General features: G+C 44.7%; 4 protein-coding genes, 1 long non-coding RNA gene, 1 other non-coding gene and 2 pseudogenes across 11 annotated transcripts; 1 reads left to right on the plus strand and 7 right to left on the minus strand.

Annotated features, from left to right (window-relative positions):
- The first annotated feature begins 1,056 nt into the window (after window positions 1-1,056).
- Window positions 1,057-19,062, plus strand: CNOT11 (CCR4-NOT transcription complex subunit 11). Its single transcript, XM_050755121.1, has 7 exons — window positions 1,057-1,750; window positions 6,388-6,552; window positions 10,710-10,862; window positions 13,645-13,847; window positions 15,459-15,661; window positions 17,809-17,905; window positions 17,988-19,062. The coding sequence occupies exons 1-7, from the start codon at window positions 1,237-1,239 to the stop codon at window positions 18,183-18,185; spliced, it is 1,533 nt and encodes a 510-aa protein (XP_050611078.1). The 5' UTR covers window positions 1,057-1,236; the 3' UTR covers window positions 18,186-19,062.
- A 2,594-nt stretch (window positions 19,063-21,656) lies between these two features.
- Window positions 21,657-21,770, minus strand: LOC126934552 (small nucleolar RNA SNORD89). Its single transcript, XR_007719015.1, has one exon. It is a non-coding gene; the product is annotated as a small nucleolar RNA SNORD89 (small nucleolar RNA).
- A 3,125-nt stretch (window positions 21,771-24,895) lies between these two features.
- On the minus strand, window positions 24,896-56,372 carry RNF149 (ring finger protein 149). The gene is given in 9 exon segments (XM_050755130.1): window positions 24,896-25,623; window positions 29,867-30,065; window positions 34,075-34,171; window positions 37,139-37,221; window positions 42,320-42,388; window positions 43,318-43,568; window positions 55,809-55,952; window positions 55,955-55,990; window positions 55,993-56,372. Coding segments are annotated over 9 exon segments (1,197 nt in total). The 5' UTR covers window positions 56,267-56,372; the 3' UTR covers window positions 24,896-25,579.
- Window positions 56,373-99,526: 43,154 nt separating this feature from the next.
- Window positions 99,527-139,067, minus strand: CREG2 (cellular repressor of E1A stimulated genes 2). The gene is made up of 4 exons (XM_050755154.1): window positions 138,510-139,067; window positions 134,714-134,883; window positions 104,951-105,064; window positions 99,527-100,447 (listed from the first exon to the last, which is right to left on the minus strand). The coding sequence occupies exons 1-4, from the start codon at window positions 138,948-138,950 to the stop codon at window positions 100,300-100,302; spliced, it is 873 nt and encodes a 290-aa protein (XP_050611111.1). The 5' UTR covers window positions 138,951-139,067; the 3' UTR covers window positions 99,527-100,299.
- A 2,602-nt stretch (window positions 139,068-141,669) lies between these two features.
- On the minus strand, window positions 141,670-146,759 carry LOC126934360 (uncharacterized). Its single transcript, XR_007718927.1, has 3 exons — window positions 146,676-146,759; window positions 144,355-144,447; window positions 141,670-142,902 (listed from the first exon to the last, which is right to left on the minus strand). It is a non-coding gene; the product is annotated as an uncharacterized LOC126934360 (long non-coding RNA).
- An 832-nt stretch (window positions 146,760-147,591) lies between these two features.
- On the minus strand, window positions 147,592-233,179 carry RFX8 (regulatory factor X8). 6 transcript variants are annotated; one of them, XM_050755112.1, is made up of 15 exons: window positions 232,950-233,179; window positions 219,135-219,258; window positions 205,613-205,674; window positions 203,824-203,910; window positions 181,635-181,698; window positions 174,286-174,396; window positions 173,620-173,697; window positions 170,824-170,937; window positions 169,506-169,656; window positions 166,744-166,802; window positions 164,817-164,973; window positions 162,238-162,332; window positions 156,263-156,377; window positions 152,729-153,045; window positions 147,593-147,969 (listed from the first exon to the last, which is right to left on the minus strand). In XM_050755112.1, exons 2-15 carry the CDS (start codon window positions 219,204-219,206, stop codon window positions 147,793-147,795), a joined length of 1,659 nt encoding a protein of 552 aa, XP_050611069.1. In that variant the 5' UTR covers window positions 219,207-219,258; window positions 232,950-233,179; the 3' UTR covers window positions 147,593-147,792. The 6 variants fall into 6 exon arrangements, with proteins under 6 accessions (XP_050611067.1, XP_050611069.1, XP_050611066.1 ...); XM_050755109.1 differs by lacking the exon at window positions 232,950-233,179 and adding an exon at window positions 226,027-226,107; XM_050755110.1 differs by lacking the exons at window positions 174,286-174,396; window positions 232,950-233,179 and adding an exon at window positions 226,027-226,107 and having other exon boundaries at window positions 147,592-147,969.
- A 30,905-nt stretch (window positions 233,180-264,084) lies between these two features.
- On the minus strand, window positions 264,085-264,830 carry LOC126934328 (40S ribosomal protein S6-like; annotated as a pseudogene).
- A 10,585-nt stretch (window positions 264,831-275,415) lies between these two features.
- On the minus strand, window positions 275,416-276,885 carry LOC126933816 (lysosomal Pro-X carboxypeptidase-like; annotated as a pseudogene).
- Window positions 276,886-288,358: the final 11,473 nt, after the last annotated feature.

A 288,358-nucleotide genomic window follows, 5' to 3' on the forward strand; every position in this document is an offset into this window, starting at 1 on the left:
AACCACCTGTACCCCCAAAACTACTGAAATACAAGTTTTAAAAAGATGAAAAAAAATAAAATTTCTCCCCAAAAACACATAAAATAAAAATACGTTTTAAAAAAGAATTGAGGTGGCGCTTAACTAGATAATTAAGAATCGCTGGTGGTAATCACTGGTGAAATACATGCACGTTTCTGTAGGTTTAGGGACGGGCAAGTCTGGGAAATGCCACCTGGTGGTTCTCAGCCCAGACTACACCTCAGCCTCACCTGAAGAGGCGGGGTTTATTAATACCTGAATCAGCATCTCTGGGGGTGGGACCAGGTATTTGCAACGCCTCCCCGTGGGTTTCTAATGCACCGCTAAGTGCCCAGGATAAGCACCCTAGGGCAGTCTAAGGAAAACGTGGCACAGCAAACAATTTTCTACATGAATATTAACTGGAGACATGTTCTTGAAATCGTGTTAAGAGGGAAAAAACCATGTACAAAAAAGCTCATAGCGCAGTACGATTCCATTTCTGCAATAAAAGAGTGTAAGACTAGAAATTAACCGTGGTTACGAGAAATGCGTGGCATCTTTTTCATTTACTATATTAAAAAAAAAATGTTTGAGACAGAGCGCCCAGACTGGAGTGCAGTGGTGATGACAGCTCACTGCAGCCTGGGACTCCCAGGCTCCAGCGACCCTCCCGCCTAGGACACTCAAAGCGCTGGGACTACAGGCACGCGCCACCGCGCCCGGCCGGCCTTTACAATATTTTTACGACGAATACTTATGGATGTTATGTTAAGAAAATAGTTAACATCCGAGGTGTGTTTTTGCAAGTAATAACGTAGATAGCATTTACTGGGACCGTCTGGCACCAGGCACTGTCCTAGGGACCGCCAAGGTGCGGCTTTCGCTTGCAGTTGCGCCGACGCACGCGGGCCCCGGGCGCTCCTGCCGGGGAACCTCAGCCGACCTAGCCCTGAAAGCCGCCAGCCCGACCTCTCACCGCCCCTCCCTTCCCGGGCCCCGCCCCCGCTTCCTGCCAATTCGCCCCGCCTACCCCGCGTCTCCGCATCCTCTTCCTGGCTTCGCTCCATCAGCCTCGCTTTCGCTGGGCGCTGTCCCTTTCCGCGGCGGTCTGGTTTCCCCGACGTGTTTTGTTTGCGACGCTGTCGTGTAACAGCGCGCTTTACGGCCGCGGGGACGGAGCGAGCCGGCGCCAGGGCCCCTCGGGCCGGGAAGAGGGGAAGGGGAGCGAGGTTGATGCCCGGCGGAGGGGCGAGCGCGGCGTCTTGCCGGCTTCTCACCGCCGCGGAGCAAAGAGTGTCCCGGGAAGCGGCAGGGTCGGCGTCCAGGAGCGGCTTCGGGGGCTCCGGCGGCGGCAGAGGCGGAGCAAGCGGCCCCGGGTCCGGGAGCGGAGGCCCTGGGGGCCCCGCAGGCAGGATGAGCTTGACCCCGAAGGAACTCTCGAGCCTGCTCAGCATCATATCGGAGGAGGCGGGCGGCGGCAGCACCTTCGAGGGCCTGTCCACCGCCTTCCATCACTACTTCAGCAAGGCCGACCACTTCCGCCTGGGTTCGGTGCTCGTCATGCTGCTCCAGCAGCCGGACCTGCTGCCCAGCGCGGCGCAGCGTCTCACGGCGCTCTACCTGCTCTGGGAGATGTACCGCACCGAGCCGCTGGCCGCAAACCCCTTCGCCGCCAGCTTCGCGCACCTGCTCAACCCCGCGCCGCCCGCCCGCGGCGGTCAGGAGCCCGACCGCCCTCCGCTCTCAGGTACCTGCTGAAGCCAGCTGTGCCGTGTGGATAGCGTTAGATTCCGCAGCTTTCCACCCGCGCTGCTGGGAGCTCACCTGAAAGGGAAATTAACTATCCGTGTGAACTGATAATCCTCTTTTTCCGCCTCCCTTTGCGTTCCCACGCCCCTCACTCCCTCCCCGCCTTAACTCTAAAGAATGGAGAGGTGGTAGCTTAATTGCAAGTTCGTGACACCGAAAATAATTTCTCTATACACCCCATCACATCATAGAGCTCAGTGTAGGTCTTGACATGTTTAGTGTCTCAAATACGGTTCGTTCTTCGAAAGCCCGTCTGTGGTGTGTGAAGTTAAAACCAACGATAAGACTAGATCTGTCCCCGGTTTTTAGTCTCAAAGGAGTACGTAGAAGTCAGTACTAAGAAGCTGAAGAAGTTGTGGGCGGAAATACACGTGAAACACCATTAAAGACTTTGCAGCCGCCTGCCTTAGCCTGTTAGGGATGGGGGCAGAGGATAGAAAGTCTCAAATTGATGATCTCGCGATTGGAAACGCATGACTTACTGGACATTATGTAAAGTGCATTCATGGTATAAATTATGTAAAATATATTTACCATTGTGTCGCATTGGTGAGATCAAACTAGTAGGTTGGATGCGAGGCTACATTTTTTTTGTTTTTAAGCTCAAACAGGGGATGCTTTATGTGGATTTGCTTTGGGAGAAGACTTGCAGTCAGAAAACAAAAATGGCGTGGTGACAAGGGACCTGAAGGATTTAGGGACCAGTGTAGTGGAGGAAGCACATAGCTAGAGATAGGTAACAGCTTGATCTTACATTCCTTAACCAGCACAGGTAGGGCCTGCTATACAGCGAGTCAAGGCTAAGGCAGCAGATTTTGAGGTGACACCAGGAGTTTGTTTTTATGGTACAGGAGGGCCGCATTTCTAGTTAGCGTTCCTGCCTGGCACCCCGTCAGGATCTCTGATTGGTGTCCTGTAGTGCCCTTATCTAAGAAGGGCAACCTTTTGTATTGGCTGAGATGCCGTTAGGGTGCAGGTACTTAACCTGCTTTTAAGAAGCTTGTGACTGCCCAGAAAGTGAATGTAACACAGGTTTGTGGTCAAAACCCACCACCTAGGCCTGGCGAGGTGGCTCACGCCTATAATATCAGCGCTTCTGGAGGCCGAAGTGGTGGAGGTTGGGGGTTGGGAATTGCTTGAGGCCAGGAGTTTGAAACCATGCTGGGCAACATAGTAAGACCCTGTCTACAAAAAATAAAAAATAAAAATTGTTGGGCATGGGGTGGCTCACACCTGTAGTCCCAGCTGCTCAGGAGTTTGAGGCTGCAGTGAGTTAGGGTGACAGCGAGACCCTGCTTCTAAACACACACACACACACAGAAAGAGACAAGCACCACCCTGGGGTGCTGGTATTAGAGGATTGGGACACTATGGGATTTAGGTCAGAGGGCCCTTTGAATTCTGAAGAACAAGTGAGGCAAAGGAACTGTGACTTATTAATGTCATTCTCATATACAGTGAATCTAAACCCACACCTAGTCCGTAGACTGCATTGTACACACAGATTTGCCATGGGTAGGATGGCAGTTGCCAGAGAAAGAATCCATGGATGGATTATATTTAACCGTTTTGTGCCTCAGATTCCTCATCTGTAAAATGCAAATAGTAACAATTGCCAGCTGGTAGAGTTGTTACAAAGAATAAAAGTACCTGTGAGTGTTACCCACTATTATTACCATTATTAAAGTAGGTAGGGATGGTGTGTAGGTAACATAGAAAAGAAAATATCAGTGCCAACACCCCACTCCCAGAGCTGCTGCTGTTTTCTGTTTAGGGTAAGACATTTAGTGGGTATGTTTTCAGAATGCTTTTCAGATGACTCTGAACTGAGGCAGGACTGCGATTGTGTAATGCTGGGTAGTACAGAGGAAGGAAGGACCACCCATGGAGCCAGAGAGATTCTCGGAAGGAGTGATACTTTTGCTGGATATTGATTAGGGATGCAGGTGCGAGGGCGGGAGTGACTCTGCCAGGTATTACTAAAGAACTGGGTGTAGGCCGGGCGCGGTGGCTCAAGCCTGTAATCCCAGCACTTTGGGAGGCCGAGGCGGGTGGATCACGAGGTCAGGAGATCGAGACTATCCTGGCTAACATGGTGAAACCCCGTCTCTACTAAAAAAATACAAAAAACTAGCCGGGCGTGGTGGCGGGCGCCTGTAGTCTCAGCTACTTGGGAGGCTGAGGCGGGAGAATGGCGTGAACCCGGGAGGCGGAGCTTGCAGTGAGCCGAGATCACGCCACTGCACTCCAGACTGGGAGACACAGCGAGACTCCGTCTCAAAAAAAAAAAAAAAAAAGAACTGGGTGTAAAGCTGTGTGTTGTGGCTCATGCCTGCAATCCTAGCACTTCGGGAGGCCGAGGCAGGCAGATCACTTGAGGCCAGGAGTTCAAAACCAGCCTGGCCAACATGATGAAACCCCATCTCTACCAAAAATACAAAAATCAGCCCAGCATGATGGTGCACTCCTGTAATCCCAGCTACTGAGGAGTCTGAGGCAGGAGAATTGCTTGAACCTGGGAGTCGGAGGCTGCAGTGAGCTGAGATCGCACCACTGCACTCCAGCCTGGGCAACAGTGAGACTGCCTCAAAGCAAAAAAAGGAACTGGGTGTAGAAGTTGAGGGATTTTGTGCAACTGGGTTGTAGGGTACATGGATGGGACAGAAAGTCAAGAAGTGAGATTAGGAAGGTGCATTGGGACCGTATTATGAAGGGTCTTGTAACGGTATAAAAATCTGGGTTTAATTCTGTGTAAACAGGTTAAGTAATGTGATCAGATCTGCACTCTAGAGATATAACTAAATGGTAAGAGGAAGTGTGGACTATGGGTGGTGAGTGGGCAGGGGTCAAAACTGGGAGCTGGGGAAGTCAGTAGAGGGGGCAAGAGTACTCCAGGCAAGAGAGGAGTGGGGACTAGAGCTGAGGGAATGCAGCCTGTTGACATTGCTGCAGTGGGAGAGATGAGGCTTGATGAGCAATCGAACATGGGACAAAAGGGAAGGAACATTCAGCCTTGCGGGAATTTGTAAACTGCATTGTGTGTTGAATCAGGTAGTGTATTTGGATTGCTACTGGTTGCTCTTCTATTTATTCCACTTTACACAGTGGAAACAGAGAAGAAAGAAAAGCATGTCTGAGCACTGTAGTGTTGTCTGTTTTTGTTTACATATATAAGCTTTAGCCTTTGCAGGAATTGACGCACTTTAGAAAATGAAGTTATTGGGCCAGGCGCGGTGGCTCACACCTGTAATCCCAGCACTTTGGGAGGCCGAGGCGGGCGGATCACGAGGTCAGCAAATCGAGACCATCCTGACTAACATGGTGAAACCGTGTCTCTACTTAAAAATACAAAAAATTAGCTGGGTGTGGTGGCGGGCACCTTCAGTCCCAGCTACTCGGAGGCTGAGGCAGGAGAAGGGCGTGAACCCAGGAGGCGAGGCTTGCAGTAAGCCGAGATCGCACCACTGTACTCCAGCCTGGGTGACAGAGCGAGACTCCGTCTCAAAAAAAAAAAAAGTTATTAATGTAAGAGGTAAAGAGGAAAGAAACACCAGGTGGGGTGCGGTGACTCACGCCTATAATCCCAGCACTTTGGGAAGCCAAGGCAGGTGGATCACCTGAGGTCAGGAGTTCGAGACCAGCCTGGCCAACATGGTGAAACCGTGTCTCTACTAAAAAGACAAAAATTAGCTGGGCGTGGTGGCGGGTGCCTGTAATCCCAGCTAGTTGGGAGGCTGAGGCAGGAGAATCACTTGAACCCGGAGGTTGCAGTGAGCTGAGATCATGCTACTGCACTCCAGCCTGGGGGATAAGAGTGAGACTTCATCACAAAAAAGAAAAAAGAAAAAAAAAGAGAAAACCACGAAACGCAGCATGGCAGTCAAAGACAGATTTTCTTTAGTGAAAACCTGAGAGGCACTCCTGGCCGATGTGTTAACTAAACGAAACCTGTCTTTCACTGCTAAGCCGCGTTTCGTGTTTTTTCATCTTCCTTTAACTCTTAAAATTAACAGGTACAAAACCCTTAAGTTTCATTGGTAGGACCACAGATCATTGAATTTCAAATGACATATTTATTTATTTATTTATTTATTTATTTATTTTTTTTTTTTTTTTGAGACGGAGTCTCACGCTGTTGCCCAGGCTGGAGTGCAGTGGCGCGATCTCGGCTCACTGCAAGCTCCGCCTCCTGGGTTCACGCCATTCTCCTGCCTCAGCCTCCTGAGTAGCTAGGACTACAGGTGCCCGCCACCGCGCCCGGCTAATTTTTTTTTTTTTGTATTTTTAGTAGAGACGGGGTTTCACTGTGGTCTCGATCTCCTGACCTTGTGATCCGTCCGCCTCGGCCTCCCAAAGTGCTGGGATTACAGGCTTGAGCCACCGCGCCCGGCCCAAATGACATATTTAATTACATAGTTCATAAATGTATATATTTGGTTGACTGAAACTTAATTATAATTTAGTTCTTAAAAATATATGGCTTGAAGTGGCAAGTAGCAAGTACTGATTTTACCAGATTCAAGTTGATTTTTAAAAGTAACCATTGGAGAAATTGTTATACATTTTTGTTTGCAGGATTTTTACCTCCTATAACTCCACCAGAAAAGTTTTTTCTTTCCCAGCTGATGCTGGCACCCCCACGGGAACTCTTCAAAAAGACGCCTCGCCAGATTGCGCTGATGGACGTTGGAAACATGGGCCAGTCTGTGGACATTAGTGGGCTTCAGTTAGCCTTGGCCGGTAAGGAGGAATCAATGGTTTGGGCATTCCTGTGTGGTAATATTAGGACTCTCTTGTTGAGGACTCGACTAAAATGATGGTTTTTGTAACTGCTAAAAGGTTAGTATCATCCATTTTAAAAAGTAGTTTTAGTACTGGATCTTAAATGGAAGTCTTGGCTGGGCACGGTGGCTCACACCTGTAATCCCAGCACTTTGGGAGACCGAGGCGGGCGGATTATTTGAGGTCAGGAGTTCAAGACTAGCCTGGCCAGCATGGTAAAACCCTGTCTCTACTAAATATACAAAAAATTAGCCGTGTGTGGTGGTGCACACCTGTAATCCCAGCTACTCGGGAGGCTGAGGCAGGAGAATTGCTTGAACCTGGGAGGTGGAGGTTGCAGTGAGCCAAGAATGCACCACTGCACTCCAGCCTAGGCTACAGCAAGACTCCATCTCTAAATAAATAAATAAATGGAAATCTTTATTTTTGGATGCTAATAGCTTGTACATTCATTTGTAGTTTTCACTTAAGTTGATTGCTTTTCCTGATTTAGAAGAAAGCTGGATAAAATTTAGTGTTTTTTTTTAAGTTCTGATTGGAAGACTTAATATTTGTTAAAATGTCAATACTATCCAAAACAATCAGCAGATTTAGTGCAATTCCTGTCAAAATTCCAACAGTGTTTTTTGCAGAAATAGAAAAATCCGGCCAGTCACAGTGGCTCACACCTGTAATTGGGAGGCGGAGGTTGCAGTGAGCCGAGATTGCACCACTGCACTTCAGCCTGGGTGACAGAGCGAGACTCTGTCTCAAAAAAAAGGAAAAATCCATCTTTGAACTGAAGAAAGGCTGGCGTAGTAGCTCATGCCTGTAGTCTTTGGGAGAGGCTGAAGTGGGAGGATCATTTGAGGGCAGGAGTTCAAGACTAGCCTGGGCAACACAGGGAGACTTTGTCTCTACAAATAATTAAAAACTTAGCTGGGCGTGGTGGTGCATGCCTGTGGTCTCAACTACTTGGGAGGCCTAAGTGAGAGGATCACTTGAGCCTGGGAGATTGCAGTGAGCTGTGATTGCGCCACTGCACTCCAGCCTGCATGACAGTGTGAGACCTGTCTCAAGGGACGCTCAATAGCCAAACCCAATGTACTCTTGGCATCCTTGTTGAAAATCATTTGCCCGTATATGCCAGGATTTATTTCTGGACTATTCCATTCCATTTGTCTATATGTCTGTCTTTCTGCCAGTACCACACTGTTTTGATTACTGTAGTTTTGTACTAAGTTTTGAAATTGGGAGGTATGAAACTTTCAACTTTGTTCTTGTTCAGGATTGTTCTGGCACATTCTGTGTTAAACATGTAAGCAAATGAATGAGTGCTCTTGAAGTAAACAGTGTGTTCTGACAGAAAATAATAGGAGAAGGAGAACTGGTGGTGAGAGAGAAGGTCTCTGAGTTCTGAAGGAGTAGAGGAGGCACTTTGGGCTTGCCTGCTATAAGCATTCATTTTGTCACTTGAGAGCAGCTCAATAGGGAAATTGTAATATGTAGCTGGGTTTGTGAATGCTTGACTTTGTCATTAAGTAAGCTGAAGTATTAATTTTGACAATGCCCCATCATCCTCTTAGACTTCATAGACCTGTGACATTTGGCTTCTGATATAAGGTGACATGTTGCAATAAACAGCTTTTCCTTTGGAACATTGTTAACCTTTAAACTATTGGGTATTAACAATACAACAATGGGGCCAGGCACAGTGGTGCATACCTGTAATCCCAGCAGTTTGGGAGGCCGAGGCATGAGAGTCATTTGAGCCCAGGAGTTTAAAACCAGCCTGGGCAACACAGGGGGACCCTGTTTCTACAAAAGTAATTTAAAAAAATTAGTTGGGTGTGGTGGTGTGTGCAACTGTGGTCCCAGCTACCTGGGAGGCTGACATAAGAGGATCGCTTGATCCTGGGAGGTCAAGGCTGCACTGAGCTGTGATTGCACCACTGCACTCCAGCCTGGGCAACAGAGTGAGACCCTGTCAGAAAAGCAGAGACAAGAACAATGTAACAAAGGTTATTTTCTGAAACCAAAAGAAATCTTTTTAAGACTTTTTAAGGTTGTACTAATAAGTACAAAAGTACTTATTAGCCACTAGTGACAGATATAATTTAATAGAAATAAAATGATTATTTTTATTTATTCCTGACAAACACCGAAGATACTTTGAAAACTGGATACAGAAGTGATATATTCTGATGGTTCTAGCTTAGTATTTATAATAATATTTATACTATTTAAACAGTATTTATTTACATAATAAAGTGAGAATCACATCTCACCTTCCTTTTCACTTGGGATGTCTTGAGCCAGACATGAGAAAGTTGTGAAGTATATCACGTGGAGGAAGGATCACATGCCTAGAGTAAGGGCTGAGAAGTCTGCCCGAGTGGCTAAGCTTGCTGCTTGCCATTCTCTCCCCAGCTGGCAGATGTCCAAATCCATTCCTCTTCACAAGTGGAAAGAAAAAGCAAGCATGCCTCTCCACTCTGGGGCCAGCCACCCAGACCGTCTCTCTGGAGGCCTAAAATTCAGGTGTCTTACAGTGGCATCCGTGGACCACAGGTGTATTTTTGGATGATGCAGTTTGTGTTTTCTTAACTTTAAAAAAACAAGCAGACAAGTTAAACATAAGTGACTACAGGGGGTGAAGTTTTACCCCAACAATGACAGTATTCATTTCAGAGGTTTTGTTTTTCTTTATGATTTATTCCTGACAAACACCGATCACTAGTTTACCATGCAACTGGCCAGTTTTTACATTTTGGTTGATAGTATGTTATCTAACTTTTTGTACTTCAACAATCTGATATTTTTTAAAATGGCATTACAGGATAATTTTAGTGAGTATTTCTCTTAATAAATCAATGAGAAAAGATGCTCTGTGTCTAAGGCATCTTTTCATATGTCTGGCCATTTTTCCATTGGGTCGATGGTCTTCTACTGATTTGTATAGTTCTTTACTCAGGAATTTAGCCAAGTGTTTTTAAAATTATACAATCTGAAATCATGCATTCACTTTTTAAAGGAATTATAATTAAGTGAACCTGGAGCAACCTGCCATCCAAGTTAAGAAAGAGAATATTTTCAGGGCCAAGAGGCTCCCTGGGTGTTTCTCCAGGTGGCTGCCTCATCACTAACCTGATTTTTATGATAATCATCCTCAATTTGCTTCCCTCCTGTGCCTGCCCATAGTTTCACGTTGCACGCCCTTGAACTTCATATATGTAGAATTGTACTGCATTTCTTCTTTTGTGCTTTTCTTCTGTTGGGGGGTGAGAGATGAGTCCATGCTGATGGCGTGTAACTGCAGTGGCTGCTCTTCATTGCTGCTGTGGTACCTTCACACTGTGGAATACCAAGTTCTGTATCCATTCTGCCACTGACGGACATAATACTGCTGTGAACATTCTTGCACCTTATTCTGGGGTGCGTGTGAAAGTGTGTCTCCTAGATGGAAAGAGATGCACATGTAAAACTTTATAAGGAAACGTCAAATTGTTTTCCAAAGTTGCTGTGCCATTTTTCATTCCTGTAACAGTGTGCAAGTTACCTTACATCCTCTTCCGCATTTGATAATGTCAAGTTTATACATTTTTGCCAATCTGGTGGGTATGTTATAGTATCTTGTGTTTTAACTGGATTTTCCCTAGTTCCTAATGGGATTAAACATCTTTTCAGATTTTTTTGGCCATTCAAGCTTTTTAAATAAAATCCTTATTAAAGTTATTAGTTCATTTTTTCCTGTTGGGTTTTTTTTTTTCAATTAATTTAAAAATTTATGTACAGTAAGTCCTCAACATCACTGACAGGTTGTTGGAAACTGCGGATTTAAGTGAAGTGATGTAGGTCAGGTCCTTGAATAACACTGTTTCATCAACATTGTTTTATTATAACATTGATGAAAATAATTGTTATATGTCGTTTCACTTAGTTGCAGATGCCAAGAATCTTTCAACGACGTTAAGTGAGGACCTGCTGTACGTACAGACACACACACTCTTTCTCTCTCTCTCTGAATCTGGCTCTTTGTTTTTCTGTGTTACAGATAGCTTACCTCAGTCGGTAGCTTTTCAGTCTCCTCATGATGTCCATAATTTTAAAACATCTCCTATTTTAACCTTTTCCAGAACGCCAATCTGAACTGCCAACACAAAGCAAAGCGAGCTTTCCCAGTATTCTCAGTGACCCAGACCCGGATTCTTCTAATTCTGGATTTGACAGCTCAGTTGCCTCTCAGATCACAGAAGCTTTAGTCAGCGGACCAAAGCCACCTATTGAAAGTAGGTATATGTAAATTAATTTATATTCTTGGTTTTATTCCGTCAGCATCCTCTAGGACTTTTCAGTTTTTTGAGACATCATCTTATTTTTGTTATGACTTAAATTGTAATTTAGTGTGAACCTTTCTAGTGTAGTGAGTATCTAGAACATAGTAGAGATGTTCAGTGACAATTAGTTTCTTCTTTAAGAAAAGTGCATGCCAAGTTGTTGGTTGCACGTCTATCCTATGCATACCTAAAGATACAGGCCGGGTGCGGTGGCTCACACCTGTAATCCCAGCATTTGGGAGGCCAAGGCGGGTGGATCACTTGAGGGTCAGGAGTTTGACACCAGCCTGGCCAACATGGTGAAACCCCGTCTTTACTAAAAATACAAAAATTAGCCAAGAGTAGTGGTGCACGCCTGTAGTCCCAGCTACTCAGGAGTCTGAGGCAGGAGAATGGCTCGAACCTGGGAGGCAGAGGTTGCAGTGAACCAAGATTGCACCACAGAACTCCAGCCTGGGGGGCAGAGTGAGAGAGTGTTTCAAAAAGGAAAAAAAAAATTTTTTTTAAATTACAGATTCTGATTTTACTGAAATGAGTCTTTTTGTAGCAGCTCATTATCTTTTTGTTTCATACCTTTTAAGTAATCTTATCACTATCATTTCCTTTTCCATTTTAAAGTTTTTCTTATAACCTCCTAATTTACTTTAATTCAAAGAAAATACTTGTAGAATTTGAAATAATATTAGCTGCATTTTTTGGGAATTTCTTTAAGAGATGGAGTCTTGCTGTGATGCCCAGCCAAATGTGAGAGTCTACTGTTGAGTTTACAGAAAACATCTGTTTTCTGGTTAAAAATCGTCACTTTATCTTAAACATCTCCACTGCCTCTTCTCTCACCTCACCAGGACTAGCATCTGAATCTGCCTTCAACCACTTACAAAATCTGCCAGACTCCATCCCCTGAGGCTCAGGGGATCCTCCTACCTCAGACTCCCGCGTAGCTGGAATTACAGGCATGCACCACTCTCCCTGGCATCTGTTTTATAGGCTTCTGTGTGCTCTGAATTATGAAGGCAAGCTTTCTGCTTTGGAATGAGAACATGTTTACCCGGTGATAGTGTGGTATCACCATGAGTTTGAAATTCACACAGTGACTTTTGTACCATTTGGTTTACAGTAGATCTTTGGCATACATAGGTTTAATATTTGAAATTTCCGCTAGTCACAAGTGTGACTGAAATGTCCATGGCATGTAGTGGCTTCTTTTTAATATTTGCTTGGGCACAACTCTACATTGCATAGGTCACCAGGAAGATATGTGAAAAGCAGATCACTCATCATAAGTGGGTCTAGCCAAATACTCGATGTCCCCACCTCGCAGGAACTCTCTACACATAAGGAGTACTGCTCGTAAATTGGTAAAAACTGTATTTTTGTAAGTGGTTGAAGGCAGATTCAGATGCTAGTCCTGGTGAGGTGAGAGAAGAGGCAGTGGAGATGTTAAAGTGACAATTTTTAACCAGAAAATAGATGTTTTCTGTAAACTCAACAGTAGACTCTCACATTTGGCAGGGCTAGGATCCATGATAGGAATAAGCCACTTCTGCCCTATGTGGATCCATGATAGGAATAAGCCACTTCTGCCCTATGTGGATCCATGATAGGAATAAGCCACTTCTGCCCTATGTGGATCCATGATAGGAATAAACGACTTCTGCCCTATGTGGATCCATGATAGGAATAAACGACTTCTGCCCTATGTGGATCCATGATAGGAATAAGCCACTTCTGCCCTATGTGGATCCATGATAGGAATAAACGACTTCTGCCCTATGTGGATCCATGATAGGAATAAGCCACTTCTGCCCTATGTGGATCCATGATAGGAATAAACGACTTCTGCCCTATGTGGATCCATGATAGGAATAAACGACTTCTGCCCTATGTGGATCCATGATAGGAATAAGCCACTTCTGCCCTATGTGGATCCATGATAGGAATAAACGACTTCTGCCCTATGTGGATCCATGATAGGAATAAGCCACTTCTGCCCTATGTGGAAACCATGTGAGATGTGAAATTGGTTCAGCAGAAGTCCTAGCCAGCATTTATTTCAGTGGGTTTGTAACTCAGGGATGAATCTTGTTTTATAAAACAGTCGAGTTGAACCACTTCATTTTCCTTTTGTACTTATATTGTTTTCTGAAAATAAATACAGCATTTGTGAATTTAGGGATTCGTGACGGTCTCCACATTCATTTCAAAATATCAAAAGGCAACCATACTTTTCCTCCTGCTGTTTGATCACCACGTAATTTGTTACTTCAGTTATAAGATGCAAAGATAAAACTAGTACAGATCACAGTGGCGACTGAACGAACAGTGAAAAGCAGAACAAATAGTGGTAACTCAGAATAGGATGTGTGAGGACATAGTATTTCATTTTTTTCATCAAAAGTCTTCACCCGTTTAGCAGTCGCGCCCTTTTGCTGTTGAGTGGTCATGCTTAAGTACAGCGTGGGCAGGCCACGGCCAGGCTTTCCTCATTTCCCCAAAAATGAATAGCTTGTTCTCTGGCATCACGCTGGTATAGTGTTCTTTCACTGTCTTGTTTGCATTGTGACTGAAGCCCTGCCTTCCTGTGTCATTCCTGCTTTTGAGTTTGAAGTATAAGAGTTTTAGTCACGTCATCCTTATTAAGAGATATCTTTGCATACTTTATTAAGTGAAATGTGTGAGATGTGTAGAGATGTTAGCTTCCTGATAGGAGCAACTATCACTGCTCTCATTACAGGCCATTTTCGACCAGAGTTTATTCGTCCACCGCCTCCACTCCACATTTGTGAGGATGAACTGGCCTGGCTAAACCCCACAGAGCCTGACCACGCAATCCAATGGGATAAATCAATGTGTGTTAAGAATAGCACTGGTGTGGAGATCAAGCGAATAATGGCCAAAGCCTTCAAAAGCCCCTTATCCTCTCCCCAACAAACACAGGTGTGTATTGATTGTAAGCATTTTCTTATCTTTTTCTAAAATTTATTTTTAATTAAAACAAATTTGTTTTTGAGACAGTCTCTCATTCAGTTGCCCAGGGTGGAGTGCAGTGGCACGATCTTGGCTCATTGCAACCTCTGCCTCCTGGGTTCAGGTGACTCGTGCCTCAGCCTCCCCAGCAGTTGGGACTACAGGCATGCACCACCATGCCCGGCTAATTTCTGTATTTTTGGTAGAGATGGGGTTTTGCCATTGTTGGCCAGGCTGGTCTGGCCTCAAGTGATCTGCCAGCCTTGGCCTCCCAAAGTGCTGGGATTACAGGTGTGAGCCACCGCACTCAGCCATTGTGAGCCTTTTCTTATCTTTAATCCAACAAGAGTATTTGTTTTTTGGAAAGTGATAAGCAGTAAACTAATCCTGTCACCATGAGGCAGCAGTAGGAAGTTGCAAAGGGTTTTGGGTCTCTGAAGTTTTGTTCTGCTCTTTGGTAGTTTTGCTGTGGTGGAGCAAGAAGTCTGATGGCTGAAAATGTTCTGACGTTTGTTTGTGATCAGTTTGTCCCTGGGAGAGGTGGGGTCATGGGGGTGTCACTGCTGTGTACAGCGGGACACTTTCCACAGTGGTTATGTTTGAGCAGACAGTAACGCTTCTGATGGAAAGCGGAGTTACTGACAGGCTGTAGGGAGGAAACAAGGCTGGGAAGGGGAACCCGCCCCCATCACACAGCTGGATCGTGGTGGATTTGAGATTAAAGTAGCCCCCACTGCCCGAGCAGGAGACTGGATCCCCTCCGGAGAGGCAAGGCCACTCTTCTACTGGTTGGTGAATTTTATCCAGTTTGCATTAGAACTTTTCAGGAGATAGTGACCTCTCCAATCAAGTTTGCCACCAAAAATACCATTTTCAAAATGAAATAACGAATAGCAATGTTTGTAGTTTGCTTTGCTCGCGAGACTATCCTGAAAACACAGCCCACTGTGGAACATACAAGTAGACAGGGAAAAAAAAAAACAGCATAGGACATTTAAAGAGGAAGTGCTTATTTGGTGGAAAAAATCTTGGGGATGCCTGTTTGAATTACAAAGTGTGGCTGTGACTTGAACTGTCAAGTTCTGCAGACTGATGACTTGCAGCAGGTCGGCTGTCCCGCTTCCCACTCCGCCCCCTTCTCAGGTAGTTCTGGTCTCTACCTGAGTGGGGTGGGGCAGGACTGTTTCTCGGGATAACTAGTTGGTCATTAAGATTATTTTTAGTTACAACAGATGACAGAAAAAAAAAAACCTGCAAAGGACTTGACATTGTTACAACCAGACAGTGTTGTATCTGACCAGACAGTATGGAGTCTGGCTTGATGTCCAGGAAGAGGAATCACTAGCATATTTATAAACTGTCTTAGATGTGTTTGCGTTTTAGTTTGTTCAAAATTAAAATGTAAATTTAGAAATGTCAAGACATCATGGGTTTGAAGGAAGAAATTTATGAAGTTGGTTCAATGCAGATAGTTTTGTAGCTTTTTGTATAAAATGCTTATTTCATATACATGGGAAAAAAAATTGACTCAAGACCCTCTTTTTCTCTCCCTCTCTCTCTTTAAAAATCTGGTGTATTTAGCTCCTTGGTGAGTTGGAAAAAGACCCCAAACTTGTCTATCATATTGGCCTCACCCCAGCCAAACTTCCTGACCTTGTGGAAAACAACCCTTTAGTTGCTATAGAAATGTTGCTGAAATTAATGCAGTCAAGCCAGATCACTGAGTATTTCTCTGTCCTGGTCAATATGGACATGTCTTTACATTCAATGGAAGTTGTAAATCGGTAAGTTTCTAGATTTGATTAAATGTGTGGGGATAGATACAGATTAGATGGCCAGGAAGGAAAAATTGTAACAGATTTTTGTGTTGATATTATTGGCATAAGAGTAACTATTAAAGAAATAATCTAAGCCTTAGCATTCACTACATGTGAATTTAGCATGCGTTAATAAGAACTGAGGGTAGGATTTCAAACATATTTAGTGTTAGTAGAAGCATAAATGAAAACTGCTGAAATTTATTTTATTTATTTTTTTGAGAGGGAGTCTCACTCTGTTGCCCAAGCTAGAGTACAGTGGTGCAATCTCGGCTCACCCCAACCTCCACCCCCTGGGTTCAAGCAATTCTCCTGCCTTAGCCTCCCTAGTAGCTGGGATTACAGGTGTGTGTGCTACCACACCCGGCTAATTTTTGTACTTTTAGTAGAGACGGGGTTTTGCCATGGTCAGGCTGCTTTCGAACTCCTGACCTCAAGTGATCTGCCCACCTCAGCCTCCCAAAGTGCAAGGATTACAGGCGTGAGCCACTGTGCCAGCCAATTACTGAAATTCATTTCCCTGTACATAGTCCTATCTTCTTTATCCCTGTACAAATACAGATATTTTTTTCTTAGTGACTAACAGCTGTAAGTGTGGAAAAATATGGACCTTAAGAGCTGAGAATCCTAGGGATGCCGTCCTAGCTTCCTCGTGCTCTTCTCCCAGCCTTTCTGACTCCCCCGTCTCCTGACCCTGCCATCCTTGACTGTCAGGAAAATAGAACGTCTTCCCTTCTTGATGTGTGCTATACAGTGTTTGCATTTTATAGTATTTTCCTTACAAATATCTTTTAGGCAAATTGTGAATTAGATGGGCTGGAGGGCTTCAGTTGTTTATGTGCAGGATGGCCAGAGGTTCAGGTGTGCCTGAGTCCTGGTGGAGGCTTTGCATCTGAGCTCCCTTTCACGTGGTATCCTGCTTTGGATGATAAATTATATGGTCCTCCTATATGGGGAAATCCGTTCTGAGTGCCAAGCGACTAAACTTCAGTGACAGCATAGTTTTTTAACACCTGTTTGTAAGTTGGGGCTTTTTGAAAAATCTATGTGAAATTGAACTACAGAATGTGCCCTTTTTTTAATCAACTATTGGGGAAAAAAAGCCCAGCTGGAAGCCGAGGGAGTGGAAGTATGTGCATAGAAGGAGTGCATTCTTTTAGGGGCAGGAGAGGGAGGAAGCGTGAGGTTTCCAGATTAATTTTTAACTTTAACCTTGGTCACCGGCAAAACCAGCTAGCTGCTTGTTGAAAATGTGTTGCTGCATTTCTCCCACTCCTTGTTCCAGTCTTTCCCCTACTGAGTGAAGACTCTTTTCAGTGGCCCAGTTCTGTGGTTTGCCTGCACAGCGTGGATTGACCACGCTGAGTGTTCACTTCCCCTTCACCATATTCTTATAGCAGTTCTTGTCACTACCAGACATTTGGCCCTGAGTCCAAGATGCAGAATCACTGTATCTTTTTGTGAGTGCGATTCTATCTGCTCAGTATCTTGGAATTCAAGGATAGGGTCCTGTTTGTTTTCCCCCAACACCTATCACAGTGCATCATCCTTAAGCGTGAAAACATGTTTGTTGGTGACACACAAATCTCAAGTGACTGCAGCAGCTCATGACAGTGTCCTTGGAGCACTGCCTCCTCATGCCTTATTGAAAAAAGTTTTGAGGTCTGGTAAGTTTAGAAAAGGTAGCATATATTAATCTTCTTTTGGAAATTCATACCTTGAGTATGGAATTCCTGTTCCCAGCCCACTCATTTTTCTTCTTAAAGCATTCCATGTAATCCTTTGGAAAATACTGGCTTTGGCCTTCATTATGACTCTAAATTCCAATAACAGACCATGACTTATGATTTAACCAAGAATACTCAGGGGCAGGGCTCAAAAAAATAATTGCAATATGTACAGTTAAGTAGAGACATTTTTAAAAAGTGTTATAATTTATGAGTAAGTAGGTGTGGCTCTTGGGTTTACTTGCCCAAGTATATTTAAAACAAGGGAATTGGATATGTCAGATAATTCCACCAGATGACCGAAGCAATTTTTGTATTTTATGGTTAACAGTGTTTTTCGATGTTAGCAAATGAAATTAATGGCCCAAATTTTCTTTTATGAAACAGACTAACTACAGCTGTTGATCTACCTCCTGAGTTTATTCACCTTTATATATCAAATTGCATCTCTACTTGTGAACAAATTAAGGATAAATATATGCAGGTAATAGAAATTTCTGTAAATTTTATAATTGCCTGCCAGGAAAATGAGCACACTAACATTTGTTCTTTTTCCCCTTTTTCAGAATCGGTTGGTGCGTCTTGTGTGTGTGTTTCTCCAATCCTTGATCCGTAACAAAATTATTAATGTACAGGATTTGTTTATAGAAGTGCAGGCATTCTGTATTGAATTCAGTAGGATACGAGAAGCTGCTGGTCTTTTCCGGTTGTTGAAGACATTGGATACTGGGGAAACACCTTCTGAGACCAAAATGTCAAAATAATACCTCATCAGAACCATCCCATCCATTCACTGTTCAGCTGTACTGTGATTTAGTTTTTACACCGTTAAAACCCTGAGTGGATTGCTTGGTCTAATGCATATAAAACAGTACTTTATCTACTTAAAGCAAAGTTTTGCTTTCTTGGATGACTTTTTCCGTGAGATGAATTTTTGATAAGAACTGGGGAAAACGTGTCTTTTAGGTGTCTTGCTGTTGACTATCCACAGGAGGAATGGCTATCCCAAAAAAATAGATGAGTTTTTTTTTTTTTTAAGCACTAAAGAACAAAATGTGTTTTTCATTAATACAGGCTTCTGATGCAACAGGAATCCAGTTTTCGTAAAGTTCCAATGTTGATAATGAGAGTAAATTCTTAAAACATTTGTGATACTGTCCTAGAGGTGAAAGCAGCTGAATGTTTCTGAACCATCAAGAGGCAAACAGGAGTTTGGTTCTTGAACCTGCTTATGCACAAAGCTCTTAACTCCTCATGAACCAAGGATTTACTTGTAACTTTCTCCTTGTTGTGGAGGCTTAATAGACAACAGAATAAATGCATTTCTTGGGCCTCTTATAAACTTGGGAACGCTTAGAAAGCTGCTTCTATTACCAGGCTGTAATAGCTGGTATAGTTTTTTGGTTTTTTCCCCTCTTAAGATGTTCTGTTATTAGTCTGAGACAGCTATTTTTTTGTTTTAAGGAAAAACGTCAGTCAGTGCTCTGGGAGGTAATTTCCTGTGGGGTCTGCACCCTCCTGTCTGGGTGGTGGATGTGGGTTTGAGAAGTAGGAGAGCAGGGTGGTACCATGTGGGCTCTTACCCTTTCTGTGATTTTGGACAACAGTGCCTTCCATTAAAGTTCTTTTTATCAGCTGTTATCTGATATATTTTTTAAGAAATCATGAGAAATTCCTTTTACTGAGGTATTTTCAAAGTGTATTTACAAGGAAGATAATCTGTTCAACAGGAATTACTCTCTAACTCTTTGAAAAAGTTAAAGGAAACCAAGCCATGTGATTTTAAGGTAAGTAAAAGTTCCAATCTTAAAACTCTGGAGAAAGCAGTACCAAAGATTTGTAACAAATTGTCTTATTTTTTCACTATAAGAGAAATGTTTAAGAACGTTTGCTTAGAGGAAATAATGAACTAAGCCCATCTATCAGAGGAATGCCTTCAGACAATTAAAACAATGGCAACAAGTGATTTCTTTCTACACCTAAAAGTGAGCATCCCCGTTAGCATTGGGAAAAGAACAGCTTATTACTGAAGTACTTTTGGAGTGGCGGTTTCAACAACCCAGCCTTAGGTTCCAGGACCTACAGGACCTACAGATTCTCTGGCATAATAAAACATTGAACTCACAGCCAACACCACAATCACTCATGCCTGAGTGAAGCTGATGTAACAGACACTGAGTCCATGAGGCACATCACAGCCTTGTTGCCTTTAAAGCAGTAGACAATATTTTGCTATACCTGGGGGCCATTTTAAATAGTGAAATCGCCAACAAAAAGTGCAGAAATGCAAAGAACATGGTACTGAAAAGACTATGAAAGGACACCTGTTTGTAGTAGGAGAGGAAACAAGGCATGGCATCCCCTCCAGCCTCCGTCAGAAACGTGCCATGTCAGGCAGCTTGGCTCATTCACTGCTCTGTGCATGTCTGAAAATGACTGCATGTGGTGATTTTGGGGTTACAAATAAATTTTAGTAGGGAGGTTCTCAAATAGGAACTTCGTAAGTGAGGATCAAAACCACAATATTGGTGTTTACTTGAAAGACTAAAATTTTAAATGGCTTACAAAGAATAGTGGTTATATTTATAGAACATTTTATAAAACAGTCATGATTTGTACTTGCAACACCAACAAAAGCTGCTTGAAAATAAAAGTTTACCTAAAGTAAAATTGGTGGCTAGGTTTGGTGGCTCACGCCTGTAATTCCAGCACTTTGGGAGGCTAAGGTGGGAGGATCACTGGAGTTCAAGACCAGACTGGATGACATAGCAAGACCTCGTTTATATTGAAAAAATAAAAAAATAACAAGGCGTGGCATGCACCTGTAGTCCCAGCTACTCTGGAAGCTGAGGTGGGAAGATTTCTTGAGCCTGGGAGATTGAGGCTGCAGTAAGCATCAATGGCACCACTGCACTCAAAAAAAGATTCAATAACTGCAATAAACTTTGTAATCAAATGAGAACAATTCAACTGTCACGTTAAGATGCCTTGAATTCTTTAGATTTTCTGGTTCCAATTTCTAGCTTTAATATCTTCACCTGTTAAAAAGAAGACAGCAATAAGTAACACCTTAGGGTAGAAAGCAGTTATTTCAAAAGAAAAATAGTTTGAGATCCTAAAATGTAACTATTAGAAATAATTAACTTTCTTTTAGAAAGCTTTAAAGAAATGGTACCGATTTTTATTCTTATAGTGTACATATACATTTACATCTAATTTTAAGTAGCACACTAAATGATCCACATTCCCTTGGAGAATGATGGTCACATGTCTCTCAAACAGTATTTTGAATGATACTCCTTAAACATTTTAAGGGTATCTGGAAAGTTAATGTATAGGAAGAACTTTTTACACATTTGTTAAAATGTCAGCACCCTCTGTCTACTAAGATGTTTTACTGATTTCACTTTACATCTTGTCTTTTTTTTTTTTGCAATCACTGTTGTTCTTACCAGGAAAATCCCCAAGACACTTCCAAGAGTACCTGTATAATCCTGGATCTGATACCTGCAGTCACCCACACAAAGTCCTAGTGTTCCCAGGCTTCTCACTAGCCAATAATACAACCCTACAACTCAGCAAAGAAAAGCATGGGTTGGTTTTTTTTCCCTAATGTTTAAATGAATGTAGTGCAAATACTTTTTTCACAACTTGGCTGTACAAAGAGGGCAAGTCTCCAGCTGCGGGGCTGATGATGACACAGTAGAAATTGCACTTTTATAACTAGTAATCCAAATGTTAGTATTTTTGAAAATATGGTGACAAGTATTTAAAAAAAAACTTTTAAAACTTAATTAGCTGGGAATGTCGTAGGTGGCTTTTCTAGTTGACTATTAAGTCACAGAAACACAACATATATTAACTACAAAACTAGTTTTGGTTTGAGTCAACATCCTGTGCTTTAGCAAATCACAAAGTAGGGTTTATACCAAGCCCACAGAAACTGCTTTTGACTAAAACATATAATTACCTCAAGTTCTACTTAGTAATACATATATACTGACTTATAATTTCAGCCTTCATTGAGCAAATAAACTTCAGCGTGCTCAAAAGAAGAGACTATTGCCAAACTAAGCGATCTTACTGGGGAATTTGGTTACACTGGGTATTTCATCCCCAGTATATGGGGACAATCACCTATTCCTAAAGGTCTTTTTTTTTTTTTTTAAATAGTTCAGTTCTCTTTGGGATGCCTTTCTTGACCACTCCCATGGCATGAAGCTTCCAATCCTGCTACTGAGGTCAGACTAGTGGTTCGCTTCAGGAAATTTTGTCATCGTGTGCCCAGAGAGAGCAAACTGCTGATGGAGACACTGCAATTCGGCCTTTTCTTGTCATCATTCCTCAGTAGCTGGAGGGAGCAGTCTTTTGGGAAAGGCTGTGTGTTCAGGATCCCTAAAAAGATAGCACATGGGGAAATTACCTGCCAAGTGGTGTGTGTGTTTACACCTCTCTGGCCCTTTAGTTTTCCGCTGGGACACCCAGAACGCCAGTCCAGACACCGAGGAGCCGAGGAAACAGGACAGCAGACGGGGCTGCGGAGAGCGGCACAGTCACGGACAGTCTCCTTCGCCACGCCACCCACGGTTCCCACAGTTAAATACTGGTCTTCATTACACATGAACACATGGCTCTTATGACAACTGTTGGGAGGAAAGTGATCCATGTGGTAAATAATATAACTAAATGAAATCTGATTTATTATACATTCCCCCAATTCTCTGCATCTTAACTTAAAAGCTTTAGCAAAAACTCTCATATTTGTCCCTTCCTGTTTTTTTTCCCCCCCTTTAACAGGATTTCACTCTTGCCCAGGCTGGAATACAGTGGTGTAATCACGGCTCACTGCAGCCTCAACCTCCTGGGCTCAAGTGATCCTCCCACCTCAGCTTCCCAAGTAGCTGGAACTACAGACGGGTGCCACCATGCCCAGCTGATTTTTAAAATTTTCAGTAGAGATGAGTTTTGCCTTGTTGCCCAGGCTAGTCTTGAATTCCTGGGCTCAAGAGATCCTCCCATCTTGGCCTCCCAAATTGTTGGTGTTAAAAGCGTGAACCACCACACTTGGCCTGTCACTTCTTTCTCATGTTAATTTTCATCTAAACTTCTATCAATGAAAACTTTCTCCATTCAAAGTACCGAATAGTTTTCTTCTCTTGCTAATTTCTTTTTTGCTACTAAAGATTTGTGTTTCTAGATATATGACCATAATTATTCCAACCTCTCCAATTTATAATTTAGCGTTCAAGCTTTTAAATTAAGGAACACTATGTTTGACAGCTGCTGATTAAGAAATCACATTTCTGTAATGATCAAAAACAATTTACCTTGGTCTGGCACGGTATTTTTTTTTTTTTTTAAAAGAAACACCAGTCAAATTTATTACAGTTATCCACAGTTAGCAATGGTGATCTTCATGCAAATTGCTGCTCTTGCCATTCCTGGACCCAAAGTGCGCCATGACCTTCACAGTATTCATGCCATCTTTCACCTTGCCAAAGACCACACATTTGCCATCCAACCACTCAGCCTTGGCCATCCTGGCAGTGCAGATAAAAAACTGGGAAACATTCGTGCTGGGTTCAGCATTTGCCATGGGCAAGATGCCAGGACCTGTATGCTTCAGGATGAAGTTCTTGTCATCAAATTTCTCCCTGCAGATGGACTTGCCACCAATGCTGTATGGCGTGTGAAGTCACCACTCTGACACACAAACCCTGGAATAATTCTGTGAAAGCAGGAACTCTTATAACCAAATCCCTTCTTTCCAGTGCTCAGAGCACGGAGGTTTTCTGCTGTCTTTGGAACTGCAAACAGCTCCAATCTGCTAACATAGTTTCATGGATTAGATGAACAGTGTTAGATGAACAGTCACTTCTTGGTTTCTAGGCCCCTTACCTCAAAGGAGACACAGCCCAAGGGCTTGCCATCGACGGCAGTGTTGAAAAACGTGGGGTTGACCATGGCTGGAAGCAAGGGGCTCTGGGTGGCAGCATCTGCAAAGCTCACAGCCTTCTTTTCAAAAGTCAGCTTCGTTAGCTACTCGGAAGAATGACTAGTTAAAACATTTTCCCCTAGTATTTTTCTTTTTTTTGAGACGGAGCTTTGTTCTTGTTGCCCAGGCTGGAGTGCAGTGGTGTAATCTCAGCTCACTTCAACCTCTGCCTCCTGGGTTCAAGCGATTCTCCTGCCTTGGCCTCCTGAGTAGCTGGGACTACAGATGTATGCCACCACGTTCAGCTAATTTTTTGTATTTTTAATGGAGACAGGGTTTCACCATGTTAGCCAGGATGGTCTCGATCTCCTGACCTCGTGATCCACCTGCCTCAGCCTCCCAACGTGCTGGGATTATAGGCATGAGCCACCGCACCCAGCCCTCCCCTAGTATTTCTTAAAAGACAAAGAGCAAACAATCTACTTGCTACAGAATCAGGATATATTTTCCTATACATATTAAGCTACAGAAGGTAGATTCAAAGGCAGTGGCTGTTATGGAAACCTACTTGAGGCTGTCTGCTAACACACACACAGTGTGCAAAGCAAAACACATTTTCTGCTTCAATAACTCCTCATGTTGCATCTATCTGTAGAGTTTATTTCAGTAAAACTGTTTACTTACCATTTCACGAATCAAAGTATTAAGTAGCTTGAGAAAATCATATTAATCTTTATACCCTACATATGGCTATAAAAATACATTTATAATTTTAAAAATTGTTTTAAATAAACATTTTTTACCTACCAACTAAAGATATAGAGTAACTAGAAGCAACACAAGACTACAATTCCACACTCTAAAAAATAACTGCCTCATATTCCTGACTTCTACCTCCACGAAGTGAGAACAGCAGAGTGTGCGTTTAATCACTTTCTAACACTTAGCGGTCTCCAAAAGCTTTGCATTAGCCTGCTCCTTTGACCCAAAAGAACAGCAAGCAAGTAAAAAAGAAGAAATGGTTACCAAGGTCATGGTATTAAATCTGCTTAAACTCTGGGCCGGGCGCGGTGACTCAAGCCTGTAATCCCAGCACTTTGGGAGGCCAAGACGAACGGATCACAAGGTCAGTAGATCGAGACCATCCTGGCTAACACGGTGAAACCCCGTCTCTACTAAATATACAAAAAACTAGCCGGGCGAGGTGGCGGGCGCCTGTAGTCCCAGCTACTCGGGAGGCTGAGGCAGGGGAATGGCGTGAACCCGGGAGGCGGAGCTTGTAGTGAGCTGAGATCAGGCCACTGCACTCCAGCCTGGGCGACAGAGCGAGACTCCGTCTCAAAAAAAAAAAAAAAAAAAAATCTGCTTAAACTCTAATCAAGAAAACTGGTTATTTCGAGTCAACAATAAAAATTAAAATTGTATTATCTTTCGCCCTTTTAATTGTAAAGATTAAATTGTAACTGAAATCAATATAACAGATTCTCAGTCTGCCTACTCATTTTCCTTAACAAGGCAATGAAGAACTTAATGCTCATGTGCAATATAGAATCTTAGGTTTTTATTTGTAGGAAAAAATAAACAGATTTCCCTCCCCATCAAGGCGTCACAAGAAATGAGGCAATAAAGGGAAAAATGCAAATCCTAAAGTCATCTAGTGACTTTCTCCTAATTCTAAACAAAGAAAAGTGCTCTCAGGTTTTGAAATCTCCACATACAACACAGATGGGCAAAAAAGCTATAGACATCTCAGTTACAAGTTTCAACTTCTTAAAAAAAAAAAAAATTTCCTCCAGGGAAAGCCCATGTGATCGATTACCGAATTGAATTATACAGTTCCACTTCAACTAGTCTAAAATTGATGTGCTTAGCCAAAACCTTGAAAAATAGAATTAACCAGCTTTTTACAGTACCGTAGCAGCCAGACTATTATACAGAAACACCACCTGTCTTTTACATTAGAGTACGTGCCCCAGTTGTCTTTGTAAGTCTGAAGCAACACACTGTTCATAGTAAATTTTAGTAGATAAATATATGAGGACTAATCGAAAAGTCTCTTTAAGAAGAAAATATCTTAGTCCTTTGTATATCAAATCAGAATCTAATAGGTAAAATAATATACATTATTTTCAAATATACAAATTATGTGCTAAAGTAAAAAAAATAAAATGTCCTTTAGTTCAAGCCAAACTTCTGCCGGTGCCACTTCAGTGGGCACGTGCGCTAGGAGATGGGTCCTCCATGCCGAGAGTCACTCCTGCCGGCTTCTGCAAGAGAACGACACAAGCTACTCCATCAGGAGAAGAGGGCAGCATATTCCGAGCTTCAACTACACAAACACAGTTACTCACTTGGAGATAATTCAAGATGGTAAACAGAAAACTTTTTTTCTTTTTTTTGAGATGGAGTCTCACTCTGTTGCCCAGGCTGGAGTGCAATGGCACCATCTCGGCTCACTGCAACCTCCACCTCCCAGGTTCAAGCAATTCTCCTGCCTCAGCCTCCTGGGTAGCTAGGATTACAGGCACCCACCACCACACTCAGTGATCTTTTGCATTTTTAGTAGAGATAAGGTTTCACCATGTTGGCCAGGCTAGTCTCGAACTCCTAACCTCAGGTGATCCACCCACCTCAGCCTCCCAAAGTGGAGAAAACACCTTCTCCAGGGTCTACCATTACATGCAGGATTAGAGGCATGAGCCACCATGCCCGGCTAACAGAAACTTTTAAAGAAAACATATATGGAAAACTGATAACCCATTGATAGTCAACAAGAAAAACTGGTAAACATCTTTGTCATATGAGGAGTTTTCTAGCATTAGCCTAGCCAACATTAATCTCATCAGAAGATCAGTCTTTAAAGACAGTCAGAGATGGTGGTACCAGATGTTCCCAAAAGTTGAACAAGTAGTTAAGGTGATGGTGACGCTGCCACCAATGAAAATAGCCAGTATTTATATTGACCCTAAGAGGTAGAGATTAACACGTCACCAGCCCTGGTGTATAGATGGCAAGGAAGAGGAGGAGCTGGTACTGAAATCCAGACAGTTGCTATTACTAGGTATACAAAAATCACTCCACACAAAAGGCTCTTAGAATAGAATACTTCCTTAAAGATAGCAGTAGAACCCACTACTTTTTATTTTGCCAATTTAAAGTTTCTCTTTTGAGACAGGGTCTCACTCTCTCACCCAGGCTGGAGTGCAGTGACATGATCATGGCCATGGCTCACTGCATCCTTGACCTGCTGGGTTCAAGTGATCCTCCTACCTCAGCTTCCCAGACAGCTGGGACTACAGGCACATGCTACTATTCTATGCCCTGCTAATGTTTTGTAGAGACAGGGTTTCTGTACGTTCCCCAGGCTGGCCTCATGCGATGTAATCTGCTCCCCACCACCCCACCTCCAAAAGTGCTAGGATTACAATTGTGTGCCACCATGTCCAGCCTAAAGTTTCTATTAAATGGTGAAATAACATAAGTAATCTCAAAATGTTTCCTCTTGCTTTATAAATATAAAATGTGTTTTTACTGTTTAAATTGACAAAAACTGCATATATTTATGGTATACAACATGATGTTCTGAAACATGTATACATTGTGGAATGGCTAAATCACAGTAATTCATGTGCATTACCTGACATACTTATTCAAAGTGAGAACATTTAAAATCTACTCTTTGGGCATCTTTCAAGAATACTATGCATTGTTATGAACTGTAGTCACCATGCTGTATAATGGAGTTCTTGAACTTACTCCTAACTGAAACTTTGCACCTTTTGATCAGTATCTCTCCAATCCCCCCCACACCCAATCAAATATTTTGCAATCCCCCACTCAACCAAATATTTTACACTCCCTTCAAGGAGGTGAAGTAGGTGGAGAGTGACGTAACTGGACAGTGGAAGGTGCACTTCCGCAGGAAAACACCTTCTCCAGGGTCTACCATAGTAACTTCCACACTCATTTCCTAGTTGCTCCTAAGAGTCTAGTAAATGTTTTCTCAACTATAAGTGAAACTACATTTTATTCTGGAGGTATTAATGCCTGATTTTTCTAATTTAGTGTTTTTCAATTTATATTGTTACCGTTACAAGGCTGAAAGAACATTAACAGATAAAGTCAACTTGCTGATGCACAATACTTGGGAATTTAAAAAAAGGACAAAGAGAGAAAAACAGAATGTGAGCCCCACATGGGGTTGGGTGGGGAATGGGGGAAACTGGCTGCTTCAGAAGGTATCTGACATTCTGCTGCTTTGGAAACCTAGCTGCTGCTTCCACCTTCTTTATTTCTACCCATGATTTCAAATTGTATTATCTTTGTTCTAAGAGGGCATTTCAGGACAGCCAATGGTAAACTGTAATGCACTGCAAGTTAACAAGGTAGCAAGAATGCAGAAAACTCTGGAGGCTGCTCTTGAAGGACATTTAGTCAGAATAAGAGTCTTAGTATCTCCAGGGTGCTCATGTACTAGAGAAGGCAAAGTTAGTTTTCTTTCTGGAGTTGGAAGGCAATGGCAAAATCACACAGGTATGCATTCTGGCTCCATATAAAGACATTCTTAAAAATAAGAGCCATTTACCAACAGAACATGCTGCTTTGTAAGGTGGCCCAGTCTTAGCTGGAGAGCTGGTTAGGAGAATGCCTACACCAATCAATCGCTACAATTTTATAATTCTCCGAAATCTATTCTCCTTTTTTCTTCCACAATGCATTCTTTTCTTCCTCTGGTGCTGTTAATACTTACATTGTAATATTTCTACCTGTTTTTGCCTCACGGATCCTAAATGTGCCACAAAGAAACTGACTTAGTTTCAATCTTACTGCTTTGGAAAAATACGCTTCCTCTTCTAGGATGACAAAATTCAAAATCTGAAGCATCGATTCTTCCCATTTAAAATAACCTTTAAGTGAATCCAATTCCAATAAAAATTCTGAGATTTTCTTTTACTTGGCAAAATGATTTTAGAATTAATCTTTAAAAAATGTAGAATAGGCCAGGTGTGGTGGCTCATGCCTGTAATCCCAGCACTTTGGGAGGCCAAGGAGGGCACATCACCTGAGGCCAGCAAATCACTTGAACCCAGGAGGCGCGGTGGCTCAAGGTAATCCCAGCACTTTGGGAGGCCGAGGCGGGTGCACGAGGTCAGTGAGCTGAGATCTCTACTAAAAATACAAAAAAAAATTAGCCACGCGGGCGCACTGTACTCAGCAGGGACTGGCCGACAGTGAGCAACGCCACTGCACTCCATCCGTCTCAAAAAAAAAAAAAAAAAAAAAAAACAATAACAAAAAAAATACATAATAATAATATAGAATAGCCCAGGAATTTTTTTTAAAAGAAGAATAAAGATAAAAGAATTTGCCTTACAAATATCAAAACATATTATTTGTAATTATTATTCACTAAACAATATTAGGACAACTGATTAAACACTTAGGTTTAACAAGTGGAATAAAAGGAAAAAAATAGATTAGTTAAATCTCTCCTCACACCTTAAACTATATATACTAAGATTTCAATGTAAAATACAAAACCCACAAATACTCGCAAAGTACAGGTCAATATCTTTATAATCCTAAGATAAGAAAGGCCTTCCTAAGTCAGCATGCAATCAAAGGCAGAATCATGAGAGAACAGGAAACTAAACTACATAATTTCTATCTGGAAAGTACAATGAAAAGCCAAAGGATACAGAAACTGGGGGAGAAATACACAAAATATATGACAAAGCCCTAGTATTTTCAGTGTATAAAAAGCTCTAAGGATCAATATGAAAAAATTACTATCTTCATAAAAAAATAAGCAAGGGATAAAATAAGCAGTTCATCAAAGAATAAAGATGACCAATAATCTGAAAAGAGGACTAACCTCATCGGTAATAAAAAAAAAAAATGCGATTAGTCTAGACAACATGGTGAGACTTCATCACTTCAAAAAAATTTAAAAAGTTAGCTAGATGTGGTGGCACGTGCCTGTGGTCCCAGCTACTTGGGAGGCAGAGGTGGCAGGACTAGTTAAGCCTGGGAATTTGAGGCTGCAGTGAGCTGTGTTCTCATCAGTATACTCCAGCCAGGGTGACAGAGCAACACCCTGCCTCAAAAAGTAAAACAACACACAAAAAAAAAAACCAAACAAAAAATACATGCAGTTCACTACACTTTACCTATCAGAGTGACAGAAAACAATTAGACAAGTGGTAAGTATATATACATAATGATTTCAAAGTGCTAGTGATAATAAACACCCATGAATAGTTTCAAGAAATTATAGAAAATTCAAAATGTAGTACTATGTAGCTGTAAAAAAATCACCTATTTATCAACATAGAAAGAGCTTCATACATTAAGTAAAACGTAGGTTATATTTAATTCCTGGTTATTTATTCTTTGATAGCTCAAACTCAAGCAATCCTCCCACCTTAATCTCCCAAAGCCCTGAGATTACAGGTGTGAGCCACCACACCTGGCCACATGCCATTGTTTTATAATTTGCACACCGCTCACCTAGCAATGCCGTATTTTCCCCTGCATCTCCTTTAAAGCTGGCATCGCACTGTGGCTCCGATTCAGCGGGGGAGGCTGATGGTGGGCTGCTCTCATCACTTCCGTCGTCCTCTGGTAAAGTTAGACTCAAATTTGCAGCCAGATCCCTTCCAGAAGGAGATTCTGGAGCAGGCATGTCCTGGACATCTCCAGGCTCTCCCTTGAGAATTAGAACAGAAGAAAAACATGATCAAAGCTTATCTGTCATCTGGCTCGTAATTCACACACGATATTATGTACTTCTATACAATGAATCTGGCAAAAAGCACAACAGTGTCTCCCTTATCTAGTATCACAGAAAATGAATTCTTTCTCGACAACCAACCTCCTAAGGCCTACGTGTTTTTTATTCTAAAAAACATTTCCCCTCCTTGATACAAGCAATGCCACCTTTTAAACTATTGACAGAAAGTGAAGCTTTCCTCCACTTCCTTGCCTTCCTGGACAGAGGATATGAGGCCATAGCCATGAACTCTGATTACCACCCTGTGCTGGTTTACAGTGAGGCACTAGGGTTTCAGAGATAAACAAGGCTTTTGAACAACAGATGCCTTCAGACTGTATTATTTTCTTGAAAAAGTTACTCTGGCTCCTTCCATATGGACAGGGTGATCAGCTGTAGTTTGCCTCCACCTTCCCTCCCGCTTCCATTTGCTGCTTTAAAGAAAGGAAAACAGTGAAAGTGGAGGGCTGGAGACGCTATCAGCAACACTACATTAAGTCTCGACATTTGGGGAACAGCTAGAAACCTCATTTGATTAATACCAGAGTCAAAGCTGTGTTGTAAGTGGATGGAACTCCTGGTAAAGTGACTTATTAGATGAGGGGTTGCTGCAAGTTCACTATGACCATCTGGCTCAGCATCTCACCATTGCTTCAAGTAAAAACACCACTCACAGGCACTCCACCTCCCTCCACCGGGCTGCGCCCCCAACAGCCCTGCTCCACCTGGTTCTAGAACCTGCCCCTCCTGCCTCACCAGCAACGTAACGCCCTCCCATCCCTGCTCCTGACACACCAAGCAACAAATCCTGTGGCTGTGACATCACAATACCCAAATTTCTGCCAGCCTAGCCCCAACCTGTTTACCTATATCTGCTAACTTAACTACCTGCCAACCTCCAACCCTGTCTGTTCACTCCCCAGACATAGCATTAGCCTCAAGACTTTGGTGTGTCTGACGGATAATGCAACACCCAGCTCAACTGCCCTCTCAAATGCACTTGCTCCACCTTCCAATTTCTACCTGGCAGCAGGCCGTATGACCCTCCTCTGTGCTCCCACAGGCAGCACTTCAAACAGGCCTCTTTGGCCGTGTCGTGTCTGTGTGCGTGCCCTGACCCCCCACCAGTCCAGAAAGTGAAATCCTCAAGAGCCCGTGAGGGGAGGGGCTGTGTCTCACTCATCTTTGTCTCCCCAGAGCCAAGTGCAGATCTAGCACCTCAGATGTCTTTTCTTTGACCCATCCTTGCCAAATGAATGAAAACAAGTGACAAGGATCACTGAAATAGCTGTAAACCTTTAAAGTCTGTGTGGTGGACTGAGGCTGACTCTCACTACAGTTATGGGGAAATAGAGAACTAGTTACTCCAAGAGGGCACAGCATGGCTAACTAAAGCATCCACTGCAGGAGGGGGTCAACAGGTCCACAGAAAAGGGTGTACTGTCTAAAGATTCAAAAGTCAAAGACAGTAAGTTTCTGAGGTTTAATGTTACTATAGGTTCTGTTCATCAAAAAATAAATTAGGCATTCTGGGGATATATAGTCTAGCTTTCTGAAATTAACATTCTAAGAAAGCAACTCAACCTTATGTGAGATGAAGAGTCTTAATTTTTAATATATGAAATATATAGCTTATTTCCACAAACAAAACTCATGAGGATTAAAGTCCCTATGCTACAGTCAGTGAAATTCCTTTCATACAAACATCCAGAAATGAAAAGCATGTTAAACTACTGACTGATGAAGAAAACAACTTAGAATATGCTTTAGAGTGTATCTAATGAAGGAAGAGTTCTAAAACCTTGCCAAGAAAGAAATCCATCAAGCTCCCTGTATGCTATTATTTAAAATGCTGTCCCCACAAAGGCTCATCGTCTCATCTAAGCTACAGTTTCTGCAGTAAAGGGGGATGAGCCAGGTTCATTAAGAAAGCATGTTATGCCATGCTAAACACAGCTACAATTATTGAAAACCATGAATATGTGAAGAAATTCTAGGAGAGAGACAAATTTTCTGGACATCAAAATAGTCTCAGTTTCTAGCAAGACCGTTCTTGTGAACACACAGTGAAGGCGTTCTAGAACTCACATTTAAAAAACAATGCAGTGGCCAGGTGCGATGGCTCATGCCTGTAATCTCAGCGCTTTGGGAGGCTGACGCGGATGGATCACTTGAGGCCAAGAGTTTGAGACCAGCCTGGCCAATGTGGTAAAACTCCATCTCTACAAAAAATATAAAAAATTAGCTGGATGTAGTGGAGTGCACCTGTAAGCTTAGCTACTTGGGAGGCTGAGGCAGGAGAATCACTTGAACCCATGAGGCAGAGGTTGAAGTGAGCCGAGATCATACCACTGCACTCCAGCCTGGGCGACAGAGTGAGGCTGTCTCAAAAAAACAAATGAATTGTAATTCATAGAGAATGACAGTAGTTGTTAAGGAAGCGGTCTCTTAAGCTAGAAGATGAGGGGACATTTTAAACAGACTGCAGTCTGGGAAATAAGTTCCATTAAATAACTGTATGACTTCAGGTGAGTTATTTAGCTTCTCTAAGCGCTTTAATGATGCCACTATAGAAGCTTACATGACCATAATGGCTTAAAGCTGCATAAAATGATCATCATTAAAAAAAACCCAAACTGCAGTTTCTAATTCCACAATAAACTCTATGAAAAACTCTAAAAATATGTTTAGCAACAAGACGATATTTGATAAATTATTTTCCCCAAAGATCTTTATTTAAAAAACTTTTTTTTTTTTTAATTGATTGATTGAGAGAGACAGGGTTTCACTCTTGTTGCCCTGGCTAGAGTGCAGTGGCACGCTCTCAGTTCACTACAACCTCTGCCTCCCAGACCCAAGCGATCCTCCTGTCTCAGTCTCCCAAGTAAATGGGACTATAGGAGCGTGCCATCACATCTGGCTGATTTTTTTTTGTGTTTTTAGTAGAGACAGGGTTTCACCATGTTGGCCAGGCTGGTCTGGAACTCCTGACCTCAAGTGATCCGCCCACCTCAGCCTCCCTAAATGCCAAGATTATAGGCATGAGCCACCAAGTCCGGCCTAAAACTGTTTATCTTCTAAATGAGAATATGTTGAGACATTAATAGATTGTATGAAGACTCTAAAACCAATAAAAAATATAACCTAAACAAAAGTATTCTTTCCCTCTATGTTCCCCTCTTTGGGTAGGGTAATAGTTAAGTGCTCAGACCCTGGAATTAAGCAAACTTTATTTGAAAGATTAGTTCCCATTAAATAACTGTATGACTTCAGGTGAGTTATTTAGCTTCTCTAAGCTCAAGTTTCTAATTAGTAAGATGGGAATAGTAACAGCACTTATATAGCAACTGTGAAGATGAGACATAACAAGGTATGGAAGGCATTTGTTCAGCACGTGGCTAGCTACTCCTATGATTTCCTTTTCATTTTGCCCCCGTCTTCTGTGTAAGGCCCTGTGACCATCAGTGATGAACCAACTTCAATGCAGGACAAACTGCCCCAGGTCTATTTGATTCTGAAACCTAGGAATAGGGAATAATATTTGATGTTAAGAAGTATTGGCTTTGGTTTCTTCACATGTAGAATGCACATATTAAGCCAGACAACCTATGTGGCTCCTTCCTTTTCAAATATTTTATGATTCTTGTTTATACAAAACTAGAATATATACATTCTGTGGTGCAGCATACCAAAACACATTACTCTAAGTAATTACAAACTCTCTGGGAAACATCTGAGCATATTATTCTATCATCACAAATCTATTTCACTGATTTTTTTGGACTGCCTTAAGAAGTCATTTTTAATAGTGAGGAAATTTTCTTCAGAGAACCACAAGGATATTAGGAGCCTTTCGCCCGTTCCTGTTGTTTCTAGTCAATAATGAAACTGAATCACTCAGGAAGAACTGGGGCAGAGATTGAATATAAACAAAAACGTAACAAACCCAATATCCTAGGGCTTTGATGACATCAAGTTTACACATTGGACATGTTCGGTGATCCAAAAGCCATGGGTCAATGCATATTCTATGAAAAATATGCCTAAAAAAATTAAGTATGTGTTAATGTTTTTAAAATCAATGTTTATATAACTTATAAAAGAAATAAGACATTCTACCAACTCATCCTCTCATTACAAGTTAGCTGGCGTCAAATCAACATTCTAGTCTACTTACTTATCATGTCATTATTCTCTCTTCCATGTGAAACAGAATCTGGCACTTCTAGGGAAAATTTCCCTTCACCCTACAAAAACCATGGCTTATTTATGCCCTCACACTAGGTTGTACATTTTTATGTGCCTTTGTAAGTTATTTGAAAAATTTTTGGGGAAAAACGTGGCAAAAATCAACTAGTAGTAATAAGTAAACTAATACTAAACTGGCAGTACCTTATATAAAGTCCATAAAATGACTCAAATGGAAATACAACAAAAATATTTACAGATCATCTTGCGGTGGTAGGCTTACGCAGGCTTACGCAACACTTTTTTTCTCTCTTACACAGTTTTGTATACACTCCATTTTTCTATAATGAACACCTATCACTTTCAGAATAAAAAAAAAAGGCATATATATTTTCTTCTTTTGCTGCTTTGTCTCAGTTGGCTAACTTTTCCTCCTGTGTGATAAATCTATTTTCTACAAGAGATGAAGAAAAGGAGTTAAGATTATATTATGTATGGGTTTCAGAGCCAGACAGGCTGGGCTCAGACGCGACCATGCCATTCGATGGTTGGGACTCTGAACTAGGTTCCTACACTCTCTGCCCCACACCAGGGGCGCTGAGGGGCACATGCAACGTGTGTACAACTGCGCCAGGCACAGAGCTTACTTGGTCATTGTTTGGTATTATTACTGTTGTTTGGAGACTTTTTTTTTTACAAACAGAAATCTGCTAGTGGAATTAAAAGTAACAGTACTTGCAGCCAGGCATGGTGGCTCACGCCTGTAATCCCAACATTTTGGGAGGCTGAGGTGGGTGGATCACCTGAGGTCAGGAGTTCGAGACTAGCCTGGCCAACATAGTGAAACCCACTCTACACTAAAAGTACAAAAATTAGCTGGGTTGTTGGCGGACGCCTGTAATCCTAGCTATTCAGGAGGCTGAGGCAGGAGAATCGCTTGAACTCGGAAGACGGAGGTTGTAGTGAGCCAAGATCACACCCCTTGCACTCCAGTCTGGGCAACAAGAACGAAACTCTGTCTCAAAAAAATAAAAAAATAATAAAAAAAAAACCAGTACTTAAGAAATAATTTTTACAAAAACATAAAAGGAACATGTTGGCTTTATTGGGAAATTTGTTACATAAATAAAGCACAGGAGAAAATAAGGGAAAAGTCAAAAGCCCGGTAAGGAGACCAGGAAATGTGCACATGTGCCTGCATTTGAGGGTCAGGTCCAAACTCCAGCTCAGCCACCAGCATGACCTAGCACTGCTCGTCTGTGCAGCTTCCTGGACATTGTTTTTAAGTTAGAAAGACTTGCCCTAAACCAGCCTGGAGTAAAAACTCTTTTCTCTACTTTAATAACTTTCTACATGACATGATCAACTTACACTGACCCAACCCAGTTTATTCAGTACCCATCGTACCAATCACATGTAAATGTTTGTAGGTTTAAACCAGCTACCTTTAGTCAGGAAACTTTCATTTGGTTACCCTGATATGCATGGCTGCATTTCCTTCACACAGTTATCAATCTACTATAAAGTACTTGGATATATACTAAAATACTCTGCAAACAAAGCAAAATATAATTATATACTGACTTGTAACCTGCTTCTAATAGCTGTGAAGTATAATTAAAATTCATCAGACTTAAAACATACCATTTCTGCACACAAAATGAACCCTTTTAACAAAGTAATTCTTTTTAAAAAGTTATCAATTAAAGTATCCCATTACTTTTTTTGGAGATAGAGTCTTGCCATGTTGCCCAGGTTGGAGTGTAATGGCATGATCTCAGCTCACTGCAACCTCTACCTCCCAGGTTCAAGCAATTCTCATGCCTCAGCCTCCTGAGTAGCTGGGATTACAGGCATGCGCCACCATGTCTGGCTAATTTTTGTATTTTTATTGTAATAGAGACGGGGTTTCGTCATGTTGGCCAGGCTGGTCTCAAACTCCTGGCCTTAAGTAATCCACCTGCCTTGGCCTTCCAAAATGCTGGGATTACAGTCATGAGCCACCACGCCCACCCTTTCGTTCTATTTTTTTTTTAAAAGCAACTTCCTGCTACTAAAACAAAACCCTTAGTGTAAACAGAATAAAGGAAAAAAAAATTTTTTTTTTTTTTTTTTGAGATGGAGTCTCACTCTGTCACCCAGGTTGGAGTGCAGTGGCGCAATCTTGGCTCACTGTAACCTTTGCCTCCCGGGTTCAAGCAATTCTCCTACCTCAGCTACCTGAGTAGCTGGGATTACAGGCGTACACCACCACACCCGGCTAATTTTTGTATTTTCAGTAGAGACGGGGTTTCACCATGTTGACCAGGCTGGTCTTGAACACCTGAGTCAGCCTCCCAAAGTGCTGGGATTACAGGTGTGAGCCAGCTAGGAATACTGATTTTAAACAACCTTAGAAGGAACACAAGTCCAGGGTGCAAATAACAGCAAACTACTGCCCTCCCCAACCCACTTCCTTTAGGCTGTTTCAGGCCCTTCTCCCTGGTCCCTCATTTTTCTTGCTCCCAACACAGCTTACTTTTTGCACTGCTAAACGTATAATGTAATTCCTAGGATTCTGATGAAGCCTTGCTTAGAAGACTAAAAGCCAATCTATGACAAAGATACTTAACGAGTCTTAATGTAACCTAAGAATCTCCTAGGTAAAACAATCTTAAAGAGCAGTGAAGACATTACATTTAAAATCCAAGCTGCTGTTCTAAAAAGAGGAGATGATCACAAATAACAAGATCTTCATATCATAAAAAACAAGTAACTATTTTGTCAGACACCTAAAACTTGTCAAATAATTTTTAATATCTCAGTAGGTAAAAAGAACATACTTGCACGGCAGAATTCTAATAATATCCTTTACTTTGAAATTTTCAATACACACTGCACAATTTTCAGCATCAACATCAATTCCCTGTAAAAAGAACAAGAAAGTGTTACTACATTCTTGGCACATAGTATATCCCTTGGTAAACTCACCACATCCGGACTACAACAATGATGAATTCCCTTCTATAGTGGTACAACCAGTGAAACTAAAACACAAATAACTCTACTTGGTGTTTACCACTATTAGGGGATTATCTAAATAATATGGCTGAAAAGGAAAAAAAATTCATTGTCTGCCTAATCAGATATGAACAGTGTTTAAACACTAATACACTGTTCATAGGTAATTACTGTATTTAAAAATACATTTAGCCATGTGCACCACCTGTCAATATGGAAGCAGTAAACATTTTATTTTATTTATTATTATTGTTTTATTTATTTTTTAAAGAGACACGGTTTTGGCCAGGTGCAATGCCTCACACCTGTAATCCCGGCACTTTGGGAGGCCAAGGAGGGCCGATAATGAGGTCAGGAGACCGAGACCATCCTGGCCAACATGGTGAAACCTCGTCTCTACTAAAAATACAAAAATTAGCTGGGCATGGTGGCGCATGCCCGTAGTCCCAGCTACTCGGGAGGCTGAGGCAGAAGAATCGCTTGAACCAGGGAGTCAGAGGCTGCAGTGAGCCAAGATGGCGCCACTGCACTCCAGCCTGGGTGACAGCGAGATGCCATCTGAAAAAAAAAAAGAAAAAAGAGACAGGACCTCACCGTGTTGACCAGGCTGGTCTTAAACTCCTGGACTCAAGTGATCCTCCTGCCTCAGCCTCCCAAAGTGCTGGGATTACAGGCATGAGCCACCATGCCAGATGTTTGATTTTTTTATGTAGATATTGTTATCAAAGACTGTATTAAAATGAACTTTCACAGCCAGACACGGTGGCTCATGCCTGTAATCCCAGCACTTTGGGAGGCTAAGGCAGGCAGATCATGAGGTCAAGAGACTGAGACCATCCTGGCCAACATGGTGAAACCCCTCTCTACTAAAAATACAAAAATTAGCTGGGCATGGTAGTGCATGCCTGTAGTCCCAGCTACTCGGGAGGCTGAGGCAGGAGAATCGCTTGAACCTGGGAGGTGGAGGTTGCAGCGAGCCAAGATTGCACCACTGCACTCCAGCCTGGTGACAGAGCACGATTCCATCTCAAAAAGCACAATAAAAAAAAAGAACTTTCAACATTTAAAATTATATGTTTCAATGAAAGTAAATACTATCATTTATCATATGCAGGGCAAAAACAATGAAATAATTTTTAAAGTCTTTAATAATGGTTTGCAAGTTTATACATTACTGTGAATGAGTCTACAAGGAAATAAAAATTAGACACCACTAGTCTCTCTAGAATGGAATATGATGTAGACCGAAGAAAACATTTTTGTGCCGGGCGCGGTGGCTCAAGCCTGTAATCCCAGCACTTTGGGAGGCCAAGACGGGCGGATCACGAGGTCAGGAGATCGAGACCATCCTGGCTAACATGGTGAAACCCCGTCTCTACTAAAAAATACAAAAAAAAAAAAAAACTAGCCGGGCGCAGTCGCGGGCGCCTGTAGTCCCAGCTACTCGGGAGGCTGAGGCAGGAGAATGGCGTGAACCCAGGAGGCGGAGCTTGCAGTGAGCTGAGATCCGGCCACTGCACTCCAGCCTGGGCGGCAGAGCGAGACTCCGTCTCAAAAAAAAAAAAAAAAAAAAAGAAAACATTTTTGTACAGTTTAAAATGTTTAAATACTAAGCAAGTGTTCATGGGTTGTTAAAAAGTATTCATGTTTTAAATGCTGTAGAAATGCAAATGTCTGCTATATTATAAAATAAATTACTTTTCAAACATAAAACTGAGAATGACAAATTAGAGTAAGCTACCATTTTTCATCTAACTACTTAATAAAGGTACAAAGAAACAAAAATTGCTGGGGAGAAAGTAGTCTTGTGACAAAATTTCCACTTCTAACAATCTATGGGTCATGAACCTCTTTGGTGGTAATCAGCCCTCCCTACTTCTCTGGAATAACTCCTGGATCTACACACCTGGTCTCATCCATTAACCAAGGCAGCCAGGGCCACAGTGGCCATCTGACACAAGACAGGCCAGCAGGATTCTCCTTCCCAGGATGCTCGGGTAGGGACTCAGAGACTCCCAATCAGTATCAGCATATGGCTGCAAATTTAGGCAGTTCATTTTATGGAACACAGTTACACTGTTCTTATGTAATTGCTGTATTTAAACATATATTTAGCCATGTGCACCACCTGTCAATATGGAAGCAGTAAACATTTTCTCTTATTAATTAATTTTTTGAGACACAGTCTCGCTCTGTTGCCAGGCTGGAGTGCAGTGGCATCATCTTGGCTCACTGCAACCTCCGCCTCCTGGGTTCAAGTGAATCTCCTGCCTCAGCCTCCTGAGTAGCTGGGACTACAGGCACGCACCACCCATGCCCAGCTAGTTTTTGTATTTTTAGTAGAGATGGGGTTTTACCATGTTGGTCAAGCTGGTCTCGAACTCCTGACCTTGTGATCCACCCACTTCGGCCTCCCAAAGTACTAGGATTACAGGCGTGAGCCACCACGCCCAGCCTATTTATTTTTTTTAAGAGACAGGGTTTCACCATGTTGCCCAGGCTGGTTTCAAACTCCTGGACTCAAGCGATCCTCCTGCCTCTGTCTCCCAAAGTGCTGGGATTACAGGCGCGACCACATTTGATTTTATATGTAGATATTGTTATCAAAGACTGTATTAAAATGAACTTGTAACAACATTTAAAATTGTATGTTTCAATGAAAGTAATCATATGTGGGGCAAGAATGATTAAATAATTTTTAAAATCTCTAATAATGGTTTGCAACTTTATACATTACTGTGAATGAGTCTACAAGAAAATAAAAATTAGACAACACTAATTTTTATTTTCTCTAGAATGGAATACAATGTAGTCTGAAGAAAACACATTTTTTTGTACAGTTTAAAATGTAAAATTGCAAGAAAATCTGTGTACAGCTGTTCTTCAACTTACCATGGGGTCACATCTCACTGAATCCATTGTAAGTTGAAAATATCATTAAGTGTAAAATGCATTCAATGTACCTGACCTATTGAACATCATGACTTAGCCTGGCCTACCATAAACATGCTCAGAACACTTACATTAGCCTACACTTGGGCAGAATCATCTAACACAAAGCCTATTTTATAATAAAGTACTGACTCTCTCATATAATCTACTGCATACCATACTGAAAGTTAAAAACAACACTTGAAGTATGGTTTCTACTGAATGCGTATTGCTTTCACACTGTCATAAAGTTGAAAAATTGTTAAGCCAAACCATTGGAAGTTGGGGGCCATCTGTATATACCTCATGGATCATTTAGGAATCTTCTTAAAAATATATACACCATAAGGCTTTTTTGCAAGGCTCCTCTTTTTTTCAACCATTATTTTGACAACTTTCAAGAAACAGTCCCTGGAAGCATATTTTCAAAATTGTTCTGTATGGGAAGAGGATAATATCAATTTACTTGTGTTCTCAAAGATTCGATTCAGTAAATTAAACAAATACATCTACGTCTTCTCACACTTAAGAACTTCGATTTCCGGCCAGGCACGGTGGCTCAAGCCTGTAATCCCAGCACTTTGGGAGGCCGAGGCGGGCGGATCACGAGGTCAGGAGATCGAGACCATCCTGGCCAACATGGTGAAATCCCATCTCTACTAAAAATACAAAAAATTAGCTGGGTGTAGTGGCGGGCACCCGTAGTCCCAGCTACTTGGGAGGCTGAGGCAGGAGAATGGCGTGAACCTAGGAGGCGGAGCTTGCAGTGAGCCGAGAATGCGCCACTGCACTCCAGCCTGGGTGACGGAGTGAGACTGTCTTATTAAAGAAGAAAAAAAAAGAACTGCGATTTCCTGCTAAGGAGGCTAAGAAGGCATGTTCCAAGAGGAACGTAAACCACATGCTTGTCAAGTAACTGACTATGCTGAATGTGTGCAGAGTTTGTCACAGGCATTAACCGGAAACTCGATCCCTAAGGACCTTCTGAGTGATCTGCAAACCAGACACTAATCTTAAGCCATGAGATGTGATCTTTTTTTTTTTTTTTTACCTTTTCTGTTCAACACATTTACATGGAAAGAAAACAATACCTTGCACAAACTGTTAAAATTGAACTGCAGTACGAAAGCAATTAGCAAAGGAATGGTAGCCACCAATACAATTCTCGAAGCCTCATTACTATCAATTCCAAATTAAAAAAAAAAAAAAAAAAGAAAGGTCTGTAAGCTAATGTGTTATTTTTGCTTTAATCCTTGAAGGTCAAAGAAAGAGATATACACCATAAGTGCAGGTACTCTTTCTTTCTGAAGGGGAATAGAGACTGGAGGGTGGAACAGATTTTTGATAACTTAGTGAGATAACATGAAAATCCAAACAGCTACACCAAGTCATAGCTGCAAGTCAACACAATTATCAACATTTTAAAGCACACCAGAAGAACTATGAAAAGAATAAATACTATGCATTAGCAACAGTTTTCCTTTTAAGGCATCTATTCTCCAAGAATCTGAGCTTCTAGATTCAGGATTTGTCCTATTTCAAAAATGCTTTAAAATTCTGGTATGATTTTGAACTTTTAAGTGTCAGATTGGCCATGTCAAAATGTTTCCTTTTCCAAAAGTAGTTTTAAAAACCCCTTTTCTCTCCTTCTCCACAAATGCCAACATGTTCTCCCTGTAACTAAAGGAGTGGACACATAGTCTCAGATTTAACAGAAATGAACTGAAGGTATCAAGGGTTGGTGAAGACTGTATGCTCCTCCACATCTTTATAGTTACCTGGTTCTAACCAGCACCACTTTCTTCACTGCTGGGAATGTCAGAGCGGTCCAGGAGGGCAGCAACCAGCCACTGTGACTCCCAAAGTGCTTGAACTGTCACCAGTGAGGGGCTCAATTTTAAATTAAATTGGTTTAAATGCAAATTGCCGTATGTGACTAGCGGCTACCATATTAATGCAGGTCTAGAAGGCTCTTCTCAATAGCAAAATATTTCTGCCAATCCTTCTTTAAAATAAACACGTACAGCATATTCTCTACTCTAAACCACAAAAAAAACCCATGAAAATATTACCTTTTCTCCATGCTTTACAGTATGAAGTAGAAGCTGGCCAATAACTTTCTTAGTTTCTTTTCTATGGCTCTTGGGTGGGAAAATATTAATATAGTTATTGAATAATTTAAATTAAATCACTATTTTTCTTAAAAGTCACAAATACAATACACATAAGCATACAGAAAACATTTCACTTGAAAGGCAAAGTCAAATGACTATACTGAAAATAACTTTTAATGGCAAAAACCGCAATTACTTTTGCACCAACTTAATAAAAAAGCCCCCAAACAACAAAAGCCATTCAAGTCTTAATATGCAGAACAGCCATATGTAACATTAAGAGGTGTGTGACCAAGAGTACTGATTTTCAATTTCTTTTCTGAAGAAGAAACCACATCTTATGTTTAAATATTGTCAAGAAAGTAAGAAGCTAAGGATAGGGGTACCATATGCTCATCTACTCAAGTACCTAAAAGCCAAAGGCCTCTTCCTAGTACTCAAGACAGAACAGTCAACTTTCCACAATGACAGAAATAAGTGGGACGTTCAAAAGGCCTGCCTTGGGAAGCCACTGGCTCTCTGACGGCCCTTCTCTTCGCTGTCACTGAGACAGATAAATGGCTTTACTACAGCTCCATGATGGAGACAGAGAGGCCCCCATTTCCTCTCTGCTCCTCACTTTTAGGTCTCATCAGAGAATGAGGGCTACCTAAGGACAGGTCCACCCTTAACTCAGGCCTTTTCATCACTCCTTTGTGTCTGGCAAGGGACTAAGAGGGTTCCTGCAGGAAACAAATGTGCAAAAAGTAACCCAGACTTAAAGGTATCTAATCTCCCACAAAACAAAAAATTTAACATAGTCCAATTAAAAAGTGATTTCCAAAAAGTCATGTGAATACTTAAATAATATAAGCAAAAATAAAAGAATACGGTCAAATATAACTTCTAGGAATACATATGGGGCATATTTATGAACTATCTTTTAAAAATCAAAATTCAGAGTTATCCATCATTACCTGACTTCCAATCTGAGAGCCAGTATATAGGAAACGCTGTATATAGTAAAATATTAGCCAGGCTAACGAGATAATCATCATGGTGATGAAGGCGATGGCCACAAACACCACAGACTGACCGCTGATGAACTCCTGTACGTGCCGAGTGCCAACCCCTATGGTCATCGTTACTGGAATTCCTTTCTGCACCAGCTCCAAAATTTCTCTTCCTTTTGGATAGCTAATCATAATGACCACTATATTTCCTGTTCCTGTAGGAAAGAACAAAGAAATCAATGTGAAGAACACAAAATATGATACAGAGAACATTAAATTAAATATAAGGGTACTATGTTCATCTACATATATAAATACATTAGAAAAATTCCATGGAAAACATAAGTTACCAAACCTGGTTCCAAAAGAAACTGATGATATTATAAGTAATAGAATCAATCACTAAAAACTACTCCCCCCGGCCAGGCATGGTGGCTCACGCCTGTAATACCAACACTTTGGGAGGCCTAGATGGGTGGATCACTAGGTCAGGAGTTCAAGACCAGTCTGGCCAACATAGTGAAACACCATCTCTACCAAACTTACAAAAAATTAGCCGGGTGTGGTGGTGGGCACCTGAAATCCCAGCTCGGGAGGCTGAGGCAGGAGAATCGGGGTGAACCGGGGAAGCAGAGGTTGCAGTGAGCTAAGATCGCGCCACTGGACTCCAGCCCCAGCGACAGTGCGAGACCCCAGCTCAAAAATAAATAAATAAATAAATAACGATTCCCCCAAAAGCTAGAGTACTGTTCAGTTTCACAGGTGAAGTCTACCACCAAACCTTTAAGGAACAAGTAATAGCAACGATATTTAAGTTGTTCCACAGCAGATTAAAAAATTAGAAATTTTAAAAATTACTTGTAAGACGGCCAGGCGCGGTGGCTCACGCCTGTAATCCCAGCACTTCAGGAGGCCGAGGCGGGTCGATCACGAGGTCAGGAGATCGAGACCATCCTGGCCAACATGGTGAAACCAAGTTTCTACTAAAAATACAAAAAATTAGCCAGGCGTGGTGGCAGGCGCCTGTGGTCCCAGCTACTCAGGAGGCTGAGGCAGGAGAATGGCGTAAACCCGGGAGATGGAGCTTGCAGTGAGCCGAGATCGCGTCACTGCACTCCAGCCTAGGCGACAGAGCAAGGCTCTGTCTAAAAAAAAAAAAAAAAAAATTACTTCTAAGATAATAAAACCAAACATGGTAATAAACAACCAACAAAAGAACCATACAAGCCAGGCATGGTAGTTCACACCTGTAATCCCAGCACTTTGAGATCGGAGGATCACTTGAGGCCAGGAGTTGGAGACCAGCCTGTGTAAGTGAGACCATGCCTCTACAAATAATTTAAAGAAAAAACGAGTTGGGAGCAGGTGGTTGAGGTTGCAGTGAGCTGAGATCATCCTACCGTACTCCAGCTTGGGCGACAGAGTGAGACTGTAGCTCAATGAAAAACAAACAAACAAAACACTATACAGATCAATTCCACTTATGAGTACTAATACATAATGCCTAAAGCATATTCATTAAAATCAGGGAGACAATATGAAAATTTCTACTATGATCACTATTACTTAGCATTGCTCTGAAGGCATAAGCAGACATGAGACAAAAATCAAGAGACATAGAAAAGAAGGGCTAAAATAAAAAATTTTAAATGAATTTAGCTACAAATGAATGCAAGAATCATAAAATATCAGTAAGATTAAAAAAGAACTAAAAATACTGCTTCTAAGTTCACTTAGAAGGAAAATAAGACGACTGGAACAACGTTTTAAACAGTGAAACCTGGACCGGTCTTTAAGTAATTAAAACATCGTGGCTGTAGCATATGGAGACGCCCACAGAATGAGACAGAATAAAAGTCCAAAAATAGACCCAAATACATTAAAGAATTTAGTGCACAGAAGCAGAATTCCAAATGCATGAGGCAAAATGAATTATTTAAAAAATTATTTGAGGCAACTGGGTATCACCGGTGGGGCGGGTGGGGAGAAGCTGCATCCATTTCTCACAACTTACACCAAAATAAATTCCAACTAAATCAAAGATTTAAAGGTATATATATAAAAAGAGGAAACATACAACGGCCAGAAGATGGGAATTAAAAAATATATATTGAAGAAAAGCTTCTCCAAGTATAAAAACTACCTTAGAGGTTCTTAAAAAAAATTTTTTTTTAACTACAGAAAAATGAAAATTTTCTCCATGAGTAAAAGCAAAACCAAGGTCAAAAGAGCAAAAGAGCAATGTCCATGTCTCTTTGGCCCAGCAATTCTGTGTCCAGGAACGTAACTGCATAGATGTAACCAATGAGGTATCCATAAAGATTTATTGTTAGCTGGGCACGGTGACTCATGCCTGTAATCCCAGCACTTTGCGGGGCCAAGGCGGACGGATCAGGAGTTTGAGACCAGCCTGGCCACTACGGCAAAACCCTGTCTCTACTTCAAAGAAATACAAAAATTAGCTGGGTGTGGTGGTGCATGTCTGTAGCCCCAGCTACTTGAGAGGCTGAGGCAGGAGGATCACCTGAGCCTAGGAGGCAGAGACTGCAGTGAGCTGAAATTGCACCACTGCACTCCAGACTGGGCAACAGAGCAAGACGCTGTCTCAAAAATAATAATAAAATTAAATAAATAAAAAAGATTTATTGCCAATGTTTTTTCCTAAGTTTTCGCTATCACAATATAAATGTCCATTGAAAAGAAAAAAGCTATATAAATTACAGTATGTGTATGAAGGCTGAAGTAGCAGCTCTGTAAGTACTGACAGTATTCATGACAGAAAACACACAATATGTAAACTGTGTGGACAGCATGCTGCCCTTAAAAAAACAACAACGAAAACCCAAAGACCTACATGCTCCTATAAACACATACTACCTTCTGGAAGGCTACCCCAGAGACTGGAGACCATGACTGTTCTGGGGAAAGGCTCTAGGGGATGCAGGACGTGGTGGGGGGTCTTATTTGCATAGTAAGAATTCTGTATCATGTACACATGTTAGCTATTCAAAAAATAACTTTTAGGCGTGTTGGCTCACGTCTATAATCTCAGCACTTTGGGAGGCCGAGGCAGGTGGATCACTTGAGGTTAGGAGTTTGAGACCAGCCTGGCGAATATGGTGAAACCGTGTCTCTACTAATATTACACATGCAAAAAAGTAGCTGGGCGTGGTAGCTCATGCCTGTAATCCCAGCTACTCAGGAGGCTGAGGCAGAAGAATTGCTTGAACCTAGGAGTCGGAGGATGCAGTGAGCCAAAATCGCGCCACTGCACTCCAGCCTGGGCGAGAGGGCGAGACTCTGTCTCAAAACAAAACAAAAAATAACTTGAAAGGGTATATAAAGAATGTTCCCTGACATCACACTAAAACCACATTTTAACACTATTTTATTGTGGAGAGAAATTTCATCTGCAGCAAATCCACTGGGTCTCAAGCTTTGGGATTTAGTTACTGAAACACCAGAAGGACACCCTTCTAAGGTAGCCCCTGTGTGGAAGCCGATCCTATGATCTGATGACCTGCCTGTCTAACAGGGTCCCTTGGCAAGAACTGTAGTTTCCAAAGCACCCACACAACCAACCATGTCATCACAAGGCGACACAACAAGGAGAAAGGCATTTTCTGCCATCACGAAAATAAACATCTAGTAGTTAAGAAGGACATGTATAGAAAGAATTATGATGGTTATATCGGATATAATTACATGGCACTTTGCAAGCTGAAAGTCTTTTTTGTAAACCCGCTTTTGTGGAAAATTCCAAGCACATACAAAGTAGAAAGAATAGTACCACGAACTCTCATGTTTCCATCTCAGTTAAAAGCTTTTACGCAGAAAACTAAACTATGCTACGATGATAGTTGAATCAATTTCTGGTACTGATACCACATTCTTTGTGTGGTAACGGGGAAGAACATGTTTACATTTATAACTCACTTGAAGCAGGAAAAGGCCACACTATAGTTCTACAGCTGAGTGTTTAGAAATCCTAGGGAGTTGCTCAATGTCACACACCACCTGAAAAAGCCAGTTCTAAAATCTGAAGACCCAGTTCCGAGGTAGTGTCCCTTCCCCGCACCCCTTCATAGGATCACAGGCCAGACAGACCTGGGTGCAAATATCACTGTTATCTACTGCCTGGGGGGCTGGACAAATCATGCTCACTGAGAATGCTTCTGCAGCTACAAAATGGGGATGAGCATGACTCTATTTCAGACTACCACTTTTGCAATAAGAAAGCAGAGTAACAAAGAGCTACAGAAGTAAGGGGACGATTTTGTTTGGGGTGGAGGGAAATCTCCCCAGACACACTGGAACCACATCTCAAAGGAGAGAAGAGTTTACAAAGCAAAGGAAGAGGGTTTCTAGACGGTAGACCACAACAGTATATTTGGGATGGTGACAGTTTGGCTGGTGACTAAGATACATGTAAAGGTATCTTGTTGAATAAATGAACGGATGAGTAGGAGACAGAAGATTAACTGAGATTAAAAAGGTTCTTCAACACCTACAATCTCAAGGCTGGGGTGGGGGAAGGGATACTGCCGCAACAAGTATCAGGACACCCTGCCCAGAAAACACTTGCAATATCAATCTGAAATTTCTCACCTAGGAAATTCATCTTAGTTCGCTGAGTTAAAAGAAATAATTAATTTATTTATTTATTTATTTATTTTTGAGACAGAGTCTCGCTCTTGCTCTGTCGCCCAGGCTGGAGTGCCGTGGCACGATCTCGGCCTTGGCCTCCCAAAGTGCTGGGAACAGAGGCGTGAGCAACCACGTCTGGCCATGGATCTCTTGACCCTAGGGAGTTTGAGACCAGCCTGGGCAACATGGCAAAAATCCTGTCTCTATTAAAGCAAACCAAAAAAACCTGCCTAGCATGAGGACTGAACAGTTTGCTATATTATAATCATAGCAGCAAGATTGCTTCTGGAAATTATTTTAAATTAACAAAACCCAGAACGAAGACTATACCCTGAGATTTGCTTTTCCAGAACATTTCTGGGGACGAACTGGAGACAGGGCAGTTGGGGAAAAAACACGCTAGTTCAGGGGTCAGCATGTGCATAACCCCAAGGGGTGCCAGGCACAGGCACCTTGTAGGCCCTACTCTTGCCTCTGATACATCGCCGCCTCTCTGGTCAATACTTAAGAGCTAAGCTACTCAAGTTATTGTGCTCGACCCTTCCTTAATTGGCACATGAGACCAAATCACAGCTTATTTCCAAACTAAATGGCTGGATTTTTTCACGGAAACTCAAAGACTTGGGATGACAGAGGAAAAAGCCCTTTGAGGTTATATTTTCCTTCCCCAGGCCTCAACATTGTTACCAATATTGCTTGACTAAAAAAATGTCACCTTGCCCTCTTCCCCGCAAGAAGCTACACACCTTGGCATTAGACAGGAAAATTTCTTGAAGGCAATTTATGCTTTTTGTTTTACACTTAGCAAAATATCTTTGCACATAGGACATAATCATACATCTACTTGCTGAACAACAATAAATACCGAATATAGTGTTTTTTTGTTTGAGACAGAGTCTCACTCTGTTGCCCAGGCTGGAGTACAGCTGCACGATTACAGCTCACTGAAGCCTTGACCTCCCAGGCTCAGGCAATCCTCCCATCTCAGCCTCTCTAGTAGCTGGGACTGTGCCACCACACCCAGCTAATATCTGTCTGTCTATTTATTTATTGAGACGGAATCTTGCTCTGTCACCCTGGCTGGAGTGCAGTGGTGCAATCTCAGCTCACTGCATGCTCTGCCTCCCGGGTTCACACCATTCTCCTGCCTCAGTCTCCCTAGCAGCTGGGACTACAGGTGCCCGCCACCATGCCCAGCTAATTTTTTTGTATTTTTAGTAGAGACGGGGTTTCACCGTGTTAGCCAGGATGGTCTTATCTCCTGACCTCGTGATCTGCCCGCCTCGGGCTCCCAAAGTGCTGGGATTACAGGTGTGAGCCACCATGCCTGGCCTGCTAATTTTCATTTTTATATTTTTTGGGGGTTTCACCATGTTGCCCAGGCTGGTCTCAAGCAATCTGCCTGCCTAAGCCTCCCAAAGTGCTGGGATTACTGGTATGCATCACGACGTCCCACTTCAAAGACAGTATTTCTAACAAACCAAATCACCCGTAACACAATTTAACATTCTTCTGTGCCAAAAAGTAAAGTTGTGCTTACTTCTGTTTCTTTTCAAATTTCTGTGTTTCTCTTATCACGTTGTCAAAATAATAATAAAAAGGAAAAACGTTCTGACTTGGTCAACAGCTTTAAAATTCTTCTGGATGACATGAGTCTAGTGTACTATTTCTCCTCCCAAGACAGCTATTTAAAGTAGATTTCAACATTCTCTTGAAGGAGAAGGGAGCTATTGAAATATTTAAAGTAGTGGATTAGATTTCTGTTCTAGAAAACTAATTTAGGCAGCAAGAAATCGTTTCAAAGTTCCACAAAGAGAATACTATCAACTTTCAGGTTTTCTTTTCCCCAATAACTTAACTGCAACACTCTCTCTACTTTTTTCCCCCTCCTCTCTGGAGAATTTCTGGTCAAATCTTTAAGGTTCAGCATAAGCTCAACTTAAGACTTTTCAGCACCATCCGCCTCTTAGAGACCTCTTTTTGCACACCTACTATAATTTATTTATACGTCTCCCTCATTAGACAAGTACTACCTGTTCTTATTTATTAGTTTTTGTAGCCCTAGCATCAAGCAGTGATGGCCTATAAAAAGGCTTCTACATGAATGAATAAAACTGAAAAACTGGCTCATCTTTTAGTGCTACAGTTAAAATGACCCAATAAGGCGAATTCCCAATAAAGAGATTCCCTAGCAGGTGAATTTGGTGAATTCATCAATATGAATGTAAATATCATGGAAATCTGAAGTATTATGCAAAGCAAACGTTTTTATGGTTGGTTAGGTGAGTTAGGAGGACCCCAACATAAGTGCAATTCTCTTTTTGGCACAGAATTTTAAATTATGTTTTGGACAATGTGTCTTGCTCAAAAACATTTTGTATTTTTGAATATAATACTCAACAATGTTAAGAACTCTTTTGCAATTTTCCCAAATGCACTGCTTTATCTTAGATCTTCATTCTCAGATCTCAGATCTTTTGCAATATTGCAAAAGGCTGCTTCTGCCACCCAGAATATCCTATAGCCCACTCACCTCTACCGCACACAACACACCTTCCCCATCGACTTTAACTTGTCCTTCAAAACTCAACCTTGGCCAGGTGTGGTGGCTCACACCTGTAATCCCAGCACTCTGGGAGGCCGAGGCAGGACAGCTTGAGTCCAGGAATTTGGAAGCAGCCGGGCAACACAGGGAGACCCCATCTCTACAAAACATTTAAAAAATTAGCCAGGTGTGGCAGCATGCACCTGTAGTCCCAGCTACACAGAAGGCTAAGGTGGGAGGACTGCTTGATCCCTAAAGGGCAAAGCTACAGTGAGCTATGATTGTGCCACTGCACTTCAGCCTGGGCAACAGACTGAGACACTGTCTCTAAAAAAAGAAAGAAAAAAAACAAAACTCCAAAACCAACCAAACAAAAAACCCTCAACCTTTCTGGGAAGTGTCCTAGCTGATCCCATCCTCTGTGAGGCTATGAGGTGCCATTTCTGTCTTCCTACAGCACCAAAATACATTTTATTTTATTTTTGAGAAACAGTCTTGCTCTGTCGCCCAGGCTGTAATGCAGTGGCACAATCTTGGCTCACTGCAACCTCTGCCTCCCAGGTTCAAACTATTCTCATGCCTCAGCCTCCCAGGTAGCTGGAACTACAGGCGCTTGCCTCAACGCCTGGCTAATTTTTTTTCGTATTTTTAGTAGAGACGGAGTTTTTCCCATGTTGGCCAGGCCGGTCTCGAACTCCTGACCTCAGGTGATCCACCTGCCTCAGCCTACTAAACTGCTGGGATTACAGGTGTGAGCTACTGTGCCCAGCCTCAAAATACATTTTAAATTCAAATCTAAAGTTTTAGATAATTTGTGAGTACAGCATTACAGATCATCAAGAACTTACTATCCATTCATAAAAGACTATTTAACTTGCTCTGCAAATACAAAATGCACACCCCTCAACATGTGAGCTCTCTAAAGGTCAGGGATTTTTTAAAAATTTTTCTTTCTATACCTCTAATCAATAGGAGGGATTTCTTACACATCTTTGTAACCTCCCCTGCTACCCACTCCAACTCTGGCAGATTCCCAAATATAGCTCCAAGCCTTGCCAGTACTTGGCACTCAGTAAATAACTGTCAAAAAATGAAAGTGCCATTCTTAAAAGACCACGCCAAGATTTCAGCTAAAGGATCAGCCTATTTGTTAACAAACACATGTACGTTAATTTAAGGCCAATATCCTGTAAAAGCTTTTATTGTAGTGCTTTGATGTTTATTAATTTCTACCTACCCTGGTCAAGTTTACTTTGATACCTTTGCAACACCTGCATTAAATCCCTTTCCTTAGCCAGGTGTGGTGGCTTATACTCCCAGCACTGTGGGAGGCCAAGACAGGCAGATCGCTTGAGCTGAGGGAGAACAGCCTGACTAACATGGCAAAACCCCATCTTTACAAAGAGTACAAAAATTAGCCAGACACGGTGGCGTGTGCCTGTAGTCCCAGCTACTTGGGGGGCTGAGGTAAGAGGATCGCTTGAGCCTAGGATGCAGAGGTTGCAATGAGCCAAGATTATGCCACTGCACTCTAGCCTGGGTGAGAGAGCAAGACCTTGCCTCAAAAAAAAAAAAAAAAAAAGCCTTTCCTTTATACCTCCTAAGCACCTGTGCATACTGCAATTATGAGGTTCAAACCACATTGTCTGGAAAGTTCTGTGTATCACTCCCCCTAGACCATACACCTCTTAAGGGCAGGCCTGTGTCCTATCCTTTTCTATCCCTGAGTAGGCATAATACTTAACCCAAAGTGGCTGCTGAATATATGTCTGCTAAACTAAACAGAATTGACTTTGGAAATTAGTAACAGTCCTTATAGTTGTTCTGACGAAAAATTAAAATCACTTTTTTTTAGAGCCACAATAAAATACTGATTTAAATCCCAAAATAATCTTGTACTGGATTCTAGTAGAGACAAGCAAGATTTCAGAAAAACTGGAGAAATTCTCCTGAGGCTTGGGAAGAGACTACCAGTATTCTTTTTTTTTTTTTTTTTTGGAGACAGGGTCTCACTCTGTCACCCAGGCTGGAGTGCAGTGGCACAATCTCGGCTTACTGCATCCTCTGACTCCCGGGTTCAGGTGATTCTCCTGCCTCAGCCTCCCGAGTAGCTGGGACTACAGGCCCGCACCACCATGCCCAGCTCAGTTTTGTATTTTTAGTGGAGACGGGGTTTCACCATGTTGGCCAGGCTGGTCTCGATCTCTTGACCTCATGATCCACCTGCCTTGGCCTCCCAAAGTGCTGGGATTACAGGCGTGAGCCAACGCACCCAGTCTAGTATTCAATTTTATAGGCAGGCCACCACCACCTACTTCATAGAAAACCAATGTTACACAGAACAGTGAGAGCCACTGAATCAGTGGTTTTTCCTGGCTCTAGTCACACTCTGGCTAAACACAGAAACCTAAGTCTGAGCCATCTTCAAGGCTGGCTGTACACAGTCACCTTGTGACTTAATTCCATTCTCAAAAAGTCACACTGGGTACCATTATGCCCAACGTGGCCACATTCTGTAAAGGTCTTTTCATTTCTGCAGTCACCACTACAGTACTGGCCCTTATATTTCTACTTAGACTAGCCCCACAGTCTAAGTGGATTCTGTTCCCAGTTTTTGCTGTTTAATTCATCCGTCACACTGCTACCAAACTAATTTCCCTTTAATCAGTGCTTCAAAATGTTGGATAATTTTGTCAGCCCCCCCCCGACTCTCTAAACGTTTTGCAATATCTGCAGACATCTTTGATTGTCAGGACTGGACTTCAGTGGGTGGAGGCCAGGGATGCAGCTAATATATCCTACAACGCACAGGACAACCCCTGCCCCAACACACACAGAGACACACATGTGGTAAGGGGGTAGGGACAGGGAGGAAGAGGGAGAGGAGGGGGAGAGGGAGAGAGAACAAAGAATTATCTGGCCCTAGATGACTATGTTGTCCTGGGCTAGTCATTTAAACTCCTTGAGCGTCAGTTTCCTCATCTGTATGTACTCCGTGGTCAAATACCTACCTTAAAGGCTGTTGGGACGAGTGAGTCACTCTATGCAGAACACTGAGCTGTGTCTGCAGACTGGACACTTCACACATCTTTAAATTGTTTCGTTGGTCTTTTCTCTCAAACAGAATTATTATCTCACTAAAAAGGCTAGAATGGACACCAATAATGGGAAGAGAAGCTCCCAAGAAGTAGATTTCACATGAACATCAGAGGTGTTTTTCTGGGCCTGGATAAATTACATGTCAATAACATAAGCAGGCAAGGTTGCTGAGCCATGGTTACAACAAGTGCTATTAGCCCGAAAAGGGGGTTCTTAAAGCTATTATCAAAAAATGCAGTAAGTAGATTTGGAAAACTGTAGGCTGATGAACCTGCCATTTGAAAAAAAGTCTACGTTAAGATGGGTGTATAAGGACCCAGCAACAGAGAATCATGGCACACTAACCTCTTTTCTTTGACAGAACTACTAAAGTGGGGAACACTGTTGATAGGATGTACGTGGAGTGCTATGTCAAATCTGACAGGACCTTTCATGACACTCTTGTGGAAACGCAGCCTGGGTACCATGACAATTAAATAGATTTGTAACCACTGGAATAACCGCACCCAACATGGTGCCTAGCCCAGTGCCACCACATGGACATCTGCTCTCATTCCCATGCCCTCCTTTCTGCTGCAACTGAGGAACTGTCCTTGGACTGCCTGTGGCCAAGCCTCCAGGGTTCTGGACCCAGCCTTCCTGCCCTCTGGAAAACTCTGGCAGATCACTCCCACCCAATTTCAAACACACCCTACCAACTTTGTCCCACCATCCCGTACTCCCACAATTTCTGCCCATTCCTCTGCATCTCCCTCAGTCTTCAACCTTCTTGAAAGAGTTGTCCTAACAATCCTTACTTCCTCTCAACAGTCTTTCAGCTGGCTACTTTTCCCATCACTTCACAAAATAGGCAAATCCAAGGTTATTTTTCTGTCCTCACTTTACTGTTAGGTCCTGAACTTGTATTCAGGACGCCAAAATAGAGCAAAAAACAGAAGTATAGGAAAAATAATGTCTGACTTAGTAGCAGTGGAAACAAACACAAAAAAAATTAACCACATTAAGCTGAGACTGAGTCAACTAGTTGTGTGATGCATAAGTGGTTATCTTACATAACAGAATATGTTCACTCTCTGTGTACTGGTCGTTATTTTACCCGGAACTTAGTTTTAAGGATATTTTGCAAAATAAGACTTAAAACTACGACTACTGCCTGAAGATACAACCTGCTGCCCTAGGGAATGGTATGTGTAGGAAGGGTTGCCTGGCAAATAGCAAGGTCTTATTATTATTATTATTATTATTTTTCTTGAGGTCTTGCTCTCTCGCCCAGGCTGGAGTACAGTGGCACAATCACAGCTCTGACTACAGTCTCGACCTCCTGGGCTCAAGTGATTCTCCCATCTCAGCCTTCTGAGTGCCTGGGACTACAGGTGGGCGCCACCCTGCCCACGCGATTTTTAAAAATTTTTATAGGATGGTGTCTCACTATGTGCGCCAGGCTAGTCTCGCACTCCTGGCCTCAAGCGATCCTCCCACCTCGGCCTCCCAAAGTGCTGGGATTACAGGTCCCAAGGTCTTGTCTGGAATGAATACAGTAATTTCAAAATTTTGATCGTAACTCAAGACTCACTGAATCTGACCGGCAGTAGAGCCAGTGTTATAACCCTAAATTTAGCAAGTCAGAAAGCACAGGTCAAGGTTTACTGACTCAGTCAGATGCAGGTTTTCTGACTCAGAGTTTAGAATATTCAGACATGATTCAAGAAAGCGAAGAAACCAGAGTGCCAACGAGCCATCACCTTATGTTGATGAAGGGACAACCGATCCTGGGGCGCGCTGGGTTAAGAGCTTGGATTCCTACTCACCCCTCCAACTTTTGGAAGCGGTGAATGGAAAGGGGACCATGATTAGGAATCTAAGATTTCCCCACCTGTTAGAACCACAAGGCTCCTTCTGTGGATTTTAACGTCTTTTGTACTCCCTTCACCCCATGGATCAAAGGCGAAGATCATATCTCGTCTGCAGACTTACCTCCCTCCCAACAGCGCTCGGGGAGCCGCACCGAGCAAATGAGGGCTTCCCTGAGAGTTCCAACAGCTAGAGGCCTGAGAATCGTGCCAGGCCCGCTTGGCGGCCTGCGGTTCAGGGCCAACCCTGAAGACCCCAGCCTCGGTTGCCGCGCATAAGTCCCCCTCCCGTCCTCGCGCCCCGGCCTGCTCACCCGCATGGGACATGGGCATGGTGAGGTTCCCGTAGCGCTCCTCGTTGTAGAGGACCACAGCCGAGGCGTTCCTCCGCGCCGCCACCAGCACCTTGTCCTTGAAGGTGCAGCCCCCGCGAGCCACCAGGGCGACCCAGGGCGCGCCCCTCGGCCGCCGGGCTCGGGCACGAAGAAGCGCGTGTCGGCGCGCAGCCCTCGGGGTCTCCGCCGGGCGCCCACGGGACGCCCACCAGGCCCTGAGCGCCCTCCTTGGGCGAGCTGTCGCCGAAGCGGCCGCTCTCCGAGACGCTCCACACCGTCAGGTTGGTCTGCGGGTCCACGTACTCGATGCTCACCACGGCCGAGAACCACTCGAGAGCCCGGCCCCGGGCCCCGGGCGCGCACAGGGCCAGGGCGAGCAACGCCAGAGCCAGCCCGCCGCGGGCCCCAACGCCGGCCTCGGGCCGCCGCCACGCCATGGCAGCACAGCTGAGCTGACTAGGGGCAGGCGGGGGGTCACGCGCGAGTGCTGTGAGGCCGCGGAGCGCAGAGAAGCTGACGCCCACCGCCGCCCGGGAAGACTGAGGCGGGGTCGGGGCCCTGGCCGCTGCGCACGCGCACTTGGCGGAGCGGACGAGGGGCGTGACTGGCCCTGGCCCCGCCCTCGCCCGATCAGCCGCGCAGTACGCAGGCGTAAGCTCCGCTGAGCCACGGACCGCAAGCCGTTCCGGGCTCTCGGGCGCCTGTGGGCGGAGGCGGGGCGCGCAGCCTATACCACAGTTTGCGCCACGGCTGACCCCTTGGCCAGGGGCCGAGTTTGCGCCACAGGACGTCTAGCATCCCCGAAGTGAGGGGAAGTAACTCCAGAGAAACGGGAAGCTTCCCTGAAAGCAGGCGTGGACCGCGGTTCAGTAAAATCGCTTAACAGATGTTTGTGGAGAGTTTATTGTGCAAGGCACATGGCAGAGGCCTTGTGTAAATCGTTTCAAAGTTAATTAGCCAAACCTGTTGGCGTCCGCCGGTAGTTCCCACTCGGGAGGCCGAGGTGGGAAGATCACCTGAGCCCCGCAGGTGGAGGCTGCATTGAGCCGAGATCACCACTCCTCTCCAGCCTGGGCGACTAGAGAGGCAATTAAAAAAAAAAAAAAAAACCAAAGTTACGCACACACTATCCAACTGCCTTTTGCTACCAATATTATGGTGCTAGTTGATTCCTTACAGCTTAAGTATATTTACATCAGCCATTTTTGTTACAGTGTTTTATGTGTAATCTGTAATTTTGAAATAATCAGGCATAGGCATACAACATAAGTGTCATTTAGGTAGTCTGATGCCTGCTACTGATGACATACAACGTAAGTGCTCATTTGGGCATCAGATTACCTAAATGAACACCTATGTTGTATGTCAATAAAAAAGGGAAAAGGATTTGTTGTTTGGATATCAATACCCAGTGATACAGAATCCATGTAAAACTACTGTGAGTACAAAGCCTACTGCTGTCAGAAAGGAAGTTCAGAACATTGGTTTCAGATAGACTCATCTTCCCGTGTTAAGGGTCTATAACTGTAGGAAGTAGGTTGTTGCCGCCCGCATCACGTGTTTTTTTGTTTTGTTTTGTTTTGTTTTGTTTTGTTTTGTTTTGACAGAGTCTCGCTCTGTTGCCCAGGCTGGAGTGCAGTGGCGCGATCTTGGTTCACTGCAACCTCTGCCTCCCAGGTGCAAGCGATTCTCCTGCCTCAGGCTCCAGAGTAGGTGGGATTACAGGAGGGCGCCACCCACCTAATTTTTGTATTTTTAGTAGAAACAGGGTTTTGCAATGTTGGCCAGGCTGATCTTGAACTCCTGACCACAGCCTCCCGAAGTGCTGGGATTACAGGCCCGAGTCAGTGCCCCCGGCCTGCATCATATGTTTTTTGTTGGGCCTTAAACCCTCTCCATTTCCGCTTTGCTGCTGTCTTTCTTGGACTGTCTCTGTGCTCCAAAATGCAGTCTGACCCATAGCCTGTAAGTTTTCCATGAAGTTGGATCTCCTCTCCTTTCCCGTCAGGAAACTGAATTTTAAAAGGCCCAAAGGGCCTCAGGCTTAAATTATCGTGGTCTGTGCAGGCTGAGAACGGGTTTTAGGGACCCTTTATGCTGCAGCAAAACAAATACTGTAGTTCCCAAAAACGTGTCCTTGCAGTTTCATGTTATGTCTTGCAAATTCATTGACTTCTTTCTCCAGTGACCTGCTCCTGGCTCTTGTCCCAGCAAACACTAAGTTAGTCTTCAAGTGTTAACTCAAAAGCTATTTGTTTTGATGAAACCCGCCTTGGGTAACTACGGGCAAACTTGGGTTCTCCTCCAGTTTTCCATGTTGCTTGTGTATGTTTGTACATTCATGCTGTAGCAGCAATACTGCTTTCCAAGTTTTGGGCCTTCTTTTAATGTTGTGAACTTCGCAAGGGCTAGGATTGTGTCCTCGGTCTTTTCATGAGCCTACCTCAACTAGCACAGTGTTGTATGTGTAATTGATAAGTAATTGATAATTTCTGAAATAGGCAGAATAGCTTTTTTTTTTTTTTTTTTTTTAATACTGCTCAGAGTTCAGTACTCAGGATTGGTTACAGGCTTGTTGAGCAAAGTCCAGCAGGCTAATAGGAACAGACGTTGCAGCTGTTGAGCTCAGCACAGTTCCTTGGTCTTTATGTTTTTATTACTAGCTCCAGGCCTCAGTTGGTTTTCCTTGATCCAAAGTTGCCACCACTACCTCAAATCTTCAGGACCTTCTTTCCCTACACTGGCTGCCAGGGGCCTTCAGTCTGGTTAATTCCCCTTCCGTACTGCCCCAGAAGAAAAACTAACAAGCCTTCCACCTCACTCTTTGGTGTGGGGAGGGAGAGAAAGGGTGCGAGAGGTGGGGAGACGGAGTCTTGCTCTGTCGCCCAGGCTGGGGTGCAGTGGCCGGATCTCAGACTGCAAGGGTTTAGACCATTCTCCTGCCTCAGAGTAGTGGGACTCATTAGTTTTTTGTATTTTTTAGTAGAGACGGGGTTTCACCGTTTTGGTCTCGATTGCTGACCTCGTGATCCGCCCGTCTCGGCCTCCCAAAGTGCTGGGATTACAGGCTTGAGCAATTGGGATTTATTGTACTCTTTTCTTTTAATCATTTTATTGTAGAAACTTTCAGACACTTTCAAAAGTAGAGAGACTGGTATAAGAAACGTTATGCACTTGTAACTTAGATTCAACAATGATCTGTAACCATAATAGGTCTATTGCCTGAAGCACATGGTGAGTCAAAACACTGATACACCAGATTGCAGCAGAGAGAGGTTTAATTGTAGAGCTGCTGAACGAGGAGATCAGAGAAACCTCAAATCCATCTCCCAGAGGAGTTTGGGACTAGGGTTCTTAAGAGTTTTGGAGTGGGCTCAAGTGTGGAAATCATTGGTTGGATGATTGAAGAGTGCAGAGTGTAAAATCATGGGATAGGGAGCTGAAGAAATCGTATTCTCATGATGATTCTGTTCCCCTGTGGGGGCCTTCAGATTGGTTGGCATCATCTGTTTTACTGGAATTAGGGATCCCAGAAACATCATAAGCAATTCTTAAACAAAAGCCTTCTGATGCTAACGTTAGAAGTCCTATCAATAGGAAGAATGGGGCTACAAACAGTCAGTGTCTACTGACACATGACTTGTGGTTACAAGGAAGTGGGTCCAAGTGCCGCCTGATTACTGCTTACCCATAACTATATTTCTATCCAGAATTCTTGTTAAACCTGTGAAGATTGCTTCAGATCAACTCACGGCTAATTTGATTTCAAGTATATACCTGACCACTTCCTATCTCCTCTGATGGAGTACTTTGAAGGTGTGAAATTAAATAATTCAAACTTAAAGCTGTTGGAACTTGAAAGTATTCTGAGTCTTGAAAGGGATGTGGCTGTGTGACCTGAGTCACGTGGCATGCAGCTGCAACTTCTGTTTTTTTTCCTGTAAATAATTGGAAAGGCCAAGCAGCACCAGAGATAAGACCCCCCACAGATTTTTACCCCTCTTCACACAGTAGTAAATTAATAAATAAATCCTCCTTGAAATGTAGCAATCAAATATTTGTAGTTATCAAATAACTATAACATATGCACTGGTCTGATATGGAAAATATTTAATCCTGCTAAAACTTCTCCGTCTCTACCTACACAAGTAAAACCTTAACTTTTCTACTTTGGAACACTGACCCTGCTTATTTGGACTCTGTGTTTCTCTACGGCCATCTTTAAGCTTTGCACTTGAATTATAGAATTTTTCTATAATTAACTATATGTTCTGAATCTCATGAGTTAAGATTGACAAAGGAAATCCAAGATATTATATCATTTTATTTGTAAACATTTTAATATGTACCTTTAAAGCATAGGGACTCTGTAAAAACATGAAAGCACAATACTATTATCACATTAAAAAATGTGACCACAATTCTTTAATATCATTGAATATTCAGTCAGCACACGAATTTCCCCTGATTGTCTCCTGAATGTTATTTTACATTTTGTTTGGATGAAGATTCACACATTGCATTTGGTTGAAATGTCTCTCAAGTTTCCTTTATTTATAGGTTTTTTTTCTTTTCAGTTTTTAAAGGAAGAAACTGGATGATTTGTCCTGTATAATTTCCCACATTCTGTATTTGGCTCATCACATCCTCCTGCTGAACACAGTATTACCTATGAGTATGAACGAGGGTTTCCTTCATAATACGCAAAAACAGCCTCCAATAAAGAAGCGCTTTAGAGGGCGAGGCTGATATAGAATGGCATGTGTCATTCACAACTTGCAATTGAAGAATTTTGTATTCATCAAAATGGTTTGTTGTCTTATTTACTGACCTCATAATACACGTAGTGGGTAAGATTCTCAGTCTACAATCTCAGGTGTACGAGAATTCTCCAGTTCCTTATTCTTTTGGGTGGTGGTATATTTTGTCGTTGTTTCCACTGTGTTGCCCAGGCTGGACTGCAGTGGCTATTCACAGGTGCAATCATAGTGCACTATAGCCTCAAATTCCTGGGCTCAAGCAATCCTCCTGTCACAGCCTCCCAACAAGCTGGGACCATAAGCCATCATACCCACCTTGTTTTTAATAGAAATAAATTGATCTGTGAGATCCATCCTACGAGGGGTGTCTCAGTCAGTATAGGGGTCCCTCAAAAGGTGATAGGCCCCAATGGGGTCCAGAGGCCAGGGCTGGGGGTTTCGGCAGGGGCTTCTGGTTGGCAGCCTCAGTGAACACGTTGCCGCTCCCACTGTCTCTGCACTGCTTCCCAGCCTGCTGTGAGTGGCATGCGGCAGGAAAAGGCTTTGCTGGGCTGGGATCCTGACTGCCACCTCATCTGAAATTGTAACACCCCCTCAGGTGCAACCCTGGAGTCTCACGTGTCCAGGGGCTTACTCCCTCTCTTCTTTCTTCCCCCCAAAAGTGAACACACTCCACCACCTCTGAAATTCTTCCTGTAACCTGATGGTTTTCACACTTTAATGTGCATACTCATGGCCTGAAGAACTTGTTAAAAAAAGTTCCTCAACCTTACCCCCAGAGATTCTGATTCCAGAGGTCCGGCGGGCCCGTTTGTTCCCACTGCTGACGAGCTCACAGGCCCCTTAGAGGAGTCTCCTTTCTGTAATACTGCCTGTGTCCTCTTCAGAGGGTGGAAGAGCCTTAGAACCGCTTTTGCTGTCCACTCTGCACACCTTCCTGGGTCAGAGGAACATCAAACTTGGCACCTGCTCCAACTGGCTGTGGGATGATATGGGCATAGAGGGGAGAACAAACAAATTAGTATTTCGAAATAAATATCACTAATTGGAAATTAGGTTCTACTAATAAAACATCACTTATCTGATTTATATGTACACTTTATACATACTGGCATTTTGTTGAAATTGGGAAGAAAGAAATTTCTAAAGAGGCTTAAAACCCCATTTTCCTTGACAGGGGGCCTTCATGATGACAGGGACTGTGGCTTTTAGATTTGTGTACCCAGATAAGCATAGGTTTGAATTAATGATAACTTATTGAAATATTAAAACACACATATTCACCTTCATAGAACTCAACTGTGTATGAAAAAAGACTTGGTATTACATAATCACTAATAGTGGTCATTTTGGATGTTGATACTGCTCTGAGTGAAAATGTTTCTGAATTTAGTTTTATTTTATTATAAATTTTAAAAATTGGCCAGACCTGGTGGCTTACGCCTGGAATTCCAACACTTTAGGATGCTGAAGTGGGAGAATCACTTGAGGTCAGGAGTTTGAGACCAGCCTGGGCAACACAAGGAGACCCCATCTCTACAAAAAAAAATTTTGTTTTTTTCTGAGACGGAGTCTCACTTTGTCGCCAAGCTGGAGTGCAGTGACTGATCTTGGCTCACTGCAACCTCTGCCTCCAGGGTTCAAGCAATTCTCCTGCCTCAGCCTCCCAAGTAGCTGGGATTACAGGCATGTGCCCCCAAACCCACCTAATTTTTATATTTTTAGTAGAGACAGGGTTTCACCATGTTGACCAGGATGGTCTCGATCTCTTAACCTTGTGATCCGCCCGCCTCGGCCTCCCACAGTGCTGGGATTACAGGCGTGAGCCACCGCGCCCAGCCCAAAATTTTTTTAAAAAATTAGCTACATGTTGTGGTGTGTGCCTGTAGCTCCAGTTACTTAGGAGGTGAGGCAGGACAATCGCTTGAGCCCAGTATGTGGAGGTTGCAGCGAGCTATGGTCACGCTGCTGTATTCCAGTCTGGGTGACAGAGCAAGACTCTGTCTCTAAAAAAATTAAAACACAAATTATTTTCTGTACTTCATACATTTTCTTTAATGCACTTACATGATTTTATTGCTAATAAAATAAATATTACAATCCTGGCCAGGCACGATCACTCACACCTGTAATCCCAGCACTTTGGGAGGCCAAGGCGGGCGGACCATTTGAGGTCAGGTGTTCGAGACCAGCCTGGCCAACATGGCGAAACCCCATCTCTATTAAATATACAAAAATTACCTGGGCATGGTGGCGCACACCTGTAATCCCAACTACTCGGGGGGTTAAGGCAGGAAAAATGCCTGACCTGGGAGGCAGAGTTTGCGGTGAGCCCAGATCATGCCACTGCACACTCTAGCCTGAGGGAGAGAGTGAGACTCTATCTCAAAAAAAAAAAAAAAAAAAAAAAAAAATTACAATCCTAAGGAAAACCTGGAAAGGTCTACAAAATCTTTGCTCTGTTTGGGGTAGTAGGTGTATACTGGGGGAGGAGTATAGGGTCAGGGACACTTGGAGGTACAAAGAATGGATCTTTTCTAAGCTATTTTGGTGAGTGTGTGAAAGGCACCAGGCGTGTGACCTCCCAGATGGATTGGCAGAGGTCCCAAAGTGGACTTCTACTGGTTTATATTCAAACCAGAAAATCTAGGGGTGGCTCCTGAGAAGCAGGAGTCTCCCCAGGCTCATCTACGCCTCCAGTGGCCTAGATGAGTATGGCCAGGCTCTAATATGGGTCAGGAGTGCCTGCAGGCCTCTCAACTTTTTAACCTCTGTTTGAAATGAGTACTAGTGGAAGAGCCTGTAAATATGGCACCAAAGCACCTAAGGGGTAATTTGATAATGTTGGTCATTAGGCCATAAACTGGAACATTATCAAACATCCTTTCCAGGGGTTAAATCAAACTATAATCAGACCTAGGCCTGGGCGCCCCTTTACACAGTAGCCTGTTTTTTGTTTATTTGTTTACATCTTTAATTTTCTGAACACTACTAGTGTTAAAAAAGTGAGGAAAACCAGATTCCATTGTCCACCAGTTCTCTATGACGAATTTTCAGGAAGAAAACGTCTGCAGCCATTCCTGGGCATTCCTGCCAGTCTGTGATGCCAATTCCAGCATCTTCCAGTGGATGTGTCAAGTAGTCTGTGATAGACTAGGTCTTTGCAGTCCAAAAGACCTACAAGATAAGCCACATATATAATTTAGAATGCTTGAGTAGCCACATTAAAAAAAGAACAGAGGAAATTAATGTTAATAATGTATTTTATTCATCCAGATTTATGCAAAAATAGTTCAACATGTAAGGAATATAAAAAATTTGAGATCACTCACAAGGTTTTTTTTTTCTTTTTCTTTTTTTGAGATGGAGTCTCCCTCTGTTGTCCAGGCTGGAGTACAATGGTGCCATCTCGGCTCACTGCAACCCCCACCTCTGGGTTCAATCTATTCTTGTGCCTCAGCCTCCTGAATAGCTGGGACTACAGGCACGTACCACCATACCACACTAATTTGTGCATTTTTAGTAGAGATAGGGTTTTACCATGTTGCCCAGGCTGGTCTTGAACTCCTGGCCTCAAGTGATCCACCCACTTCGGCCTCCCAAAGTGATGGGATTATAGGCATGAGCCACCGTGCCCGGCCCTACAAGTTTTTTGTACTAAGTCTTTGGAACTCCGTGTGTCTCACACTTACAGCACACCTCCATTTGGACTAGTAACATTCCAGGTGCTTAACAGCCACATGTGGCTTATTGAACAATGCAGGGCCGGGTAAATGCAAGTGGATTTCCTGAGACATTGCTATTGAGTCTAGCAAGAACATGTTATTTGTTAATGAACTCAAAATACGACTGTGCCTTCATGTTACACTCAAAGTATTCAAAGATCTTTCCTGACATCTGGTGAAGAATCAATCTTCTTTCTCAAGAACCAAAGATCTTAATTCCCAGGAATTTTATGTACCTAGTATTTTCTGTGTTTAAAATGTGACTCTCACAAATATTGCAGAATGGATCACAGAAAAATTAGCCTTACTACCATTCGAAAATTTAGCTCCAGTATATGAAAAAAAATTTACCAGAGGATGAAAAATTATGAGGTTACATATTTACCAAAACATTTGTATTAACCCTTTCTTATCCTTGTGGAAAAAGCAGGCTATGACATCCTGCAAACTCCATAAATACACAGATTTGTCAATGGTTTTGGAAAACCCATAAACAGGGGCTACGGTATTACCCGTAGGTGCAGGCTGCAATTTATAAGCTCTTTAGTACACTCCTAGCACCAGGTCATGCAGTGACTATAGCTTGTCTTGGCAGAGCCTGTTATGTCATGATAGCCCACCACAGTGAGAAATTCTTCCATTTCCTCAAGTTTGTGGATTGCGCTTCTCTCCTGGAAACATGTAACATATTCTTTTATACTCATATAATGTGCCACTCTTCTGAGGTTATTTCAAAGAAAAGCCAGTATTATTCAACTGTACTTCATTCATCTTATATAATCAGTTGTAGCTGTAGAGCTCTACAAACAAAATAAAAAAAAAAAGAAGACATGTGACAGACTTATCTGCCAATATTCAAAATGCAGCTATCTCTTTCCATAGTTTTCAGTTAATCTTTGTAAATACCTATTTATGAACAGGTAAATAAATATAGCTCCGTTATGTAGACAACTGTGTTATATTTGTCTTTCTAAGAATTTGTTTCACCTAGGTTATCTAATTTGTTGGCACATAATTACTCATAATATTCACTTATAATCCTTTTTATTTCTGTAAGGTTAGTAGTGATGTCACCCTGCCCCCCTTTTTTGTTTTTTTTGAGACAGAGTTTTACTCTTGTTGCCCAGGCTGGAGTGCAATGGCACGATCTTGGCTCATGGCAACCTTCGCCTCCCAAGTTCAAGTGATTTTGCAGCCTCAGCCTCCCAAGTAACTGGGATTACAGGCATGCGCCACCACGCCCTGTCAATTTTGTATTTTAGTAGAGATGGGGTTTCACCATGTTGATCAGGCAGGTCTTGAATTCCTGACCTCAGGTAATCCACCCACCTCGTCCTCCCAAAGTGCCGGGATTACAGGCGTGAGCAACCGCGCCTGGCCGATGTCCCCTCTTTCATTCCTGATTTAATAGTGAGTTCTCTCTCTTTCTTCTTGAACAGTCTACTAAATTCTTGGACAGTCAAATAAAGGTCTGTCAATTTTGTTCATCTTTTCAAAGAGCCAACTTTTGTTTTAATTGATTTCCTCTATTTTTTTTTTTCTATTCTCTATTTAGTTTATTTCTGCTCTAGGTTTTGTTATGGTCTTCTGCTTGTTCTGGGTTTGGTTTGCTTTTCTTTTGCCAGTTTTTTAAGGTGAAAGGTTAAGGTACTGATTTCAGATATTCTTTTTAAAAAAGGTATTTACTGCTATAAATTTCTCTTTAGGTACTGCCTTAGCTGTATCTCAGAAGTTTTGGAATTTTTTTCATTTTAATTCATCTCAAAGTACTGTCTAACTTTCCTTGTTTTTTATTCTTCGATGCATTGATTATTTAGGAATGAGTTTTTTAAATGTTAACATATTTGTGAATTTCCCAAACTACTTTTTCTTGTAGATTTCTAATTTTTGTTTTGTTTTGTTTTTTGAGATGGAGTCTCACTCTGTCACCCAGGCTGGAGTGTAGTGGCATGATCTCAGCTCACTGCAGTCTCTGCCTCCAGGATTCAAGTGATTCTTGTGCCTCAGCCTCCTGTGTAGCTGGAATTACAGGCACACGCCACCACACCGGGCTAATTTTTTGGTATTTTTTTTAGTAGAGATGAGGTTTCACCATTTTAGCCAGGCTGGTCTCAAACTCCTGATCTCAAGTGATCCACTCGCCTCGGCCTCCCAAAGTGCTGGGATTTCAGGTGTGAGCCACCATTTCTGGCCCTCATTTAATTTCATTGTGGTTGGAGAACATACTTTATATAATTTTAATACTTTTAAATCTATTTGAATTTAAAATTCAATTGTTTTGTGAGGTAACATACAATCTATTCTGGGGAACATTCCATGTGCGCTTGAGAAGAATGTGTACTCTGCTGTTGCTGGGTGCAGTGTTCTACAGACACCTGTTAGATGTAGTTGGTTTACAGTGTTATTCCAGTCTTCTGTTTCCTTGTTGATCTTCTGTTAAGCTGTTTTTCTCATTATTTAAAGTGGGGTATTGAAGTCTTCAATTATTATTATTATTTTTTTCAAGACAGAATCTCGCTCTGTCACCCAGGCTGGAGTTCTGTAGCACAATCTTGGCTCACCACAACCTCTGCCTCCCAGTTTCAAGTGATTCTCCTGCCTCAGCCTCCCGAGTAGCTGGGATTACAGGCACGTGCCACTGTGCCCAGCTAATTTTTGTATTTGTAGTAGAGATGGGGTTTCACCATGTTGGCCAGGCTGGTCTTGAACTCCTGACCTCAAGTGATCCACCCACCTCAGCCTTCCAAAGTGCTGGGATTACAGGCAAGAGCCACCATGCCTGGTAAAGTCTTTGGGTGAGGGAGAAAGGACAAGATGGAGGAAGGTGAACAAGGAGGCACAATCCATGTTGCTTCCAGGTTCTTCCTCACCAACTTTCCCACGCACGGGAAAATGCAGCCCATGCCCTGGAAGATGCAGATCAACCGAGCATGCGCCAGGTGACATCAATCCGAAGAGATTGAAACTTACGGCCGGGCGCGGTGGCTCAAGCCTGTAATCCCAGCACTTTGGGAGGCCGAGGCGGGTGGATCATGAGGTCAGGAGATCGAGACTATCCTGGCTAACATGGTGAAACCCCGTCTCTACTAAAAAAAAAAAATACAAAAAACTAGCCGGGCGTGGTGGCGGGCGCCTGTAGTTCCAGCTACTTGGGAGGCTGAGGCGGGAGAATGGCGTGAACCCGGGAGGCGGAGCTTGCAGTGAGCTGAGATCACGCCACTGCACTCCAGCCTGGGAGACACGGCGAGACTCCGTCTCAAAAAAAAAAAAAAAAACTTACCTCGCCACGCCTACGGAGACGCCCCATCATGCCCTTATCCCGCCCACTGCCCTCCCCCTTCCAGTACCAATGCATAGAAGTCTGCCACTGGCAGGAGCCGGCGTGACTTCTTCGACCCCCGTTTTCATGGGCTGGGGAACCTCACCCGAGAGCGCCGGCGCGACTTCCCTGGCCCCCCACACCTGAGGACCAGAGAACCTCGCCCGAGAGTGTGTGCATATTTGCAATAAAAGACTGCCACTTTCTTACGTACTTTGGCCTCATGTTTAATTGCTTAGCTCTCCTAAATTAAGTTACATTAAATTAAATTAAAACAGCTGGTGCTGAAACCCGACCTGGGAGGAGACCCCTCCTCAACATCCCCTAGGGGTCTAACGAATCTCCTCCCCAGCGAACCGGCTCCCAACCCAACCAGCCACCAACACCGAACAAGTGTTCCAGCTTTCCACTGGTGCCGCTCTGAGAATTTCTCCTTCGGTGAGTACTCCCCTTTGTTAACCATCTCCGTCCGTTTCCGTGTCCTTGGCCTGGAGTCGTACGTACGCCCATGGATGTAGCCACCCTGTGGCGCAGTGAGGTCTTCAACCCGGAGACGTCCGTCTTGAAGTTCCTCAATTCTCTGTTAGTGACTCCAGGAGCCTCCGGTCTCTAGCAGTGGCAAAGGACGCTTTGCCACTGCGTGAGGTCGGTTTCCATTTCTGGTGGTTAAACAATGGGAACCTCACAATCGAAAATCCCTAGGAACCCCCCCTTAGGGTGTCTCCTCCAAAACTTAGAAGCCTTACATCTAGCTCAAGATTTAAAACGAAAGCGGCTAATTTTCCTCTCCACTGTGGCATGCCAAAAACCCGGGAGGAGACCCATCCTCAGGGCCCCCTAAGGTCCGAGGAGCCTCCTCCTTCCACGCCACGGACGGACCAGGACCTAGACATCTCTTTCCACACCTCCAAGTCTCCTAGGGGTGAGTACCTCTTGCCTCCCTCTCATACTCCTTGGCCAGAAGTCCTGCGCAGGCCCAAGGTTTTTTGGTCACCAGGTGACCTACAGGAGAGTTCCCAAAGGTAGAGACGTCTGCCCAAAGGAACTCTATTCCAGTCCGTGTGAGACCTGTCCAGGATGGAGACGTCCGCCTGGAGGTAATCTCCATTCCGGCTCCAGGAGCCTCCCGGTCTCTAGTGGCTCCAAAGGACGCTTTGTAGCCAGGTAGAGTTCAGTTTCCACCTATAGGTGAGAGAAAGGCAATGGGAAATCCCCAATCCAAAATACCTAGAGACACCCCTTTAGGGTGTCTTCTAACTAATCTCAAAACTTTACAATTAGAGCAAGATCTTAAACGAAAGCGACTGATTTTACTTTCCACTGTGGCATGGCCAGTCTCAACATTGAGACTGACAACCAGTCTCAACGGCCGCCTGAAGGCACTTTAGACCGTAACATTTTAATTAGATCTCTCTAATTTCTGCCAGAGGCTCGGAAAGTGGTCAGAAATTATCTATGTCCAAGGCTTTTAGGACTTGCGCTCTCGCCCAGACCTGTGCGCCCGGTGTTAAATGGCCCAGGTCTTGTTAGCCTAAACCCCTAAACCCGGCCCTTGGCCCCCACCTCAGCAACTGAGGAGGACTCCACCTCCATCTCAGATGGGGCCGATGGCAGGCGACCTCCCTCCCGACTTTCCAACCCCCCTCCCTATGGACTTCCTACTGCCCCTCCCGACTCTCCTCCTTCAGCCACTCCTCTCACCCCTCCCTATGGAGCTCCCACCGCCCCGCCCGACACTCCTCCCTCAGCCACTCCTCTTACCTCTCCCATTTCCGCCCACACTCGCTCCAAGACTGCGGTAGTGGCCCCCATTAGTCAGCCCTCTACCAGTAAGCCTGCCCCAACCCCCTCTACCAGTCAGCCTGTCTTAACCTACCCTACTGGTCAGTCTGTTCCAACCTCCCCTGCTAGTTTGTTGGCCCCCCCACCGAGAAGTTGCCGGAGCCGAAGGCGTGGTTGGAGTCCACGTCCCCTTTTCCCTGGCTGACCTTTCCAAAATTGAAGAACGACTTGGCGACTTCTCAGCCAACCCCACCTAATATTCCAAAGAGTTTCAATACATAGGCCAGAGCATATAACCTTACCTGGCATGACTTACATGTCATTCTTACTTCCACTCTTAACCCAGAGGAAAGAGAGTGCATTCTTGCAGCCACCAGGCAACATGCAGATCAATGGCATTTAACTGACGCCACCATCCCATTAGGAGAGATGGCTGTCCCGTCCATAGAACCAGATTTGGATTACCAGCCACAGCAGCCCGGCCGCCATAGGACAGACATTATGGTTCAATGTCTCTTGGCCGGTATGCAGGCAGCCTCTAACAAAGTGGTCAATTTTGATAAATTAAAGGAAATCATCCAGCACCCAGATGAGAACCCGGCTTCCTTCCTAAATCACCTTACAGGGGCACTAGCCCAATTTACTCAGCTAGACCCCACCTCCCCAGCCGGAGCAGCTGTCCTAGCCTCCTATTTTATCTCCCAGTCAGCCTCAGATATTCGAAAAAAAAAAGCAAAAAAATGTTGAAGATGGGCCTCAAACCCCCATACAGGACTTAGTAAAATTGGCCTTTAACGTTTTTAACTCCAGAGAGGAAGCAGCTGAGGCCGCAGAGCTAGACAAGGAGAAAAGAAGGGCTGTGCTTCAGGCACAAGCTCTAGTGGCTGCCCTCCAACCAGCGTTGCCCACTCTGCCGGCAGGGAAGACACAGGGCAAGTCTCCCAAGGGCTCCTTCTATAAATGCGGAGACCCAGGACACTAGGCAAATCAGTGTCCCCAGGCCAAGCCGGCTACTTCGTCTCGTCCATGCCTTAAGTGTGGCACAACTGGGCATTAGGCAAAACAGTGTCCAAATCCTCGCCTGCCTACCACGCCATGCCCAACCTGCCAACAGGAAGGACATTGGAAGTCTGATTGCCCCGCCAGCAGGGCAGGCATTGTGCCTCAACGTGGTGCCTCTCCTCAAAGGCCAGAAGGCTCCTTCCAGCTCCTACACCTGGACGACGACTGACGGTGCCCACACTCGGAGACCCTGGTCACCCTCGCCGAGCCTAAGGTAACTCTACAGATAGCGGGTAAGCCAATTTCTTTTCTCATCAATACGGAGGCTACCTATCCTGTTTTGTCAACCTATGGAGGCCCTAGCCAGCCATCCACTATCTCAGTAGTTAGGGTAGACGGTAAACCATCTAACCCTCGCCAGACCCCAGTGTTAAATTACTGCCTGGACTATGCATGCTTTGCCCACTCTTTCCTCATCATGCCCTCTTGTCCCACCCCCTCTTAGGACGAGACATCTTAACCTAACTCAAAACATCTATTCCCCTTCCCTTTCTCCAGGTGACCAGGTTCTACTCAAGGATGAACACCCTCCTCAAATTTTCCCGCTTCCTCACCATTCTTCATCTTAACTTAACTGATTTTTCCCTCATAAACCCCATAGACACCCTCCTTCCTGACCCATCCCCCGACCAGTGGGTTTCCCAACTTTTTACTGTCATGTAAGACCTAGCTTGGCAGGGTGCCCTTTGTGATTTCCTAATTCCCATACTAATCCTCTGCCTTGCCTTATATTTTGCTCCCATTTTAATAAAATTTCCCTGAGCCAAGGTCCAAGAGATCACCTGAGTCACCTGCAACCAAATGCTCCTGCATCCCTACACCCAACTGCCAACCTCAGACCCTAACTATGCCCCCTAACAGCAGGAAGCAGCCAGACAGACAACGGCGCCCCAAATTCTTATAATCAATAAGAGGTTGGACTGTTTGGGTGAGGGAGAAAGGACAAGATGGAGGAAAGGTGAATAAGGAAGGCACAATCCATGTTGCTTCTGGGTTCTTCCTCACCAACTTTCCCGCGCGTGGGAAAATGCAGCCCATGCCTGGGAAGATGCAGATCAACCGAGCATGCACCAGGTGACGTCAATCTGAAGAGATCGAAACTTACCCGGCCACGCCTACGGAGACGCCCCATCACGCCTTTATCCCGCCCACTGCCCTCCGCCTTCCAGTACCAATGCATAAAAGTCCGCCGCCAGCAGGAGCCCGCGTGACTTCTTCGACCCCCGTTTTCATGGGCCGGGGAACCTCACCCGAGAGCACCGGCGCGACTTCCCTGGCCCCCCACACCTGAGGACCAGAGAACCTCGCCCGAGAGTGTGTGCATATTTGCAATAAAAGACTGCCACTTTCTTACGTACTTTGGCCTCATGTTTAATTGCTTAGCTCTCCTAAATTAAGTTACATTAAATTAAATTAAAACAGTCTTCAATTATTATTGTTGACTAATTAGCAACAACAAAGTCTCAACATACTGTGGGGAAAAGAAAGAGAGATCAGACTGTTACTGTGTCTATATAGAAAGAAGTAGACATAAGAGACTCCATTTTGTTCTGTATTTGAGATGCTGTTAATCTGTGACCCTACCCCCAACCTTGTCCTTGCAAGAGACATGTGCCGTGGTGACTCAAGGTTTAACGGATTTTGGGCTGTGCAGGATGTGCTTTGTTAAACAAGTGCCTGAAGGCAGTATGCTTGTGAAAAGTCATCACCATTCTCTTAATCTCAAGTACCCAGAGACACGTACACTGCCAAAGGTCACAGGGACCTCTCCCTAGGAAAGCTAGGTATTGTCCAAGGTTTCTCCCCATGTGATAGTCTGAAATATGGCCTCGTGGGAGAGGAAAGACATGATCGTCCCCTAGCCTGACACCTGTGAAGGGTCTGTGCTGAGGAGGACTAGCATAAGAGGAAACAAGGCCTCTTGGCTGTTGAGATAGAGAAAAGCATCTGTCTCCTGCCCGTCCCTGGGCAATGGAACATTTCCGTGTAAAACCAATTGTATGTTCTGTTTACTGAGAAAGGAGAAAACCGCCTTAGGGCGAAAGGCGGGACTTGCTAGCGCAATGCGGCTCTTTATGCACTAAAAAGGTTTATGGAGATGTTTGCATATGCATATCAACGCACAGCACTTTTCCTTAAACCTATTCATGTCACAGAGATCTTTATTTATATGTCTTACTGCTGACCTTCTCCCTACGATGATCCTATTATCCTGCCACTTCCCTTTTTCTAAGATGGTAAAGATAATGATCAATGAAGCAATAAATACTGAGGGAACTCAAAGACCGGTGCCAGCGTGGGTCCTCTCTATGCTGAGCGCCGGTCCCCTGGGCCCACTTTTTCTTTCTCTATACTTTGTCTCTGTGTCTCATTTCTTTTCTCAAGTCTCTCGTTCCACCTAACGAGAAACACTCACAGGTGTGGAGGGGCAGGCCACCCCTTCAACATACGTGGAGCAAAACCCAACAGAACTAAAGGAAGAAATATTCACCTTTTAAATTTACATTTAATGTAATTACTGAAAAAGTAGGATTCACATCTGCCAATTTGCTGTTTATTTTCTATTTCTATATGTCTTGTTTTTCTTGTTTCTTCTGGTTCTGCTTTCTTTTGTGTTAGGTAGATATTTCTAGTTTATAACATTAATTCACTTGTCATTTTTCTTGTTATCTATCTGTATGAGTTATATTCTTACTAATTGCCCTAAGGATTGCAAGTACTTATATCCATCTAGTTGTCAATAATGCCAGCTAAATTTCAAAATAATACAAACTTTGCTTTTATATAGTTTTGTTTCCTTCACTGTCCTTTTTGCTCTTATGTCATACAAGTTATATCTTTATACATTATAAGCCCATCAATGTAATTTTATATATAATGGTTTATATGGTTATTTAAAAATCTATCAGGAGAAGGCCGGTTGTGGTGGTTCACGCCTGTAATCCCAGCACTTTGGGAGGCCAAGGTAGGTGGATCATGAGGTCAGGAGATTGAGACCATCCTGGCGAACACTGTGAAACCCCGTCTCTACTAAAAATACAAAAAAATTAGCCAGGCGTGGTGGCGGGTACCTGTAGTCCCAGCTACTTGGGAGGCTGAGGCAGGAGACTGGCATGAACCCGGGGGGCGGAGCCTGCAGTGAGCAGAGATGGCACCACTTCACTCCAGCCTGGGCGACTCAGTGAGACTCCATCTCAAATATATATATATATATATATTTTGTATATACATCTCCTGATGTATATACAAATATACAAATATACATTTTTTTGTATATATATCTCCTGATGTGTATATATATACACATCAGGAGAATAAAAGAGTTACAAACAAAAAATACAGTTAAACTGTCTGTTATATACACCTCTGTAGTTAACTTCACCAGTGTTCTTTATTTTTTTGTATGGATTAGAGTTACTATCTGGTGTTTTTTCATTTCAGTCTGAAGCATCCTTTTGAGTATTTCTAAATACAAGCACAGATTTTCTAGCAACAAATTCTCCTATTTTTTTGTTCTTCTGGGAGTGTCTTAATTTCTCCTACATTTTTGAAGTATAGTTTTGCTGGCATAGAATTCTTGGTTATCAGTCTTTTTTTTTGTTGTTCCAGTATTTTGAACATGTCATTCCCACTGTCTTTTGGCCTCCATGGTTTTTGATGAGAAATTAGCTGTTAATCTTATTGAGGATCACTTGTATGTGATAAGTCACTTCTCTTTACTGCTTTCAAGATTCAGTTGCTGTTTTCAAGATCCTCTCTTTGTTTTCCAACAGTTTGATTATAGTATGTCTAGATGTAAATCTCTATGAGTTTATCCTACTTGGAATTTTGTTTAGCTCCTTGGAACTGTAGAATAATGTTTTTCATCCAATTGGGAAGTTTTTGGCTCTTATTTCTATTAAGTTCTTTTTCTTCCTCTTTCTTGTCTCAACATTCTCTTACCATATGATCTGGCAATTGTGCTCTTTGGTATTTACCCAAAGATGTTGAAAACTTATGTCCACACAAAAACCTGCATATGGATGTTTATAGCAAACAGCTTTATGAATAATTGTCAAAACTTGGAAGCAACCAAATTGTCCTTCAGCAGGTGAATGGATAAGTAAATTGTGATACATCCAGATAATGGAATATTATGAGACTGAGCTCTTAAGTCATGAAGGGACATAGAGGCTATGTTAAGTGCATGTTGCTAAATAAAAGAAACCAATCTGAAAAGACTATCTACTGTATTATTCTAACTATAAGATATTCTTGAAAAGGCAAAATCAGGGAGACAATAAAAAGGCCAGTGGTTGCTGGGGTTAGGGAGAAGGAAGAATAGGTGGAACACAGAGGACTTTTAGGACAGTGAAAATATTCTGTATGATACTACAGTGGTAGAAATATGTCATTATACATTTGTTCAAACTCTTAGAATATATAACACCAAGAGTGAATCCTAATGTAAACTGTGGACTTTGGGTGATAATGATGTGTCAATGTGGGCTCATCAACTGTCACAAATGTTCCACTCTAGTGGGGGATGTTTAGTTGGGGAGGCCTGTGTCCTGAGGCAGAGGGGATATGGGAACTCTCTGCACCTTTTGCTCAATTTTGTTGTGAACCTAAAATATGTCTTTTTAAAAAAATCTATTGAAAGGTACTGTTCCTAAGGCAATACTACTTAACGTGTGAACTGTGGTCTGGTGCCAGTCAATGAACCGTTTGGTAATAATCTGCCATGAGATAAGGAGCTTGTTCCAGAACGTACATCAATCTACTGTTGACCCTACCTAAACAGCCTTGCTATAAAATGAAAAAAAACTTCAGCTGAATTGAACAGTGTGCTTAATGATGTATGCCATACTTGGAGTATGAGGAGATGCATACCATACTGTATGAGGAGATAAGTATGGTATGAGGACATACCATACTGTATGAGGAGTTGCAAAGAGAAATCTGACATAAGCTTATTTACAAATGACTAGCAGAGATAAGACCTTCATTTTAGTGTGTCTTGTTATTAGGTAAATTGTAGTAAGAACCACAAGATGCTCCAAACAGTGAGAGAGCTTCCACATGGAAAAATTGGGCACTGTTTCATGGAAGTAGTGAACTTGAAGTCAACTTTGAATGACAGTTAAGATTTCAATGGGGTAGGCAGGGTGAAAAGGAAAGGCATTTGAGATAGGACACAAAATAAGCCAAGGTTTGGAAGTGGGAAAATGGGGGTTGTGTTTGAGACTAGTTAAATTTTGAATGAAAAATAGGGTATACAGGTTAAAGCAAGTAAGGGAAGGTCAGAAAGCATTTGAGGCCATACTACAAAGGACTAGGATTCTAAACCATGGAGTTTTTCTTCCATTTGGTAGATAATAGGGACATACTGACTTTTTTTTTTTAATACCAGGAAATGACATGGTTGTACTGTGATGTAAAAGATGTACCTTGGCCGGATACAGTGGCTCACACCTGTAATCCCAGCACTTTGGGAGGCTGAGGTGGGTGGATCACCTGAGGTCAGGAGTTCAAGACCAGCCTGGCCAACATGATGAAATCCCATTTCTACTAAAAATACAAATTAACTGGGTGTGGTGATGGGTAACTGTAATCCCAGCTACTTGGGAGGCTGAGGCAGGAGAATCTCTTGAACCTGGGAGGTGGAGGTTGCAGTGAGTCGAGATTGTGCCACTACACTCCAGCCGGGGCAACAGAGTGAGACTCTGTCTCAAAAATAAATAAACAAATAAAATAAAAATGAAAGATATACCTCATATCATTGAGGAGAAGGCACCTAAAGAGGAAAAGACTAGTGGAAGGAGACTAACTAGAATGCTATATAAATAATAAAAACCCAACAATGAGGCATTGAATCAGAGTGGTGGCCTGAAAGGGATCTGAAAGGAATGACAGCATATAAGGAGAGATGATTGGCCGGGCGTGGTGGCTCAAGCCTGTAATCCCAGCACTTTGGGAGGCCGAGACGGGCGGATCACGAGGTCAGCAGATCGAGACCATCCTGGCTAACACGGTGAAACCCCGTCTCTACTACAATACAAAAAAAATTAGCCGGGCGAGGTGGCGGGCGCCTGTACTCCCAGCTACTTGGGAGGCTGAGGCAGGAGAACGGCGTGAACCCGGGAGGCGGGGCTTGCAGTGAGCTGAGATCCGGCCACTGCACTCCAGCCTGGGCAACAGAGCCAGACTCCGTCTCAAAAAAAAAAAAAAAACAAAAAACAAAAAAAGGAGAGATAATGGAGGCAACACTTACAGGTCCTGAAAACTGCTCAAATATGCAGAAAGGAAAAGAAGGATGCCTGAAAATAATGATGATGCAAAAACTAAGCCAGGTAAGGCAGCAGGAAGAACCGGTTTGGTGGGAAGATGATGAATTTGGCTTGAGGTGCTTGGCAAGACATCCAAGTCTGCTGCACAGGCAATGTAGGTCAGCAATTTGAGAGAAAGGTAAACTTTCACAATCCTAATTTGAGAAGCAACAGCACAGAGATGATTATGGAGCCATGAGGGCTGAGACACTCAGCAGGGGAGACAAAAAACAAGAGATTCTTAGCCAGGAGAGAACTGTGGTGTTGGGCGGGGGAGAGAAGAAGTGGTGGTTGGAAAGGGCAAGGAAATGAAGAGGAACCACTGACAATGGCAGATAGATGTTCAGAGAAGACCCTAAAGACTACAGCTTTATGGCACCCAGGGCAGGACAGGCTCAGAAAGCAATGGGAACAATGTCATGTGCTGCAGAGTCTTGGTATTGGCCTAAGTGTTGGGGGCCATAAGGGTAGACCACTTGAAGTTGTTTGGGAAGAAGCAAGATCAGTAATTCCAAGAAGTAGAAGGGTTGAGGGAAATGTTTTCTTTTTTGGGGAGTGGCAGACAGGGATGTTTGTCAGCTGAAAAGAAGGAACCAGGGGTAAGGGAAGATTGAGGCTACAGAGTAGAGGAAGTGGTTGTGGGAACAAGTTTGCAAAATGAGCTAAAAGGGTGGGGTTGATTACAGCGGTAACCCTGGGAGGAAGGAAGTGTATTTCCTTTTTTGACACGGGGAGAAGGATGAGAGAGTCAGTGTGGACACAGACATTTTTGACATGCAGAGACAGGAAGCTGAAATCGTTCTGGGCAAGTGACTCTTCTCTTCTCAAAAGAATAGGAAGTGAGGTCGCCAGATACTAAGATGGGGCAAGTGTTGGGATTAGAGAATAAGGGAAGGAGCAAAACAGCTGCTGGGAATGAGACAAGGAGTCCACCAGAAATGGGTAAATGGATTTCTGAAGACCTGTGAGAACTCTACTGAGTCTAAATTCCAGAATGTGCAGTAAAAACCACTGGTGCCATTACCCCCATGAATTAGAGGAAGCAGGTGGTGGGGTCTCCCTGGGATACAATCTAGTCCGCCATCTGGATATTTCACATTATTGCTGCAAAAGAAAAGTAGGCTCATACCTTATTCATTACTGTGTTCCCAATACCCCGACAATTAACCGTAGTCATACTTAACAAATACGTATTAAATACATGAATGAATTGTGCAGCAAGATCAAAGTTCTCGTTAACTGCAGAAGGAGGCATTAGAAGGAGAGAAGCAGTGTTATTACTAAGGCTGAGTCAGTACCCTGTCAGCACCTGCCAGAGAGAAGGCCCCAGAGCCTTGCATCCCTCTCCCCTTGCCTACAGAAACTCACCCTGCCTGGCCTATGCCACAGAGGAGATGCATAAAAGCCCTCCACCCTCTTTCTTATGTCGCCATGCTTATCTTGCAATCTTGAGTTATAATCTGGCTGCCTGAAAATCTAACACGTGTAACATCAAGGCCACAATTGTGGTGCACTACAAAGATTTTATCTGCTTTTAACATTAATCAATTATGATGATGTTGTATAAACCAGCCGTGTGAATTCAGTTCATGGGAGGCCTAGTAACTCATGGGCGAGTAAATAAAACAAGTTCTAAGCTGCACAGCTGGGCATCAGCATCAGGATCAGAGGCAATTTTCTGTAATTATACTTCTTCCAGAAACCACCCCCCTACATTGCTAAGGCTGAAGTCAAGAAATACAGAACCTAGAGCTCCTATTCATAAATACTTGTATTTTGGCAAAAGATGGGTGCTTCTCTCAAAACGGAAACAAACAAAAAACAAAAAACAGCAGAGATCCCATAAGGAAGGCATAAAATGAAATCAATAATCGTTTATAGCTTATATGAATATTTGTAGTCTACAGACAAATTCTCAGAATTTCCTGTTTCTGGGCAGAATACACCCTTGAGGTTAAGTGACTTTGAACTTGCTGTGTTCATAGAATGCATCTCATGGACCTCAAACTACAGGGGCGTAAATGAGCAGGGCTGCTGACTGCTCTAAGTCAAGGACTGGACACTTTAGCCAGGCATCTTAAGGCAGTTTCTGGAAGATGGGGACGACTTCTGATGGCCAGCTTTGTCTTGAGGGCTCTCCTTTGGCCTTGTGAAAGCTTCTTTAGTTCACATAAGGGTCTAGGACACCTCCAGCTAGTCTTTCTTCCCTTTCTCCTTCACTCAAGCCAGACTTGCATGGGGTCTAATGTTGCTCTCAACCTTTCCCAGCTTCCTCTCTGTTATCTCTCACAGGCATAATAAAACCCTTGCCCTATTCATTCCATCTTGGCGTCTGCTTCTTGGAGGACTTGAACGGACATAGAACCTTTGCATCAGAGTCCAGAGGGCGGGAGAGGCTGATGGTAGTTGAGAGTTTCCGCACCATTGCTGTAGCCACTGCATAGGCTTATGCATTTGGAAATCAGCAAAACATCATTAGCAAACAAGCAAATATGTCTGCAGACCCAATTTGCCTTCCATCTGACTGAGAAATAGATACTCCTAGAGTAGTTGGCCTGGAAGCAGAGACTGACCAAGCTGAGGAGGGCTGGGCTGCCCCCCCAAGACTCAGAGCCCTGCTCTCTGAACCTACTCTGAGATCAGTGGGAAATGCAGCCCTTGTTCAGCACATTTGCAAGTCTCCCCACCCCCGCCCGGCCAGACCAGGCCAGTGAGCTAAGTGGGCGTTCCTGGCCAGGCCTATTTCCTTCTCTTCTGGTACGAGCGTGACTGTTTTGCTCTGTGGAAATAGTCTTCCACACAGGACCAGTCTTGATGAATAGCACTCAAGCGCTTCCTTTTCTTTCGGCCAAAGGTTGGGTAAGTAACTCAGCGTAGTGCAAAGCAGGGCCCGCTCTCAGAGCCTGAACTGGAGCAGCACAAAACTGGAAACTGCTGAAGAGTCACGCAGGGGCCCAGAACCTCCCTGTGCTCCAGTGTAAACCGAGTTGCTCTGTTTCTGCCCTTCAGAAGCCAGGAACTTCAGCTCTCAAGATCTTCCTCCTTCTCCTGCCCAAGGGTAAATAAAGCTTGCCCAGAATTACATAGGTAGGGAGTGACAAGGTTAGCACATATAGTCAATCTGCCAGACTCAGCGGTGCCACGCTAGGATCTCCCAAACCACTCCTCAGAAAGCCCAGCCTGGCCTCAGATGATCTGCATACCACCACTTATACCCTGTGGTGCCTGGGCTTCCTTGTCCATGTCTCTAACGTGAAGATGTTGGCTTCCCTGCCTCCTAATAGCTACTGATTCCCTCCTCACATTTTCTCTCTTTCTGTGAGAAATTGTGGATAGAAAATAGAACGTAAGGCAAACTCACATTTCCTCTGTGCTTATGATGTGGCAGGCCCTGTTCTAAGCACTTTATATGCATGAACTCATTTAATCCTCGTAACAGCCTGAGGCACCACATTGACCCATTTTACAGGTGAGAAAACTGAGGCGCAGAAAGTTCTGAGTAACCACATGGCTAGTTAGTGGCAGGTCTGCTAAACGCGGCACATTCTGCTGCGATAGAGGCTCCTTGAGGGCATGGCTTTGTTTGGCTCACAACTGCATCTACTGTGCATTTGGCATAAAGTAGATGCTTGATAAATGTCAGAACACATGAATAAATGTGTTTAAAAACTAAGATAAAAAAAGAAGCAATGAATGAATGGATAGGGATGGGAAAGAAGGTCTAATTTTCTCCAAGTCTAATTCTGTGCTGTTTTGGTTTTCCTGACGCTTTTTTTTTTTTTTTTTTTTCAATCCTGCTCCTTCTGTAGGCGCTCATTTGGGTTCTCATTACTTCTCAGGTAGGCTCTGGGTGTTTTAAGGAAATTCCTGAATTAGTCTCCCTTTTTCCAGCTGATGTAAAGCTATGATTTCTGAACCTGCTTCGTTACAATAACTATGTAAGAGCCCAATGGTGCAAGCACTTAGATGAAAAATAGATGTCATTTATTTCCCCATGATTTAGATCAGGAAGCCTCTAAGGGTTGTGAGATGATGTGTTAGGGTCCACATAACCTAGTTCTCATGGGGAATTTTCCATTCTTATGGGGAGTTTTCTATGATCTGTTCATTGAGGAGAAGCCCAAACAAAACTTGGGCTTAGCTTATAAAATGCTGGCATCAGCTGGAGGGCACAGCTGTGGAACAGCTCTGAAAGACAACAAGGAAATCTGTTTTTTGTTTGAGATGGAGTCTCGCTCTGTCGCCCAGGCTGGGGTGCAGTGGCGCGATCTCCGCTTACTGCAAGCTCCACCTCCCTGGTTCACACCATTCTCCTGCCTCAGCTTCCCAAGTAGCTGGGACTACAGGAGCCCGCCACCACGCCCGGCTAATTTTTTTTTGTATTCTTGGTAGAGACGGGGTTTCACCGTGTTAGCCAGGATGGTCTCAATCTCCTGACCTTGTGATCCGCCCGCCTCAGCCTCCCAAAGTGCTGGGATTACAGGTGTGAGCCACGCCGCCTGGCCTACAAGGAAATCTTAGACCCAGCTTCCTGGATGGAGAGGTGGCCAAAGAGATGGTCTCCCCTGATACCAGTGCGGGTGACGGTTAACTTTTCAATTTGGTCTTCAGTTTATAGAATACTGAGGCAGGAACTAATATTACCCAGAGGAGGATACAGTGGCTGATGGGACGTTCGGTTTCCCGTTTTCAGGGGGAAAGTGAGAGTATCTTTATTTCTGCAAAGTATAACTGCATCTTGTAAGGCAGAGCGTTGGGCTTGTTAGCTCTTTTAGCTGACTGTGCCTTGAAGGGTGCGGGTGCTGAGTAGTCAAAGCCGTGGGTTGTGCCCGTTATTGGCCGATTGTCTCCTACAGCCACAGTGGGTCCTTTCTACTTGGCTCTGTGGTGTAAAGGCTGGGAGTTTGCAAAATCTCTTGGGTGTAGGATCTGGGTGTCCCAGGCTCTCTTGCCAGCAGACTTACTGTTAGATTCTACCAGAAGGAGGCACTGGTGAGAGCTCCAAATGTAGGAAGGGAGAAATTGAACTTTTTAAATAAGTGAAATCTAATAAGTGTTTAAGAATGTTTACCTTCAAATGAACCATTTAACTAGCTTTATTCATTTCTTTTTTTTTTTTCTGCTCTCTTGCCAGCAGACTTACTGTTAGATTCTACCAGAAGGAGGCACTGGTGAGAGCTCCAAATGTAGGAAGGGAGAAATTGAACTTTTTAAATAAGTGAAATCTAATAAGTGTTTAAGAATGTTTACCTTCAAATGAACCATTTAACTAGCTTTATTCATTTCTTTTTTTTTTTTTTTTGGAAACAGAGTTTTGCTCTTGTCACCCAAGCTGGAGTGCGATGGTGCAATCTCAGCTGACTGCAACCTCTGCCTCCTGGGTTCTCCTGCCCCACCCTCCTGAGTAGATGGGATTACAGGCACCTGCCACCACACCTGGTTAACTTTTTTTTTTTTTTTTTTCTTTTTTGAGACAGAGTCTTGCTCTGTCGCCCAGGCTGGAGTGCAGTGGCCGGATCTCATCTCACTGCAAGCTCCGCCTCCCGGGTTCACGCCATTCTCCTGCCTCAGCCTCCCGTGTAGCTGGGACTACAGGCGCCCGCCACCTCGCCCAGCTAGTTTTTTGTATTTTTTAGTAGAGATGGGGTTTCACCCTGTTAGCCAGGATGGTCTCGATCTCCTGACCTCGTGATCCGCCCATCTCGGCCTCCCAAAGTGCTGGGATTACAGGCTTGAGCCACCGCGCCCGGCCTAACTTTCGCATTTTTAGTAGAGGTGGGGTTTTCTCATGTTGGCCAGGCTGGTCTCGAACTCCTGACCTCAGGTGATCCTCCCACCTCGGCCCCCACAAAGTGTTGGGATTACAGGCATGAGCCATCGTGCCCGGCCAGCTTTTCCAGATATTTGAGTGTTATATTTAAAGTTGCTAATTAACCAAAGAATTGCAAGACCAAACCATACAGTACTAACAAATACAAATGCCAGCATGTAATCATTACTGCTAAAGTCATTTAAAACCTATCAAATTTACTCTGGAAATTCTGACTGTTCCCTCTCAGAAAGCCTGTGGAACATTACCCACCCTGTAGGTCATTGAGCTTTCCTGACTTTTTCAAATGCGTAATGAGAGCATGAGTCTTTTTCTCAGCAACATTAACAGCATCTTTGATTTCTGTTGACTTTTTCTACTGAAAAGAGTTGAAAATCTTTGTCAGCCTTAGAAAAGACAAATAATTGTCACTGTTAGATAGCTGTTTGATATTTGGCCTCTTTTAGCTGAAACGATTGAAGTCTTTAGAGAAATCATGTATTAATATTTGGTGAATAACTGTGCTCAATGATCTGTGAAAATAAAGGTGCTTTAAAAAGAATGTTTTTGGCTGCACAATATTGTGAATGTACCAAATGCTACTGAACTGTACACTTCAAAATGGTTAATTTTCTCTTCTGTGAATTTTACTTGAATAAAAATTATTTAAGTATCTTTTTCACATTGAAAAACTTATTTAGCTGTAATTTCACCAGATTGAAGAACGCTTAAAAGATTTCTCACTGCCTGCGTCCACTTATCTTTACACCCAGAACCATTTGACAGCTTTTAGATCATGGCAGTTTTTATTTTCAGTAGTTTATGATTTTAAATCACATAATAGATGAAACAAGATGTGAAGGACGCACTCGCACTGGTTACTTTTTCTTTTTTTTGAGACAGAGTCTCTCTCTGTAGCCAAAACTGGAGTGCAGTGGTACTATCTCGGCCTGCAACCTGTGCCTCCCAGGTTCAAGCGATTCTTATGCCTCAGCCTCCCGAGGAGGTGGGACTAGAGGTGCGTGCTGCACCTAATTTTTTGTATTTGTAGTAGAGATGGAGTTTCACCATGTTGGCCAGGCTGGTCTTGAACTCCCAACCTCAGGTGATCCACCCTCCTCAGCCTCCCAAAGTGCTGGGATTACAGATAGGTACTGGTTACTTAACCTAACTACTTCAAAAGGATCAACTATGAAAAATGCACAAAAGTCTCAGGACGCTTTTTTATGAGCCCTCAGAAAAATTGCCTATTTTAAACTTGCATGAAATCATTATAAAGGGACTTTGGAAAAGAATTGAACTCTGCAAAGATTTCTTAAAATAGTTACAATGGGCTGGGTTTGGTGGCTCACGCCTGTAATCCCAGCACTTTGGGAGGCTGAGGCAGGTGGATCACCTGAGGTTGAGAGTTGAAGACCAGCCTGGGCAACATAGTGATACCCCATCACTATTAAAAATACAAAAATTAGCCAGGTGTGTTGGCGCACACCTGTAATCCCAGCTACTCGAGAGGCCAAGGCACAAGAATCACTTGAACCTGGGAGGCAGAAGTTGTGGTGAACAGAGATCACACCCTTGCACTCTCGCCTGGGCAACAGAGTGAGACTCTCTAAAAAAAAAAAAAAGAAAAAAAAAGATAGTTACAATGTAATAATAAATTATATTTTTATTTCTCACAATTCTCACCTGTATATATAGCTGATTGTTCTTTTTACAAAATAAAGCTATTTGGAAGAAAATAATGTCTACCAGAATTAGTACTGCTCTTCCTCATATGTTGTTAATGATTTCCTAATGTCAATTATGAGAACCATCATTATATGTTTGTTTGGAAATTAAAATTCTCATGTATTGGAAGAATATATCCTTTTTACATTGTATTTTATCTTTAATTTAGGTTGTGAATTTCAAAATAGCCATGTTTTGTTTGTTTTATCAAAAAATCACATTTTTATAATAGTGATGCCAACGTATAGCAAGAAGAGCTCTTTTTATTGTATGTGGGGATCCTGGCTACATCAGGCTTTCTCTCATTTCTCCCCATTTTTACTATTTAGGCCTCTGGCATAAAGAATAAACGTTGGCTTGTAATCCTAGCAGTTTGGGAGGTCAAGAGAGACAGATTGCTTGAGTCCAGGAGTTTGAGACCAGCCTCGGCAACATGGTGAAAACCTCTCGGCCGGGCACGGTGGCTCCTGCCTGTAATTCCAGTACTTTGGGAGGCCGAGGCAGACAGATCGTGAGGTCAAGAGACCGAGACCATCCTGGCCAACATGGTGAAACCCCGTCTCTAGTAAAAATACAAAAATTAGCTGGGCGTGGTGGTGCATGCCAGTAGTCTCAGCTACTCGGGAGACTGGGGCAGGAGAATCGCTTGAACCTGGCAGATGGAGGTTGCAGTGAGCCGAGATTGCACCACTGCACTCCAGCCTGGCAACAGCAGGCGACTGTCAAAAAACAAACAAACAAACAATTTCTATTAAAAAAATGCAGAAATTAGCTGAGTGTGGTGGCACACACTGTACTCCCAGCTACTGGGGACGCTTAAGTGGAAGGATCACTTAAGCTAGGGGAAGTCAAGGCTGCAGTGAGCTGTGATTAGGCTGCTGCACTCCAGCCTGGGTGACAAAGCGAGACCCTGTCTCCAAGGAAAAAAAAAAGAATAAAAGTCAGTTAGCATTATTATTAAAAAAAAAAAAATCTTACAGGGCACTTTATTCAATTAAATTGAGCAAGGTCTAATTTACTCATGTAAACTGAGTTTTGTTGTTAACTGGATCCTATCCTCCAGCTTTTATTCATTTTTCATGAGAACGAATTTATCATCAGTATCTACCGCAGTTGACCAGGCACGGTGGCTCATGCCCACAATCCCAGCACTCTGGGAGGCCAAGGCTGGTGGATCATCTTGAGACCAGCCTGACCAACATGGTGAAACCTTGTCTCTACTAAGAATACAAAAATTAGCCAGGCATGGTGGCGCACACCTGTAATTCCAGCTACTTGGGAGGCTGAGGTGGAAGGATCTCCTGAACCTGGGAGACAGAGGTTGCAGTGAGCCGAGATCGTGCCACTGCCCTCTAGTCTGGGCCACAGGGTGAGACTCCATCTAAAAAAAAAAAAAAAGAAAGAAAAAAAAAGTACTGCACTCATTTCCTACTGCTTCTGTAACAAATGACCACAAAGTCAATGGCTGAAAATGACACAAATGTATTGTCCTACAGTTTTGGAGGTCAGAATTCTGAAACTCTTCTCAATGAGCTAAAGCTGAGGTCTCAGCACAGCCTCCCAAGTAGCTGGGGCCACAGGCACACACCACCATGCCTGGCTAACTTTTTGATTTTTTTTTTGTAGAGATGAGGTCTCACTATGTTGCCCAGGTTGGTCTCGAACCTCTAGGCTCAAGTGATCTTCCTGCCTCAGCCTCCCAAAGTTCTGGGATTACAGGCATAAGCCACCACAACTGGCTCCCTTGTACATTTTAAAATTCACTTGCTCCCCTGTTTTCTTCCTTAATTTTTACTATCTGGTTTATTTTTTAAAATCAGTATCTTCTTTTTTTTTTTGAGACAGAGTCTTGCTCTGTTACCCAGGTTGGAGTGCAGTGGTGGGATCTCAGCTCACTGCAACCTCCACCTCCTGGGTTCAAGTGATTCTTCTGCCTCAGCCTCCTGAGTAGCTGGGATTACAGGTGCACACCACCATGCCCAGCTAATTTTTTTGTATTTTTAGTAGAGACAGGGTTTCACCATGCTGGCCAGGCTGGTCTTGAACTCCTGACCTCAAGTGATCCACTCACCTTGTCCTCCCAAAGTGCTGGGATTACAGGCGTGAGCCACTGTGTCCAGACTCAATGAGCTAATTCTATTTTCCTCACTCTCACTCCTTTCTCCCATATGTTACTTGTGTTATTTCAACTTTGTTATAACATAATAACTTTCGTACACTAGTCTTCCCCATTTGTCTCACTTTTGTTTTAATCTTAGATGTATACTTCCATGTTCTTAAATGCTCACAATCAGTCTGATTGCTAAAGTTTTGCCAGTCATCATTTGCTTAGATAACAGTGATTCTTGGCCAGGTGTGGTGACTCACGCCTGTAATCCCAGCACTTTGGGAGGCCAAGGCAGGTGGATCACCTGAAGTCAGGAGTTTGAGACCAACTTGGCCAACATGGTGAAACCCTGTCTCTACTAAAAATACAAAAAAATCTGCTGGGAGTGGTAGCGCATGCCTGTAATCCATACAATAGCTGGGATAATAGTAATCCCAGCTATTCTGGAGGCTGAGGCAGGAGAATTGCTTGAACCCGGGGAGGTGGAGGTTGCAGTGAGCCGAGATTGTGCCATTGTACTCCGGCCTGGGTGACAAGAGCAAGACTGTCTCTCAAAACACAAAACAACAAACAAATATACAAACAAGCAAAAAACCGTGATTCTTCAGCAGATTCTTCAAGAAAGGTAGATAGGTACAGATTTCTCTCAGTTATTATCTGGTGAAAACTATGTTTCTTTAGCCTTGATATTTAAAGGACAATTTGGGTATAAAATCCTTGGATCACACTTTCTTTCATTTATTTATTTATTTTTAATAATGCCCATTGTTGCTTTGTTTTTTTTTTGTTTTTTTTTTTTAATTAATTTTTTTTTTTTTTTTGAGACAGAGTCTCGCTCTGTCACCCAGGCTGGAGTGCAGTGGCCGGATCTCAGCTCACTGCAAGCTCTGCCTCCCGGGTTCACGCCATTCTCCTGCCTCAGCCTCCCGAGTAGCTGGGACTGCAGGCGCCCGCCACCTCGCCCGGCTAGTTTTTTGTATTTTTTTAGTAGAGACGGGGTTTCACAGGGTTAGCCAGGATGGTCTCGATCTCCTGACCTCGTGATCCGCCCGTCTCGGCCTCCCAAAGTGCTGGGATTACAGGCTTGAGCCACCGCGCCCGGCCTGTTGCTTTGTTTGTATGTTGGCTTTGAAAAGTTTGATTCCAGACTAATTTTCTTGCTTTTTAAAGTTATCTAATATTTTTGCCTGGGGGGCTTTGGGATTTAATCTCTGTCTTTGAAATCTAATCATCTTCTTGGCCTAGCTCTCAGAGTTGATATTTCTGGGTTAGTTTCCCCCTTCCCCTGGCAAGCCCGTTCACTAGGCATTTTTTTTTTCATTTCTTCCTGCCATTCCTGTGAGTCATGAAATTATGCTCAGATCCTATAACTACCCAGATAGTTAGCTTTTGGAATCAGAAAAGAGCAATTCTTTGATTTAAGATATCAGTGTGCATGCTAAACACTAGACTACATTAGTTCTAACTAGCAACCTAAATATTGTACAGAGAAGCTGACTATAATAAGTGTTATGAAAATAAGAGAGTGGAGTGGTGGTGCACACCTGTAATCCCAGCTATGTGGGAGGCTGAGGCAGGAAGATTGCTTGAGCCCAGGAGTTTGAGACCAGCCTGGGCAAAATAACAAGACCTCTGATATGATTTGGCTCTGTGTCCCCACCCAAATCTCATGTTGAATTCTGATCTTCAGTGCTGGAGGAGGGGCCTAGTGGGAGGTGATTGGATCATGGAAGTGGATATCCCCCTTGCGATAAGGCAGAGGGTCCGTTGAGCTGATGAACACACAAGCCATCGGCAGACGGCAAATCTACAAGAGTTTGGTAACACATGCCCACTTGGGCTTTGGGAGTCGAAGACACCCACCGTTAGATGCTGTTGTGGGCCAGAGCCCAAAAGGGCTTGGGTGGGCCTCTGCGCCTGCCCTTAGGGGTCTGAGCTGCAGGGCAACCAAGGACATGTCACATGTCCTATGAGGGGAATCAGGGAATTCTGTTTCATTGGAGCCTAAGACAAATTCTATTTGTATTACTAACCTGAGAAACATGAATGTGCTCTTACACTAAAACACACAACAACAAAATCTTTCACAAGTTTGCATTCATATGAACTTACTGAAGTAGACAATATCTTCTTTAAATAAGGAATAGTATCAAATTTATTTTTACCTGGATTTAAACTCCCTAAAAATTCTAGCAGTATGTATACTGCGCATTGCCGGCCTTAGAAACTGTATGACATAATACATGTTTGTTGCTTTAAGCTGTTACATTTTGGGGGTAATCTGTTACACGGTAATAGATAATGAAAACAGTGAGATATAATCTAGATTACTTAAGCAGAGTATTTGGAAATTGTTGGTTGCCATGGCAGGGCATCCCAGGACTTACTGAGTAGTTCCAATTAAATCAATACATAATACATTGTTGGAGATAGAGTATCTCATGGCTTATAGTACAGTGTCTTGAAATACAGCTTCATCAGTGATAATAAGCATTGCCCCATCCTTGTCTCCTAGCGGCAGAGAGCCACTATGTCTGGATTATGAGAGCAGCTTCTCTGCATTCTCTGTTGGAAAATAAAGATGAACTTACTTGCCTGTTTTTGAATTTAGGTGAATAATACCTTCTGTTCGTATGCTCATCGAACAACTCTGAATAATCACTTGGCTTTCCTGGTGCCTAGGAAGGAGTGTGGGGTGCCCTGGTTATGAAGTGTGTGCATTTAGGTCTGTGGATATTGTCCTAGCCAAAGGCCATCAGGACAGATCTGATGGACAGGACAGAAGTCCAATGAAATCAGGCTTATTGGCTCTTGGAAAAGAGGGAGGCTGCATGTCAATGGAACTACTGGGCATTTCACCAAAGAAAAAAGAGATAAGGTTATGTGATTTGGGGGAAGGGATGCCCTCAGGTAAAATTTAAATGAAGCAATGTTTTGATGGAGTCCAGGCAAACAGGCTGTGGGTTAGGGTTCAGCATTGGGCCTAAACTGCAAAGTTCTCTATTTCTTGGAAATTAGGAAGTTAAGAAAGCTTTGCTGTGTTGTGTCTAGAAGCCGTTGTCTGCAGCCTATATCTGGGTGGGAGATTGAGGCTGCTTCTCCAGGTTAAAAGACTTGAATACTCCAGGCAAAAGTGGAACATTTCATTTACACTGATGTGATTTCAAGCCGCTAAGTTTCTGACTGCGTAAGACTTCAGAACAAGGTTTCTCACTGGGGCAGAAAGCAGAAATCACTCAAAACTGGGTTTGTGACATTTTACAGATGTAGCATGACCCTGGCAGAAACACTGTTTCCAGTTAACTTTGCAGCTGCCTTTGTCTGCGTTAGGCTAGCCTGATTCATAGCAGGGAAGATTTTTCCTTTCTCAATCTGACTTGATTTTTACTTTCTCAATAAAATGTCTGGAAGGAGAATTGTTTGGGTCTTTATAAAAATATCACCAGCTACTTTTGCAGAATATAGTACACCACTGATGAATACAATAAAACAATTTTCTCTTAAAAACCAAACAAAAAGGGCCAGGCGCAGTGGTTCACACCTGTAATCCAGCACTCTGGGAGGCCGAGGAGGGTGGATCACGAGGTCAGGAGATCGAGACCAGCCTGGCTAATACGGTGAAATTCTGTCTCTGCCAAAATACAAAAAAATTAGCAGGGCGTGGTGGTGGTCATCTGTAGTCCCAGCTACTCAGGAGGCTGAGGCAGGAGAATGGCGTGAACCCGGGAGGCAGAGCTTGCAGTGAGTGGAGATCACGCCACTACTCCAGCCTGGGTGACAGAGCAAGACTCTGTCTCAAAAACAAATAAACAAACAAAAAACCCCCAAAACTTTCATACTTTTTTTTTTTTTAATCCAAACACTTTTAGGTCAACTGCATGATTCTTTCAAAAGTATCTTGGCCAGCTGCAGTGGCTCACGCCTGTAATCCCAGCACGAGGCAAGCAGATCACTGGAGGCCAGGAGCTTGAGACCAGCCTGGCCGACACAGTGAAACCCCATCTTTACTAAAAATACAAAAATTAGCCGGGCTAACCCACCATTACAGGTGGTGGGTGCCTGTAATCCCAGCTACTCCAGAGACTGAGGCCCACGAATCGCTTGAACCTGGGAGGCGGAAGTTGCAGTGAGCCGAGATCGCACCACTGCACTCCAGCCTGGGTGACAGAGCCAGACACTGTCTCAAAAAAGGATCTATTAAAAGTGGCTTTCATATTAAGACAGATCCAGAGCCTGGTTTCAGAAGTAATTAAAATGTAATAAGATGACACAGGAAATGTGAAATGTGGTCGTTATAGAACAAATGCCTTAATTCCAAAACTAAGAGATCAATGCCCTGAAAATGTCTGTTAGGAGGCATGTTAGTCAGCGTCCAATTAGGAAAACAGACACTATTTCAAACAGAGGGGTTTAATCCAGGGGATTCGCTATAGAGAGGTTGGTAGGGACGACAAAGCAAAAGACCCAAGAAAGGAAGGGGCAGAGCTGGGGCAGGGCCAAAGCTCCCCAGCCTGGCTAGAGGCCATCATGAGTCCACACTGAAGTTATGATTCTTGTAAGTATCATTGAATTAGAATCAAAATTTCAATCACAATCGAATACCAAAAAATACATAAATACGCCAGGGTAAGACTACTGGGTGGTAGTTCAGAGCATGAACCTGGGCTCACAATGGACCAATTATTACCCGTGTGATTCTGGGCAGCTTCTGAGTTGGCAATTAGTGAGAATAGGAGGACCTGCCTCACAGGGTCCTCCTGAGGACCAGGGAAGACACGGATTGTGAAGGATGCAGATGGAGCCTGGTCTCCATACACTGGAGCTGCTCCTCCTTGAGACTCCCCTGCTCCAGCCACTGTCGGGAGCAGGGAGAGGGTGGGGTGCTGAGAACGGAAGGAAGAGAAGGAAAACTCAAGGAGGGGAGAATAGGTCTGACCGCGTTCTGGAAAACCACAAAGCATTGAGAGGAGAGAAAAGAGGTTGGAGTCAGTCATGGGTTTAATACCTGCTCAGCCTCCTCCCTGGCCCTGGAAGCCCAGGAGCGCAGGTCTGTGAGCTTGCTGAGCCTCAGGTTTCTCATGTGAAAAACTGAAGCATTTCTTTCTTGCAGGGTGGATGTGAACAGCAGATGAGGTTAATGTCTGCATCTAGCTCCTGGCAGGATGCTGGGCTCCGGGAAAGGCGAGGTTTCCCAGATGGAGCCACCAGGGGGCGCAGTGGTTCTTTACTTGGCTGCAGTGAAAAATTGCCAGGCCTGCAAACCCGGGAGTTGATCAGAAACTCCGGGAGGCTCAGCGGCTAATCTGGAAGTAGTTAGGAGGGTGGGAGACCTCATTGAGGTGGGGTAAGAAGGCGAGGGAGGGAGTCGCGGGGAAGCAGGAAAAAAGCAAGCGTGTCCGTGAGGCTACCCACTGAGACCTGGGCAGGGGCTCTGGCCCAAAGCCCTCAGAAAACGAAATCATCCCTTCTTTCTTTCTACTCATTTGCGGAGCACCTACCAGGAGTCAGAAACGGCCGTGTGCAAAATCAGCCCCTCCACTGGCTCCCGGTCTTGCTAAGGAGACTGACACGTGGACAAATGTCACCTATACGATATGCAAATGAGAAGTCCTATAATGCCACCAGGTCTAGTAACCTTTATGGCATACCAGGCATTGCATAATAATCCCATTTTACACGGGATGAAACTGAGATTCGAAGGATTCACTCATTCCCGAAATTCGCAAAGCTAAGAAACAGTGGATTCAAGCTACGTTAGTCTATTATAAAGCTATGATCGTGCTTTGCAGGTCATTCCTCCTCCGGTAAAGCAACACGAAACAACCCTACTCCTTGAAAGTTCACGTCGGTAGCCTTCAGCAGCAGCGACAAGCAGGATGGCAGCACCCTCCCCTACCCCCATGGCTCCCAGTCAGCCTCTTCCCTCCTCTCTGCTGGCCTCGCCCTCCTGCTCACCTTCACTTTGACTGCAGCATCTGGCTCACCCCAGCCACCACGTTCCCGGTCACCTCCACTGTCCAGTGCCACAGCTTCAGCCTGGCCTTGTCATCGCTATCATCGCTCTGGAACTGGGTGTTCACATGTCTCACTGTGCACAATGCTGGGCCTTCCAGGTCGTGGTCTCAGGTCCCCTCCTGCAGCTGTCACAGCCTCCTGCTGCCTGCACTACCTTCCTTCCCACCCCAGCTGCTCTTAGAAAACACCCTAAACGGCTGGGCGCAGTGGCTCACGCTTGTAATCCCCGCACTTTGAGAGGCCGAGGTGGGTGTATCACCCGAGGAAAGGAGTTCCAGACCAGCCTGGCCAACATGGTGAAACCCCGTCTCTACTAAAAATACAAAATTAGCCGGGTGTGGTTGCACGCACCTGTTATCCCACCTGCTCGGGAGGCTGAGGCAGAGTTACTTAGAACCCGGGAGGCAGAGGTTGCAGTGAGCCAAGATCACACCATTACACTCCAGCCTGGGTGACAGAGCAAGACTCTGTCTCAAAAAAAAAAAAAAAAAAAAAAAAAAAAAGAGAGAAAACACCTTAAATGCCTCCTCGTTTCCCTTTCTTCCATCACACCTGTCTCTTCCTGGGATGAGTCTGGACCCGCACCTGCCCATATCCAGGCAGGGAAACCCTGCCCTGCAAAACCAGGCAGGAGGAGGAAGGGGCTGCGGCCACTGGAGGAGTTCTCCAGGGATTGAGGGAGTGCTCACTGGAGACAGCCCAGTTCTCCAGGAGCATATAGGAGAGGGTGGGAGACAGCTGCGGGGAAAGCCCTGCTACAGGGAGGGCCTAGTCAGGGATGGCAGCCCTTGGATTTAAGGTCAAAGCAATCCTTGTGAATGTTATTCAGCTGCAGAGATGAGGACTGAATTTATCCAGGCTGGAGTTCACCACGTGGTTCTGATGAAAACAGCGGGGATACTGGCTGAAGGGATGGGGCATTGAATCTACAGAATGATGACCTGGGGTCCAAATGTACTTGTTTACTTACTGTTTAGAAACCATTTGTATCTTGAGTGCAGGGCCTGGCCATGTTCTCCACTGCAATCCCATCCTGTCGTCGGTCACCTTCCTGAGCAAGTGCTCTGGCGGCAGGGGAGAAAGGCTGGAAGGACAGAAGTGTGGGTGGAGATGTCTGAGTGCGTGGTCAGAAGTGGGTCACCCTAGAGATGGCCGGCTCCAGGGCGTGGCCCAGGATGTGGGAGACTGAGAGGTGGCGTCGAGGGAGGGGTGCCAACCTCTCCCAGTGTGCTAGGATTTTCCTGACTTTACCACTGAAAGTCCCACGTTCCAGGCACCTCCCCATTCCTAGGTGAACCAGGCCATCTGACGCCCTAAGTGGAGGACAAGAATATCCTGGAGAAGCCAGGGTGTTGGCGGGTGGTCTGTGGAAGCTAGAGTCACCCAGGATTGACCTCGTGGGCACACATCATTTTTTGCCACACTTTCTATGTGTGACCCCTTGTGCATGTTTCTTCATCAGTGAGATGGGGCTTTTTCCTAGCCCTGAACTCCAGGAATAGCAATTACGTTGAAAATGGCAAATATTTTCAAGGGCAGGAATACCAAAGTGTGGCTACGTTGGCATTTTCGAGTCTGCCAATTAGGTGCATTTTACCCTTAAGAAATCAACAAAAGTAACCCAGCTAATTCTTTCTTTTCTTTTTCTTTCTTTTTTGTATTTTTTTGAGACTGAGTTTCACTCTTGTCATCCAGGCTGGAGTGCAACGGCTCGGTCTCAGCTCACTGCAACCTCTGCCTCCCAAGTTCAACCGATTCTCCTGCCTCAGCCTCCCGAGTAGCTGGGATTACAGGTACCCACCACCACCCCCCGGCTCATTTTTGTATTTTTAGTAGCGACGGGGTTTCACCATGTTGGCCAAGCTGGTCTCCAGCTCCAGATCTCAGGTGATTCACCCGCCTCAGCCTCCCAAAGTGCTGGGATTACAGGCGTGAGCTACCACGCCTGACCTAATTCTTTCTTTTCTATTGGAAAATTAACTGCTGATTCTCTGTAGTCGTGTCTTTTTTTCTTAGAACCTCTAGTAATGATAATTTGTAGTATGACATGAAATGACTATATATCAATATCATAATTTAATCAAGCACACAAATCATATCAGGAATGAAATAGTCTTTGGTTAAATAGAGCTAGTTTTGAAAACAGATTTTACATTCTACATGCATTACATGGCACAAATAATGACATCATTACAATTCAAATTTTACAGTAATTGACTTTCTGTTATAGCAATCAAATAAGCATCAATAAATTATCCTAGAGAGGTTTTATTTTCAGAACAGTATTTAATAGTTCAATTATTTAAATAAATACAGACTTTTTGGAAAAATTGTAGAAATACCTTTTGTTTTGTTTTTAAGAGACAAAATCTCACTCTATCACTCAAGTGCGGTGGCATGATCATAGCTCACTGCAGTGTCAAACTCCTGGCCTCGAAGCAATCCTCCCACCTCAGCCTCTCAAGTAGCTAGAACTACAGGTGGGCACCACCATGCCGGGCTTTTTTTTTTTAAATAAACATTTTTTGTAGAGATGGGGGTCTCGCGATGTTGCCCAGGCTGGTCTTGAACTCCTGACCTCAAGTGATCCTCCTGCCTTGGCCTCCCAAAGTGTTGGGATTACAGGCATGAGCTACCTTGCCCAGCCTAGAAATACTTTTCAACCAAAAAGTGACTGTCTTATAAACAGCTAATATATACAAGGCATTTTGAAATAAGTAACATCAGAATTATACTCTACATGTCAAAATCATGGATATGTACAGTCACTGTAAATAAGAATATGGTGGTCTGGATAGACTTTAATCAGCTTATTCACTAAAACAGAATTATTTCCCACAATATTTAGAGGAAGATCACTGGAAATGTAGTTCTTCTCTATAAAATCAGTGGAGAATCATTATATACACTGGATACTCATGTACACCTATAGCTTACTCAACATGTTTATATCAGAAATTTGAAGATATCCTTTCCTCCTAAGTGACCCACTTAAAATCTATACAGCAGATTTGTTGCATTCTTATTAATTTGTATGTAACATTAAATGGAACATATTTAAGAAAATTTTAAAGAATTTTACATCTCTTCTGCAAATGGATATATTAACAGTTAACAAATGAAATGCCCTTTGTATTAGGTTTTGGCCTATAGCTCAGTTCCTTATTTTATTAGGGACTAATAAGAGAGAGAGTACAAATGCCTTATGAAGCTAAGCCTTAAATCTTGTTTATGTTAAGTTTTTTACTCAGAGATAATTGTAGAATCTGAGACAGTTGTAGATAATTGTAGATTCACATGCAGTTGTAAGAAATAATACAGAGATCCTATGTTCTTTTTACCCAGTTTTCCCCAGTGGCACGTCTTGCTAAACTATAGTATAACATCCTAACCAGAATCTTCACATTGATTTGATCAAGATACTGAACATGTCCACAAGGATCTCTTGTGCTATCCTTTTACAGTTATGCGCAACTCTCTTGTTCTCCCCACTCCTGCCTGGCAACCCCTAATCTATTCTCCATTCCTATACTTTTGCATTTCAAAATGTTATGTAAATGGAATCATAGAGCGTGCAAACTTTTATGATTGGCTTTGCCCACTCAGCATAATTCTCTGGAATTCATCCCAGTAGTTACCCATGTGAGTAATTAGTTCTTTTTTATTGCTGAGTAGTATTCAGCCCCACCCACTGTTCCACCAGCCACCTGTTAAAGGCCATCTGATTGCTCCAAGTTTTTAAACATTATGGATAAAGCTGATATGAACATTCACGCACAAGTTTTTGTGTGAACCTCTTTTCATTTCTCTGGGATAAATGCCCAGGAGCAATTGAGGGTCAGTATGGCAATTGCATGTTTAGTTTTATGGGAGACTGTCAAATGGTTTTCTGGAGTGGCTGTTCCATTTTATATTCCCACCATTAGTATCTGACTGACCCAGTTTATCTGCATCCTTGTCAGCATTTGGTGTTATCATTATTTTTTATTTGAGCAATTTTGGTTGGTATGTAGTGATAGCTCATTGTAGTATTAGTTTGCAGTTCCCTAGTGACTAGTGCTGTTGAATATCTTTTTACGTGTTTATTTGCCATTTGTATATCCTCTGCAGTGAAATGTCTGCTCATGTGCTCCATTTTCTAATTAAAATTTTTTTAACTGTTGAGTTTCGACAGTTCTTTATATATTCTAGATACTGATCTTTTGTTGGATATGTGGTTTGGAAATACTTTCTCTCAGTAAGTAGCCTGTCTTCTTGGTCTTTTAACATGGTCTGTTGCAGAACAAATGTTTTAAATTCTGATGAAGTTTAATTTTAATTTATCAAATTTTTCTTTTATGAATTGTGCTTTTGGTATCAAGTCTAAGAACTCTTTGCTTAGCCTTTGTTCCCAAAGATTTTCTATATTCTATAGTTTTACGTTTTATGTTTACAGATATGATCTCTTTTGAGTTAATTTTTTTATAAGGTATGAAGTTTAGTCCAAGGTTCATTTTATTTGCCTACAGATGTCCACTTGCTCCACATTTATTGAAAAGGTTATTCTCTGTTGAATTAGTCTGTACTTTTGTAAAAAAAATGAGTTGAGCCTATTTGTGTGGGCCTATTTCTACATTCCCTCTTCTGTTCCATCGATGTGTGTTTCTACGCCTCCACCAAATACCACACTTCTTGAGCACTGTAGCTACGTAATAACTCTATATTAAATAGAATGATTTCTCCTACCTTATTCTGCTTTTACAAGATTGTTTTAGCTATTTCAATGCCTGTGCCTTTCCATGTAACTTTTAAAATAAGCTTGTATTGGTCTACAAAATCCTTGCTGAGATTTTGATAGGAATTGCATTAAACGTAGAGATGGAGAGAGGGAGAACTGATCTCTTTACTGTTTTGTATCTTCCAATCCAAGAACATGGTATCTCTCTTTCTCTGTGTAGGTCATTAATTTCTTTTCTTAGCATCTAAAAATTTTCACTACATAGGTCCTGGGTAAGTTTTGTTTATACGTAAGTATTTCACTTTGGAGTGATTGCAAATGGTATTGTGTTTTTCGTTTTTTCCCCACATGTTCATCGTTAGCGTAGAGAAATGCAATTGACTTTTGTATGCCGATCTTGTGTCCTGAGACATGGCTGCGCTCACTAGTTCCAGAGTTTCTTTTTTGAAAAATAGATTATTTGGAATTTTCTTTGTAGGCAATCCTGTCATCTCTAAATAGGGATACATTTTTTTTTCTTTCTGATCTGTATGTATTTAATCTCTTTTTCTTGCCTTATTGTCATGTCTAGAACTTCCAGAACAGTCTCTAAAATTTTAATCAGTGTAAATTTCTAGAGATTTGCTGAAACACACTTGCCTGAATGGAGTCCATCAAACTTAAAACTATGAACTTTCAACACTATTCTTAGCCAACCTTTTCAGGTTTCATTTCCTGTAATTTGGATAAATAGCTGATAACATTCATCAGCGGTTATAAATGGCATCCACTCGGCAAAGTCCTTTGGAGCAGCAGTGACCTTATTGAGCTAAATGGAACCTGACTATAAACGCAAACCTAGCAAGGGGACCTTATCTGCAGGACAGGATCGGGGGCAGCGAAGCTCCCAGTATGAAGGTGTGAGGTGGACTGCTGCAATACATTTGAGCACGTCATTTGTTCTTCCGGCTTTCTCCCCTTTTCTCTAAATTGGAGTAGCAATAATTTTAAACTCCGAAAATATAAAATTCCCTCAGAGGTACCTTATTCTTATATATTAGAAATCACCACTGTTAGGAATTCTTTTGAGGATGGTCTTATGACAAATAAATAATTCTCTGCATCCTACTATGTTTTAGCAATAGGTAATTAAAATATATTTTGACAGGCCAGGCGCGGTGGCTCAAGCCTGTAATCCCAACACTTTGGGAGGCCAAGACGGGCGGATCATGAGGTCAGGAGATCGAGACCATCCTGGCTAACACGGTGAAACCCTGTCTCCACTAAAAAAAATACAAAAAACCAGCCGGGCGAGGTGGCAGGGCCTGTAGTCCCAGCTACTCGAGAGGCTGAGGCAGGAGAATGGCGTGAACCCGGGAGGCGGAGCTTGCAGTGAGCTGAGATCCAGCCACTGCACTCCAGCCTGGGTGATAGAGCGAGATTCTGTGTCAAAAAAAAAAAAAAAAAAAAAGAAAGAAAGAAAGAAAAAAAATATATATATATATATATATTTTTTGACAACTCAAACTCTCATCATGTGTTTTGTTAAGCAAAAGTTTATAATCATTAATAACACTTTTATTTACTTGAAAAATGCATATTTCCTACATATAGTGATGTGTTTTTTATGTTATACAACCTCCCTAACCTACCAAAGAAAGTTTATAGCCATTACAGAAAGACAGAAAACTTGAGACAGCTCAACCCTTTATAGGTTTTAACGATCAGAGGTCTTAGATATATATACATAGGTCCATGTAGGCCTTAGAAGTGTACACAGGTACAGTCTAATTTCTTGAAAACACTAGGAGCTCCTACATATAATATGTAGAAAATTTTAAATCTATAGTAAGAATCAAATTTCAGAGACTTTTTTTTTCCCAAAAAAACAAGAAACATCATCTCCAGGCAAGCTAGTCCTTCTTTTTTACAATCACTTCACTGATTTTCCTGGTTCAATTTCTACCCGTGCATTTCAATAACTCTTTTGTTGTTAAAACTGGACGTCTTCTAGGAGCCACTCCACCCGTGTCTGCAGTGAGCTGTCTGGGATGTGGACTCAGCCTCTCTGAGTCTAGTTTTCTTGTCTGTAAGAGCCAATGATGACGTGCAGCTCATTGGTTGCAGGGCTTAAATGAGATGGCTTCTGCTGAGGGCCTGGCCCCGGGCTGGGCAGGCAGTGGGCCCTCAGTTACTGGCTTCCTTTCTTCCTTCTGTAACATGCTGTCTTTACTTTCCCAGCTTCACCCTCTCCCCTCTCCGCTTTCCCCACCACAGAATGGGGAGCTTCTTATTTCGGATGCCCCTGTTCATGCATGAGAGAGGGGAACCCTTGCCAGAGGTATGAGCAGCAGGGATCTGGGGAGCTTCATGTCAAAGCTGCTCCTTTCTCTTTTTTTTTTTTTTTTTTTGAGACGGAGTCTCACGCTGTTGCCCAGGCTGGAGTGCAGTGGCGCGATCTCGGCTCACTGCAAGCTCCGCCTCCCGGGTTCCCGCCTGCCATGGCTGCTTACATAGAGAAGGGCTGTGCACAAAGCATCCTGTGTTCTTACACTGCTTTCACGTCATGGTGGGAAAAAAGTTGCATAAGTGACCAGTACCTTCTAGCCAATATGACCTAATAATGCATCTGCAATCCACCAGCAGAAGGAGTAATCCACGGACACACAGTCCTCCACCCTCACCCTAAAAACAATATGGTGGCTGCGTGATGCACAGTCAGCTCCTTCGTGGTCACGATGAGCTTAGAACCAAGACTGCGTTTGGCACAGCAAGCGACAAAGACACTCTCACAATACAAAGCAATCACGTTGTAGGTACAGGCATTGTCTTTTCTTAAAGAGTGAAACAACAATGATCTCAAAACGTCATTTTGACCACCAGCTATTATATGATTTCTGAATAGGTGAGTCTGGACTGAATACAATGGAATAAAGACTATCTACGTGAAGTATCCGTGTGAGTTGGAGATCTGCAAATGACCACTTTAATCTCAAATCTAGCACAGAGTTCCCCGTTCACCCTCTCTCATTCTGCTGCAGGGATGGCAGGGCTGCTACGAACCCTTCAACAAAGAGACAGTGGTCAATGGCTGTCTGGCTGCATCACTGAAAAGGTTTTTATTTAAGTGCAAACACCAAGGACTTTCTTCTTACTCCATCAGGCCTTTCTGGGAACTGCTTTGAAATATTCCTCCTTTGAAATATTGGATACGCCTCCATACCATTTCAGAAGCCAGATATGGTCTATCCTCATCTTCATAAAGAACCATTCATATTGACGAGGCCACTTCCTCATCCCTGGGTGCCTGTAGGAATAAAGAGAGACCACAGTAAAGCTGCTCTTATCAGAGGAGTGCACGCTGGGCCAAGTCATAGGACCTCCAGACTCCAGGCCTCATTTGGGCTGACAGCTGCTCAGAGGCAGAACTAGGGAGCTGAGTGTCAGTGCCTGGGACCACCAAAGGAAGTCAGGGACTGTAGACCTTAGCCCAGTGGCTAGAGGCTCAAGTCGTGGGCCAGGCTCCTTGGTGTGAATCTCAGTTCAACTGCTGATGAGCCGTGACGCCAGTGGGCTGTCGGCACTCTCAAGCCTCTGTCTCATCACCTGTCATGTGGGGTGATGTTGACGGGGCTTTTCATAGGGCGGTGTGGGGAAGCAGGCAATGAACCACATATACAACACCCGCAGAGAGTGAGTGCTCAGTGGAGGCTGGCTACCATTATTAGGAAACAAAGAAAGGCTTTATGCATCTCTATATGAAATGTTAACAGAATGGTGAGCCTGTGAAACCAGCTTGTTCATGGGAAGATTTCTAGTCGTGCAGCAGGCTGAGAGCTACTAGGGCAAGTGAGAGCCAGCTGGAGTTGACAGGCAACGTCACATCCCGTCTTGTGCTGTTGACTGACTTGCCTCTCCCCCATGCATACCCCTAAACATGCTGCGGTATCATTGAGGGCAGGGGCTGTGGCTCACTTCTTTCTTTTATAACTTCATAAAAATTTCCTTTATCTCTAAAAATGTTATAAACATAATTCAAAGACCAAGTCCAAACTGGGAAAAACATTTATTACAAAGCAAATGCATAATAGGTTGATGATCTTTATTTATTTTATTTTATTTTTATTTATTTATTTTTTTTGAGACAGAGTCTTGCTCTGTCACCCAGGCTGGAGTGCAGTGGCCAGATCTCAGCTCACTGCAAGCTCCTCCTCTCGGGTTCATGCCATTCTCCTGCCTCAGCCTCCCGAGTAGCTGGGACTACAGGCACCCACCACCTCGCTGGCTAGTTTTTTGTATTTTTCAGTAGAGACGGGGTTTCACCATGTCAGCCAGGATGGTCTCGATCTCCTGACCTCGTGATCTGCCCGTCTCGGCCTCCCAAGTGCTGGGATTACAGGCTTGAGCCACCGCGCCTGGCCTGATGATCTTTATTTATTAAAACAAATTTTTTTTTTTTAGAGATAGGATCTTGCTCTGTTGCCCTGGCTGGAGTGCAGGGGCGGGATCACAGCTCAGTGCAGCCTTGACCTCCTGGGCTCAAGCGATCCTCCTGCCTCAGCCTCATGAGTAGCATGCCACCATGCCTGGCTAATAAAAAAAAAATTTTTTTTTTGGTAGAGATGCAGTCTCACTATGTTGCCCAGGCTGGTCTTGAACTCCTGGCCTCAAGCAATCCTTCTGCCTCAGCCTTCCAAAGTGCTGGAATTATAGGTGTGTGTCACCACACCCAGTCAATCATCTTTTTGAAGAACAATTTATTTTGAAACAATAATAAACATACAGGGAAGTTGAAAGTACAGTATCCAAAACTGTTTTGTTTTCTTAATCCATTTGAACAAAAGTTGCTGATCTGATGCCATAACACCCCAAATATTATGCAGCCAAGATAGTAACATGATTTTTGTTGTTTTAAGAAACCTACTTTTGTACTGATAACTGGAACAAAGTTTGATACCTGGAAGTGGTGCTGGTGCGACAAACCCTAATCCATGGGGCACTGGCTTTGGGCCCAGGCCGTGGGTGGAAGCTGGAAGGACCCTGAGGAGACCGACAGTGAGCGCTTATAAAAAGGTAGTGCCTGGCTGGGTGGAGTGGTTCACGCCTGTCATCCCAGCACTTTGAGAGGCTGAGGCGGGAGGATAACATGAGGCCAGGAGTTCGAGACCATCCTGGACAACATGGCAAAACCCCTTCTCTACTAAAAATACAAAAATTAGCCAGGCGTGGTGGTGCACACCTGTAACCCCAGCTACTCGGAAGGCTGAGGCACAAGAATCACTTGAACCAGGGAGGCAGAGCTTGCAGTGAGCCGAGATTGTGCCACTGCACTCCAGCCTGGGCGACAGACTGAGACTCTGCCTCCAAAAAAGGTCGTGCCTGTGGGTAGTCCCAGCTACTCAGGAGGCTGAGGCAAGAAGATCCCTTGAGCCCAGGACTTGAAGGCTGCAGTGAAATATGATCACGCCACTGAACTCCAGCCTGCACAAAAGAAAAAGACCTTGTCTCTAAAATTAAAAATAAAAGCAGAGAAAGGCTACTGAAAGCTGGAGGTAAGGGGACCTACATTATGTAGCGGTAGGCAGACTTGGCAATGCTGTTGTCTACAGTTACGTGGAAAATAGGAAATGTTCACATCCTTTACCCACTTTTTGATGGTGTTGTTTGTTTTTTTCTTGTAAATTTGTTTAAGTTCCTTGTCGGTTCTGGATATTAGACCTTTGTCAGATGGGTAGATTGAAAACATTTTCACCCATTCTGTAGGTTGCCTGTTCACTCTGATGATAGCTTCTTTTGCTGTGCAGAAGCTCTTTAGTTTAATTAGATCCCATTTATCAATTTTGGCTTTTGTTGCAATTGCTTTTGGTGTTTCAGTCATGAAGCAAAAGAAGACATTTACGCAGCCAACAAGTATATGAAACAAAGCTCATCATCACTGGTCATTAGAGAAATGCAAATCAAAACCACAGTGAGATACCATCTCATGGCAGCTAGAATGGCAATCATTAAAAAGTCAGGAAACAACAGATGCTGGCGAGGCTGAGGAGAAATAGAAATGCTTTTACACTGTTGGTGGGAATGTAAATTACTTCAACCAGTGTGGTGATTCCTTAAGGATCTAGAACCAGAAATACCATTTGACCCAGCAATCTCATTACTGCATATATACCCAAAGGATTATAAATCATTCTACTATAAAGACACATGTGCACGTATGTTTATTGCAGCACTATTTACAATAGTGACTTGGAACCAACCCAAATGCCCATCAGTAATAGACTAGATAAAGAAAATGTGGCACATATACCCCATGGAATACTATGTAGCCATAGAAAAGGATGAGTTCATGTCCTTTGCAGGGACATGGATGAAGCTGGAAGCCATCATCCTCAGCAAACTAACACTGGAACAGAAAACTAAACACCGCATGTTCTCACTCATAAGTGGGAGTTGAACAATGAGAACACGTGGACACAGGGAGGGGAACATCACACACCTGGGGCCTGTTGGGGGGTGGGGGCAAGGGGATGAAAAACATTAGGACACATACCTAATGTAGGGGGGCTTAAAACCTAGATGACGGGTACAGCAAACCACCATGGCACATGTATACCTATGTAACAAACCTGCACATTCTGCACATGTATCCCAGTACTTAAAATAAAAATTAAAAACAAGAAAATAGGAAATGAACTTAATGAACCCACTGATCTAGGGAAGATTCTGGCCTCTTCTCATTGCTTATAATAACATGTGAAAGAAGAGAGGAACTCAAGAACTAGAGTTGAGTTTAAAAGCTAGCAATAAAAAGTAAAAATAAAAAATAAAAACGTTTGTGCGTGCACACACACACACACACACACATCATCTGTTTCTTTAAGTATTGAAAGCCATGAGCTCATGTGACCATATCCAATCCCAGTAATCCTAGTTTTCTCTGATTGTGCCTTTAGCCCTTTTCTGTGTCCTTACAAGGCTTGCTTATTCACCGCATCCCTGTGTGCAGGATCTTCCTCTTCCCGTGGGGTTGTGGATCGCCCCTCCAGCTCAACACTTGCCTTCGTGTTACCCTCCCTCTACTGCAGACCAATGCCTTCTAGCCTGTTTCCATCGCTGCACCAGCCCGCACCCCAGCTCCGAGCCTCCATTTCTGGCTGCCCCTGCATGGACACCTGTGGAAAGGCCACCCCGCGTGTGTGCGCCATCCTCAGCTTGTACAAGCTCTGACTCCAGGCTGGGCCGCCCTCTCACTTGTGTGGACCCCTACAGCAGTGGTTCTCAAACTGTAGCATGCACATCAATTTCCTGCAGCATGCCTTTTACAATACAGATTTCTGAGCCTTGTTTCCGGAGAGTTTGATCCAGTAAGCAGGTGGAGGTGGGGTCCGTAAAACTGCATCTAAGTCAGCATCCTACTGATTTAAGGGTGAGAACACCACACTGCGAAACGCTGTGCTGGCATCCCCAGCAGGCAATGTGCTTTGTTTCGAGTGGATGCTTGAAAATGTTTGTGGTGTTGACGAGAAAGGCTCAGCTCTTTTCAAGGCAAGGCAGGGCATCGTCAAAGGTTGGAAGTAGGTAGCAATTGTACCTGGAATAGCTCAGTGCGGTGCTCTCCAGAGGCATTCACCTGGCTTCTGCTGCCACTGCTAGTGATCTCCACAGCCAGGCTAGCTTGGTCCTATTACCACTGAAGGGCAGTGGAGACTAATCACTGTCATTGCATCAGAGGCATCAAATGGCACAGTCTGACCTCAGCTTATTATTATTGTGTATTTCTAGGCATATCAATTTTAAAGCATTTACACACCTGGAAAACATGGCTTGCTTGGCAAATTCTACTTCTTCTGGAGACACTGCGATCATCTGGCCAGTGAGTGTTACCCGGACACATCGGGGATCTTCCGGGTCAACAATGTTTTTTCTGCATGTGAAAAACATTTTTCGTATATCAGAACAAGGATAGCACATCAGCTGGCAATTCTAACGATTTTATAAAATTAAAAATAGTACTCACATTCCTGGTTATATCATTCAGGTTATGTGATGGATAGTTACTTTAAAATACCCAGGCCTTGTAATAGGTGTGCTTGTGTAGGTTAGATATCAGTCTGCATTCTGGGGCAGTGAGATAACATCCAAAGCACCCTAGTCAAAAGTGCTCATTTGAGGGTGGAGGAAATTGAGACAGGAAAGTTTCCTGACTCCCTCGAGGGGCTTGGGACAGTGGGGCAGGGTGGGGTTTTTTTGGGGAGTGGGGGTGCTTGTTTTGCTGAGCTCAAACCCCTTGCAGGAGGGGGAGTACACAGGTGAGCAGGTGCATGAGCTGGGGCGAGTGCCTTTTTTAGGCAGGAATGAACCCCTTACCAAGTTGTCCACAAACTCTGGAGCCCCAGAGGGCATGTATTACAAACAATGCTCTTTTAGTGGTTGCCATCAGCAGATGGCTTAGTGTTAACCAGCTCAGTGGTGAGTCGGGGTGACATACACCCTGACCTCTTGGTACCCGGCTTCTTGTCCGGCATCCGGGAAGAATCGGGTCATACAGACTTAAAGACTGGTGAGTGCAGAGGTTTTATGAAGCAGTGGAAGTGGCTCTCAGTAGAAGAACAGCTGGAAAGGGGCTGGTGCAGGAAGGTGATCTTTCGCTGAGACCTGGCCATCTCCAGCCAGGCTCCTCTCCAAAGTCGTGCCGTCTGAAGTTAAGCTGTATCTATCCATCCTCTCTGACTCTCAGTTGCTGCTTCTCAAAGTCTGGCTGCTTTTCCGTCTGCCAGCTGCTGTCTGAGGTTTACATGGGCACAGGATGTGGGGGCAGGGCAGGCCAAAAAGCAACATTCAGGCTCAAAAACAGGAATGCCTGTTCTCATTCAGGGCTTCAGGTCGAGGCTTGAGGGTGGAGCCCTCGCCAGGGACCCTGCCCCCGTTCCTATCAAAATGGGGAGTTATTATTCAAAGGGAATGATGTTTCAGTTCTGCTACGAATAAGTGCTAGAGATCTGCTATACAACATAAGAGTTCACAAAATAATATTGTGCATGTAAAAATTTACTAAGAGGGTAGATCTCATGTTAGGTGAGTTTTCTTTTCTTTTTTTTTTTTTTTTTTGAGACGGAGTCTCGCTCTGTCGCCCAGGCTGGAGTGCAGTGGCGCGATCTCGGCTCACTGCAAGCTCCGCCTCCCGGGTTCCCGCCATTCTCCTGGCTCAGCCTCCCGAGTAGCTGGGACTACAGGCGCCCACAACCGCGCCCGGCTAATTTTTTGTATTTTTAGTAGAGACGGGGTTTCACCGTGGTCTCGATCTCCTGACCTTGTGATCCGCCCGCCTCGGCCTCCCAAAGTGCTGGGATTACAGGCGTAAGCCACCGCGCCGGGCTCTTTTTTTTTTTTTTTTTTTTTTTTTTTTTAACTGCAGAAACAAAACACATCAAATGGACACAAGAAAACTTTGGCAGGTGTTGGATGTGTGTGTAATATGAGTGGCATCCCTGGAGTAGCGCAATGCATCTGTTTGGATCCAGCAGTGACTGGAATAAGGGCTTTCAAATATTGCCATCAGAACCTGCACTGGAGGGTCCCTTAATCAGCAGAAAGTGTATTAGAAATAATAAGAACAGTAGTGTGTGATCGCATTTGTGACTGCTTGCTAAGAAATGTTTCTGCGGTGACAGAGTTATCCTAAGACGTGTTTCCATTTTAAAGGTCACCTGGCAGTGAGGATGTGGGGAAGAAAACTTCTTTTCTTTTTTTTTTTTTTTTTTGAGACAGAGTCTTACTCTGTCACCCACGCTGGAGTGCAATGGTGAAATCTCGGCTCACTGCAACTTGTGCCACCCGGGTTCAAGCAATTCTCCTGCCTCAGCCTCTCGAGTAGCTGGGATTACAGGTGCCAGCAACCATGCCCACCTAATTTTTTTTTTTTTGTGAGACAGAGTCTCAGTCTGTCGCCCAGGCTGGAGAGCAGTGGTGCAATCTTGACTCACTGCAACCTCCGCGTCCCAGGTTCAAGCAATTCTCCTGCCCCAGCCTCCCGAGTAGCGGGGACTACAGGCACGTTCTACCACACCCAGCTAATTTTTGTATTTTTAGTAGAGACGGGGTTTCACCATATTGGGCAAGCTGGTCTCAAACTCCTGACCTTGTGGTTCACCTCCCTCGGCCTCCCAAAGTGCTGGGATTATAGGCGTGAGCCACTGTACTTGGCCCAATTTTTGTATTTTTAATAGAGATGGGATTTCACCATGTTGGTCAGGCTGGTCTTGAACTCTTGACCTCAGGTGATCCACCCACCTCAGCCTCCCATAGTGCTGGGATGACAGGCATGAGCCACCGTGCCTGGCCTGTGGGGAAGGGAACTTAAAGCTCTCACCTACCTCTAATCATGTCAGGGTGCCTATTTCTGGAAGAAGCATAAACAAGAGAATCTGATTCTCCAAATGTCGTTCAGATAGTGGCTTCATGTAAATCCACAAGGGAAAGCTCTTCTTGGCCACAGCTTGTGCCTTATGCTGTTGCAAGCTGTGTCCATAAGTGTTTGGGAAGATGGTTCAAGGATAAGGCAGCACAATGATAATATCAGTCACTTACATTCACATAGTGTTTCTGGTATTTCTAAAAGGCTTGTATATTCCATCATCTGCTGCTGTAGTAAGATTTGTCAATTTTTATACCAAGGACATTTGTACATCACCTCATTTTGTTTGAGCTTCATGACAACCTTAGGAGGTTTTATTATTAACCCCTGTTTAGAAGTAAGAAAAGTGAGACTCAGAGGATTTAAGTTGTCCAGGGCCATGGTGCTCACAGGGGTGCAGCCAGGCCTGTAGGACCCTATCTTAGGTCCTCTGGTCTCAAGTAGAAAGCTAGGCTACCTCCCAGCTACTTGGGAGGCTGAGGCGGGAGAATGGCATGAACCCGGGAGGCGGAGCTTGCAGTGAGCCGAGATTGCGCCACTGCATTCCAGCCTGGGTGACTGAGTGAGACTCCGTCTCCAAAAAAAAAAAAAAAAAAAAAAAAAAAAAAAAAAGCTAGGCTACTTGTCATCTGGTCAGAGTCTCACTGTCTCCCAGGCTGGCATGCAGTGATGTGATCTCAGCTCACTGCAACCTCTGCCTCCCGGGTTCAAGCGATTCTCCTGCCTCAGTTTCCCAAATAGCTGGGATTACAGGCTCACACCACCATGCCCGGCTAAGTTTTGTATTTTTAACGGAGGTGCAGTTTCACCATGTTGGCCAGGCTGGTCTCAAACTCCTGACTTCAAGTGATCCACTTGCCTCGGCCTCCCAAAGTGTTGGGATTACAGGCGTGAGCCACCGCATCTGGCCCCATCTGGTCCCTTATATCTGGGTATATCCCAGACTTGACCCCTCCTCTATCTCCCAGATCCAATCAGTCCCCAAGGTTTATAGATTCTTTATCCCAATATCTGATTATAAACTTTTAAATATCATGCTAGGACATTTTCTCAAAAGCTTGCCTTGGAGGTAAAAAAAAAAAAAAAAAAAAAATACTACCACATGAGAAAAAAAAGAGCCTGTTGCATAGAATTGTTTATGATGGCAAAAATTGGAAGTAACCAAAAAGCTTAGCAGTGGGGAAATACAAATATTAAGTTTTATCAATACTATAACATACAGCCTTTAAAATACATGAGATAGAACTATAGGTGTCCATGACAAAGATATAAGTAAAAATGTTACAGGCAGTGAATCCGTATGGGTCTGCAGCAACCTCAATTCTTGCCTCCTCGGAAGAAAGAATTCAACTGAGGGGGGGCATAAGGCAGAGTGAGAACTGAGGCAAGTTTTAGAGCAGGAGTGAGAGTGTGTTAAAAAGTTTTAGGGCAGGAATGAAAGGAAGTAAAGTACACTTGGAGGAGGGCCAAGCTGGCCACTTGAGAGATCAAGTACGTGGTTTGACCTTTGACCTAGGGTTTTATACATTGGCACACTTCTGGGGCCTTGCATCCCTTCTCTCTGATTCTTCCCTTGGGGTGGGCTGTCTGCATGTGCAGTGGCCTGCCAGCTCTTGGAGGGGAGCATGTGCAGTGTGTTTATGAACTTGTACACACACTCACTTGAGACGTTCTTCCCTTACCAGTCAAGTCTTCCTATAATGTCACATACCAGTTAAATGCTGCCATTTTGCCTCTTAGTGCACACGTGTGAGCCCACTCACCCAACTCCTGAGATATTAGCAGGAAGTCGCTGATCACCAACTTCAGGTTTTTTCTATCTATTGGGAGACTGCCTTTCCCTGGTACTGGGTGTGACCAATCATTACTTTAGAGAGACAGTTAACAACCACCTGACCACCACCTGATAGTCACCTGACATTCCTGGTCGGGGTAGGAGTGGGCCCTCTCCTGGCCTGCCCGTGTCTGACTAGTTACTTACAGTAACAAAAACAGTTGAAGAAATTTTAAAAATCTCTGGACCCTCAAACTCCTTATGCCAGAGGGAAGGTTAAGTCTAGAGGTTGAGTTATGCAACTCCCTCTTCCAAATAAATCGCTGTTACCAGCATTATGCATCGGCCAGACTCCCAGGGAAAAGGGAAAAGGCCTCGGGGGTCTCCAAATGACTGCCCCCACAGACCATTCATAAGTAAATTTTTTGCTGGCCTCCCATAAACAAGGACATGCCAATTGTAACTTCAGGTGTGCAATCTAAGTCTAGCTCCTGAAACTAAAGTCTGTTTGATTCCATGCTGATAATGGAATTGACATTCAATTGCAAGCTTATCTTCCCAGGTGCAGAACAAAGACAAGACTAGATCAATCATTCCTCTGCTTACCCAGAGACACTGGCATAATAAATTCTTCCTTTACTCCCTTTTTTTCTTTCAAACATTCACCTTATCCTATGTAAAATGTTGATTTACCAGGCACTAACTAAAGTCTCACAAAGATATAACCATTGCCTTACCACCTACCTGCCTCTCTTCCTACATGCCTTTCTCCCCTTTAAGAAAATGTACAAATACTAAACCTCCTGAAAACCTCTTCAGGAAAACAGCCACAGATAGGTCTGTGGCTTGCATGTTCCTGGACATGCCCAGAGGTTGGCTTAATAAATCTAAACTGACTGAGACACTTGCTTCAGTGACTCATTTTGGTTAACAGGAAAAATATGTGCTGTGCGGCTCCATTAAAAGAAGAAAGAAAGGGCTGGGTGTGGTGGCTCACACCTGTAATCCTAGTAGGGGAGAAGACCACCCCTCATATTGTCTTATGCCCAATTTCTGCCTCCAAAGAATGAAGAAGTAAAAACTAAAAGGCAGAAATGAAATCCACAGGCAGATAGCCCGGCACCACACCCTGGGCCTGGTAGTTAAATATCGACCCTTGATCTAATCAGTTATGTTATCTATAGATTACAGACATTGTATAGAAAAGCACTGTGAAAATCCCTGTCCTGTTCTGTTCCATTCTAATTACCAGAGCATGCAGCCCCCAGTCACGTACCCCTGTTTGCTCAATCGATCACGACCCTCTCACGCTGACCCGCTTAGAGCTGTGAGCCCTTAAAAGGGATAGGAATTGCTCACTGGGGGAGCTCGGTTGTTGGAGATGTGAGTCTTGCTGAAGCTCCCGGACGAATAAAGCCCTTCCTTCCTTAACTCGGTGTCTGAGGGGTTTTGTCTGTGGCTTGTCCTGCTACACTAGCATTTTGGGAGCCTGAGGCGGACAGATCACCTAAGGTCAGGAGCTCAAGACCAGCCTGGCCAACATAGGTGAAACTCTATCTCTACTAAAAATACAAAAATTAGCCGGGCATGGTGGTGGGCAGCTGTAATTCCAGTTACTCAGGAGGCTGAGACATGAGAATAGCTTGAACCCGGGAGATGGAAGTTGTAGCGAGCCGAGATTGCACCACTGTGCTCCAGCCTGGCCGACAAAGCAAGACTCAGTCTCAGAAAAAAAAAGAAAAAAAGAAAATTATAATCTGTGATAGATACTGCAAAAATGTGGTTGTTAAGTTATAAACTTTTCTTGTGAGTTAAGAGGAAAGAATGATGGAATGTAATCTACATAACAAAAGCTAAATCTATATCTTTGTACAAATAACTGAGATGCATAGGAGAAAAGAAGTAAAAATTGTAAGAAGAAACTGAATTCACATATATGAAAAATATTTAGAATTTGTGTCTGAATGATACTGTCATTAGTTGCACCCAATTTATTTGTTCACTATTAAAGCTAATTTCTTCATAAAATTGTTCTGTGATGAAAGCAATGAGATTAGCCTTCAGATGTAAGTCATTATAGAATAAGAACACAGTACATTTACATAGGGAGCATTTTTGCTTCTCTACTGTGGGTAATTACATAGAAATAGAAAGGAGATTATATATTTTAAAAAGCAAATAGAAAACTTTGCATTTACACCATGGAAAACCCAGCTAAACTTGGTATCACTTCCTTCTACATGTGGTAGGCAGGCCCCCCAAAGATGTCCACATCCTAATCTCTGGAACATGTGAATATATTCCCTTACATGGCAAAGAGGAAGTCGGTTGCTAATCAGCTGATTTTGGATCGAAGATCATCCTGGAAGGTTTGGCTGAGCCCAAGGCAATCACAAGGATCATTGAGTGGAAAGCGTTGAAGTGATTTGACTGAGAAAGACCCACCTGGCCATGGCTGGCTTCAAATACGGGAGGGGCACAAGCCCTGGGGTGCAGGCAGCCTCTCTCCAGAACAATAACATGATACATCTGGGTTATTTTAAGCCAGTAAAGTGTGGTAATTTTTCACAGCAGCAATAGGAAACTAATATACCATCTAAAGGAATTTGGATGGCAGCCCCACCCTTAGTCACAGGAGTGCAGCACACCTGTGGTTACTGGCAGCTGCGCCCCTGAAATGGCCAGCAAATGCAACACCAACTAGGCGAGAGGGCCCTGAGCACCCTGGGGACCCTGATGCACGCTGTCAATTGGTGAGAGGCTACTTTGGTAAACAGGGGCCACGGGAGGTGTTGCCCCTCCTCTGGGTGACAGATCTCATCTATTGTTGAGGCATCTGCTTCCCTCTCACACACAGCTTTCAGGAACCCTGGTCCATCCCCAGGTCCCGAGAACCTGGACTGCCTAAGCCAACCAGGGTATTCCAGTCCCTGGCTGTAGTGATGGATTCAGGGACTGGCACAACAGCAAGTTTGGTCACGAAAGCTCAAGGGGCTACTGGCTGAGGACTTTCAGAGTGGAACCCCCCCCCCAACTCTTCTTTGGAGTCTACCTGGAGAGATGCGCACTTTTGTTGGACATAAACAGGGCAGCATCTGTACCTGGGGAGGGGGGGCGGCTACACTGCATTACAAAGGAGCCACCCTTAAAATGAAACAGACACGACAGGAAAGAGGGAGAGGGAAAAAAATCTCATTTGGTTGACATTGTTTAGGCCCTAGGAAAAGCCTTCCTCTGAATTTTTCAGTCAGGTGAACTGTTAAATTTCTCAATTCTTTAAGTCCATATGAGTTTACTTTTCTATTTCTTTCAGCTGAAAGGTTCCTCACTAATTACAGGGCTTCAAGTTTCTGGAGCTCTGTTTGTCTCTATTCTTAGATGTGGTGGAGACATGCCCACCTAATGTTAGATGTATTAATAGCAATCAATGAGCTATTTTTCGTAAAGGCAATGAAGAAGCACCCTGGGGTGTCCCGTTGGGCTACCTCCTGCAACTTGAGCGAGCTTACTTATTTTTATTTGTGTTTCACTGGTGTGGGTGACCCTAGGAGCTGAAGGACAGGGGCTGTGTTGATTGCATCTCTCCTTCAGGCCAGTGGACATTCTTTTGGGTATTTCTCCCCTTTTCACCTGACTTTAGGGTTGGCTACCCATGCCCTGTGAGGATGGATGGGCAGCTTGTAAACCAAGAGGATTCAAGTCTCAAGGGTAGGACCAGAAAAGCCTGATCCATGCTCTCAAAGTGGCCACCTGGGGAGCCCAGAGGGATGTCCTTCCTGCTTGCGGACCCTGCCGGAGAGTGGCAGGAGCCATCCTGGACTGTGACGTCTGCCCTCCAGACCCTGACTGCGCTCACTCATCGAGGCTGGCCTGGTCCCCACCCAGCACTCCACAGGTGTCCTCTACTGGATGAAATGCTTGCATACCCAGCCAGGAGCTTCTTTTAACCTTTTCTATTTTTATTTTGCCTATAACAGAACCTAAAATGGTATATGAAGATTCAATCTAGGGAGTCAAGGGACCAAATATCTGTTCTTAGGGGGTGGGTTTCATGCCCAAGGCATGGATGCCATTGTATTAGGGGTTCCAGAAGCTTCTGAATCGGGAGAATGATCAGTCACAGCACTTTGTATGCAACGGAGTGGATTACATGACCTGGGGAGTCATAAAGGACACAATAAAGCAGTGCTCTCCACTACGTTAAATGATCTCCAATTAAACGTGAAGCTTGCCTTCCAGATAGTTAACCTTCTCGGAGATAAGTAATCCTCCTCTTGCTACAACAATTTCTTTTACACTCATATTTTTATGGGCTACAATTTTGTAAGAGCTTCATAAGGGATGCATTTTTCTAAAAATACATGTAACCTTCCCAAACACTTTATATCTTGATAGTATATTTAAAAGTCTGTTTTATTTTTATGTGTTGGTGTTCAGTGGTAAAGAAAAATGTTGGAGGAAAGGATGTGTTATGTTCTTTGAGGATTTCAGAAATTATACCAATATATATAAACATACTGAACAAATGACATTAAAATATTTGTTTAACCTTTGTAATATTTTTTATAATATAGAGAAAATTCGCTGGGCGTGGTGGTGCACACCTGTAGTCCTAGCTACTCAGGAGGCTGAGGCAGGAGGATCACTTGAACCCAGGAGATTGAGGCTGCAGTGAGCTATGATCATGCCACTGCACTCTAGCCTGGGCGACAGAGTGAGACCCTGTCTCAAACACACACACACACACACACACACACACACACGAAAAAAGGAAGTGGGTTGGACCGCCCAATCCTGCAAGTGATAAAATCACCATCATTGTACAATGGTTCTCAACTGGGAGAAGTTTCCTCTCCATAAAAAGCAACTGGGAATCTGGGGAGCATCCTGGTTTTCACAGAAACCTGGTTGAGGGGCTCTATCTCCTTGCACTTGGTGGGTAGGGGTCAGGAATTCTAAATGTCCTGCAATGTATGGGACGATCTTACACAAGGAACTGTCCTACCCCAAATGCCAATAGAACCCACTGAGATACGTCGCAAGGCTCTGTCTTTCCCTGATGTATCCAGCCAGATAGTAACAGTAGGAAGGTAGGTGTAGACCAGGCTTTCTCAACCTTAGCACGGCTGACATCTTGGGCTGGATGACTTTTTGAGGTGGGGGGCTGTCCTTTGCATAATAGAGTATTTAGCAGCATCCCTGGGCTCTACCTGCTAGATACCAGCAGCACCCCCCACCCGAACCCAAGTTGGAAGAACCAAAAAGGTCTCCAGACACTGCCAAATGTCCCTGTTTGAGATCCACTGGTGGAAACGCAGGTAAACTTTTCGACTTAGTGGAGGGAGAGGAGTGAGTTGCCTGGTGTGATTTCATACTGTGTCAAATAAGTATGAGCATCATCTGCAACTGAGAGAGAATGAAGGGGAGCGCTTAGGTTTGCTCTTTAAAAAAGGGATCTTACTGGGGAAATGAAATGGGATTTTCTAGGAGTGCTGAGAATGCATGCGAGGGTTCTGTTCATGAATTGAAAAGCGGCAGTCTCAGTTCGGCCACATCGGCCACATGGTTTTGGGCAGACCTGAGCCACCTGGGTGCAGGAACAGAGGAGGTGGAAGCAGGGCTTAAAGGTGTTGGGTATGGCCAGGCAGGAGGCGAGAGGGTCAGAGGAGGTGTAGGTGCTCTCAGGGCAATCGTGAAGACGGACCATGGAGTCTAACCTGGGCAAAGAGAAAGGGGAGCCAGGACATGCTGACAGTTGGGAAGATCGTGACAGGGACAAAGGGTTGGCAGCTCCATGTGGTCCAAGCATGTTGCAGGAGGGTTGCACAAGCAAGAAGGATACAGGGTAGGAGGCGTGGAATGGAAATTCTGGATGTGGTGCCTTTGCTAGCAAATCTGGAGTGTGGGTGGTGAGAACCTGGCTGGAGAAGCTAGAGTGTAGGATGCGCCCTCCACCCAGTGCTGAAGGCAAGAGAAAGAGGATGGCAGCAGAGACGAAAAATGTGAGGCCTGCAGCTCCCACTGCCAGTTTTACTCCTGTTCCCCAGGGTAACCCCAGAACAAATAGGATTCTCCTCTTTGGTGTTAGCCTTTCCGGCATCTGCAGAAAGCACTGTGTCATTCCTGAGACTGCTCCTTTCCGGGCTGGCTGCTTTCAGACATCCCAGCTTGTCCATGTCCCTGTTAAACTATGGGATCCAGAACTGCCCTCGAAACTCCAGCGGGAGGCGAGCAAGGTTGGGGAGGCATCTCACCTCCACCACCCTCTACTCCATCCTCCTAGGGATGCTATCCACAATAGCTCCCCGCTTCATCATCATAGGAAACCTATCAAAGAAACGAATGCGCTTTGGTGTGACACCCTTCCCAACCAATATTGCCTGTAGGTGGTCACTTCTTTCCATTCTCAGGGCACAGAAAAAGCTTGTCTATTTTATTAATATCTTTCTTTTAATTTTTATTTTACTTTACAGCATACCAGTATAATGCCTCATACTGTCCTAGTTAATTTTTTCCCTCAGTTTTCTTGCCCTTCTTGGCACCATTTTCCTGGTTATGACATTGGCTTCTCTTGACAATTTTCTATGTCTCCCAAATATGTAGTTTTCCGTGTCTCTCACTGTATCAAGCTTCCAGTCGTTTCAACCCCAGAATCCTTCCTCTGGCTCCCAGACCCCTTCCCCCCACTTTTCAGTGTATTACAAAAGGTGAAGAAAGCAGAAACCTCCTACACAGAGTTCAGATGAAACCCCGCCCTACCAGTAGACCCTTTCGGTCATTGACCCAATTGTTCTTTCATCCACAGTTTCACACCCGTTGTGAAATTAGATATATGGGAAATAAATGTAAATCTGCCCAAGTTATTATTCCCCAGTTTACGTTATTCCATCTTGTCTATGAGAATACAACCATGCGGGTTTCTTCAAATGCCTCAGGGAAATCCACAACAGTTTCCTAACGCGTCATCACAGGGAAGCTATAAAAGAAAAGGATGGTCTTTGACATGACATCCTTCCCAACCCATATGGCCTGTAGGTGGCCACTTCTTCCTCTTCCTAGGGCACAGAAACCATCTCTTCGACAGCCTGTTCTAGAATCACTATGTAAGTTATTTGTGTTCACCCACAGATCCTCCCAACGTCTGATTTTTGAGACTCTGAATGACGCTTGCCCATTTTCAGGCTGTTGATGTCTCTTTTACCCCTCGATTCAGTGTTCCCAACCATGACTTCCCTGATTTCTCTGAATGAAATGTGTGTTGTTCCGAAGCCTTAGACATACAGTTGGCCTTCCACATTCATGGATGTTTGCATCTGTGGATCCAACCAACCACAGACTGAAAATATTTAGGGGAAAAAAAAGCTACAGTATAAAATAAAAAATAATACAAATAGGCCAGGCGCAGTGGCTCATGCCTGTAATCCCAGCACTTTGGGAGGGCAAGGCAGATGGATCACCTGAGGTCAGGAGTTCGAGACCAGCCTGGTCAACATGACAAAATCCCGTCTCTACTAAAAATACAAAAATTAGCCAGGCGTGGTGGCAGGCGCCTGTAATCCCAGCAACTTGGGAGGATGAGGCAGGAGAATCGCTTGAACCCAGGAGGTGGAGGTTGTGGTGAGCCAAGATTGTGCCACTACATTCCAGCCTGGGCAACAGAGTGAGACTCTGTCTCAATAATAATAACAATAATAATACAAATAAAAAAATCAATATGCTATCACAACTATTTATAGAGCACTTAAATTGTATGAGGTATTATAAGTAATCTAGAGATGACTTAAAGTACACAGGAAGATGTGTGTAGGTTACATGCATACTATCCCATTTTACATCAGGGACTTGAGCATCCACAGATTTTGGCGTCTTTTGGTGGGGGACTGGAGGAGGGTTTCTGGAACCAATTGCCCACGGATACCAAGGGATGAATTGCTTAACTGGAATAGTGGTCCATTACATATCCTTACTCATTTTGGGCTAGAATTTTCTCTTATCCAGTGTCAAATGTTGTGATTCAACAGACACTGGCCAGCCACACACAACAGACGGCACCAGAAAAGGGGGGATGTGGACCCACCTCCTGGACAGGAGAGCAGCAGGCGTGTTTGAACAGCCCACTCTGAGAGGCGAGGCACTGTCTAGCAAGACGGTTCAATGTATGACCCCTTTCCTTTGAGTTTTCACATTCATTTATAACTTCGATATGCTGAGATTATATTAAAATTTATCTTCATCAATTGAATCTCACATGTGTTTGAGCCATTTTATTTCTATATTTAAAACATTTGTATTATAAATAATTGCCATCATGACACCTCCAACATACCAAAGGGGGCTGCAGCATACATTAGAATAAATCACTATGTTTCTATCTCCACTTGCAAATCCATGTAAACTGTTACTTCCATCCTGCGGTAGATAGAATAACAGCTCCCCCAAAGATGTCCTAATCCCCAGATGCCAAAGATGTCCTAATCCCCAGAATGTGTGAATGTGACTTTATGTGGTAACAGGGACTTTGCAGATGTGATTAAGTGAGGGAGCCCGAGAGGGAAAGATTATCGTAGATTATCCAGGATATCCATACATATCTATGATAGATATGATATTCGAACAATTCAAATCAACTTTAAAAATAGTTCTGTGTTTTTGTTGGTTCTGCAGCTTCTGAATCAGTGCTTTCTGAAATGTGGGTGGGGATTCTCATTGCCTCTGGGATGCAGCTGATCCCACAGAGGGCCTAATGTAAACAGAAGATCCTCCTAGGGGGAGGCAGAAGTCTCAAGTGAGCAGTAGGAGATGGGATGGCAGAAGCAAGCCCTGAGAGAGGTAAGCAAGGGGCCACGCGCCAAGGAATGCATGCAGCCTCTAGGAGCTGAAAAGGCAAGGAAACGGCTTCTCCTCTGGAGCCTCCAGAAAGAAGCAGCTCAGCCCACACCTTGGTTTTAGCTTTGTGAGACTCATTTCAGACTTCTGCCCTCTAGAACTGTAAAATAATACATCTGTGGCTGGGTGCGGTGGCTCACACCTATAATCCCAGCACTTTGGGAGGCTGAGGTGGGTGGATCACGAGGTTAGGAGTTTGAGACCAGCCTGGCCAATACAGTGAAACCCCGTCTCTAATAAAAATACAAAAAATTAGCTGGGCATGGTGGCATGCACCTGTAGTCCCAGCTACTCGGGAGGCTGAGGCAGGAGAATCGCTTGAGCCCAGGAGGCAGAGCTTGCAGTGAGCCGAAATTGCACCATTGCACTCCAGCCTGGGCAACAGTGTGAGACTCCATCTCAAAAAAAAAAAAAGAAGACATCTGTGCTGTTCTAAAGCACGAAGTCTGTGGCAATTTCTTACAGTAGCAGTGGGAAATGAAAGTGCCCTTCCTTAATGCTCCCATGAATATTCCTCATATGCAACCAACAAATACTCCCACACGGTGCTCCAGGCCCTGCACCTGCTGAGGGCTGCAGACAGCAAGAAAGATGTGGTCCTGGCCTTCAGGGAGCTGCACTCTGGCAGGAGACACGGACACCAGACAACTTGCCACACAATTAGTGATTTCATCACCTGCTATTACAACATGGAATCCTGAGAGTCAATGAAGTTCTGAAGGTCAAGGAAGGCTGAACCCTAGGCAATGAGTAGGAATCAGGTAAGGGGGTGGGCAGGAAAGCACGCTAGAGAAAAGTGCTTCCCACCTTCCTGAGTGGGATTAGTGTCTTATAATAAAAGAAGCCCCAGAGAGTTCCCTGGCCCCTTGCCCCATGTGAGGGCACCGTGAGAAGATGCCACCTATGAACCAGAAAGCAGGTGCTCACCAGACACTAAATCTGCCTCAGCCTTGGCCTTCCACCTCCAGAACTGCAGGAAATAAGTTTCTGTTGTTTATAAGCCACCCAGTCTGTGGTATTTTGTTACTGTTATTTGCACAAACTAAGAGCCAAAAGGCCACTGGGACCAGGATAAAGACAAGACAAGAGAGTGATGTCTAAGGCTGGAACTGTGCCGGGGTGGGCCATTTAGGCCTCGCAGGACATGTTAAGATTTTAGAAATTTCCACTAAGTTTCTAAGATTTTAGAAACTCCCAGCAATGGGAAAGATTGAAGGATTTTAAGCTCGACAGTAGAATGATGAGACAGGTGTTTTGAAAATATCCCTCTAACTTTAGAATGGAGAATGCATTGATCCAGGGAGACCTAGTTGGGAGAATTTAGAACACAGTGAGTGATGCTAAGGGCTTGGGCCAGGGGGTGGAGAGAAGCAGTGAGCCGGGAGAAGTCTGGGAGGTAGAGCAGGTGAGCCTTGTAGACTGGGTGGGGGTGTGAGAGGGAGAAGGAGCCACAGCTGGCAGCTGAGTCTGCCATGCAGATGGGGAGCCCAGGTAGAGGAGGCCTCTGGGGAGGAGAGGAGGTTGGGTTCAAGATGCCCAGGAAGCAGGTGGACTTGGGTCTAGAGCTCAGATGAGTGGTCTCAGCTGGGACTATACATTTGGGAGTCACTGGCACATATGAGTGGAGGTTTGAGGGTGGACTGGGCAGAGCAGGAAGAGGTGACGACTGAGAAGACACCACTGGCTCATAAGAGCTTCTCTCTTTCCCACCAATCTTCTACAGGCCGATAACTTGTAGGGGATTTAACACAAGCAGCTTGAATGATGCGTGTTTCCACGTGCGTCTTATACCTTCTCCCTCCCCTCAAAGGCAGATGCTCTCTTTTTTCACATTTATCTGTGACGGTGTTTAGCACGGTTCGTTACTCAGCAGATGCTCAGTGAGTATTTGTCCACGCGAATGTTTTATTGGAATATGTGGCCCACATGGACTGTGTGCGTGTATTTAGAGCAAGTTTCATGTCTTGCCTCTATTGCTGTGCAAGCCTATGATGGATATGATATTCGAACAATTCAAATCAACTTTAAAAATATTTCTGTGTTTTTGTTGGTTCTGCAGCTTCTGAATCAGTGCTTTCTGAAATGTGGGTGGGGGTTCTCATTGCCTCTGGGATGCAGCTGATCCCACAGAGGCAGGGAATACAGTGGGTAACAGTCAGGCTCGGGACCCAGGTTGCCTGGGAGTGAATCCCAGCCCTATGAGGATTTGGTCTGTGGATCCTTAAGCAAGTCCCTCACACCCTCTGTGCCTGAGTTTCCTCATTTTTAAAAAGGTGCTAACAAGTGTACCTCTCTCATGGGACTCTTGTAAGAATCACATGAGTTATTTCTATAACTCTTTATGTATATCATATACTATTCCTCCCTTTATACATAGGAGGGGTACAGTGTAAATAGGGCACTATTGATTTCCATCTTTTTTCCCAGTCTCTGCCATCCCAGTCCTGTGCAGAAGAAACACTTGTTACTGACCATAGCTACCATTTTATAGTACTGAGCGTGTGCTCAAAACTTTACACGCATTGAAACATTTCATCCCCACAGTGGACTTAGGCTACTATTATTCCCATTTTAGGGTGAAGAAGATTGAGAATCAGACAAATTAAGTTTCTCAAAGCCAGGCAGATATTAATTGGAGGGCTTAGGACTCAAATCGATGAGCTTCAAATTAGAAGCCCTTTTCTCTAATGTCGTAATTCTCCTATTTAACTGTGCATCAGAAGTACTCTGGCTGCTCCTTGAAAGTGCAGATCCCAAAGTCCTTATTTTCAGAGACTGCTGGAGCCCAGAATTGGCATTTTCAACAGAATCAGGTGGCTCTCCTGGGCGCAGGCTGCTCCTGAGTGGTTTAGTCATGCTGCAGCCCACCAAATGGTTCCAGAATCAAGCCCAACAGGGTCAGGCTGGCCTCAGACCTGCTCCCAGGCCCTGAGCTAGCAGCCAGGCCGAGAAAGCAGGCTTCAGGGTCACCCCAGGGCCCTCTTGACTCATCTCCAGGATCAGGTGATCCTCTGGGACTGAAATGGGGCACCCTGGCAGCTCCCTGCCTGCTAAGGGTCTTGCTACCATGCTGACCTCTGATTGGAGGCCACTCTGAAACCACTTCTCAGATTCCTTCTGAGTTCCCTCTGCCATTTCCGCAGACACTGCCAGGAACTGACCTGGGCAGGCAGGTCTCTCGCTGCTCAGCCCTGGGTCCCTGTGCCTCAACCCGGATGGCAGACGTCAAGAATAGACCCATGATCCCCCCTGCCCCGCCCCCCACCCCGCCCTCACCCCCTGCCCCCTGCCCCGCAGAGGCCTCCATAGACCAAAGGAAGCCTCAGGGGGTGCTCCGCCTTTTTTCTTTTTCTGCATCACAGAGGATCCGGGAGGTGACCCCTACTCTAATACGCGACATGTGCTATGGAGTGACACCCTCCCCGCACCGCATGTTCAATTGTCCTTTCCAAAAGCCTGCTGTTCATCTCGTTAGAGATGCGCCACAAACAATGCATTTAAAAAGGGACCTGCCTGCCATTTGGATGCGTGATTCATTTAAAGGGAAGAAGGCGGCTACAGGGAGAGCAGAGGCCAAAGGCAAAGGGAGGCTGAGCCAGGACTGGAGCTGTCTGTAGAGACCACGCAGCAGGCAGCAGCGTATGGTCATGAAGACTAATTACTGCACTGTCCATTTTTCTGTCTTGCGGTTCTCAGGCCCTCAGCCTCCTAGTCTGAACGACGAAAGGCAGGAGTGGATGGCCAGGGCCCTTCCAGGCCGTAAATACTTCTAAGCACACTGGAGTCTCATCTCTTTTTACAGGGGAAGCTTTGCTGTTTCAAGGGTCACATGGGCCAGCAGCCCCAGCTGGCCTTAGCTCTGCCCGTGCTGCAGAGACCTCCGGGACAAACAAGCAGGATGGAAATGGCTGCACGAACCAAGATCAGCAAGACCAGGGAAGGGGGTGGGCTTTCCAGAGGAAAGAGCCTTGGACTGGGAAGTCCCAGGAGGCTGAGTCACAAGAGAGGAAGAAAATGAAATCCTGGGGAATAAATCCGTGAGGGAACTCTAGTCCACAGGACTAGAAAATTGAGATATCGTCTTAAGGTGAGAAGAAAGAGGTAAAGAAGGGAAGGAACACCAAGGAGGAGCTTAGTGTCTTATTTTTGAAGGCCAGGTCAGGTTGGGCAGGCTGAGCTGGAGATGATGGGTAGATGAATGGACAGATATACAGATGGGGAATGAGGATGTCAAGGTGGGGGAAACTGCAGCCACACTGTGGAACCCTACTCAGCTCCCCTATTGTGGAGAGCCTTGGTGTTAACTGTTAGGGGACTTTGTATATGTGGTCACGTGTTACACCTTGCTGTCTTGATTCAAATGGTAGTGAAAAATAAGCAGGGAGGCAAGAAGAGTCTGTGCCTCTAAGTGTTCATGCCTACGCATGCCTGGCTTATAGTAAGTGCTCAGTAAATCTCATTTGAAGGAAAAAAGTCTTATTTTCATCACAATATTTAATATGTTGGCTTATACTCAGTATGCTTAATTCATGTTGAATTGAATTTATTATTAGTATCTCCCTACCTTGTCTTTATACGTTTGGAGTAACAGCTTTCCCTCCCAAATTCCTTTCAATTAATTGAAATCTTTTCACATGTTTAGACACTTTCTTACCATTTCGACACGCTAGATAACTTAGATACACTTCTTTATCATCTCAGGAATGTTACTTCAATTATTTGCTTGTCTGATGGGGAAAGCCCAGCCTATAAGAGCAAAAGGACATTGACAAAGAGCATGTGCAACTGGAATGTCAATATTGAATCTTCAGCAGTTTTCCTGCTTCTTCCAAGACAAAAGAGGAGAAAATTAGACAAAGACATATAAGCACAATATTTGCAAGTCATATATCTAAAAAGGTTTATATCTAGAATATATAAAGAACTCTTACAACTCAACAATAAAAAGATAACCAAATTTAAAAACAGGTAAAGGGCTTAAATAGACAGTTCCCCGAAAGAGACGTGCAAATGGCCAATAAGCACACAAAAGGATGCTAGCATCATTAGTCATGAGGGAAATGCAAATCAAAACCACATCAAGATATTCCTTCACACCCACGAGGACAGGTATGATAAAAAAGACAGACAATAACAAGTGTTGGTGAGGACATAGGGAAATCAGAACCCTCATACATTTATGAAAACAGTTGGGCAGTTCTCCAAAAAGTTAAACACAGTTACCATAAGACCAAACAATTTCACTCCTAGGTATATACCAAAGTGAAATGAAATCACATATCTGCACAAAAACTTGTCCATGAATGCTCATAGCAGCATCACTTATGAGAGCCAAAACATGGAAACAAATGTTCATCAACTCATGATGAATGGGTAAATAAAAATGGATAAATAAAATGTGGTATATTCATGTAAAGGAATATTACTCAGCCATAAAAAGGAATGAATTATAGACACATGCTACAACATGATGAACTTTGAAAACATTATGCTAAAGTAGAAGAAGTCATTCACAGAAACCCATGTATTATATAATTCCATTTATATAATGTCCAGAATAGGAAAATCCATAGAGACAGAAAGAAGCTTAATGACTGCCAGGGGCTGAAAGTCCTGCAATGAAACCCTTATGTCCATCTTAACAGCCCTGAAAGCTTTTTGGTGGATGTATATTTATGGGCATCACATTCTCATCGCTTACTTGTATCATTTCTGCTTAAGATGGAGTCATGTCTAACAGATAAATAAAACATTGATAAGCTGGATGGGGACAGGTGGTCAGAAGGTAAAGGAAAAGGATAGTGTAATGACAGAGGAACTACAATCATTAGTGAATTCATGAAATAGACAGGAACCACAGAGACAAAGCTCAACAGGGTTGAAATAAAATTAGGGGGAGAGAAGTGACTGCAGGTTACTATGAGATATGACCTCAGAAACGAGAGGAAGGTGAAAGAATACTTGAACACTGGCTCATCAAGCTTTCTCTTTGCAAAGTTCTCTGACTCTTCCTAGACAGTGCTTTTATTTATTTTATTTATTTATTTATTTATTTATTTATTTATTTATTTATTTTTTGAGAACAGGGTCTGCACTCTGTCACCCAGGGTGGAGTGCAGTGACATGATCGCTGCTCACTGCAGCCTCGACCAACCTGGGCTCAATGGATCCTCCCACCTTAGCTCCTGAGTAGCTGGTACTATAGGCGTGTGCCACTACACTTGGCTAATTTTTGTATTTTTTGTAGAGATAGGGTTTCACCCCATCAACTCAACGCCCTGCCCTGAGTTGTTTTTAAAAGAGCTATCCGCCAGGTGTGGTGACTTACACCTGTAATCCTAGCACTTTGGGAGGCCTAGGCGGGTGGCTCACTTGAGGCCCAGTAGTTCTAGACAAGCTTGGCCAACATGGTGAAATCCCATCTCAACTAAAAATACAAAACTTAGCCGGGTGCGTGGCTCAAGCCTGTAATCCCAGCACTTTGGGAGGCCGAGACGGGCGGATCACGAGGTCAGGAGATTGAGACCATCCTGGCTAACATGGTGAAACCCCGTCTCTACTAAAAAATACAAAAAACTAGCCAGGCGAGGTGGCGGACGCCTGTAGTCCCAGCTACTTGGGAGGCTGAGGCAGGAGAATGGCGTGAACCCGGGAGGCGGAGCTTGCAGTGAGCTGAGATCCGGCCACTGCACTCCAGCCTGGGCGACAGAGCGAGACTCCGTCTCAAAAACAAACAAACAAACAAACAAAACTCAGCCAGGCATGGTGGCGCCTGCCTGTAGTCCCCCAGCAGGAGGCTGAAGCAGGAGAATTGCTTGAATCTGGGAGGCAGAGGTTGCAGTTAGCTGAGATGGCACCACTGCACTCCATCCTGGGTGACAGAGCCAGACTCTGTCTCAAGCAACAACAACAAAAACAACTCAGGTTGGCCGGGCGCGGTGGCTCACGCCTGTAATCCCAGCACTTTGGGAGGCCGAGGCGGGTGGATCACGAGGTCGGGAGATCGAGACCATCCTGGCTAACACAGTGAAACCCCGTCTCTACTAAAAATACAAAAAATTAGCCGGGCGAGGTGGCGGGCGTCTGTAGTCCCAGCTACTCGGGAGGCTGAGGCAGGAGAATGGCGTGAACCCAGGAGGCGGAGCTTGCAGTGAGCCGAGATCGGGCCACTGCACTCCAGCCTGGGCGACAAAACAAGACTCCGTCTCAAAAAGAAAAAAAAGAAAAGAAGAAAAAAAAAAAAAGACTCAGGTTAATATTAGCTCTAGGAATACAAGAAGGTACAGCAAAGGAGAGGTAACATGAATCAGAACAGAGAGCAATTTATTTAAACTTATACGTTCCTTTCAAAAGGAATGAACAAGATTCACTGAAGAGAAATTGGATTCAGCTTCTATATCCAATTAAGTCTGGGCCCTGGGCTTTGAAATGTACATTCCGTCTCAGGTGGACATAGGCTCCAGACAGAGATGCATCTTGGCTCTTAGCAAGCCAGCTGCTGCAAGCAGGTACTCCCTGTGTGTTCGCTTGATCCAGCTCATCTAGAAATGACTGAGTGAATAGAGCGCTTTCTAAGTCTAGTTCTAGGGGAACAAATCCCAGGGTCTGCCTTTGCAATTAGATTGGTTTGAGGTTTTCATCTATCATTTGACATTTTTTTCCTACAAGCATAGTTAAAAAGATGGAGGCTGGGGGAGGAATGGCCACAGACCATTCGCATTTCCAGAATCTCTTTTTACTTTTCACACAGAAGAAACGATTAGACTTGGTGCACCCTCATTGAGTTGTTTGCCCTAAGGGTTTAATCTCGAACCCACGACATAAAGGCAAACTGGCCCTCCTGCTGACACGCTCCCCTCAGTTACCCCGCTTCACGGAAGCAGCTCCTCTTCCTGTTGACGTGTCTGCAGTATAAGGGGCTGCCTAGGAGACAGGGTAGGGATTCCATCTACGTCCCTGAACACCATCCCAGTTGCTCTGGTGTGAGCAGTCCCTCTCTGGCATGTGATTCCTCAGTGCTAATTTGCATCTTCAATATGCGCCCCTACCAGCAAGTCATTCCCAGGGATCCTCGTTTCTGAGAGGCTTCCCTTCTAGGTCTCATTGAGGCCCACTGGGCTTCAATCCATTCCATGGTCTGGCGCCTCCCCTCAGAAACTAGATTCCTTTGCAAACTGGAATCTTTTCAGTTTGCAAAACCACACCGAGGCCTGTCCATCAAAGGGCTCTGCCAAGAGCCACTGGTCATGGTGGGGCAGGGACGCCTTCATCCTGGGGGAATAAGAAGGGTTGTGACCCATGGCCATCTTTCATTAAGAGCCTTTGGAGGAAGAGGCAAAAGTACTGCTGGATCCTCCTTTCTTGATAGTCAAACCAGCCTACCTAGGAAACTAGGATTTGCCCAGACTATCAACAGGAAGGTTTTCCGGAGCCCTCAGGAGTGAGGTGGCTGAGTGCCTTCTGTGGCGCCCCAGGAGGCCAAGCTCTGCTTCTCCGAACCCCAGTGGTCAGACCTGCTCACGTCTAGGCATTTCCCCAGGACCACCCTACCCCGGGATGGGGTGAGGTGCAGCACATTCACCTGACACCGAGCCACCATTCTGGTTCCGAGGCTGTGTCTCTCCCCGAACCAGTGAAAAGGGCTGACAGTGTTTTGCTCCTGGGCCTGCTCCCAGCTGCTTACTTGAACCTTTGCTCTGCGAGGGCCTATGCTTTGGCTGCAGCCCTTCCTCTCCACAGTCACTGGGGCCTTGGATAAGTTGTTACTGACTGTGTTCAAGGGGGTGCATCACAGAAAGCTGTCAAAGCAAGCCTTTCGGCACTTTCAGCTTTCAGCTTTGCTGGGCTGTGCTGTTTCAACTGTAGCGACACGGGCACCTGCGAAGCTGCTGCCAGGCTGTGGAAGCTCTGACCTTTTTGATGGAATACTTTAAACCCATGCATACATTTATGTAGTGGAGGGACATCTGCCCATGCTTATGTTATTGAAGGAAAGGGAAACTGGTGTCTGCCTCTTTGCCTCTGCTTTCTTGTGCCATTCAACTCACAATAAGGAGGAAATAACAGAGAAGTCCATTGAACAAACATCTTCTCTTAATCGCGTGCTTATTTTCAGAATTTAATCTTTTTTTTTTTTTTTTTAGGACAGAGTGTCACTCTGTCACCCAAGCTGGAGTGCAGTGGCTTGATCTCGGCTCACTGCAACCTCCACTTTCCGGGTTCAAGTGATTCTCCTGCCTCAGCCTCCCAAGCAGCTGGGACTACCGACGCACACCACCACACCTGGCTAATTTTATTGTATTTTTAATAGAGACGGGATTTCACCATGTTGGCCAGGTGGGTCTCGAACTCCTGACCTCAAGTAATTCGCCTGCCTCGGCCTCCCAAATTGCTGAGATTACAGGCATGAGCCACCTCGCCTGGCCCAGAATTTAATCTTTGAGGAAAAAGGTTTGAGAAGAATCTTATCCAAAAATTGTGAGACCAAGGCCTGTATTCTGGTGGGGTTGCCTCCCAGCTTCTCACAAGACTCACAGTATAACTCAACATGATACGAGCTTTTGCCTTTTAATTTAATAATCTCTGAAAGAGAGTCCAGATTTGTTACTATCACATGATCAAATTTCTCCTCTATTTGCCCTGGGAATAATGGACAGAAGAAAATACGGTTAATTCAGGAAGAAAAACTTTGCAGAAAATTAGACAGTGTTTAATTTTAGAAAACTTCCCTCTCTCGTCAGTAGACACCAGCTAGACTAGGGAAACTGTAAAATTAGGAAATGCTGATTTCCTCTCACATCATGAATTTCTAAATCCTAGGAAGAAAAGCTTGGACAGCTTCCGAATATAGAGGAGTTCCATTTAAAGATCAGTTCCCCCCCTTGGAGATGTATCAAAATATTATAAATTCTAAACTGAGACTTAATTCTCAAAGACGTTTTACTTGTACTAAAACAATCTGTCCACAAATATAAAACTCTAAGTGATAAATTGTTATTTTTTTCCCAGTGTGGGAATCTCTAATGTGAAAATGTACTCTATGAAAAGAAATTTTTTTTAAACCACACAAACTGTTGTATAACAAAAATGTATTCTACTCTTTCAACAAAAAGAAATGTTTTTATTTCGGGAAAAGCATCTGATAAAACCTCTTTGGGTTTCATTTACATCCTGATCTTCAAAATGAAAACGGATCCAATATGATCTGGGAGAATATCACCCCACAGACAAGTCCTCCCCGGTCCCAAGGGCTTGCTGCCCTGATTCACCAAGAAGGTACAAACCTAAAACCCATGCTGTCCAAGGCTGCATGCTCTGTAAGGGAAGATATTGCAGGGAAAGAGACATTTTTGGGTGGCCTTTCTCTGTCCATCAATATTTATTGAATTTTCATAAAGTAGGTTTCTTGGCTGAGCATAAATTCATTTAGTCAAGGGGCACGTGTCCATGCTTATGTCACTGAGGGAGAAGGAAACGAAGACGAGAGGGCGTTGTTGATTGCCAGTGACTCTTTTAAACTAGACTTTTATTCTCCATTTGCCATTTTAACCTGAGCTGGGAAATAGATTCCCACCCCTAATTCATCTCATTAATTAAATGAAGGCATCACAGCACCCAGGAGTAAACAGAATAATTGGATAAAACAGACTTTAAATAAATGAACAATTACTAGGCAAGGCATGTTTGTAGGCTCTGGCTTGTACGAGTATGATGCCTGACAAGTGGAAAAACCACCTTCCTTTCACGGCTTTCTAGCCTAATCTTTTAACGTTCTAAAAATATTTAATTGTCACATAAAGATTGAATATATTCAACATACGCAACGTGATGATTTGATGTACGTACATATTGTGTGATCAGAGCCACGATCAAATGAATTCACACACCCAGCCCATGCTGCACATGAGATCCTCAGAACGTGTTTGTCTTCTAACTGAAAGTCGGCACCTGTAATCGACATTTCCCCATTCCCCGCTCTCGCCTGGTCCCTGGGAACCACCATTCTGCGGTCTGCTTCTATGAGTCGACTTCTTTAGATTCCACATATAGGTGAAATCATGCAGGATTTGTCTTTCCGTCAGACTCTAATTTTGCCTTCGTTTTACAAATGAGCTAAGCCATCCTGGGCCTAAATCACAGTTCTTAGTAGCCTTCACTGGAAACCCAGGAAATGCATATAAGACCTGCTTAAACGTCGTTATTGTAAAGCAGTGTTAGCATCACTCGGGCGCTCCTTCCCTAAGAGGTCCTAGGCGAGGGGCAAAGCTATCCAGGTCAATAATACGTCCCTCTCATTCTTGCCCTTCAAGAGGTTGAAAGTCACTCTTCTCTAAATTTGCAGGAGTTCGCACTTTATGACAGTCTATGTAGAAATCTATATACCAAATATGTATCAGCTGTGATGACGGTGCTCATCTATTCCATCTTCACCATTCTTGGAGTATCCTACCTTCACTCAGCCATGGAGCCAGAGGGCCCTCAGATATCCTCCCCTCCCCTCTTCATCATGCCAGTGGGAAAAGTGACACGCTGAACCGGCAGGGTATTTCATTTTAGCCCAGCAACTTTGTTCCACAGAAATCACCAACCTAGCTGGGTGCAGCACTTTGGGAGGCCGAGGCGGGGGGATCACAAGGTCAGGAGTTCAAGACCAGCCTGGCCAAGATGGTGAAACCCTGTCTCTACTAAAACTACAAAAATTAGCTGGGCACAGTGGTGGGTGCCTGTAATCCCAGGTACTCAGGAGGCTGAGGCAGGAGAATCGCTTGAACCCGGGCAGCAGAAGTTGCAGTGAGCCGAGATTGTGCCACTGCTCTCTACCCTGGGCAATAGAGTGAGACTCCGTCTCAAAAAAAAAAAAAAAAAAAAAAAAAAAAGAGAAATCACCAACCTAGTACTTTTCCAGCTGAAAGTCACATTCTACTTATCATCCAGTCAGACTCATTTTTCATATTATCTCCTCCAAAAAGAAGGGCAGGTCAATAATGCCCAATTATTATGCCCTGGAATAACACCCAATCATTATGCCCTGGGGCAGCAGTCAGGACAACTGCGTCCAATTAAATCTAGGAACTTTACTGTGACATTTTAGGGAAAGTTCAGGGACCTGTGGATCAGGGCAATGAGAAGATCTGGCAAAAATCCCTAACTAGGTGGGATGAATTAGCCCAGGCTGAACTTGACACATTCATTTAAAAACTCTTTAAATTCCCTAGAAAGCTGTAAAATATGAAGAGATGTTCATTGCTTTCATCATTCTCAAGATATTGGCTTCTCACGGCTGTGGTTAAGGAAATTACATCTGTTGGGCATTTTCTTCATTAAATTTCCTGAGACTCTTGGGACCATGGACACTCAATGTCCTTCACCTACTTCGACTTGGATCTAACTTTATCTTTAAGGCCCGTTAATGGATCGAAATTTCATTTTTGAGTGACATGACTCGTCAACCTACATGCGGGGATTGCTAATGGAAAAGAATTTTCTAAACTCCATGCCAAAGAACATACACCAGCTTTGACTACAACAAGCTATCAGGTTGATGCTTTTAATTTGATAAAACTAGGTATAAATCAAATATTAAGTCAATCAGTAAAGAGGCAGACACTATTATTTATTCTGAGAGGGAGGCGGGCCCCTGGTCATGAAGGGCCTCCCAGGTCATATTAAAAATTCTGTTGCTTTTCCTCAGGATCTGATTTGGATTTTAAGAGAGTACCCCAGCTGCTGGGTTGAGGATGAATTCAAAGTGATGAAGAATGGATTGGGGAGACTAAGTAGGGACAACTGTAATATTTGCTCTTTTGAATAGAGAAGAGTTGAATGTGTGGAAGCTTCTATCTATCTATCGATCGATCGATCTGTCTGTCTGTCTGTCTGTCTGTCTGTCTGTCTATCTATCTACCTACCTACCTATCCATCCATCCATCTATCATCTATCCATCCATCTATCCATCATCCATCTATTCATCTATCATCTATCAATTCATCCATCCATCCATCCTTTATCTATTTATCCATCTATCATCAATCATCAATCTATTATCTATGTATAATCTATTTTTCCATTTATGTATCTGCTTATTAAACATGTACACATTACAGATACAATTGTTTGGCACCAAAGGGAGCTCTGAAAGTAGCCCGTCCTCGCAATAGTCTCAGACCTGCATTCCTCCCTCCCTAAGCCTGAGTTGTTCTTGCCCCAGTTGTTGGAGGCTTCTTGCTCCTGGGATGTGTCCTTGGTGCAGATGGCGCTCACCAGCCCATGCTGGTGCAGAGTCTGCAGTAACCCGGGCTAACCTGATGAACGCAGAGGCAGGCTTGCAGCTGAAATGCCCCCTCTCCCAGGGATGCCCAGTAGGCTGTAGGAAACGGCCACGAAGGCACCCCCTTTCCTTCCTCAGAAGTCAGTGGCCCCCCAACTTCCTCCCTCTCAAGACTTGCTTTATGGTCCAGTAAAGCCCAGTTCTGACTTTGTCTTCCCCCTTGGGATGAAACAGGGATGACTCACGCCCTCCCCGGCTGCACAAACTAGCAGGGGAATAGGAGCACCCAGAAGGCACCACACAGGTTGGTTAAAAATGCTGTTGCAGGCCGGGTGCGGTGGCTAATGCCTGTAATCCCAGCACTTTGGGAGGCTGAGGCAGGCTGATCACCTGAGGTCACGAGTTCAAGACCAGCCTGACCAACCTGCTGAAACCCCATCCCTACTAAAAAAAAAAATACAAAAATTAGCTTGGCACGGTTGCAGGTGCCTGTAATCCCAGCTACTCGGGAGGCTGAGGCAGGAGAATCACTTGAACCAGGGAGTTGGAGATTGCAGTGAGCTGAGATTGCGCCACTGCACTCCAGCCTGACGACACAGTGAGACTCCATCTCAAAAAAACAAAAACAAAAAAAATTGCTGTTGCAAGTTTTCCATGCACAGGATGGAAGGCAGTTTTCACTGTTCTGAGTATGAGCTTCTGAAGCTGAGAGGATCAGGTGGCCTTGACCTTTCGTTATTATCATAAGACATGGGTGTGCTTTCTTGAATCTCCTGCTCCTGTGGGAGATGGTGTGAAGCTCTGAAGCACCTGAGGACGAGCTCTGCCTTTGCTGGCGACCTCTTCAGGCCCAGGGTCAGGCAGGAGGGGCGCCCTGCTGGTACCTTGCCAGGCTGTCCTTCAAAACTCTACCCAGGTGTTCGGTAGCTGCGGACACTTCTACCAGATGCCTCGCTATGCTCCGGTGGCCCTAGAAGCCCCTTGCTTGGCTTGTTTATTCGGGGCTCTGGATTCTCTTTTTCAATGCCAGCCACATGGCTTTGACTTGTTAAGTCCCTGTGTTCAATATTACCAAGATCTTTTCTGAAGGTGAAACCTAAGACGTAATGCTCCACTTGGAATGTGAACCTCACACAGCTGAGTCACATCTGGGCTTACGCTGATTAGGGGAAGTCGTGGGCCCCAGGGTGACAAAAGCCCCATTGCTTCGTAAGCTTTGCATCGAAGTGTGAGGCTTACTAATCAAAACTTCGTTTTGTAGGCATTTATTTACATTATATTTCAATACTTCAGAAACTTAAACAGTGTCGGGGGCATAGCAGTTCTGAGAAACAGTTTTATGAGAAGACATAAACTGAGGGGTACCCATGAGTATATCTCATCCTTCCTCTCCCAGGCCAGAGTAACAGGTGTGCGGAGATGCTCTTGCCCTTGGCCCCGGGGTGCTCACCTCCAGCCATGAGCTGCCTCACCCAGTTAGCCAGGGGGCTGCGCAGGTGTTTGCACGTCCTACATGTGGCCTGCCATAAAGAAAGTCCGCATACGTGGCTCTAGGCCATGCAGGCAAGTCTTCCCCAGGGGCGGAAGGAAGTCACCCTGAGACCCTGTCCCCTGTGAGGACCTCTCCTAAGTCAGATTGCTCACTGCTCCTAGCTCCAGCTCCTGCTGCCATCTGCCTGGGGGTTGCCAGTTGACAAATCCTCCCCCGGCTGGAGTGCTGCCACAGCTTTGTCCCAGGTATATATTCTGTTGCCTGTCCCGGGAACAGCTGTGCTCTGGGTTCTGGGAGCCACACGCTCCAGCACGACTGCTTTCAGGATACGTGAATGAGGAAAGCCTGGGAAGCTTAGAAAGGTATCCTGGATTGGAAGGCCGAGGCGGGTGGATCACCTGAGGTCAGGAGTTCGAGACCAGCCTGGCCAACATGGCAAAACCCTGTCTTACTAAAAACACAAAAATTAGCCAGGTATGGTGGTGGACACCTGTAATCCCAGCTACTTGGGAGGCTGAGGCAGGGAGAATTGCTTGAACCTGGGAGGCAGAGGTTCAAGGTTGCAGTGAGCTGAGATCATGCCACTGTACTCCAGCCTGGGAAACAAGAGCGAAACTCTGTCTCAAAAAAAAAAAAAAAAAAAAAAAAAAAAAGAAAAAAGAAAAGAAAGATATCCCGGAAATATACTTCTAGTAACAGCAAGCTTGACTGACCAAGAACAGGGAGAATATTCCATGAGAAAGGAAATGTTTCTTTTCCTGGCTTCTTGCCTTAACCTGGTGGGGCACAGGGTCAGCTGAAGTGTCTCCACATGGTCTGTCGTGGCTGAGGGGAAACAATGGCTTATCCAGGATGCATCTTGCATTGTATAGTTGCTTTGATTAGCCTCTGTAAGAACTAATACGTTGTTTGGTTATCATGTTTTCCGTGCTGTGCATAAAGAATAATAGAATTTCACAGATGGAATGAGGCCTGTTGATTTTCTAAAGCATCACTACATTTAGGTGGAGTGACTAAGGTCCTGGAGGTTAAAGGGCTCACCCCAGGCCATCCTGGGCATTTGCCGCTCCTCTGGGAAGGGTAAGGGGATCTCACATGTAGCCTCCACACCAGCTCCACGCAGACATTTACCCCCAGGGAGGATGCGAGTTCAGGCTCTGCATTTTGAATTCTCATAAAGGGGCTTGGATTAATGATCTGTTAGTGCTTAAATGTCTTTAGAAGCATTTTCTTTCAGAGAGTTTTTGAAAAAGTGAATTAAAAAATGCTGGCTGTTTATTGCACATATATCTGGGGACAGGATATAAATAAGTTGGAAAGACAATATACAGACTCTGTGTTGCATGACTGTGATGGGGAGATGAACTACTGGCTCCTCCTTTACCAACCCTCCCTCCCGCCCTCCCCCTTTTCCATAACAACAGGAGTTGTCTGGACTCCTGCCAGTGTTGCACAGAGCATTTTGCACCTATTTCCAACACTTGCAATAACCCTCGGAGGCAAAGATTATTATTCCCACTTTACAGATGAAGAAACTGAGGCTCCCAAAGATTAACTAACTTGCTACAAATCACACTGCTTGGCGAGTGGTGGAATTCTAATTTCTCTGATTTCAAGGGTGAACATCAATGTGCATCTCAGAGTTCTGTTAAAGTCATGTGACCCAGAGAGAAACCTAGCCCCAACTCTGTCAAAAACTTTCCAGGACCCACGTGAGTGAGGGCAAAACCGTCGTCTACCTGCAGAACTCCCCTTCTGATTCTGGCAGCATCAGCGAGGCCGTGGGGTTCTTCATCAGATCAGCCACCACGGGGTCCTTGGCCGTCATGTAGAAGAAAGGAATCCCAGTGCTGTTGTTGAAGGGGCCATCACTGATGGGCAGGCAGCTCCCAAACGGCAGTCCTTGGATCTAACAAACACCAGAAAAGGCTTTTTCAGTGCAGAGCTGTGGCTTGACTTGATCTGGGAGCTTAGCTTGTGCCTCTGGCTAGGAAATACAACACCAGGGATGAGGCAGGATCATGGCATCACAGTGGCTCTGACAGGTAGTAAATCAAGGTAAGGTGGTCCCCTGTCTGCCCAATTCACTCCGTGGTGGCCCTAGAATTTCTCCATAGGAGATGCTTAGCAGTGGCATCCTATTTGGAAGGGTGGTGAAAGGATTCTTCTTGAAGCTGCCTGTGCATGGCAAATATATTCACTTCATTAAATTTCATGTTCTTTTGGGGAGAGACAATGACATTTATGGGGGGTGGCGCTAAGCCTTTTCCTCAAGCTGCCTGTTACAGCCGCACTGCCTTAACTCCCAAGGTTAACTGCCTCTCCCAAGTTTTTAGCAACTTTAGGGAGGATGTTTAAGTCTTTAACCTCTTGCCTGCTCTTTGGACTTCAGGAACTTTCTATTATTGTTTCTTTTAGGGCTACATTACTTTCTGATTTATTAGCTGCGTTTTTTATTGTAATCAATAATATTTCATTGTATGACTCAGCAAGTTATGAGAAATTGATCTGTTACCCTTTTTGCATAAAGGAAGTCACAGAAACACGATATGCCAATTTTTCTTCATGATCACCCAGTAGGGTGGGAGAAGGGTGGAGCTATAGTTTGGATATCTGTCCCTCCAAATCTCATGTTAAATTCTGATCCCCAGTGTTGGAGGGGAGGCCCATTGGGAAGGGTTTGGGTCATGGGGGTGGATCCCTCATGGGCTTGGTGCCCTCCTCGAGGTACTGAGTGAATTGTCCCTCTGTTGGTTTCCTTGAGAGTCCTGAGAGAAGGTTTAAAAAAGTCTGGTGCCAACTGGGCATGGGGACTCACCCTGTAATCCCAGCACTTTGGGAGCCCAACAGTTGAAGATCAGCCTGGGCAAGATGGTGAGACCCTCATCTCTATAAAAAGTTTTTCAAAAAATTAGCTTGGCCTGGTGGCATACATCTGTAGTGCCACTTACTTGAAAGGCTGAGGCAGCAGGGTTGCTTGAGCCCAGGAGTTTGAGGCAGCAGTGAGCTATGATCGCACCACTGCGTTCCAGCCTGGGTGACAGAGCCAGACCCCATCTATCAAATAAATAAATAAAAATAAAAAGAGCCTGGCACCTTCCCCTCTCTCTTGCTTTCTTTCATGCTATGTGATCTCTGCACACACCGGCTCCTCTTCACCTTCCATCATGAGTGGAAGCAGCCTGAGGCCTCCTCAGAAGCACATGCTACGCCATGCTTTCTGAACAGCATGCAGAACTGTGAGCCAAATACACTTCTTTTCTTCATAAATTACCCAGCCTCAGCTATTTGTTTACAGCAATACAAATGGACTAAGACAGGTGGTATATCATGTTTCTGTGACTGCAGATATAAACAAAAATATTTATTTATTTATTTTATTATTATTATTATTTTTTGAGACAGAGTCTCACTTTATTGCCCAGGCTGGCATTCAGTGGCATGATTTTGGCTCACCACAGCCTCCATCTCCTGGGTTAAGCGACTCTTTTGCCTCAGCCTCCCAAGTTGCTGGGATTACAGGCGTGTGCCACCATGCCTGGCTAATTGTTGTATTTTTAGTAGAGACAGAGTTTCACCATGTTAGCCAGGCTGGTCTTGTACTCATGACCTCAAGTGATCTGCCTGCCTCGGCCTCCCAAAGTGCTGGGATTACAGGTGTGAGCCACCATGCCCGGCCAAAAAAAATATTTAGTGCTGAGGTTTTCCCAAATCCTGCCCGTCAAGCAACCCAATTTTCCATGATTTTATCCCTAACAAAGTGCACCTTGTTGTTACTTAGCTCAGAATTCAGGGGTTGTCTTTGGCCTTGGAACGTCGCATGATAATGGTGTGTAGAATTATAAAAGGCGGAGCTTTAATTTTTTAGGAACATGAAATGTTAAGGAATCTTCTAAAATGGTAATATAACTTTGTTCATATATCCTGTTTTCAGTTTGTCATAGCTGCCCAGAGTCATGCTTTGCATACATGGCATTGTAAGTACTTTCTGAATTTATTGTTTTAATCAAATGTCAATAAGGATTAGAAAGAGGAACTCCTAACAAAGCTAAGAGAAGGACTGTTGAAAGTCAAAATATCTCTAATACATTGGCACTAGACTTTTAATCTCTTGAAAAGATTTGTGTTTTCAACTAAGATCAGTGTCATCTTTAACCTTTATGTCTTTTTTTTCTTTTTTTTTTTTGTGAGACGGAGTCTCGCTCTATCGCCCAGGCTGGAGTGCAGTGGCCGGATCTCGGCTCACTGCAAGCTCTGCCTCCCGGGGTTCAAGCCATTCTCCTGCCTCAGCCTCCCAAGTAGCTGGGACTACAGGCGCCCGCCACCTCCCCTGGCTAGTTTTTTGTATTTTTTAGTAGAGACGGGGTTTCACCGTATTAGCCAGGATGGTCTCGATCTCCTGACCTCGTGATCAGCCCGTCTCGGCCTCCCAAAGTGCTGGGATTACAGGCTTGAGCCACCGTGCCCGGTCTATGTCTTTAAGATGTGTCTTAGGAGTGCAAGACACAGCTGTGAAAAATCATTTGGGTGTTGAGAATATCCAACTGGATCTGCATTTGACACTGAAGAGGTTAAGACCATTGCCTCTTTGGTCTTGAAATAAAGTTGCCATTTAGGTAGTTTTTAAGCAAAAAAGGGCCTTAACAACTGCCTGGTTAACCACCTAATTTTACAGATGAGGAAAGCAAAGAAGAGAAGCCAGTGACTTGGCCACAGTCTTGGTGAGACCCAGAGCTGGGGCAAGAACCTGGCCAATGTCCTATGCATTCTATAAAATATTATTTCTTGTAGGAAGTAAATAGGAGTTCACATTACTGCTTTGTAGCTCTTTCATCTCTCTTAACACCCCTAAAAGCCTTCTGAAGGCATGGAAGTTACATCTGCATTACTTATCCATGTCATTCTAGGTGGAATCATGTCTGACAAGTGAGTAAAGCATTTGCGAACTGAACAATTAAAAGCGCAGCGAATAGCTCATTCCAGCATTTACCCACTTTGCATAATAAGCCTCCTTTCCAGAAAAAAAAAACCTTGAACTCCATTTTCTTAAATGCAGATTTCCATCGAAGCCCTGGTGCTGTCTCTCTCCCCATCCCCACTTCAGCTTCAGGTCACAAGGTGATGGGGAGTTCGAGTCTATGAATTTGTGCCCTGCGCTGGGAAGGGCTGTCCCCGCCTACTCTGCAATTCCAAAGGCTGCTCTGGCTGTTTTGGTCCAGGTCTCGGTCAGACGCAGGTTAGGTGTCCGTCTCCCTGCCTGGCCATCTCAAGGTGGGGATTGGGTACCCAACTCTAGCTGGCAGGAAGCCTGATTATCCATGTCCCTCTCCGACCCTCCCCCCCGACTTCGCCAGGCTCACGGAGGCACCATCGCCTTCCATCACGTACAGTGTCGAGGGTCCCATCCAGCCAGCGCACCGGGCACGTCTGGTGGACCCGGATCCCAGTCCCGAGCGGTCGCAAGCACGTCCCCGTCCCCGTCTCCCGCCGCCGCCTGAATGCCAGGCCCCCTCGCGCTCCCCGCCGGGCGCTTACCTTCTCGTGGGCGGACACGGTGGCCAGGCAGCCCGAGGCGCTGGCGTGGGCCAGGGAGCGGGCGGTGGCCGCGAGCAGTCTAGGGCCCGGGGGCGCACCGGCCGCCTGGCCGCCCTCGCGCCGGTAGGAGAACATCCCGGGCGGCGCGGGGGGCTGCCTGGCGCGGGCGGCGCCCGCCCGGGGCCGCAGGTGCGCGTCCTCCTTGTGAGCCGAGGCGGGGAAGCTCTGCTGCCAGATGCTGCCCGAGTCCTCCAGCAGGGCGGGCATAGCCTCCTCAGTGGAGGCGCTGTCCAGCTCCTCGTCCACCTCGTTGGTGACGGCCCAGGACACGGAGCTCACGATCACGTAGCCCGCGGCTGGGGACAGCAGGGCGCTGCAGCACAGCAGCCAGGAGAGGCGGGTCCCCGGCCGCGCCGGGCGCCGGCTGCGGCGCACGGACATCTTGCAGGCTGCACGCCCGGCCGCGGGGGCCGCCAGCAGCGCTAGTGCCGGGGAGCCCGGCAGCGCCCCCCTGCGGCGGATCCCTGCAGCCGCGAGTCCCGGCGAATCCCTGCAGCCGCGCGCCTGGCTCAAAAGTCCAGGCTCGCGGAAGACCAGGTTCCACGCACACGCCTCGCATCCTGCGGAGTCCCCCTCGCGCGCCAGGTCCCGGGATGAGTTCGTGTCCTGCAGGATGGCACAGGTTCCGCAGAGGGTGCGCGTTCAAATCCCGGCTCCATACACACCTCTGCTCAACAGCTGTGAGACCTGCCAAGCCACTTAAACTCTCTGTGCCCATTTCCTTCATTAGCTGACAAAGATAATATCTACCTCTTAAGGATGATGGATGGGACGGTTGAACGATTAATATTTGAAGAGGCTTAGAACGGTGCGTGGCATGGAGGAAACGCGATACAGTAGTCCCCTGGTATCTGAGGGGTATGGTTACAGGACCCCCGTGGATACCAAAATCCAGAGATGCTCAAGTCCCTTATAAAAAACGGTGCAGCATTTGCATAAAACCCATGCGCAGCCTCCTTTGATATCTAAATTGCTTGTAAAACGCCTAATACAATGCAAATACTATGTAAATTGTTGTTTACTCTATTTATCAGGTAATAGGACCAGAAAGAAAGCCAGTATATGTTCAGTACAGATGCAATCACCCTTTTTTATTTTGTATTTTTCTGATGAAGAGTCTTGCTCTGTCCTCCCAGGCTGGAGTGCAGCGGCACAATCACAGCTTACTGCAGCCTCAACTTCCCAGGCTCAGGTGATCCTCCTGCCTCGGTCTCCAAAAATGCTGGGATTACAGGTGTGAACCACTGCGTCCAGCTTTTTTTTTTTCTTCAAATATTTTCAGTCTGTGGTTGGTTGGGAACACACGGATACGAAGGGCTGACTGTATTTAGTTAACTAGACACAAGGTAAGGATCGTTACCATCATCTTATTAGAGGAGAAAACTGAATAAATGATGGAGGTAAGATTAGCACCAATTCCATCTGATGCCCATTCTCTTTCTCTGCAAGGACGATAGCCCTTCTTACAGTTTGCTGTGTCAGGAGGGCAGCGCAGCCAGTTCATCTAACTGCAGAATCAAGTTATTTGCATTTAAGCTGAAACAAACTGGCTGAGGCCACATGCACAAATACCACTTTGGCCAAGCCCCTCATTCCAGGTCACCAGAACTGCGGTCCAAGCCCTGGAAAGGAAAAATGTGGAGGAATATTGCAGGCTTTTGGCTGTTTTCTTTTCCTTTCCTCTCCTCTCCTCTTTTTCTTTCTCTTTCTTTCTTCCTTTCTTCCTTCCTTCCTTTCTTTTTCTCCTTTCTTTCTTTCTCTTTTTCTTTCTTTCCTTTCTTTCTTTTTCTTTCTTTCTTTCTCTTTCTTTCTTTCTTTCTTTCTTTTCTTTCTTTCTTTTCTTTCTCTTTCTTTCTTCTCTCTCTCTCTCTCTCTCTCTCTCTCTCTTTTTCTCTATTTCTTTTGGAGTCTTGCTCTGTCACCCAGGCTGGAGTACGGTGGCACGATCATGACTCACTGCAGCCTGGATTGCCTGGATTCAAGTGGTCCCCCGTCCTCAGCCTCCTCAGTAGCTGGTATTACAGGCACACCACCATGCCTGTTGGCTCATTTTTATTTTTTGTAGAGATGAGGTCTCACTATGTTGCCCAAGCTGATATCAAACTCCTGAGCTCAAGCAATTCTGTGACTTCAGCCTCCCAAAGTGCTGGGATTACAGATGTGAGCCACTGCATCGGGCCCGCATTTTCTTCATCCATTCATATTGATGGACATTTAGGTTGTTTCTGCCTTAGTTATTGTGAATACTACTGAAATAAATGTTAGAGTGTAAATACCTCTTTGAGATCCTGTCTTGAATTCTTTTGGGTAATACCCATAAGTGTGATTGCTGAATCACAAGATAGTTTACTTTTAACGAACCTCCATACTGTTTCCCAAAACGGCTGCACTATTTTATATTCCCCCCAATGGTGCACAAGAGTTCTAATGTATCCACCTTCTCACCAACACTTGTTGTTATTGTTTTATAATGGCCATTCTAATGGGTGTAAGGTGATATCATTGCAGGTTTTTTTGTCTGTTTAATTCTTTCTTGTTTGTTTGTTGTACAGACAGAGTCTTACTCTTTTGCCCAAGCTGGAGTGAAGTGGTAATGATCATAGCTCACCGTAACCTCAAACTTCTGTGCTCAAGCGATCCTCTCTCCTTGGCCTCTGGAGTAGCTGGGACTATAGATAGGCACATGCCATCATACCTGGCTAATTTTTATTTATTTATTTATTTAGAAAAGGGGTCTTGCTATGTTGTCCAGGCTGGTCTTGAACTCCTGGACTCAAATGATCCTCCCACCCTGGCCTTCTGAGGTGTGAGCCTCTGCACCCAGTCACTAAGTGGATTTTGATAGGAATTGAATTGAATTTGTAGATTCCTTTGGTAGTATGAACAGTTTAACAAAATTATGTCTTCTAATTCATGAATATGGGATGCCTTTGCACTTGTGTTGCCTTTCTTTTATCAATATATTATATATTCTATATATATAGAAGAGATTAAGGGACTTAAATCATATGTATATAAAATTTAGTTAATGGCTACAAATTTGAAGTGTGTGTATATATATAAATCACGTATATAGTATATATGATTTATATATAGTATATATGACATATATAGTGTATATATGATTTTAAATATATATACAGTGTATATCTAGAGTATATATATGATTTTAAGTTCCTTAATCACTTCAGATTTATGGCCATTAACTTCAAGGGGGCATTGGCCCTGCCTGGTAGTGCTCTCCTACTTTTCTGATTCATTCTCCTCCCCTTATAGGAGACTCTTACTCCTTTCCTTTCTCCTACTTTCTTCAGGTCTCTTTTCAAATTACACCTTGTGAGAGAGGTCTTGCTTGAATGCCCTATAAGAAGCAGCATCAGGCCAGGTGCGGTGGCTCATGCCTGTAATCCCAACACTTTGGGAGGCAGAAGTGGGCAGATCACCTGAGGTCAGGAGTTCAAGACCGGCCTGGCCAACGTGGCAAAATCCCGACTCTACCAAAAAATACAAACATTAGCTGAGCATGGTGACGCACACCTGTAATTCCAGCTACTTGGGAAGCTGAGGCAGGAGAATTGCTTGAATTGGGAGGCAGAGATTGCAGTGAGCCAAGATCGCGCCATTGCACTCCAGCCTGGGCAACAGAACAAGACTCTGTCAAAAAAAAAAAAAAAAAAAAAAAAAAAAGAAGGGAGCATCCACATCCCCATAGTGAATTTTCACTATAACACTTATATGTATTTAAGATATTTTGCTTTTATTTGCTGATTAGCTCAGTGTCAGTCTTCCTGTACCTGGAACATAAGCCCAAAAAGAGCAGAGATTTGTCTATTTTATTCATGGTTGAGGAAACAATGCCCAGAGTGTAATGCTTTGACATGCTGAGTACTTCGAGGGACAGTGGAAGAGCCTCAGAAGCAAAATCTCTTTCTGGCCTTTTTCTACCCTTCTTTCTCCTGCTCCCGTCTCTCCCACAAGGCAGGCCATAGGAACCAGAATTTCTCTTCCTGAAGATGGATCATAGAAATTAGGACCCCTCTCCTTCAAAGACAGCCATAAAGCCTAGAAATATGACTCTAACTCCCTCTGCCTTTCTGTAAAGGAGCTGGCCATAAAGAGATTCTTGGACCCACCTTGTCTGAGAGTAGGTCTTGAGACCTCATTCCAGAAGGGGTCCTGCCCTCCACCTGGGAGAATGGAATGACACACAGAAGGAGGAAGAAGAATCTGAACAGACAGGCCTTGCTGGGTTTGCCCACTCAGTCTATTACCATTAGATCATTCACTTTTTGTCCAATCACATTTCTTCATGGTTGTCCATTCTTCACCCAACCTAAGCATGAAAATGGACAGTTTCTCCTGAGTCTTTGAGTCTTTATTTCGGCTTTCACGTCACATAAAGCTTCGATGATACGGTTTGGATCTGTGTCCCCGCCCAAATCTCATGTCGAATTGTAATCCCCAACGTTGGAGGTGGGGCCTGCTGGGAGGTGATTGGATCATGGGGGTGAATATCCCCTTTGGTGCTACTCACTAATAGTGAGTGAGTTCTCGTGAGATCTTGTTGTTTACAAGTGTATAGCACCTATCTTGCCCACTGCTTCCTGCTCCAGCCATGTAAGATGTGTCTGCTTCCCCTTCACCTTCTGCCATGATTCTAAGTTTCCTGTGGCCTCCCCAGAAGCCAGATGCCACCATGCTTCCTGTACAGCCTGTGGAACCATGAGCAATTAAACCTCTTTTCTTTATAAATTACCCAGTCACAGGTATTTCTTTGTAGCAGTACGGGAATGGCCTAATACATTGGATTAAATATTATATACATTTGTTATGCTTTTCTCTTTTTTCTTTTGTTATAGCAGTGTTGGCCATGACCCTTATGGGTGGGTGAGGAAAGGTATCACAGCTTTCCACCCCTACAATCCCAAGTGTTTAAAGAGTACCTGGTAAAAGAAAAAATACATGACAAATACTTAATTTTGGAACACATCACTGTAAATTTTTGATCAGATACGTGTTTCTGAAAAATCTGTCTGCTGCCAGCATGTTAGTGGGCTACCAACTTATCATCATGAGTGAACATTTATGTTCCAAGATACATGTGGGTGCAGCTATTATTACTGTGAAGAGTAATGTGATGTGCCTCTCTTTCTGTACTCACCATACTGACAATCAGTAATGTGCCCTAGCGGGATATCTGTCTGTACAGGTTCTCATTATTATTCCTATTTCAAATTACTGTTTCAGAAAATAATATTGCTTCTATGTACACTAACGGATCAAATGTTTGTTTCCTATCGAGTTAAATTGCATGGAAGGTAGTGCTATAATAATGTCACAATTGATGGGGGTGATTGGTTGTGGAATCTGCAGATGGCCAGGATCTCACTGCTGCCTGAGGACCCTGAGTAGGTCATTTCCACCTGGGAATGGAGCAATTGGGATAATGATTTAGATGTTATTTTGAGTGAGCTGAACTGGATAAGGTAGGTGGTAGAGTGATGTGGTTGACAACTCCAGTTGTTTGACACCTCCCTGCATCCATACCCATTAGGAGTACCTTATCTTGCTAACTCTGAGTTTGGCAACATGACTTGCTTTGGTCAATGGTACAAGACCACACTTGGTGCAAAAGGAGGTGTGAAAACATGCTTGTGTGTTTCCATGTCTGCTTTCTTGGACTTCCTCCTGCCATGAGAACATGCATGAACTGGCCCGTTGAAGGAATGTGGGAACCACATGGAGGACAGCTGAGGCCATCCTAGACGAGCTAGCAGCTACACACCTGTCAGGAACCTTGGAGAGCTGAGTGAGCCCAGCTGAGATTTGTTGAGTCCAGGCCAGAACAGCAGAACCAGCTACCCAAGCAAACTATGGACTGGTGAGGAATAATATATAGATGGTGGTTGTTTTAAGCCATGAAGGATTAGTTTGTTATACTGTAATAGTGAACTGATCCATCGTACAAGCAAAAAACGATCTTTGCAACCTGCTCTGTGGATTCTTTATGGCTAATTCTTTATGGCTAAACTAAGAAAAATCTAAGTTTGGGGTAGAGGATGAGGGATTTCCTGTTCACATTCATGTTCACTTTCAAGTAATAGACCACCAATTACTTTCAATCATAGGAACGATCTCTGTTCAGTAATTAAAATGTCAGTGTAATAATCAAAATGTCAAACTTGATTGACATCTTCTCCTCTCTCCTGCTAGCTGCTTTAGGACTTGAGGGCTGAGGTGGGCGAGGCAGTTGTGGCTGTATTCTTTTTCATTTTTCTCCTTGCCGGGCCTCATGTCTCAACTCATCAAGGAAGGGAATTGGGAGTTAAAAACAAAGCCTTGCCTACGAGGCAGGTGCAGCTCTATTCTCACACCAGAGCTTGTTGGTCCTGGTGGCTTGCTTTCTTCCTCTTTTTCTTTTCCTTCTTTTCTTTCTTCTTTTCTTTTTCTTTCTTTCTCTTTCTCTCTCTCTCTCCCTCTCTCTCATTCTTTTTCCAGACAGGGCCACACTCTGTGGCCCAGGCTGGAGTGCAGCAGTACAATCATAGCTCACTGCAGCCTCAACCTCCTGGACTCAAGCTATCCTCCCACCTCAGCCTCCCAAGTAGCTGAGACTACAGGCACTAACCACTATGCCCGGCTAATTTTTTACATATTTTGTCAAGACGAGGGTTTCACCATGTCGCCCAGGCTGGTGAAAAACTCCTGAGCTCAAGCAATCCAGCCGCCTTGGCCTCCCAAGTGCTGGGATTACAGGTGTAAGCCACTACGCCTGGTGGCTTTTCAAGCCCAGCTCGCTTTCTCTTGAAATCCTCCTGTGTGCTTTTTAGTCTTTCTTCCACCAGGAACCTCCAATCCAATCCCCATAAAGTGGGCAATGCCACTTATTCATTTAAGACAGGGTCTCACTCTGTCCTCCAGGCTGAAGTGCAGTGGAATGATCGTAGTTCACTGCAGTCTTGAACTCCTGGGCTCAAGCAATCCTCCTGCCTCAGCCTCCTGAGTAGCTGAGACTACAGCCACCTGCCACTGTATCCAGCAATTTTTTTTTTCTTTTGTAGAGATAGGGTTCTCATTATGTTGCCCAGGCTGGTCTTGAACTCCTATGCTCAAGTGATCCTCTCACCTTGACCTCCGAAAGTGTTGGGATTATAGGTGTGAGCCACAGTGCCTGTTCACCTTCTATTTTTTAAGATACACTTTTATATATAACGTATGCAGAAATGCAATCAAGTCAAATCACAAACTTCGTGACACGGTTTCGCAAGGTGAACACACTGCACTGTATGGCCAGCCACCAGCCCAAGAATGGGAGCGCCATGAGGGTTCCTGGCATAGACTTCATGGAGTCGCAGCCTTGACAGCCATTTTTAGACCTGATATAAGCTGTTTGAAATCCAGCTGAACTCTGTCATCCTTGTCCTCAGTGAGACTTCTCCTCTCTGTGTGGTGTTTGCAATATAGCCTGCTTGTTCTTCATCCCACTGATGCCAAATCCAGTTCATGCCACAGCTGCTGGCTGTGGAAAAAATCTAATGGTCAACACTGGAGTCATGTAAATGAGTTCCCTCCTTTATGCATGTTTTCTTTAAATGACCCAGATCCACAAGTCCTGAGGGAAAGCCTGAGGAATAGCTCCCTGGGCTTCAATAAAGGCAGGTCCCTCAGGCTCAACCACAGGCTGGTTGAGCTCCCTGCTGCCTCCAGACTCCTCCTGGCCCTCCTAGTGATTCGGTGTCCCTAACCTCTCTGGGTCTGTGAGCAATAAACTTCTGCTTCCTGCATGTTACTTTCACCAACACACCCAAACTTTACTCTCTCCCCCATCCACCCCATCAGGGCTCTCCTAGGCAGGTCCCAAGATCAAATAAGAAAGAAATCATAATAATACAAATCACAACAGTCCCAGAACTCCCTCCTCCTCTCTGTTACTACCCATCCTCACCCCCTATCCTAACGTCTAACGCTACAGAGAAACAATGAAAATTGTTTTCTTTGGTAGACTTGGGCATTCAAGGACAGAATGCTCAGAATGACTTCTGCTAGCTCTTAGCTAATCAGTTTACCCCAAAATATGCAAACAAAATTCACCGTTCCCAGACTTACAGATCCTGCTGTTGCCTCTGTTCTATGACTCAGTCCACCAATTGTCTACTTACTTACGAGCAAACACATGACATGCAAAGTCACTGAGCAGTAAGCAAAAGAATAAATGTCTCTGACTCATTCTTCAACAACAACTCCTCCCAGACAGCTTGAGATAATATATTAAATGTAGTTGAAAAGGGCTCTTAAATATGATTTTTTTAACCATAAAGATGAGTAATTCTTAATGAACCTACAGACGTATAGTTCCTGTGTTTAAAATTTCTAAGCATTTAGGGAAACGTAATTCATTTCATAAGTAAATGTAATTCATTCCATATGTAAATATACATGAAATTTAGTTCATTTCATATGTAATATGAGATCAATAAAATATTCTCTATTTTTTCCATGTATACTGGAAATCATGTTAAGCATGAATTTTAAAATTCCTTTTAAATATTATAATCAGTTACATAAAAATGGATTTTGTGTAACGATGATCTATTCCTACTTTCAGCAGTTTTTAGGATTTTGCTACAAAAAGAGAACTAAAGAGTGATTCAAAGCAGGACATTAGCCTCTGCTACAGACATTGTTGCATTCAAAATTCTCTCACTTTAAGAAAATTGGGATAGTGAACCAAAGGTGTTTAATGGACCAGTGAGTGAGTTTAACAGTGATATCACATTGATTTTTTTTTTTCTGTTCCTCACTGCCTGAGGGGATCTATCTACAAATTGTATTTCGATCGAGGCACCACCAAGGGGAGGAAAATATTACCACTGGCATTTTACTGCTTGTACCAGTTGGTATTCTTCGAACTTTTTCTTTCTCTGGAGCCTTAACCATTTCTTTACTCCCAAGAAGCATTCTCAAATTTCTTTTCTGCTGTGTCTCAAAATAGAAATACCCGGAAAGCCCCAAAAGAAAAGCAACACAGGCAAAAATTATTCTCCAAATCAGTTTATATATTGTATCAAAACCACCTCCTTAGGAATACATAAACATAAAATAGACAATGCTACATCTATTATATACATAACATCGTCTTCCGTCAATAGAAAAACTCTAGTATTTAATATTTTTAAGAATGCAAGTCTATCAGTTTTCTTATTCTCTATACAAATAAATAATCTCACACATTAGCATCGCTTTCTCTGAAATAAATGTCTTCAGAGCTTTGGGGTACATCTGATATCTGAATCACAAATTGTTGTCCATCTTTTAGGGTTATGAGGGCTTCTTGTCCCATAGGAAGGCTGAGTTTAACTGCGCTTTCGGTGGTTTCATCTTCCAACAGCACTTGGATGAGCTGCAAGAGGGAAATGTTTAAAGGGAAAAGGTAAAAAGAGACAGTTATACTATTCCTTGTTGCAGGAACTACCATTGGAATTCTTCTACCAAGCCTGTGGTCCCACCCTGGGATGTAAAGGAGAAGTTCATGCATTTATTCTTTTTTTTTTTGAGATGGAGTTTCACTCTCGTTGCCCAGGCTGGAGTGTAATGGCGCCATCTCAGCTCACTGCAAACTCCGCCTCCCCGGTTCAAGCGATTCTCCTGCCTCAGCCTCCCAAGTAGCTGGGATTACAGGCATGTGCCACCATGTCCAGCTAATTTTGTATTTTTCGTAGCGACAGGGTTTCACCATGTTGGCCAGGCCGGTTTTGAACTCCTGACCTCAGGTGATCCACCTGCCTCAGCCTCCCGAAGTGCTGGGATTACAGGTGTGAGCCACCGTGCTCAGCCCATGCATTTATTCTTACTAAGAGAACGCCTGATTTCTCAGGAAAACACTCAGGGTCCAGTGAGGACTCAGTGGGAGGCTTTGCAAGGCAGGGATGGTGCAGGGGCGGGGAGCTGATGGGCTCTCTTTAGGGAAACGAAGAGGGCTCTGCAGTTTGTGAGAAATGTCCTCGTGAGAGCAAACCAACACTCTTCCTTAACAGACACCGGAGAAAGCAGCTGAGTCGTGAAAGTCGGGAGGGAGCCTGTGAAAGGCACCCACGGTCTCCATGTGGTTGTAGCACCCACCAATTTGGGGGTCTCCAGACGGCTACTAATCCCCGCATTCTCAACAAGTCTCTGGAGCTGACATACTCGGCTCAAATTCCCACACTGGCTCTCCTTCTCCCATCCGTCAAATAAACCATTAATTTGTGGAGGGCGGGAACCTATGAAAACAGCAATCTGGTATTGGTGACTCAATTGGGAAGTAACAGATTCGAGAGGTGTGGAGGTTCCAAGTTAGTAGAAGCTCTCTTCAGCCACTTCACCTGACGAGCAAGTCTTCCTGTCGGAGAATGGCGAAGGTACCATCACTCCCTTAGCTCCAGGAAACTTGGCCATGACTACTTTAAAACCAATAGAAATGTATTCACTTGGTCTGATTTCATCAATAAACCTCCTATAAGCTAGTGTATTTTGACAGAGATGTGTGCACTGTAACTTCAAATGCAAGGTTCATGAAAGTTGTCTCATTCTTTCTCTCAATTCGACAAAAACCATCACCACCCCATGAAAAGATGTTTTTCTTTTTCAAAAAATTGTTTTCACCTTTATCTTAGAGGTGAAAAGACACTTAAAAAAATTTGTTTTGCCCTGCTGTAATCCTGGAGTACATGACCTAAATTTGTTATTTGATATCATTCTAGTTTTTCACTTTGTTCTTAAACATGCCTTGGCATCTATTTTGAACGCCGCTAGAATGTAGAAGAGGGACAGATGCATATGGCAATCCGGAATGCTGACTTCAGTTGTTACTGTAGGTGCAGGCCAGAGCTAAACTGTTCAGGGAATGAGGCTGCCACAGCTGTGCAGCTGAATGGGGTGTTAACTCGCGGCAGATGAATGCAGATGGGACACGCAGGGTGTGCTTTTTTGTTCATGATGAGTGCAAGTACTGAATAATGGATGCAATGAAAATCAGATGAGCGTAACTTTTTGGTGTGCTTGTTTAAGTCATTATAGCTAATTCAGCAGGCAGGAACGAACAGAAGCAGGTTTAATTAATCTCTAATGTGTATTACCTTGGATTACCTGACATTCATCTGCTTGTATTGCTTTATTATGTAGTTCAATTAAGTATTTAATATCTTCTCTATTGTTTCCACCCATTAAATACAGGTCAAACCTCATTGCAAGAAACTTCAGAGAAGCTAAGGGATTGGGACAAGAGTGTCAACAGAAAGTGTTCAGCTTCCCCCGTGGTGGGGAAATAACGATGATGACCAGTGGTTACTGGGTACTTACTATATTCTAGGAAATGGTCTAAGCATTTTACAACAATTAACTCATTTAAACCTCCTAAAGGGTCCTATGGAATTAGACATGAGTATCCCCATAAGTTAAGCAATGTGTTCAAGGTTCTAGCTAATAAGGGGAAGAAGTAGAATTTGAACCCAGAAATGTATGAACCAGGATTGCCCTTATCAGACTTCAAGGTATTTTTAATAATTAGTCTCAAGTAACCAATTTTGGAATTAAAGCAGATGGTAGAAAACGCTCTCAGGGAGAGAATGCTGAGAAGGACAGTCTTCGAAGGATCTGTGGAGGTGTAAATTCCTGTTCTCCCAATGATTAGTGAGGTGACCTTGGGAAAATTACCCAACCCTTTAAGATCCTCAGTTATGCCAGTTGTAAAGTGGGGTTGATGGTAACACCTATTTCATTGAGATGAAAATATGCATTTAAATGCTCAGCTCCGGGAGACTGTCAGCGTCTGTTCTTCATGCCTTCTAACTGTGGCTGAAGAGGTAAAAGCTTACTCCTGGTTACCTTGCTGACTAAGCATGTGTATGTAATTTGACTAACATTCTCCACTTGGCTGAACTTTAGTCCGGCTCTTGAACCTTCTCCTTCGCCCACTTCCTTGTAAAATCCAGTTTTAGCAAGAACCCTGCTGAGTCACTTTAGCAAGAATGCCCCATCTCCACATCTGATCAGTTTCCTCATCCTCTGCCGGCCTCCAAGTGATGTCCGGTCACCCCAGCCGGCTGGACTTCTACAAGAATCCTGTTAGGTGGGTTTAGCCAGAATCCCCCTTACCTCTGACATTTCTTCTTAGTAAGTTCCCATCCACTGACCCCCACCCGGCTCCTGGGCTACAAATTCTGCACCCGCCACCCTGTCCCTGCTACACTCAGAGTTAAAGCCAATCTCCCTCCCCGACTGCAAAAGCCCAGTGGAGATGGTCCTGAATAAAGCCTTCCTTACAGATAAAGCCTTCCTTATGGTGCTTTAACAAGTGTCACTGAAAGATGTTTTTGTTTTTCCTTTAACAAATTGTCATGCTACACTCCGACCTCTTGCCCCAGCCGGTGAGCGCGAAGAAATTGCTTTACTTGGAGATGAACACTGCAGCCCAGCATGAATGCTGGCCCGGCTAGTGCTCTAGGGAATGCTGCAGAGTACACTCAGGTACTTCCCACTGGTGGCCCCTGGAGGGCTCTGCCGCCAGGTACAGCAGCAGGGAGAGCCATTCTCCTAGGCATAGCCTGGCCAAGCCATCGCCTCTTCGGATCTAACTGGGCCTTGTTTCTGCCAACTGCCTGGAAACACCTGCTTCCTGAAAGCGCCTTAGCTGCCACCAGCTAAGGAGGCCCAGCTTTCATCAGCACCCCCAAGTTGGGGTCAGTGTTGCACTACGGCATGCTTCATTGACCATGTCTGCTTTTTTCACATGGACACTCATGGAGGAGGTGAGTTTCTCATTTACAGACAACATCTGAATCCACCTCACAGAGAGCACTGAATGCACCTGGATGTGTGACTGACTATCTCAAAGTGAGAAACAAAGACCAAATGCAGATAGGGAACGGGGAAACCTGGAAGACGCATTTCCCTGGCTCCTGGTTTTTTTGTTGTGGTGGTGTTTCTTTTTTTTTTTTTTTTATCTAGGGAGGTGTCTTGTCCAAGCGTTGCTCAATGACACTGTGTGCAAGATCTCTGCAACTGGAGAACTCGGAATGAGGGTTTGCTCAAGAAGGGAAGGGCCCTGGAAGGTTCCTAGTATTCTGCGGACTCTAACACGTGAAGAGTTTTAGGCTGTGACTCATTGCCATGGCCGAGACCACTATTAACCTGCTTCAGGTTGAATGATTGCACCTGCTTCAGTTTCCTATTAAGCACAACTCATCTGTGCAGAGGGGAACTTGTGGGCACAAAAAGAAGAAGATGGATAGCAGCTAAACATCAAACATGTGCACAGAAATTAGTTCTAAGACAATTGCTGTCAGTGTTTTTTTAACCAGCTCACTCCCCGCTCCTCAATGCAGGCATTTCTGTTGTTCCTCCGTCAGCCCAGCTCTGCTTCACGGCACTGAGGTCCATGTCCGACCTCTCCAGCCTGCGTCCTGCACTCCTCAGGGTATAAAACAACCTCCTGTCGAGGGTTGTAGGTGAAGAATGGACTTGAGATCAGGCAGGCTGGGGCTCCAATCTCTGTTCCACTATTTCCTTGCATTTCCTTACTGTGTGACTTTGTGCAAGTCACTCAGCTTCTGTGAGGCTCAGTTTCCTCATCCATCAAATGACAATGACAAGAACAAATACTCTACAGGATGGCATGGCTTTCAGATAACATACACAGGGGCTAGATAGTAGGTGTTGGGTAAATAGCAACTCTAATCTTTATGTCTTTCAGCAGGTATCCCAATGTAATCTTTTCAAAATCCTCTCTGTTCAGACCACCAGACATTTCCTTTCTTTGAACACTAGGGGCATTTCCAGTGCATGCCCCTCAGAGGTGACACACCACCGCTAGGTGTGCTATTGCTGAGTTAGTCTAACCAGGCCAAGTACACTCTGGGAAGGCAAGACAGACGCAGGCCATCCAGAGGGTCCACACTTCTAATCATGCCAGGCACCTATTAATGTTCCACAAACCCGAGCCGACCAGTAACCAACAGATAGTGAATTAAACTCCCCCCCCCCCACCTAGGGTAAAGATGACTGTAGAATCCTTTATCATTGTTTGGACAAAGTGATCTTGAGGGTTTTCCTAACCACTTGTGGCTCTTATTCCCCTTGAAACAGCTGTGTGGAAGCGGGTCCTGGGGTCCTGGTGTCCCTACCTTATTGCCCGTGGCAGTGTCCACCAGGAAGCCCAGGATCCTGAGGACCATGTTGCTCACACCCACAGGATATCGGCCCTGGCCCACGTGTGTCGGCGTCACCCCCAGTGACTCCACACTGGGGCAGGCACACGTCTGGGGCCATGAGGAATTCAGAGGGTGGAAAAGTGCCTGGTCTGGCTGGCCAAGAGTCGGGTCATCTGGTAGCATCTCCTTGACATTCCCCATGTCCTCCTCCTCCTCTTCCTCCTCTAGGCATGACTGAAGTGTATGAATCACATATTCCAAAAGCAGTAAGTGAAACAGATGCCAGGAGCCTACATTTAGATAACAACCAAAAATGAACACATTTGATAGACAGACAATATCACTGTGAAACTAAGAACTTTTCTGTGGCTAACACCTGTGTACGTGAGCCTCGTTCCAATAGCTGACTCTGAAGGGGCCTGGGTGGGCCTCTTACGTAGCATCCATCAGTAGAAAACCCCTGGCAGGGCAGCTATTGGACAGAAAGGACTGAAAGCTAAATAGCCTAAGCCATGAAAAGGAACTTAAAATCCATCCAGTGTGAGATGGGAGGAAAGCAAACCCTACAGGGAACTGGGTGCTGCTCCCAGAGCTGGAGAGGGTGCCCCTCAGCCTCACTGCGCCCCACGTATGACCCACAGGAACGTCCAGAAGGGGCGGGAGGAAATGGGGGCAGCGAGCAGAAGGCAGGCTGCTGCTGTTTTGTGGTGCTTGAGACGTAGTGCCCTGCCCCTCTCGCAGACCCTGTGGTTGCAGTTCTTTGTGTGGAAGTGAGTAAGGAGGCCGGCTGGCGTTCCACCTGTGAGGCATCTTCTCAGGTGGGCCTGCAAGTGCTGTCGTCAGAGAGACAGGAGGGTATGTGACTTAGCTGAATGCTCCAAATCCCAAGGCCTTTGCACTCCCAGAAAGGAAAACAATCATTAATGTTTGCTTGAGAAACGGGGGGAAATCTGGCCTACTGCTATTGTTAAAAGGTAAGTTTTAAATAAAGGTAAAACCATGACTCTTACAAATATAAAATGGACACATCAGGCTGGGCACAGTGGCTCACACCTGCAATCCCAGCACTTTTGGAGGCCGAGGTGGGCAGATCACGAGGTCAGGAGATCGAGACCATCCTGGCTAACACGGCGAAACCTCCTTTCCACTAAAAAGTACAAAAAAATTAGCCGGGCATGGTGGCACGTGCCTATAGTCCCAGCAACTTGGGAGGCTGAGGCAGGAGAATAGCTTGAACCCAGGAGGCGGAGATTGTAATGAGCTGAGATCGCGCCATTGCATTCCAGCCTGGGTGACAGAGTGAGACTCCATCTCAAGAAGAAGAAAAAAAGGACATATCAGAGGTTTTATTTAACTCATTAATTAAATGATATATTACATCTTATTGCCACATCAGTTAAGATGTTGCCACTAGTTCAAAAGAGAATTCAAAGTACTAACTATATACTACAGACAGAAAAGAATGCTGACAGGGACAAATAGATGCAAAAGGGATCTGTCCTCAGGGCAGTGTCAATGGCAACCACCTGATACAACCAACTTGTATTTCTGTGGATGAGGGTCATCTGCATTATCAGTTTGCTGCAACTTTACAGAGCTATAAAAATAACTCAAAGACAATGGAAGGTAGAGATAACCCAGAAGGCTGTGCCAACCTTTTGTCCATTTCAAAGCCTTTTGTCCATTTCAAGTAATCTCTTCATCCATTTCAAAAGCCCTTCACAAGTTTTTCCCTGAGTAGTGTTCTATTCCTCCACGGATCTGGGCGAGGGGTAACTGCCCCCATGGAAGGCACGACCTTGCCTGAAGTGAGCTGGACATCGTCTGGCCTATTTAACCTTGGAAAATCATAGTCCGAGTCTGGAAACCATTGTTCAAACTACTGGTGTGAATACATTGATTTCATATGGAGGTACAGAGAAGGTAGACTGGGAAAAGTAACAACTACAGACTAGATTTCTTTTCTTTTTTTGAGACAGAGTCTGGCTCTGTTGCCCAGGCTGGAGTGCAGTGGCACAATCTCAGCTCACTGCAACCTCTGCCGCCCCGGCTCAATCAATTCTCCCACCCCAGTCTCCCAAGTAGCTGGGACTATTGGGCCACCACATCTGGCTAATTTTTGTATTTTTTTTTTTTTTCTGTAGTGACAGCGTTTCACCATATTGCCCAGGCTGGACTTAAACTCCCAGGCTCAAGAGATCTGCGTGCCTCAGTCTCCCAAAGTGCTGGGATTACAGATGTGAGCTACCACACCCGGCTCGGGGCTAGCTTTCTTTCCGTGATGCACGTGAGCTCTGCTCTCTCTCTGCTCTGGAAGAGCATGAGCATATAGCAGAGTCAGTTTGGACTTCATTGAAAGGCAGAGTCCCACTATAAGTGAGTGTCACCTATATGGCAGCTGACAGCAGCAGCCCTCAGGAGCTCCAAGGTGTCTGCAAAGCTGGTCTAGAATAGGGCTTGCTTTCTCTTCCTTCTTGCTGCGAGAGCATCTGGCAGCTCTCTGGGAAGGGATCACTTGCCACAACTACTGTGCCAACTCACAGCAGTGGAGACTTTATCTTTCCACCGTATGCCCAGTGCCCAGGAAGGTGCTTGGGAAGTGAGAAATACCTTTCGAAGGAATGATCCATTCCATGAAGCTGGTGAGCTAAGTAGTGAACTTCCCTTCCTACAACCTTTTTTTTTTTTTTTTTTTTTTTTTTTCTTTTTTTTTTTTGAGGTGGAGTTTTGCTGTTGTTGCCCAGGCTGGGGTGCAATGGTGTGATTTCAGCTCACCACAACTTCTGCCTCCCAGGTTCAAGTGATTCTCCTGCCTCAAGCTCCCGAGTTGCTGGGATTACAGGCATTCGCCACCACACCCGGCTAATTTTTGTATTTTTGGTAGAGACAGGGTTTTACCATGTTGGTCAGCCAGGTCTCGAACTCCTGACCTCAGGTGATCCACCTGCCTCAACCTCCCAAATTGCTGGGATTACAGGTGTGAGCCACAGCACCCAGCCCCTACAACCCTTTTTATAAGGCAACTGCATCAAAGATGCAACCTTCCCCAACAGAAGACGACCAGTAATTTGATCAGGAAGTTTGCAAAATGCACATTACTTCACTCTTTCTACCATCTGCATACAATGGCAACTTAATCATTATTCCTGAGAGTTAAGTATGAGGGCTTCAAAGAACCCATTTTGTCCTTCATCTCAGTTGTCTCTCTCAGTGCTTTCCTCAAAATGTCACACAGCTCATAATTCAAGAACCAGGAGAAGCTTCCTGTGTGTCTAACGATGATGAAACAGGAAGGAAAAGCATGGTCCATCTGTTTGACAGGCTCACACTGACACTAAAAAGAAAAATTACTATCGTGTTGTATGGTTTGCTGTGTCTATGTTATATTTCACATAAAAAGGTTAAAAGAAGATGGCTGGATTCTACATAGCAATATGCAAAATACTTACACCATAACGACATTTTTAAAAGGTAGAACACAAAATATTTTCTTATTCTCTGACTTACCAAAACTGTCTCTGTGGCAGAGGGTCATGGCTTTGCTCACGGCAGTGAGAAGAAGGTTCCATCTCAGCTGGAAGCCGGCGGCCAATTTGATAAACTCTTCTTTGCTTCTGCTGGGCTATTAAGTTTTTGTGAGAAAAAAGGCTGCAGTTTGTGATAAAATCAAGAAGCATAGTATGTTTTCAAAGGCACACATTTGTCATGCACATGCAGTTTTAAAGAGCCAAAGAAGAGGAAGATGAAATAACGAGAGTGGGAACTGAGGCAGCACGGCCCATGTCTGGTCTTTCTCTGTCTTCCATGGACATGGTTCCAGGGCACAGCCCTTTGAAGTTGGTGGAGAGAAGGAGGGAGGTAGGAAATTGGCTTACTTTTTCTCTTAAAATCACCATGCAAAAAAATTTTTTTTTTTTTTAAGACATGGTCTTTCTGTTCCCCAGGCTGAAGTGCAGTGGCACAATCTTGGCCCACTGAAGCCTCGAACTCCTGGGTTTAAGCGATCCTCCCCCCTCAGCCTCCTGAGTAGCTGGGACTACAGGCATGCATCACTGCACATGACTAATTTAATTTTTGGGGGGAGGGGGGTAGAGATAAGGGTCTCACTGTGTTGCTCAAGCTGGTCTTAACTTCTGGGCTTAAGTGATCTTCCTGCCTCAGCCTCCCAAAGGCACCGGGATTAGAAGCATAAGCCATCATGCCCAGCACCACACAGTTTTTAAAAAGAGGTCACTTGTGATATGTGACACAGAAACAAACACCGTAGGGACAGCCTCACTGAAGTCCACTTGGGAATGGCCATCAAGAGGGGCAGGAGCTGTTTTATCTTTGCACTTCTGCATGTCAAATCTGGCTATGGAAAAGAGGCACATAATCCCATAATAATGAAAAGCAGTGGTGCTCATTTGGAAAAGCTGGTCGTCACGCTTGCGGTGTAAGCAAGCTCCAAACTGGAAAGTCTCAGCCCCTGCACCCAGTGGAACCAAGGTCATCTGGCACTAAACTGTGTACCAGTAAGATGCCACTGCATGCAGACTAAGAGATTCCCTCTACCCAGACGGAGAGTGGCCTTGGACCACACTTGAAGCCATCTGTAAGCCCTGAGTCATGGACTTCAAATGCATCTGTTGATAGGCATGCTCCAAGCCTCTTTTCATCCTCAGTCACATGCCTGTGGACCCACCACAGCTCCACCACATGTCTTTGAGGAAGAAATGGAGAGCCTGGCTAGAAATGCCCTTTCTTGTCATCGCTTCTTTTCCCTCTGCCCCAGCGAAACCCTTGGCACACCAGAAGGTGGCCCTGAGTTTCGGGGAACGTGAGGTCCTTTTGGTAGCAGCCTCCTCCTCAGTGCTCCTCACCATCTGAGACGGACTCTTGGGAGGAGCCCCTCCCATCGGTGTTCAGCAGAGGGTTTTATGTTGAAGGGACAATGAGAGTACAAAAGCACAGGGATCCTGCTGGGTGCTGTGGCTCACGCCGGTAATCCCGGCACTTTGAGAGGTAGAGGCAGGTGGATCATTTGAGGTCAGGCATTCGAGACCAGCCTGGCCAACATGGCAAAACCCCATCTCTACTAAAAATACAAAAATTAGCTGAGCGAGGTGGCACACACCTGTAATCCCAGCTACTCTGGAGGCTGAGGCAGGAGAATCGCTTGGACCTGGAAGGCGGAGGTTGCAGTGAGCCGAGATTGCGCCGCTGCACTCCAGCCTGGGTGACAGAGCGAGACTCCGTCTCAATTAAAAAAACAAAAACAAAAACCCACAGGGATACTTCCTAAAAGCACTGAGGGATGCAGCTCTGAGTGACCAGGGCTCTCTCTGCACAAATGTTTGAAAGTCAGCCATAAACACCATTGAGTGTTCTTCCCGTCACCTCCACAGTAGGGCACTTTCTGTCCCCCAACATGGAAGCTCCTCCAGGGCCCGAACTGCCCTCTGCTCGCTGACTGCCAGATGCTAACTGAAGCCATGGGGCATCTCTGACAAGCCCAAGGGTGTGCGTCTTAACAGTCTGAGCATTTGATTGACAATAATCTGGTTTGTAAAAATCAGCTAAGCTCTTTTACAAAAACAAGACCTTCAAAGGCACGCAGTAACAAAAACACCATTTTTCTAATGTGCCTCTTTTGTGAAGGCGGAAGGCACAATGATGGAGACCTGGGAAACACACAGGTCTCTGTGGTTTATGATGTAGGATGGCAGGGTTGGTGGTGATGATCTCAGTGGGTCCATCTGATTAAAGCTGGAGGCTGAGTTCTAGTTTCCACTTAAGGAACAGACAATGGACAACTCCTGTCTAGGACAATGTATAATATAAGCCTTCAACTAGCAAATGAATAAATGTCTCAGTAGCTATCCAGCTCTGGACATGGGCACTGATGTTACAAATAAGCTTTGCCTAAGGTCAACAGGAGGAATAAAAACCATACAGAATCTGGGATAATTATTTTCAAGAAGCAAATGAGCCCAGACACCTGCCAGGGGTTGGAACTGGCTTTCTAGTTCCTTCCTGAGGATTTTTCTGATTCATATCTAGGTTTAAGACCCCAAAGTCCCCAGCAGTCTTCTTGGTCTCAGTTATTATTTCTCCTCTTTCTTCTGAACTGAGAGTTCAGGGACACAGACAAGGTCAGGCAGGTGGCACAAGGGAGTGGCCACAACATGGCCAGAAGCTTAAAGAGAAAGCCCAGAGCCACGCTCCCAGCCCCAGGCCCTCGGAGTCTTTGTTCTCTCCACCAGTGTGGACCGCTCCTTCCTTCCTAGGTAAGCTCACTCCTGCTCTTGAATGCCCAGTCCCCCTCTCTCAGCTTATTTTAATCCTACACATGCTTTGTATCCCAGTTTTAAGTCCCACCTTCTCTTCAAGGCCTTTCCCAACCACTTCAGCCTTGGCAAGTACAAAGACTCGACAGGTGGGGCCTGGGCTGCCTGGTTTCCCTCTAGGGTTTTTTGTTTGTTTGTTTGTTTTGCGACAGAGTCTTGCTCTGCCACCCAGGCTTGAGTGCAGTGGTGCGATCTTGCCTCACTGCAACCTCTGGCTCCCAGGTTCAAGTGATTCTCATGCCTCAGCCTCCCGAGTAGCTAGGACTACAGGTGCGTGCCACCACGCTCAGCTAATTTTTTGTATTTTTTTTTTTTTTTTAGTAGAGATGGGGTTTCACCAGGTTAGCCAGGATGGTCTTGAATCTCCTGACCTCATGATCTGCCTGCCTTGGCCTCCCAAAGTGCTGGGATTACAGGTGTGAGCCACCATGCCTGACCGGACGCTCGGAGTCTTTTGTTGCCCAGGCTGGAGTCCAGTGGCTCTCAGCTCACTGCAACCTCTGCCTCTGGGCTTCAATTAATTCTCCTCCTCAGCCTCCCGAGTAGCTGGGATTACAGATGTGCACCACCACGCCCAGCTAATTTTTGTATTTTTAGTAGAGACAGGGTTTCACCATGTTGGCCAGGCTAGTCTTGAACTCCTGACCTCATGTGATCATCCCACCTTGGCCTCCCGAAGTGCTGGGATTACAGGCGTGAGCCACCGCCCGGCCTCCCTCTAGGTTTTAACCCACAGCCCCTAGCTCTCCCCACCTGCCCTGGGCCCATGGAGTGAGGGGCCGTGTCCTCTCTCAAGGCATTCTCAGCTCTCCACAGGTGACTGACCCCACGGAGGATGATGAAAATCAAGCCCAGGATCCCACTGAAGCAACTCCCAAGAGCTGCTGGCCGGAAGGACCAAACCCGCCCATATTGACAACCAAACCATCTTTAGGCTTTTGAAATCAAGCCGGACACTTTACTGGAACGTGTCTGCAAAACATGCAGACAAGCGCTATTCTCCCCCTAAAACAGACAAAACCCCTCCTCTTGTTCCACAATCCCATTGGTGCAATACACACCTGTACACACAGTCACCCACACCCACTTACACACATGCTCACACAGTCACACACATGCTCACCTGTACACACACTCATCCATGCATGCTCAAACACCCACACACATACTGCACACGCTCATGCACACCCACTCACCGGTACACCACGCTCACCACACCCACATACACACATGCTCACACACTGATACGCTCACCACACCCACATACACACACGCTCACCACACCCACATACACACACGCTCACACACTGATACACATGCTCACCACACCCACATACACACATGCTCACCACACCCACATACACACACACTCACACACTGATACACACGCTCACACCCACATACACACACGCTCACACACTGATACACACGCTCACCACACCCACATACACACATGCTCACACACTGATACGCTCACCACACCCACATACACACACGCTCACCACACCCACATACACACACGCTCACACACTGATACACATGCTCACCACACCCACATACACACACGCTCACCACACCCACATACACACACACACACTGATACACACGCTCACACCCACATACACACACGCTCACACACTGATACACATGCTCACCACACCCACATACACACACGCTCACACACTGATACACACGCTCACCACACCCACATACACACACGCTCACACACTGATACGCTCACACCCACATACACACGCTCACACACTGATACACACGCTCACACCCACATACACACACGCTCACACACTGATACACACGCTCACTACACCCACATACACACATGCTCACACACTGATACGCTCACCACACCCACATACACACACGCTCACCACACCCACATACACACACGCTCACACACTGATACGCTCACCACACCCACATACACACACGCTCACACACATACACACGCTCACTACACCCACATACACACATGCTCACACACTGATACGCTCACACACCACATACACACACGCTCACACACCCACATACACACACGCTCACACACTGATACGCTCACCACACCCACATACACACACGCTCACACACCCATACACACACGCTCACACACTGATACGCTCACACCCACATACACACACGCTCACACACTGATACGCTCACCACACCCACATACACACACGCTCACACACTGATACACACGCTCACACCCACATACACACACGCTCACACACTGATACGCTCACCACACCCACATACACACACGCTCACACACTGATACACATGCTCACACCCACATACACACACGCTCACACACTGATACACACGCTCACCACACCCACATACACACACGCTCACCACACCCACATACACACATGCTCACACACTGATACACACGCTCACACCCACATACACACACGCTCACACACTGATACACACGCTCACCACACCCACACACATGCTCACACACTGATACACACGCTCACCACACCCACACACACGCTCACACACTGATACACACGCTCACACCCACATACACACACTCACACACTGATACACATGCTCACACCCACATACACACATGCTCACACACTGATACACATGCACACCACACCCACATACACACACGCTCACACACTGATACACACGCTCACACCCACATACACACACGCTCACCACACCCACATACACACATGCTCACACACTGATACACACGCTCACACCCACATACACACACGCTCACACACTGATACACATGCTCACCACACCCACATACACACACGCTCACCACACCCACATACACACACGCTCACACAGATACGCTCACCACACCCACATACACACACGCTCACACACTGATACACATGCTCACCACACCCACATACACATATGCTCACCACACACTCCCACGCACGCACACACACACACACACATTGTGTGATGTGCTCCCCCCGGCCCCCATTCTTCGCCTGCTAGAGTTGGAGACCATCCCCTGCCCTCACACCCAGGCCAGCCTTGACACATTTCCAGCCAGAGCCTAAGAAGCCTCTTTCCCATCCCCTAGGCAATGGGCACTCATTTATCTAGAACGGTCAACACACTTTCTTTTTTTTTTTTTTTTAAGTCACAGCTTCCTACCTGGAACACAAATGCTTGGAGATGTGAAGACAGACAGCTGAGGAATACACTGAGATCTGTTGATGTTCCCAGCAAAGAAACTAAGTTTCTTAAACCTACAAAGACACAAAATAAACAAAAGATTGCATGCAGCGGAGCGGAATCTCTCTGTAGGTATTTGTGTACTGGGTAACCTGGGAGCATCACTGAACAATAGCTCGGAGGGACTCCCCAGGGCCTCACGCTCATTGTGAACACAGAGGATGTCCTGAGGCTGGCTTTGTCACCTCTGCGGTCATCTATTCAGAATTACATGGACATAACTGCTGTGAGCCACCTCTGCCACTTGTTGAAACAGAAATATTTTGAAACCATAAGTACACCTTGCAATTATCCAGACCTTGTCTTCAGATGAGCTCACTGCACGATACAGACATGACCTCACCTATCCTTGCCATCTTCATAAAAGGGCTGGCTTATTAATGTCATTGAAGTGATAGCAGACATCAAAGCTGCTGAGAGAGGATGAGTGCCTTGCCTGCGGTTATGCACTCAGTTAGGTGGAGCCTGGTGTGACGTCAGGTTCTGGGTCCTCCACCTGCACAGGGAGCACTGATAGGGAAAGAACAGCCTTTGGCCTTCCCAGCTTTTTGAGTGCTTGTGCATACCAAGCAGAGTTTGGGAAACTGAGTCGGTTGCAGCGGTCCCCCGAGGCTCGGTGGAGGTACACTTGGACTTGGAACTGGAAGCATTTGCCTGCAGGTATCAGCAGTGGCTGGCAGTCTGCTATCTCCCCGCAGAACTCTGCATCTTCCTGGTGGGACTCACCAAGATGCCAGTGGGAGCACAGGAGCCCTGGCCAGACCAGCGGGCAGTCTGGAAGGCACCTGGAGAGGGGCTCTCATGCCCTCCTGGGACTCTCTGGGATCCAGCTGGGGGCAAGAGCAGGGTTTGGTTAGCCAGTGCATTGGGAGGGGGACCTTTTGGGTTCCTACTAATCAGAACTGCAGAATTACTAATCAGAATTAGTAATCCTAACAGCTCTGAAGCCTGCTGGATTCCGTGTTAACCTTTTAGTTGCTGGATTGGTGGGGGGAAAAAAAGTGCCCTATGGGAGGATCTGGGATTGGTGTCAGCCAGGGGACACTATTAAGGGACAGGACAGTGGAGGGGAGCAGGCAGAGGTCATTTACCAACAACTAGGGATGATATATTTTAGTATTTTAATAACTGGCACAACCCTACCATGGCCAGCCCTACTTCAAGGTGAAAGAAAGAGGATGGGCTAATTTACAGGTGGTGCTTTTGTGCACTCCTGAATTCTGTATGCCTCAAGTCACGAAACACTGAAGTGCTCCTGCGGGCCAGTGCAATGCTGGGTGGCCCCGGGTAAGACACAGCGCCAGCCTGAAGGGGTTCATGGGAACTGAGCGGGCAGCTGTAGACACAGCTGAGAGTACTAGCAAGGAGTTATGCCCACAGAGGGAAAGGCCATTCGACTTACCTGGGGCATCCTGGCAGGAGTGTTTGGAGAGGGCACACACAGGGGAGCCTGGCACCCTCCCCGTAGCCATGATAGGAGGGCCTAGAGACACCCCTAATTCATAATCGGTAACCATCCGGCAGCTCCCTGCCTCCCAGGTCCTCCCTGAGTCTGGAGAGCTCCTCCTGCCACTAGGTTCACTCCCCAGGGACGCAACAACACACACCAGCCAGCAATGTGGGCTCTTTATGGCAGGGGGATTGTTTTCTTGAAAAACGACAATGATCAATAGCAAATGGCAAAAATATCCACCTGCTTCCTATCGCTTGTTTGGAAAGGAATGAAATATGGTAAAAGCACCATTGTTAAACTTCACATTGCAAGTAACAAGAGTGATGGGAGAATGTGGCAAGGCAGACATCTAGCTCAAGGCAATTTAGGCGTGATTGAGGAGACACAGGAGTCTGTGCGTGTACGACACAGATGCAGGAACTAAACTTTTCCCCCACAGGAGATATTCTGGAGATAAACACTGTCAAGCAGCAAGCACACTCATCTGGTCGTTTATTAACTCAACTAACAGGTATCAGCACTGCTGCCCTGTCTGGCCCTGGAGTAGGTCCTGGGAGCACAGGGACAGGGCATTCCCTGGGGTGTTCATCACCCCACTACAGGAAAAGAAGTGTGAGCAGCCAACTTAGAACATCAGAGTTATAAAGTTCTACCCCTATTAAGAAATTCATGGCCAGACGCGGTGACTCAAGCCTGTAATCCCAGCACTTCGGGAGGCTGAGACGGGCGGATCACGAGGTCAGGAGATCAAGACCATCCTGGCTAACACGGTGAAACCCCGTCTCTACTAAAAAATACAAAAAAACTAGCCGGGCGAGGTGGCGGCGCCTGTAGTCCCAGCTACTCGGGAGGCTGAGGGAGGAGAATGGCGTGAACCCGGGAGGCGGAGTTTGCAGTGAGCTGAGATCCGGCCACTGCACTCCAGCCTGGGCGACAGAGTGAGACTCCGTCTCAAAAAAAAGAAATTCATGAGTTAATGATGGCCATGCTAGCCCCAAACCTATGCCCGACACGCCAATAAAGCAAGTTGTAGAAGGAAGATTACATTTCATCTCTGGGTTGTTCTCCAGTTCATCTGTGTCACTCCGGTCACTTGCCAGGGCTTTCTTAGAAGTAGCCAAAGTGGCTTGATTGATGATGGCCTGCACATCTGACTTCAAAACGCCGACACGCCTCTTACTTTTCAATACCGTTCTCATAGTCTAAAGATAATGGGGAGGCATAATACTTAATTCAATCTTGTCATTTTACTTTTGCCTAACTCTTCCCCAGATTGCCAACATTTTTGTTGTGGGGGAGAAAGAAACATTGATGTGGGTATTACCCATTAAAAATGAATCTTAAACAATGAAAAGGTTAAAATTGCACACATTCTAGAACTGCCATTCTGGAAGAAGAACGCATCTCTAGGAAGACGCATTCGAGGCTGTCTGGCGCTGCTGCTGCTGCTTCTCTGCACCACACTCACCCCACGCCCGAATGACTCTAGCGAGGGAGCCCGGGGATTTAGCCTCTACAAGGAAGGTGTAGATAGAGGCTGCAGTGATCCTGAGGGAACGGCTGTGGGATTCGGAAGCTGGCTGTCCCTTCCTCGTGGGAGCATTGGCCACGAGGAATTTGGCCTCTGGGAGGTGATATCCTCATCTGTCAAATGGGACAATCTAGTCCCCAACACTGACTGCCTGGGATGCAGCTGGTGGTCCCCACAGCAGTCCTGGGAGAAGGCACGAGTTACCTCTCCCTTTTACAGAGAAGGACACTGAGGGTTCTTGGAGCGCGAAGTAACTTTCCTGAGGGGCAGTAAGTGGGAAGATAAGGCTCAGAGCAGGGACGGGCTTCAGAACCCACGCTTGCTGCTCTGGGTGGGTTGAGAGGAAGAGCACGCTGCCGGGTCATTTCCAGACCAACCGAGTCAGGACTGTGAGAGCCTTGCAGAACAGGACTGGCTGTGACTGGCAGTGAGACACAACCCCACTGAGCTCAGAGTCTGGGGAGGGCTCTGCACCGGCAGGGTGGGGCCCGGCTCGGGGTCACAGAAGCCACAGCTGGGATCCTCCCAGTGGAGACTGATTTGGAGCAGAATGATGGTCCCCAGGCTGTGTCCCGATAGGGCACTCGCAGGACTTGGGAGAAGACTCCTGACGGCCCACGAGCCGGGTGCCAGCATCACAGAATCTTCTCTTCAGCCCTTCTCAACCTTTCTCTGCATCAACCCAGGACTGAAAAGGTCAGAGCTGAAGTAACTGGCGGCCTGGCCACACTGAGTTCACAGGGCCACACACACGGGTGGAGGGTATGTCTGTCTGTCTGTCACAGGCTCTGCTACGACGCCCTGTTACCTCTGACACTGGCACCTCTGTGGGGCCTCCCTCAGACGTTTTTTTTTTTAATTTTTTTGAGATGGAGTCTAGTTCTGTTGTTCAGGCTGGAGTACAGTGGCACAATCTTAGCTCACCGCAACCTCCACTTCCCAGGTTCAAGAGATTCTCCTGCTTCAGCCTCCCGAGTAGCTGGGACTCCAGGCACGTGCCACCATGCCCAGCTAGTTTTTGTATTTTTTTTTTTTTTTTTTGATAGAGACAGGGTTTTGCCATGTTGGCCAAGCTGGTCTCGAACTCCTGACCTCAAGTAATCTGCCTGCTTCGGCCTCCCAAAGTGCTGGAATTACAGGTATGAGCCCTCCACACCAGGACATTGGGCATCTTTTAAATGTTGACCTGCTTTCCCTCCTGCCCAGAGAGAGCCAGGAGATTGGAGCTTTCCTGAGGATGGGCGGAAAGGGGGCAGGCTATTAGCTTTCAGTCACGGGGGCCCACCTGGACTCCTCTGCCAGTGGCCAGGCAAGGCCACCCTGCCTGCCCTCTGCCCTCCAGGTGGACAGAGCAACCACCCGCTCTTAACAGGGACTCAGAGCTTTCACCTCTTTTCAGGAAACCGCCTTGTTCCCTCCTATCTGCTTGGCTGAAACCTACCTTAGCCATGTTGGAAAGGTACGTCTTTCTTCTTAGTCTTTTGACAAATAGAGTAACTTCTGTTAAGAACAACACACATGGCCATTAATACGATAACTTCAAGTTCTCACGTGGGCAGTGGGGAAGAGAAGGCGCATGTTTGGGGTAGGAAGGCACAGCCGGCTAAACTGCAACTTCCCCACGCCCTGTCTGCTGGCCCTCTCTGAGTGGCTACGAGATCCTGGCAGGGGACACTTGGCTGAAATGTCCTCATGTGCCAGAAACATTAAGTAGCCCCAGCATCTGACATGAGCGCTACTATGATCTGAATGTCTGTGTCCCACACCCCCAATTTCATATGTTGAACCTCACCCCCATTGTGACGGTGTTAGGAAGTGGGGCCTTGGGGAGGCGATGAGGTCCTGAGTGTGGAGTTCCCATGAAGAGGATCAGGCGCCCCAGAGACACCCCTTGCCTCTTTCACTATGTGAAGACAACGCAAAAAAACAGCCGTCTCTGAACCAGTAAGCAGACTTTCCCCAGACACCCATCTGTGGGTGCCTTGATTTTGGACTTCCCAGCCTCCAGAACTACAAGCAATACATTTCTGTTGTTTATTTACTGCTACCTAGTTAGTGATATTTTACTACAGCAGCCAGATTGGACTAAGACAGGTACTCAGAGGAGTTTAGGGTTTTCACCCAGGAATCCTGAGCACCCCCAACTTTCTCATCCTACAGTGCTTTCCTTGGAAAATAATCAAAGGAAAGGAAAGGATGAAAAGGCAACACACAGAAACAGGTGTTCTCCTCTTGAACGCATTCATTCATTTGACAAATATTTGGGAGAACATTCGTGCAGTGCTTGCTCCGTAGCTATTTGTTGGATGGCTGCTGAGCTGATGGATGCAAGAGGACAGCCTTTCTCTTCAAGGGGCTCGTGCTCCGGAGGGTGGTCACCAGATAAGAAAACACATCCCAAAAGCAGCCTAGGTGTTCCCATGTGATGTGAGAGCACAAGGAAGAAAGGGAGGCTGTTTGGAAGAAGGTATCCAGGAAAGCTTCACTGAGAAGGTGACATTTAATCTGGGTTTTGACGCGTGGGTAGGAGTTAGCCAGGAGAAATGGGGCAGGAGGCAGTCCAAGCATAGAAAATGGCAGGAATAAGGGCCTTTTCTGGGGACAGCCAGTCTAGTGTTGCTGAAGAGTACTGTTGGGTCATGGGAGTCCCTGGGGAGATGGAGACAGGGATGGGGCCAGAGGCCAAACTGTGAATGACTGCACAGCCGTGGAGGAGAGTGGGCCATCTGGGCAGCGGAGGCCAGGGAAGGTTGGTCATTGATTAAGTGCTGTTTTAGAATGATCACTGGGGGTGCAGGAGAGTGTGGCTGGGGAGTGGGATGGAAGCAGGATGACCAACTAGGAAACTGCCGAAGGAGCCTAGAGAGTGAAGAGACGGAGGCTTGAATTCAGGCAGGTATTAAAGGAGCACAGGCAAACTGGAGCGAGGCTCTGCTCCCCACTCCTTGGACCCCTTTGCAGCAAGTCCCAGTGTCACCTTCTGCAACGTCCCTAAAATTTCCAAGTGGGGCAAACTGGATCAGGGTACTCAGCGTGAGTAGTGAACACACTGGGGGTGTGGGGCCGGGGCGAGGGGTGGTGGTGATTAGACACGGTCCTATGATACAGGCACTTTGAGAAGTCCCCTATCTGCACTACCTAGGAAACAACTGCAAAGGAAGCAAGACTCATAAAAACGTGGGGAAATAACTGGTGCCGGCTTGGTGAGAAAATGGCCCTGAGCTGGCCAAGGAGGGCGGGACCCCGTGGGGAGTTCGAGAGCTTCAGGCAATGATAGAAAAACTTCACAAAGGTGAGAGGGAGAAAATGAGTATTTCCAGGACGATCTGACAGGGCATGGCAGGTGTGGGCTGGCCTTTGAAGGAACACGGAGTTGCAGGGGCACAAAGAGGGCAGATTGATAGAGAACTGGACCAGGTGACAGAGCAGTTCAGGCTCACGCTCGGAAGCCACTGCAGGCCTTGAACAGATAAATAGCCTGGTGGAAGCAGCATTCAGAGACTGCAGCCTGGCAGTCAGACCGAAGGGGAAAGCATTCTAGAATTAACTCAGCAGAGAGATGGTGCAATTCGGGTGTGAGACGTGAATGCCCTGGTGAATATCCACACGTAGAACACCTTGACCTGGACTTTTGAGTCCATGTTAGTAATCACAAGAGAAATAGCTTAAAAGGGTGTGGCTGGATCAGCACAAAAATCCATCACCAGCACTAAAAGTCAGAAACCCTTAGCAGGCTGGGTCTTCCGGACTGTAGCTGAGTGCACGGGGTAGCAGCTAAAAGCTACCGCCCAGGGTGAAAGTCAGATGCTTCCTCTATGCTTACAGAATTTATTTTATTTTATTTTATTTTATTTTATTTATTTATTTATTTATTTATTTGTTTGTTTTAAAGACAGGGTCCTGCTCTGTCACCCAGGCTGGAGTGCAGTGACATGATCATGGCTCACTGCAACCTTAACCTCCTGGGCTCAAGTGATCCTCCTGCCTCAGCCTTCTGAGTAGCTAGGACCGCAGGTGCGTGCCACCACACCCAGCTAATTTTTAAAACTTTTTTTGTAGAGACAGGATCTCACTATGTTGCCCAGGCTGGTCTCAAACTCCTGAGCTCAAGTGATCCTCCTGCCTCAGCCTTCCAAAGTGCTGGGATTACAGGCATGAGCCACTGCACCGGCCCAGAATTTATTTTTTTTCATTGAAACCTACCTTTGAGTTTGGAGATCTGCAAGAGGGCTGGAAAACCTTCCAGAGCATTAAGAAGCCACAGCTTAAGTTTCTTACTAAATAACCGCACAGATTTCAGGTACTGAATAGAAACATCTTCCAAGAAGTCATGAAGGAGAACATCCTCAATTCCCTACAACAAAAGTATCAAGACACTATGATTCTGCTGATGGTGCAGGTGTGACTGAAGCTCACACATGCCAGAGGGACAGGGCGGGTCTCAACAAGTCTGAGAGTGGGTCCCCACCCCGTCTGAGGGGGCAGCATCACGCAGCCTGGCCACTGCTTCCCATGCAGGATGTCAGACTGGTGCAGCCACAGTTGGAATTCTTTTCCTATATTTTTATTTATTTATTTGAGATGGAGTCTTGTTCTGTCACCAAGGCTGGAGTGCAGTGGTGTGATCTCGGCTCACTGCAACCTCCACCTCCCGGGTTCAAGCGATTCCCCTCCCTCAGCCTCCCAAGTAGCTGTAATTACAGGTGCACACCACCACAGGCTAATTTTTTTGTATTTTCAGTAGAGACAGGGTTTCACCATCTTGGCCAGGCTGGTCTCGAACTCCTGACCTCGTGATCCACCTGCCTCAGCCTCCCAAAGTGCTGGGATTACAGGCGTGAGCCACTGCTCCCGGCCTCAAGTATTTTTCAAAGATTGTTAAGTGATTCAAATACCTTTAAAAAACCACACAATGCCGGCCAGTACTAGGTGGGTCAAACCAAACATATTTAAGGGCTGAACCCAGCTTCCAGTTTTCAACCTTTGTGTTGAAAACTTAGAAGTACTAGATGATTTCCTTAAAAATACTAAAATAAAAGGTAAGGCTTGTGACTCGCCGAAGGAGAACACATTTTTAACCCAGAAAAGATACAGACCTGGCCCTGCAAATACAACCCTCCAAATACAATCACTTTAGAGACAGAGCTTCAACCAAAGCAAAGCAAAACAAAACAAAACAAAAACCCTGGCAGTTATGCATATTACAAAATTATTCCAATTATTCATTTTAGAATATCTTATTTTCCAGAAATTCCCAGAGAAAGAACTTCAACTCAATTCGGACTTCACTGGTATGGAACCAGAGGTCACTATGTGCATTGGCTTTTGGTTTCCATGAGGTAATTCACAAACGAAAACTGAGTGTCAGGCAGAGATCAAAGGGCTCCTGGTCCACACACCCCACTATTCACTCCTGAGAGGACCATGGGGACCGCAGAGAGGTGGAGCTGTGGGTCCAAACCCAGCATTTGCCGGCAATTTCTGCAGTGGATATACCCTAGAGACTCACGTGTCCTCCTACCTTGTACAGCTGGACGTCGTAACATTTAAAGAGCTGGCACACGTCAGGCAATGACATCAGCACGACTGTGTCTTGCTGCAGAGACTTCCAGAAGGAAGTAAGCAAGTCCTCCACCTGGGTAAGTAACAGAGCATATCGCCAAAACTCTTTTTCCACCTTGCAAGACTAACCCTCCCATAGATGCTTCCTTAGCCCCGGATGACAATGGGATGAATTTTGTTCCAGTGCATGTAAAGCTTTGCCTCTCAGCTTTTCCAAGCTGTATTTTGATAGAATTCTTTCCAACAACCCATCTGAAAGCATCTGCCAGTTGGATGGGATACTGTAGAACATTATTAATATTTTCTTGAGGCAGTTTCTAGAAGGGAAGCTGTTTCTGACCACAAGGGGGCCCCAGCTGATTATACTAGGATGAGGACTGCGCCACAGGGCACAGCCGAGAGAGAACAAATGTTCATTGACTGACTGACTGACTGTCTCAATCATTTTTCAGCTCAGAGAGAGGTGTGATAGTACTTAATCTACGAGACCTCCTCCTTGCCATCAAGTTAGAAGTCGCCTAACGACTGTGGAAGGAAAAGGGGACTGGTGTGGTTTTACACAGAAGCCTTCTCTGAAGACTTATGTGGACAACCTCGTGGAGCATCAAAATGGCGGCTCCTCTTTTCTGTTTTTTCCTATCTTGACTTTTCAGTTTCCGTTCTTGAACCAGGTGACTGATTAGCTTTGCAGCCAATAGAGACTCTTGCCTGTTTGGGATTTCCACAGGCTCAGATACTGCAAGCCATCACAACCTTTTATCTCCCCTGGTCCTGGTGCTAGGACCTGCCAGTGACACTAGACAAGGCGCTGGCCCCATACGTAGGTTGTCAAGGAAGTTAGGGTCAACTCCTGAATTACTTGGCCACAGGCCCCGATTTAAAATCCTGTTATCAGGGCATGAATTCTAGAGAAGACTTCTCCAAAGAGACTCCAAAAAATACAACACAGGGCGTAGCAATCCCTTTTCTCTCAGGTTGGGAACCTTGGAGCATGGTGCTTTGGGGAAGGGGGGCCTGGGTGGAGCCACCACCACAGACCTACCTCTGCTCACCCCTTACTACCCGCGTCCAAGTCACCAAACCTGTTGTGCCATCCTCTGAAATATTTCTCTAACCTGCCCCTGTTTCTCTCTGATATCACTGTCACTGCCTCAGAACCGACCCTTGTCGCTTCTCACCTCAACTGTGACAAAACCTCCTCGCTGCCTCTCTGTTCCACGACAGCCAAGCCCTATTGTCACTGCTCCCCCACTGTCTTCTCAATAAGTCAGAGTTCTTCCTGGGGCATCCGAGGCCCTCTCTGGCATGAGCCTACTTTCCCACCTCCCCTCTGGCTTCTCTTCTTTAGAAATAATAAAATCTAGGCTGGGTGCGGTGGCTCACGGCTGTAATCCCAGCACTTTGGGAGGCCGAGGTGGGCAGATCACCTGAGGTCAGGAGTTTGAGACCTGCCTGGTCAGCATGGTAAAACCCCGTCTCTACTAAAAATACAAAAAATTAGCCGCACCGCATGGTGGTGGGCGCTTGTAGGTCCCAGCTACTCGGGAGGCTGAGGCAGGAGAATCGCTTGAACTCAGGAGGTGGAGGTACAGTGAGCCGAGATGGCACCACTGAACTCCAGCCTGGGCAACAAAGATTGTGTCTCAAAAAAAAAGAAAAGAAAAGAAATAATATAGTCATAGTGACCTTTTTGTCACATCATGCCTGTGAACACCATGCTGTCTTTACCTGCACTGTGGGTTCCACCTGGAATCCCTCTCCTACCCCATTTTCTGTCTATTGCACCTCTGCCTTTCCTACTAGAGTCAGCAGCAATGTGGCCTGCTGTGGAAGCATTCCCTGGCCTTCTCTGGGCACCCAGAATAGTCTAATCATGCAGCTATTCTAGAACTTTCCACATTGCATCATATTTATTGGGTAACATTGCTCCTTTCATTACCAGACTACTAACTTCTCAAACCTTATGGAGAATACTTTCCTAGTCCTGGTAATGGTCACGGGGTGGGAATTAAATACGTATTTGATGAGTAAGTGAAGAAGGAAAGGAATATGTCAGATATCCAGTGTGGATGGATATTTGTAACACTGCATCAACAGGACAGGGGCCATCCTGAAGGCATCCTGGTCTTTCCCTCACTAAAATGCTTTACGCCGAGTAGGTAGTAAACGCAATCGTGCTGAATGAACGTTATCACCCAAAGTTGAAGTGCTTAGAATATACTAAAGCATCAGGAAAAAATTCTCATTTGAATGTGCACTTGTTTCCTTGGATTTTCATCTCACACTGAAAATGATGAAACTCAGAATAGCTAAAAGATTTATTCATGTTTTCCACAGTCAATTCTAGGATAAAATCCAATCGTGACAATACCCATGCCAGATCACTCAGCTGCGAAGTCCTACTCCATCTTCAGTTAGCGCTTATCAATAAAATGGCTCTTCAGCACCATTGAAAATTCCAGGGTGAATTTTATTACCAATACTTTATTCAAAATGAGTGGAATTAGGATCTAAAAAATAGCTGAATTTGTATTAGAGCCTAAAGTTACCTGTATTAGCACCTTGGAGAATTTCCAACTGATTACACTGAATATCAGTGTCACCTTCAAGAACTCAATGACTACAACACAGGTGCATAGAATGTAAGCACTTCAGTGCAGTGGGCTACCACTGGACATCTGTTGATGGGGTCTCTTCAAATAAAAATGATGAATAATGAGTCATAAAGGCTTGTATTTTATAGATAAAACCCTACCCTCTCAAGTTCTTGGTTCCTCACGTTTCGTAAAATGTCTCGACAATAGTTGCAGTATTCATCAGCAAGGAAGGCCATCTAGGAACAATATGGAAAATTATTTCAGCTTGTGGGCCATTTCAGAAATGAACTGAGCCTCACAGACTTTTCTGAAGCTCTCAGAGGCCGCTCTTGTTGCAGTTCTCAAATGACAATAGCTGGGCTCTTCACTTGGGCCATAGCATATTTTTTGTTTGTTTCTACAAATGAATGCAGATCTTAGAGGCTGATAGTTCATGTAGCTTTCATTTCAATGTCATAACTCATACTTGCAGATTTATTCTACCACTACAAAGGCCAACAAATGTTGACATGTTTTTTTCTAAACTTCAATTTTCCCCCTCCATAATTCCCCAGCCCTAATTTCTAGAAAATCCATGTATCTGTTCCTTTCTTTGTCTTGGGGAAGAGGCAGTCCCAGGGGGAGCCTTGCCGTAGGATGTGATAGGAACCCTAAACTTCATGAGCACCATCAAGCCAGGGAAGGTTGCTGGTCCTCATATGTCCGGCAAAGGCAAACATTATTCCATGTGACACAACTATGACCACAGGCACAAAAGGAAGCTATTTACTGCCCTAAGCATCACACAGCATGAAAGGTTAATCGTCCCCTGAGTGCAAACCTACCACATTACAAGAGTATTTCTTTGCTAGCTCTTGCTCCAAAAATGGACATCTCCTGAATTCAGACAAAGGGGATCCAACCGGGTCTCTCTTCATCGGTGAATGATCTTCACACTAAAAATCATTTGTGCAATGGATTATGTCTTTAAAATAAAATACTTTTTTGGCATATAAATCATCTTATGATCACACTACTCTAAGTTAATATGGTATGTAACCTTTTAGCCACACCTCTGCACACATTACTGATTCCAGCAGCTTTCCTCTCATTTTATTCCAAATGCTGCTAATTTTTGTCTATAATTCTATGAACGATGGCCATCAGGGAAGGGACAGGATTTAATATATTACCAAATGTATCTCTCTTGGGATCATCTATTTATAAGTCCTCCGTAGCAATGTACAATAAGACTATTACCTATGAATTATGTAATATCACAAATACACTTCTACAACCCTTGTCCATGTAATTGTTCCTCCTTGAAATAAAATCATACCCTGTTTGGGTCATCCTGCCTATATCATAATGGTTGGTTGTATGAGAACTCTCAGGGCCATTGCCAACAAAGAAAATGAGGAGCATGGACTTTCCTTTAGAAGAACCAATTACAGGCCCCGGCATGGTGGCTCATGCCCTACAATCCCAGCACTTTGGGAGGCAGAGGCGGGTGGATCGCTTGAGGTCAGTAGTTCCAGACCAGCCTGGCCAACACGGTGAAACCCCGTCTCTACTAAAAATACAAAAATTAGCCGGGCGTGGTGGCCGGCACCTGTAATTCCCAGCTATTCAGGAGGCTGAAGCGGGAGAACTGCTTGAGCCCGGGAGGTGGAGGCTGCAGTGAGCCAAGATCGTGCCACTGCACTCCAGCCTGGGCGACAAAGAGCAAAACTCTATCTCAAAAAAAAAAAAAAGAAAAGAAAAGAAAAGAAAAGAATCAATTATAGGATGGGAAGGAGGAAGAAAGGCGGCATGGCAGAAAGCAAGTGCAACATTCCTTCCTGCCTCCCTGTGTCACTCATGCTGCTGTCCCCTCTGGGCACGGGGAGGCATGAGGGCTCCTCCTGGTCTGAATAAAGGGAATCCATTTGATTTGAAATGATTTCATCAGCGTTGTCATAGACTGCTTTTGAATAATTTCCTTTACAATAAAGTAGGATGAAAGAATTCCTCCAAGTCGAAAATTGAGCTGCCAACCCTGCTACGCCAGACTGTGAATTTTCATTTTCTCTCCAACTTATGACCCACTCTCTGACCCTATAGTTCCAAGGTCAGCATTCCATCCTTAGCCTGCCCAGTCCTTACGCACCCTAAGCCTCACTAAGCTACCCACTTATAAAATTGCTTTTGTGGGTTGCGGTACGTTTCTGTCTATAAGACATCTGAGGGCAGGGCAGCTTCTCTGATCACCTGTTCCCACCCTTAAGAGGAGGAGTGAGCTCAGCCACCATCACACGCAGTGCTGCACACACCAGAAACGCAGTGCTGCACACACCGGAAACGCAGTGCTGCACACGCCGGAAACGCAGTGCTGCACACACCGGAAAACAGGCACCACTGTGTCTTCCTCCTCTCCGACGCACCAGTATATACCAGTACTTCACTGAGGATCACGGAAGTTTAGACAGCATGCTCAACTGTCCTCTCGGTGCCCTCCAGTCTGTCCTTCATAACTCTGTTGTGATTCTGAACCTCTTTGAGAATCTGATGAAAGCAACTAACTCTCTCCCTGGAGAAAATGCATACTATGCACACAATATTATGGAGATGCCATGTTAAAACTTCTCCCGTTAATACTGTTGGAATGACGTAGGGGTATAGATGTCTAAATAAATACATAAAGCAGGAACACAGAGGGGAGAGCTCAAAGAGGTCTCTCCATTGGATGCTGTCTAAGCCTCATTCACACCACCTTTTAGAATATTGGCTTTATTCGGAGTCATCAGAAGATGGGTCTTCTTGACATTTATGCAGCCAACAGACACATGAAAAAATGCTCATCATCACCGGCCATCAGAGAAATGCAAATCAAAACCACAATGAGATACCATCTCACGCCAGTTAGAATGGTGATCATTAAAAAGTCAGGAAACAACAGGTGCTGGAGAGGATGTGGAGAAATAGGAACACTTTTACACTGTGGTTGATATTGTAAACTAGTTCAACCATTGTGGAAGACAGTGTGGTGATTCCTCAAGGATCTAGAACTAGAAATACCATCTGACCCAGCCATCCCATTACTGGGTATAAACCCAAAGGATTATAAATCATGCTGCTATAAAGACACATGCACACGTATGTTTATTGAGGCACTATTCACAATAGCAAAGACTTGGAACCAACCCATATGACCATCAATGATAGACTGGATTAAGAAAATGTGGCACATATACACTATGGAACACTATGCAGCCATGAAAAAGGATGAGTTCGTGTCCTTTGTAGCGATATGGATGAAGCTGGAAAGCATCATTCTGAGCAAACTATCGCAAGGACAGAAAACCAAACACTGCATGTTCTCACTCATAGGTGGGTGAGAACAATGAGAACACAACTGAACAATGAGAACACCTGGACACGGAGCAGGGAACATCACACACCGGGGCGTGTCAGGGGGTAGGGGGCTGGGGGAGTGATAGCATTAGGAGAAATACCTAATGTAAATGACGAGTTGATGGGTGCAGCAAACCAACATGGCACATGTATACATATGTAACAAACTTGCACGTTGTGCACATGTACCCTAGAACTTAAAGTATAATAAAAAAAATAATAATTTGAAACAGAAAAAAAAAAAGATGGGTCTTCTCGTATATGGGTATGGGTGATGCTCAAGTTGATCATACAGAAGGATGGAGCTATTCCGTGAAGCTCATTGGCCTGATCATAGGTGCTTCTGTTAGAGAACTGAGGAATCCTCGATTTCAACTCTGGGTTAACCTCTCATACTGCAAGACCCTGACTACATCCATATTTTCCAGTGCACGCACACTCTGACCTCCCGGTTATGCCAATGTTCTCTTGAGTGTTACTGCTGGTATTCCCAAAGCAGCATTCTCAAACACATCAGAATCCCTTGGGGCACTTGAGATCCATGTTCCTAGGCCTGTGGTGAGTCTGATGAGACAAGAACTCCAGATGTATAACCAGCCTCCCTACTGAGCCTTCTGCATGCCCATGCTGAGAACTGCAGCCTTAGGCAGACAGTTCTTTGTCGAATGCTACAGAAATCTCTACATTTCACCATGGCACATATAACACAGTTTCACCTGTTCAGAAGAAAACATCTGACAATGTGCTGTTAAGATATTCAAGAAACGATTACAGGGAGAATATAAAAGTGTTTTATTACACAACATAATAAAGAGCAAATTCATGATTTCCTGAAGTCAATTCCCTGAGGTCCCTACATTACTTATAGGCATAATCCTTTCATTAAAAACTGTGAAAAGAATTGGTCTTTCACAAACGATATTTTTAAAATCATAAATTGAAATATTTCTTTACAACATAAACAACCAGAAACCTAAAGTAAAAGTAGAGTACAGAGCCACTAAAGTGTGGATCCCTGCAGAAGATTCTCTGCAGCAGAAGGCGTTCAGGAAGCATGCTGAAGAATTCCAGTGTGGAAACAACTTAACAAAGCAAAGAAGGGGATGCACAGAAGTTGATCCGTGGGTACAGACAGACAGACAGAAGAAATGAGACCTAGGCTTTGAGCAATCAGTAGGGTTACTATAGTTCACAAAAATCTATTTGATATTTTCAAATACCCAGACGAGAATCATTTGGCTGCCTCCAGATAAAGAAAAGATACCTGTTTAAGGCAATAGGTATCCCAATTATACTGATTTGATCTTTACACAGTATACAAATGTATCAAAATATCCATGTATCCAGAAAATATATACATCTATTGTATATCAGTCTTTAAAAATCCACCAACTTTTAAATAATGTGCTGAGTGTGGTGGCTCATGCTTGCAATCCCAGAACTTTTGGAGGCTGAGGCAGGAGGATTGCCTGGGGCCAGGAGTTCATGACCTGCATGGGCAACATAGTAAGAACCTACAAAAAAATTAAAACAAAAAAACAAAAACAAAAACAACCCATTTCTGGGCATGGTGACATACACCTGTAGTCCTAGCTACTCAGGAGGCTGAGGTGAGAGGATGGCTTAAGCCTAGAAGTTGGAGGCTCCAGTGAGCTGGGATCGTGCCACTGCACTCCAGCCTGGGCAAAAGAGCAAGACCTTGTCTCTAAAAAGCAAAATAAATAAATACTGCATAATGACAAATATGTATCCAAAAAAAAGCTGTATCGGCCGGGCGCGGTGGCTCAAGCCTGTAATCCCAGCACTTTGGGAGGCCGAGACGGGCGGATCACGAGGTCAGGAGATCGAGACCATCCTGGCTAACACAGTGAAACCCCGTCTCTACTAAAAAAATACAAAAAAATAGCCGGGCGAGGTGGCGGGCGCCTGTAGTCCCAGCTACTCAGGAGGCTGAGGCAGGAGAATGGCGCAAACCTGGGAGGCGGAGCTTGCAGTGAGTGAGATCCGGCCACTGCACCACTCCAGCCTGGGCGACAGAGTGAGACTCCGTCTCAAAAAAAAAAAAAAAAAAAAAAAAAAAAAAAAAAAAAAAAAAAAAAAAGCTGTATCTGAAAAATGACAAAGAAAAAAATGAGACCAGGCACAGTGGCTCAATCCTGTAATCCCAGCACTTTGGGAGGCCGAGACGGGCGGATCACGAGGTCAGGAGATCGAGACCATCCTGGCTAACACGGTGAAACCCCGTCTCTACTAAAAAATACAAAAAACTAGCCGGGCGAGGTGGCGGGCACCTGTAGTCCCAGCTACTCGGGAGGCTGAGGCAGGAGAATGGCGTGAACCCGGGAGGCAGAGCTTGCAGTGAGCTGAGATTCGGCCACTGCACTCCAGCCTGGGTGACAGAGCGAGACTCCATCTCCAAAAGAAAAAAAAGAAAAAAATGAGAAATTCTACGTAGATTCTTTAGGTATATTAAATGCAGTTTGAGATTTTCAATAGACCCAAGAAATGTCATTAGAGATACATGCTACCATTCACGTACTCATTCTTTAGTGAGCACGCACTAGGTGTCAGCTCCTGGGAGTCTGATGTGTGATGCCTTCCCACCATCACCTGCTCCACCAGGCACCATCTACCTCCCCTGGGTTACTCCATCAATTCTCCTGAATGCCTTTGATCCTTCCTGCATCCTTGAAGACACTGTTCCCAGAATTATTGCCCCCAAAGCAAATGTATCCTGTTACTCTCCTTCTGAAGATGCCTCGATGGTGCCCCACGGTCTCCCGGGTCAAATCCAAGTTCTCTGCCTAGCATCAACAAGCTCTGTGCCCTCTGGTCCTCTCCACCTATCTCGCCCAGTGCACTTCTCCCCAGCATATGCACGCTGGGTTCCACACACGTTTGTCATCACCTCCTGGCTCCAATGCAGGCTACACCCTCAAAATGAACACCCTCCTAAGAGAGGAGCCAGCGACCCCCTTCAGGACCAGCTCAAGGGCGGTGTGACACGCAGAATCAGGCCTCTCCACCCCAGAAATGTCCATGTCCTAATCCCTGGAACCTATGACTATGTTCCCTTGCATGGCAAAACGGACCTTACAGATGTGATTCAGGTTAAGGACCTTGAGACAGGAGATTTTCCTGCCTTATCCAAGTGGCCTCATGTCATCATAAAGGTACTTTAGGGAGAGCCACCTTTCCCAGCTGCAGGGAGCCAGACAGACTGCAGCGCGAGAAGGATTCAGCCTGCCTTTGCTGGCTTTGAAGATGGGGCTTGCCATGTTGGCCGGGCTGGTCTCAAACTCCAAGGAATGGGAGTGACGTCCAGAGGCTGGAAAAGGGAAGAAATAGATTCTTCTCCAGAATGCCCAGAAGGAACACAGCTCTGCCAACACATTGATCTTAGTCTGGTGAGAATGGTGTTGGCATTATGACTTCCAGGGCTGTATGGTAATAAATTTGTGTTGTTTTAAGTCATTGAGTTTGTGCTAATTTGTCACAGCAACAGTAGGAACCACACTCTTTAGTGCAGTGCTCCCTACTCACTCTTGCCTCCCATAACCCCTCTTCCCCACCCCAATTTGGAGTTCCCAAACCACCCATGGCCTGAACTGCCCATTCGACATGATACCCATTGTTCCACGTCTAGCTTAGCTTCCCAACTACACAACTGTGTTCTACTTAAGTAGAGGGGCTTTGTTTGTTTTTAGCTGTTCTTTCACAACCTATTCAGCCCTCATGAAGGCTGGTCACAAAACACGTTTATAAAAGGTTACCTGTTCAATGACACTTGTCAACAAGACAGTATCTGTTATGGACAGAATGTTGGTATCCCGCCCAGGTCCTAATCCCGGCTGGGCGTGGTGGCTCACTCCTGTAATCCCAGCACTTTGGGAGGCCGAGGGGGGCAGATCGCTTGAGACCAGGAGTTCGAGACCAGCCTGGCCAACTTGCGAAACCCTGTCTCTACGAAAAATACAAAAATTAGCCGGTGTGGTGGTGGGCACCTGTAATCCCAACTACTTGGGAAGCTGAGGCAGGATAATCGCTTGAACCAGCCGGGGCAACAGAATGAGATTTCATCTCAAAACGACGACGACGACAACAAAAAAACCCTAATCCCAAAGTGATGGTATTTGGAGGTGGGGCCTTTGGGCGTAATTAGGTCACAAAAGTGGAGATCTCATGAATGAGATTAGTGCTTGTTCCCTCTCTTTCCGCCACGTGACACACAATGAGAAGTTGTCTGCAACCTGAAAGAGGGCCCTCCCGTAACCTGGCCACGCTGGCACCTGGGACTTCCGACCTCTGGAACTGTGAGAAATAAATGTTTGTTGTGGAAGCCATCCTGTCAATGGTAATTTGCAGCCCGCACTAAGGCAGTATCCAAGTACTATCATACCGTTTTGGCCCACTAAAATAAAATCAACTCATGATGTCATACATTAGTTATTCATAGTTCTGGTGTCCTAATTCAAAGAGCTGTAACTGTAATAGGGAGACACTTCAGATACATTTATTGCCAACAGCCTATATATCCTTTTTAATTTTAGCTGAAGAAACACAGTTAAGCAGGGAATGTGCAGCCAAACAGTAGGTTCCTTAAGGACAGAGACTACGTCTGTCTTGGCACAGTGTATGGAAAGTGGTGGGCACTGAACATTCATGGTCAGATGGGTGAACAGTTAGGGGTTACCCGGAGTAAGAACATTACACACAGAAAAATAGCTGGATCAAATTAAGCAATCACTGGTATTGCTGGGTCTAGGTCTATTATAGTAAATCTATTTGATTCAACACTCACTGTTGCTTCCTGTTGGATAATGCTGTTATAATTAGTAGATTTTTCAAAGGCGATGGCATCTCCACTGTGAAGGAACAGAAAACAGAGAAGTAATTTTAGCAAGACACCTGTCTCTGAGCAGAAGCATGAAGTTTCTTTTGCAGCAAGGTTATCTGTTTAGGGGTATAACTTTTATTGAAAACCCCTCTGCCATGTTTCTATCCACAAATGGTAATGTCGCAAGCTTGGGGCTTTAAAAAGTCCGTTTCTGTAACTGGGACAACCACTCATTTCTTTTTAAAGGTTTATTCCTTTCAGAAGCAAGAATATGGTATCGTCATGGGTAGAATTCACTCCTGTGGGAAAAGAAAAACCATCATGAACGTGAAATCTTGTTACTTTTTGATTTTGGTGCATTTTAAATGATCGATACGGAAATCATAATATCCTCTGAGTTGATGGGTGTAGAAGAACACCTTTACAGAACAAAGAAACTGGTAATTAACAATAGAGATGTAAATTTCATTTCACCATGCCTCTTGGATTCATATATGATAATGGAGAAGTTTATACGTAATGGAGAACAGACTCAGTCCTATCTATGCAGTACGGCGCATTTTTTCTTTAATCATGGGCATTTAAGAAACTGTGAGCCCAGTTCACTTGCACCAGGGAATGTCCATTCTCAAGATGCCAGAGGTGGTGGTGTCTCCTCCCACTTCCCCGCCACTCAGTCCCAGAGTTGTGGCCGAGCCAAGGGCAGACATGACTTTGGTGGGTCTGTCTACTCCAAGTCAACATACATCCTCCTGCCTGATGGTTTCAGCTCTACCTGAACATAAAAAAGAGAAGAGGAAGCCAGAAGCCTCTTGCTGTGCTTCTGGAAGCTAGGCAACGGTCGTCCAGGTGAGGAGAACCTGGGAGGCGGTGGAAGTCAGAGGGGAGGTAGAGGAAAATGGCTTTCTTTCCACATAGGATGGTTACACATCCTCCGCAGCCTCTTGAAAGCCCCTGGGGTTCTCTTCTGAAGGTTTGGGTCAGTCCATTCTCCAAACCAAGTCATAGAAAACTGGGCAGAATGCTTGATACCCATCTGATAAATGTTTCCACATAATGTTCTATTTCAAAACAGGGCACACAGATTCAGGGTCTAGACACAAACCCACCAGAAAGGCACTCTTCATTTTTTAGTAACAGTTGTTATCAAAATAGAAATTTTACCTTGGACTTTCCAGTGGCTGCAAGACACAGCATCTGTTCAACCTGAAAGGGTATATGGATAAGCCCTGCACATGTACACAGGGTGATGGGCAACGTTAGAGGAGCCAAAGGCAAAGAATTTGGAGTGTCTTAGGAATTCCATTTGTCGTGTATTATGGACTGAGTTGCCTTCTCCCCAAATTCCTGTTTTGAAGCCCTCGCCCTCAATGGGACTGTATTTGTAAATAAGATTATTAAGGAGATAATTAAGGTTAAATGAGGTCCTAAGAATAGGGCCTTAATCCAATCCAGGACTGGTGTCCTTATAAGAAGACACCAGAGAACTTGCTCTTTCTCTCTCCATGTGAACAAAAAAAAGGAACATGTGAAGACACAGCAAGAAGGCAGCTGACTGCAAGCCAGGAAGAGAGCCCTCACCAGAAATCAAACTTTGGGGTACCTTGATCTTGGACTTCCAGCCTCTAGAACTGCGAGAAAATAAATTTCTGTTGCTTAAACCACCCAGTCGGTGGTATTTTGTTATGACAGCCCAAAAGAATGCATCACATCTCAATGATATCTTGGGTAGGTGTGACAATTATGCAGTTTCTTCAGGTAAAATTTATAAACAGCCCATTGCCACAGATACTGGGACATTATAGCAACAAAAACAACAAATAATCAAACTTAGAATATAGACTAGAATGAAATAAGACAGAAGAAAATATCAGAAGTGAAATTTCACTAAATAAAGCGCTCATAGAAAAGAAATTTAATCAGGAAAATATGGTCATCACTCTTTAGAGATGTCTAAAAATTACTTGTGAGACTTTCTTCAACTAAACTGGAGGAAGGCAATTTCTCCCCAATTCCACATTGTGTCAGCATGCTACTCCTGATACGTTTTCTTTGGAAAATGAATGCAAGACCACAAAATTAATACACTGAGCTCCATCCATTCATTCATCCATCCATCCAACCATCCATCCATCCATCATCAATCCATTTCTCATTCATTCATCAGTGCCTACTGAATGCCAGGCATTGTGCCAGGCCTTGGTGGATATAGCTGTGATCCAGGGAGACAAGGTCTGTTTTCACAGAGATTACAGCCTATGGGGGAGGAAAAATGTTACACAAATAATCACAAAGATGTTGAGTGAAGATTATGATAGCTGAAGTGTTGGGTGCTAGGAAAACATACATCAGGGAGCCATCCAATTCTCTTGCTAGTCCAACAATGCACATCTCTGTCAACTGTCAGCTTGATGAGCTCAGGAGACCTGCATATGTGATCAGTTAGCCTGATCTGGTTGGCGTTCATCACATCACCATATTAAACAATTTTGAACAGTGACATTGATCCTCATAGAGCATTCCTATAGCTACTCAGAAACAGGTATTTCAAAGCTAGAATGTCTGGTTTCAGACTTAAAGGAATGACAAGGAAAACTCTCAACTTTTCATCACTCAACCCTCTCCCTCCACTCTGACTCTGGGAGCTTTGGACTAATGAGTAACGCTCATTACGACTGAGAATGTTCTCAATTATTCTGAGTTCCGAAAGGATACTCCCAAGTTTCTGCCTCCGTTCAATGCAGAATATGGGCTTAATTCAACAGCAATCAAAAGGAAGGAGGCATCACCCTCCTCATCTTTACAGGGAAGCCTGAAGGGATCTGCCTGCCATGCAGGGGCCCGTGTAGAGCAGGAATCCTCACTGGGAGAAGTATGTTACTTTTTAGCATTTAATTGGGAGACTTTATGCATTAACCTAACGGTGAGAAAGAGAAAATATTTCAACCTCGTGGAGACATGGGGTCATCTATGAAAAAGTCCCCATCTCTACCTGACCGGACAGACGTTCGTCTGTTCAAACGAATGGCAAGGCTGTCTCTTTCCACCTCTGGAATGCCCTAATTTAAGAGACTGGCTCACAAGACGGGTCAACATGTGGGTTTAATGAGATCACATTTATTTTCTAAAATCACCTAGTTTCTGAGGCCTCTGCAAACAAAGAACCACAAAAATATTCAAGTGACGGGGGATTCGGAGGCAATAACACAGTTGGGCTACAAGGCAGGTAAGCAGAGAGTCACTGAGACCAGCAAGGTGGGGATTCATGAGGGTCCAAGTTCAAGTCACTGAGGATCTGGCAGATTCAGAGGAGGGAACACTGCAGGCATGGCTGTGCTAGGCTAGAAAGGGAGGCTGGGGTAGACCAGCGCTCCACCAGGGTGCAGTTCTCCACATACGGCCACCACCCAAGAGGAGGCACAGGGAGTGTGAGGCCAGAGCAGGCCTAGAGGTGGCCGTTTCAGACAGAAGCCCTGAGTGCCCACCGGCACAGCTTTGTGTCTTTGGCCTCACTGCCCCCTGCGTCATTTCCAGAGTGGGGCTCTGAGTCAGGCCTTTGGGACATTTATCAGGCTGTGATCAAAAGCATAGTCATTGCTAAAATACAGCGTGAAGGAAACCACACACAACATCTAGGGCTGGCCTCTTTGTGAAGGGCGGGCTTCCAGTCCAAAAGGCGTCTTCTCCACCTGCTCTCTGAGGCCTGTGATGTTCTAGCAGTGCCAAATCACCGAGCCAGAGGAAACAACAGAGCACAAGGCAGATCGTGACACAGGAGTGACTCCCAGGCCAGTCCTTGGGTCATTCGCATTCCTCAGGAGCTGCCCCCGTTAGTGACTGCTCCTCAGGGCCCAAGCCAACCCCTGCCTAGGATGTTAGGATTTAATAACCACTGGAGGGAAGGGCGGGGTCAGCTGGGAATGGAGGGAGAAGAGCCCAGATGGGGAAGACCAGGGAGGGAGGAGGGCTGAGAATTCCCGCAGCACAATGGAACAGGCCTCCTTGTTCAGCTCTGCAGCTAGCTGGCTATATTGCTTTAAGCAAGTCACATGAAGCACCAGGGCCTCAATTTTGCATGCTATAAAGGGAGGGATTGGGATTTGGTGATCGCCCCCCACCAAGACCTTTTCCAGCTCTCACACAGGGACTCAGAGGCCCCCCAGGTCTTACACAATGGTCTGAAGTTTCCTTCTGGGCTTCATGCAGGGACAATGGAGGAGGGCCTGGTTTCTTCTGGGCACTGGCAAATTGTCCACTTCACTCAGTACAGTGAAGACACAGATTAAACCGCATTTAATTTTTATGATCAATTTGTCTAAAAAAGGCAGGCATAGAGAGGACTGAGACACTGTTATATGGCACATAACTCATCTTGTCTAATTTTTCCCATAAAGTCTTTCAAATGTAGTGTTAGCTTAATATGCTTTTTGACATTAATTTTTTTTAGTCTAACTACAATTTGCATTCACATTCTCAGGTTTTGACATCATTTGTCATTAGTCCAGACTTTCATTGACATCATTTTGGCATCATAACTTGCCCTCTCAAATCACTCTAACCAGTGGTGAAACAACTTGAAGCAATTACAAAGGTAAGAAGATAAAAATGTAACAAAACCTAATTCATGTACCATACTTGTTCTGTGTCAGATTTCAGAGCAAGGGCGCTTCATCTTCCAATCATTAAAGGCTCTCATCGTTAATTCTTCCTCAAAGCACATGAAGTAATTATTTTGGTTTTGATTAAGAGAAGATATCTTTGACTTGATGAATATTTTTACATACGTTAAAATAGTAAATATGTATATTCACATTGAGACATATCATTATGATTTTGAAAAACTAATATAATTTTGATTATACTAATAACATTAATCATTAAAATACACTCAGCACTTACTCATCCTAAATGTTTTACTTGTTTTACCTTAGTTCTCATGAACACCTATTAGGAAGGTAGGTAAGAATTATCCCCAATTTGCAGATGAAGGACAAACAGAATTCACAGAGCTGGAGACCTAGCTCTGACTTCTGAGTAGAATATTACCTATCCTACAATTCTGTCTTTTAAGATAGAACCACATGTGTGACCAAAAAAAAAAAAAAAAAAAAAATGTACACAAGAAGCAAAAAGGAGGATATCAATTTGTTGAAACTGCAAATTAGCAAGAACAATCTTGCTCTAAAATCTGTTCTCCTGTGTGCTGTGGTTTAGTCGTTTGCTGCATTGGGGCCATTACTGTTATATTACTTAACTGTATCCTGACCGATTCGATTTTACGAACAGCTTCATTGCAAAATGATGACCGGGGGGGAGACCTGTGGAAGGGTGGGAAGCGTAAGACATCCACGTTCACCTTCTTGAGGCAAAACTCAGCCCCTGGGGGGTCAAGCTTCACTGGCAGACAGCAAATAACACGTTGCATTGCACGGGCGTCTGTCTGTTGGACATGGGCAAGTGAGCGACGCTGTGAACAAATGATACAGTTCCTGATGTGAGAGGGATTCAGAGCGGCACCTCCTTTTCGAACCTTTCCCAAGCAAGCAAGGGTGCAGTCTAGGCTGTTATTCTCCACACACGTATTTTAAACTGCCAGACGACAACCAGGTAATACATATTTTTTAACATTAGCAAGTTCTAACCAGCCTTGAAAACCATAGGGTGGACAAGGCCAAAAAGCGGGTTGCAACTTGGACACCCGAGAGGGAGGCCCTCTGGGGCTCATCGGAGGCCTTGTGGGGGGCCCTGGCCCCAGGAAGCCTCAGCCCCCACTCTCAGCCCCTCCAGGGGCCTTAGCTGCACACACAGAAGGAAAACAGGCTCCTGCTTGGGGCTGGACAGACTCCTCTGAAAGAACCGCTGGTGTCTGACATCACCAGGCTGTGGTGCCCACCACTGCTGGCTCCCTGTGAACCCGCTCACCCCCAGCGTGGTGCAGCCTGGAAAACGAACCTCTCCCTCTTCTGCTCCATCGCAGGCACGGCCAGCTGTGGACCCGCGGCCCTGCATTCCCCAGGCTCAGGCCCGCCAGGCAGCCCCCTGAGCTCATGGCTGGCAAAAGAACAAAGGCGTGGAAGAACAAAGAACAAAGTTGAAGGAACAGTTTTAGAAGCTTTTTAAAGGCCTTTAATAAGCTGAGTTGAAAAAGCTGACATGGTGAGAGAGAAGAGTGTGTGTGTTTCGGGAGGGGTGAGGGCGAGGCTTAGTTTCCACATATCCCCAAGGGAAACCTGAGACTCCCAATGGCTGATTGCAGACTTTACATGACATAGAATGGGGATTCATGTTTGGAAAATGACAACAAATTTATCCTTGAAACAAAACCCAGGGATTTTGCCGAAGAGGTAGAGAATAAAGGTTAATTACACAGAGCTGTTTCTCCAGATGTGATATAATGCACGCACGTATACACACGTACGCACACACACGTGCATCCACACATATACACACACAATCTCCACTTCCCTGTTCCCCTAGACAATAATAAAGTATTTTATACTTTGGCCTGGATTTTTCCATGAATTTCTAGGTCAGCAATTATACCGAGGTCCAAGCCTCAATCTGGTTGACAACTAAACGGGATTGGAATCTGGGGAGGCCATCCTGCCCTGACTAGGGAGGAGGAAGGGAGGGGAATGTGCTGGACTTTGTGAGGTGATCTTGTTCATATGGCACACATCGCACATTTATGGTCATTTTCATTAAAAAAAATAGCCTCAGGCTGTTCATTTGTTTTAAAAATCAAATCTTGCTCTCTCCTTGGTGAGAACGGTTGCTGCCTCTGCATTTTTCAGCATGATTCACCACAACCCCCATCCCACCCCAGTGAAGACGCTCGCCCCCCACCTGCTGCTCAGCCACCTCTCCAGGTGTCCAGTTCAGTGGACCACCAGCACCCTGGTTCCCGGCTCTGTCACAGCACCCCTGCTGCATCTGTGGGCACCTCTTCTCCCCTCCCCAGCACAGGGGTGTGGAGGGAGGAGCAGGATGTGCAGGTTCAGGGACCTGGGAATCAGAATTTCTGAACTTATGGGGCTTACGGGGCAATATGGGAGCAATAGGAGGGAGAGAGGAGCTTATCCTGATACTACATCTATTTTCATTAGATTCTATGCTTCTTTGGAGTACTTGGTGGTAGTGAGAGAAGTCACCCCTTTGCTACAATCCTGGTTCATGGCCAAATCTCTCTACGACGATGCTCTTATTGGTGTTTCCATGTCTTTCCTTAACACAAGGTCCAGAAAGAAGAGATAAAGACAAATGAGATGCCCTTGAACAGCCTGTGCACAGCTCAGTGACTCTGAGAACTGATCTGGGAGAGCTTGCATGTTCTACTCTAAGAGGGTCCTAGCAAGGCATGCTCTTTTTAACCACCCCCACCCCCAACCAAAATGAAATTCCAGTTCCCTCCTTAGGCAAATATTAGTAGGAGAGTTTTTGTAAATCAATTTTGCTCAATTGCTGCACACATAGAGAAGTGGCTGCTTCACCCAGGCATAAAACATTGGGGAAAGACCAACACACTCATCGTAGGTTTGCTGGAGGACTCGCTTCTGGATTTTAAACACAACAGAGATCGCACTCTGCAAAGCTGTGTGTGAGAACACACCCTGAGCACACACAGCTGCACACCATGGGGACTGACCACCTCCGGGTGGGCAGCACTCTGGTCTTCTGTTGGCCGCTGGCCTCCCTCTGCTAAGTAGCCCTGCTCCAGTTCTGTTAAAGACACGATGCCTGTGCGTCCAGAGAAGAAGCAACTGTGCGCACGGATGAAAATGCCAGGAGAGTGCTCTCCAACTGTGAGAAGAGAGGGTGGGTGTCAGCGGAAGAAACCCCGAGACCTCGAACCCCCAGAGAAATGGGCAGGGAAGGGCTGTGAGGATACTTCATGCGGCTTGCCATGATGTCTTTTCCTGAATTATAGGATTCTGCTTGATTATTTTTAATTGAAATTCTTATGAAGGTAATTGTAGATTTACATGCACTTGTAAGAAATAATTCAGGCTGGGTGCAGTGGCTCACACCTGTAATGTCAGCACTTTGGGAGGCTGAGGCAGGAGCATCACTTAAGCCCAGGAGTTGCCCAGCCTAGGCAACATAGTAAGACCTGTCTCTTACAAAAATAAAAAATAAAAAAAAATTAGCCAAGTACATTGGCTCCCAACTGTTGCCAGCTACTTGGGAGACTAAGGCAGGAGGATCCTTTGAGGCAAGGAGTTCAAGACCAGTGTGAACAACACAACAAGATCCTCTCTCTACAAAAAAAACAAAATAAAAAATTGCCAGGTATGATGGTGCATGCCTGTGATCTCAGCTACCCAGGAGGCTGAGGCAGGAGGATCGCTTCAGCCTAGGCAGTCAAGGCTGCAGTGAGCCATGATCATGCCACGTCACCACACTCCAGCCTGGGTGGCAGATGTTTCAAAAAAAAAAAAAAGGAAAAAAAGAGAAAGAGAAAAGAAAAGAAAAGAAAAGAAAAAAAAAAAAAAGGGGAGGGAAGGGGGAGGGGAGGGAGGGAAAGGGAGGGAGGGGAGGGGAGGGGAGGGGAGGGAAAGGGGAGGGAAAGGGGAGGGGAGGGGAGGGGAGGGAAAGGGGAGGGGAGGGAAAGGGGAGGGGAAGGGGAGGGGGAGGGGGAGGGAAAGGGGAGGGGAGGGGGAGGGAAAGGGGAGGGGGAGGGGGAGGGGGAGGGAAAGGGGAGGGGGAGGGGAGGGGGAGGGAAAGGGGGAGGGGAGGGGGAGGGGAGGGGAGGGGAGGGGGAGGGGAGGGGGAGAGGGGGGGGGGGAGGGGGAGGGGAGGGGAAAGGGGAGGGAAAGGGGAAGGGAGGAAAGGGGAAGGGAGGGAAGGGAGGGAAGGGGAGGGGAGGGAAAGTGGAGGGAAGGGGAAAGGGGAGGGAAAGGGAAAGGAAAAGGAAAAATTCAGAGAGATCTCTTTTACACTCTGCTTAGTTTCTCCCAAAGGTTACATTTTGCAAAAACTGTGGTGTGATATCACAACCCAGATACTGCCACTGATACACTCCACTGATCTTAAATTTCCCAAGTTTTACTTAAACTCATTTGTGTGTATATTTATTTCTATACAATTGTATCACCTGTGCAGGTTCATGTATCCACCACCACAAACAACCACATTCATCTCTTGTTTCTCCCACCCCTACGTCCCTAACCTCTGGCAACCACTAACCTGTCCTCCATTTCAAAACTGTTGTCATTTCAGAATATTTTACAAATGGGCTCATATGCTATATAACCTTTTGGGATTGGAGTTTTTTTCACTCAGCAAAATTCCCTGGAGATTTATTCAAGTTGTTGTGTGTCAATAGTTTGTTCCTCTTTAATTTTTAATATTTGTGGGTACATAGTAGGTGTATATATCTATGGGGTTCATGAGATATTTTGATATGGGCACTGTATAATAATCACATCAGGAGAAATGGCGTATCCATCACTTCAAGCATTTATCCTTTGTGTTACAAACAATACCATTGTACTTTTATTTTTTTAATATACAATTAAATCATTATTGACTATCACCACCTGTTGTGCTGGTGAATATTAGATCTTATTCATTCTTATGTTGTTCCAAATGACAGGATCTCATTCTATTTTATAGCTGAATAGTACTCCACTGTGTGTATGTACCACATTTGCTTTATCCATTCATCAGTTGATAGACACTTAGGTTGCTTCCAAATAATAGTTTATTCCTCTTTATTGTTGAGTAGTGTTCCACAGTATGGATAGATCACAGTTTATTTACAGTCACCTACTGAAGGACATCTAGGCTGATTCTAGTTTTGGGCTATTAACACATAAACTTGCTATGAATGTTTGCATTCAAGTTTCTGCGTGGATATAAGTTCTCATGCCTTTAGAATAAATGCCCAAGGTGTAGTTGCTGGTTTGGATGGTAAATTGTATGTTTGGTTTAATAAAAAACTGCTAAACTGTATTTCAGAGTGGCTAGAACATTTTACCTTCCCATTGTGTGAGTGACCTAGCTTCTCTACATCCTTGCTGGCATTGGGTGCTATCACTATATTTTATTTTAGTCAATCTGGTAGGTGCGTAGTGATACATCATTGTGGTTTTATGTTTTCTTTCTTTCTTTTTGAGATGGAGTTTTGCTCTCGTTGCCCAGGCTGGAGTGCAATGGCACAATCTTGGCTCACTGCAACCTCCGCCTCCCGGGTTCAAGCGATTCTCCTGGCTCAGCCTCCCGAGTACCTGGGGTTACAGGCACCCACCACCATGCCTGGCTAATTTTTTGTAATTTTAGTAGAGACGGGGTTTCACCATGTTGGTCAGGCTGGTCTCGAACTCCTGACCTCAGGTGATCCGCCTGCCTCAGTCTCCCAAAGTGCTGGGGTTAAGGTGTGAGCCACCATGCCTGGCCTCATTGTGGTTTTAATTTGTATTTCCACAGTGACTAATGGACTGAGTGTCCCTCATGTGCTTATTTACAATTGCTGTATCGTATGTTTATGTCTTTTGCCCATTTTCTAATTATATCGTATATTTATGTCTTTTGCCCATTTTCTAATTGGATTGTTTCTTTTACTGTTGAGTTTTGAGCCTTCTTTCTATATTGTAGATACTAGTCCTTGGTCAGTTATGGTGGTTTGCAAGCAAATGTTTTCTTCCTATTTGTAGCTTGTCTTTCCCTCCTCTTCACATGGACTTTCTGAGAGTAAAAGTTTTGATTTTGACGTGGTCCAACTTTACATTTTCTTCTTATGGATCATACTTCTGGTGTCTGGTCTGAGAACTTTTTGTGTGCAAGTCTCAATGATTTTGTTCAAGGTTTTTAAAGTTTAGTATTATGTTTTAAATTTAAGTCTACGATCCATTTTGAGTTAATTTTCATATACATTATGAAGATTAGATTGAGGCTCATTTTTTTTTTTTTTTTTTTTTTTTTTTTTTGCCTGTGGTTTTCTAATTGTTCCAGCACCATTTATTGAAAAGCAGCACCTTTCATCGAATTAATTTTGTACCTTTATCAAAAATCAGTGCAACATATTTGAGTAGATTTTTTTTTTTTTTGAGATGGAGTTTCACTTTCGTCGCCCAGGCTGGAGTGCAATGGCACAATCTCGGCTTACTGCAACCTCCACCTCCCAGGTTCAAGCGATTCTCCTGTTGGCTTCCCAAAATGCTAGGGTTACAGGTGTGAGCCACCGCGTGCAGCCAAGTGGATCTATTTCTGTATCTTCCACTTGGTTGCAGTGATCTGTGTGTCCATGCTGCCACCAATACCACACCATCCTGATTGCTGTGGCTCTACCGTGAGCCTTAATATAAGGGAGAATGTTCTCCTCCCATTTTATTCCTTTTTGTCAAGTTCGTTTGAGCAATTTGCTTTTCCACATAACTTTTTAGAAGAAACTTGTCTATGTCTACAAGAAAATCTTGCTGGGATTAAAAAAAAAAAACTCATTGAGAGATAATTCATATACTACACAATTCACCCATTTAAAGAGTCCAAGTCATGTTTTTTTTTTTAAAGCATATCCACAGGGTTATGCAGCTGTGCAGAAAAGAGATAACACTGCAGGCCTGAGACTGTGCTCCGTAGAAAGCTCTGCTGCCAAGTTTGGCCCTTGGCTAGGGTCTGGGAACTTGGCTCTTGGAGTGTTCCCAGTCAACTGTTAACTGATAAGAGTGGCTCCCTGTGCCTAGACTGTACAAACAATATGGTTTATGCCGAACACCTGCTTTCCTTTTAGGAGTCTATAATGTTGGCATGTGCTAGACAGAGGGTGCTTATGTGACCAGCTTTCAATAAAAGCTTTGGGTGCCGAGTCTCTAATGGGCTTCCCTGGGCAGAAACCTCAAACACATGCTGCTGCATTTCATTGCTGGGGGAGGAGTGCACTTTGTATGATCCCTCATGGGGGAGGGAATAGCACACAGGAAGCCTCACAAGGGTTCCACCAGACTCCGCCTCTTTTTCCATCATGACCCTGGGTATCTTTACAGTGTCACTGTCATAAATCTTAGCCATGTGGACAATTATATGCTAAGTCCTGTGAGTCATTCTACTGGATCTCTGCAAGTGGCGGTGGTCTTGGGAATCCCTAGCGCAGTGGTGAGACTTGCTAGAATAACCCGAATTCACTGAAGTATGGTTACAGCATTACTCGAGAAAAAGAAAGGGCAGTTTGTTCAGTGTGCACACATTTAGGATGGTTATGTCTTCCTGGTGGATTGATCCTTTTATATAAGGTCCCTGTTATGGTTTGAATATTTGTCCCTCTGAAACTCATGTTGAATTTTTTTTTTTTTTTTTTTGAGACAGTCTCGCTCTGTCGCCCAGGCTGGAGTGCAATGGCATGATCTCAGCTCACTGCAAGCTCCGTCTCCCAGATTCACACCATTCTCCTGCCTCAGCCTCCCGAGTAGCTGGGACTACAGGTGCCCGCCACCATGCCTGGCTAATTTTGTTTTTGTATTTTTAGTAGAGATGGGGTTTCACTGTGTTAAACACGATGGTCTCGATCTCCTGACCTCGTGATCTGCCCACCCCTGCCTCCCAAAGTACTGGGATTACAGGCGTGAGCCACTGCGCCTGGCCCTCATGTTGAAATTTAATCCTCAATGTGGCAGTATTGAGAGGTGAGGCCTTTAAGAGGTAGGTGATTCGGTCATGAGGGCCCTGCCCTTAAGAATTCATGAATTCATGGATTAATGGGTTATCATGGGAATGAGACTGGTGGCTTTGTAGAAGAGGGAGAGACCTGAGCCAGCACACCCTTGCCATGTGATGTCGTGGGCCAACTCGGGACTCTGCAGAGGGTCCCTGTCAGCAAGAAGGCCCTCACCGGATATGGCCCCTTGAACGTAGACTTCTCAGCCTTCATAACTGTAAGAAATAAACTATTTTCCTTATAAATTACCTAGTTTCAGGTATTCTGTTATAAGCAACAGAAAATGGACTACGTCAGTCCCTTTTTGTCCCTAGTAATTTTCTTTGCTCTGAAGTGTGCTTTCTTAGATATGAACATAGCCACTCCTGCTATCTGTGGATTAATGTTTGCATGTTACATCTTTTCCATCCATTTACTTTCAACCTGCCTATGTTGTTGAACTTGAAGTGAGTTTCTTGGCAACAGTATATACTTGAGTCATTTTTGTTTTTAACTTCACTCTGTCTTGTCTTTTGACTGATTATGTAAGATAATTTACATTTAAGGTAATTCTTGGTAACGTTAGCACCTAAGTCTGCCATTTTATTACTTGTTTTCTATTTGTTTCCTTTGGTTCTTATTCTTCGATTTCTCTTTTCTTGCCTTTCTGAGGATTCCTTTAAACAGCATTGAGGACTCTATCTTGATGTAATTGTCGTGATTTTGAGTACATCTCTTGACATAGTTCTCATGGGGTCACATGAGTATTACAATAGACACGTGTGACTTAGCACAGTCTGTTGTTGCCGATGTTTCACCACTTTGAGGTGTGGAAATCTTTTTTCCATTTAGGCCTCTTTACCTTCCCCACTTTTAAATATCATTGTCTCAAGTACCAGATGGAGGCATAATTTTTGTTTCATCAAATGTGATTCACAGAACTTGTGACAAAAAGGACAGCGTACTGTATGTCTGCCATATTTCTGCTCTTCCCATTGTTTTTTTCTGATACTCCAACATTCTGTTATCATTTCCTTTCTCATCGAAAAATTTTCTTTAGCTGATCTCCAAGGGTGAGTCAGCTAGTGACAAATTCTTTTGGTTTTCCTTTGCCTGGGAATATTTTTATTTCCCTTTCATTCTTGAAAATAAATTTGCTGGATGTAGAAATTGTGGTTGACAGTTCTTATCTCAGCCCTTGAAACCTTTTGTGCCACTTCCTTCTGGCTTTCTTGGTGGTTTGAATGATAAATGTGTTGCCATTCAAATCACTGTTATAGGTAATATGTTATTTTTCTGCCTGTTTCCAGGTTTTTTTTGTTTTGTTTTTTGTTTCCAAAAGCTTAATTTTCAGAGCCTCTGTGTTGTTTCAGCCTGCTTGGTTTATCTGGTGCCTCTGGGGCTACACCTGAGGAGGGAGAAGGGTTTCCCCAGGCTAGACCTTGGGACTTCTCTCCATGAAGGAGGTGCTCCTCCTACTGAGGATGCTCCTGGCTGCCTCTGGGGAGCGGAAGAGCAGAAGAGCGTCAGGCTGCAGAGCAAAGAGGCTTCCCGGACCAAAAGGCTTGTTGAAGCTGGCTCTCTCTAGGCAGATCGACTCACGCCCGCAGTGTCTCTTGGTGGAAAAGGGGTGCCTCAGACCCAGGAAGGAAGGAGAGTATTTTCTCTATTAACAACCCCCAAAATTATTTCGCCTGATATTATTAGAGGAACTCAAAGAAGGAAGAATGAATCTACCTGGGTTGCCTTCTGTCCCTAGGTCAGGCTTGGGAAACATTGAGTCTGGCTTTCAGCGTGCAGGGCGGGGGATGCAAGATGCTCTGCTACGGTGCTGATTGTACAGTCCTGGGGCCCCACACCAGCTCACTCTCTCATCACCACCTTTCGGAGCTTTCCTCTGATTGCTTCTTGCGTTGTTTCCGGGGTTTACCGTTGTGCTTAGTGTGGAGGGGCATGGAGAAATACGTTCATCTTGTCTCAACCAGAAGTCTCCACTATCGTATTTTAACTGATCATATTTTGAAGTATTAGGCACAGTCAAATAATTAAACATTCCACTCACTAGTAATATTGGCTCCTAACGTGTATATGGTTTGTTTTCAAAAAGCATCTGTGGTAGCTTGTATTACAAATCATGTACAGGGAACAAGGTGGTGTAGATTCACTTTTCCTTGCTCCTGCCTCTAATACAGCTAAATACTTGGAAATTATTCTACAGACAAGGATAGAAGAGCTCCGAAAACTGGAAAGAAGAAAATAGACTGGGTAGAGACGACAGGAGTAGAGAAATGACAATATGGTGGGTTCCCTGGGTTTCCTTTTTGTCTTCCACACACACCCCTGGACTGAGCATTGGAGAAATGTGCAACACAGTCTGTTATGTCAATAGGCGTAGGCATAAAATCTCAAGAAAAGCCTGCATTCTGGCCAAAGGGCTAGGAAAGGGAAGGGAAGTCCAGTGGAGGCCTAGTAGGGGGCTGCAACCCTCTTTCCACAATCAGGGCATGGGCTGGTGACCCATCTGCCCACAGTAGCAGCTTCAGAATACTGGTAGACTGACCTCCATGCTCCATGCACCCACACCCAGAGCACTGGCAGGCGGGATCAGGATCAGGATCAGGCTGCCTGCCAGGGCTCTGGGTATGAATATGTGGGGTCACTATTGTCCACCTGCATGCACAGTAGTGAAGCCGTGGGTCAATTCAATGCCCATTCCACGTGTGGAGCACTGAAATGGCAGGCCATGCTACCCACATGACAACACTGGCAGAGCCTGATGCCTCCCTCCTTACACCAAGGGGCATAAGGAGACCCAGGCGGCCACTCTGGCTCTCCCCACTCCACGGAAAGTGGTCCATGGAAGTGGGTTGAGCCCCTGCAGGTGGCACCAGTAGGGATTAATCAGAAGTCTCCGCAGTGGCAGAAGAACGAAGCAGACAAGAATAGCATGCAAAGGCTCAGGAAACTGAGCTGGCATTGGACCCACAGCCCATGAAAGTAGGCCAGAACCTACACACTAAACCTAAACAGGGCGACTGCCTTCTGTCTAAAACAGAAGATTTAAATAGGATCAAGAGTCTCCTAACATAACCAAGATTCCCAGGATACAACGGAAACTCACCCATAATCCCAAAGACCAGGTAAGCCACTGTTTGAATGAGAAAAGACAATCAACTGATGCCAAGACCGAGGCGAATCAGATATTGAATTATCTGACAAGGATTTTCAAGCAGTCATTATAAAAGTATTCCAACAGGCCAGGCGCGGTGGCTCACGCCTGTAATCCCAGCACTTTGGGAGGCCGAGGCAGGCAGATCACGGGTTCAGGAGAAGAAGACTATCCTGGCTAACATGGTGAAACCCCATCTCTACTAAAAAATACAAAAAAAAAAAAAAAAAAAGCCAGCGTAGTGGTGGGTGCCTGTAATCCCAGCTACTCGGGAGGCTGAGGCAGGAGAATAGTGTGAACCCAGGAGGCAGAGCTTGCAGTGAGCCGAGATCACGCCACTGCACTCTAGCCTGGGCGACAGAGCAAGACTCCGTCTCAAAAAAAAAAAAAAAAAAAGAAAAAAAAAAAGCTCCAACAAATAATTATTCTCTTGAAACAAATGAAAAAAACTGAAAACCTCAGGAAAGTCATACAAAAGAATCAAGTGGAAATTATACAACTGAAAAATACAATAATTAGAGTAAAAATATATATATATAAATACCATGAAAAAATCACGCAGTCATGATAAAATAAATACATCAAGGTATAGATCAATATGCTCAGGAGCCCTACTGAATGTTTACCGTGTGCCAGATGCTGCACTAAGCATTTTCCCTGTATTAATTAATGTGATCTCACAACAATCCCATGAAGTAGATACTGTTATCCTTAATTAATGGATGAGGAAACTGAGACACAGAGAGATTGAGTGACCTGCCTCAGATCACACAGCTTGCTAGTGGTAGAGACAGGCAGTCTGTTCCAGTCTCTGCTCTTATCCACATGTAGTATTATTGCATAGTGTTCTGCTGCCTCTTGGGAGAATTAAAATTATTTAAGTCATTCATCTCAATGGGCTGTTTCTTCCAGGGCTGCCACAAAAGCCTCTCCCTAGTGTCTCTAACCTCTACCCTCACCTCCGTGTTCAGGTTCCTCTCCTCCCACCCTCCTGCTCACCCACTGAAGTCCACCCTCAGACTTTCTTGCTCCTTGAACTCATCTCTGCCTCAGGCCTCTTGCACAGCTCTTTCCTCTGCCTGGAACGCTTGTTCCAGATCTCCACATGGCTCCTTGACTGGCACTCTGTTCAAACGGTGTTGTCTTGGGGAGGACTTGCCATGACTCCATTGTATTGCATTCAGGTAACATCTCGCGATTGTCCTTTTGTTTATTTTTTTGAGACAGGGTCTTGCTCTGTAGCCCAGGCTGGAGTGCAGTGGTGTGATCATAGCTCACTGCAGCCTTGACCTCCCGGGCTCAGGTTACTCTCCCATCTCAGCCTCCTGAATAGGTGGGGCCACAAGTGCACCACCATACCCAGCTAATATTTATATAGACAAACATATTAAATATAAAATATTTAATTTTGTATTTTTTGAAGAGCTAGGGGTCTTGCTATATTGCCCAGGCTGGTCTCGAACCCCTAAACTCAAACAATCCGCCCATGTTGGCCTCCCAAAGTGCTGGGATTACAGGTAGGAGCCACCATGCCTGGCCTATTGCGCTTTTTTATTCTTTTTTCCTAACTAAGCTTAATAAAAGGAGAGGCCTTGTTTATCTTGTTCACTGCTATATCACAAGTAGCTAGAACAGGCCTGACTTATTGTAGGAACACAAATATTTGTTGAATGAACAAATAAGTAAATGGCAGATGAGTTATAGAGTTTTCATTACCTGAAAACCAGAGAGATAAACTTATTTTGAGACCTAATTTTTAAGAGGAATTTGTCACACGGATCCTTATATAATAAAATAGACATTTTCATCCGTACAGCTCATTAACAACAGTGTACCTTTCTTACATTTCTGCTTTGTAAAATACACTTTTAGTATGTCCTGAATGTGGCATTGGTAGTGAAGTTATCCTTAAATCTTAATGCTTTAAAAAAAATCTCTTAGCTGGCCAAGACTTTAAAGTTGATCTATTATTTTTGTTTGTTTTTGGTTTCTGTTATTCTTTTTGAGACGGCGTCTCTGTTGCCCAGGCTGGAGTGCAGTGGCACGATCTTGGCTCATTGCAGCCTCCACCTCTCAGGTTCAAGCGATTCTCCTGCCTCAGCCTCCCAAGTAGCTGGGACTACAGGCACGCGCCACCACACCCGGCTAATTTTTGTATTTGTAGTAGAGACAGGGCTTCAGCATGTTGGCCAGGCTGGTCTCGATCTCCTGACCTCGTGATCCACTCGCCTTGGCCTCCCAAAGTGCTGGGATTACAGGCGTGAGCCACTGCGCCTGGCCAAGTTGATCAGTTATTAAATATATGCTGAGCATAGAGTACATGAAAAGCACCTGCTGCTGGGCTTATCTCATGACCAGCCGATGTCACTCTTGCCTTTATCTTTGTCCTCTGGGAGTCCTCCTCTTCCTCACTGACGATAAAGCCTATTTTTCTTCCCCCACAAAGGCCACTCCTAGCCCCTCTCTCTGTGACATTGAAAACAAACAGAGTCCCTGGAACACTAATGGTCTCTCCCCTCTGAGTGCTGAGGGCCTGCCTAGTTACTTGTTTTCCTGGAGCGTGCAGGGCTCTCCCAACTGTCTGTTAGTTAACTGACTGCTAGGTGCCAGGGGGTGGGGGGTAGGGGGGCATACAATGGAATGCAGGATCTACATCCAGCCTTTCAGGAGCCTACAGCTCAGCAAGTTCAGCAAGTGAGAGAACACAATCACACCAGGGACGTTCTAACCATCACTAAAATAAATCTCTCATCACAGCTACTCCTTTTCCTAGCTTCTCTATTTTTGCCAATGTAACTTTTCCATCCCTGTGACTAAGAGATGAGTAAGAGATGTAAGAGGAAGAGCTGGTTTGGCACAGAACACAGTAACTTTATTTGAGGTTGAGTTTGAGGTTTAGGTGCGACAGGCTTGACTGAATCATCTCTGCTCCCTTCTACTACACTGACTCAACCAACTGCCAGATCCTGAAGACCCTGCTTCTGAGAGCTCTCTCACACCTGCATCCTGATTCCAGTGCAAATCTGAACAGCAGCAGCAGCCCTGGGGCCATCTCCAGGCTCATCACCCTCTCCTTTCCCAACTATTCTTCTTAAACCCCAATGCTGAACTTTCGGTTCTCCAACAGCTATTTCAGTGCCCACTCTGGGAATATGTCCTTGTTCCTGCAGCTATAACAAAATACCTTAGACTGGGTACTTTATAAACAAAAGAAATGTATTTCTCACAGTTCTGGAGGCTGGGAAGTCCAAGATCATGGTGCGGACAGATTTGGTGTCTGGTAAAAGTTTGCTCTTTGCTGCTTCTTTAACATACTAATTGTACACATTTATGGGGTACATGTGATATTGTGACACATGCATCAGGGTGTTTAGCATATCCATTACCTTGAACACTTATTTCTTTGTTGGGAACATTCCAAATCTTTTAGATATTTTGAAATACATAATATATCATTAACTATAGTCACCTTACTGAGCTATCAAATACTAGAACTTATTCCTTCTATCTAACTGCATGTTGATACCCATTAATCATTAACCCACCTTTCATTCCTCCCTATTCTCTCCAGCCTCTGGTAACCACCATTCTACTCTTCGCCTCCACAAGATAAACTTATTTTAGCTCTCTCCTATGAGTAAGAACATGCAATATTTGTCTTTTTGTGTCTGGCTTATTTAACATAACGACCTCCAGTTCTTGCTCTCTGCTTCTAAGACAGTACCTTGTTGCTACATCCTCATGTGGCAGAAAGCAGAAGGATGACAGAGATGAACACTGTGTCCTCACATGGCAGAAGAAATGAAAGGGCCAGCTAGCTCTCTGAAGCCTCTTTTACAAGGTTATTAATCCCATTCATGACGGTGGAGGCTTCATGGCCTAATCATCTTGCAAAGGACCCACCTCTTAATATTGTTGCATTGGGGATCACGTTCAATGTGAATTTTGGAAGGACACAAACATTCAAACCACAGTAGGACAGAAACAAGCAAAGCTTCATGGTTTCTGCCCTTGTGCATATTCCACCCTACTTCTCAAAGGAAGGCTCCAAAGGACTTGTGGACACCCCCCACTGCCCAGCCTGGCAATCTAGGCCCCCTGAACTTTCCCTCCAGATTCATCTTCTACTAGAGCTCCATGCACGCCTGTACAGGAGGAAGCCCATGCCTTCATGTACCTTTATCTTTGCTCCCCTAAGCCTGGATGTCCTCTGCACTCCTGCCTCCTTCTCCAACACCACCTGTCAAAATTCTAATCTGTCCTTCAATGCTCCACTCAAAGCCCAATGCCCTTGTAGGCCGTTCATGATCCCCTATCCAAAATGTGTGCTCCCCATCTTTGAGTTCTCATGGTACCCTTTTGTACATTTCTGACATTCGTCGTGTTATACTTGAGGATCAAAGTAAATGGACATCTTAGCCTCCCTCTTCAGCTATCAGAGAAAAGGGTCCCTGTCTTACCCATACTGGACGCTCCTCATCTCTCCACCACAGCAGCTGCCTCATACACAGGATGCTTTATACCAAGGGTGACCATACAATTCACTTTAATTTATTGTTCAAACTAGAACACTAAAGTGAAAGGAGCACAATTAATAATTATGCAGGGCTCCAAGTGAAATTGATATTGTCCTTGGCTACTTGGACATGCAGTTATCTTTTTATGCCAAATGAAGGCTCAAAGAGCAGGAATCCTGGTTGTATGGATGGACAGTGATCAGCATGAAGAAGTGGGAGAGTTTCCTGTAGCTGGCATTGTTGGGGATGGTCCTATGGGGCAGGTGGTCTCTGAGGTATGTCCACAAGGTACAGATGGGATTCAGGAAGGTCCCATTAGACAGAGACAAGAAGAAACGGCACTATGGAAGGTTGGATGGTGGGAGCAAAGGTGGACTGCATTTGATATGTTCAGGGAAAAGTGAGTGTGGTTTAAATTATGGTTGATGTTGGGGAGAAATAGGCAACACGGTTGGAAAGTGGAGTTGGAAGGAACTTGGCTAACACCAGCCTAGGTCTGGTCTTTATCCAGGAGGTAAGAACAAGCACCCACGTGTTTCTGAGCAGGAAAGAGACAAAGCAAATGTAGAATTTTAGGAGGATTCATCTGGTAGCTGTGTTTAGAGCAGGGAGAGGCTGAGGAAGGGGAGGCCATATGGGATCACTGGAAATAATTTCAGTGTAAGATGATAAGATATTAAAGGAAATATTGGTTACCAAAAAGAGTGAGTCAGGAGAACTTAAAGCGAAAAGTTAACAAGGCTCTGTGATCCACGGGGGTCAGGGGTGGCTTTAGGTTATACTTTGTATAGGTTCTATCTGTTGATATCGAGATTGAACTAAGAAAGTCAAGGGGCAGAGATAACTTGGAGGAAGAGGCTAAATTTAGATTTCCGTATGTTGAGTGTGAGGTACCAGTGGCTCACATAAATGGAAATGTCCAGTAGAGAGTCAGGGAGGAACACCTAGGAGGTGGGCGAGGTCAGGACCAGTGAGAACGATTCAGGAGTCATCCACCTGCAGGAGGCCATAGGTGAAAGACAAAAAGGATGAGATGTCTGGGGCCAAACAGTAGGAAGAGTGATGGCGATTATCAAGATGAGATCTCAGAGAAAGCCTGCGCTTAATGGAGAAGGGAAAGAGGAAGAGACTGAGGATTTGGGGGTGGGGGAGTTGAATGACACAGTCCTGAGGGCTAAAGGAAGCTTCGAGAGAGGTGCTCAATTGTGTCAAATTTTGCAGAAAGGTTGAGAAGGATAGACTCGGTGAAAAATGACTTTGGCAACTGAATGACAGTCAAAATGAGAAATGTCTAAGGAAATGAACCAAAAATGGATTTCTCTGGCTAATGACATTGCCGGAGGCTGACAAAGGGGCATTGGTTAAATGTTCATGTGATATGTGTGTTTCCTTAAGGACTTAAAGACAGAACAACCGAAAAGTCAGTTAGATACAACTAAAATATGAATGCTTCTTTTATTTATTAATTTATTATTACTACTATTTTGAGACAGGGTCTCAGTCTGTCACCCAGGCTAGAATGCAGAGGCGCAATCACGGCTCACTGTAGCCTGGACCTCGTCAGGCTCAGGTGATCCTCGCACCTCAGCCTCTCGAGTAGCTGAGACTGTCAGTGCACAGCACCATACCTGGCTAACTTTTGTATTTTTTAGTAGAGATGGAGTTTTCTCATGTTGCCCAGGCTGGTCTTGAACTACTGAACTCAAGCGATTCTGCCACCCCAGCCTTCCAAAGCGCTGGGATTATAGGCATGAGCCACCACACTTGGCCTGAATGGCTCTAACATTAACCAGGTTTGTGACCCAAGACCAAAGTACCAAAATGATAGTTACTAACCTGTGATACCTTTTTTCACCTATAAGGTAGGAATACTGGGCATAGAAGAAAGAGCTTTTCTTGATACAGATCCCATCATAATGATACCTGGGAAAATAAAGGCTGTCTTTAAATTTATGTCTAACTACTGACATGCTTTAGGGAAAGCAGAAAACAGGCGAGCTAATGAAGACTTGGAGTTCTTCTCCAGGTTTTATCATTGGCTGCATTTCTCTGGAAAAGCTAATCCTTCAGTCTGACCAAGCTATGTAGACAAGCAACTTCATACACTTTCACACATATCAGCCTTGAAATGGGCTTGTGGAGGCTCTCCTCTGCTTGCCTGATGCAGGACATGCTCATCTTAGAGAGATGTGATAGGGAAAGTCTCCTGTGCCCTGCCCTGCCCCCTCAACCACTGTCTCCCCTACCCCCCCGCACCCATTAACCTTTTTCAGGTGAAGGGAAAATGACACCAAGGTTCCTTCCACTGAAGTTGTCAGAAACCCAGTAGAGAAGTCAAGAGCCTTCTCTGCAGCCCAGACTTTCCTCCGCTAAGCCCAGGGGACTACAGCAGCTTGTCCCGGAGGCTTAAGACAAAATGTTTTCAAGTTCATTATTGCCCAATATTAGGTTTGGCAAACACTTCCACTGTCTTCAATTCCTTGGTGAGTGGCAGCCCCGTTTCCTAATTTGGCTTCAATGTCTTCTCACTGATTTCCCCTCGCAATTTAAAACAAGCAACAAATAGCAATAATAACTGAGTGACAATTATGACACAAGGCACCCAATAATGCTGGAATTTCTTTTCACGTTAGAAATACAACCTTTGGGCCGGGTGCAGTGGCTCACACCTGTAACCTCAGCTCTTTGGGAGTCTGAGGCGGGTGGATCACCTGAGGTCAGGAGTTTGAGACCAGCCTGGCCAACATGGGAAAACCCTGTCTTTACTAAAAATACAAAAAATTAGCTGGGCGTGGTGACAGGTGCCTGTAATCCCAGCTACTCAGGAGGCTGAGGCAGGAGAATCGCTTGACCCTGGGAGGCAGAGGTTGCAGTGAGCCATGATCATGCCATTGCACTCCAGACTAGGCGACAAGGGTGAAACTCCGTCTCAAAAAAAAAAAAAAAAAAGAAAGGTAATATAGCCTCAGGACCGCACCTCCCGCACATAACTCAAGTATGCTAATTGGGTGAACACTGAAATTTTAGTTCAAAGGGTAATTAAAACAGTTCCAAGGCTGGACATAGTGGCTCATGCCTATAATCTCAGTGCTTCGGGAGGCCAAAGTGGGAGGCTCACTTGAGCCCAGGAGTTTGAGACCCACCTGGGCAATTTAGCAAAACCTCATCTCTAAAAACATAAAAATTAGCCAGGCCTGGTGGAACACACCTGCAGTCCTAGCTGCTCAGGAGGCTGAGGTGGGAGGACTGCTTGAGCCCAGGGGCTTGAGGCTGCAGTGAGCAATGATCACACCATTGCACTCCAGCCTAGGTGACAGTTCCATTATTTGATGTGTGTTAATTATTTAAATATTTCAAGAATGAGACATTTACATAACTGTAGAACAATAAAAATATATTGTAACCTTCATATTTTAACAAAATTCTGAAGAAAATAGAGGCCAGCGTTTGGTTCTAGCACCAACTGAATGATTTCAGGCACTGGGAATTAATGTGAATTGTGGACACTCTTTGGTAAGAGTTGTTATTTATAGTTTGTTTTGGTTTGCATTTTTTGTCATTCATTTTGTGATTTTCCAAATCCTTGTTTTTAACACTTGAAATAAAACAAAAATTCTAAACCTACCTGGCACTTCCTCTAGTGCCCAGCCTCCGGGTGCCAAGGTCAGGAAAAACCAATCTCACAAGCTAAAAGAATAAGCCAGATTTAAAGTTGCAACTTGAAAACTTAGAAACAAACTTCCAATTTTTTTATCCTATAATATTTAAATTATATTTCTATTTCCTCCTTTCTAATAAACAATAAAGAAAATAAGTATAACAATAAAGTAATACGGTAACAATAAAGAAAATAAATGGAAATGAAATTTTTGAGGAAAAAAAAGACAAGTGTGAAAAAGAAAACATACCCCTTGGAGGTCAGGCACAGTGGCTCCTGCCTGTAATCCCAACTTTGGGAGGCTGAGGCAGACAAATCACTTGAGGTCAGGAGTTCAAGATCAGCCTGGCCAAAATGGTGAAACCCTGTTTCTCCAACCTGGTCTCTACTAAAAATAAAGGCTGGGCATCGTGGCTCACGCCTGTAATTCCAGCACTTTGGGAGGCTGAGGCAGGTGGATCATGAAGTCAAGAGATTGAGACCATCCTGGCCAACATGGTGAAACCCCGTCTCTACTAAAAATACAAAACTTAGCTGGGTGTGGTGATGTGTGCCTGTAGTCCCAGCTGCTCAGGAGGCTGAGGCAGGGGAATTGCTTGAACCTGGGAGGTGGAGGTTGCAGTGAGCCAAGATCGCGCCACTGCACTCCAACCTGGTGACAGAGCGAGACTCCGTCTCAAAACAAACAAACTTAGCCGAGTGTGGTGGCACACACCTGTAGTCCCAGCTACTCTGGAGGCTGAGGCAGGAGAATCACTGGAACCAAGGTGGCAGAGGTTGCAGTGAGCCAAGATCATGCCACTGCACTCCAGCCTGGGTGACAGAGTGAGACTCTGTCTCAAAAAAAAAAAAAAAAAAAAAGAACAAAAGAAAAAGAGAAAAAAAGAAAACGTATCACTTGGAGAAAATGCCATTTAAATGTCGATGTTGGCCAGGCGTGGTGGCTGTAATCCCAGCACTTTGGGAGGCCACGGTAGACAGATCACCTGAGGTCAGGAGTTTGAGATAAGCCTGGCCAACATGGTGAAACTCTGTCTCTACCAAAAATACAAAAATTAGCCGGGCGTGAACCCAGGAGGCAGAGGTTGCAGTGAGCCGAGTGCATCACAATCTAGCCTAGGCAACAAGAGTGAAACTCGGTCTCAAAAACAAAACAAAACAAAAAACCTCAGTGTAATTTCTTCCAGTCTTTTTTTCAAAGCCCCAATATGTGTAAGTGTTCTCTGTGTTTCAAATTTAAAACCTGGCATCACGCAATTAGCATGTCTGCAGCTTTGCATTCTATTTTCTTCCCTCAACATTATGCCATGGACATTTCCCCTGGTCATTAAAAATTTTCTGGAAACAGGGAATTATGAACCACAGTTATAATTGGTCTCACAGGTTGGCATCATAGTCCAACCTGTGAGAATGCTATAATTTTCCCATTTTTCTCTTTTTCTAATGTGATAGTCATTTTCACTTTTTAAATTATTCTTATACTTTAAGTTCTAGGGTACATGTGCAGAACGTGCAGGTTACACAGGTATACGTGTGCCATGTTGGTTTGCTGCACCCATCAACTCGTCATTTACATTAGGTATTTCCCCTAATGCTATCACTCCACAACCCCCAACCCTGTGACAGGCCCCACTGTGTGATGTGCCCCTCCCTGTGTCCATGTGTTCTCATTGTTCAATTCCCACCTATGAGTGAGAACATGCAGTGTTTGGTTTTCTGTCCTTGTGATAGTTTGCTGAGAATGATGGTTTCCAGCGTCATCCATGTCCCTGTAAAGGACATGAACTCATCCTTTTTTATGGCTGTATAGTATTCCATGGCATATATGTGCCACATTTTCTTAATCCAGTCTATCATTGATGGATTTATAATCCTTTGGGTATACACTCAGTAATGGGATCTCTGGGTCAAATGGTATTTCTAGTTCTAGGTCCTTGAGGAAGCACAACACTGTCTTCCACAATGGTTGAACTAATTTACACTCCCACCAACAGTGTAAAAATGTTCCTATTTCTCCACATCCTCTCCAGCATCTGTTGTTTCCTGACTTTTTAATGATCGCCATTGTAACAGGTGTGAGATGGTACCTCATTGTGGTTTTGATTTGCATTTCTCTGATGACCAGTGATGATGAGCATTTTTTCATGTCTGTTGGCTACATAAATGTCTTCTTTTGAGAAGTGTCTGTTCATATCGTTTGCCCACTTTTTGATGGTTTTTTTTTTTTTCTTGTAAATTTGTTTAAGTTCTTTGTAGATTCTGGATATTAGCCCTTTTTCAGATGGGTAGATTGTAAAAATTTTCTCCCATTCTGTAGGTTGCCTGTTCACTCTGATGATGGTTTCTTTTGCTGTGCAGAAGCTCTTTAGTTTAATTAGATCCCATTTGTCTATTTCGGCTTTTGTTGCCATTGCTTTTGGTGTTTTAGTCATGAAGTCTTTGCCCATGACTATGTCCTGAATGGTATTGCCTAGGTTTTCTTCAAGAGTTTTTAATCGTTTTAGGTCTTACATATAAGTCTTTAATCCATCTTGAGTTAATTTTTGTATAAAGTGTAAGGAAGGGATCCAGTTTCAGCTTTCTATATATGGTTAGCCAGTTTTCCCAGCACCATTTATTAAATAGGGAATCCTTTCCCCATTGCTGGTTTTTGTCAGGTTTGTCAAAGATCAGATGGTTGTAGATGTGTGGTGTTATTTCTGAGGGCTCTGTTCTGTTCTATTGGTCTATATACCTATTTTGGTACAAGTACCATGCTCTTTTGGTTACTGTAGCCTTGTAGTATAATTTGAAGTCAGGTAGCATGATGTCTCCAGCTTTGTTCTTTTTGCTTAGGATTGTCTTGGCTATGCAGGCTCCTTTTTGGTTCCATATGAACTTTAGTTTTTTCCAATTCTGTGAAGAAAGTCATTGGTAACTTGATGAGGATGGCATTGAATCTATAAATTACCTTGGGCAGTATGGCCATTTTCACAATATTGGTCCTTCCTATCTCTGAGCATGGAATATTCTTCCATTTGTTTGTGTCCCCTTTTATTTTGTTGAGCAGTGGTTTGTAGTTCTCCTTGAAGAGGTCCTTCACATCCCTTGTAAGTTGGATTCCTAGGTATTTTATTCTCTTTGTAGCAATTGTGAATGGAAGTTCACTCATGATTTGGCTCTCTGTTACTGGTGTATAGGAATGCTTGTAATTTTTGTACATTGATTTTGTATCCTGAGACTTTGCTGAAGTTGCTTACCAGCTTAAGGAGATTTTCGGCTGAGAAGATGGGGTTTTCTAAATATACAATCATGTCATCTGCAAACAGGTATAATTTGACTTTCTCTTTTTCTAATTGAATACCCTTTATTTATTTCTCTTGCCTGATTACCCTGGCCAGAACTTCCAACACTATGTTGAATAGGACTGGTAAGAGAGGGCATCCTTGTCTTGTGCTGCTTTTCAAAGGGAATGCTTCCAGTTTTTGCCCATTCAGTATGATATTGGCTGTGGGTTTGTCATAAATAGCTATTATTTTGAGATACGTTCCATCAATACCTAGTTTATTGAGAATTTTTAGCATGAAGGGCTGAATTTTGTTGAAGGCCTTTTCTGCATCTATTGAGATAATCATGTGGCTTCTGTCATTGGTTCTGTTTATGTGATGGATTACATTTACTGATTTGAACATGCTGAACCAGTCTTACATCCCAGGGATGAAGCCAACTTGATCGTGGTGGATAAGCTTTTTGATGTGCTGCTAGATTCGGTTTGACAGTATTTTGTTGAGGATTTTCACATCAATATTCATCAGGGATCTTGGTCTAAAATTATCTTCTTTTGTTGTGTCTCTGCCAAGCTTTGGTATCAGGATGATGTTGGCCTCATAAAATGAGTTAGGGAGGATTCCCTCTTTTTCTATTGATTGGAATAGTTTCAGAAGGAATGGTACCAGCTCCTCTTTGTACCTCTGGTAGAATTAGGCTGTGAATCCGTATGGTCCTGGACTTTTATTGGTCAGTAGGCTATTAATTATTGCCTCAATTTCAGAACCTGTTATTGGTCTATTCAGAGATTCAACTTCTTCCTGGTTTAGTCTCGGAAGAGTGTATGCTTCCAGGAATTTATCCATTTCTTCCAGATTTTTTAGTTTGAGTAGAGGTGTTTATACTATTCTCTGATGGTAGTTTGTATTTCTGTGGGATCAGTGGTGATATCCCCTTTATCATTGTTTATGGCATCTATTTGATTCTTCTCTCTTTTCTTCTTTATTAGTCTTCCTAGTGGTCTACCAATTTTGTTGATCTTTTCAAAAACACCAGCTCCTGGATTCATTGATTTTTTGAGGGTTTTTTTTTTTGTGCCTCTATCTCCTTCAGTTCTGCTCTCGTCTTAGATATTTCTTGCCTTCTGCTAGCTTTTGAATTTGTTTGCTCTTGTTTCTCTAGTTCTTTTAATTGTGATGTTAGGGTGTCGATTTTAGATCTTTCCTGCTTTCCCTTGTGGGTATTTAGTGCTATAAATTTCCCTCTACACACTGCTATAAATGTGTCCCAGAGATTCTGGTACGTTGTGTCTTTGTTCTCATTGGTTTCAAAGAACGTCTTTATTTCTGCCTCCATTTCGTTACTTAACCGGTAGTCATTCAGGAGCAGGTTGTTCAGTTTCCATGTAGTTATGTGGTTTTGAGTGAGTTTCTTAATCCTGAGTTGTAATTTGATTGCACTGTGATTTGAGAGACAGTTTATTGTGATTTCTGTTCTTTTACATTTGCTGAGGAGTGCTTTACTTCCAATTATGTGGCAATTTTAGAGTAAGTGTGATGTGGTGCTGAGAAGAATGTATATTCTGTTGATTTGGGCAGGAGAGTTCTGTAGGTGTCTATTAGGTCTGCTTGGTGCAGGGCTGAGTTCAGGTCCTGGATATCCTTGTTAATCTTCTGTCTTGTTGATCTGTCTAATATTGACAGTGGGGTGTTAAAGTCTCCCATTATTATTGTGTGGGAATCTAAGTCTCTTTGTAGGTCTCTAAGGACTTGCTTTATGAATCTGCGTGCTCCTGTATTGGGTGCATATATATTTAGGATAGTCAGCTCTTCTTGTTGAATTGACCCCTTTACCATTATGTAATGGCCTTGTCTCTTTTGATCTTTGTTGGTTTAAAGTCTGTTTTCTGAGAGACTAGGATTGCAACCCCCTGCTTTTTTTTGCTTTCCATTTGCTTGGTAGATCTTCCTCCACCCCCTTATTTTGAGCCTATGTGTCTCTCTGCACGTGAGATGGGTCTCCTGAATACAGCATGCTGATGGGCCTTGACTCTTTATCCAATTTGCCAGTCTGTGTCTTTTAATTGGGGCATTTAGCCCATTTACATTTAAGGTTAATATTGTTATGTGTGAATTTCATCCTGTCATTATGATGTTCGCTGGTTATTCTGCCATTAATTGATGCAGTTTCTTCCTAGCATTGATGGTCTTTACAATTTGGCATGTTTTTGCAGTGACTGGTTTTCTTTCCATATTAGCGCTTCCTTCAGGAGCTCTTGTAAGGCAGGCCTGGTGGTGACAAAATCTCTCAGCATTTGCTTGTCTGTAAAGGATTTTATTTCTCCTTCACTTATGAAGCTGAGTTTGGCTGGATATGAAATTCTGGGTTGAAAATTCTTTAAGAATGTTAAATATTGGCCCCCACTCTCTTCTGGCTTGTAGGGTTTCTGCCAAGATATCCACTGTTAGTTTGAAGGGCTTCCCTTTGTGGGTAATTCGACCTTTCTCTCTGGCTGCCCTTAACACTTTTTTCTTCAACTTTCGTGAATTTGACAATTATGTGTCTTCGGGTTGCTCTTCTCCAGGAATATCTTTGTGGTGTACTCTGTATTTCCTGAATTTGAATGTTGGCCTGCCTTGCTAGGTTGGGGAAGGTCTCCTGGATAATATCCTGAGGAGTGATTTCTAACTTGGTTCCATTCTCCCCATCACTTTCAGGTACACCAATCAAACGTAGGTTTGGTCTTTTAACATAGTCCCATATTTCTTGAAGGCTTTGTTAATTTCTTGTTACTCTTTTTTCTCTAATCTTGTCTTTTCTCTTTATTTCATTAATTTGATCTTCAATCATTGATATCCTTTCTTCCACTTGATCAAATCGGCTATTGAAGCTTGTACATGCGTCACAAATTTCTTGTGCCATGGTTTTCAGCTCCATCAGGTCATTTAAGGTTTTCTCTACACTGTTTATTCTAGCTAGCCATTCGTCTAACCCTTTTCAAGGTTTTTAGCTTCCTTGTGATGGGTTCAAACATCCTCCTTTAGCTCGGAGGAGTTTGTTATTATTGACCTTCTGAAGCCTACTTCTGTCAACTTGTCAGTTATTCTCTGTCCAGTTTTGTTCCGTTGCTGGCGAGGAGCTGTGATCCTTTGGAGGAGAAGAGGCACTCTGGTTTTTGGAATTTTCAGTGTTTCTGCTCTAGTTTTTCCCCATCTTTGTGGTTTTATCCACCTTTGGTCTTTGATGGTGGTGATCTACAGATGGGGTTTTGGTGTGGATGTCCTTTTTGTTGATGTTGATGTTATTCCTTTCTGTTTGTTAGTTTTCCTTCTAACAGTCAGGCCCCTCAACTGCAGGTGTGTTGGAGTTTGCTGGAGGTCCACCCAGACTCTGTTTGCCTGGGTATCACCAGCAGAGGCTGCAGAACAGCAAATATTGCTGCCTGATCCTTCCTTTGGAAGCTTTGTCCCAGAGGGGCACCTGACATATGAGGTGTCTGTTGGCCCCAACTGGGAGGTGTCTCCCAGGCAGGCTACACGGGGGTCAGGAACCCACTTGAGGAGGCAGTCTGTCCATTCTTAGAGCTTGAATGCTGTGCTGGGAGAACCACTGCTCTCTTCAGAGCTGTCAGACAGGGACATTTAAGTATGCAGAAGTTGTCTGCTGCCTTTTGTTCAGCTATGGCCTGCCCACAGAGGTGGAGTCTACAGAGGCAGTAGGTCCTGTTGAGCTGCAGCAGGCTCCACCCAGTTCGAGCTTTCCCGGCTGCTTTGTTTACCTACTCAAGCCTCAGTAATGGCAGATGCCCCTTCTCCCCCGACACCTGGCTGCAGCCTCGCCTTGCAGGTCGATCTCAGACTGCTGCTGTGTTAGCAGGGAGCAAGGCTCTGTGGACATGGGACCTGCTGGGCCCAGCATGGGAGGGAATCTCCTGGTCTGCCAGTTGCTAAGACCTTGGGAAAAGTGCAGTGTTTGGGCAGGAGTGAACTGTTTTTCCAGGTACAGTCTGTCACGGCTTCCCTTGGCTAGGAAAGGGATATCCCCTGACATCTTACGCTTCCCAGGTGAGGCAACACCCACCCTGCTTCAGCTCACCCTCCATGGGCTGCACCCACTGTCCAACCAGTCCCATTGAGATGAACCAGGAACCTCAGTTGGAAATGCAAAAATTACCCATCTTCTGCATCAGTCTCGCTGGGAGCTGCAGACCGGAGCTGTTCCTATTTAGCCATCTTGGAAGCCAGATCCCATTTTCACTTTTTATTATCCATTTGTTTGCCTAATTTGTTTTCACTTTCTGGGTTTGGCTAGTGAATGCTATCTTGTTTATCAGCACTTTGTTAGAGAGCCATGAAATTACACTTATGATCAATAGAAGTCTGGTCTAGTTTCTGAATCAAAGCGGTTCATGACAAGAACGGCATCCATGACATGCATGTTGAGAGTGGAAATCCTGGATCATCATGAAATTACAAAACACAGAGCAGGGAAGCCACGACGTTTGGAGCTGTCAAGTAATTATTTCTGTTCTTTTTCTACACCCTGTCCATAATCATTCAGCCCTCGCCTCTGCTTGGTTGCATGTTGCATCCCCCCCTTTTTTTTTTTTTTTAAATTAGCTCCCAAGCAGTGGGATTCGATGGAAATGTGAACCATTTTTCCTCTTTTCTGGCTCCAGGTCCTACTCTCTTCCTGCAAGAAGCCCACATAAGCCGGGATGAGGAGGCAAGACAAAAGAGCAGAGTAGGCAAGTTTGACACAATTAACACCTTGGTCATGCCTCCAAATGTGGTGGGTCTTTCAGGGAAGAAGAACCAAAATGTACAGGAGGAAAATGACAGGAGACAAAAGGGGAAGTCAGCCAAATCTAAATGCAGAATTAGAGGCTAGAAATTCCTGTTGTCAACAAGAGATTCTGGCAATTTCATCTCCTCTAACTTAAGAAAATCATTGAAAAGCCTTCCTATATGTTTAGTTGCAAAGCAAAATCAAGACGCACATTTTAAGTACCTAAAGAAATTATGATAAAGTATGCAGCAGGCTCAGATTCTAGCCCTGAGAAATAATCTGGTGTTTGGGAGAGAAAAGCAGAAGTAAAGTGCCTGATTGTCAGGCAACGTAATACTCTGTACATTTGATAATACTGAGTCACCCCAACCCCTGACTATCCTGTGATTTCATGTTAATATAGAGAGCAAATACAACACGGTTAAAATGAAAAAATCAACTGGGATAACTTGCAGAAAATATAAGTTAAAAATTATATCCTGAAAATAGACAGAACTCAAACAAATCAATAGGAAATACACCCCAATAGAAAATGGTCTGGTGGTAATATGTACACACAACATACACATGACCAAAGCGCATGCAAAAGTGCTCACCTTACAATCCAATAAATGCAAGTAGAAACAGCTAATTCTAGTTTTTACCCAACAAGTTTTCTGGGGTAGGAATGTTATGAATTTGTGTTAAGAATACCATGAATTATCATCAGGGATGAGCACTGACTGCAATTGTTTACAGTTGGTTGCAAAAAGCAATTTGGCAGGCCATACGTGGGGATCTATCCTAAAAAAATGACCAGATATGGATGGGGACTTATAGTGTTTAAAACAAAGGAAAATTACAAACAACCTGTATTTCCAATAAGGGATATGGTTAGGCTGGGCGCGGTGGCTCACACCAGCACTTTGGGAGGCCAACGCGGATGCATTGCTTAAGCCCAGGGGTCCAAGACCAGCCTGGGCAACTTGGCAAAACCCTACTCTACAAACAAAACGAAGGTAGCCAGGTGTGGTGGCACAGGTGTAGTCCCAGCTACTTGGGAGGCTGAAATGGGAGGCTTGCTTGAGCCCAGGAGGCAGAGGTTGCAGTGAGGTGAGATCATGCCACTATATTCCAGCCTAAGTGATACAGCAACACTCTACCTCAAAAAAAAGGGAGGATATGCTTAAATTATGGTACACCCCCCAAAATATTTCACAGCTATTATACAAGATGCACTTGAAAATATCTTAATGTGAAAATGTTTATGATATTTGAGGCAAAAAGAATGATAAAAGTATTTCTTGGGTGCTTTCCACGTCCCAGGACTGTTCTATTCTCTTTACATGTGTTTCTCATTCATCTCTTAAAAGAACCTCATGAAGTAGGTACTATTATTAATATTACTATTATTAATATCCTCACTTTACATATGAAGTGGAAACAAGATGGTTATCTTACCCAGGGTTACAGTCTAAGAAGTTCCATTCCAGGCTTGGTGCTGTTAAAAATTTCACCATGTTACCTGATGGCTATCTGTCTGTCTCTGCCTGTGTGTCTGTCTATCTACCTATTTATCAGTTATTTTCACATTCAAGTGAAAATAATTGAAGAAGAGTTTGTCAAAAGGAGTCCTTATAATAGGTATGGTCAGGAGGTAAGAAAGCAATAAGAGGCCGTGCAGTACTCAAGGCCCAAAGAGGAGACAAAAATCAAATTAGGAAGGAGAAAGTCTTCTGAGGGGTCCTCTTGTCTAATTATTATCTGTCCGTCCATCATCCATCTACACATCGGTCTTTCAATTCATCTAAGCCTTGCAGCCTCTATATGACAGGATGAGGCAAAAAGATAGCAGATAACACGCCATAAAGTGAATTGTGAGATGCATACCCTAGGGGACTTGTGTCCTCAGGTAGTTAGCTGAAATGTGGTTATGGAAAGCTACAGAAGCCCTTAACACTAATCCCCCACAATGAGGTAGAGAGAAGAGCACACATAAGGGGCTTTCCGACTTCGAGACCACCCTCTTCCCTGGTGTGGGAGGGCTGTGGGCCCCCTCAGGCCTGAGTCACTCAAAGAGCGGCATCAGACTCCTGGTGGGCAGTGAGGGCAGGGCTGGCCAGCGGCTCTGGCAGAAGAGTGGAAGAGATGGGTGCAGCTGTGGGTTCAGCCGGCTCACCCACCATCTGTGCAGGCTGAGAATGGCTGTGTCCTCTCCATGAAAGAGCTGGCATGTGGGAGAGCCCAGACTCTGCCCTGCGAGGCCCCCTGGAAAGGCGGTCAGTCACAGCAGCCCTGGGAGGTAGCCTGCTGGGCGAGCAGCACGTGACCGCTGAAAAGGGTCTTTCACCAAGCCTGGGGATGCCCTGGGACAGTCGCAAGGAGGCCCTGAACACCACCACCGGGAGACAGGGTCCGCCTGCCCCCAGAGCCTGCAGCCATAAAATAACTGTCCAGCCACTTACCACCTCCTCCTTCTCTCCCTCCCAGAGGGGTCAGGCCATACCTGGTGAGCTGTGGGAGGAGGCAGAGGGAGGGAAGAAGCCCCAGGCCTAGTTCTCTGTAGCAAGATACCAAGCTGGAGGGGAAACAGCTTTACTTTAAACCAAGTTCAGAGTTTTGATATTATCTGGGACTGGATACTCTAAGCATCAGACTGATGACATTGCTGGGTAGTTACAGTGACAACAAGACTTGGTGTCATCCAAGAGTTTCCAGCAAGGTCATGCTGATTGCTCAAATGCTCACTCAGGAGCTGGAGAAGAACCAGCCACTGGACACCTTCAGACACAGAACAGGAAGATGAAGTCGCCATGTGGTTACTTCTCCAGCTCCTGCCGGTCCCATATGTGTGCATGAGTGAGCGTGCATGTCTGCAAATGAACTACACACACGTGCCTGTATCTCTGGACAGGGAAGTGATAGCCGGCACTCATTTTCTTCTTTTTACATGTTTTCCTCTATTTTCCACATTTCCTGCAAAGGGGATGTAGTCCTTTTATAATCAGAAAAACATCAGTAAATGTTATTTCAAAAGAGGAAGTCAGCCTTCTGGAAATTCCCTAATCCATGTAAAATATCACTTGTACCAGGAATGAGTCTTACCCATCATATGCCCAGTACAGCCACAAAGAGCAAGAAACATTCCAACATCTGCACAGGAACTTGGCGAGAAACTGACTCCATTCCCAGGGGAGGAGGGAGGAAGTGAGAATTGCGGATTTTGTTGTTTCTCTTGTAAACACGCTTTGGGATCATATCCTTTTCCTTTCCCCTCCCTTCTCCATTCCGTCACAAATTCAGCAGCACGGAGACCCTTCCCAATACCAGCTCAACTGATGTGGCCCATTTTTCAGGCAAATTTCCAACAAGAGTTCAAAGTCAGTACCTTGGCATCTTGGGGGAATTTTAAAGGAATCCTAGAGTATTGAGAGAAAAAATGCCGCCTAGCTGCATGTAGTCACACACTGGAGTCTCTCTTTTTTTCTAATGCTTTGCAGTGGAATTACCATGAAGGTGAAACAGCCTTATAAAAAGATCTTTAAAAGATTGTGAAAAAGAGTTTTTGCTATGTTAGAAAAGGAGGTAGGAATCCCATGGAGCCAAAATACATCAAGTCAAAGTCACCCACTTCCCTCTGATAAGGGTGGTAGATGGCCGGATGGGAAAAGGCTGCAGGGCCAGGATACCCAGCACTCAGCTCAGCCTTGGATGACATTTCCCAGTATTCAAAGTGATGAAATGGCAAAATATGAGCTGGATGATAGCAGCTGGGGGATTTCCCAGCTACCGGGAAAACCTTAGAGTTACCTAGCGAGATGACTTGATAAAAGACACACTTTTCAAACACAGCCGCTTCAGCAGATTGGGAAGACTGGATGAACCACCTGTGATTCAAGAACATGGTGAGAAATAGAACTGCAGGTCAAAACTGAATAGGTGGCTGGGCACAGTGGCTCACACCTGTAATCCCAGCACTTAGGGAGGCTGAGGCGGGCAGATCACGAGGTCAGGAGATCGAGACCATCCTGGCCAACACAGTGAAACCCAGTCTCTACTAAAAAAAATACAAAAAAATTAGCTGGGCGTGGTGGTGCATGCCTGTTGTCCCAGCTACTTGGGAGGCTGAGGCAGGGGAATCGCTTGAACCTGGGAGGCAGAGGTTGCAGTGAGCCAAGATCATGCCACTGCACTCCAGCCTGGCGACAGAGCAAGACTCTGTCTCAAACAAACAAACAAACAAACAAAACAAAACAAAAAATTGAAGAGGTAAAATACAATAGGAATAAGAGAATAGCTACTCTTGGGTTCAAATAATTACATGATGATAACTGATAACATTTTGTATTTATATAGACTATTAATATTTTACAGTTTACAAGACTGTTTGGGGAGGCTTACCTTAATTTCAACTCTTTAGAAAAAAATACTTAAGGGTTGATCCTGTTGACTACAAGTTTAAAGTGAACATATACAGAAAAATAAAAGCCAATAGTAGCCAAAAAAAGGTAAGCGCTCTTGTCCTTTGAGCACATCTGAGGCAGTGAGTTACACCCTTGGGGCCACCTTTAAGAGAAACATCAATAATTGAAGTCATAATGAAACAGGTGGGCAGAGAGGTGAACGGAAGACACGGAGAGGTGAACAGTTGTTTCAAATATGTAAGCAGCCTCCATATTAGAAGATTCTGTGATTATCAGAAGTGTAGAACTTCCACAAATGACCAGAAGTTTCAAAGATGAAGACTGTGTTTGGGAGAATGGATCTAATCACTTTGATGTTTTGCAAGTAAAATAGAAATCCACAGGATTGCTGGGCGGAGGGTAATGGTTTGGCCACATCCCTTGATGTCAGTCAGCCATGCGCCCCCTAATGCTGCAAGTTCACTCCTGGACGTACAGATGCAAGAGGCAGGAGGCTCACTTGAACCTGGGAGGTGGAGGCTGCAGTGAGCCGAGATCGCGCCACTGCTCCAGCCTGGGCAACAAGAGGGAAATTCTGTCTTAGAAAAAAAAAACCAAGAGATCCTAACCCCCAGAGGAGATCTTTTAAGAGCCAATGAATTCTCTCAGCACAACCCAATTGTGAGCAACATCAGTTGTCCGATACCACAAAGTGGCTCTTAGCTTGTGTGGTGCCAAAGCATCTCTCAGAACTTGGCATTTCTCTGCAGGGAATACCATCCCAGCAAACCTGGCTCCCTGAGGAGTGCTTGGAGCTGCCATAATTACATTCCCTTAGGTGCTACCCATTCCTCATCCTTCCTGGCCCCTCACTATGAAGTGTGGACAAAGGGAAGTGGCTAACAGGACGGCTCTTCAATTAGCTGAAGGATGTTGACCAGCTAGTGGGAAGGAAGCCAAAGATACCCACTGAAAATCCATTAGACCCAAATACATTGCAACACTTCCTCCATTAACTTGCTTCCCTTTTTTGCACTCAGTGAATAGAGCGTTCTTTATCTTCAACAACTTACCTTCCCAAAGGTGGCCGGGTTGACTTGGTTCTCAGTGTTTTGCCCACAGGTCTCCACGTAAATCTCATACATGAGACAGCGAGGGACACTGCACCCTTCACAAATGCAGAAGTTGTCGACCAACCTGGAGGAGAGGAGGACAAGGAAGAGGAAATTGGCATGTTTTTCTAGAGGCAAAATATTTTGTCAAAATCAATGGTCAAGATGTGTGTGAGGTTCCAATAAATGAAACGTCTAATTCATTGGATGAACCCCTGCGAAGGCTCACAACCAGCATCACGAATGTACCCGTTTGTCCTTAGCCCAGTGTTAAGTATATTGACTGTGGCTTTTAGAAGATCAGAAGCCCATAGCGTTTCTGTTTTTGTCTCCTGGCAGGTTGGCATGCTAAAAGAAGTTCAAATGAAGACTTCAGCAGACACTGTTTCATAGACCTTTATAAAGGTTACGGCCAAGAGCTACATAACTACAAAGTGGAGAATTATTGATTCTACTTTATGAATAAGACACAAAACAATACCCAGGGAAAGCCTATCACCCTGCAGGTGACCGCAGGAGCCAGCCTGGCTTCCCAGGCCCCATTTTCACATCCTTCCCTCTCCGATTCCTGTTCCTCTGAAGAAGTTGCTTGCATGGTTCTTAAACCCCTGTGGTTTAGGGCAGGCCATTATGTTTGGATTCTTTGAATTGCAATGAGGTGTAAAATGCAAGACACCGAGAGACACTGGGAGGCAGAGTGCTTTTGCTCTGCTTTCTTCCCTACAGAGCCAAAGCAGCACAGAGCCAATGCAGCAGTGCCTGTGACCTCTGCTCAAAGTGATACCTTCAACTACACCAGTGCTCCCAGCCTGGGGGCAGAGTGTATTCCTTACCAATAAGGGGCTCTGGGTGAGGTTCACAGACCACCCCCGGCCCGTGGGGACAGCCAGGTGCCTGTTCCAGCAGCAGTATGTCAGTGTGCAGGCGAGTGGTGAAGGTGGCCTGGGTCAGAAAGTGTCCGTAGTGACATCCAGCTACAACCTTCCTTTCCCGGTGGGATGGACGGTTGTTCTTTAAAAAAAATCCACAAAGCAAGCCAGTATAACTCTTAAAGAGAAATATTTATTTAGCAGAGACTTTACAGACAATACATGCCCTTGGCATTTTTCTAGAGCAAAATATGGGTATTTTGCTTTAGATGGGTATATGGGTAATATATAGCTTGTCTTCTGGAATGAGGCACACTGAGGCCAAATGTACTTTCCTTGGGAACTAAAGGATATAGTCACAATTGTTAACCCCACTGGCTTTCCAGAAAAAAAGACACAAGAACATAACGAATGGGGGAATCTCTGACCCTGCAACGTCTCCTCGGGGTGATCAATTACCACAGGCCCAAGGGCCTCAAACAACAGAAATGCATTCTCACAGTTCTGGAAGTTGGAAGCCTAAAAATCCAAGTGCCAGCAAGGTCGGTTCCTTCCAGAGGCTCTGAGGGAGACCCTGCTGGATATTTTTCTCCTTGTTTCTGGTAATTGCCGGAAGTCCTTGGTGTTCCTCGACTTCACTCCAGTTCCTGCCTGTGTCTTACGTGGCCTTCTCCCCGTGTGTCCGTTATCTCTGTGAATTTTTTCTTTTTTGTATTTTTTTAGTCGAGACAGGTTTTGCCGCGTTGGCCAGGCTGGTCTTGAACTGGGCTCAAGCGATCCGCCCACCTTAGCCTCCCAAAGCGTCAGGATTACAGGCGTCAGTCGCCGTGCATGGCTAGTATCTCTGTGAATTTTCTTATCAAGATACCAGTGATTGGATTTAGAGCCCATCCTAATTCAGGATGACTTCCATTTAACTAATTACATCTACAAAGATCCTGTTTCCAAATAAGGTTACATTCTGAGGTTCCGAGTGGACATGAGTTTTTTTTGGGGGGATGTTATTCAACCCAGTACAGGCACCAAGGAAGTAGATTTTTCTGGGATGCTTCCCTAAATCAATGTGGGAATATGACACTTCAGATACTTCACGATGGTTTAAATCCAGCTGCTACTGCATCAATTATTTGGCTCAAGGTTGAGTACAGGGTGATATCTATTGGTGGGATGGTGGGGTGGGGGAGTGGCAGATTCATATATAGTCAGCATACAGATATATATACACACACATATATACACACATATATACATATATAAATATATATTATACATATATATACACACAGAGAGAGGCTCCCTCTGGCATACAGTGGTGCAATCATAGCTCATTGCATCCTCAAACTCCTGGGCTCAAGGGATCCTCCTGCCTTAGCCTCCTGAGTAGCTGGGACTACAGGCGTGTGACCATGTCCAGATACTTTTTAAAAAAAAAAAAAAAAAAAAAAAAAAAAGCGTAGAGACAGGGTCTCACTATGTTGCCCAAACTAGTGTTGACCTCCTGTTGTTGAGCAATCCTCCCACCTTGGCCTTCCAAAGTGCTGGGATTACGGGCACAAGCCACTGCACCTGGCTTGTATTTCTTTTGTTAAGACACTACTTGTTGATATATGAAAAACTCAATATTGGAAGTATCCCAGAAAAGTGTTGGCTAGATCCGGGAAACTGCAGCAAAATGTGATGTGCATTGAATTCAAACTCACTTGTTTATTCATAGTTACTCCAGATTTAGTTAGGGAACGCTCTCCTTAAAAAAGAAGTGTAAAAAACACAAACTCCTTAAAATGAACTCCAGTTTTCCATGTTTGCTGATTGTTCTTTCCTGTGACAGACGCTCATTTGCTCTAAGTCTCTATGAATTGCTGTCCTCCAATTTCAAAATGATACTACCGAGCCTGCCTGTTACCTACGTGGAGTAGGAAGGCCAAATAATACTCTTAATAACAGTAAAGGTCTGTGGCCAAGAGTCCTTTCTATGCCACACATGTAAAGAAAGGGCCACCTTTGGATGTGAGCTCTGTGTGGCTGCCTTGGTCCTGGCAGTTCCAAGAGATTCACCTTGTCTCTGACCATGTGTCTGTGGTCATTTGCCCAACATTCTAAGCCAAATCACAGACACCGATCAATGGCAGCCAGTCAGCATACAGTAACTGGACAAGCAGAAAGTTTGAAAGTGGACTTTGTCACCCAGTAGTTGCCTCAGCCTTCGGCGTCCACACACATGGGAAATTACAATCATGACTCTTACCCCGGGCTTTGAACCTCAAAGACCCGGGTTTCCATTCTCAGGAGAATCTGAGACACCTGAGAGTTTTTGTGATTAGAAAACAAGTACATGATGGGCCTACTACCTGGCTTGCATACAGCAGCTCTTATCATTTTTATGTCTACCATCAAAATCTGGAATGGAAGCAAGAAAGATGCTGATGTTGGCAGAGTGGCTGCACAGAGTACCTGCTGTAGGTGAGCCTGACTTCCAACCACCTGGGGCTCCAAGGAGAGCCTGAAAGGGGACTGGCAGAACTGCTGGCAGGTGACATTAAGGGTTTTAAACTCTACTACCAAAATGTTCTTTGGTGATACACCTGGGAATAAAGCCTGCTTGATAAAGATCACTAGATTCCTTGCTTACCTGCATAATAACACTATTTTCCTGGTCTTGCCATCAGACAGGGTGGATTAAGACCTTGAGACCATTCACGAAGTTCTCCTCACTTTGAGTGATGAACAATCTGATGATTACTGACTTCACAGCACAAATACTTAGCCAGTGGTTCACACATTTTCTGAGTACTCTTTAAAGAAAAATGTCATGAGCAACTGGATGTGGTGGCTCACGCCTGTAATCCCAGCACCTTGGGAGGCTGAGATGGGCAGATCACCTGAGGTCAGGAGTTCAAGGCCAGTCTGGCCAACATGGCGAAACCCCATTTTCACTAAAACACAAAAAATTAGCTGAGTGCAGTGGTGTGTGCCTGTAATCCCAGCTACTCGGGAGACTGAGGTAGAACTGCTTGAACCCAGGAGGTGGAGGTTGCAGTGAGCAGAGATAGTGCCACTGTACTCCAGCCTGGAAGACACAGTGAGACTCTATCTCAAAAAGAAAAAAAGAACAACAACAACAGAAACAAAGACAAACAAAAAAAAGAAAAATGTCGTGAGCCCCCCCAAACTAGGAACTAGAGTCCCTTTTGGTTCCAGCTGATCAAAAGCTACCATGAATTCTGCACCTTTCCAAATACATTTGTATTTCTAAAATTTCAACAGAGTCTGCAGAAATTTGTAAAAGTCTATGTGGGAAATAGTTATGTAGTCTACAGCCAGGGCTCAGCATGCATTGGGATTAGATAATGCTTAGGTTTTGCCTGGTCTGAAGCCAGGGGTCAGACCTGCTAGGTCTGCACCCCAGCAAGGAAGTCAGATCACTGTTCATTTCTTTGTGCTCCCCAGAGCTTTAACCCCAGCTCTCCCTGTTTCTGCAGTCTTTCCTGTCCATGAAACAGAAACCTTCTATTACCTCTGGCCCCCGAGACTTAACCAAGCTCTCCTGGGACCTTTCTCCTGGGAGAATTTATCCAGTGTGGATGACAACGGCACTGATGTCTCTAAGACATGCTGAGGACCTAACAAGTGACTGATTAGAAGACAAAACGAAGTAATGTGGAAAATGGCAGGTTTCCTCCACAGGACAACAGCTGGGCCCCTCCCTGGTCTTTCACTCAGATGCTGGCTAACAGAGTTGTCTCCAGGCACTCAGGCCCCTCGCCCTGCACTACCCACTACTGCTCCTCCAGCACTGGTAACACCTTCCAGGCTTTGGAATACCAGAGGCTGTTCTTGATGTTAAAACCACTAGTGCCAACCATCTGTTTTGGGTGTTTTTGTTGTTGCTGGAGATGGAGTTTCACTCTTGTTGCCCACGCTAGAGCGGAATGGCGTAATCCTGGTTCACTACAACCTCCAGCTCCCAGGTTCAAGTGATTCTCCTGCCTCAGCCTTAGAGTAGCTGGGATTTACAGGTGCCCGCCATCACACCCAGCTAATTTTTCTATTTTTAGTAGAGACGGGTTTCTGCCATGTTAGCCAGGCTGGTCTCAAAACTCCTGAGCTCAAGTGACCCACCTGCCTCAGCCTCCCAAAGTGCTGGGATTACTGCCCTGAGCCACCACAGCTGGCCTCAACGATCTGGTAAACATACTACCTCATCAGCTGGATGTCTAAAGAACAGCCCTCCCCAATGAAACGGTGATCCCTCCCTTATTTCCATTGCCTCCACCTCCCCAACCTTGAAGAGGGGCCTATAGGGATAAGAACTTGTAATATGGGACTTGAATAAGTCACACTCTCTGCTAAAATGGTCTACACACCAGGGGTGTCCAATCTTTTCTACCCTGGGCTACACTGGAAGAACTATCTTGGGTCACATATAAAATACACTAACACTAATGATAGCTGATAAGCCAAAACAAATCTCAGTGTTTTAAGCAAGTTTATGAAGGCCCAGCATGGTGGCTCATACCTGTAATCTCAGCACTTTGGGAGGCCGAAGCAGGCAGATCACTTGAGGTCAGGACTTCCAGACCAGCCTGGCTAACATGGTGAAACCTTGTCTCTAACAAAAATACAAAAATTAGCAGGGCATGATGGCGCAGGCCTGTAATCCCAGCTACTACGGAAGGATAAGGCAGGAGAATCACTTGAACTCAGGAGGCGGAGGTCACAGTGAACCAAGATCATGCCACTGCACTCCAGACTGGCCAACAGAGCAAGACTCCATCACTCACTCACACACACACACACACACACACACACACACACACACACACGAATAGAAAAGAAAGTTTACAAATTTGTGTTGGGCCTCATGTGGCCCTTAGGCCAAGGGTTGGACAAGCTTGGTCTAGACCATCATAGGCCTCCTGGTTACCATTTGAAGTGAGTTCACAAACGGTCTTAGGAGGTTCAGGTATTTTTAAATCAGTCTCATCATTCTTTCAAGTCTCTGGAGCATAATTTAAACCCTGGAAACTCTAATTTACTAAATGGCTACCTGAAGTCATTGAAAGGCATCTGAGTCCTTTCTTCTAAGAACGCTGCATGAGGGCCTGGGGTCAGTGAGTGTAGCAGAAACCCAGCCCAGCTGTGTAACCCTGAAAAACGCTGTGTGCTTCAGTGTTCATTCGATTTTTTTTTTTTAATCTCATTGAAGATAAGACATATCAAAAATGTTCTTTTGGAGGAAAATGGTAACTGTTTAGGCCTGCCAGGGTTATAATCACAAACACGCCCTTCCTTTTTATTTCACTCACATGACTTTTTCAAAAGTCTTCCCTGAGAAATATGCTTTGAAACTTAAAAACAGAAAAATGCACTCTGTTATATAACAGCTATTCACCTTGTAAAACTAAAGGTCCTAAAACTGGTTTCAATTATTTTCCTATTTAAGAAGATCTGCAACCCCGTGAGTTTCTCAGTCCCAAGGGCTAAGGATATTTTTCTTTCCCTTTTTTCCTGCTTCGACTTAAATAGCTAGAAGTGAATTTCACAATGTGGAATGCAATGTGGAAAGCTAAAAACTCCTTAGCTTTAACTGAGGAAACATCTCATCCTGGATCTAGGGAGAGCAGCTTTTCCTCCCCTGGCCAATGCCCAGGCGCTTTTGGATGTACATGGAAGTAGAGTCCAACCAACGGGCCGCCGCGGGGCAGACCGGACGGCTTTACGCGGGAAGGGTGACAACGGGGAACCCACAGATGGGAAGCCCGGCCCCATTGCCGTTTCTGACCCGGGGCTTTTACGCGTGTCCGTGCATGGGAGGTCCCTCCGCGCTGGGGCGAGCGTGCGGGCATCAGAAAGCGCTGGGCCTGGGGCCGCTCCTCACACTCGGCTTTCACTCGGCGTCCCGAGGGCAGCCGTAGCGGGAACCACGCTTCCCCTCCCCAGCCCCACCTCCTCCATCCGAGCGTCCCAGGGGCCGGGCGGCTCACCACTGGATGACGCCACTGTGCGGGCCCCGGCTGCCCCCGAGGCTTGACGGCGAGGCCAGCACCCCCTCGGCCATGGCTCGGTCCCGGGCCTGCAGCACCGAGGCAGGCAGCGAGCAGCGGCCGTGGGCAGCGCTGGGTTGCACCGGTCCTGCCACCGCCGCTCCTCGGTGTTTACTTTAGAAAGGGGCGCGCGGGGCGGAAACCCAGTCCGCCAGGCCCGAGCCCGGGTGCGCGAGGGCGCGCGGTGAGCTCGGCAGGCCACAGCCCCCAAACCCCCTCGCCCCGCCGAGGATGAGCGGACCCCACCCTGCATCCTGCGGTGTGGGCTGGAGCGGTCTCCCGCTCGCACCCAGAGCCCGTCCCACCTCCGTACCAACCAATCAAACAGGCACGCGAACAAGCACCAACTTACACCTTTTCCAGTCTGGTCGCGGTGTTGAGTTCGTGGGGGTCCTTGACTTACTTGTGCATTGGAGTTCTTCAGGCAGTTTTCAAAAATACTCATACCTGGCTGCTGCTCCCTACCCCAGCCCCGCCCCCCACCCCAAGAGGTTCTGATGAACTGGTCTGGGTGAGGGCAGGCTCCCCGGGTGATGCTAATGTGCCCGCTGTTGCCAGAAACCACTGGACCTAGGAGTTTTGAAAAATCTCCGAGCTCAGAATTTCTGACAGGCGGGTGCATGGGGACTTCTAGGAGGCTGGTCCCAGGTGACTCCAGTGTGCCGCTCCAGGTGAGCAGTGCCACCTCAACGTGAGTCCCCATATCTGCAGCCAGGCCCTGCAAGTCCTTGCCCTCCAGAGCTATTTATGTCAGTGTCATTGCTGTGTGACATGGAGCTGCTGGCCCTCTCCAAACTCATTTCCTTTCTGGGGAACTGTGTGGTTATTGTGAGTATTAAGTGGCATTCACTTGCAAGGCTGTGGCGTAGTCAGAGCTCAGTCACACAGCCTTTACTGTGGCTGCTAACTGCTTCAGAGTCTCCGGGTAAGGATTTCTCAATCTAGATCAAAAACACATTTGCCGACTTAGCAACAACAAAAACCAAACCGCCCAGTTTACAAATGGGCAAAGGACTTGGATAGATATTTCTCCAAAGAAGATACATAAATGCCTACTAAGCACATGAAAAGATACTCAACATCATTAATCATTAGGAAACGCAAACAAAAACCATACCCAAGAGGATGGCTATTATTTAAAACATAGAAACTAACGAGTGTTGGTGAGCATGTAGAGAAATTGGAGCCCTTGTTCACTGCGGGTGGGAATTTAAAGTGGTGCAGCTGGCCTGGGGCAGTGGCCCACACCTGTAATCACTGCACTTTGGGAGATCAGGGCGCTCAGATAACCTGAGGTCTGGAGTTCGAGACCAGCCTGGCCAACATGGTGAAACCCCTTCTGTACTAAAAGTACAAAAAAAAAAAAAAAAAAAAAAAAAGGGGGGGCCGGACATGGTGGCAGGTGCCTGTAATCCCAGCTGCTTGGGAGAATGAGGCACAAGAATCGCTTGAACCTGGGAGACGGAGGTTGCAGTGAGCCAAGATCGCGCCACTGCCCTCCAGCCTGCGCGACAGGGTGAGACTGTCTCAAATATATATATATATAATATTAAAGTGGTGTAGCTGCTATGGAAAACAGTATGGCCGTTCCTCAAAAATTAAACAGAAATACCTTATGATCAGCCAGTCCCACTTCTAAGTGTATACCCGAAAAGAATTGAAAGCAGGAACGTAAACAAATATGTACAGCAATACTCACAGCAGCATTATTCACAATAGCCAAAAGGTAGAAGTAACCCAAGTGTCTATGGACAGACGAATGGATAAACAAAACGTGGTACGTATACATACACTGGAACATTATTTACCCTTAGGAATGAAATTCGGGTACATGCTACAACACAGATACACTGAAAACATTATACTAACTGAAATAAAGCACACAGAAAAGCATGATTCCACTTACATGAGGTCCCTAGAGAAGACAAACTCAGAGACAGAACAGAAAAGCATGATGCCACTTACATGAGGTCCCTAGAGAAGACAAACTCAGAGACAGAAAGTGGAATGGGGGTTGCCAGGGGCTGGGGGGTTAGTGTTTTAATGGGGAGAGTGTTTCAGTTTGGGAAGATGAAAAGTTCTGGAAATAGATGCTGATGGTTGCAAAACAATGCGAATGTACTTAATACCACACCACTGAATTATGTACTTACAAATTGTTAAAATGGTAAATTTTGTTATATATATTTTACCGCAGTTTTTTAAAAAGTCTGTCCCTAAAACATACACGCACACACAACACACGTTTGAGAAGCACTTCTGGAAGCAGGAAAGAGATCGATTCAACAAAGGAAACAACTGTCGACTGCCTCCCACGTGCCAGCCCTGGAAGGTAGCTGCTGGGGCCCACCAGACATCTCCTGGGCCAGCATCCTCCCTTCCACAGGAACACCATCACCAGGGTGAAGCTCCAAGGTCAGTTCCAGAGAGATAGCAGGACATTCAGAACCTGGACCCTGAAGTTCAACCAGGTCACTGGAGCTGACCCGGGATGGCATCTGACTCTCCTTTGGGGCACTGCCTCATGAATCAGCCTGGTCCTGAAGCCTGGGACATTTGGAGTGTAGGGGCGGGATAGGTGAGTGAGTGGGAATGACATAAACAAGTGAATGGGGCCACTGTTAGCCTTATTTATCTTCTCAGCTGAGTTTCCTTGTTCAGGGTCGGCTGCTTTAAAATGCCACCCAGTAGAGGACAGTTGACCCCACATCATCCTCTCTCAAGCCAGGAGCTGGGGGGAACCTCACCTGCTGCCTTAAGAGCATCCATATGAGGATGGGAGGCCAACTACATGAGTAACAGAGTTGGGAGACTGCTGAATGGCAACCACGACGAAGAACCCACAGGAAAAAAGATGAAGCAATGAGGTGAGGAGATAATGGCAGGGCTCTCCAAGGCCTCACTCTGCAGGTCAGCCCGTCTCTAGAAGAGGTAACACATCTCTTTGGACTGGGAGGAGGAGCCCCGTGAGGTTCCTTCATCTGATTTGCTTTGCCCTGAGTGCTAAGTCCTGTCCTCCTGCAGTGGGACAGGCAGGTCCTTCTCAGTGGCTGGGGGAAATATGGTTCCTTCCCCTTCTCATACTGGTCCTGCAGCAGCTCCTTCCACCCAGGAAACTTCCCAAAATGCCTGCTCATGTCCACAGAGACTGGAAATAACCAAGGGAAGAGCCTGCTGTTATTTAGGGCCTTATCACGTCACTGCTGGTACCATAATATTTGCATTTACTGAGCATCAACCAGTACCAGGCACTGGAACAGACCTTGGAAATACAACGGGGACACCATGACCATCTGGCTGACCAGTGGTCTCTTTGCTAGCTATTGCATTGAATGTTAGATGCTATGAAAAGCAAACATCATATCTCGGCTCAGAGCTCTTGAGGCTTGTTGATTAGAAGACTGTAGAAATGAGGCCATGTGGTCAATTTTACACCCTCCACCCAAAGAGCCTATTAATTCCATCTATTACAGGTGACAGCTGGTGTCCCTAGTTTGACCAGCCATCTTATAGATCAGACTCAGTAGTTTCATGCTAATACAGTGACACTCTCAGAAGATTTATTCCCAGTGTATGTCTTCCTAATGTGCTAAATATGCAAAGGACATTTACCTCTGCACACAACTCCATTACTAGCAGCATAATTAAGGCTTTCAGTTGAGTTGACCACATAGCCACATAATTCGCTCAGTAGAAATTAGGTATAAAATCCATTTTCTTTTCAAAGAATGTTTAACTGGAAGTGACATCACAAAAAACTTCATTCTGTGGTGTTCACTGAGGAGACTGCTAGATCCATGTATGTGCTGTCTTGTACCTGAAAATCTAGTCTCTAACTCCAGGTTGAGCATCTTTGCTCTAATATCTAAACCAGGACAAGGAAAATAAATTTTAAGGTTTGTATCAAGTAGAATTCCAGTTTCTTATGTCACATGTTATGCACACAAAGCTAGAGAACCACATCTCTTATCTAAACAGTAACTTCTTTTACCTACTTCCATCTAATTGGTTTCTAGCTTATCTAATTAGTCTCATTTCACCTTCTAAAAGGGCACCAGCTGTGCCTTCTCCTTGCACAAAACCATCTCTGATCTAGGGTGCTTAATTTCATTCAATTCTTGCAATTACTCACTTTCTGTGGATGTACCCAGGTGTCTTCAGGCAATAGATGTACTTTTAAGTAAAGCTAATGAGCATAGTGGATTTGGTCCAGAATGCACAATGTAGCTACATCTGCACAGACACAGCATTACAGAGAACAGACAAACTGCATGTTCCATTTAGCCTGGAAGAAACTCCTTCAGATCCCTGGGCTCTAAACCAGTAAGCTATGGAGACTTTCAAACTATACTAGAGCAAAACAGTCTTATTGGAGAGATTCCAAATCACTATCATATGTTGCAATTTTCCTTGTTCTATGCTCACCTTTTGAGTATCTGGCTTTTACCCCAGTTGAAATCAATGGGAACATTGCATTCAGGAGAATGTATCTAATGAGAAAACCTAACTCCAAATATAAAACACTTCTCTGTCGTTTATCTAAAATCCATGATTCAGAGGACCATGACGATATCCCATTGCTGTGTTTTTTCCCCAATGCAGTTTTCCTGTTTCCCTTTTTGCAGAGAGGTGCTGGCCACATAAGGTATAACAAATAGCATTATCTGCAGAGGAACTCTAAGAATGTGTGGAATGAAATGAAACAGCCTTCACTCCTCACAGAATGTTTGTAAATTGTAATTTGCAAAGTAATGCATTTGAATTCTTTTGTTGCATTAAAAGTGGGACTTTTCTGGAAGTCTCATGGAAAACCAAGCAAAAACAAAATGAAAAGTGGTTTCCTTTTCTGCAGATGATTAGTAAGAATTTAATAAGTCATCTTATTAAAGCCATCAGGTAAGCAAGGCAGACACTTTTCCAAATCCTATGAGCAAAATTATAAATCTTACCCCAATTAATTTTCCAAAAGAATGACAAAAGGCACACTAAGTCAATTACTTTGGATTTGTGTAAATACTATTTTAAAGCTTTTTACAAGCATGAAATTATTATTTTTGAAAAGCAGTTTAAAACGATAGCATTAGTTAATTCTGGGTAAGATAAACCTTCATTTGTTCTCATGGTTCATATTATTCTTTGGTAGAAACGTACTAGAACAGCTGCCCATTCCCTGCTGTTCTGCATGGAATTATTTCCTGGTAGTATCCCCACCGTGAAATGAATTTCACTACAGCATCTCCAGACAAAGTACATATTTGACATATCTTTCTGAAGGACAGCAGACTGCCTTTCAATTGGTCACGTGACCTCCTCCTGCTAATTACCCATTGGAATTCCCCAGCAGAGAGAAGCAGGAAAGATGCTTTACAAAGAGCATCTGCCTGTGAGCTTTGCTGGAGAACAAAGGTAGACACATCCCAATAGATGTGTAAAGATTGTTAAAGCTCGCTTTATGAAACAAAGCCTGGCTTTAAAAACCACTCATCTTAAGACCCCGCAAAGCCAGGCTAAGATGCAAAATAGTTGTCAAGATGGTCTTTTTCAAATATTATTTTCACGTTATCGCTGTGCTGTGACCGTAAACACTTACCCAGTGCCTCTCAGCGCATCTGTGTGGAGGTGAGCTGACAGGCAGGGACCTCTCCCACCTGCCTCTGCTCGTTCCTCCACCAGGCCACTCCAATTGACAATGTCTTAGAACCTTGCACAGGAAGCAGGCAAGGCGAGAGAAGCTGGAGAGGCCACAGGCACCCGAGTCCAAAGAGCTGGAGGAGGCAGACCCCTGAGAATTTCCTGCCTCTCGTGTGGTCCAGGAATCTCTCCTGGAGCTCATCTGTGGCCTCCGACAAATGAACTTTTCGCTTGAGCCATTTAGAGCAGGTTTTTTCTTATCACAACTTCGTGAGTTTTGTTTTTTTTTCCTGGGGGACAGTCTCATTTTGTCACTCAAGCTGCAGTGCAGTGGCACAATCTGGCTCACTGCAACCTCTGCCCCCTCGGTTCGAGTGATTTTCCTGCCTCAGCCTCCCACGTAGCTGGGATTAACAGGCGCCTGACACCCTGCCTGGCTAATTTTGCATTTTTAGTAGAGGCAAGGTTTCGCCATGTTGGCCAGGCTGCTCTTGAACTCCCGACCTCAGATGACCCACTTGCCTCAGCCTCTCAAAATGCTGGCGTTACAGGTGTGAGCCACCGCACCCAGCCAAGTTCATGAGTTTCTAATACCTGTGATTAGTCTTCTCGGTAAGGATCTGGGAGGAGGTGGTTCCCACACCCTTCCGGAGGTGACCATTTTGAAGGACATTTGATGCCCCATGGTTAAGCTAAGTGGTAAGCTGGAGTTGAGTCATTCACTGGACAGATATTTAGGGAGCACCCACATGAGCCTCTTGCGTGGGAGGGGGTGGGGTGATCTCAGAAAGGATAAGCTGCAGTTCTCCCTGCTCTCAGGATATCCACGGTAATCACCATCTCTGTCAAAGACACAGGAGTGAAAATACGGCTACCCCCAAAACTTCTGTACAGCAGAACCCATTACACAGTAGTTGCAGGTCTGGCTGGGGAGCTTGTCAACATGGTTATGCAGCTGAGGACCACCGCATAGGCCCCCTGGCAGGGATCACAGAAGTCACAGCCAGACCACAGGGCCTACAGAGCCCATGGAAGGAAGCAGAAACAAGTCCCTCAAGGAGAGTGACTCAGGTGCATCCACATATTGACTGTGGCTGCCATCAGCATGACCAGCACCCAGCTGACAAGGGCACTGCCTTAGAGTCTGTGGTCCAAGTATGTACCAAATATGGTGGGTTCTTGGTCTCGCTGACTTCAAGAATGAAACCATGGACCCTTGCAGTGAATGTTACCTTTACTTAAAGATGGTAGTCCTGAGTGCTTTCCTTCGCATGTTCAGATGTGCCTAGTTTCTTCCTTCTGACGGGTTCGTGGTCTTGCTGGCTTCAAGAGTGAAGCCACAGACCTTCACTGTGAGTATTACAGCTCACAAACACCACGTGAACCCGGAAAGCGAGCAGCTGCAAGTTACTGTAAGCAGCTAAATAACAAACTAAATAACAAACCCGTCACAGCCTGTAAAGCAATCCCAGCACGTTGCCTCTGACTGGGCCTCGCAGCCTGCTTTTATTGCCTTATCTGGCCCCACCCACATCCTGGTGATTGGTCAATTTTACAGAGAGCTGATTGGTCCATTTTACAGAGAGCTGATTGGTCCATTTTACAGAGAGCTGATTGGTCCGTTTTGACAGGGTGCTGATTGGTGCATTTACAATCCCTGAACTAGACACAGAGTGCTCACTGGTGCATTTACAATCCTCTAGCTAGATGTGAAAGTTCTCCAAGTCACCACTACTTTAGCGAGACACAGAGCACTAATTGGTGTGGGCGTTTACAAACCTTGAGCTAGACACAGAGTACTGATTGATGTATTTACAAATCCTGAGCTAGACAGAGTGCTGATTGGTGCGTTTACAATCCGTTAGCTAGACACAGAGTACTTACACAGAAAAGTTCTCCAAGTCCCCACTAGGTTAACTACATACAGAACACCGATTGGTATATTTACAAACTTTGAGCCAGACACAGGGTGCTGATTGGTATATTTACAATCCCTTAGCTAGACATAAAGATTCTCCAAGTCCCTACTAGACACAGGAGCCCAACTGGCTTCACCTACTGGATCCTGCCTGCACTGGGGCTGCAGGCGGAGCTGCCCGCCAGCCTCACGCCATGCCCCCTCACTCCTCAGCCCTTGGGCGGTGCACAGGAGGCGGGGCTCGTCAGGGAGCCTCGAGCCGTGCTGGAGCCTGGGGGCGGGGGGGGGCGGAGGCTCGGGCATGGCGGGCTGCAGGTCCCGAGTCCTGCCCACCCTGAGGGGAGGCAGCTGAGGCCCGGCGAGAATTCGAGTGCAGTGCCAGCAGGCCGGCACTGCTGGCTGACCAGGCGCACCCGCTGCAGCTGCTGGCCTAGGTGCTAAGCCCCTCACTGCCCGGGCCGGCGGCGCCGGCCAGCTGCTCTGAGTGAGGCGCCCGCTGAGCCCACGCCCACCTGGAACTGGCGCTGGCCGGCGAGTGCAGGGCCCAGCCCCGGTTCCCGCCCACGCCTCTCCCTCCACACCTCCCGGCAAGCAAGGGAGCCGGCTCCAGCCTCGGCCAGCCCAGAGAGTGGCTCCCACAGTGCAGGGGTGCGCTGAAGGGCTCCTCAAGCGTGGCCAGGGTTGATGCCGAGGCCAAGGAGGCGTTGAGAGTGAGAGAGCCGCCAGCAGGTTGTCACCTCTCACCCGGACGAGGAGGGACCCGCATGGGTGGGGCCTGCTTGCCACTTTGGGCTGCTGCTGGTAGCTCTCTTTCCCACTGTGAAGAATGCCTTGGCTTGGCTGTGACTTACAGTGTCCTCCCACCAGGTGAGGCACACCTCTTCCCCACAGGCTCTGGGGCCATCTTGGAGAAAGCTGGGGAGGGAAATAAACTGAGAGATAAATCATGTTTACCTAAGGAGACTGGCATGATCTCAGTGGACTGACTGAGTCTTGACAATGGGCTAACTCTAAGATCAGACCAAAATTTAGATCCCCCACTCCTAGTACCCAGAACATGCAGAAGAACCAATCAGTATCTTCTTAACATCTTATGCATGAGTTCGTGAATCCAGTAGAGTGGACTCATTTCACAGGGAGGAAAAGGAGACTTGCGGGGAATTGAAGAGACTTGAAGTGAGTTTGCACAAGGTTGTGTAGCCTATGACAGAGCACATAGAGCCACGGATTTAACTGCTCTGCCTGGGGGACCTCTGAGGGGCCGTTTCCTGGATCGTAAAGTGCGTCCTGCAGAGTGTAGCTATGAGAACTAAAAGAAAGCAAGCTGAGCTGGTTGTGGTGGCTCACGCCTGTAATTCCAGCACTTTGGGAGGCTGAGGCGGGTGGATCGCCCGAGGTCAGGAGTTCGAGACCAGCCTGGCCAACGTAGTGAAACCCCATCTCTACTAAAAATACAAAAAATTAGCTGGGCATGGTGGCGGGCACCTGTAATCCCAGCTACTAGGGAGGCTAAGGCAGGAGAATCGCTTGAACCCGGGAGGTGGAGGTTGCAGTGAGCCGAGATCGCGCCATTGCACTCCAGCCTGGGCAACAAGAGCGAAACTCCATCTCAAATAAATAAATAATAAAAGAAAGCAAGCTGATAAAGCTTTCATCCTGGCACATCATAAGTGCTCAATAAACTTTTGACTGTTGACTATTTGACAGTTTCCCTTGCAGATAAATATTTAAAATGATTTCAGTTATTTCAAAATTGTTGGTGTAGTGTTATGGTTATATATTTAAAGAGAATTTGTATCCCTTTTAGAGATACACCTTCAAATATTTATAGATGAAATAAAATGATGTCTGAGATTTGCTTCAAAATAACCCAGTTGGCAGGAGTAGGGGGTGGGGAGAGCAGGTGAGCCAAGGTTGGCAGGTCCGACGCCTGCCAAAGTGGGGAGCTCATTGCACTGTGCTCTCCACTTCTGTGTGTGTTTGAAATAGTCCATAAGAAAAACTTTTTATATGTACATTTGAAGCTGTGTCCTGGGGGAGAATGCACACAAGACATTTATACTCACACGCCATAGTTTCAGACTTGCCTAAACACCTTCTTCAACGTGCAGAACACTCAAACACAGTATGTGATTAACAGTATAATTAGCACTAGGTTTTGCTTTGTTTTTTTAAATCAGTACGGCATTATCATCACTGTGGTTTAGTGTTCTGCACAATACTCCTGCAACTTTAGCTGGGCATGGTGGCACGTGCCTGTAGCCCCAGCCACTCTGGAGGCTGAGGTGGGAGGATGGCTTGAGCCTGGGAGGCAGAGATTGCAGGGAGGCAGAGGTTGCAGTGCGCCAAGATTGCGCCACTGAACTCTAGCCTGGGCAATAGAGCCAGACCTTGTCTCAAAAAAAAAAGAAAAAAAAAGTTTCTTTCTTAAAAACTCCCAGGGCCAGGCGAGGTGGCTCATGCCTGCAATCCCAGCACTTTGGGAGGCCAAGGTGGGCAGATCGCTTGAGCCCAGGCATTTGAGACCAGCCTGGCTAACATGGCAAAACCCTGTCTCCACTAAAGATATAAAAATTAGCTGGGCATGGTGGCGCATGCTGTAGTCGCAGCTACTCGGGAGACTGAGGTTTGGGGGATCACTTGTGCCTGGGAGGCAGAGGTTGCAGTGAGCTCAGATTATGCCACTACACTCCAGCCTGGGCAACAGAGCGTGACTCTGTCTCAAAAACAACAACAACAAAAAACACAGAAAAAAAATCCCAAATATTATACCTCTGTCTTGGTGATTCACAGACAAGTTATTATACTGAAGAACCTGAGAGAGGTCCTGTAGGAAATAAGGTTGTTTAACTTTATTTAACTTAGTGTTTCCAAGTTTAATTGTCTGTAGAAGCCCATCCCCCACCGTGTGTGTGTGGTTTTTTTTTTTTTTTTTTAACATTGTTTATTGCTTATAAACATCTTAAAGGATACTAAGGGCCCGTAGTTCCCAGTTTAAGAAACACTGGTATGAGCTACATCACCGAATCAGACTTTGTGGGCTGTCTGGGAGTTTAGGCTGTTGTTAAACAGGGTTTCTAGAGGTTTGACAAAAGGAAAATTTAGTGCTATGTACCTGAATGTGTTCCCTCCAAAATTCATGTTGGAACTTAATCGCCATTGTGGTAGTATTAAGAGGCGTTGCCTTCTGGAAAGTGAATAAGTCACGAGGGCCGTGCCCTCATGAATGGTGCCCTGTAAAGGTGCTGGAGTGAACTAGCTGAGGCCCTTTTTCCCTTCCACCTTCTGTCCCTTATGCCATGTGAGGACGCAACATTCAAGGGACCGTCTCGAAAGCAGAGACTGGGGCCCTCATCAGACACAAAACCTGCCAGCAGCTTGATTTTGGACATCCCAGCCTCCAGAACTGTGAGAAATCAATTTCTATTACTGATTAATTACCCAGTCTCAGGTAGTTTGTTATAGCAACGGAAACAGGTCAAGACAGTGCCTTTGTCTCATGCTCCCTTTGTCCACTCTCCTTCCCCCTTCTCCTTCCCTAGCGACTCCCACCCACACCTGCCACACACCTTGAGGAGAGAAAAGGGCAGGGAGCCTCGTGAGTATGACTTGCTCACCTCCCCACAGGAGCAGCGTCTCTGGCTAGGGGTGTAGAAACATTTCTGGCTGCAGGGGCTCAGGGTGAAGGCTCAGCCCCGCCCTTTCATCTCCACAATTGTCAGATGTGACTTAAGACAGGTATTCCTAAATTAGGACTTGGCTCTATTTAATTGGGGGTGATATATACTGTTAAAACTATGTATTGGCTGGGCATGGTGGTTCATGCCTGTAATCCCAGCACTTTGGGAGGCCGAGGCAGGAAGATCATCTGAAGTCAGGAGTTCAAGAGCAGCCTGGCCAAAATGGTGAAACACTGTTTCTACTAAAAATACAAAAAAAAAAAAGAAAAAAAATCTAGCTGGATGTGGTGGCAAGCACCTGTAATCCCAGCTACTCAGGAGGCTGAGGCAGGAGAATTGCTTAGAGGCGGAGGTAGCAGTGAGCCGAGATCGAGCCACTGCACTCTAGCCTGGGTGACAAGAGCAAAACTCCTTCTCAAAAACAGAAACAAAAAAACCAAACCCAACAAAAAAACTATATATTTGGCCATGTTTTGCGCACTCAGCATTTTGAAATGATGCAAATACATTGCCTCTGGTTTTCCTTTTAGCTAGCGCTGGAACTCAGGCTTTAGCGCATTGAAAAGCAGTATGAAACCTGAATACACTTAGCAATTTAGGATTTCCTTGTTCCAGAAGTTTTATTTCAAAAAATCAGAAGAGTGTGATCATAACCGAGAGTCATAGAATATTGATTCTCAAAGACTTTTTATTTATCTGCCCACCTCACAACTGGCCACATCCCCTTCCCTCCCCGTCGGCAGCTCAGCCAAATGCCCCCCATCTTCCTCCTCATTCTCCAAGCAGGCTTTCCCCTGTCAATGGTCCCCAGAAGCTCTGGGATTCAGGAGCCCTCTGCTCCCTCCCTTCCATTCCTATCTATTTCTCTATTCTTTCCTTTCCATTTCCCCTCCTCTCCTCATGTAGAGGTTGGGAAGAGTTACTAACCTTATAACTGATAGTTATAAGTTACTAACCTTATAACTGATACCTTATAGTTGATAACCATATAACCTTATATGATGCAGATTAGGATGATAATGGTGCTAATACTAAACACTAATACAAGTGTTATTAGCATTCCATCACATATGCTCACAAAACTCATAAAACACTGCTATGGTCATAAACCTATGGAGTTGATATTTTATATTGTTTTATAGATAAAGAAATGGAGCCCTCGAGAAGTTAAGCAATTTGCTCAAGATCATACAGCTGCAATTTGTATTGCAACAAAATTTGTGACCTGCCTGAATTTTCACTATCATTCATATTTCTGTCACACTCTGGATCCTCCATCTACCAAAAATGAATATAGTGACATGGCCACACACCTGAGGAATTATTTTACTTCCCACAGGTATAGGGCTATAGTTTCAAATATTTGTACAAAAAAATATTTAGGCCAGATGCGGTGGCTTATGCCTGTAATCCCAGCACTTTGGGAAGTCGAAGGGGGTGGATCACTTGAGGTCAGGAGTTTGAGACCAGCATGGCCAACATGGTGAAACCCTATCTCTACTAAAAATACAAAAATTAGCCGGGTGTGGTGGCACACGAATGTAGTCCCAGCTGCTCAGGAGGCTGAGGCAGGGGGATCATTTGGTCCCAGGAGGCAGAGGTTGTAGTGAGCCGAGATCACACCACTGTACTCCAGCCTGTGTGACGGGAGTGAAACATTGTCTCAAAAAAAAAAAAAAAGAAACGAAAAGAAATGACTTAGATTTGCACATTTGTTTCTCTAACCTCATCTCATTCATCTCCCCTCTAGGCTCCCTGAAGCCCAGAACCCGCAGTTCCTTGAGGGACTGCATGTTGACATGCCTCAGTGCCTTTGCACAAGCTGCTCTTTCTGTCTGGAATCTCTAGACTTCTTCTTATCTTCCCTGGCTGAGTGCTGCCCAGCACACTTCAGCTTAATCATGCTCCCTTTGTCCTGAAGTCTTCCCGGAGACTCTCCATCTTCTTCAGACAGCCTAAGTGCAGGCTGCCCTGTGCCCTCCCATACACACTGGGCTCACCTGTGTCACAGTGTTGGTCCTGCTGGGCTCTAACAGTCAGTGTGTTCAGCTGTCCTTCCTCTGTAAAGGGAGCTCCTTAAAGGGGACACTGACTAGCAGAGTGCTGAGCAGATACTGGGAGCTGCTGAGTCAATGTTTGCTGAATGACCGGAAAAATGAGAATTGTCATCTAAGATGAGGTGATAGGAATTGAGTTCTGTGTTTCTCAAAGGTAATTTCTTGCACCTTTTGCTCTGGCATAATAGTTTCCATTTCTTGAGGCGGTGGTGGTGTTTTTGTCTGGACCATCCTAGGAGCCATCACTTGAACTTCCTGCCACACCAGATTCAGCCCACTGCAAAGAGGCCGGCTGCATTTGATTTCCTCTGCAAGGAAGAAAAACAAAACAAAACAAAAGTCTTGATTTATCACAAAACTCAGCACAGGAAAGCTTAAACAATGGTTCCCAAACTCAGCTCTCATGTTGCTAAAAATTATTTGTCTTTTAGGAGGAAGAGAATTCCTCAAATCCCACAAAGGCAACTCTTCTTCCTGAAGACAGTAGCTTTGCCAGTCACGAGGGCAACATTCACAATACAGGTTGGTGGTCAAGTGACTTTTGTGAACCCACAAGCTAGTCAAGGGAGAAGGGACTCTCAGGGTGTCACTGGGGAGTGGGTCCAGTTAGTTTTGAGCATAAGATGGGCAACAGCTATGAATTACAACCTCTTTGGACAATATCCATGTTAAAAGCACATGATGAAACATCAAATGTTTTGGAGGAAGCTGGGAGCCCATTGAGTGGCACATGGCTATTCCTATTGGGAAACAGAGCCTACCTCAGTTCTCATCTTGCATCTTCCTCTGATCATTGCTGCTAGAAGCATCTGCTTTAACTTCTTCTAATACTGACCTCCTATCATGAGGTCTGTGTTACTAGTTTCACTATCTGTTGAGCACCCTTTGATTTTATGATGAACTTTGTTTTGTTTGTTTGTTTGTTTGTTTGTTTTTTGAGACAGGGTCTCATTCTGTCGCCCAGGCTAGAGTGCAATGATGAGATATCGGCTCGCAATTCACTGTAACCTCTGCCTCCCGGGATCAAACAATTCTCCTGCCTCAGCCTCCCGAGTGGCTGGAACTACAGGTGCCCGCCATGATGCTAGGCTAATTTTTGTAATATTTTGACTCCTCATTCTTGAACATGGTTTAAGTATGCTAAGTTGGCAAATACATTGAAAACTTCTCATCTTTGGTTCCTAACTTTTGTTGTTCCTGTTGAGAAGTCAGCTGGATTTTTGTTTTTGCTTTTTTTTGAAAATAAGCTGTTTTTCATTCTCTGTGGCTGCTTTTAAGATCTTCTTATTGCTTTTAGTGTTACTTTTTACTGTGAGATGTCTGGACCTAGATTTCTTTTTATTTACCTTTTGTCAAATGTGTAGGACTTTTGAGTTTGGGGATTGATGTCTTTCATCAATTTTAGAAGATTCTATTATTATTTTACTTTCTTTATTTTTATTTACTTATTTATTTACTTATTGAGACAGAGTCTCACTCTGTTGCCCAGGCTGGGGTGCAGTGGTGCGATCTCAGCTCACTGGAAACTCCACCTCCCAGGTTCAAGCAATTCTCCTGCCTCAGCCTCCCAAGTAGCTGGGACTACAGGTGCGTGCCAGCACACCCAGCTAATTTTTGTATTTTTAGTAGAGATGGAGTTTCACCATGTTGGCCAGGCTGGTCTCGAACTCCTGACCTCAAGTGATCCACCTGCCTTGGCCTCCCAAAGTACTGGGATTACAGGAGTGAGTGATTTTACTTTCTTTAGATTAAATTTTGCCCCATTATTATTCTCCTTTCAGGGATGCCAGTTGAATGTTTGTAAGACCTTCTTATTTTATTGTTTATGCCAGTAATTCTCTCCTTTTGTATTTTTCATCCCTTTCACATTCTATGCTTCTTTCTGGGTAGTATTTTTTCCCCTGGCCCATCTTGCAATAGGTTAATTTTCATTTCATCCATTTTTAATTAGCTGTTAATCCCAACTGTGGGACTATTTTGTTATATTGTATTTTTTCATTTCTAAACTTTCTATTTGGTCCTTTTTCATACTGATGATTTTACTTTTTAAAAATCGGTAGACTTTATTTCTTGTAATTATTGTATTTTGTTTTATTTTTTCTTACCCTGACATGAAGCTCATGATTTTAGATTTATCAAAAAATTAAGCCAATAATACAGAATGTTCCATATGTGCTCCTCCCACACACAGTTTCTCCTATTACTAACACTTTGCATCAGTGTGCACGTTTGTTGCAGTTAATGAATCAATATTAATACATGATCACTAACTAAAGTCCCACAGTTTACAGTGAGGTTCACTCTTTGTGTTGTACAGTTCTGTGTGTTTTGACACTTGCATAATGTCATGTAGCCACCTTTACAGAATTACAAAGAATAGTTTCACTGTCCTAAAATGCCCCTATGCTTCACCTATTCATCCCTTCACCCACTCCCCCTGAACCGTGGACAACCACTTGATTTTGCTTTTTTGCAATTCAGATGTTGCCAAGGTGATAATATTAAGTGAGGATGCCTTTAATAAGTGATTAGATGATTATGATTTCTTTTTAAAAGTTTCCAATTTCCTGCCAAAATTTGTGAGCTTTTATTTCTTTGAGCATATTCAGCATGGTGGTTTGACAGCCTGTGTCCTACGTTTTCAATATCTGGAGTCCTTGCTGCTCTGATTTTTTTTTTTCCTGGTACTTCTCATTAACATCATCTCTGTTGTATGTCTGGTAATTCTTTCAAATATGTTTTCAAATTTTTTTTATTCTGGTAAAATACACCTAACATAAATTAACCATCTTAATCATTTTAAGTATACCATTCAGTGGTATTAAATATATTCATGTTATTGTGCAACATCACCATCATCCATCTTTAGAACTCTTTTCATCTTGCAAAACTCACACTCAGTAACTGTTAAATAGTAACTCATCATTGCACCCTTCCCCCGGCCCCTGGCAACCACCATTCTACTTTCTGTCTCTATGAATTTGACTACTCTCGGTACTTCACATAAGTGAAATCATACAGTATTTGTCTCTTTGTTACTGTGTGACTTTTGTCCATCACTTATCATCATGTCCTCAATGTTCTATTTTATGTATATGTCACATTTTGCATGTGCATTTTACGGTCAATGGAGACTTGGGTTGCTTCCTTGTTTTAGCTTCTGTGAATAATACTGCTGTGAGCATGCTCTAAAGATAGGCATAGCTATATCTCTTGGAGACCTTGCTTTCAATTCTTTTGGGCATATACCCAGAAGTAGAATTGCTGGATCATATACTAATTCTATTTTTAATTTTGAGTGGAACCACCATCCTGTTTTCCACAGTGGTTGCACCATTTTATATTTTCTTTTTTTGAGACAGTCTCGCTCTGTTGCCCAGGCTGGAGTGCAGTGGTGCAATCTCGGCTCACTGCAACCTCTGCCTCCCGGGTTCACGCCATTCTCCTGCCTCAGCCTTGGGAGTAGCTGAGACTACAGGCACCCACCACCACGCCTGGCTAATTTTTTGTATTTTTAGTAGAGAGGGGGTTTCACCGTGTTAGCCAGGATGGTCTCGATCTCCTGACCTCATGATTGGCCCGTCTCAACCTCCCAAACTGCTGGGATTACAGGCGTGAGTTACTGCACCTGTCCGCACCGTTTTATATTTTCAATAATAGTGCATAAGGGTCCAAATTTCTCCACAGCCTCATCAACATTTGTTATTTTCTGTTTGTTTTAATAGTAGCCATCCTAATGAGTAGGAGGTAGTGCCTGAGTATTTCTTATTATGTGCTTGACATCATGTTTGAGAAGTTGTTTGTGGGAATAATTTGAAGATTAGGATAGTGTTATTTTCCTCTGTAAAAAACTTTCATTTGTTTCGTCAGGTACTTTGGTGCTCTACCAACAGAATGTCACCTTAATCTATCTTCAGGGCTAGAGATGTTCTAAGTAACCAAAAGGACTCAAAATTTGGTTGTAGTCCATGCTAACACTGATTTCCTTTTTATTTACTCTTACTTCTCAGGATCAGACCTTTGTGGTTTGTGCCTAAGCAGGGAATTAATTAGCAGGGGACCCAAACTTAGTCATCCCTGGACTCTGACATTTTATCCCCATTTTCGTAAGGCTCTCAAAAGTGCAGCTTAGCCTCTGAACCACTAGTCCCATCTCAGATACTCTCATACAAAAGTGACTCCAAATGCATGGTTCATTGCTAGGATGTAAGTGCTTTCCCTTGGCCAGGTGTGTGGCTCACACTTGTAATTCCAGCACTTTGGGAGACTGAGGTGGGTGAATCACTTGAGCCCAGGAGTTCAAGACCAGCCTGGGCAACATAGCAAAACTCCATCTCTACAAAAAAATACAAAAATTAACCAGGCATGGTGGCGCATGCCTGTAGCCCAAACTACCTGGGACGCTGAGGCAACAGAATCACTTGAGACCTAGAGGCAGAGGTTGCAGTGAGCCATGATTGAGCCACTGCATTCTAGCCTGGATGACAGAGGGATACCCCTGTCTCAAAGCAAAACAAAAACAAAAACAAAACAAAACAAAACAAAAAAAGCTCTCTTTTCAAAATTCATGAGGGTTTTGGATTACAGCCCTTATAAAACAGCCTTCGTACAGCTTTTGATGGCTGCTTCTTCTACCTTCTACATGTGAAGATGCAGTGCACCTTCCCTCCGGAGGATATACAATTAGAGGATATAAAATTAGACATCATCTTGGAAGCTGAGAGCACCCCTCACTAGACAACCCAAACTACTTGTTTCTTTATCTTGGATTTCCCAGCTTCCAGAACTGTGAGAATATAAATTTCTGTTTTTTATAAAGTACCCATTCTGTGGTATTCTGTTATAGTAGCAAAAAACAGACAAAGAAAATTAGTACCAGAGAAGTGGGGCACCAACTCACTGGCAACAAATGCTTAAAACTATGGAAGTAGCTTTGGAACTGGGTAATGGGTAGAGCTGAAACAGTTTTGAAGTGAATGCTGTAAAAAGCCTAGAGTGCTATGAATGGAGCATCTAGGGCGACTGGGGAAGGCTCAGAAGAGGAGAGCTGCAAGGAACTTCTGGGAGATTACTCAAGTGGCCATATGCAGAATGTTGGTAGAAATAAGAACGGGGGCCCGGCATGGTTGCTCACGCCTGTAATCCCGGCACTTTGGGAGGCCAAGGCAAGCAGATCATTTGGGGTCAGGAGTTTGAGACCAGCCTGGCCAACATGGTGAAACCCCCATCTCACTAAAAATACAAAAAATTAGCCGGGCATGGTGGCGGGCCTCTGTAGTCCCAGCTACTCAGGTGGCTGAGGTGGGAGAATCACTTGAGCCCAGGAGGCGGAGGTTGCAGTGAGCCGAGATCGTGCCATCGCACTCCAGCCTGGGTGACAGAGCAAGACTCCATCTCAATAAATAAATATATATATATATAAAATAAAATAAAAAAAGAAAAGAAATATGAATAGGAAAGACCATCCTGAGGAGGTTTCTGATGAAAATAAGAAACAAGATATTGGACACTAGAGAAAAGGCCATCCTTGTTACAAAGTGACAATAACTTAGTAGAATTATGTTGATGTTGCAGGAGTCTGTGGAAGGCAGAACTAGAACAATGAACTAGGGTAGTTAGTGGAAGAAATCTCCAAGCAGCAAAATGTTGAAGGGGCTGTATGTCTTAACTGCTTACAGTAGAGTGCAAAGAGAGAAAAAGGATTTAAAGATGGAATTGGTAACGAAAAGGGAAGCAGATGTAAAGATCTAGAAAGCTTTCAGCCTGGCCATGTAAAGAATAAAAAAGCGTGGCCTGGCGACCTTTGCTAAGGAGATTAGTAGGGATAGAAGGAAGCCAGACGCTATTCATCAAGATAATAGGAGAACAACCTTGAAGGCATTGTGGAGATCTAAAAGGTCACCTGCCCAACATAGGCCTAGAATGCCAGGCCCTTAAGGGCAGAAAGATTTCAAGGGAGGGACCCAGGGCACCTGTGGGACCTCAGGGCTCACAACCCAGGGGCACCTTGGGACTCCATGTTCCATGTTTCTGTGCAGCATTCCTCAACTGAGCCAGTTGTGTTCACGTGGGCCCAGGTGTGGCTTGAGCCACCGCTCTTGAAGGCTGAGGCCATAACCCTTTGCAACGTCCGCGTGGCACTAACTCCATAAGTGCACAGATGCAAGAGCTGTGGAGGCATGGTTTCTCCCACCAGATTTCAAAGGATGTCATGGACAGCCTTGAGGACCAAGCAGAAAGTTGCTGCAGGGTGGGCTCACTGCAGAGAATCTCCACTAGAGCAATGCTTAGTGGACCCAACAGAGGCAGGGCTGTCCCCAAGACCCCAGACTTGTAGAGCTTCCAGTGTGCAATGCCAGCCTGGGAGTCACAAGTACCCAACTCCAACTGCTGAGAGCTGCATTATGGGCTGCTCCCAGCAATACCTTGGGGTAGGGTCCTGTGGAGCATTGGAAGCCCAACACCCATCCCACTGTATCTAGAAGGCATGACATCGAGTCAGGGAGGATTGTTCTCAGGCCTCAAGATTTAATGTTGTGGCTGGGTGCGGTGGCTCACGCCTATAATCCCATCACACTGGGAGACAGGCAGGTGGATCACCTGAGGTCAGGAGTTTGAGAGCAGCCTGGCCAACATGGTAAAATGCTGTCTCTACTAAAAATATAAAAAGTAGCCAAGTGTGGTGGTGGGTGCCTGTAATCCCAGTTGTTTGGGTGAGGGAGAAAGGACAAGATGGAGGAAGGTGAACAAGAAGGCATAATCCATGTTGCTTCCGGGTTCTTCCTCACCAACTTTCCCGTGCACGGGAAAATGCAGCCCGCCCCGGGAAGATGCAGATCAACTGAGCATGTGCCAGGTGATGTCAATCCGAAGAGATCGAAACTTACCCGGCCACGCCTACGGAGACGCCCCTATCACGCCCTTATCCCGCCCACTGCCCTCCGCCTTCCAGTACCAATGCATAAAAGTCCGCTGCCGGCAGGAGCCGGTGTGACTTCTTCGACCCCCGCATTCGTGGACCGGGGAACCTCACCCCAGAGCGCCGGCCGACTTCCCTGGCCCCCCAACACCTGAGGACCAGAGAACCTTGCCCCAGAGTGTGCGCATATTTGCAATAAAAGACTGCCACTTTCTTATGTACTTTGGCCTCATGTTTAATTATTTAGCTCTCCTAAATTAAATTAAATTAAACAAAACACCAGTTACTTGGGATGCTGAGGCAGGAGAATTACTTGAACCCGGGAGGTGGAGGTTGCAGTGAGCTGAGATCGCACCACTGCACTCCAGCCTGGGAGACAAGAGCAAGACTCCATCTAAAAAAAAAAAAAAAAAAAAAAAAAATTTAATGTTGTTTGCGTTATTGGGTTTTGGACTTACTTGGGACCTGTTATGACTTTCTTCTTTCCTATTTTGCTCTTCTGGAATGAAAGTGTATTGTGCCTGTCCCATCCATTATAATTTGGAGACACGTAATCTTGTTTGGCTTCTTAGGCTCAGGCTGGAGGGAAATTTGCCTCAGGATGAATCCTGCCTTGAGTCTCACCCATATTTAACTTAGATGAGACTCTGGGCTTTAGACTTTTGAGTTAATCGTGGGACAAGTTAAGGTGCTTGAGGCTCTTGGGAGAGAATGAATGTACAATGATGCGACACATAATGATGCTTTAGGCAATGATGGACTACCTATATGACGGTAACCCTGTAGGATTTTACTAGGATTTTACTAGGAAAAATTCCTATTGCCTAGTAACATCACAGCACAACACATCACTTACCTGTCCCAGGTGATGCTGGTGTCAGCAAACCTACTGTCTAGCACATACAATTATGTATAGCACATAATACTTTATGATAATAAATGACTATGTTACTGGTTTATGTTTTTTATTATACTATAATTTTTATCATTATTTTAGAGTGTACTACTCCTACTTATTTTTTTAAAAACTTAATTTTAAAGCAACCTTAGGCAAGTCCTTCAGGAGGTATCCAGAAGAAGGCTTTGTGATCACAAGAGATGACAGCTCTATGCATGTTACTGCCCCTGAAGACCTTCCAGTGGGACACGATGAAGGGGTGGAAGACAGTGAGTGATACTGAGGATCCTGACTTTGTGTAGGCATGGGCTAATGTGTACGATTGGGTCTTAGTTTTTTATAAAACAGTTTAAAAAGTTAGAGAAAATTTAAAAATTGAAAACAGAAAGAAGTTTATAGAATAGGAATATAGATATAAAAATATCTATATTTTTTTATATATATATTTTTTATATTTACACTGTGCTCCGCCCTGTATTAAAAATAAAGATATTTTTATACAGCTGTATGATGTATTTGTGTTTTAAGCTAAGTGTTACTGTAAGATTCAACTTTTATTTATTTATTTTTTATTTGACACAGAGTCTTACTCTGTCGCCAAGGCTGGAGTGCAGTGGTGTGATCTCGGCTCACTGCAACATCTGCCTCCCAGGTTCAAGCGATTCTTCTGTCTCAGCCTCCCAAGTAACTGGTTCTATGGGTGTGTACTACCATGCCTGGCTAATTTTTGTATTTTTAGTAGAAACGGGGTTTCACCATGTTGGCCAAGTTGGTCTTGAACTCCTGACCTTGGGTGATCCGCCCGCCTCAGCCTCCCAGAGTGCTGGAATTACAGGTGTGAACCACCACACCCAGCCAAGTCAAAATTTTTTTGTAAAAAATTCAAAAATTTATAAGGTAAACAGTTACAGTAAGCTAAGGTTAATTTACTATTGAAGAGAAAAACTTTTAGAATACATTTAGTGTAGCCTAAGTGCACAGCGTTTGTAAAGTCTACAGTAGTAAATAGCAATGTCCTAGGCCTTCACATTCACTCACCACTCACTCACTGACTCACCCAGACTAACTTCCAGTCCTGCAAGCTCCATTCATGGTAAGTGCACTATGCAATGTACTATGTTTTCATCTTTTATCTCGTACTTTTACCGTAACTTTTCTATGTTTAGTTGTTTAGATACACAGATATTTGCCATGGTATTACAGTCGCCTACAGTACTCAGTACAGTAGCACGCTGTGCAGGCTTATAGCCTAGGAGCAGTCGGCCATACCACATTGCCTAGGTGTATAGTAGGCTGTACTGTCTAGGTTTGCGTAAGCACACTCTATGACGTCCGCTCAATGAGAAAATGGCCTAACGGTGTGTTTCTCAGAACATATCCCCATCATTACATGACATGTGGTTGCGTTTTGTATGTGAGAAGGACACACATTTTGGGGGGCCAAGGGTGGAATACCATGGTTTGAATGTGTTCCCTCCAAAATTCAGGAGTTGCCAATGCTACAGTATTAAGAGGTGGGGCCTTTAAGAGGTGACAGACCGTGAGTGATCTTGCTGATGAGATTAGTGCTCTTATAAAGAGGCTTCGCACAGCATTCAGCTGCTTGCCTGTCAGCTTACACTCTGTGAAGACACAGAGCTCCTGCCCTCATGAGGAGGCAACACCAAGGCGCCATCTTGGAAGCAGAGAGCAGCCTTCACCAGACCACGAAATCTGCCAGCACCTTCATCTCGGGCTTCTCAGCCTCCAGCACTGTGAGAAATAAATGTCTATTTTTTTAAATAAATTGCACGGTCTTGGGTATTTTGTTATAGCACCACAAAATCGTCTAAGATACTCAGTTCTCTGGATCTTGGCCTGGTAACATCTCAGTGTGATGTTAACTCCCGGATGTTCGTAAGTTTTCTTTAAAAAAAACAAAACAAAATATTTTATGCATCTTTTTAAGTTGTTTTCATCAGTCAGGTTGGTCTGAATTACCTAGTTGCTATCAGCTGCATTTCAATTTGTTTACTTCTCTTTCCTTACCAGATCTGAAGCTTATTAAGGTCAAGGACTGTGGGATTTTTTTTTTTTTTTAGACAAGGTCTCACTCTGTTGCCCAGGCTGGAGTGCAGTGGCATGATCATGGCTCACTGCAGCCTCAACCTTCTGTGCTCAAGTGATCCTCCCACCTCAGTCTCCCAAGTAGCTGGGACTACAGGTGCGCACCACCATACCTGGCTATTTTTGTATTTTTTGTAGAGATGGGTATCTCATCATGTTGCCCAAGTTGGTCTCAAACGCCTGGGCTCAAGTGGTCCTCCCACCTCAGCCTCCCAAAGTGTTAGGATTACAGGGGTGAGCCACTGAGCTTAGCCTATATTCCTTTTTATATTCTTAGAACTGAGGCCTTATTGTTAGTGCCTGATGTGCTTTTTAGGAACTCACTAAATATTAGTTGATGAATGCGTTCTTAGTAGGGGGTCATTCCTGATCTGGGGAAAGGTAATAGAAGAACACTCAACATTACACAATGTCAAAATCAAGTTTGTTTAGTGCAGCAAACGTAGAGTTTCAGGGGCATGGCCAGGGTCAAGAAGCAAAATAACTGCAAGAAATACCCATATAGGAAAAAGGAAAACAACAAATGAAATGAAATGTTTGCCAATGAAAGCAAACAGACAGGAAGAAGGCATAGGCTGTAAGATAGTAAGGCAGGGATAACATTGGTTGACCTTCAAATTTCAATGACAGGTTTTTGTTGCTTATGATTTTTAAAAATGCTATGTAATCATTGTTACAATATTGTTACCTATGAGATAAATTAGACAGTTAAGAAAAACACTTGTTGTTTCCAGGACACACATCATTCGTCTGAGGATGCATATTAGATTTACTAGTACCTATATGGCATGAACTTTGGGAGTCAACTTGAAATTTTGCCCCTGACTTGGCCTCTAAATAATTGTGAGCAGAGTGTTTAACTCTCTGAGCTTCATTTCTCCCCTCCAAAGGGAGATGACATAGCTTCTCTTCAGGGATGTTGGTGAAGGTTGCACAAGATGAGATACTGCCAGTCAGTGCCTGGCATGAGCGGGTGCTCAGTGCACATACACCGTGTCCATTCTCATGATCCCGAGCCATGAGCACAGCAATGAGCTGAGCCGGCTGCCACCATTCTTGGATAGTAGACAGCACAACGCCTTCCAGACAAAGGTATGTAACATATTTATTGATTGACCTTCTGCTGGCAAGGATGAAAATACAAAATAACATATTTATTGAATATTTATTTCTTCTTGGGGATTAAAGAAAATAAAGGTGATAATTTCTCTGCTTCCGTTCCCAGGGCCTATGCACTTGGGGCCAGGGCCGTAGTCTTCAAACTGACTCCCACTTCCCTCACGCACTCCCTGCCAGCCTGTACTCTGCCTCTCCGTGAGTACCCACTCATTATTCATTCATTATCTTAATTACTTATTAAATTTTAAGTTATTTATTTCATTCACTATTGATTAATTAATTATTCCAAACCTCCTGATGTTATTTTCCTCATTGGGCTAAGTGTTTCCTTACTGGTGCCTGGTGCCTTTAATAAACTAATACAATTTGTCTTACAGAAAATCACCTAACGTTTTTCTTTTTCTTTTTCTTTTTCTTTTCTGAGACGGAGTCTTCAATCTGTTGCCAGGCTGGTGTCCAGTGGCGCGATCTCAGCTCACTGCAACCTCCACCTCTTGGGTTCAAGTGATTGTCGTGCCTCAGCCTCCCGAGTAGCTGGGACTACAGGTGTGTGCCACCACACCCAGCTAATTTTTGTATTTTTAGTAGTGATGAGGTTTCACCATGTTGGCCAGGATGGTCTCGATCTCTTGACCTCATGATCTGCCCGCATCAGCCTCCCAAAGTGCTGGGATTACAGGGATGAGCCTGTAAAAAATCGCGCCCAACAGGGCCACGTTTTTCTTAATAAAAACAACTACCTCCCATCTCATTGCAAAGAAGGGGCCTGTTCTCTATCTTTGGTAAATGAAAGAAATGTAATCCACTCTGGTGATGGGGAATAGCTGTTTTAGTTGTATAAATAGGGGTGGCCTTGCTGTGAGTAAAGTGTCAGACTCTGACTGGTGAGATTAAAGATATGGTCCCAGATGAATTGCAAAAGGGTTATTTTAGATTTTATGTCTGCTAACATCACGGAATGATGCTGCTACAGGATACGTAATGCCACAAACCCCTTCACCGTGCAAAGACCCAAGCAGTTTCTCTCCAGGCACTTCTCTTAAGCCTGGAAACCCCTCCCTTTCTTCTGCCTGCCTGCCCCCTTTCATCCAGAAATCTTTTTGAGGCTTGGGTCCTTCACTGATGAAACTCTGAGAGCTCCCTTTGACCAAGATAACATCAAGAAGGAAGGAGAATTATCTGAATAAGTTAGAAGGTAACTAGCTGTAGAGTACTTTAACTGAAGTTCCTGTGGGATGCTAAAAACGAAAGAAGATCCAATTAAAGCTGATGAGCATATTGGCTCACAACATATTGATTGATATCCCAGATAGCAAAAGAATTAACAAAAGAACATTTGGAAATGTGTACTCATATTTAATAAAGTCCAATAGGAGGAAAACAAGATTAATTTTTTTTTTTTTTTTTTTTTGAGACGGAGTCTCGCTCTCTTGCCCTGGCTAGTGTGCGGTGGCACGATCTCGGCTCACTGCAACCTCCACCTCCAGGTTCAAGTGGTTCTCCTTCCTCAGTCTCCTGAGTAACTGGGACTACAGGCATGTGCTAGCATGCCTGGCTAATTTTTGTATTTTTAGTAGAGATGGGGTTTCACCTTGTTGGCCAGGCTGGTCTCAACCTACTGGGCCTCAAGTGATCCACTCACACCTTGACCTCCCAAAGTGCTGGGATTACGGGCGTGAGCCACCATGCCTGGCCTTAAAATTTTTGTCATGTCAAATTTCAATGTTCAAAACGCTAAAAACATGACTTACATATGAACACTAGTTGAGAGATTCAACAGGACATTAAAGCTGTTTCAAAGTAGAATTCAAGAATGTATTTAGTCAGGAAAGGCATGCTGAAATGACTTAGCTAAGAGTATTAGTTACTTGGGTTGCCATAACAAAGTACTGTAGTGAGTGATTTAAACAAGATACATTTATTTTCTCATAGTTCTACAGGCTGAGAGTCTGAGATCATGGTGTTGGCAGAGTTGGTTCTTTCTGATATTTCTTTCCTTGGCTTACTGATGTCCACCTTTTCCCTTTTTTATTGTTTCTGTTTTTATTTTGAGACAGGGTCTTGCCCTGTCACCCAGGCTGGAGCGCAGTGGTGCAGTCATAGCTCACTGCAGCCTCCACCTCCCAGGCTCAAGCAATCCTGCCACCTCAGTCTCTGGGGTAGCTGGGACTACAGGTGTATACCACCATGCCTGGGTAATTTTTTATTTTAATTTTTTTGTAAAGACAGGGTCTCAGTATGCTGCCTCAACTGGTCTTGAACTCCTGGGCTCAAGCAATCCTCCCAAAGTGCTGGGATTACAGGCATGAGCCACAGCACCTGGCCTCCCTTTTGTCTTCACGTGGTCTTCCCTCTGTGTCTGTCTGTGTCCTGATCTCTTCTTACGAGGACAGCAGTCATATTGGATTAGGGCCCACCCTAATGACCCCATTTTAACTTAATCACCTCTTCAAAGGCCCTATTTCCAAATGCATTCTGAGTAAGGGTTAGCACTTCAACATATGAATTGTTTTTAGCAGGAGATAGTTACTGTCCAAAATTGGTTAACGTCCTAAACAGGGCAAGAAAACTGTAAACTTTGGGGTAACTTTCCTTACCAGAGAAAAATTGTTTTCTAATCTACTCTTGCAGTGAGCTGAGTCGCACAACAGCACTCCAAAAATATAAAATTAAGAGTCTAGGCCAGGCATGGTGACTCTCGCCTGTAATCCCAGCACTTTGGGAGGCCAAGGCAGGTGAATCACTTGAGGTCGGTAGTTTCAGACCAGCCTGACTAATATGGTGAAACTCTGTCTCTACTAAAAATAAAATAATTAGCCAGGCATGGTGGCGGGCACCTGTAATCCCAGCTACTCAGGAGGCTGAGGCATGAGACTCTCTTGAACCCGGGAGGCAAAGGTTGCAGTGAGCCAAGATCACACCACTGCCCTCCAGCCAGGGTGACAGGGCGCAAGACTGCAATTCAAAAAGAAGAAAAAAAGATTCTGTCTTTTATGACAACAGATCTAACTGAGCCTCAGCTTTCTTAGCTATTAACACTGTGCTGACTGAAAGCGATCTTTGTCTGACCTTGATGTTGGCTGGACACACTCCAGTGCTAAAAGTCATTTCCAGATTCCCCAAATTATGTCAGATTCATAAGGTACTAGTGCTTTTCTCTATGGTATACATAGGGGAAACATTCTATCACCCATCTTTGGAAAACTTCAATCATATCCTTCGTGTTTCCCCTTAATCGTAATAGCTTTCTTATTATTATTATAAAGATAATATATTTTGTTATTAAACAAACAGGAAATCTTATCCCTTTCCCCACTGTAAACAAGAGAGCTATGAATAAAATTCTACACAGTTCTCTGCACAAGTAGATGGTGATTTTCTTAACAATTTTTTCTTTTCTTTTCTTTTCTTTTTGAGACAGGGTCTCACTCTGTCACCCAAGCTAGAGTGCAATGGTGTGATCTCAGCTCACTGCAACATCCGCCTCCTGGGTTCAAGCGATTCTCCTGCCTCAGCCTCCCAGTAGCTGGGAGTGCAGGCATGCACCACCATGCCCGGCTAATTTTTGTATTTTTAGTAGAGACAGGGTTTCACCATGTTGGCCAGGCTGGTCTCGAACTCCTGGCCTCAAGTGATCCACCTGCCTCGGCCTCCCACAGTGCTGGGATTACAGGCATGAGCCACTGCGCCCAGCCTTCTTAGCAAATTTTTCTAGAAATGAAATCATTGGGTAAAGCAGCATGCGTGTTTAAATTTTTAATAGATACTGTCAGGTTGCACTACAGAAAGGCTGTTTCTGTTTTTCCTGTCACACACAGTGTTTTCCAATGCCTGCTTGTTTTCCCATATCCCAGGCAACAATAGTTGTTTTGTGCTTTGTTTCTTAAACCAATTTTTAAAAAATTGTTGCTAATCTAATGAGTGAATTTTTGTTTCTATTTCTTTGATTATTAGTAAAGTTGTTTATCTTTTCCGTATGTTTTATAAGCTTTTAAATTTCTTTCGTGAATTCATTAATAGTATTATTTACCTGTCTTTTCTTATTGATTCACAAGAGCCCTTTCTTTTTTAAAATTTAGAGATGGTTTCTCCATGTTGCCAAGGCTGGTCTTGAACCCAGGATCAAGCAATCCACTGGTCTTGGCCTCCCAAAGTGCTGGAATTACAAGCATGAGCCATCACACCCGGCCCACAACAGCTCTTTCTGTAGTAAGGATTGTAATTTGGATATTAACCATTTCAACTGGATATTTTGCAAATATTTTCCCCTGCTTTTCCTTTGATCAATTGACTGTTTTATTTATTTATTTATTCATTCATTCATTATTTGGATGAATTTTTGCCATATACAAGCCTTATATGTTATATGTAGTAATCTTTTAAAATATAATTTATGATCCTAATACAGGCTAAAATAATTACATATTTTAAAAATAATTTCTTAAAAGATAGGGACTGATAGTACATCTTTATCTACATTCTGGAAGTTGGATAATTATTAAACAGCAACAAATTTAGATTTGCAAAGAAAAATCAATTACATTGTAATAAACAATGGTGAGCTAAGAAAAAGGAGTGACCCTACCAGAGCCGGGCGCGGTGGCTCAAGCCTGTAATCCCAGCACTTTGGGAGGCCGAGGCGGGTGGATCACGAGGTCAGGAGATCGAGACTATCCTGGCTAACATGGTGAAACCCCGTCTCTACTAAAAATACAAAAAAAAAAAAAAAAAAAAAAAAAAGCCGGGCGTGGTGGCGGGCGCCTGTAGTCTCAGCTACTTGGGAGGCTGAGGCGGGAGAATGGCGTGAACCCGGGAGGCGGAGCTTGCAGTGAGCTGAGATCGCGCCACTGCACTCCAGCCTGGGAGACACAGCGAGACTCCGTCTCAAAAAAAAAAAAAAAAAAAAAAAAAAACCAGAAAGTATTTAGAAGAGAAGTTAAAAAAATCTATGTGCTACAGTGGATGGTGGAAGCAACAGTTTTCATTCATTCTGGATTTTTCTGCGAGTGTAACTGATGTTTAAACAGTTGAAGTCCCTGGAAAAAGAAAGGCTCTGGAAAGTAGACTCATTCTGTTTAAAAATTCATGAAGCTCTTTGATAGTACAGAATGGTTGGGGAAATGCCAGGACTTGAGACCTAGCCACAAGAACAAAGCTAAAGTATTTTATGTCCGAAATGAAATAAAAAATTTAAAAGGATAATTTCAGCAACTTTACGGCTATTTTCCAAGCGATCACTTACAACCAGAGATCTGCAGCTGTGACCAGAAATGATCTGAGCTCTCCCAGCACGGGATGAGAAGACAAAGACAATCCTGAGTTGATACAAATCCGAGTCTATAGCCAAGGATAATTTAAGAGGAGCTCAAGTTGCCACAAAAGGTTAGCAATCCGCCTTTGAAAGAGTGTGGCATGCAGTATGAGTTTGAAGTCTTTAAAAAAAAAAATCAGCAGAACTGAAAACATAAAATACGTTGTCACTGTTGTTGTCATATTCTCCAAAGCCAAGTGCAAATTCTGCAGGCATCTCAAATGTCAGGTGTTCAAACACAGCCTCTGCCTCCCTCCCAAACCTCCCCCAAGGTCTTATTTTGTTCCAGCTTCACCTGTCCCGATATCCAAGCTAGAAAGCCTCCATATCTGGGATTCCTCCCTCCTTTTCTCCTTGCCTTACGTCATTTCTTCCAAGGAACTTTCCCAACCCCTGGTAAAAGTCATTTCTTCAACAGAGCTTCTAAAAGGGAGGTGCTTTAAATGGGCGTGACTGAGCTTATCATGACCGTTTTGTATTTCTCAGTCCATGTACATGCCTGGCACATAATGGGTGCTCGCAATGATTTCTTGGGTTGAAGTTAAATCCAGGAAGGCCAGTCACTCACATGATGCATTTCTGTAGCCAAAATTAGTCTGGCTGCTGTTTTATCATCGCTACTCCTTAATCCTTGCAGATTCCATTGCTATCATTTTTTATGATGACTGTACTCGGGACCAGGATTCACGGGGTTTTTTGCAGCTGTTGGTAACTGCCTACAGAATTCTAGACTGTATCCCCAGGCTTGAATTAGTCTCTGTAAATTAATACGCCACTGTAATCACTGTTTATTACCAAAATCAAAGAGCCACCTTGGATGCAAGGCATATTGTACCCTTTGGAAAAAATATTTCCGAAAGCCACTCATGCATCTGTAAGTGGCAAAACGAAAACGTATATTGCTTTTTTAAAGAGAGATTTCTTCGTCTTAGTCTATTTGCAGAAGTAGCTTTCACATTATTTCACAAAGTGCATTTCAAATGCTTCTGTGCTGCACAGACTGAAATCGTGTCACTTGAGATAAGTTTGAAAATAATCTGCTTGGGCTAGGAGGCTATAGCTGTTCGTTAGCTCTCAAGAAAGCGTGTCTAACTCAATGATCACAGCCAAATAGTCAGGCTTGTGGTCAGGTGGATGGTAAGCTGATCTTACAGTCATGGTTACGGAAAAAATGAATAGACAGGTGGTCATGACAGATCCACAGTCCAGTTCACACAGCTTCTAAGGGACAGGGACTTGACCCTAGCCACCATATTATTCCAGAATATTACCCACGAAGGGCCCTTGGAGCAGTTTAATGTTTTAGAACATTATGCAAAAAACCCCCTTTCAAACAGAGGCTGTTCTGTGTTTGTTTCCCTGGGGATGGACTTGATTAGGCAACGGGAGACAAAGGAGTGTCCTGGTTTTGGGCACAGACAAAATACTTGAGTAAAACAGCCAGAAGCAGAATAGGCTTTTATTGCCCCAAGGCTACGAGAAGCTCCAGCTCCAAGAGGCGTTGAGAGGTCAAGGGTCTGGCAGCCGGGAGGAAGGATGTTGGGAGGCTCTGCTGAAGGACTGAGATGCTGCCCACACCCAGGAGCAGCCAGGGAGGACTCTGCTCACTGCAACCTGTATTCCCAGTACCCCTCCAGCCCAGCCTGCCAGCCACGCGGCCACAGGCTACCCGGCACACCTTCAGGCATAGCTGCGTACCGGACCATCTTGCCCCATGTGTACATCCCTCTTATCCCCAGCCTTCCAGACAGGCCGCCAAATACCTGTAAGCACAGGGGAAAGAAGCTGGGGCTTTGAAAATGAAAGTCCCCCACCTCCTGCCACCCTGTACTGTCAGCTCACTGGAAGAAGGGCCTGAATGGAGCCAGCCCAGGTCTCCACCCTCAGGTGATCAGTTACTTTCTGCTGAAGAAATATTGGATGGAAGCAGAAGAGTGAAGGAGGGAAAGGAAGTCAGCTGGCTGGCCAGGTTGCAAATATTTAAGAGCACCTGCTAGATCTTAAGTATTCTTTTAAATGCTGGGAATAGCACAGGGAGTTTCTGTCCCGAAGAGAAGAGAGACAGGAAGGCCAGCAAGTAGGCAGGCACGGTCAAGTGCAGGCTTCAAAATAACAAGCAATGGGTCTATCCAGGTGATAGAATACTACTCAGCCATACAAAGTGGAACGCTGATGCTCGGATTAACCTTGGAAACATTAAACCAAATGAAATAAGCCAGACACAAAAAGCCACATATTGTATGCTTCCTTTATGTGATATATTCAGAAGAGAGAAATCCATAGAGACAGAAAGTAGGCGAATGGTTGTCAGAGGCTGGGGAAAGGGGGAATGGGAAGAAGCTAAGTAAGTCTTACTTTAGAAAATGTTTTGGAACTAGATAGAGATGGTGGTTGTGTAACACTGTGAATGTACTGAATATCATAAAATTGTGAATGTACTGAATGAATATCACCAAATTGTACACTTTTTTTTTTTTTTGAGATGGAGTCTCACTCTGTTGCCCAGGCCGGAGTGCAGTGGTGCAATCCTGGCTCACTGCAGCTTCCACCTTCAGGGTTCAAGTGATTCTCCTGCCTTAGTCTCCTGAGTAGCTGGGACTGCAGGCACGTGCCACCAGGCCTGGCTAATTTTTGTATTTTTACTAGAGACAAGGTTTCACCATTTTGGCCAGGCTGGTCTTGAACTCCTGACCTCAGGTAATTCACCCACCTCAGCCTCCCAAAGTGCTGGGATTACAGGTGTGAGCCACTGCGCCCAGAAGAATTGTACACTTTTAAGGTGTATGATTTTAAGTGTACATTTTAAGTGGTTAAAATGGCACATTTTATTATTTTACTATAACACAAGTGCTCAAAGCTTGTATATATGGATTGAATCTTCAGCATTTAATGCAAACCATATAAAGCTTTGATGGGCAACTGCAAACGTTTTATTTTGAATAAACAGAAACAGCTTCCTTCTCCAAAAAAATAAAATAAAATAAGTGCTGAACTAATACTTGTTGCCCAGGGGGAAGTTCTCAAACTGCTTCAGCTCCACTCCAAGAGCAGGTGGAGAAAGAGGGTTCTGTCCTCAACACTCCTCGAGATGCCCAGGAGAAGACGCATGGAGATGTGAGGGGAGGTTCACATAGGTGATCCCATGGGGACCAGGCAAAATCTGGTGGTCGAAACAGGTACACAGGCAACTGTGAGGTTGGGAAGCGGCAACATGGTTTTCAAAGTGTGCTTTTCATACCAGCAGCGTGAATATTACCAGGGACTTAAAAATACACATTCTTAGTCCTTTGAAATGCACATTCTCGGTCAGAGCGGTGGCTCCTGCCTATAATCGCAGCATTTTGGGAGGCTGAGGCAGGCGGATCACCTAAGGCTGAGAGTTTGAGACCAGCCTGACCAACACAGAGAAACCCCATCTCTACTAAAAATACAAAAAATGAATTAGCCGGGTGTGGTGGTGCCTGCCTGTAATCCCAGCTACTCGGGAGGCTGAGGCAGGAGAATCGCTTGAACCCAGGAGGCAGAGATTGGGGTGAGCCGAGATCATGCCATTGCACTCCAGCCTGGGCAACGAGAACAAAACTCCGTCTCAAATAAAAAAGAAAGAAAGAAAGACATGCACATTCTCAGGCTCTATCTACTCCAGCTTGACTGGGATACAGCTACTCCTGAGTTCAAAATTCTGAGGGTTGTCTGGGTGTGGTGGCTCATGCCTATAATCCCATAACTTTGGGAGGCCGTGGCGGGCAGATCACCTGAGGTCAGGAGTTCAAAACCAGCCTGGCCAACATGGCGAAACCCTATCTCTACTGGAAATACAAAAAAATTAGCTGGGCATAGTGGTGCACACCTGTAATCCCAGCTGCTTGGGACACTGAGGCAGGAGAATCACTTGATTCCAGGAGGTGGAGGTTGCAGTGAGCCAAGATAGCGCCATTGCACTCCAGCCTTGGCATCAAGAGTGAAACTCCGTCTCAAAATAAAAAAATAAAAATTCTGGGGTGTGGGGCCCAGCCCACTGTGTTTCAACAAACCCTCGCAGTGATTTTGATGTATGCTGAGGCTGGAGAAGTCCTGGGTGGGAGAATTCCTGGTGTGAGCTGGGGTTGGAGCTGGAAGCCATGTTCCAGGGTCTGAGGTAGCTGTGTACACCTGGGGGAGGCCCTGCTGGACCGACTGACTCCCCGCATGGAGTGAGCCCTGCTCAGCCCACTGCCAGCATCAGGCACTCCCCTGAGTAGCAGGCAGCAGAGCCTCTCCCCCTCTCCCGCGTGGCCAGTGGTGCTCTGGTTTTCTCCCAGTTTCTCCTCCCACTTCCCCACCTCCTTTTAATCCGAGGGAACGGGTTCCTGTTCCCTTTTCTCATTTCCCTTTATTTCCTTACTTCTGCATTATCCTCAGACCACGAAACTGGTGGCCTGAAGGGAAGCAGAAAGATTTGTGGTCCATCCTCCTCGAGATAATGATGAACAGCCTAGAGTACGACACTTCCTCCTCCAAAAAAATAATAATAACACTGGCCCTGGGGGGTCCCACACCCACCGCGCCTCATCTCCAGACCTTTTACTAATGAGTGTCTCATCTAGCATCCTTTATTTGTTTATTTATTTATTTATTTATTTTTGAGACAGAGTCTCCCTCTCGCAGGCTGGAGTGCAGTCATGCAATCACCTCTCCCCGCAGTGGGCTCAACCGATCCTTCCACCTCAGCCTCCTGAGTAGCTGGGACCACAGGTGTGTGCCACCATGCCCGGCTAATTATTGTTTAATTTTTCTAGAGATGGGGTCTTGCTATATTCCCCAGACTGGTCTTAGACTCCTGGGTTCAAGTGATCCTCCCACCTTGACCTCCCAAAGTTCTGGAATTATGGGCATGAGCCACCGCACCCAGCCTAGCATTTTTAAAATGCAATTTAAAAAGGCACAGAGATGGTGGGGGGAGTTTAAAGTAGGTAATATATAAGTTAAAATAAGCATAAATAAATAAGTTTGCAAATAAACCTACCTCTGAACTCATTTGACAAAGCTCTCTCAACAGCAACCCAATGAAAGCCAGCAATAAAGAGCTGAATACATAAGTACCAAGGTTCTTTTTGGCCATTTAGACCTGCAGGAAAGGGGACTCAGAAGCTGCTACTTAAGGCCAGATGCCTCTGTTTGACCCTTGCTGTGTACTTTGGCAAAGGTGGGATAATGGAACTCACCCCAGAATACAGTGGGCCCCGCCTCGGAGAGCGAAGACAGACATGATGTCCAAGTTCATCTGGGGCTTCACAGAGATGACAACTTTCAGGAAAGGAGATAGAGCAGCATCCTTCAAGTTACAGGAACCACCAAAACATGTCATTTTAATCTGATTTGGGGGTGTCTTTTATCACTGGGAGGGTGAAAGAGGAGGATGCGGGAGGAAGGCCTGGGGCTCAGCTGGGCTTCGTTCCCAGCACCCACTCGGCTTCACTCTGCCCCTGCCAGGGGAGAGCCACAGAAGTGGGAGCCTCCCTCCTCCTGAGGGAGGCAGATGTGTGCAAAAGCACAGACAGCCCCCCAACATCTGCACGGGGCCCCCAGGCCCTCCGATGGCTACCTGAGCCACCATTTCCCCATCTAAGTGTCAGTTCCCTCGGACTGAGGTCCCAGCTTTCAATGGCATTCGGTTCCGTCATCTGGTTTTTATCATAAACAAGGAGGGGAAGAAGTGGGATGGGGAAATATTCTTTTATTTAAGGCGCTATAAATTCAACCTCTTTCCCCTCATCTTTCTCAAATTCTTATGATACAGATGTTTTCTGCATGATTATCTGCTCAAATCTTGACTGGAACCTCCGTGTGTAGGAACAGATGCTTTTAATGACTTTGGCCTCAAAGAAGATGGGGCCAAGGCGGAATTCTTCATTTGCTTCATTTGCAGCAAAACCAATGGCACATTCACAATTTGGGGCACGGAAGTTATGAGTTTTAAGTTTGTGGTGGGCAACCAAGGGGAAAATGAGGCAGCCACTGACATTCTGTTCAGGTGATACTGACACCAAGGCTGAAGCCTTCAAACAGGTGTGTTCCTCGTCATTCGGTGGACACTGACTAAACACTTGCCATGTGCCAGGCGCTGTGCACAGAGGTGCAGTGGTAAATTAGACTTGGGTCCTAGACTCCGGGGGCTGAAGTAGGGGCCCAGATAGGTGAAGACGCAGTGAAATAACCACAAAGGGGAAACCCCCATCTGTCTCATATTTGCTCTTGGGTGCATCCATGCATTATTCAATACTTATGGCCCCAGGCACTGTGTGACAGTCCAGCCAGGGTGGGGGAGACCAATAGGCAAGAACAACGGGATGTGACAGGCGGGGAACATGATAGGGGTACACACGGAGTACCCCAGGGGCTAGGGAGGGGGGATTTGATAGAGCAATATTTTATTAGTTTTTTTTTTTTTTTTTTTTTTTTTTTTGATGGAGTTTTGCTCTGTCGCCCAGGCTGGAGTCCAGTGGCATCATCTTGACTCATTGCAACCTCCTCTTCCCGGGCTCAAGCAATTCTCCTGCCTCAGCTTCCCTAGTAGCTGGGATTACAGGTGTGCACCACCACATCTGGCTAATTTTTGTATTTTGAGTAGAGACAAGGTTTTGCCATGTTGACCAGGCTGGTCTCAAATTCCTGACCTCAGGTGATCCGCCGGTGTGAGCCTCCCAAAGTGCTGGGATTATAGGCATGAGCCACCATGCCCAACCCAGTGTTTTATTAGGATTCAAACCACTTAGGGCTTAGCCTTTTGACAGAAAGGAAACTGATTAAATTGTTACCTCCCTTTTTCTGCCCTAAGGGAGTTCAATCTTTGCCTGCTCAGCTTCTACTCTGCTCTCCTCTCCTTTACTTATTTATTAGATGCAGGGCCTCACTCTGTCACCGAGGCTGGAATGCAGTGGCGCGATCACAGCTCACTGCAGCCTCTAACTCCTGGGCTCAATCAGTCCTCCCACCTCAGCCTCCCAAGTAGCTGGAACTACAGACATGCACCACCACACCCAGCTAATTTTTTTTTTCTATTTTTCGCAGAAACAGGGTCTCACTATGTTGCCCAAGTTGATCACAGGCTCTCAAAGTGTTGGGATTATGGATTTGAGCCACCATGTCTGACCTCTCCTCTACTTTAAATAAAGAACTGCCTTTTCCACCCAGTTTGGGGACTTTTCGTGACACAGAATGGGAGGAAAGATAAAGATGAGAGGACAGGAGAGGTGAATGGAAATGAAGGACTGGGTGACCATCTGAGTGACAGAAGAAGCACCAAAAAAAAAAAAAAAAAACCAGAAAAAGGCTAAGTAGAGCTACTCAGTGCAGAGGGTGTGGGAGATGTAGAGACACGGGAAAATATTGCCCCACTGGCTGTTGGATTGGTGGAAGCATGGCCTCACAGTGAGAACCCCAGAGTAGTTTCAGAGGAGAGAGAATCAGAAAGAAAAGGAAAAGGCATTTGAAGAGAGGCTGGGTCAGTGGTTTTCAAGATGTGTTGAAGATTTTGTGTCCCTGGGACCCTTCAGGGCACCTGCATGCCTGCAGGTATTTTCACCATGACAGGAAGCTATCATCTGCCTTTTCTACTCCCTCCCTCACGACCATACAGTGGAGTGTACTGGAAGCCATCCGATGTGTGATGTTGCCACTGGCAGAGTACAGAAGCAGCTCTGAGAACCCAGCTGTCTTCTATTAAGCCAGACATTAAAAAGATTTGCAAAAATGTAAAACAATTCTACTCTTCCTGTTAAAAGTTTTTTTAAATACAACCTTTTTAAAATAAAAATGTGTTACTTAACCAATGGATTTATTGTTTTTAAAGTGAATTAATGAAGATAATTTTTAAATTCTCAGCTCTAATTTCTAACAGAGTGTGTTAGTCTGTTTTCACACTGCTGATAAAGACATACCCGAGACTAGGTAATTTATAAAGAAAAAGAGGTTTAATGGGCTCCCAGTTCCACGTGGCGGAGGAGGTCTCATAATCGTGGCAGAAGGAAGGCATGTCTCACACGGCAGCAGGTAAGAGAGAACGAGAGCCAAGTGAAAGGGGAAAGCCCTTATAAAACCATCAGCTCTCATGAGACTTATCACTACCACAAGAACAGTATGAGGGAAACTGCCCCCATGCTTCAATTCTCTCCCAGCAGATCCCTCCCATAATTCCAAAACACAGGAATTATGGGAGCTACAATTCAAGATGAGATTTGGGTGGGGACACAGCCAAACCATATTATAAAGTAAATAGCATTAGATGGAAGGCACATACACAAAAACTCTCGAGTTTCTCAATTGCATTTGATTTGATTTTTGGGAGTCTGGTCTTATTTATTGGTTACTCAAAAGAATCCTATTTTTGGCTGGACTCAGAAGTTGAAGCTCACAGAGCGGACAGTGTTCATCTCTCGACAATCTGTTCCTGGAGTTTCTCTTTGGCCTCCTTCATTCTCTTGGCCAAAAGTTCAGCGTATTTTGCAGCCTCTTCCTCATTTTTCTTAGTACACTGTTTCTTCAGAGCAATATGCCAGCATTTGTGTTGCAAGACATATAGAGTAACAAGCAGCTGAATCTTGGGTGCTTTGGTCCCAGATTTTTTGCCTTCTTTAAGGGCTTTCTTAACAACGGATTGATGGACATCATCTTCTTTAGAGAGATTGAAAAGTTTGTGGATTCTGCTAACTCTTTTGGGTCCCAAGCGATGATGCTCAACAGTATCAGTCAGTCCAGGAATATCCTTCTGTCCTTTTTTTTTTTTTCACAATAACAAAGTTTAGAAAGCTCAGATTGGCATCCACAGTGCAGCCACAAACAACTTCGTGCTTCTTGCCCCACTTCTCCTTGGTCTGTAACAGGAATACCCCTTGCTCAGTAGCACACAGACCCAGCCATGAGTCAAGACACCCTGCTTCATGGTAAAGCTTGTTTGTCGTTCCTGTCACTGATTCCCATCACAGAGCCTTTCCATTCTTCACCCAGAGCATCAGCAGCAACTTCTGTGGCTGTATGCTTCTCATAAAAAATACAAAGTTTGCATTCCTTGTCCACTTGAAGGAGCTTCTGGCAGCCGACAGCTAGAAAGGAGACATTCAGCCTCATCTTGAAGTGCTGATTGCCTCTGAGGTGCCTGGAAAAAGAGCCCTCAATAATTTTAAAGAGTGAGACCAAAACGTTTGAGAATTTCTGGTGTAGGTTATAAAATTGGACCCCTTTTTTTGTGCTTTTTGAGGGATTCACATAAAAGTTGGGCCATGTGGGCTCATTCTTTGGGATCAGCCATAAGAACCCAAAAGGGGAAAAACAGGCACAAATGTTATCCATTATTATTATTATTATATGGACAGTAATCAGAAAAAGACTGAATACGCAACATAGTCAAGATTATTTGGAAAACCAAGCATTGCCCAAATATTCCATCGACAGTTTGCATCTTTGTATGTTACTGGAGAACACGTTGGTACAGTTGTCACTGGGAGATACAGCACTTAACTTTTAACAAAGGGTTTCTTAAACTAGGAGTCCAGGGATATTTCAGGGGTCACCAGTTTCACAGATTTGAGACACATCTATAAACTAAATGGAAAATGCCTTCAAACTATTACTGACAAACCACAACTCTGCCTCGAAGCTGAATTGTGACAGAAATACCCATAAATGTGGTCACTGTATCTCTGAATACAAATGTGCTGTGGCCCTGTGCTGTGTGAGGGGTGGCCAGCTTGCCCCAGGCCCTCTGACACTCTGGAGCTTGCTCCGTGGTCCCTGAAGCAAGTGAGAAAATGACCCTTGCATGTCCAGTGTGATTAATTAATTAGAAGAAACACAGTGTATTAGTCCGTCCTCACACTGCTATAAAGAAATTCCTGAGACTGGGTAATTTACAAACGAAAGAGGTTTAATTGACTCACAGTTCCACATGGCTGGGGAGGCCTCAGGAAACTTACAATCATGGCAGAAGGGAAAGCAAGGACCGTCTTCACATTTTGTCAGGAGAAAGAGAGAGTGAAAAGCCCAGGAAAAGCCCCCATTTATACAACCATCAGATGTCATGAGAACTCCCTCACTATCACAAGAACAGCCTGGGGGAAACTGCCCCCATGATCCAATCACCTCCCACCAGGTCTCTCCCTCAACACCTGGGGATTACAATTCAAGGTGAGATTTGGGTGGGGACACAAAGCCTAACCATATCACACAGCAAGGAAGGATGTGCTCAGAATGGGAAACCCGATGTGTGATATTGCCACTGGTGGAGTACAGAAGCAGCTCTGAGAACCCAGCTGTCTTGGAGACCTGTGAGATCTCCAAGGTCCTTTCCAGCTATGCAAGTCTAGACTAGTACATCTGCATTGGATAAAGAAAATGTGTTGTATACACCATGGAATTCTACTCAGCCATAAAAAAAAGAATGAAATCATGTTCTTTACAGCAACATGGATGCAGCTGGAGGCTGTTACCCCAAGTGAACTAATACAGGAACAGAAAACCAAATAGCACATATTCTCATTTATAAGTCACTGGGGACTACAGAGGGAGGAGGGATGGAGAGGAGTGAAGTCTGAAAAATTAGCTACTGGGGACTATGCTCACTACCTGGGTGATGGGATCAATCATGCCTCAAACCTCAGCATCATGCAATATACCCATGTAACAATCCTGCGTGTCTACCCCCTTTATCTAAAATAAAAGTTGAAATATTTTTTTAAAAAAAGCTTCTCTAAAAAATAAAATAAAAATATCACCTCCTTGAAAAGGTCTGAAATCGTATGCCAGTCCAGAGGCAGATGTTGGTGCTATGGACTGGATGCCTGTGTCTCTTCCAAATTCATAATCTTGAGGCTGGTGTCCTTATAAGAAGAGGAAGAGACCACAGTGCACTCTTTCTCTGTCATGTAGGACATAGGGAGAAGGCAGCCATCTGCAAGCCAGGAGGACAGGCTTCACCAGCAACCCAATCAGCCACCACTTTAATCTTGGACTTCCAGCCTCCAGAACTGTGAGAAATAAATTTATATTGTTTAAGCCACACAGTATATAGTATTTGTTATAGCATCCTGAGCAGACTAAGACAGATGACAATCTCCTTGGCCCCATTTTGGTTGAGGTAGTATTCAATCAATTAGGTGTTCATTTTGGACAAAACTTTGCAGCCTCTTGCTAGTGATTCCTAGTGGATTCTAGCTGGTTGTCTTACTAAGAATTTTATCAGAAAACCTATACAAGACTTGGCACAGCTCTGCCCCACACACATGCAGCCTCAATTTAATGAAGGTCCACCTAATAAAGGAAGGGCTGGGAGTCAAGAGGCCTCAGATTAGGTTTCTGCTCTGCTACTAAATAGCTGCCTGGGCTAGAAGGTTCTTCCTCTCTTTGGGTTCCAGGGGCTGACCAAGGGCAGAGCAAAGGGAGCAGCCCTCAGCTGTAGGGAGTTGGGGCCACTGTCCATAAAGAATTTTAGAGTAATAATAAAACTGACTAAAAGTCCACTTTTAATTATCACTGTGCTTTGGCAATTCTAAACAAAGCCAGTGATACAATTTTCCTCCCTATGAAAACATCTTTTTTGGTTTAAGTTCTATACAATGGCTATAGTTCATGTAGATTTTTAATCTATTTGCATTAACCTTAACATATTCATATTACTTCTCCATTGTATTCGTTTTCCGTGTCTGCATAACACACTGCCACAAACTTAGTGGCTTAAAACAAACCCACCTGTTGCTTACAGGTCTATGGGTCAGAAGTCTAGTGCAGTGTGGCACAGTGGGCTTTCTGCTGTGGGACACAGTGCTGAGGTTATGTTGTCTGCCAGGCTGAGTCCTCACCTTGAGGTTCTGGGGGAAAATTAACTTCCCAGCTCATCCTCATTACTAGCAGAATTCAGATCCTTGCTGTCGTCTTAGTTCTGAAGTTTTCCTTCCTAGCTGGCTCCTGGCTGGGGCTGCAGTTGGCTCCTAAGACCACCCACATTCCTTGCCTCATGACCCCTCCATCCTCGAGCCAGTCACATGTGTCAAATAGTTCTCATGTTTCAGATCTCTGATTTCCCACGTATCTGATATCTGCACCAGATCGGGAAGGCTTGTGGGATTTGGCCAAGCCCACCTGGATAATCTTCCTAAAACGTCAACTGATTTCAGACTTTAATTATCTTTGCAAAGTCCTTCAGAGCAGTCCCCATATTAATGTTTGATTCAATGATGGAGAAGATGCTTGTAGACCAGGAGCTGGAAATCTTGGGGACCATCTTAGAATTCTGCCTGCCGCAATTCTTCATAGATGTTGTACACTACATGTAAGTTAATTTAGACAACTTGCAATTATACAGTTGGCCCTGGATTAGCATGGACTCGCTACATCTGTTTCTTAGGAGAGTAAGTTTGCTTTGCGTTCCTTTTGAGAAAGTTCACTTTGAGTTCGTGTCTCGTTTTCTGTGGAACTACATATTCCTGCATTTAAGTAGTAGGTTTGAAATGAACACTGATGATAGAGTGACTGTAAAGATAAAGAAACAGAATTTGAGTTACTGCAATTGTGCCTTTCTGTGGAATCACTTGGAGTTTTGACTTACATTTAAAATTTAAACTTTGCACGTAATAGAGATAGTGTACTTTCTGTGAAACAGAAAAGCAACCTGAAAGTACACTATCTCTGTTATGTGTGAATTCTTCATATGTGAAATACATTATTACATTTGAAAAATATTTGAAAATGTGAATATTTAAAATTGACATACATTTTTTCTATTCATCTTGCTTTTTGTTCAATTGCTGTTCAACTCTAATATTGTTCACGGCCATGAAAGACCAGTTTTGTTTTGTTTTTGTTTTTGTTTTTGTTTTTGTTTTGTTTTGTTTTGTTTGAGACAGAGTTTTACTCTTTTTTCCCAGGCTGGAGTACAATGGCGGGATCTCGGCTCACTGCAACCTCTGCCTCCTGGTTCAAGCAATTTTCCTGTCTCAGCCTCCTGAGTAGCTGGGATTACAGGCATGCACTACCACACCCAGCTAATTTTCGTATTTTTAATAGAGATGGAACTTTCACTGGGTTGGCCAGACTGGTCTAGAACTCCTGACCTCAGGTGATCCACCCGCCTTGGCTTCCCAAAGTACTGGGATTACAGGCATGAGCCACCATGCCTGGCTGAAAGACCAGTTTTTAGGTACATAGTTTTCCTCATTATATTTTAAAAATTAATGGAATTAAAAAGCATGAATCCATTGCATCTTTCCTTTGTTGTAGTGGGTATTTATTTTATATTTTAAGTTTTACTCTCATGATTATATACACAAAGTTCAATGAAAGGGAACTTTGACTGCATTAGTCTGGCCATTATTATTAGTCATTGCATTTCTGATATGGTTTGGCTCTGTGTCCCTACCCAGATCTCATCTTGAATTGTACTCCCATAACTCCCATGTATTGTGTGAGGGACCAGGTGGAGATAATTGAATCATGGGGGTGGTTTCCCCCATACTGTTCTCATGGTAGTGAATAAGTCTCACGAGATCTGGTGGTTTGATAAGGGGAAACCCATTTCACTTGGCTCTCATTCTCTCTCTTGCCACTGCCATATGAGATGTGCCTTTCATTTTCCGCCATGATTGTGAGGCTTCCCCAGCCACGTGGAACTGTAAGTCCAATAAATCTTTCTTTCGTAAATTGCCTAGTCTCAGGTATGTCTTTATCAGCAGTGTGAAAATGGATGAATACAATGATTATTACTAAAAACGTTTTGTTGTAAATGGGGCATGTGTGATAAAAAGGAACCCTCTCTGAGTGTCCAGTACATTGGGCACCCACCGCAGACGCTTAGACATGCCTCACGGATGTCGGCAGAGGCAAATGCTGCCTGGCTGCCGCTGTCTTCAGGGGACTGTGGTGAGTGCCTTGCAGACATTGTCTCATCTAATCCTCACAAAAACATCATTTTAGAGATGATAAAACAGCCCAGAGAGCCATTCACTTGCAAGTGGAGAAGCTGAGACTTGAACCCACGCTAAGACCGTTCACCACATCACTCACTGGCATCTCTCAGAAAGGCCTTGGTTTGTTGAAAGTGACGCGTTTTGATCCTGCCTGCCCAGAGCGGGCAATGGTAAGATTCCTGGATGCAACTTCTCTGCTGAAGAGAACATTATCGGCTCCTGAGCTCAGACTGAGAGACGCACGCTGACTCTCCCCACGGGCTCCCCTTGGATGTCTTCCTCCAGCCCCATCGGTACCCCTGCAAAGGCAAGACTTGCTTGGGAGGTTTTTGAATGTGCCTGCCTGCATGTTAGTATCAGAGTTCTTTCAGAGCCGGGACTGTGTGGGGTTAAAATGTATAACCCAGCAAGTCCCAGGGTCCTTGGTACATAATACGGGCTTGAGAAATGTTTGTGGAACTTACCTGACTGGCTGAGTAAAAATTACAGGCTTAAGTGAGTGTTTGAGAATTCTGTGGGAATTTTGCTTAATAACATGACTCTCATCTCCCATGAATGATGATCGATTCCTTCCTCTGGCAGGAAGTAGTGGTTGGTTTCCTCAGCCAGAGAAATATTTTTTCCCCCTGTAACCCGTGGGTGGATTAAAATGGAAGGAGCGAGCCAAGCTGAGCCAGGAAGGACAGCCAAGGTCAGCAGGGCTGACGGATCCCCACACACTGTCAGTTAGAGGAGAGGCTGCAGTCACAAAACCATCCACAACTATTCCGGTTCTTTTCTCCTTCTGGTTCATGGTAAAATTTTAATTCTCTGCACCCACTGAAATTAGCCCTGGCCACATGACTTGCTGTGGCCCTGAAATGTGAACTCTGGGGGCTTGTGTGCAATTTGCCACATTGCCTTCTTCTCATGCCACAGAGATCAGGGACTTGGGTGTGGAGAAATCTTCATCAACCTGGGTCCTTAAATGTTTGTAGAAATCCCCTGCCAACCCATGTTAGACATGTAGGACCAGCAAGAAGTAAGCTTGAAGCCATCCTCACATGATTGACAAGCATTCTGGATAGAAATATAGTTACAATTAAGCATTAATCAGGATGCACTATTTTTTTTTTTCTGAGATAGGGTCTTGCTCTATTGCCCAGGCTGGAGTGCAGTGGCATAATCATGACTCATTGCAGCCTCAACCTCCTGGGTTCATGTGATCCTGCCACCTCAGCCTCCCGAGAAACTAGGACCACAGGCAAATGCCACCACACTTGGCTAGTTTTTAAAATTATTTTTTGTAGAGACAGGGTCTCACTGTGTTGCCCAAGCTGGCCTCCAACTCCTGGGCTAAAGTGATCCACCCTCCTCGGCCTCCCAACATGCTGGGATTACAGGCGTGAGCCACTGCACCCAGTGTCAGGCTGCCCTTTGACCCACTTCCTTATAAGGGAAAGTCACGCAGCACTGCATAGCGACCACTCTTGCATCCCCATTGTTCCTATAGATAGGATCTCTGGTGTTAGACTCACAGGCTTTTGTTTAAAAATTCCTGAAGATGTTTTCCGGATCCCAAATTTCAGTGGAACAACTGACAACAACCAGTTTGAAGACCCCCACAGAGAAGCAAAATCATCATGAGAATACAGCTTCTGCCTCTCCCTGTCCCATGACTTCACCTTGCACTTTTCTACCAATCAACTCTCTCCACACGTCAGCCCACTCTGAAACCCTTAAAAACTAACTCCTCAGGGACACAGATTTGAGGGTTTCTCCCATGTCCTCATTCATCAGCCCTATGACTAAACCTCTTTCTCTGCTGTGACCCAATGTCTTGGCGTATTAACTTGCTGCACACATCAAGCAATGGACCTACGACAGTTACAAACTTACTGTATGGGGTCACTAAGATTTGGGGGATGCTTGTTGTTGCAGCAGCACCTAGCCTGTCCTGACTAGCTCAGAGGACCTGAGGCAGACATGAGGAGGACATCAAGAAACTGAAGAGTTAAGGAAAAGAGAAACAGGAAATGTGGATTAGGGGGTCAGTGTGGACCCTGGAGCTGGGGCAGTTGCCTGTGACTGGGCTGTCCACACTCTGTGCAACAGGCTGGCTTCCTCTGAGGCTCCAGGAGGGGGAGGTAAGCACAGGCCATGGAGTGGTGCCATCCATGTGCGAAGGATGATTTTGTAGCATGTGCTGACTGTGGGTCACCACTGACTGGGGAAGAGGTGGAGGAAAAGGGTTGGAGAGAATGTGTGTCATGCACCGAGCAGTGTGATCCCAGAACGTTCTAATGCTCCTCAAGAATAAATGAGTCGGGCATCAACAAAGGAGGCCAACCTCAGACTTCCTGTGTGGGGAGCAGTGCTGAGCTGGCAGTGAGTTATCCGTTTATTCCTTGTGCACGGTGGCTAATATACTCTGTAGCCACTCCTACAATAGAAGACCTCCTCTAGGACGTTGGTTGTTCGTTACTCATACATTCATTCTGCAAATATTTGAGCTCCTAGGCACTGAGCCTACCACAGTGAGTAGATAGGTTTCATGGACTTTATGGTCTGCATATGGCCAAATAATTAATAGCAATTTTCAATATGGATTGTTAAGTACTCTGACAGAGGTAAGTATAGGTTGTCTGGGAGAAGAGCGTAGAAACTAGTCCAGAGGTCTACAAAGAATGAGGCTGTGAGTAACTGAATTGGAAGTTAAGTACATGCTTCTGCGTAGCAAAACCCCCCACAATTGCAGGTAAATAAATGCCACCCTTCCCAGCAAGGGCCAGGGAGTGCAGGAAAATATCAAGTTGCCTGAGGATCTGAGTGCAATAGAAAAAGTTCTGAAAGTCAAAGGTCTTGCAATAGAATATTCATGAGGTGAAGCCTTATGATTCATTGTCTTGGGTTCACTCAGTGTCAAACCAAAGAAGAAAACCAAAAAAACAAAACAAAACAAAACAAAAAAACTGAAGGAACTCAGGTGTCTGGAATGAATTAACTCTTTTTTTCCTCCTTTTTTTTTTTCTTTTCTTCTTCTTCTTTTTTTTATTACATGATGAAGGCTGCCAGAAACTCAAGGGATTTGAGGATAATTAGAATTTCACAATGATAATGGGACTGTGCCCATCTATAGTTAACTCTTCCCACTCCACAGAGTCCCAGCACATCATTCTTCTCCCACCCCCTCCACTGACCAAATCTCATCCTTTAAGACTCAGTTTAAAAACCACCTCCTGGAATTAATTATGCCAAGCCGACTCTAAACAGTAGTCACCTGTCAGGAATGGAAGTGCGTAGGGGAATGAGGGAACTATTCACTTTTTAGTTTTATTAATTTTTACAAGTGTGTATCATTTTGTTTAAATAAAGCCAAAATTAAGCTTATGAGGAAAAACAAAATTCCACTTCCTCCACGGACCCTTCTCTGCTTCTCTGTCGTACAGTGGCCCCATGCTCGTCTCATTGCCGTCTACCATTTACTGGTTTTTCACAACTAAGTCCTTTCCTCTACTTTGGACTCAGCCCCAGCTAGAACCACCTGCAGAATGCACACAGCATTGCTCGTATACAGGCCACTAAATGAATGGTTGGCGAAGGAATAAAAGCCTGTAACGTTGGCCCCTCAGCTTACGGAAGTTGTGGGGAGTTTTCTGTGCTAGAAAGTCGTGCCTTTCACTGAGCCCCCAGCTTTAAGCAGTTTCATAAGTAGATGTTAACAACTGTGTTTCAGTCCCGGCTGGTTCTCACACACCCCAGCCAGGAAGAGCCTGGCCAGATCATCTCCCCAGGAAACGTGGAATGATAGTACACGGGGAGCTGCTGGGAGCTGGGGAACCTGCAACTCTTCCTCCTGTGAGGAAACAGGACCCTAAGTCAGCGTCCTGTGTCTACAGCGCCTGCCCCATCTGCGCTCACCTGGGAAAGCGGCTCCCCTCCCTCCCCTCCCTCCCCTCCCTCCCCTCCCTCCCCTCCCTCGGCGCTGGGCATTTTTCCCACGTGGATCCACTAGATGGCCTGCAACGAACACAGTGACTGTGAGGAGGCCTGTGTTGGAAAAGGAAATACTTCCTTGCTTATCTATTTGTTTGTTTGCTTTGTCACTCACCATTTGTCCTCATAAATCCTTTCAAGTAAAACTGATATTAAAAACCAATCACTTGCACATTCAAGAGCAGGAAAAGGGCTACGGCAGAGTTGAATCTGTGGGTCTTCAGGCAGAGATTTCTGATTGTTGGCAAAATAATCAGAAATTGTTTTGTCGAATTGATTTCTGAGTGTTAGCATTTTGTTCATTACAACATAACTCTGCATAGAAAGAAATGAATAATTAATTCTAAGGGCTTAATAAGTATCTTTTAAACTGCTTCAAATAAAGAGAAATGACAAGACCTAGTACTGGTAAGTGTGAGATAGAGCAGGCTCATTTGCACATCACTGGTGCCCTACACATCTTAGTGGTTTTTGCAAACAATGTGGCCTTTGCTGTAGGAGCAGTGAGATGACTGGGCGTGGTGGCTCACGCCTGTAATCCCAACACTTTGGGAGGCTGAGGCAGGTGGATCACTTGAGCTCAGGAGTTAGAGACCAGCCTGGCCAACATGGCAAAACCCCATCTCTACAAAAAATTTTAGGAATTAGCCAACTGTGGTGGTGTGCACCTGTAGTCAGGAGGCTGAGGTGGGAGGATCGCTTGAGCCTGGGAGGTGGAGGTTGCAGTAAGCTGAGATCACACCACTGCACTCCAGCCTGGGCAACAGAGCCAGACTCTGTCTTAAAAAAAAAAAAAAAAAAAAAAAAAAAGAAAAAGCCATGAGATAACTCATACTCTTTAACCAGGAAGCTTTGAGGAAATATGTAAAAGTTAGAGAAAAACAATCAGTATTGAAATGTCCAAGTTGCTGCTATTCTATTTGTAGTAACAAAAACTTGGAAATAATTTGCAGAACAACAATAGGGGAATGACTTAGTCAACTGCAGTATATCAATATAATAGGTGAAATTTAAAAGGGTGGTAAGTGTGAGCTCTGCCTGTACCTGTGCATGTAAAGCCATGTTTGTTTGTTTGTTTGTTTGTTTTTAAAGGTCCAGTCTTATTCTTTATTTAAAGCACAGGCCTGGCATGGCGGCTCATGCCTGTAATCCCGGCACTTTGGGAGGCCGAGGTGGCCAGATCACTTGAGCCTCAGGAGTTGGAGAGACCAGCCTGGGCAACATGGCGAAACCCCCATCTCTAAGAAAAAAATTCACAGCACAGTTCAAAGTCATTAAATCATTAAATCCAGTACAAAAGAAATGGCTCCCATTTCCTGGACTGGCATCAGACATCCTACCAGCTGCAATGACATCATTTTTATCTATCGTCTGCTTTTCCTTTTCAGGGGGCGGGGGAGGGTGGGGACTTATAAATGGGTCAAAGAGACTTCAACCTCAAAACCAAGGAGAAATCCCTGCTTGCAGAGAAACACAGGAAATGACTCTCTCTCTGTGAAAGGCAGTCAGGAACTCTGCTCCAGTGATGAGGGCCACTGATGGTGTGGGAGAGCGATCAGGAAGAGAATCTTCCTGGAGGTGGTACACAGTCAGCAGGAGCCCAGGAAATCACACTCCTGGGATGGCTGCTGTCACCACCATCACCCTCTCTTCTGTCTCCCCTCCGTGCCATCAGATTGAGTGAGGAACAAGGGAAGGTAACTACATGTAGAAAACGGAAGTGAACAGGAATGTGGGTGGTGTGAACATAAAAGAAGAAACTAAAAACCATCAAAAGTTTCTCAGCACTGCTTTCCCGCACTGTGGTGGAACTCTCTGACCCATCTCTTCATGTGTCTAACTTCCAGAGAGGGGGCTAACAGCACAGACACGGGACCGAAGGCCCACGTTCGCTCAGAGATCTCAACGGGCCCCTCTGAGATGGTGGTGAGCCATCTCACCACCGAAGTTGGCTCAACTGAAGTTGGCTCAGAGATCTAAACGGTGGGTCCCTCTGAGTCGGTGACTGCAACCAAGGTGTCTGTGATGTCCTTGGTTACTCCACCTCCTGACCGGGGATCTAGTTTACCATTGCTGGAAACGATGTCTATGTGCGAACTAATGTTTTTGCCTCCATACACAGTAGTGATCCAGGAGGGCCTTGGTCTCACACCCCACTGTTTAAAACAGTTATCAGAAAACTCCTTCAAGTTCCACGAGTGAAGTTCAAACAGGTCATCGATACAAAAAGGGATGACTATTTCTGTGCAGGCCTAACTCCAACCCAGGAATCCCAGACTGCTAGTTCTTGCCTCTAAACTATTCAGGCATGTCACCTGACCTAAGTAATATGCACTCACAGCTGGGAAAAATATTCTGCAGCAGCAACGAATCCGATATATTGGGTGTTTTCAAATAGTGGCACATGACCTCGATAGACCAAGCAGGCAAATGCTATAAAAAGTTAGGTGCATGAGGATAGCTCACCACTGCACGTCACCCAGGTTTCAGAGATCCAGTCTTTCAAAGGTCTTGCGTCAGGAAACCATTGCAAACTACCGCCCATATTTGAGAGTTGATTAACGGCATCCCAGGACCTGCGGAGGTTCTCTGAACAATATAGAACACCTTTCCTAAAATCTGTAGTTACGATCTTCATAAATACACCAGAAGGTATCAAATCCTTAAACTGCCAGATAAGGGCAGAAATTGCAAGAGCTCCAACTAGGGTATTTCGTGCTGAACTAGGCTGCAAGCATGCCACCACAGGGGCCCTAGAGGGCCATGACAGGGCGATTTTCAGCTCCTAGGATTGTTCTTTTCAAGTGTTTGATTAGCTCTGCAAAATCAGCCAGAGCTTTTTCTGATGGCAGGAGATCCTAGTGTCCAGAATCCTGGAACGGGTCATCACAGGGCAGGGACTCTCCACAGTATCACTGTTCCGCATATACCAACATAGCTTTCAGTTCCTCAGCCCCATCCCACATGAACCACGTATTATTGCAGAACCAGATGATGTCCCCATCATCTTTCTTCCAGTATTTATCAGCTATTAGATACTGCTGTTAAAAAGTTTTCACAGTATTAAATCCAAAATGGTCAACCTTCTGAGGCAAGTGGAGAACCAAGCCGTTCTTGGCAACAGCCAGGTGGGATGTGGGGTTGGCTGGTGAGTGCAGGCTGCCGAGAGCCCTTAAGGCCAGCTGGAGGGCTGTGGTGGTCCAGGGCACCAGGAAAGCCAGGAGCAGGAGCAGGAGGGCTTGGTGGCCCATGGCTAGGCTAGTGGCTGCCGTGCATGGCTAAAGCCATATTAAGTGAATGTTTTCTCTATTTAAAAAGAAATTTTCTAGTTTTGAGGCTGAGTTTAAGAACAGGTTGTTTTTCTCTGAGTAAGCCCTTAGACAACAAAATATCACCAGATAAGAGTTAAACAAAAGTAAACTCAACAGCTGCCTTCCACCTAGAGCCAGGGAGGGAGTGGACAGCCCCCAGACTGGGGAGAATATAGGGCAGATTTATGGAAAAGGGAGCTGGGAAATGTCTTCGATGGTTTGAGCTGTTATAACAAAATACCATAGACTGAATGGCTTTAACAATGGAAATTTATTTCTCATAGTTCTAGTGGCCGGAAGTCCAAGATCAAGGTTCTGGCTGATGTGGTTCCTCGAGAGGGACTGCTTCCTGGCTTTCAGATGGCCACCATCTCGCTGTGTCCCTACATGCAGAGGACGGGGGATCTGGTGTCTCTTCTCTTCTTGTAAGAACATGAATTCCATCCTCACGACCTCATCTAAACCTAATTACCTCCCAAAGGCCCCACCTCCTAATACTATCCCATTGGGAATTAGAGTTTCAACATATAAATTTGAGGGAGATACAAACATTTAGTCCATAGCAAGGGAGAATTCCACCAGCAGATCTTGGGCAGTGCACAAAAATAGTCCAGGCCAGACTGGACATGGTGGCCCATGCCTGTAATCCCAACACTTTGGGAGGCCGAGACTGGTGGATCACCTGAGGTCAGAAGTTCGAGACCAGCCTGGCCAACATGGTGAAACCTCATCTCTACTAAAAATACAAAAAAATTAGCTGCGAGTGGTGGCAGGCACCTATAATTCCAGCTATTCTGGAGGCTGAGGCAGGAGAATCACTTGAACCCAGGAGGCAGAGGTTGCAGTAAGCCGAGATTGTGCCATTGCACTCCAGCCTGGGCAACAAGAGCAAAATTCCATCTAGGAAACAAACAAACAAACGAAAAAAGTAGTCCAGTTTGGGGAGGCTCAAGATCTGCTTCCTCTGCGACTTTAGCTGGGAGCAGTCATAGCTGTGATGGGGAGAGGCTGGGCACTCAGGGCTGGCCCACACATGCACACATAAACCACAGTCAGATTGCATCACTAACAGCCATTCACATGCCTTTAATTCAGACCTAGCATTTGAAACTAAAATCAAACTACTGCACTATTACATGTTGCACCATCGTGTATACAAGGAGACTTCAAAAAGCTCATGGAAAACTGCAATTAACAGCTTAAAATAAAAAATATAAACTTTCTCAATATAGACTCCATCAAGTTCAAGACACTTTTGTAAGTGATACTAGCCATCTAGTCAACCCTCAGAGAACTGAGGGTCCTGGGAATTTAACCATGTCAATACAGTCATTTTCACATTTATTAACTGAAGAAAAATGAGTGCCCTTTAAGAATTTTTTAAGATTAAGATATGAAAAAGAAGTCAAAAGGGGCCAAATCAGGACTGTAAGGTGGATGCTTAATGATTTCCCACTGAAACACTCACCAAATTACCCTTGTTTGATGAGAGGAATGAGCAGAAGCATTGTTATAATGGAGAAGGACTCTCTAGTGAAGCTTTCCTGGGCATTTTTCTACTAAAGCTTTAGCTAACTTTCTCAAAACACATTCAAAATAAGCATATACTATCGTTCTTTGGTCCTCCAGAAAGTCAACAGACAAAATACCTTGAGCATCCCACAAGACTGTTGCCATGACAGTCTCCTGACCGGTCCACTGTTGCTTTGGCTGGACCACTTCCACCTCTTGGTAGCCAGTGCTTAGATTGTGCTTTGTCTTCAGGATCATACTGGTAAAGCCACATTCCATCTCCTGTTACAATTGTTACAGTTCTTCAAAGAAATGCTTCAGGATCTTGATCTCACTTGTTTAAAGTTTTCATTGAAAGCTCTGCTCTTGTCTGTAGCTGATTTGGGTGCAACAGTTTCAGCAGCCATCAAGTGGAAAGTTTGCTCAAGTTTAATTTTTCAGTCAGAATTATGTAAGCTGAACCAACTGAGATGTGTATGGTGTTGGATATTTTTTCTGTTGTTAATCATTGGTCCTCTTCAATTAGGGCATGGATAAGATGAATTTTTTCCTCAAAAATTGATGTGGATGGTCTGCTGCTGTGGGCTTCATCTTCCGTATCTTCTTGTTCCTTCTGAAAATGAGCTATCTGTTCATAAACTACTGACTTCTTCAGAGCATTCTTCCTATAACGTTTTCATAAAGCATCTATGATTTCACCGTTCTTCTTACCCAAGAATCACCATAAATTTGATGTTTGTTCTTGCTTCAGTTTTAGCAGAATTCATGTTGCTCTGATAGGGGCTTTTTTCAAAATGATAAAACCATTCTTAGTGCCTCAAACTAGATCCCATTCAGACATGTTATAACAAGTTAGTACGAGTTTATTTTGGTGCAGAAAATGGAAACCATAGTTTCCATTTCCATTTCCAAAGCCTAGTTCTTTCATTATATGCATTTTCCATGAACTTTTTGAAGACCCCTCATATAACTTGTGGCCTACAGTTAAGTTGAGCCACTTTAAGGGATAGTCTGAAGACCAAAAGGAAGAAGTCATGAAATAAGGCAACATTTGATTGGATACTCAGGACCCACAAGGGGAATTTCCCTGGCATCTCCTTTATTGTAATAAAAATAGCAAAATATAAGACAGCGCTAATTACTGCAACATGCTAATGTGTACTTGAGGATAGACAGACATTGCAATTTTTAAAGGATGACATAGACTATAAGATTTGTTTCCTTTCTCCTAGAAGATTGCAGACACCCAAAAATAAAATTTTAAAAAGTACTCCAAAAGATGTCCTCAAATTCAAGAATAGCTTTCATGATCACATATTTAAAATATTTATTGACCACATACTATGTTCTGGACCCCGTGGTAGTTTCTGAGGTTACATCATTGAACAAGACAGACATTATCTCTACCTTCAACATGCGTAATCTAATGGAGAAGGCACCACACTTGCACAATTAATGCTGTCATACAAGTGCTACAAAGGAGAATGTGACTGCTATGAGACTGAAATTGTCTTCGTTCGTTTAGTGTTGCTATAATAGAATATGGACATTGTCTTAAGTCTGTTTAGTATTGCTATAACAGACTCCCTGGGGCTGAGTAATGTATAAAGAAGAGAGATTGGTTTGGTTCACAGTTACAGTAGCTGGAAAGCCAAAGAGCTTGGCGCTGGCATCTGCTCGGCTTCTGGTGAGGCTTGTGTTGTATCATAGCATGGCAAAGAAGCAGAGAGGAAGCAGGCATGTGCAGAGAGACAAAGCAAGAGAAGCAACCTGTCTTTGTAACAACCTATTCTTGCAAGAACTAATAGATTACTATTCCTGAGAGAACACACCTTGTCTCTTGAGAAAGACGTCAATTCATCTTAATGACTTAGTCACCTCTTAAAGGCACCATCTCCCAACATTATGACATTGGCAAATTACATTTCAGTATGAGTTTTGCTGGGGGTTCTCAAACCATAGCAAACATAATGGGGTCCTGTCTAAATGGGAATGTGGTGTGGGAGTGAGGAATCAGAGATAATTTTTTAAATAAGTGATTTAATGGAGATTTGAAGGATAAAGAGGGGTTGTCTGAATACAGAGGAGAATAAAGAAGGATACTGGGGAGCAGAGGAAGCAACAAGGGCAAAGGCCCAGGGGCAAGGAGTGAAAGAAGGCCCAAGAGGCTAGAATGGCAGGAACAAAAGCTAGCTGGGGAGGAACTAGATTACCCCGGTCTTAGAGGCCAAGTTAAAGATTTTGTTCCCATCTTGGATGCAATACAAAGTGCACCCACTAGAGTGTTTGAAGCAGGGGGAGTGACACTTGTTAGGAATAACGCTTAAAATCTTAAGGAAATTGAACACTCGAACAAAGGACTTTTAGCAAAGCAATTTTACTTTTGCGTAGAGGGGTGCCTCTTTGGCCAGTTGCCATGAGAACACACTTGAACAAAGGTGCATGAGAACCTTTATTTTTGACGCAAGTCTTGCCCGTTTATCCTTTCCCCATTGGCTGGGGTCGGGTCGTATAATTTAAACTAATCTCTGTTGGCTAACCATTTGAATTTTTTTTTTTTTTTTTTTTTTTAGAAAGGGTGGGCACGTAAAAGAAAGTGGAGAGGAAGGGGAAGGGGTGTCTGTAATGAGCTAGAATGTTAGTCTTCTTTTTAAATAAGGGAAGGAATGCGAACTGGTATTGATAACGCCTGGTATTGTGGCATGCATGGGCATTTAACAAAGGCAAAAGGGATAAAGGAGAAAAAGGAGAAAAAAAGGGGGGGTACTATGAATTAAAGAATAAAAGATTGATCAGCTTATTTGAAGAGAAACCCACATACTGAAGGGCAAGAATGAATCTGAGGAAAGTCATCAGGAGGCAAGAGACAACAGGGGCCTGGATTGGGGTCATGAAGATGGACAGAAAGAGATGGACTCATGGTATATTTTGAATATATAATCAACAGGACTTAGTAAAGACTTGGACATGGGACATGAAGAAGGTGTCATAGTGACTCTCAATGTGGTGTTCAACTTGAGCAACCCTACAGATATTGACCATTTACCACAGGGGCTTTGGAGGAGGGCTGAATTTGGAGGGGAAATGGTGAGTCCAGTTAAATTCCAAGGATGACTTTGGACAAAAAGGAGAGGTCTGAGTTGAAGGTACACATTTGGGAATCAAATGAATAGGATCCACTAAGGAGAGAACACAGAGAAATAGAAAGCCCAGGACTGCACCCCAAAGAATGCCAGGATTTATAGGTTGGGTAGGGAAGGATGAGGCAGCAAAGGAAGCTAAGAAGTGGTCACTGAAACAGGAGAGAAACTAGGAGAAGAGGATGCTTATGGCAACTGATGGAAGAGAATATTTTAGGAAGGTGTTGATCAACACTATTGAATGTTGCTGCCAAGTTGAGAAGGACCAAGGTGTCTCTGTTGTTGTTAGCAATTCCCATGCCCTTCCTTGGGCGAGGCAGATTTTCTGGGTTGTGAGATAGAAGATAGGATGCAGTGGGTTGAAATATAACTGGAAGGTGAGAAAATGTGACTTTAATGGGGAGAAGGGATGTGGTGTGGAGTTGGAGACAACGGGGCATTGAAGGAAGGATACTAAAGATGGAAGCAACTTGATTGGTTTTCCACTGCTGATTAGAAGGATCCATTATTTGACAGGAGGAGATTCAAGATAGCTCCACTGGGAAGGTCAAAAGGGATGGATTTAGAGCCATCTCTTAAAGGCGCCATCTCCCTGGGTTTAGAGCCCAGGAGTGAAAGGCTGATTGGACATTCTGTACTGGGGGAATGTGGTGGGGAGGTGAGTGGGAGTTGTTGACTGTTAACTTCTCAGTAGGGTAATCTGGCTGGGCCGTGTGCTGGGGAACCCCTGAAGTCAGTACTTTCAGGTCTCTCCTCCTCGGTCATCTGATTCCCCTGAGGAGAAGCTTCCAGCATCTTGCCTAGAGGGTGAAGACCTGCTGGCCTGCATTCTGGGAGGTGAGTGAGAGAAAAGCCTGCCCACCACAGCTTCCAGCAGACATAACTCATTTCATTCTCTCGTGCTTTTAGGAGCCTTACCTTCCATTGTACCTAATGTTCTCAGTCCTGAGACTCTCTGCTTTCTCCACACGCTGAATCTTCAGTCTCCTGATGGGGTTGGGGAGAGGCAGTGGTGGAGTGGGTTTGGGGTAACTGCAGAGCCAATTGCTTTACCTTCACTTCCAGAAGTGCCTTCTTGAGTTGTTTGAGGGTGCTGTGATGGAAATCATGTTAAGCTCAGCTTTCTGCACTGCCAGATTTGACTTTGATCAGTTTTCCAACTTCCAGAACCTCATTGTTCTCTCTCCTGTTCCCTCCTGTTCTCTCTTTACTGTGGTTTGGTAGGGCTTCAGGAGAAGTCAGAATTAGATACAGGTGTTCAATCTGCCATCTTTATCCAGCAGTCAGTGTCAAAGCCTGTCGATTGTGGAGGAAAACTTTGGCTTTTATAAAAAAGGAAGAGGCCCCAGTGTCCTGTCCCTTCTGACGCTGTGTGGATACCAACACCCCAAACAATGCCACACACCTAGCTGTGTCAAACCAAACCAACCCAAACAATGAGCACACATAGATGGCAAACTGCAGGGCCCGAGGCTCCGGCAATTCGTATTTGGAATTATTAATATACGGACCCAAAGCCTTCCGCCCACTGCATTAGCCACCAAAGACAAAATGAGATACATTTAGGAACATGTTCGTCTCCCTACAATAACGATTAATAAAAAGGTCCTTTAAGTTCAGAGAAATGATTTCTTCTTTTTTGAAGCCTACAAAGAAATGTCATTAAAAATATTAACAGAAATCTAAATAAAGGACAAAAAGAACCTTATCATAATCCTATCTGCTCAACATGTGGTTTGGTTCGATTTGTTTTTTTTTCCAGGTTCTCAACCAGTTGTGGTCCATAGACATTCATAATTTGACAAAAAGGATCTATTTCTATGTCAACTCTGATTAGTTTGTGAAAGTGGGCTTTTCCCCAAATCCTTCCAGTGCCTAAGCTGGGCCCCTTTGGGAAGGGCATTAACTGTTTTGGGTCACTAGCACACAGAACAGTGCTTTAATTGTCTAAAACCAGGGATAAGAGTATTATCCCCTCCTTCTAAGGCACCCCATGGTCTGCTGCTTTAGCACATGAGGGAGGCAAAAACCACTCTGGGGATGATTTGCAGGTTGGAGAGTACCTGGTTCTAGATTTTTCCTTTCAATCAGCCACAGGGTCTAGCTTCCCTCCGAGCAGAATCTCTTTTTGGAAGTTTAAGACATTGTGTCTCATAGCAGTACTGACACGGAGGGTTAGGAAGAATCTTTGAGGCCCTCTGGCCAGCACCCCTGATGAGTGACTGTCTGTCTTCTGCTGCACACTTGCATGGCTTGGAAACTCACTACTGGAAGGCTCCAGTGACGTTCAGACACATATCTGGGATTAACTACAGTCGACACTTGAGCACCATGGGGGTTAGGGGCACTGAACCTCCCCTACCCCTCGCACAGTCAGAAATCTCTGTATAACTTTTGGCTCTCCAAAAACATAACTACTAATAGCCTACTGTTGACTGGAAGCCTTAGTGATAACATAAACAGTTGATTGGTTAGCACATATTTTGTATGGTACACACACACACAGAGACACACACACACACAGTATTCTTACAATAAAGTCAGCTAGAGAAAAGAAAATGTTACTAAGAAAATCCTAAGGAAGAGAAAATATATTAACTGTCCATTAAGTGGAAGCAGATCATCATAAAGGTCTTCATCCTCATTTCCTTCATGTTGAGTTGGCTGAGGAGGAGGAGGGATTGGTCTTGCTTTCTCAGGGGTGGCAGAGGTGGAAGAAAATCTGAGCATAAGTAGACCCGGGTAGTTCAAACCTGTGGTCAGCTGTGATTTGTTAAGGGTCAGCTGTGATTTGTTAAGCCCTTAGTCCCCCTCCCACCCCCAGCCTTTTACAGTTTTGAGCAGGGAGCATGGCCAAGAGAGGCCAGGCTAGACTGGGCACTGCAGTGGGGTCTGGGGATAGCCAGATGCGGCTTGGGTTCCAAGTGAGCAGACATGGGCACGGACAGAAAGCCAGGTTAATGTAACCCCAGAAGGCCTGGCCAGCAGCGGTCCCGGAATTCCAGCTGCGTCAGTCTGATACGGTCCCTGGCACGAACACGCTTAACTATCTGCAGCTCCCAGCAACATTCTGCTTTCCAGTTCTTGACACCTGCTGATCTGTCCTTATCCACAGCCACCCACCCCACTCCATCCCCACCTCACAGTCCCTGCCCCAGACCAGGCCCTGATCCCTAAATCAGATTGCTGTATTTAGGGCATAGCAAAGTCTGCAGCTCCCTGTGGTGGCTACTAGACTGTCCCCTGTCACCCATTCCAGTGCCTTCTGGAGTGCCTCCTTGTTTTATAGCTGATGAAAAGCTAAAAACTCCATTTCCCAGGTTTCCTTGCAACCAGGGCTCTGATGGTCTCAGATTCCACCCATGAGAGAGGCAAGCGTGAGGTTTCTTCCACCACCTGAGCCAAGAGGGGTGGGGACAGTGCAAGACAGTCAGTCATTCAGCCTGCTTGGAGGGCCGAAGAGGCAGTGTGAGTGTGGTGGTGACCCCTTACTGTTGGATGGCTTTCTGCAGGGTTGCACTTCGGACCGTGCTGCTGAGGCTGGGAATTGTTCCTGGAACTGCCTCCCTATAGTCAGCTTCTCCAGCTCTTCAAGGGATTTTGTAAACCATCTAATAGTAATGAACCCCATGAACTGGCCAGACTGGTTTCTGTTGTTTACAAGAAAACTCTTTTTTAATGTACCCTCAGATGCTGGTTGACATAACATTTAATACGTATATTAATAGTTAATATCCATGTATTGATATCTTGTGACATTCCATTCACACATCTATGCGTGCGTATATGTACACACTATGTACATATATGTATATATACACACTGTGGATATATTTTTATATACATATACACACATATAGTATACACATATACACACGTGTGTGTATTTAAGGTATACAGGAGTATTTAAGTATTTAAGGTATATGGGAGGATGTGCATAGGTTATATGCAAATACTATACCATTTTATATCAAGGACTTCATCATTTGTGGGATTTTGGCATGTGGGGGGCTTCTGGAACCAATCCCCCACAGATTCCAAGGGATGACATACATGCATATACACACATGTGTATATGTATACATATATACACATACATATATCCCCATATATACACATACATACATATATACATACATATATACCCATACATATAGTAAGCTTCTCACCACCCCATCCCCACCTCACAGTCCCTGCCCCAGACCAGGCCCTGACCCCTAAATCAGATTATAGATGGGTATGTATGTATGTGTATATATGTATAAATGTGTATATATACATATATGTATAAGTGTATATATGTATATGTATATATGTATGTGTATATATGTATGGGTATATATGTATGGGTATATATGTGTGTATATATGTATGCATATACAAGTGTGTATATGCATGTAAATACACATATACATGTGTAAATACACATATGCATGCATGTGTATAATAGACATGTGTACACATATGTATAATACACATATATCCACATTACATATGTGTCTGTATATGAATATATACATGTATCCAGGCAGTGTGTTCATATACGTGTGTGTGTATATGCATCTACAGTCGTCACTTAGACTCGTGGGGGATTGGTTCCAGAAGCCACCCCCCATGCCTAGATCCTGCAAGATGAAGTCCCTGATGTAAAATGGTAGAGCATTTCCACATAAGTAATGCACGTCCTCCCATATACCTTAAACACTTTAAATCATCTCTAGATTATTTATGATACCTCATACAATGTAAATAGTTGTTATACTCTATTGTTTAGGGAATAAAGACAAGAAAAATATCTGTATATGTTCAGTACAGACTTTTTTTTCCAAACATTTTTGCTCCATGGTTGGTTGAATCCAGGCACGTGGAACCCATAGATAGGGCCTGGCCAGGCACGGTGGCTCACGCCTGTAACCCCAGCACTTTGGGAGGCCGAGGCAGATCACTTGAGGTCAGGAGTTCGAGAACAGCCTGGCCAACATGGTGAAACCCCATCTCTACTAAAAACACAAAAAGTTAACCAGGCGTGATGGCTCACACCTGTAATCCCAGCTACTCAGAGGCTGAGGTGGGAGAACAGCTTCAACCCAGGAGGCAGAGGTTGCAGTGAGCCGAGACCATGCCTCTGCACTCCAGCCTGGGTGACAAAGTGAGACTCCATCTCAAAAAAAAAAAAAAAAAAAAAAAAATAGAGAGGGCCTACTGAGTATGTTTGTGTGTATATTGTCTCAACATCAGAACAACCTTGGATGTAGCATTATTCTTAATTTGGAAACAAGCTGAGAGTCAGAGAATTGAACAACTCTCCCAAGGTTTTGTAGCCTGTAAATGGCAGAACCAGGATTGAATATAAAATATCTAAATCCAGAGACTTTGTTCCTTTCTACACTGGCATCCAAGGTAGTTCTCTGAGACATACATAACTGCTATGCTTGAAATCTGCATTTCCTTCCACCTGGCACCCCACTCTCCTTAGACGCCAGGCTTCACGTCACGCCCAGTTTCTAAGATCCTCGCGGTTCTAGGTCTGGGTCGGTTTGGCAGCAGGATCATCTGAGGAGGACTGCGGTGTGGGCCAGCACTTCACAAACCTTCATGTGCGTTTGAAGTCAAAATGCAGATTCTGATTCAGGAGTCTGGGGTGGGGCCTGGGGCTCTGCCTTTCTTACAATTGCCCAGGTGATGCCGCAGCTGCTACGGTCCCCGGACCACTCTTTGAGTAGCAAGGGTGGGGCAGTGTGGCATCTCACTCTTGGTTTTGAATTTCATCTCAGCACAATATGGGGTCACTTATTTAACTAACGTAACTTCTCTGGGGCTCAGAATCCTCGTCTGTGAAATGGGAACAATAATATCAGCCCCACTGAGGAATTTAAATGAAAGGAGATGATACATAACACAGATCAGCTTCTCACTTGTTTTGGTTAGAATTGGAGGTGATTCCTCCATTGACATAAAACACGAGGCTGTTATCCAGACAGAGCTGTTAAACTTTGGGCTGGGTTCCAAATCATTTGGGTTATAATGTCAGCTCTCTGCATCACCCCAGAAAAGTGATCTTAGTAAGCTCCTTCTAGTCATTTTGGTTGAGACTTGTTTCAGGTAGTCTGGAAAGCCTATTTATTTATGGCTATAGTTTTTTTGTTTGTTTGTTTGGAGACGAGTCCCACTCTGTCCGTGCTGAGGTGCAGTGGTGCAATCTCAGCTCACTGCAACCTCCACCTCCTGGGTTCAAAAGATTCTCATGCCTCAGCCTCCCGAGTAGCTGGGATTACAGGTGCCCGCCACCACACTCAGCTAATTTTTATGTTTTTAGTAGAGATGGGGTTTCGCTGTGTTGGCCAGGCTGATTTCAAACTCCTGACCTCAGGTGATCTGCCTGCCTCAATCCTCCCAAAGTGCTAGGATTACAGGTGTGAGCCACTGACCCGGCCGTGGCTATAGTTTTAAATGCTGCCTACACTCCAAATTGCTGCACACAACCTGTCCCCAAGTCCGTGTGTGCACATCCATTATCTGGAGTTTCAGAAGGAGTTGCCTTCTAAGTGTGGGCGTCCAAACTTTCCCTACGACGTAACTGGAAAAAAACAAAAACAAAAACAGAAACAAAGCAAAGCTAGTTCCACTTTTATCCAGAGAGAACCGAAAGATAGGATCGCATTTCCTCAAACTTCTAGTGAAGAAGTCAGGCTTGGGTCTGGGCTCTGGAGCCTGGAGCCAGCTGTAGGGCCGGCCGGCGGCCTGGAAACAAACAGTCCCAC

The sequence above is a fragment of the Macaca thibetana genome, chromosome 13 (assembly GCF_024542745.1).
Source record: "Macaca thibetana thibetana isolate TM-01 chromosome 13, ASM2454274v1, whole genome shotgun sequence".
Taxonomy (NCBI): Eukaryota; Metazoa; Chordata; class Mammalia; order Primates; family Cercopithecidae; genus Macaca; species Macaca thibetana.

Coding starts and splice junctions, on each gene's coding strand:
- CREG2 (XM_050755154.1), bottom strand. CDS start 138,950: ATGTCCGTGCGCCGCAGCCGGCGCCCGGCGCGGCCGGGGACCCGCCTC. Junction 134,884..138,509: donor CCGTGTCCGCCCACGAGAAG/GTAAGCGCCCGG, acceptor GGTGTTTGTTAG/ATCCAAGGACTGCCGTTTGG. Junction 100,448..104,950: donor AAGCAAGCCATGTTTTCCAG/GTGTGTAAATGC, acceptor TTATTCCTACAG/GCACCCAGGGATGAGGAAGT.
- RFX8 (XM_050755109.1), bottom strand. CDS start 226,100: ATGGCCGAGGGGGTGCTGGCCTCGCCGTCAAGCCTCGGGGGCAGCCGG. Junction 173,698..174,285: donor AGAAATACTCTTGTAATGTG/GTAGGTTTGCAC, acceptor TATTGTTCCTAG/ATGGCCTTCCTTGCTGATGA. Junction 166,803..169,505: donor GCAGATCTCCAAACTCAAAG/GTAGGTTTCAAT, acceptor TGTTCTTAACAG/AAGTTACTCTATTTGTCAAA.
- CNOT11 (XM_050755121.1), top strand. CDS start 1,237: ATGCCCGGCGGAGGGGCGAGCGCGGCGTCTTGCCGGCTTCTCACCGCC. Junction 6,553..10,709: donor GCTTCAGTTAGCCTTGGCCG/GTAAGGAGGAAT, acceptor AACCTTTTCCAG/AACGCCAATCTGAACTGCCA. Junction 15,662..17,808: donor TCAATGGAAGTTGTAAATCG/GTAAGTTTCTAG, acceptor TTTATGAAACAG/ACTAACTACAGCTGTTGATC.